Here is a 243,793-nt window from a genome sequence, read left to right on the forward strand (position 1 = left end):
CATCTTAAGTTGCCTATTTTCACAGAATATTTTGACCAAACATACCAAGACACATAACCTGTTCCATGATTAGCTGTTGAAGTTAGACTGCTTTTTCCTTGCAAATGTCTTTCAAATGATGCACAGACAAAAAAGGAAAGCAATGCTGGGGCAGGGGCTCCCTGTCTGGTGCACAGCCCTGTGGGCCCTCTTTCCATTTTTCTATGGATGCGTAATGTTCTGCTCAAATATCTCTTTATGTGACCAACTGATTTAACAATTTGGGATGCCTTTCTAAACCTTCAAAAGCACAACACAAAATGACTCCATTTGCCCTCCCAACAATGTCAGGGAAGAAACTAAAAAAAAAAAAAAAAAAGAAAGAAAAAACCAAAAACAACCAACCAAACAAAAAATAAATCAGCCTATGAGGGCTTTAGTTAGAGGCTCATTTGCAACGGAAAAGATGAGGCTCACCCAAACTTTGCACAAATAGGAACGTGCAAAATAGAAACTTCAGATAAGCTGTGGAAAGAGGGTGGGATTTCCAGAAAATAGGGAAGAACTTGTTACACCCTCCTTGTCTAACTTTGCAGGATCACCACAGCTTCTCTGGAGAAATAGTACATGTCGAGGAGGAAAGTGAAGAGCTTTCCTTTTGGTTCTGCTTCTCCTGTACAAACTGCTTGCCTAATTTCCTTTGCAATCAGGGAAATATTCAGCTCAAACCCCATCATTTCCACATCTGCTTTTGCTACAAAGTCTCCTGCTACTTCCATAATTTTATGCCATGAATATTGTGCCAGGACCATGGCTCTTTTCCAGGCCAGGACTGCATTAGTGCTGAGCAAGTTGAAGCCTTCAGGGCAGTGGGAAGAGGGAGAGGCTGGAGCCACTCAGCCCCACAGCACGCCCTGACAAGTCTGCTAGCGTGGGGTTAGAAAGGAAATGCCCAGGAGAAACAAATGCCAGGAGGTTTGGTGGCAGCACAGAGGTGAAAAGAAATTTACAAAAAAAAAAAAAAAAAAAAAAAGAAAATCGTGGTGGTTGTGGTAAGGGGTGTTAAAATACAAAATATAATTTCTTCAGGAAATTGCACTTCTTGCCTTCTTTAGCCTAAGCCTGTGTCAGCACCTGGAAAACACTGGGAGGAACGAAGGTGTTTGTAAGAAACCCTGGCTTCTGCAGTGAGCTTTAGAAAAAGTTTTGCAGCAGTGAGAAGGAAAAAAAAATAATATAAATAATAGTGCAATCGTCACATGCAGTCAGATGCAAAAAGTGGGCCCGGAAAGAGCTGCCCCAAAGATGGATATTACAGAGAGGGGATTTAGGTTTTTTTTATGGTAGTGTCATATCAGTTTTAATTTTACTTATGTATCAGGAGAATGAAAGTAAATAGGGATTTTGGACTGCTCTGTGAGCATCTCAGGAAACTACACAACAAATTTCTGGACCTCACGGAGTACCTTGGCCTGCTTTAGGCACAAAAATTAAGTGCAGGATCCCAGAGAGCTGCTCTTCACCTGTGTCACTCGCAGGACAGGGGTGCTACAGGGCCACCAGGAGATTCCTGCAGCCATCACCCTGGGCAGGACCTCAGCAGCAGCTCCTTCAGAGCCGGCACAGAGCGAGGCAGAGATGTTATCACCATTTACCATTTCCTTTCCCTTCCCTCAGGCGAGAGCTCTTTAAAGCAACACTCCCTTCGAAAAAGGGAATTGCAGCAGCGCTGGCTTTCCCCGGCCATCCATGCTGCCGCCCCGTGACGTTGCCTTTCCAAGGATTTGCCGAGCACTGCTGTGTGGAAAAGCAAACCCACAGTCCCGAAATCTGTTGGCTGAGCAAAAGGGATGGCTGGGACAAGCTGCCTGACAGAGAGCGTGCGCTTCCTGTTGTTGGCAGAAAGCGAGACTTCACGCTGTTCCCCCTTGCTTCCTTTAAAAACAGTGCCAGGAATTGATGTAAATTGGCTTCAGAGCATCTGACCCACAAAGCAGGGAAGTGAGAAACTGTAGGACTCAGGGAGACAGGGCAATATTAGCCACCTATATCTGAATATACTCGGGCTTTTAATATCCCTGAGCAGCGATCCTGGGTGGCATCAGCCATTTTCCCTTGAAGCACGCTCCAGGGGCTGAGGCCTTCAGTGGCTCTGGAGAATTACTTCTCCAGAGCAATCAGCCAAGGGGCTTCTCCAGCCACAAAAGCTCCTCTCCAGCGGGATGCTGGGCCCACACAGCTCAGGGGAACACGGGCAGAGGGATCACCCCAAAAGTTCACCCCTTGTCCAACACAAGGGGGATCCAGGCCGGGGCACCAGGAGCGGGCCCGGCCCTGCTGGGTATGGGTGGTGCTGCTGTGTGTGACCCTGGAGCAGCAGCACAGTGGCTTTCACTGCTGGGACACTTCTGAGAAAGCAGCAGGTGCCATTTACTATCCACCAAAACTCAAATAAATTGAGACAAAATTCTGAGTTAATCAGACTCAGTTCCTGTTACCTGTTGTGCATCTACGTGTCAATGCACTTTCAGGATCTTCAGCCTGGGAGACTCTTTGTATCTGCTCATTTATCCTGTTATTAAAATGTCAACATCAGCATCAGTTTAAATTCAAATGCACTGTACCAGGATTTTCATCTCTTTTCCCAGCCCCCGTTGACCTGAGACACGAAGTAAAATTAATCTTTTAGAATCCCAGTTTTGTTAAATAGGAAATTCTGTACGTGCCAGCCTGGTTTTTGCAGCTCCCTCAAAAAAAATCTCAAAAATCTAAGTCCACCCTACAAAAAGAAACAATAAATACAATAATTAATAAAGATCCAGTAACAAGCCATTGACACTGGATGATTTTAAGTGACAAAAAGGAAATAATATTGACTACCCTTGGGCTTTCCTTAAGAAATCAGATGGACTTCTTTAGGAAAAGAACTCCATCTGGTGGCAGGCTACAAAAAAAGAGCAACTCAAACACCACAGCTGCGTTCCTCCTCCTGGGAAAGACTGCTGTTACTGGAAATGGAGAGGAGTCCCGGGGATAACTATTTCTCCATAAACTTCTAAGATTTATATAGGATAGACTGAGCAAAGCATCTTTCAGACTTGTCCTAAATGCAGGCAGAGCTAATGTTTTTGAGCTCCCCTGGCTCCCATGCCCTGCTGCACAATTTCTGCTGCTGACTGCGCTGCGAGACATTCCCAGCCTGTGGAAGATGAGGAGCAGCAGTGCCATTGCCACCTGCAGGCATATGTCTCCAGGATACTGGGATTCACCCACAGGCAATAAATACATTCATTCCTCCCTAGTGATAAAAATAAGGCAGCATTGCTTTTCCACTGCTCTAGGGGCAATAAAGACTCTTAAAACATGGATATTTTTTTAAAGGGATTGTTCTGCAGACAAAAGGTAACATTCCCTGGCATGAATTCCCCCTGCTCTGGGGTGACTAGAGGCATAAGTTGTACTACCATGACTATCTGGGGAGTTGCAGTACCATAACTATTTTTAGCACATGAAAAATAGTTTTCATGAATGAAACCACAGTGGAGCAGTCCCCAGCGTGCTCAGCCTTGTCCCTTCTGAGACATTTGCAGACAGAGTGTGTGTATTTTCAGCAGATGACAGCAAAAGTTTCTGAAAATTTGATCTTCTGTTTCTTTGATGCAAAACTTCTGGTTTTGGAATGACTTCTGATATCACAATGTTTTAATTATCACATTTAATTTTTTTCAGTCAGCTCTCAGACTCACTGTCGTATGACAGTAAGGCACCGCATTAAGCAGGGTGGAACCTTTTAAATGTAGCATTAAAATCACTGAAAAAAATTAACAAAATACGTTCAGAAAATAATGAACTGGTCACAGAATTGTCACTACAAGATTCTTCTTTCACTCCAGTTGTAGCTATGCCAGCCCAGAGGTTCTGTGACCTTTCTGAAAACGGTCTTCTTTTTCTCCTTTGTCCCATCACCACTAGATGTATGTTTTGATATGACATTAAGCCATTGACAGGTATTGAAAAATACATCATCAATGACAAAACAGCCTGAAAGTACACATTAATTTGTGTCTTTACATGTAATCAATCTCCCCACCCACAGTACTTTTCCATTTTCTCTGTTGATTCTGTTTGAAGAGAAGCTGGCATCAGAATAGCTTGCAGACACCAGCTTCCAGAGTCCGTGCCTTCTCTGGAAAACAATTCTCCATCACTTAAGGAAAATCAGGAGTTTCTAAAATGCTATGTAAATGACTATAGCCTTCACTATACCAGATCTATATCCATTCTGTGGTGCAAATAATTGGTGTGCACAAAATACAATATATCAAGTGAATTCAAGCTCCTGTGTCAATATTTATTCCCTTTCTTTTTTCTTTCTATACTTGGTTAAAAAACAATCCAAAGGTCAAATAAATTTTCCTTCTTCGGAATATTGAACTAAGTATGTGAGCACAAGTCATTTCATAACAACTCGTGTAAGAAATCTCACCGGTTACATCAGACCAGCAGGGAGAATCAGTCACTAGTTGCAAGTGTCACAAAAGAAAATTACTCATTTGGGAAAGGAGAAAACTGACTTGTAGGTCTTCACTACCACTGAGGAATATTTGAGACTGGAGACATTTATTAATCAAAACGATCCTGCACAACAGGTTTAGGTGGAACTGCCCCAGCTGGCAGAGACACACTTGCCTCTGGCTGGAGGCAAAAGTTATACAGAGACAGTTTTACTAACACCAGTAATCGGAAATCATAAAAGCAGAAGCCTAGGCAATTTAATCTTATTACATTTTAACCCACAGGACAGAACTCAAAACCTGCAATAATTTGGTAGGAATTTTCACAAGCCACTTTCCAGAACTTTGTGATCTACTTCTGAAAAGAAAAAAGGCAGATTTTTTCCCCCCCTGTGGACACATAATCGTTCCAGACAATCTTCCAGAGCAATGCATTAGAGGCTGGCCATTATTTAATTGTTGTTGCTCAGGTGTTTTTCCATTTTCCAAAGCTCAGAGAGAATTTCAGATTGCAGCCTGACAGTTCCAAAACCAGGCAAACTAATCTGAAACTGGAATTTTCTCTCAGCACGGTGTAGGGAAAGCCTGAGCTCCTGGGAGCTTTTCTCCCGTGGTTTTGGTGGAAAGCCTGAAGCATCCTGGCTGTGTTTGATCGCGCTGCCGTGGCCAAAGGAGGATGGATAAGATCCCAGGCATGACAGCATGCAGGATTCCACCCTGCCCCTGACCAGTACAAACCAGCCCAGCTCAACCAGAGGGGCTCCCTTGGGCTCAGGGTGCTGTTTGGGAACCTGAGGGAGCACCTCAGCTGCCCCCATGAGCTCCTGGTTGTGATGCTTTGCCCGAGTCACACGCACAGCAGCCTTGTCCCTGCTTGAGCTCGGACAGCTGGAGGTTCCCCTGTTCTGTTCCCCCCTTCCCTGCCCAGCCAACAACTCCAGCCATGCCTGGGTGAAGAAAGGGCAGCTGTTCCCCTTTTCCCCAGTTACCTGCAGTGAGGAAGCACTGCATCATCTCTCACCAGCCAGAAAGCAGATCTTTTGCCTTTACAGCATGCTTGCAGCTTTCATTCATTCACTTTCCTTGACCCTCAGCTTCTGGAAAAGAACAATATTGCCTTTTGCTTACTGCTCCATCTTTGCCACCAGAAAACAACTTCATATTCCTTTAGAACAGGTTATGTGCCTTGGTAATATGGGAATATGGACACAGGACACACCTTCTCTGAGTCTTTCTTGTGATATTTTCTGAAGATGGAAATTATCAAATTTTTGTACCACCTCTGCCCAGTTAGCTGTAAAGTCATAATCAAAGTGCATTAAGAGCCAAACAACAAGGCATGCCAGAGATTCCACTTGGGTCTTTCCTGCAGCTGAGATGATGGATTCACTGGTGACTATTAGTGATGGAACAGGGAGGCTCCTCTGCATAACTTTGCTGTTGAAACCAACCTGGGCAAGAGGAGAAAACAACTTCAGAACAACTTTGTTGAAAATGAACAATACAGTGAAAAGTTCATCTATCACCCTGCACCCATGGTCAGTCCAACTCTGCTCCAGTTTCATCCTTTATCACTGACAAGCACTGGCATTTGGGATATCAGCCCTGAGGAGAGATGAGCACACAGCAGTGATCAGTTTAATCAACAGGAAATGATTAAAAGGAGTGGAAGAGTAACTTTTATTTAGTACAGGTGCTATTGTAGTGTCAAATGATGACATCCCAACTGTTTCAGGCACCTGCCACAAAGGGGATGATTAAACCTTTCCCTGTGTCTGTGATGTGAGAAATGCAGACAGGATAAGGCACAGAACTCTTGCATCACAGTAACAGAGATGAGACATTAGGGAAGAATTTTACTCACCTTCAGCCTTGCTGAAGAAGAATCCAGGCAAGAAAGACACTTTATTAATGGCTAACACTAAACATTTACCACTCTGTGTTCCCATCCCAGCACCTACTGAATGTGTGAAGTCCTGACTGTGATCATATCACTGGCATGGGAATGAAGTCCAAAAAGAGACCAAGGTTTTTATAAGTACTGAATGTTTTTAAAGAACAAACCAGGCAAAACATGCACCAGGAATCAAAAAAATTAATTCACCTTACACAAAGTGGGGAATTTGAAGTTTCCTCATAGTCCTTTCCAGACCCATAACTCTGTGATAATGCTATTTTAGCTTCACAGCTATGATCCAAGGTTATATGAAACTTCTCAACTAATGGGACAAAAAAAAAAGTACCAGAAACCTATTAGTACTACAGCTTCTTTTATCCACAGCATCTTACATGACTGATACAGAATGGTAACAAAACACTAAAAAGCAAGGCTAAGAAATGTGGACTTTGGGAATATTGTGTCTGTATCTTTGCTCTCCCTGCTTTTACAGGAACTGTTCTGTGCTGGGTGCAGGTGTGAAGGTGTCAGTAGGGGAGGGCTGAGGGGAGGCCTCCTTGGCTGGTTCCAGCAGACCCAAGGAGCAGGAGCCTGCACTGCAGCCCAGGGGACAGCCCATGCTGCTTTGTTGGGTGGGCTGTTTTCCAATGTCACGTTGGCTTGTCAGCAGTTCCATAATTTCTGTTAGAAGGAAATTGCCTTATTTCAAAAGGACAATCTTAGTGATGCCCTTAAGAGGCCAGTCTGGTTTCCATCCACTCGCCATTAGCAGGTGATGATCATTTCTGCCTCATCAGCTTTTTCCCCTACATGTGTTGGCACAGCTTTCTGCAAATGAAAATCCCCCAGGGGACTTCATGCAGCTCTGAGACAATTTAGCTAACTCAAATCCAAGATGCACTGAGAGTCTGAAATGCCTTGTTTATTCATAAGACCTGACTTTTCCAGGACTGCAATTATTTGCCTTAAAAAGAAACTGAGAGATTGTGCACCCAACGTTGCTGAACCACAAAACCAGAGTTTTGTGCATTTCTTCTTCCAAAGATCAGCCAGCCAAAAAGAATAAATAATGAAGTACATAGGTTTCTGCATACACTAAACAGATCCATTAAAGTGGATTTATCTGCACCATTTCCCTTAAATTACAATCATGCCCTATTTCTGTGCAATTTTCTGTATTTTGTGAAATTATGTTCCTGGCAGTCGAATTGCTATGTGGTGGCACTGTTACAGAGGGTTATGAAATTCACCTTGGGATGAAACTGCAAGTCCTGCTGGCTCTGAGCTCTGCAGCAAAGCCCAAAGAATGCTACATGGCTGAAGAGATGGTTGTGTCACCTGCATCATTGCTAAAACACAAAAAACTTTACCTAATATTCCCTTTCACTATTTCTATGTGTTTCAAAAAAAAAAAAAAAAAAACAACCAAAAAAAACCAATGGCATGTTCATGTAATTCTTGTAATGAGTAATCTGAAAAGTAGGAGAAAGAACAAAGCCTTGTCTGGTTCTACCTTTTATCTCGTTGACAATTTCCACAGGGGCATAGAACTTATGTCCAAGTCCCTGTCACCTCAGGAGGAGCTTTATTCTCTGTCACCATGTGGATTCTCACTGGTCCCTCCTTGTGGAGCACTTCCACAAAAATGTGAAAATTCAGATGTAGAGATGACCACAGAATGCACACCAGAATAATTCCCAGCATAAATAAGGCAATTATTTAATCATAAATAAGGCATTTATTAACCCTTGAGCAACCTTAATTTGACTAAACAATGAAAATTCTCTGGTGTTTCACTCACTTGCCTGAACAACGAATTTAGAGAAATGTTTGGAGAAAGCAAACATCTTACCTAGTATGTGTTTATAGCTCTCCAAAATGGAACTTGCAAAAACAGACTTAATCTCATAATCTTTACCCAAGTGGCACAAAAGTCGATTGGTTTGAACTACATCACACATTTATTCTTTCAGAATAATCTAATTATTCTATTTTCACTATCTCAAAAATGAAGATAAATTCCCATACCTGAATTTTTACAACTCTGCAAAACAATTTCTGATATATATTGGACTTTACTAAAAACATAAGCTATGAATAAAACTGACTCATTTGTTTAAATCAAGATGAGCTCTAAGAAATCCTAAGCCTTCCAAATTATTCTGAATTCAAGGCTCACTGTAATCTCCTGGGCCCTGTAGTTTCCAAATGTCTTTAAAAAATGCCAGTTAAACAGCATTCATCCAGTTTCAGAGAAATCTGAGGAAGAGCAGCTTTTAAGTTCTGCATTTTCCCTAATGGGAGGAAAAGTTCTTTAGAGAAACTGAAAACGAAGCACAGACAGCAGAGCTGGCAGCTCTGCCACACGGACAAAGGAATCCAAAGGAAAGATTTCCATTTATTTTCCTTTCAGGGGCAGCTGTGCTCAGTCAGTGGGCAAGGACAGGTTGTGTGAATAAAAGGCTGTGCATTCTTTCATGCCTTAGGTAAGAATGCCAAATGCAAGCTAGCCAAGAATTTTACCATTGATGCATGAGGACTTTTTAAGGAGCAGTGGAACCCAGGAGGTGCTGGACATGGGATTTCTCCTTGCTGACCACTAGAGCCCAGCACTCTTGGAGTAAGGCATCTTCCATCCGAATTTGATGGATCCAGCTGCTGCTGCTTCTGCCTGGGGGTGCAGCCAGGAGCGAGGTGAGCCCCCAGTCCAAACCAGTGGACACAAAACCACACACACACACAGAGCCAAGGACAGAGAGTGGGCATGTCCTTCCTAGCACACACACAGAGCCAAGGACAGAGAGTGGGCATGTCCTTCCCAGCACACACACACACACACACACACACACACACACACACACAGAGCCAAGGACAGAGAGTGGGCATGTCCTTCCCAGCACACACACACACAAATGCACTCCCACAAACACCCACAGCCCCACCCTGTCCCTCAGCTCCAGCCCCAAGCACCGAGGTCACCAGTGTGTGACACAAGCCCCACACTCTCCAGTTTCACCAGGACACCTCACTCGCAGAGCCTTCAGACACTGCCACAGGATTTAACTTGATCAAATACCCATGCCCAGACCCTGAGCCCCCTTGTCCTGCCTCTGGGGGCTCTTTCCACATCCCGCTCTCCCTCCTTGCCAGCTTGTCCAGCCCTTAGTTTGGCAGGGAGTTTTGGATGCCTACAGCACCTGGTTGCCCACACTGGCTACCCCACAGCTGGGCCAGATCCTAAAGCCCCTGTGACCCACGGCCTCTTCTCCACCTGCAGGTGTCCAGACCTGCCAATAAAACACACCCACACATGCTGATGCAGCACAGAAAGTAAGGTCAAGCAGAAAATCATCAAAAAAAGGTTTTTAATGAGAAGCTGGGATTGACTGCAGTAATGAGCCTTGGCTGTCAGACAACTCTCAAGAGACCTCCCTCTTTTGTCCTCCCTTCCATTTTTCCATGTAAGTCCACATCCATCTCCATCCTCTCCTCCCAAACAAAGCACCTCTAATTATTCTTCCCTATCCAGTTTTGCCATGCTCCTACCCAAAATCAGCATTTCTGCTATTACTTGAATTCCTTACTGACACAGCATGGTGGACCTTGCAAGATTTTCCCAAAATTCCTTTCAATTATTTTTGAGGTTTGATAACCTTCCCCTTAAACATCAGTGAAATTTATTTCCATCTCTCCCAGCAATCTGTAAATGCTGTCATGCCACTGCTGTTCAGCAATTTCTCGTATCATGAGCTGCAGTTCCTCGTGGACTTTTCACCTGGCAAAGCCTCAGCCAGAGCCTGGACACGTGCCTGCATAACATGAGGAGGTTTAATTCCAGGACAGAAGCAAACCAAAGTGCAGATGCACTGAATTGCCACAGGTTTGATACGTGGCAGTGCTGAAATCCTACCCTGCTCCAGTGGAACAGCTGTGGTGCAGCTCATCTGCCGCAGCCAAAGGTCTGGTTCCAGGTTTCATAGAGCTCCAGGTCCTTGGGGGACACGCTGGGCCGCACCGTCCTCAGGGCGCTCTCAAAGTCCAGGAAGGAGATGGGCCGCACCTGCTCCGGCGTGATGGTGGCAATGTCCATGGACTGCAGGCTGCGGATGGGGCCCAGGGAAGCCTCCCGACAGAGCTGGGTCATGTCTGCCCCAGAAAACCCATCAGTCTTCTGGACTATGAGCTTGATTTCTTCCTCATTCAGAGAGCAGTGCTCCTGTGCCATCAGCCGGGTGACAATCTGCTTCCTGGCGGAGCCTTCGGGCAGAGGGATGTACAGTCTCTTCACCAGTCGCCTCCGGGCCGCCTCATCGATTTCCTGGGGCCGATTTGTCGCTCCAACCACCAGGATCCGATCTTCAGAGGAGGTCGTTGCCCCATCCAACTGCACCAGAAATTCGGTTTTTATTCTCCTGGAGGACTCGTGCTCGCCCTCTCCACGCTGGGACAGCAGGGAGTCGATCTCGTCGATGAAGATCACGGCGGGCTGCTGGCAGCGCGCCACGGCGAACAGCGCGCGCACCATCTTCTCCCCCTCGCCCACCCACTTGGACGTCAGGGAGGAGGCGCTGATGCTGAAAAAAGTTGCTCCAGACTGGCATGCGATGCACTTGCCTATGAGGGTCTTGCCAGTGCCAGGGGGGCCAAAGAGCAGGATTCCTTTGGGAGGACCACGCAAGCCGGTGAAGATGTCTGGTCTCAGCATGGGCCACACCACAATTTCCTTGATGGTGGCTTTGGCAAACTCCACTCCAGCAATGTCATCCCAGCCGACCGGAGGCCCGTGGTCCATGATCTCGTGCATGATGAGTTCAACCATTTTTGGTTCTATGTTTTTCAGCCGTTCATCCACAGGCAGCAATGGGTCTGTTGATTCCCCTACATGAGGCTTACACTGTGCTACTCCATTCTCACTTCCATCTGGTTTCGGAACTGGAGGCACAAACTTGCCGAACGGACCCCGAGACCTGCCTGCACCCAGGGATTTTTTTACTCCTCCGTATGATGAGACTGGTGCACGCTGGTTTTGAGATTTCTTTTGCTGATCCATCCACAGCTGTTCCTTTGCAGTTTTAAACCCGGGAGCACTGCTCTCTTCATTTCTGTTTCTCTGCCCTGAAAAACCATTAGTTTCTGTAGAAATGGAGGCCTGACACGGAGCAAGGCTAGGAACAGCTGTGCTGCCTTCATCAGCCAGACCATAGAATGCTTTTCTTTTCCCAGAATTTGCAGACCAGGCAGGTACAGCTGACTGGTTGAAAAGAGACAAATTTTGTCCATCATAACAGTTACCTGGCATTATAAGAGAACTACTATTAGTGGCTTCTTTACTTCCAAAGAGCGGAGTTGCCTGGAAACCTGGAAGAACTTGTTTGCTTGAGGAGGCTGAAGCAGCAGGAAGTGTGTCTGAAGTTCTGGTCACAGGAGGCACACTGCTTTGAAGGGACTTGGAAGATGAGGGATGCCCAAGGAGATCTGGTCCCTGACTGGCACATTTTGCTGAGGCAGCAGTGAGCTCAGCCTCCCCGGCACTGCCGAAGCCATGGAGTTTGGGAAGAGCTGGAGCAGCGGGGGCGCTGACCCCTTTATCAGCTCGCACACGGGCATCTGTCGGTGCCATCTGAGAGCTCTGGAAAATTTTGCCAGCCCGCATCCTCTCTCGCACACACTTCAATTCAAACACGTTCTCTGTTGTCAAGGCAGATTGCCACTTGTCACTGTCACTTTGCTGACACTTTGCCAGAGTCAGGATGTTTTCCGCATAGTTGTTCAAGCCAGTCTCCGCGTTGCCAGAGTCGACAATGGCAGAGTATTTCTCTGCATAGCTCCTGAACAGGCTGGCAGCACAGGCCTGGGAGATCTCGGAGCTTGCCCATGCATACTGAATGCGCAGCACCTTGGCACGGTACCCATCTGCCTTCTGCCCCGGGGTGCAGGTGCCAGAGGTGACAGCAAAGGAACTTTCCTGCCACTCACTCAGGTGCACTGTGCTGGCCGTGGGGGCCTCCATGGCTGAACTGGAACAGACAGAAAATTCCTGCAGTCACAAAATGCCATTTCACACCAGCTGCTTCTCCCCTTGCCTAAACACTCACACAGGAAAACCTACATTATTTTAACTGTGAGAAACAGAGCAGGAGGTCTTGCAAGCTACTTAGCCAGTCTGGGCACTTTAATCTTTTCAAAAAGCAACCAGCTTTGTGGTGCAAAGGCATTTAGACTGGGGTTCTCTTTTCTTCCTTGTCCAAAGAAAAGAAAAAAGTGGGGGGAAAAGAAAAGAGAGAGAGTTTGCTTCTAACCAGAGGTCTCCTGGGGAGGTAAGTAGACTGCAAAGAATGGTAACAGATGGCCAAGCAAAAACTGGTCTTGTTAAATGAAATCACCAGTGCTTTCGTTCTTACTTGACAGAGTATGGCACAGTGCAGCAGAGGACAGAGGATACTCCACTGTCAGAATGATTTCATTTATTACAGTGATGGTAATAAAAATTAACCAATTAAGCTAGTAAGTAAAATTGTGTGCAGTGTCTCTGAGAGGAGATAAAAATGGAATGAATAATCCTGAATGGAGCAAAGACTTCATATTAAGAAAATATTAAGATTACTAGAAAATGTTCAAAACTATTTCTTATATTTAGAAGGCACTAAAATGTCCTCATTTTAAACTTTAGAGGAGAAAAGGTCTTGCATGTTTAAAGCAATCCTTGTTTCTCAGCTTCAGAAAGTGGAATTTACACTCCTTTAGTGTAGGGCTTTTTTTAAGAAATGGGGAAAATGACATTTGGCCCAGGAGGAGTATTTCATTAGACTTGAAATGATTTGCTCACGTTTATGATGTACTTTCTTTCCCTGCAAAGTATCGTGTCCATATATCCTGCACCCTTTCCAACAGAGGGTGAGTCAAGCTGCAGCCCTCTGGATCAGCTACAGACTGCATAGGAGTGCAGAGGAAGGTACAGGTGCCATGTTCGTGCAAGGCTGGGGACACAGAACTGAAGGGATCCAGGCTATGTGGGGGTGTCCTCCCTAATTATTTGCAAAACATCCCATTAGACAACAGAGAGCACATTATGTTTATTGCCCAAATGCTTATATGGTTACACACACGATATATAATGAGAATGTAGGTCATTTTGGTTTGAGTATTTTTTTTACTACAGCCCAAATTTGTAGAGCTGTTTAGAAAAGTCAAAATACATTTTACCTGCAAATCTGGCACCTCTACAAGCAAATCCAATTAAAACAAACAAAAACAAAACCACTTAAGTAAGACTTTCTCTCTGAAAAGTTACTGCCAACTTTTGCACCAGGAGAAGTGTAATGTGCACTTAGAAAATCTGATACTAACTCACATCATCATCATCCGTCCATAGCTGAGTGACAGATGAACAGGAGATGAAAGGCTGCAGCCTTTTACTTCTTTGCTCTAAAAGGCTTTCACTGTGCACATAATTTTTTTTGCAACTGTTGAATCAAAAATATTTTAAGTGATATAAAAGCATAAATTTGGGAAAAGTTTAATAGCAGTATTTGCCCCCATGAAATACTTCCATAATTCAGAGCACAAAATCTCAAGTTCACCACCACTTTCTTAAGGACTCAGTGGTCACCTTCATAGCACTGAGGGAAGGCCATAACAAGTGAACAGTGGTGACCAGGTTGAAATTGCAGTTTGATTATTCTCAGAATCACAGAATGGGGAAGGTTGGAAGAGATCACAGTGGTCAAATCTCCATGCTCAAGCAGGGTCATCCCAGCACACATGGCACAGCATTGTGTCCAGCCTGTTCCTGAATATCTCCAGTGAGAGAGACTCCACAGCCTCTCCGGGCAACCTGTTCCAGTGTGATCGCTCCCCACACCAAAGAAGTTATTCCCCATACCCAGGTGGAACTTCCTATGCCTCAGTTTCTGCCCATTGCCTCTTGTCCTATTGCTCGGCACCCCCAAGAAGAGCCTGTATGCGCCCTCTGGACACCCAGCCTTTAGTTATTCATATACATCGTACACACCGTCTGGCATCGTTCTCTCCCCCTGGTCTAACCCATATTAGTTGTCCTCACAGGCTCACAACTTCTCTCCAAGAGAGCCACACGCACACACGCTCAGCCAGGACGGGGATATCGTGCTCCGTGTGCCCGCCTGGAGCCGGGGGTGTATCCAAGCACGGCCACCCATGGATCTGGCACTCGGCTGCGCGCTCGCCTCAGCGCGGAGGGGCGGGAGCTGCTGCCGCCGCCGCCACAGGAGCACGCCCACACGGGGCCCGGGGAAACACGGCCAGGTACGCGAGCACATCCCCCGCCCTTCAGTGCCCTCAGGCCGGCAATCTCCAGCCGGGAAGCTGCCCGGCCATGGCTGAGCCCTCGCCGCCCTACCCAGCCGGCGGCCACGGCCCCTCAGCTCAGGAGCCCCGGCCGGCTCGGCAGCAGGGGTGCCCCCTCACGGCACGGGAAGCGGAGGCCACAGCCCCGAGAGGGTCCCGCCGCTCGCTCCTGTCCCCTCCCTGCTCCCTTCCCGTGTCCCCCTCAGTCCCGGCCCTGCCGCTCCCGCTCCCCGCTCCCCGCACCCACCGGCCACCGCCGCCGCCGCCAACCGCGCGCGCCCGCTCCGCGCCCGGCCCGCCCCGCCCAGCCCGCCCCGCCCAGCCCGCCAATCGGGTAACAGCGCGCCGGAAGATGCAACCAATCAGAGGCCGGGAGGCCGGGCCGAGTGGGAGAAGGGCGGGTTTTCCGCGCTGACGTCACCCACAGCACTGAGAGGGACGGCGCGCGGCAGGGCGAACGCTCCCTATTGGCTGCGCCTGAGGAGCGCGCCGGCCAATGGGCGCGGGGTCCGTGCCTTGGAAGGCGGGGCTGGACCCGCGCCAAGCGCAGCGCGTGAGGGACGCGCGCCTGCTCTGAGGGGACGGGCGGGACCCTTCGCGTGATCCCCTCCGGATCCCTCCTGTCGCATCCGCGTGTTCCCTCCTGGATCCCTCCCATCCCCTCCGCGCGTTCCTTCCCGAATCCCTCCTGTCGCATCCGCGTGTTTCCTCCCGGATCCCTCCCATCCCCTCCGCGCGTTCCTTCCCGGCTCCGTCCCGCGTCTCCCACCGAAGTCCCGCCGGCGGTCCCGGCCGCTCCCCCGGTGCCGTTGTCTCGGCTCCCGCGCCTTGCCAGCCCTGCTCACACCCTTCTGAAAATCCTTTCTGGTCAGGGCTTGGTTCCTCAGTGAAGGTTAGAGCGGCCGAGAAGTGAGAGGCTGGAGAATGTAACAGGTTCTGTCACGTTTATTGCCTCTCCAGGCCATTTTCAGTGGCAGTAGAAAATGGGAACGTGGAGATGTGCAATTTCTGTGGGTCAGACGAGGCCTTTCCCTTCAGTTCGGTGATTTAAGGAGCAGAATTGCTGTGGCTCTTCCTGTGTCAAACTCGACTTTGGCTGCCCAAAACAGCAGGGCACCCCATCAGCATTCCCCAGCTGCCCGCTGTTTGTTCCTCTCCTGGCAGTCGAAGACCCTCTGGATGCCCTTTGCAGGGCTCACAGGCGGCCGGGCCAGTGGCACCCCGGGCTGTGTCCCTGGCAGCAGCCCTCCCTGCAGGACGGGCTCCACAGGAGGTGGGTTCCATGAATGTGGCCCAGGCACAGAGCCCTAACCCTGGTGGCGACTTCGCAGCCAGTGATGGGTACGTGGCCCTTAGGCACACGAGCACTTGGCCTCCGGGGCCACCTATTTCATCTCCACCCCTGTGGCACCGCTGCAGGACCACCACAGCCACCACGGCAGTAACGCTTTCTAGCACTCCTGAAATTCACAACCAGTGCTGCACAGCCCTTTTTGGGAGAACAGCTCTGACAAGGACAAGATGAATGACACTGTTACACAGGGCAAAAGATGATGCTCCACGTGGAAGTATCCCATGAACTGAATGTGGTGGTGGAGTCCCCATGTGGCTCACACCAACCCACATTCAAATTAGCACACCAACCTACATGCAAATGAGCACTCTAAGCTGCAATACCTCTGGTATTAACAGGAACGATTCTGTGTGGGTGAACATTTTATTTCCCGTGAGAAACCTTTCCTGCAGTTACTGTCAGGTTTTTGTTACACATCAGGCTTGTTATGCCATCAGTGCAGACAGCACATTGAAGTGTCTGTGCTGGTGTGCAAGCTATCATCTCAGACCCAGCTGGGCTAACATTTAAATAGCATGTGATGCTGCTGCCATCAAATTTCTCCCAAGGCATGCCTGATATCCCTGGGATTGCACAGAGGCAGGGAGCACAGCAGCCTTGGGGACTGCAGCCAGGCAGGACTGATGTCATGGGCTCCTTCCCTGTCCTACTGGATGTCACTGGAACTACAAACCAAAGCTGAAGCTGGGCAGGTGGCTCCAGTGGCAGATCCAGCTGGAGCACTGTGCAGAACTTGGCAGAAGGGTCAGCACTGGCCCTTCTGGATATGGCCAAGTATTTTTCATACTCCTGTTGCTGAGGAGGAAACTTTCTGCAGGAAAATTTGCCAACTCCCATTTGCAAAGTAATTTGAAGGACACATTGAAAAAAGCCCTTGGTGGTGAAAATCAGGACACTGACTTCATTAGAGTGGCGAAGTTGGGCCTCTTACAGTGCATCTGGCATCAATGAGACGAGAAAAGCTTAGTTAAGTACAAAGAGACAATAGCTTTAGTTTTGTTTTGGTTTATTTATATTGCCAATTAAAACCTATATGTGTGTTCAGGAGGTTTTGGGTACAGATTGTAAAGGGAGTCAACAGCTCACAAATCATAATTAGAGCATTAGACTTCTGATTATTTTCCACTTAGAACATACAAACTCTACATATGCTCTACAGATATTATCCATTGATGGTTATTTAACCTGCCCTCACCAATCACCCTGGTCTTCAGGATCCTCAGTTTTATTTCTCATTTGCTTCTGTCTTTGAGCAATTCAAATTTTACATCTCAAGGTTAAGACTGCTGTTGTAAGGCAACTTCAATGTGATTACTACTCATCACATATGGTGATGAGTAGTACTTCAACAACAGAACAGCCATGAGCAGAATCTTGTATGTAAATGTAAGAAAAAATTAAAAATTTAATAATTATAATGCAGTTCAGAGTATAATATATTACCAATACTTTCATAAATACATACATTTTCATTATTTCACCATCAGTAATAAAATATAATCTGTCATTAAGAATGTAAGGACTGTACTCTGCTAGTTTAAAAAAAATAAATTGAGGTTCCTGAAAGTAAAAGTCAGGTTTTTCCCTCCTTCTCTAATGGCTGCAGTCTTCCTGGAGATGTGGATATTCTACCAAAGTACAGTTCTGGGATTTTCTAATTAACTTTTAATATCAAACATTATTCATCACAAGCACAGGATATATTAGCTTTTGCACACAAGGCACAATAAATCCGGGTGAACATTAACTATTCATAAATACAGTGTTTCTCACTTACAGACACGTTGCAAAGCTACAGCACAGAAACAGCAGTTATGATCTTCTTTAAAATGTTCCTTCTCGAGTTGATTACACAGGCCATATTTCCTTTTCAGATGACCTAATGTTAATAGTCTAAGAAGGAATTATCACATGGAGAGAAGAAGGTATGAGAGACTGAATACCATGAAGGCCTTCACTGGTTACATATTTGGATCATTCTAGAATTTCAGAAAAACCAGAACCTGAACTTCAGGTTTTGGTACTGGGCTAGAGAGGGGGAAATGTAATTCCAAGGGTCTCATCACTGCTGTTTATCAGACAGATTTACTAATGTCACTTCTTTAAAAAAAAACCCCAAAAATTAACTTTTACTCCATCTTTATTTTAAATTAGCCTTTATCTTTAATTTTCGCCAACAGGAGTTTCAGTGTCTGGAAAGCAGCCACTTCTAAAACTGATCTCTAGATACTGAAAAATTTAATTGAATGTCAGTTTTGGCAGTATTTTCCCACAAATGTCTAAAGGGATCTGTGCCTAATTCTGGGCTGTTGGGGACATTTCACCTCTCCTAGGTTTGGGTGTGCATCCTGCCTGCATATCAGTTTTACAGCAGTTTGAGGCTCACTCAGGCATCATTCATCTCTGCTCTGGTTTCCATGGAGCAGATTTCCAGCAGAATCTTCTTATGTTCAGTTTAGGGGTGCCTTACGTTAGGCCTTTCTTTTCTAACACTTATTAGTCAGATTTTTAATTTCAATTATAGTCACCTAAGCCCAGAGCAACTCCATTTCATTTCAGTGGAATTATCCTGGATTTACTCTGTGATCCAAATCTGATCTCTCTTTAATTTTTTTTTTTTCCTGGACAGTCCTGGTTATGTATTTCACATACAAAATCCTGGTCTGTCTCGCAGAGAACATGTAATTCTTTGGCTTCAAGATTCTAGAATTTTCATAATGTAAAAGTTGTAAAATTGTATCATTGTGGAAGATACATGTTAGGGATGAACATTGTTTTCCAGGTCATGAGATCTGATTAAGGTTGTTTAAAAAAAAATTTTATAGCAGTCTACCACTCCACTGCATTGTGCTACCACAGAAAAACTGAATTTCATGCTGGTTCTGCTGAAGAGAATGATGCTATCAAAATTTCTGACACTGTAGCTGACAGTAGTGTCTTGTGTCAGTCACCTGCTCAAGTGTTACTGGGTTTTATCAAATTCATTGGTTATCCCTTTCTCCATCTGTTACCTGGGAAATCAGTTCCTTATGGGAATAGTAATCCTTCCCAGTTTGCACCCCAGGAGTGAGAGATCAGGAAAGACAGAGGGAGAAGCAGACCATGTGCCAAATTAACTGTCTTGATCCATTTTCCCTGGTCCACTTGCAACTTCCCAACTACCACAACTGTAGCCAGTATGCGTGAAAGGGATGGAGCAGGAAAGCTGAAGAGTTGTGCACATTGCTCAAGAGGCTGTAGAAGTTAATATGAGCATTAAAAGGAAGATTGAAATGCAATTTCATATGTAGAAATGAATCCTACATATTATTTTTCTTTGAGCAGCTACTTATGTTGTTCTTATTTACACAGAAATAACTGTCTGGAATTTATGTTTTTAAAATGGCAAAAGTACTTTGTGACTTGATATTGTTCTGACTTTCACCTTTAACTTTCATTTTTGCTCTTCACTATGCCTGCATTTGACAGGATGATGTATCAATGGTTTGTGTCAAAGATATATGATTTGACTTTCTCAGAAAGAGATTTTCCAGTATTTTCATTTTCCATTCATCACTCTTAATCTAAGAAAACCACTGATGGGGGCACCAAAGCTGATTTGAGGGGTTTGTTCTCTTACTTCCTATTTTTATTGTCACTTGCTTTCTCGATTGCTAGCTAATTTGAGAAACTAAAAGTGATATTTTTGACATCACATTTCTTAGCACATTTTGTCAAAGATTTATTACACCATGAAGTAATCAAAATGGTAGCCATAAAAACAAATCACAGCTCAGTTTTGCAGAACATATCTTACAGACTATTTTCAAGTAATCACTGCTGATAATACCTTGATTAAAAATACAGAATACCAGGTAGCACATAGCTTTTGCCAAAACTCTTTAGGAGGAGCTTTTCAGGGACCTCATTATGAATGATCAGTCTGGAAACCAATAGCCAGCATAACCTATTTGCTGGAATTTGACAAAACTGCAGTTTGAAAAGCAAACCATTTAGGGGAAAATAGAGAACCTGCCAGAAGGATGATTAGTAATCAGTTAAAGCTCATTCTCCTAAGTGGCTATGCAGTGAAGGAAGTCTTGAAGGTTCTTTGTCCTTTGTTCATTTACAAAATTTCTGCAGCAAGTGTATCATGACACAATAGTGCCCCAAATCCTGGCAACATTTGTGCATGCCTATTCAGATACCAAGATATTTAGAACCTGAACTAAACTTCCCCAACTTGGGTTCTTCCTGCAGTTATAGTAATGTTAAATTAATTGGTTATAAGACCTCTCTGAAGAAAGGGGGGAGTGTGCTAGAGGTGAATGGGGACAGTGGAGGGAGCACCAACCCTTCCATTTCCATTACTTGTTAGAACAAATGCTCTTGGCTACAAACTGGTAGCAAATGACAGTTCAATTCTCCTTGGCTATGTGCATCCTGGAAACAGGCAAGATGAAACTACAGTACAGAGGAGGAATGGCTATGGTTACAACTCAACTTGCTGGCAAGGATTTTGCTACTGCAGCTGGGCTATATAACAACAGGTTTTGTACTTTCTTTCTTCATAGTTTGACTTTCCCACCTGCAACTAAAATAAAACTTGGCAACACAGAGAAAGCCAGTTAATTACCTCATCTCCACTTATACTTCACTGCTGTTACTGCTGGTGGTGGTTGTGTTCCCAAGTTTTCAGAAGATCAGTTGCCAGCTGTGAGATGTGCTGCCAGGCAAACTTGATGTGGGTGGATTCCACTGTGCGGGAACAAACAGCAAAACGTAGCACAAACTTCTCTCGCAGGTGGCACGGGACCAGATGGATCTTCTTGGCATCATTTATGCTTTTTAGAAGTGCCTCATTTAGTTCATTTGAGCCCTGAAATCATTGTAATTCAATGGATATGGCAATGAATTTCAGAAACAATTCTGGAAAATGTAAATCCCACCAAGCAGCCAAGCTCAAGTAGCACCAGTAACAGGCAGTCACCGTCTCATCTCTCAGTGCTTTGCCTTCAAGGATCACAAAATGATGATGATTTGAGAGAGAAGTTTTGGGCCACAAAGAGATTTAGGGATTACCTTCAGTTTAGAAACAGTGCTCACACTGGGGGATTTGTGATAGCTGACTGCCTTTTTGTGACCTAAGGTCGTGAGCTATGTTAAAAGCATTCATTATTGTATCTGTGTTATTACACTCTTCTTGGATCTAATCAAACAAACATGGGAGGAAGTTTTGCAGTGAGCTATGCTAACTTTCCTCACTTAAGCGTGGCTGCTGTGAGAGATTCTTTTGAATATGAAATCTTACCCTTAATTAAAAAACTTTTAAGGTAATATATCCCTGGCATAATTAGGTTTCATATGATCAGTGGAAACCCTAAAAAAGTATTTGCCTCAATTCTATAGGAGTTGTCCACCACAGAAGCCCTCAGAGGAAGTATCTTAGGTAGTGTGCAACCTTTACTCCATCTGTTACACTGGTGGCAACACACAATTGCAAGAGATTTTGGGAGCATCTGCATTTTTACTGCAGTGCCCCCTTACTGAGCACAGTCTGTGGAAAAAGAATTGCAAATGGACAAATCCCTCTGTTCGGCATCCTGACCAGAAAACACCTTCTCCAAAATCCAATTGTGACTTTCCTGCTTACATAAGGCAGACAGTTTCCTACTGGCAGCAAGGAAGAATGTATGATTCTCACATTTTTAGATCATATTAAGAATTAAGAGTTGAACCCATGTCAAAACTTTGTTCTGTCTTAGCACAAGTTATGATGAATTTGGTGTGTAGTCCTAAATTCATGGCTTAGCCTTACTCTTCTAGGAGATATTTATGTGACTGAAATGCTCCTAGCTAAGAAAATGGACCAACTTTGGTGTTTTGTAAGTCCCCAGCTATTACAGGTCAGTCACTGCTGACAATGATGTCCTGCTTTCTTATCAAAGGCAATGCATTATTAAAATGACAGTCCTTGCTTTTAACATCAAATGCACAGCGCTGACTTTCAGGCAATACAAGCAGTTACATGATGTTAAGTTGGCAGGAGGAGGGAGAAAGATTAATTTATCTTTCTTCTGTTCTGCTCTCACAGCTCCACCTTAGGGCTGCTGTGGCACTCAGGTGTCAAGTCAAATTGAAGTTGGTAGTGACTAATCCTCTCCCAGAGCTTTGAGAAGGCAGCTTTGATTGAGTCTGTGAGCTTCAAGAAGACAGCATTCTCACCCCCTTGGAGAAATTACTAGCTTGACTTGTATTCATCTGCAGTCATGACAAGGAGGCCTAAAACTAACCCTTTGGCATGACATATTTGATGAAATAATTATAATATGAAAGTCATAGGTAATTAGTCCATTTGCTCAACAGTGTGAAAGGCAAAAAATTAAAAGTTACAGCTAAGCAAAAAAAATTAAAAGGGCTTCTCAAGAACAAAGGAAGTAAGAAAAAAAAATCATACTTTTACAGCTGTGCAGTATTATGTAGTTCATGTCCCCTGACCCTGAATACTACTGCAACTACATAAAAGTTACAAATGCCCTGCTTCTAAGATGTATGAATTATATGATTTTATGAATTATAAAAATGATAGAATGATTTTTGAAGGAGTGATATAAACGGCAAATAAAGCTGTTAAAATAGCTATAAAACCCTCCTAATTTGAAAGCTTGCTAAGTTTTTTTTTTTTCATTTTTTTGGATCAACACTGCTCTTTTAACACTGGTTTTCAGTGGAATCAGGCCTTTATTCTACAACTTGTCCAAAGGTTTCTTTGCTAAAGGTCCAATATTTACCTCCTATTGTAAAATTGTCTTTCCCTTTAGATGCAATTTCTTCCTCTGAATCATGAGGGACAGGAGAACAGATGTAGATGAACTACTGGTCTGATCAAAAGTGACAATTCCTGTGTTGCTATGCTCTATTTCACCAGAACTGTTCCTTCAAAGTAAATGTAGAGCACTGACTAACAGCTGTGTCTGGATCTGCAAAACTAGTGTTTGCTTGTTCCATGTGAGAGAGCAGACTGCAACCAGCATTTTGTTATTGAGCAATAAAAGCCACAGAATCTATCCCTCAACATCTTTTAAATGTTATTGTTAGGAAAGAGACTATATTCATGTTTCCATTGACTGAAAAAACTACATTTGTAATATGTCTGATCCCTTAAAAACAGGGTCTTTTAAAATTTTGGTTTAAACATTATAAATTCAAACAAAACCATTTTCCTATTCCAGGTGAACTTGCCATTACTTTATTATTTACTTGTTAGCTTCTTCAGCCATTTGCATCAAACTCAGGTAACTGGAGCAACTGAATGACTGAGAAAAGAATTTGTTGAAAATAAACTACCCAGAAGGAGAAAAGATGTGCTTGGAAGCCTTCAGAAAAGCGAAAAGCTCATTTAGGTATCATGTTAACTAGAAAACACTAGTGCTGTTGTTGGTATTGTTGCTTGGTGGTCAGATCCAGGGTTACAATCCAGTCCTCTGCAGAGGCTTTAGCTGCAAGCTCTTCTAGAAAATGACTTCTTTACCTAAACTGAGACACTGATCCCCTTTTAATGGCTGATTGAAACAAATGAGCTCTCCCAACTACTGCAGCTTTTATTTTCTAAGTACAGAATGAATTTTCTAATTTCTGTTGGGCAAGGTCTCCACATCAATGAACTTGGCACTTTGAGAGATTTTGGGCAATAAAAGGCCAAACAAGGCAAAAGAATCATGTTCAGCAATAAAAAGCAGACCAGGAAAGCTGGCCTCCCATGTAACCTGTTCTTAAACACATCTTACTTCAATTTTCCCAGTTTTACCATCAAATTTTATAGGTGAAAAAACAGTCTTTAAAGAAAAGTGTTTCGTTCTCTGATTTTTATCTTATTATTTTTAAAATAAAACTGAATATGAAATATATACACATAAAAAATTAACTTGACAAGAAACAAGTAATACACACTCACCATATTCAGCAGTCTAGGGAAATATACTAAAACAGTCATCTTTATCAAAGCTCCTCACACATAGAATGTAAGTCATTTTATATGACTAGTTTAAACATTTGTTTGCCTTGACTGTATGTTTCCATACCTTATTATGCTTTAATTTCTCTTAAGCTTTTGATTCAATTTGAACAAAATTGTCTAAAGCTTTTTTTCTTTCATCTGCTTTGTTCTAAACAAGCTCACTTTCATTAAAAAGTAATCAACTACAAAGGCTGTATTCAGCTGCAGGTTCTGGAGTTGCTATAAACCATGAGAGAAGAAATAGGAGATTTCAGCTGCCTTACCTTCAGCCGGAAGCAGACCAGTCCCAAAACAACCTCGGCACAGATCTCAAACCTTTCATCCTGAAGGACTAAGTGTTCAAACTGATGCGACAGCCTAATGTGCTGAGAAGAGAAAGAGTATCTACATTGAATACATTTGATTCACCAAGAGAAAAGGTGTGCTGAAGTATTTTCCATTCCTTTGCTCTGTTCCTTCTGCTGCTCTGTGATAATATTCACATATTGCCATCTGTTTGTGTTAACTTCCATCCCGTTTATGACTCCCAGAGACCATATGGAGCCATTGCTGTATTAGGATCTCAGTCTGTCTTAGGCAGTGCTGGTCTACTTCTTGAGACACTTCAGCACAATTTGATATGATACCACATTAGCAGTAAATAATTTTAATAATTCTCCTTTACGTTTTATACCACTGTTAGTTTAGGCTGGGAATGGCAAAAGAATCCAGAAGTCATTAGAGGGAAAGGGGGAAGTGCACAGATATACAGGGGAAAAATTGTCACAATTTCAGTGAAAATTGAGCTGGAAATATACACTTTTTAGAATAGCCCACTTAATATGAGAAATCTGTGAAGAAAGGGAGAACTTGCTCACTATTCTGACCTGGGTGCTCAGGTTCAGTTGAAAAAAAGTTGATGGCAGTATAATCAAGAAAATGGACAGCAAATCTCAGCAAACCTGTTGAGAAGTTACTGAGGCAAAAAAAGGATGACACTGGGCACCAAGCTGGAGCAATTATTTTGAAGCAGATGAAACCAAAATTCAAATAAAAAGGGAAAAACCAACAGACATGCTAAAAACCAGCTGGGAAGTATTATCATTAGTCAGTGATACTGGCATGCTCATACCATGTTTTTCTTTGTTTTCTTTCAAAGAGAAAATTAATTTAAAAGCACTTTCAAAAAACCAGCACATATCCTTATCAGGTACCTGCAATACTCTATCCAGTCCCCCTCCTGCTAGCTATATCATTAGCTTAGTGTTCGCTATTCTAGAAAAAGCCAAAAAATACAACCAAACTACCAACTAAAAAAGGTAAGGCAACAACAGAAACCTGCCATTTTAATTATAGTTTGTCTTCATGCAATAGCCAGTCTATACCAAAAATTATCTGAAACACCTAAAAGTCATGTTTAAAGATTTTTTCATTTTTATATATTTAGGACTGCAAATAATTTTACAAAAATAAACAACTAAGCCCATGCTTTTGCACTTCGACTTTTTGTAAGTTCAAGGATGGCTATTAAACAAAAATGAAACATATTACTTTGGGTCAAGGTTAAATGTGGAATGTATCATCTCACAGTAACTTCTTCCAAAAGGACAAAACAGAAACTACAGAAAAGGAAAAAAGAAGAAGAAAAAAAGCCAACACATTTTGTAATCTTAATCATAGCTTTCTGGTGGTTTTTTATTTCTTGAAATAGAAAAACATAGTTTAAATTGAATCAAAATATTTCTTCAAAACCTTCATATTGGGCTTACTGGTACCCTATGTAACCAGCCAGTTGTTACCACTTCTGCTCTGCTGTTTGTTACACCCATTTATCAACTCCCTCTAAAATGAGCCTGAAAGCTCTTTGAGTCAGGAATGAGACCAATAAATTCCCAATCCCTTCCAAGGCATTTGAATGTTGTGCTAATACACAGAGCATGAATTTACTGCTGTGAAATCCAACCAGAACTATCTGCATACGTGCAGATACTTGTATGCATAATAACTGCATGAAAAACATATGTGGAATAGGCACAGGAGTTGTAATGGTCTTTTACTGTCTCCTCCTATCCTCATGTTCTGTAGCTTTAACCAAACATGTCTTTTACACAGCTCCACAAAATTCTGCGCTGCATGTAGCATGTCTTGGAAAACAAAGCCATAAAACAAATCATGCTCAATGAGATAAGAATTTTACAACTGTCCAGCTGAATGTAATCACCAGCTGAATTTCATCAAATTTTTTCTGGGTAACAATTGAATAAAGTAAACATTTAAGATCTGGCTTACTGTGAGGACTTTGTACTAGAAAACTCCAGACCCAAGCTGTGCATTTTATAGCAGGTACTTATGTCCACTTCTTGAATGAAATGATTTTTCAGGAATTTGAAAGAAATAAAAGCAAGGGTAAATAGAAAAATTTTAAGTAAGTCACAAACCAAAATTCTGGAGGTATTTTGCCTTCATGTCTGGATACAAATACCTACATTCACAGCAAGTCTTAACAAACAGCAATAATTGGTAAAGACACTGGGGGGCACCAAGCGTGTTAGGTTTTACTGAACTGGAATAAGAGAAAGAGGGGATTTAAGTGGAGTTTCACGTGCATAGCTTTGCCTAAATACAGTTAGCCAAGGCCCTGCACCTTTGAACTGTAAGCTGTTATCCTGAATTGCTCTTACATTGATTGCTGCAGCAGTAGAGTTAGATATTATTAAGCCTGGAAGTTCAAGTTCTGTGAAACTGCAGGGCATTCAGGTGTCACATGTGCCTCTCTAAGTCCAAAAGCTGTACCCACGCTCTGGATGTGAGCATGGCAATAATTGACAGGAGGACATGTGTGGCTTTAATGCTTCAGCTTTTCAAAACAGCCAGGTACACTGTGAAAATAAAACTGCTGGCACTGAAACTCAGAATAGGAAAGAAGGAGAAGTAAAAGACTGACAGGCTGTTCTCAGTTTTCTGCTGAATGTGTACATACCAAGGCTGACCTATGGATATCTTAATCCTCAAGTGCTTTTGATTTTGACATCTGTGTGTCAAGCTGTGTCCCTAGCATTAACTTGAAGTTGGCATTCAAACATTTAACTTTTCAAAATTATTTTATTAGAGCTGTTATTTGATTTAACAAAAGTGTGAACATAAGCAAACCAACTCACGTACTGTTTCTAAAACTACCATTTGAGCAATCCCTCCATCAGGTGCATTCTCAGAGTGGAATCACATGGACTGTGTTTGTGTCCTGAAGTATCTTGGTATATAGGAACAGAATAACAGCCCCAGTGTTTGCAGTGCAATTTAGCTTGAAATAAAGAGCCTTCTTATGTGTCACTATTATCTCAGGTACGTAACCTTTGCTCTTCTCCAGAAAAGTGAGAAAGGAAACTAGGGATCTAATTAATTTGGTTATTCTGGATTAAGGGAAATGTCTTACATAATCAGTAATGGGAGCAGTAAACTTGTGAGGCACTAAGATGTGGTCCCTATTTAAAAAAATCTGTATTTTCCTATGTATGTAAATAACTATAGCTATTTACTCACAGTTCCTGTGAGTAAATAGCTATAATTATGAATATAAATATAAATTTAAATTTAAATGCTTCTGCATTGAAGTGTTCAAGCTGAATTATAATTTTTGAGCAACGCCTTCAAGAGCTAAAATAGCTTTTGATTGCAGGGAGCTTCTCTGAAGCATCAGAGTACGCTACTGTGTATATGCAGATAAACATACTGCCCTAGTCTTGATCACTTCATACTTTTTCTCCTATAAATTTCACTTCTTTGCCTGCTTTAGCCTGCATCCCACTACACTGAAGGGAAATGCTGTCACAAGAGTCTTCTTAACAGCCACTTGGACTGTGCCACTCTCCAGTTCAATCTCTAGTATTGCTGTTCTTTACAGTTCCAGTTTCTTGGACTCTACTGTTAATTTTTAATGGCATTCATTATCCTCAGTACACTGATTACTTCTGCTCCTAAGGAGGATTCCCTTGAGAGGACTTAAACCAACAAAAGAATAATAAAGAGATGGTCAAGCAGTTTGCAAATGAGCCATTTGCAAATGGGCCGTTTGGATTTCACATTTATACAGACTCTGAGTGGTTGGCATCAGTCCAGAAGACTGTTGTTGTTGAGTTTGCCCTCTTTTTACATCTCCTCTGTGGCTTTAGGACTTAACTCCAAAATTTGTATTTGTCTTTCCCCACATCCTTCAAAGATGACAATCCTCCCCTTTACCACTGCTTTAAAACCTATACTTTGCAATAGATTAATATGACATGCTGTGTGTGAAAAGAGTGCATAACTGGAATGTTTGGAAAGCAAAAAAAGTTACTGAATCTAAATCCAAGTCACACATTCTCATCTCCTGGGAATATTTTACTTCCTAAATGCCCTCCTCAAGCAAGTGCCAAATTGCAGTGGTTATCCGGTTATTTTGATGTAGACCTTAAGGCTGCAAACACAACAAACATATATTTCTTAAAACATACTAACAAAAGGGAGGTAAAAATAATTTTTGTGACAGTTTACATCAAGAAAAAGAAGTTTTTGAAGAGATAGTTACAGACATCTTTGGTCTCCCACACAGAAACTTGCTACCACACAACAAATAGGGTGGGTTCTTAAGGATCTACAGTGTTTTTCCCCTCTATATCATGTCAGAGGCTCTTCACTCTTGAAAATCTCAAATCCCTTTGTAAGTAACACCAGGCTGCACAAAAGAAGCCTAACTAGAAACCTATAAACACTGCACAGATCTTCCTAGAGTTTTCCATGACTTAGGAGCAAACTTAGGCACCTCCTTTCCCAGATTCCAGCCCAAGGAGCAGCTTCAAACCTCCACTCTTCCGCCCGACTCTGTCACCCTTTCCTTGAGGCAGCTCCTCAGTAACACAAGAGACAGAGAGAGCAGTTCTTCCTGCTTCCCCAGCTCCAGCCCTCTGGAGTTCTCCACTGGAAGGTTGCAATACCTGCCTTTGTCACTGTCCCTAGGTCTCTTCTCGTTCCACCTATGTCCACTCTATCACTCACTCAAATGCATCTCCAGAAATAATTCTGGCATGTGCAGAGCTTCCCTTAAAACCCAGCTACAAGTCCCAAGTCCACAGGAGACAGTACCAGCCCCGGAGCAGGAACTGCCTGCGACTGCCTTGGCCAGCAGTGGGAATATAATTATTTGCAAGATGCTACAACATGTTTAAAAGAAAACAGCTTCTCAAGGCCAGGCATGGGGATGAGCAATGTTAAAATTCAGCTAACAAGCAAAGCTAAATTCCAAATTATTTTTTCATTTGGAAACTTGTCTATAGGCTTGAAAATTTAAACCAATGTCAGTCTGGTTTAGATACTTCATTACTACTCTACCAAAAGAAAAGTCATCACAATCTACCTGGAGCTCATGATAATTTCTGAGAAGATGGGAAAAAGTACAAGATAAGAAACACATTTTTAATTTTTATTTTCCAGCTAGTGATATAATTTTATCAAAATATCTGAAAACTCACAAGAGATACCTTAGATTCTGCTATGGAACAAATGAAATGCAATTATTTTTTGAAATTTAAGTTCAACAGAGGCTTGCTGGAGATATAAATTAGGTTTATTTTAAGATGCTTTGGAACCCACTGAACCAGCATTCATTAGGAGTGGGTAAGGAGGTAAGAGGAGAAATTAATTTAATGGTTCCAATTTCAAGATGTATACAGTGAGAAAAATTCTTCACCTAATTATACCTCTTGTCTTTTCATATGTTATTTTTATATCTGTACTGAAGAAAAATTTAGTCCTTAGAAATATAAACCAAACACACTCATTTCAACAAGCCCTTGGAAATCTTAGCTGTCTGAACCACCTTTACAAACGAGGAAACATACAAGGGTTTTACTTTGGAGTCATTATCTTTAAGAAAAGATTCATCTGCTTACCCTTCCTGAACTGAATTGTCACAGAAAATATCAGTGCTTGGTCCTCAGCTATGATTCTATGAAGACAAGCAGCTTTTGGCAGGACAAGCAGGAAGATATGTGGGAAACAGGGAAAGAGGGAATTTTTTGAATGTAAATACTGATCTGTGGAAAGCAGCTTGACAAAAGGCCGTGCAATTGATATGAGTCTTCCAAAGATTTTCTTAGGAATTCTTCTGTTTAGTACCAAAACTGAAAGGAATGTGTGTCTGCAAGGAATAAGGCTAGGCCCTTAGCTAATGGATATTTTTGTAAATATTTAGAGCCAAGTCATGGATCTCCCCTCACTAGAGGTTTCCCTGAACTCCATAAAGGTGGAAAGGTATGCTTGAATTTGACTTTACTGCTACAGAGGAAGTATATATATAATTTAGAGGGGTGCCACATGTGTTTTTAGTGATTAAAAACCCCTCCTTTCTTCATCAAGAATAAACTTAGTACTTATAACAGTATCAACAGACTGTAAATTGTGCGCATTCTTTCTTTAACAAAAATATATTTTAGACAGGAAAAAAAGCAACAGCAGAGGTAGACATGCCAAATAAGTCACTGTATTCCTTAATCATAATCTAAACATCCTATCAATGCATGCATATTAATAAAATAAAGAAGCAATGAACATCCATGTGTTTCCACAAAATAAAACCATCTATGTGTTTTGGCTTAATTTGAGAGGGAACTGTGGTTCCACACTGTAGAAGGTCCAAATTCTGAGATGTTTCTTTCCTAAAGATGAGCACAAAATGAATGGCACCTTTGCTCCGGCCATGATACGAAATGCTGACCTTACATGGGGCAAACGAGCAGCATCCTTGTCGAACTGAGCTGCCCCAAACTGCTTCCTGTGCCTTCTGATGTGTGCACAGAAGTCATGGGGAGCAGCCAGGCAGCTCACCTTCCCTTGCCATCCCACCAGAGGGTACCCAAGAAGGAGATTCCCGGTCACCTTGCGGATGTGCTCCTGCAGCCCCCTGACGCCGTACATCCTCAGCACGAACCAGAGCTTCAGGGAGCGGAACCTCCTGCCCAGGGGGATCTGCCAGTGCTGCAACCCAGAGAGAAAGGAGAGCCCGTGTCAGAGGCCACCACTGCAGTGACACAGCACAAAGTATGGTTTTGAAGTGACCCACATGGCCACATCCTATGGGCAGGTGCTGGAGGTGGAACAAATAATAGAAGAAATATCTATTCCTGGTTTATTAATCCCTGTTTATTAATGCCGTTTAATACTCAGAATTTTCAACTTAAAATTGGCAAAGGAGGTTGGAGTCAGAACGGAAGGGTCATGAGGCAAATCAAATTTTCTTTGTGCATCCTGAATTTTCCTCAAAGGCTTTAGAAAAACAAGTATCTGAGAAACTCATGTACATTGGCTCGTTTAAAGTTGTGGGGCTAGCATCTACAAAGACAGGCACATTTTCCATTTCAAAACAACAGTGTTTCTATGGTAAAAGATTGAAATAGAGATGCTTTTAATTTTTTTAAAATTGTGTTATTCACTATGTCAAAGAAATAAATCACCAAACCCACAACTTTAGAAAATTTCTTTGTACTGCCTAAATCTAAAGATATTGCACATGCAAGACAATTTCTGCCTTTAAACATTCTTTTTTCAAAAAACAGAAAAAAACCCAAATTTCAATTTGTTAAAAAATTTAGCAAGCTGCATCCTTCTTGTAAAGAAACATAAAGTTTGGAAGTTTATGGCAGTAATGGAAAATAAAGCCCTAAAAATATCAGTACAGACAAGTAATAGTGTTAATTATATTCATACTTACCCGATAATCTGTGACAAGACCTGGAAATTAAAGAAAAAACATTCACATTGCATCATCATCACAACAGCCAAAGACTTCAACCATTCTAATGTTATTGAAAAAGCTGTATCTTATCTATCCTTTACATCTGCTGCAAATTTCTGCATCATCAGTGTCAACAGGAGCACTAAATATCTAGCTGGGTACTTGGCTGCATGTGAAATGAAGGGGCTTGCAATAACCTTCGTTCCTTAGCTAGTCAAAATATGCTACTGACAAACAGTTTACAGAAGAAACATTATTTTCCTTTCTGTTATACTGCAGATACTATGGAGATGACAGATCAAATATTATGTTTATTTTCTTCCTGTAGAGAAAACAAGCAGCAGATAAAATACCTATTATTAATTTTGGTTTAAACAGTTTGCAGAATCCCCAGACTCACCTCATACTCATAACTCATTCTCTGCTGTGAAATGTCATTGCCTTTACCCTAGTGAACTGGTAAGACTCTTTGAAATAATCCACCTTTTATATTCATGCATATATTTGTTGCTAATTCTACAGAATATATAATAAGTGACTAGAAAATTGACTCAGAATTTGACCTGTCCCTGCTTGGAGAATAGTATTCTGCAATTTTTTATGGTTTTTCTTTTGATGGAGTGAAAGTCGCTTACACAGATGGACTAAGCAGTCCAGGAAGGCAAGCAGAGGGCATTATCAGCTGTCCTTTTATGTAAGCACACAGTGTCAGGATTCACCTGACTTTTCTTTGAATCAAGGAATTCAACTGATTTCACAGTAAACTTGAACTCAGTCAGTTACTTGCTGTAAGCCAGTAAGAGACATTAAACTGATGTAATATTTAAAGCACTTCTCTAGGAAGCATCTGCTTAGCTTATTTGTTTAATTTCTCTGCATTGGGGTATAAGCTTCATAGGAGAGTATGTACTTGGATTCCTTGGGAAAATGCTAAATGTTCCTGGAATTGTTAAAATGTTAACTGGAAGGTTGAACTGTAGCTTCTGAATTTGACCAGTATATGCCATTTACATAATTTTCAGCCTTTATATTTTCCAGGGGAAAAAACCAAACAACTTTTTTCTGTGTTACAAGCTCTCTTGCCAATGTTCTCTCATTTGCAGCCAAAACACAGGAAAAAACATGGTCCTTCTGTCCCTGTAATAGAAGGACATTAGGTTCTTTAACCTGTCACTATGTTGGTCTCCAGGTGGTAAAATACCCCAAATCCACAAAACAACCAACAATCATCAACTTGTTTCTGGTCTTCTGGAAATGAATGTGGTTGTCTCTGCTTGGTAACGAGGAAAATTGATAACATTCACATTCTTCTGCTTTGTAGCAGCCATTTCTGTTTGATAGCTGCAAGACTGGTAGCAAAGAGAGTAAAGCAACTGGTGACAGATAAATAATCCTACGCTCCTGTAAGGGGCTATGTCTAATGATCCACAACAACGCCTTTCACAAGCTGTGGAGCAGAATGTAATCAATGATTAGTGCTTGATTCCTTGATTACAAGCCTTAGTCTTACATCTGTATTTAACCAGGAGGAATTGCATTGTGGGAGACTATGTGGTGCTCACAATAGAGTATAAAGCTGCACTCTTCTAACACTGCCATGAGGATTTGACCTATATCCTGGGTTGCCAGGCAAGCTAGTATAATCTTTCTGGTGTGGTGATGCAAATCACATAAAAATTATAATTAATGACAAAATAAAGACTCTCCCCTTGGGGACACATATAATTGCCATATGGTTAATAAGAGTAATTGCTCACGGATAGATATATTTTTCCGCTCATTTAAATTCTTGAGTGAGAGATAAGTGAATTCAGAAATACTACTTTATTATTTAGTAAACCAGGATAGGAATTCTCAGACCTGAGAATACTGAGAATTCAAGACCCTCCATTTGGCAAGTCGTATTTTCAGGAGTGCTGACATCCCATAAATCACACAGGAGTCAATGGGGACTGCAGCACCTTCGTGTAGCAAATTTGACTGTGTTTATTGAAGGAGTAAGTGAGGGTTGGAAGTTTAACCAGAGGCTTTTGCATTTGGAAAGTGTTGTCCAACTTCTTAGAAAATTGATATCACATGGGAAAGGAGCATAGAAAAAAAAATGGCATCCCTAGACTGCTAGTAATCACTTTATCTCCTTTGAAATCAGTATGTTAGATCATCTAACATGCTATTCCACTTCTGAAGACAAGATGAAGGCTAAAAAACTCTTTCTCCGACTGGGTGACAAAGTTTTTAGGTCAACTAGGTGGCTTTACTGAAACTACCTGTTTTTAAGAAAGGTTTGGTTTTCTTCAGGTGTTATTTAACCCAGGTAAGACCAAAAGTTCTTGTATCAGCATTATCAGTTGTCCCAAGAACATATTTTCATTTTAGTTAAGGCTGGAATTTTTTCACCTGAAGATAAATATTTTTAATGTGTATGTTAATTAAAGGCTAGTGCCTTAAGTGTAACTTGTATATTCTATTAGAAAAGGCAAAAAAAAAAAAAAGGTATATCTTTTTTCTTAATAATTTGAGCCTTTAGAGGGTGAACATCAGGTCCAGAATTACTGCATGTTCCTGTTTATTGCACTGTTCTATGTTTGCATTCCTTGGAAATGGAGGAAAGGAATAAGATGCAAGGTTTATGCCAGTTCAGGATTAAGGTACATGAGTCCATTTTTCCTAGGGCTTTTTAGTGAATTGTGGAATTCTGGATGGTATTAATTTAAATGTCAATGAGTTCATAGCCATATCAGGATACACTTCTGAACACAGATCAGCACCAGAAATTCCAGGAAAACAATGAGGTTGAGTATATGGTAAGTCCATCTACAGATGATTCAGCAAGTTATGAGGGAACTTCCACCACATGTTGACTCTGCACTGCTGTGACCTTCTTCACAATTATTCAGTTAATACCCAGATGTGTAAAAATGGGCTTCAGGAGGGCAAATACCACTCTGCAGTTGCTAGGTATGTGCAAGGACCATCACTAATCCATTAAGGAGCTTTGTACAGAGTCTGAGATTTTTTAATTCTTTGTGTGCATTTTGCAAAGAGCTTTCATGAGCATTTTGTATGAAACAGATAGTCTGCTCTTTCTGCCTTTCCCTACAGCCAGTGTAAGAGCATGAGGGCCACAGCATAAGGTCCCAGAAAGCTATCACTCAAAAGCAGAGCACAGACAGCAAACACAGTTCACCCCTTCTTTGTAGTTTCTGAGAGTGTTTTTTTCCTCACATGTGTTTCTGAAAAATTTGAATCAGAGCTTGCATGAATAACTAAGAAAAAAAGTCACAGGCCTTAGAAACTCTGAAACCAAATCAGATCCTGAAATCATTCTGGAGAAAGATGTGCTGGGGAGACAGGTTAGGGGACTTGTTACACAACACCCAATAATACGATTATCTGACAGCCAAAAGATAATGAGAATTTTCTCAACACTCCTGCAATCAATCAGTGGTAAGTCTGCAACTGGGGAAATCCCAATACAAAAGTAGTAATGCATAATGCTTTATGAAATTACTTTCCTTGTACTGCTTTTAACTAACTAAAATCTCACTAGACATGTATTTGCACTTTAATGAGCTAAGCTCCCTAGAGTGCTCAGAAAATGGAAACGGCCTCCTAAACAACTTGGGTAGTTTAAGAATTGCTGTTTTCATCTTAAGTCCTTTTTTCTTTCCATTAAATATCAGAGTGCAAACAAAATAATAATAATCTCATTTAATGATAAAATTACCAGACTCCTGATGGTGATGCTGCAGGTAAAGAGGTTCTAATTTAAAGGCACCTATTAAATCTGATCTTTTTTTCACCCTGTATAAAAAAAGAAAGAAATCAAATTGAGAAATTTAAGAATAAAGACTTAAGGGATTAAATTTCCACAAGAAGTGAAGTCAAATTGAATGTGTTTAAACTGGCATATTTCCTGAGCACAGCCTGTGCCATTTTCAGTGCTTTTTCACAGCCATATCAGTACTGTACTTACAAGCAGTTAAGTGTAAGGCTCAGCAGGAACGGGCAGCATGACTGCACGACTGCATATTTAAAAACAGACAAGAAACAGACATAGAGGATCTTTTTATGGTGATAGACACTCACACCAGAATGTGAGACTAGCTGAAGCAATGTTAATGTTTGCAGTCAACAGAAGTTGTCTTGAAATTACTGCAGTACAAAGCTGCGTGGGAAGAGCTGTTGCTTCCTAAACATCACGCAGAGCCGCGCTGAGGCTTTGGGGGCGCTGGCCACTGTCTCCCCATGCTGCTGTGGAAGCAGCAAGAGCAGCCCCTGGAAGGGACAAGCCCCAGCTCTGACTCTGACTCCCCTCTTGTACCACCCTGCCACCAGCTGGATCCACGACACAATTCCTGACAGACATTCTACAGCACAATGTCACACTGAGAAGTGTAACTTACTATTGTCAGCTGAGGGGTGGTGTGACTGGACTGACGTTCAAAAGCCAGTGTGTCCCTATTAGAGAGAATAAACTTTGTTCTGCCAGCGATTAATAACGAGATTTTTCTGGTTCGTGGTGCATGCTCAGTAAGACTGACTCACCTCCACAAATGTTGGGGTTTATAGAGGCAGAAGAAGAAACCATAAATCAAAAAGGGAAAGACTGCTACATCATTATATTATGCCTATAAATATATTACAAATTAAGCAAAAATTATATCAAAACAGGGATACTCTAAAAGACTAAAGTCCGGAATTTTTTTCTATTTTTAATTGTTTATTGTAGAATTGTAAATTTCTAAGTAAAAATCTAATTTCCAATATTTTAGTGTGTATGTATAAATGCACAGGCCAGTACATACTCCCATTCTCATTCACATCTAGACTGTGGTCATAAAACTTCTTTTTCAAACAAATAAAAAGCCTTCATCTCTCTAATGGTCAGGGAAGTATCAAGGCCAACAGGTAAGTATTTGCCTTCAGGTAAGGGAAGTACATGGCTGAAAATAAGTAAACTTAGGCATATGAAAAATAGTGACAGATTTTCAGATAAAATAAAAACAGTGAATAACCTAATTATTGCTAAAAATGTCCTGTGGACAAAAGGAAGAAAACAATGATTTAAAAAAGGTTTAATTAGGATAAATATTTTTAACAGATTTTATGTTGTTCTACTGTAGTTTATTTGAAGTATTTGATTACTTTGGTATATTTGTGTTTCAGTAGTTCATTCTCAATGCAGCTAATCCAAGTTATAAGCAACATCTTAAGATGTTTTGTGAGCACTTTATTTCTTCTCCTGTAAGATGCTGTATTAAACAATGGGAAGGGCAACTATTTTGTAGCAACATCTAGCTTAGAACACACGAAAATGAAGTTTCTGTAGGCAGGGAATGCAGGAAGGGTGCTGCTCCATTCTGCAAGCAGGTCCACACCTCAGGCAAGTCCTAAAGAGATCCAGACCAGAGTGCTCAGTGCTCAAGGTCTCTGCCACAATGGGGGGCCCCCACCTTGAAGCCAGACCCAGGGTGAGTGAGGCAGCCCCTGAGAAGTCTGATGCTGCCACTCAGATGGAACTGGTAAGGAAGGAGGTGTCAGTGCTGCTGGTAGCTTGCAATGGATACCCAGACACTTCTGGAGAAAAGGCTGGTACCTGCACAAGGTGTGCACGGGTGGATGACCTGTTGTCAAATGGCTGCATTACAAGACACAGATAACAGGCTGTGTGGTAGTGGAGGGACTCAAACAGAAGTAGATATGTGGCTCCAGAACCATCCACCTCCAGGGGATAACACTGAGACACCTTGGACCCTGGTGATCAAAAAAAAGCAGGGCTCCAACCAACCTCCACCCTCCAACATTCAGAGCAAAATCAGGTATGATTTGCTAGAGATCTAAAGATGTTTGTGAGCAAGGCAAACAAGGTGAGCCTACATCAGGAGCCATGTGGTGGTTACTGTAAAAAGAAAAGTTGAGTGACTGTAGTGGGTGGCTCTCTGTTAAAGGGCTCTGAGGCAGAGCCTGAAAGATGTTCCTTTCTTCCACCAGCCTAAAAGATGTTCCTTGACCACCTCTCAAGACGAAAACCATAGGGCTAGATGATCTCCAGAAGTCCCTTCCAACCCTAATGAATCTGTGATCCTGTGAATATGTTTTTCACAAATTATGCTGGTAAACTACAAATTTTTTAAGGCTGGAGGTTATGCTAATAGACCAAGACCTAGCCTAAGTAGCACAGATTAAGTGTTCATAATACAAAATGCAAAACAAAACTCCTGGTGAAATAAGTAGTGAAAATCTGTGAGAAGTGACTTACTTGAATTGCACATCTGCAGCTTTTAACTGCCTTGCTCTGTTTTGTGCATTTTAAATGAAAGATAAAAAGGTGACCTCATATAATGAACCACCAGGAAAATTTCAGTTTGTGTTCAAGTAGATTGTTCAAGTTTGTTCAGCTGGAGCTGGGAAGTGAAATACAATTTCATTTCAAGCACTCTTCAAGACCAGGCTGGTTGGGGCTTTGAGCAAACTTGGGCTAATGGAAGGTGTCCCTGCCCATAACAGTGGGGTTGGAAGTAGATGACCTTTAAGTTCCCTTTCAACCCAAACTATTCTGTGTTCTATGATCTACAGATAAGTATTTCCTGTAGGCACCTTCTTCCAGTTACAGAAACACCCTTCCCAATCAAAAGTTAACACTTAAACCCCGAAAACAGTAATAAAAGTCAAAAATACCAAGACTTTGCAAGATTATTATTTTCACTCTCTCTGAATGAAGACACTTAGTCCTATTTTATAATATTCCACAGCATAATTTAAACAAGTCAGGCAAAACTGACTGTAGGTTCAAAAGAAAGTCTCTAAAGGACTCTGATATCTGAATACAGAAAATATATCCTTCTTGGACTGGCTTTATTAAATTCCTTTTTATAGGAAATTGACTGCTCTTTTCTGTACATCAGGAATTCTGAGAATATTTTACAAAAGGTTTATAATGAAATTGTCTCCAAATCTGAAACTACATCAGTGCCACATATTGCACTGAGTAGTTACATAATTACATTACAGATCTAATGGGTAGATTATTTTAATCAGCTTGCAGAGAAAAGAAATGCAAGTGTTTATTAGGGAAAATGCTGAGGAGTCTGAGTTATTTTGAAGTCTGGTCATCAATGGATGCACAGATTACTTTGGTTCTGAAATGGTGTTCGATGTTTACTGAACTCCTCTTTCCATACTACCACAGTATCTTACTTAATACTTTTCATGGATCCTAAGAGAATGTATTCTTCACAGTTACTTTTTCTTACCATCTTTCATCCTTTATTATTACTTTTCACCTCCTCAGGGATTATTACATTAGGTAAAACAGGTGGATTTTGGATGTGGGTCTTAAAATTAGCTTGCTGGACAATGGACTTGGCTTCAAGTCAAAGAGCTTAAGCGTATATTTATTGTGTGTTAAGTGAATAAGCCCTATACAGAAATGCCTAGCTGACCTGAAGCCTGAGTGGCTATAGTTGTGAAACTTTTACTTTGAGTAGGGAGATGTGGCAAGGTCTCTTCAGAGTCCTTTTACTGCAATCTTCCTACCTATGAAAATAAGCATGTTATGCAATGTCTTATCTAAAAATAAAAAATAAAAACCCAACAAGAAACAAAATGCAGAAAAAAGTATTTCCCTAAGTCTAAAGTCTAAGCTTTACTAGGAATAACGTAAAGTCACCTGAGATGGGAACTCACAGTGTGATTGTATATAACTTGTTTTATTGGAAAGCCAGATAAAATGCCTTTAACGTAGTTCCACAGGGTTTTCAGGGACAGCAGAATTAATGAGAAACTAAATTGTTAGGGACTGGACTGTGGTTCCTCATTGTTCTACAAACATTAAAGAAAATGATAGTGTATTGTCTAATTTGCAAGTGGCTATGTTTCTAACAATATCTTTGAGTGATGAAAAAAAGATGGGAGGAACTAGCAAAGGAGTTTGTTTCCTCCTCTCGCCACTTCCCAACATCCAGAGACACAGCATGTTATGGGGTGCTGCCACTACTGATAAATTAGGGTCTAAATGTAAGCCACCTACCCTAAGGAAAAGAAAAAAAAAAAACACTATGTGTGGGAAGATTCAAAATGCCTACATCAGCTGAAATATTAAAGTAAAAACCATAATATAATACCTGAAAAAATAATATATTACCTTTTCAGGTAATATATTTATTTACCAACTTTACCAACTTTGCCAGGGAAATTAAAAGAGATGAAGGTTAACCAAAAGCAACTGAGTGATCACTGTCTTACATTTATTCCTCTTTTAAATAGGTGACCTATTTCTGGATGATGTTTTGGAGTCTTCTTTTTTCTCTTTTGTAAATTTTGTTCTTTTACGACTGAAATTAATGTTTTCATTTTTGATAAATGGTCTGCATTTGTTGAATAGCTGTTTTGCTAACAAGTATCATTAATTGTGATGCTGGTAATCATTTTGTTTGGGACAAAATCGGATCACCCATGGAACGTTTTTAACAAACCCATGCTATTATTACTGCCATAATACTTTGTTTTGTTTGAAAGTATGTCTATGGGTTTCTATTTCAGCATCATTTAATATGAAAATATCTGGGCTGTCATCTGGGAAAATTGAAAGTCAGTACAAAATTGCATAAATAGGCCTTTTTGAAATCAGCTGCTTTTCATCAGCCAAATCTTCAACATTTTTAGAACGGCTTTTAAAAGAATCAAACCAAAAGAAATGTTATGGAAAAGAAAAGGAAGAAAGAAAGAAAGAAAGAAAAAAAAAACCTGTTTAGCATGCTGTTCATTGCACTGCTATGCTTAAAATAAGGTTTTTTATTTATGTTTTAAACAGTCCCAAAATGGAGCAAGTATAAATCTTCAGACTTTTGAGGACTTCTCTGTCTTTTTGGAACACAATACAGAGTTCAGGTCTCTTTCAGAACTTTGTGTTTGTGAAATTTGGATTAAATGAAAGTCTGAATTCTGTAAATAATTTATAATATTTAAAGCTATGCAGTTCTCCTCATTTCAGTTGAAAAATATAAAGAAATGTCTTCTCATAGAAAGGAAGACTAATAAAACCTCATTTTTGTTTCTTGTAATGTTTCCCTGTACTGAAATACTTACCACATTGCAGAGCAGTCAAAATTCACTAGGAGCCATTTGTGAGGATTAAAGTTAAATGAATCTGCAAACTGAGAATGGATAAATAAAAACAGAATTACAAAAGAGAAATCATGTGATAATGATAGGACTTTGTCAAATTGTCTAGAATTACAAAAGAAAAATCATGTGATAATGATATGACTTTGTCAAATTGTCTGTATAACTATAAATCAATTCGTGAATCAGGTCTTTATAATGTTCATATTGATGTCACCTTATTTAGTAACTGTTGGAGTTAAATCTTCATTTATTTTGGGAGTGGAATTCACGTTAGATATGGAGTAAGGCTAGTGGTATTATCAACATTTTGAACATTTGTTTACAATTATACTTTCTTGCTACATATGTTATGGAAAAGTGTATATATTATTGTGATCTTAAATAAATAAATAAATAAATACATAAATAAATAAATTTGCATACTCAGAAACATTCACTGGGGTTCATATCACATTTTCCAATAACAAATCCCTATGCTTTCTACTTCCAAGGATATGAAATTAATACACACAAAATTCATATATACCAATAAACTATACATGTAATTCAGAATCTGCACATCATATTCCTTCAAAAAATTACAACTGACTAGGAGGAAATATTTCTTCTTTTTTTCTTTTTTTTTTTTACGGGGTCTTTTCTTTCACTAGAATTATTGTTTCATCTAAATCAAAAGAAAAACCACCAAAAAGTAAGCACTTGCAATAAATACACATTTATACACCATATGCCATGCCTGGTTTACTTGACATGTTTAGGTGGGACATCACAAGAAACCCAGGTAGGTAAAGATTTTAGAAAGGTTTCATCCATGTTTTATGTTTTAAGAAAGGCAGAAGGCACTAGCCTTAAAAAGCTGGGGATGGGGACCCAGCAGCAACAAGGTCTGACTATTCCATATTGCACTTTTCTGTTCTCATTTGCTTCTCATAACCTTCCCTGTCACTTGTAAACAATTAACTAATGCTCTAATAAGAGAAGATGATCTGCCTGTCTCTCTACTCATCTATCTATCCATCTATCTTGCTATCACCCTGCACTATGTAAAGTAAGAAACCTATTCATGGTTGTCAAATATTTACTTTTATGACAAACGCTGGCCCAGACAAGGGATGCTGTTTCATTTCCTTTAGGAACCAATAACAATAATTTAAAAAATATTCCCCCACAGGAAATTACAACAAGCTTCATTTGCTGATAAAAAGGAGACAAAAAGAAATGCTTTATTTGTGAGGGGGTTTTCCTGCCTCTTCTTCATTACTCACTGCCTATCAGTGCTGTGTTTAAACTTCTGGCTTTACCAAACAGTAATATTTTCTGCACTGGCGTGGAAGACAAGGACTTATCTGAGTGAGGGGAGCAGCAGGAAATTGAAGTACTCTTATCTAAGCAACTGAATGCCAAGTAGCTCAGCAAGGCAGCGGAAAAGGAACAGCAGTGCTGTTAGGGGAATATTTCATTTATGCCTCTTGGTTATTAAACCCTGTCTGTTTGAGATACAGCTGCTGGCTCTATACTATATGAATTTATGGATGTAAGAAGAAAACCAGACATAATGAGCTCATTAATTTGTCAAAATTATTTTTTCCTCATTTTTGTGTAATGTAGGATGTTACAAATATGTCTTTAGCGATATTTGGGGAAAAGTTCCTCTTTTTTGTTTGTTGATTCAGTACTACTTGTTATTCTGAATGACAAACTTCTTATAGAGGGGTACTCATAGAGCCCCAGTATAAACCATTAAAAATTTACAAATTTAAGTAATGTAATCGAATGTACAGGGATTTGTAGTGCAAACCGAGGTGCAGCTTACTCAGAGATTCTGGAAGAGACATTAATCTTGGCTGCATAAAAAACACACAAATTCTATAAAAGAGCAAGGTTTCAGCAGGCTGCTAGAGAAAAAACACTCATTCACCTCCACTCCATTTAAAAGATGCCTGAATTCAGGGCAGATGAAAGCACTTCCCGCATAGGCTGCATCAATATGCATCCAGATATTTTCCTTATTACCTAAAAAAATAATTGAAGGAAATAAATTAAACAGCTAATTTAAAAGTCCAATTATTTTGCATGAAACCAAGTGCCTGAGAGGTTTCCCTTTGATGTTATTATTTTCCCAATTTCAAATTAAATTAAGAGATTAAATGTTTCCACCATCTGGGTTTTCATTAATACATAAATTGTATATATAATGTATTATTTTTCCTTCCCACTTCTACTGGAAAAAAGTTACAGAAGCATAGAATCACAGAATATCCCATATTGGAAAGGACCCATAAGGATCATCATCTCTAGGTTTATCTTACTAAAAGTAAGCAACCTAAATTATTTTGTGGTTTTAATTTAAGAACCATTATAAAATAAACTTTCAAAAAAATGTATATAGAGATTTAGCTATCATTTATATGCTAATAAAACTACTTTAGTAGGAGATAGAATATTACCTGTGCTCCCTACTTCTAACTCATAATTCACAAACACTTTTCTAAACAGAATTTTGTACATATTGATAAATGTGCATGCACATGCTTTGAACTATGTGCAGCAAACTACTCATTTTAAGGATGCAGACAATTAGGCAAAAGCAAGCACTGAAATGCTGAGAAAGTGTTACTTTGATTAGTCACTGAATGGTTTCTGCAGAAATATTTTGGAATATGAGCAGGTCAGGTATACTCTAAGTATTCCCACTCTCCTGGGAAACACTGTTTTAATGCACTCAGTAACAATTATGGTCTATTGGTTGATGGTTAAAGCTCGCATTACACTTGCCACCAAATAATTCTGATGGTTATTTCCACATACAGAGGTACATCCACTGAGATCTGCAGTCTGGCACCAAGTTCATGCTGAAATTTGCATTCTTGTGAACTAAAATTTCTTTTTGCATGAATGTCTGGGAAAGCTAATAAAATATTATTCACAACATCCACAACTTAGGTTTATTTTAAAGCATGTTGAATGTTTAAGTGATTATCTATTTTAAAATACACTTGATTTGAGACACTGCCTTCATATCACAGGACTGCTGCTCATGTGTGCGAAGGATAAGATTAAGCAGAAAAGCTAGCACGAGATTTCTGACTTCACTGGCATGCCATCCTTCTGCTGGGCTCTGCTACACAAGCAGGGAATCACTGAAGTGAAACACATGATTATTGCTACACCTAAAAATATTGGTGTCACTATTTTAGTAGGTCTTTAGGAATAGCACAATCAGCAAAATAATCTGTAGCTGCTAAGCAAACTACTAGGAACCTGTTCAAAAAGAAGGACTGGGAGAAATTGAGTCACTGGGGCTTGTGCTGAAAGGCAGCACACCTCACAGAGCAAATGACCCCTGAATAAATTAACAGGACATCAAATCAAGCTGGGTTTCAATGAAGTTGCTTCCAGTGGCTTACAGCTATGGATTTCCTGTTCTCATGTGGAGAGATATGGTGTGCTTTGGTAGCAATTTCATCAGCCAGCAAACATGGGATTTGACCAAGCCCTGCTGCAGATCAAAGCTTGACACAACAAACCATAACACAGAAAGTAATACTTATGAAGAGTCCATGACTCGATCACTGTATTAAACACACTGGCATTTTTCCTATTTTCTTGGAAGAGGAAGGAAATTGGGAAGGGGAGAGCAAGGATTAAGAATAGATGGGGATTTTTGGTGCATATTTCCCTACCTTTTATTGTTATTATAACCAGGCAGAAACAAAACACTTGGTGCAGAGCAGAATTAAGAGTTCAGCTTTTCCCTGATATTCAGCATCGTTCTAGATGCCCTTGCAGGGCAGAAGGGCTTGAAGAAATATCTTACAAACTGAGGCCCTTACAGTAATTCTTAAGTATTCCAAAATATGTCCCCCTCCCCAGAAAAGAAACCCTTAAGGCAATACCCTCTAACTCTTTTAACAGCTTGAGAATGCACATTTGCTGCTTGACCTAATATTAGAAATAAAACTGTAACTGAAGGTCTCATCTATAAGTAGCTTTATTGTATTTGGACACTGACACAGCATAATGTCCTGGAAATGACTCAGCATGGCTTAAACTGGTATCTGAAATTTTAGAAAGAAGCAGCAAAGACTTACAAATAGGACCCAGTTCCAACAGTTTGTCAAAGGAGCAGCAAGAGGTGGTTCCAAGTGTTGCACAGAACTGCAGAGCCAAAAAAAAAAAAAAAGTGTTACAGCATAGAAAATTACCAAAGGAGAAAAAGGAGAAAAACAGTCTGCAAAGGCAGCAATAAACAAAAATACAAGATATTACAGAACAAAAAAATCATGTTAGTCATTAGTGGCCCTTAAGTAGTCCCTTAGTGGAACTTTTAAGACTGTGGGTTGGTTTTTTCCAAGGCTCCCATAACAGTCCATTGAAGCAGATGCATAAAATAAAATGTTTATAAAAAATTGAATGATAAGTACTGTAATATAGGCACAGTGTTGTGCTAATGCTATATTTTATGTATTTTCTGTAAGTTCTACATGTTTATTGTGTGGCTCAGTACTATCTTACATATGCAAATCCCATCAAAATGATTTGTGGTTCATGGTACATAAGCAAGTTCTGAACTTGAGCAATTTAAAGGTGCTGGAATTATTATTGACAGAATAGATCGACAAATGTTGCTGTCTCAATCAGAGCCACAGCTCTGCAACAGAGATTTGTAACCAGTTTATGCTCAAGAGATCTGCAACCTGGAACCTGTTCACTAGCAGCATATGTTCCCTACTTGGCTTGCAAGACTTTTTCACAGAGAAACTTCTCCCAGATTCATCCAAAAACACTGGAACAGTGCTTCCTTCTTTCTGTTCATGTCTCATTTAATGTACCCTTCTGTGTGACCAGTGGGCCAAAGGCAGAGGCAACATAAATGCTGAAGTTTCACAGCAGAAAGAGAACATAACTAGGTGAAAATGAGCTATTGTAATTTATTGGAAATATGCAGGTAGAATTTTAATCAATAACCCCCAACTACCAAGGGTATATAAACTGACATTATTTTTCATTGCTACACTTATGTTTTAAACACCCTGTCTTATTTCTGAAAGCACTAAAAGGCTGAGTATGATTTTTGTGGTTTACTAGATTTTTTACATAATAAAAGACACTCTACAGTTTAAATATACAAATAAAGTATGCTGTGTTATAGTCAGAGTATTGAAATACAAAAGAGTTAGATAATTTATCCAAGATCACACATAAACAACAGTACAGCTAGGACATGACTATAAAATTTTGCTTTTTTTGTTTTAGTATTTCTGGTTACCTTTTCTGCCAAGTACATTGTCAAGCAACATATTTTGTTCCTACAGTTTTTCCCTATATATCTGGAACTAGACACATTTTTCTGTGTGTATGTGTCCCTCAGCAAATTCATTATGAGACCAATAAGAAAAGAAAGGAAACCCTAAATTATACTTGTCCATCCAGTGGACTTTTCAAGAAACAAACATTCTGTCCCAGAAAAACTTGAAAGAAGCAATAATTAAAATAAAAAAGGGACAATTCAGTATTTTTTCTATACTAAGCTACTAAGAACCGGAGTTTGGAACAAATACAGTTGAGAAATAATTGTATGTATATAGTTAGTAAAATCATAAGCTAATATATTTTTCCTTCAAGATAATCTCATCTTTATCTATACTGGCCTCTATTCCTGAGACACAGAAAAACAGAAAACTGAAGCGCTTTGAGGCACATCTAAGAGTTCTCTGGAACACTAATCACCCATTTAGAGAGGCTGCTTTGAAAAGATTGCAGGGTAATTTTTTAAATAGCAGGAAAAAATTTGGTCTCAATTTTTCCTAAGAAGGCACATATGTATGGAGTGAAAATATATTTACCACAATGGAGGATACCATGATGAAAATGCCAGTTTTTAAATATGCATAAGGAATATGCATATATTGGGAAATAAATAAAAATAGTGCACTATAGACTTAACTCAGCTTTTACACATATATTTTATGGAATATGGTATGAATTTTCTGACAAGATCAGAGTGAAATTGCCTTGGTTAGTCCAGCAATTAAAATAATGATGGAAATTTCATAACAAAAAGTTACACATTATTGTTTTTCATTCATTATTGTTATTCATTATTGTTATTAATTTTGTACTGCTATTAAGGTATTCTCCCCAATCAGGATAAGAAGTATGGTTTTTTCAGTGAGAGATTATATGAGTTCAAACATATGCTTAGTTGTTTAAATAATGGGTTATTCTGTAAAGTATACCTCAATTTCTAAAATAATTTTGTTTTCCTCTCTGCAGGTGTCTAAGCCTCAAAGCTACTTTCTTTAATTCTCAGAAACCACTTAGAGTGACAACATCTGCCCTTGTCAGGACTCTCATTACCCCGCCTCAGTACTAGAGAATGAATCTAACTCAATTTGTAGCCTGTGTAACACCAGAAAAATCACATTTGTGCAAAAGGTAGGGGACAGACTGCATCACAGAAATGGGACTGATGGCTCAGTATAGCCTGCAGGCCTTTTCCTTTTCAGGTCGTGCACTTCAAATTTGACTCAGCCCTTGGTTGTGAATACAAAGCAGCTAAAATGCTTAACTCAGTCATCTCATGTATTACTTTCCTGAAATGGAGAGCTATGTCAGGAAACATACATGCATCTTTATGATTCCTGAGAGCAATTCCTCTCAATCTTTTCAACTGGAAGACCTCCTACAGTTATTGAAAAGATGTGGGCACATTTTGCATGGTTCCACCACAAAGCTTTTCATTTGCAAATAACTAAAATGAGGCAGAACTTTCAATGTTCACATATTGTTTATATTTTCTCCTATTCAGTTCTTGCCAGCTTGCACTCATGAGAATATCTGTGGCCTGAGGAAAACTGCAACAGTTCTCTAAACCATCATTCAGTATTTTACAGAACAGCAATCATTCACAAACTGTGGGTTAAGAGACATCACCCTAGACATCTGTATGTGTCTGAAGAATGTTTCTTCCAAATGGAAATCTGTGGTCAGGATCTAAGTGTTCTAGTGAAAAGATGGCTCATCTGTCAGTCTGATACTGATTTATTGTTTCCTGAGTGAGTCTGGATAGAAAAAGCCTGCTTCTTAATATCCTGTGGATCACATTCAGAAGAGTCATTTCATCTAAAATCAGAGAGATTTCATGCTGGGCAGCAGACAATTGTGTTGTAGCAGCTCTATATTGGTTGAGGTCATTGAAGTATATTGTACCTTGTATATGCCAGCTGCAATCTGTCAGTGCTGACTTATGAAAGAGAGCACAAAGCTCACAGGCCACATACACACGTTTAGGTGAGCCAGGCTTGAATGCAGTGGGCACTCTATCTGAATTTAGGAGTGCTTAACTTAGTGGTCTTCACTTTTGAGCATCCCAGCCAGCATTCTGCCAACACAGGCCTGTGTCAAGCTGGGAGCACAGGGCCCAAGTGAGAGAGGCATTTACACACAGGTTTAACCACCAGTGTGTATTCACAGTAATAAAATGGACATGAATTCAGCATGTGTTTTAAAGCTCCACCTTAACTCGGGGCCACATGAAGGGCTGCACATCACCTGTGCTGGGAAATGGCTCCTCAGTAAATTGTGGCTATTTTAGTGCCTCAACACCTGACATGGTTAAGTGCTTTGTTTGCAGAGTCTCCTTGCTTTATTATATGAAAATATCTCTGTTTCAGTTTCTGCAAAAGTATTTTGAAAGAGATGAATTAACACAAGTCTGAACTCAGAAATGAAAGAAAGAAAACAAAAGTAGAGATCAGGGTACCCTAGTGGCAACAGCTTTTACTGAACAAAATTATATACACATTACTAGTGCTACAGGACATTGATGGTGGGTAGGAATGCAAAGATTCCTTTTAAAGACAATGCCTCTCCCCAAAAAAGGCTGACTGCCAAATCCTATGTAAGTGAAAAGCAAACCTTTTGTTAACAGATTGCTGTAATGACAGAACCTGTTTCACATCAAGCAAACCCGACCCTCATTCTCCACTCACCTTTACAGGGAAAGCACTGTTACCAAGTTCAGTATAATGATTCTTCATTTATTCATTAAGAATAAGAGGAGGAACATGCCTATAAGGCATTGCAATTTACTTGTGTTTTCTTTTTAATCCCTTACAAAACCTTTTGTTGCTTCTAAGGGAGACTGTAGCAGCTTGGATGCAAACAAGACATCTTCATTAGAAGTGATGTTGCTGCTGTCACAAGTCTCTTCAGGCAGAATTTCTTCCATCAAACTTGTTGCTTGTTGCTGAATCACTCCCCTTAGTGAAGGATCAGTGAATACAGGGAGACAAGGAATCAAGTGGCTAAGGTGTTTGCTTGGCAATGTGCATATCTTTGTCACCAGAACAAAATACAACAGCACCAAATTACTCAAGAACAAAAGAAATGGAAAGGCTTTTGAAATCTGCAAGCCAAAAAAGGGAGCTCTAATACAGTGCATGGACTGCTGCTCAGCATGACAGAGAATTAACACACCTTTTGAGTTATGAGGCCAGCCATACCAATAATGAGATCTAATCTAAGCTAAACCTGACATATTTTATGTATACAAATAAGTGGAGGACTCGATACAGGCTGTATAAACTCAGGCAGAGCCTCTGATGTCTTTGAAAGCTGCACAGCTAAACAAACAGAGAAAGAAAAACAGCAGTTAAATCACCCTTTGTAAATGTGTCACTGAATACATAAATTAGATTTTTTTTCCTCTTGTATGCATAGAAAAATTAATAAGGCCTGAATATTTATGAGGGGCAAGTTGCATTTTTTTTTTTGTAAATGGATGAAAGCTGAGGAAAAAAGACATTTATAGTTACAGCATGAAGATGTGATATCCTGCTGTACTTGTAATTATTTAAAATTAACAGTGAGATATAGAAACAGGATACTGTGTAAGGTATTATGAGCTGGGATCATAACACAGAGAAATAAAACATGCCGTGTGGCTTGTTCTTCACCTTAGTAGGTGCATCCCACAGAAAAAAAGTTCTTTTTGGAATCCCTAGAAATGCTTTTTTTTCTCAGTTATATTATAAAGCAATTGACAGGATGTGCTTGGTCATCCTAAGGACTCGCTAGTTCTAGGCACCCTGGAAATTAGCAGTGTTCTGCACATAGGAAAACCACTTCTCATTCTAGTCATCCTCATATTACATAAAAGCATTCTCTAAAGGTTAATAACAAGAAGAGTAAAAAGATTATATTTTCATAAGAGCCTGGTGAAATTTAAGCTTCTTTGTCCCATTTGGCACTAATCCATAAGTATAAGCAAGCTTAATCTTCTAATTCTTCTGAAAACAGTTCATAGAAATTTAAGTCACATTATCCCTTTTCAAAATGTTACAACATGAAAGAAAAGAAACAACCATTGTTGGACACGACTTTTTTGTGAAAAAAGTGATTTATTTTTGAATCTCTTAAAAAAATCCCATTTCTGAAGTTCTCAGTTTCTAAATTAGTTGTGTGAGGATTTTTTCTTCAGTGGAGGCCAGTAAAAACATATTCTCTGTAGCATGTTATACCCCTTAATAAATCTATATAGCCTGTGGTTCTTATCAAGTTTAGTTGAGCATAATGCTTGGAAATAAGCAAAGAATTTTTTTGGTGGTATACAAAACCACAACAGAAGTTACTTACATCATAGGAAAAAAAAACAAATGGCAAAATCTTGTTTTAACTTGAAGTAATAGCATAGTATTCTGAACTGGCAGGAGGAGCAGATCTGATGAATAGGCAATTTTTCTTTTTGATCAGGTTCTTATCATGGTAGAACCAAGATTTATAGTTTTAGCTAATCTAACAATGCTCTATGTCAAAACTTGGGGGATTATGAGCTTAAGATACTGATACATAACTATATTTGCCTTCGCTGTCCTGCTGTGAAAGCAGGAATTTCTGGAGAAAAAAAAAGTGGACAGATAACAAGAAATGGTGACATCTGAAGTTTCCACAGCTGCATTCTCTATAACTCACTTGCTAGAGATTAATTACTTACTCACAAGTGCCTGACTGCATCTGATCTTGATGATATTTGGGGTACATTATGGAGATTCATGTTTTTGCTAAAGTACTATCAAGAGGAAACTATTTTTCTTGAAGACACTTGGGCTTGAGATAACATAATTTAATTTACTGCCTTTAAACTTGTTTTATTTGTAAGTAAGTTGGAACCTGAAAAATAAAGGTAAGCAGTTCAGAATTCAGGAATCAGGACATTATAACACTGCAAGACTACATGCAACTATAAAATTAACCTCAAACATAATTTTGCTGAGAAGTGCAACCAGTTGCTCAAATTATTTTCTCCTCCTGCACAAAAAGGTATGTGAAGAACACTCATGGAACCTCTCCTAGTATTCTAGCCCAGCTGCCTACCAGTGCCTCTGTTAGGGATGAGGCCATCTATTAATGTCAAAAGCATCTTATGAGAACCATTAAATCCACTGATTTGTTAAAACCCAGTACTCACAAAGAAAGGTATAAGACCAGCAGCTTTGTCTTCATCCAGAACTTTCTTCAGGGCTGAACCACAAACACTAAATGTGTCATCTGAAGGAACACTTTTAATCTTCACAGCACCAATTAATGCAGCCCTTTCCACAGAGGAATGAGCCTACAGAGAAACGGGTAAGTTTTAGACTAATACTTTTTTTACTGGAATGTAAGAAGTTCATTTGAATTTACAAACTAAAGAAGTAAGTCCTTTCAAGTGAAGCCATACTTGAGATCCTAGAACAGTTGACCATATGTAATAGATATATACTTGTCCACCTTTCCTATAGGTAGATGGAGACACACACACACACACACACACACATATATATATATATATATACACATATACATAAATACACACATACACAAAATAAACTAATAGCAACCCTGCAATACCCTTGAGACCATTGCCAGGATCACAGTAGACAAGAGTTCCATTAACCTTAGCGAGAGCTTTAATTTACATGGTAGGATTGATGTAGAGCTTCAGGATTTGGCTCTAGATCAATCAAAAGATGTGCAGACAATCCTCTTGTCTGATAATGATTCAGGTGCTGGCTAGCATATTTTTATGGTGTATAGCTTTTCTGAACTCTAAAATTGTACATGTCACAATATGGTACATGTATTTTCTTACACAACCATTTTTTTCTGATTACATACTAACTACATGGTGGTTCAATCATTCAGTCACTTTTTTAGGCAAGGATCATTCCCAATATGTGCTTACAGCTCTTCATTATTTACAACATTTCCATTTAATTCCCCTGAAATAATATTGTTTTAGAAAATAAATCACATCTCTGTTAATAAAAATGAAGATATCACTAACAAATTCTCATAAATTTGTGAACTACAATAGAATAACAGGAATAAAAACTCCATTGACAATGAGAGGTACATTAGCCACAAAATAATCTCCTTTAAAGCATGATTAAAACAAACAAACAGAAAAGCTATTTTACCTTCTATAATTTCATTAATCATCATTAATTTGAAAGAGGAAAATGCCTCACCTTTTCATATCATGACTATTCTCATTCACAATGTCCTTGTTGATTCTTGCCAGTGCCTAAGACTGCTTATTAATTCTATTTCAATTTAGCATATAATCACAAAAATAGCAATCCAGAATTTTGTTGAACTAGCCTAGATGAAGTTTTTGCCTTTCAGCTAAACATATTTCTGGAATGACATGTTTTAAAGACAGATGTACCATCAATTTGTATCTCAGTAGTGCCCCCTTTTAATGTGCTTGGTAACTAATTAGGCACCAGCTTAGGAAAATTAGGAAGCCTAAATTTGAAATATAACTTTTTAAGGGGAAAACGAGGTGTGTGGCATAGCAATACCACACTTCAAGTGTACAATTAAAAATGTATTTTAGAACTTATTTATACTAGAATTGCAGATAAGCAAACTACAATAATACATTGAGGTTGTTAGCCAGTCAGAACCCCTAAATTGCTTCATCAAGACTCAAAAATTGTAGCAAGATTCTTTTCCAGATGCATTCTGGTATTGTTGGGCTCTATCAGCAAATGGTTTTCCCTTTTACAGAATGGATTGAACTTTCTTTTGTGGATTATTGCCTATGAGTCACACAGGTCTGTTCTTAACGCAGAAGGAACGGTGAGCTCGGCAACAATCTGCTAGGAAAGGTCAGCAGTATCTTAAGGCAAATCCTTCTGTAAACATAAGATCCTCTGACCTTCAGTGGGCAGGAAGGCCTGTCAGTCCTCATTTCAGGTCAGCCTCTTACACAGGACAAAGAAGTCAAAACAAGTAAAAGGTTTTGTGCATCACTGGGTCGGTTGGAGCTCTGGGACTGGTGGTCTGTGCAATACTGACCTTAGGGTCCCAAACAAACAAAAAGAAAGGAAAAATATCCTTTGTGCCTCTTGAAAGCAGTTATCTTTTCTCATATTTCCTTGTCTTGAATCTTCTCACCACACAAGTGTAATCCCTCTTCCCACCAGCAAAGAGCAAGTGTGGTGTTAACAACTTCTACAGTGCTCTCTACCATACACTTAGTAGTAAATCAAAGTAAGGCTGAAACCTGGCCATTTTACTCTGCACATCTGATATTACTTTAATATAAACAGTAAGTACTAAGAGAGGGATTTTTTTCTGTCTCATTGACATGTAGGTAAGAAAATATCACACATATTAAGAGAAACAACACTGCATGGCCGTTCGGTAGGATTACAGTGTCAGAAACATAGCAGCAGCAGAACTCACATGAGCAGAATTTGTTTTCATTAACATTAAAATCCTCTCATAGTCATGGCCTGCTGAGAATTTAGTGTAACTCAGTCTGCTAAATACCACTCACAGTCAGAAATCAAGGATTATGTTTTCTGTTTCCTTACAAGATTTCTTAGTTGGATTGGCAGATGGATATCTTAAAGGTTTTCTTTTTTAAAAGAAAAAAAATGTTTTCGTTTCTTTAAGTACTGTGACTGATTTGATTTTATTCATGCATTAGGTTTTTCTGCATACATACATCTGTACCCATGCATGCATATAGGGAGAGCATGGTTGCTTGCACATGTGCTCGTAGGATACACAGATAGACATAGAAGACTGGATGTAACAAAGGATACCCTATACTTACCAAACCTGACTGAAATTAATATCTTATTTAATTATCCTTATTTACTTCAAACAAGCTCTTTATAAAGATGTTTAACACTGACATCTGGATATTTATCCTTTATAATATGAAAGCACATATGACATTCCAGTTCACTTACCACAGAACCATAGAATGGCTTGGGTTGGAAGGAACCTTACAGATCAGCTGGTGCAAGTCCCACTGTCATGGGCAGGGACATTTTCTACTAGACCAGGTTGCACAGAAGCCCATACATCCTGGCCTTGAACACCTCCAGAGGTAGGACATCCACAACTTCTATGGACAACCTGTTCCAGTGCCTCACCACTCCCACAGTAAAGAATATCTTTAATATAATACCCTACTCACAGTTTAAAATCATTACCCCTTGTTCTTTACATGCTCTTGTAACAAGTCCCCCCATGTTTTTCATACAGGCTTTAAGTCTTAATTATGTCACCCCAAAGCCTTCCCTTCTCCAGGCTGAGCAATCCTAATTCTCTCAGCCTTTTCCCATAGAAGAGGTGCTTCATTCCTCTGATCATCTCCGTGTCCATCCTCTGTAATTGCTCCAACAGGTCCATGTCCCTCCCTATGCTGTGGTCCCAGAGCTGATGCAGCCCTGCAGGTGGGGTCTCACCAGAGCAGAGCAGAGCAGAGCAGAGGGGCAGAATCCCCTACCTCCCCTGCTGCCCACACTGCTTTGGATGCAGCCCAGGACACATTTTGTTTTCTGGGCTGCAAACACACTTTGCCAGCTCATGTCCAGCTCCTCACCCACCAGCACTCCCCAGTCCTTCTCACAGGGCTGCTCTCCATCTGTTCATCCCCCCCAGCCTGTGTTGGTACTGGGGGCTGCCCTGATCCAGGTGCTGCACCTTGAACTTGGTCTTGTTAAACCTTATGAGATTCCCATGGAGCAATTTTCAAGTTTGTCCAGGTCCATCTGGATGGCATCCCATCCTCAGCTGTGGCAGCTGCATCACTCAGCTTGGTGTCATCTCCAAATTTGCTGAGGGTGCACTCAATCCCTTTGTCTATGTAATTTATGAAGATGTTAAACAACACTGATCCCAATACAGACCCCCATGGAACACACATAGGATGTACAGTAAGATTTAAACAACCAAAATCAAATAGTCACCAATCCAAAGAGTTTATGCTAAATTCACCTGCCTATTCAGATGGCCAAAATTGTTAAGTACAGACACCGTGTTTCCAAGTTAATGAGAGGCACTCACCTGATCAGAAGCATAAGCCACCAGCGTGCCCATGATCTCTGCTTCTGTCAGCTCAGGCTTCTCTGACTGCACCTGTCTGATAATTTTTGTCCTTGCAGCAAGCAGTGCAATCAGGGTGGCCTCACTTGCACTTCCCTGGGGGATAAATTGAGGGAAGATTCAAAGTGAAAACATTGCAGAAGGAGAAAAGCGACATTCATTCTGTGTTAATCTTCAAAGTAGTTAACAGAAAATGCAGATGAGAAACTGTGCAATCTTATGTTTTTTAAAAATATGTCTGACAGCAAGGGAGGGATCTCTGTTTGATCTTGGTCTCCTCCTTCCCAATGCTTTTGCCTTTTCTCTTAAATCTCTATGCTTGGTCCGTTTAGGCAACAGCCTCGCAAGCAAGTGCTACAAATCTGGACTCACTAAGGCTTAAATGTGTGTGACAAGGCTCTCAAACCAGGCACCAGTCTGCTCTTAATTCATAACAATTCAGTCAGAGTAACTGCTGATTTCTGTTACTCTGGATTTCTGCACATCTCAGTTCCATCACAATCTGAATGCCAGCTCTCACTTCTATCAAGACACATGCCTAATTATGCACCTCCTTTCATATTAGAATTACCTTGGGCAAGTAAATTATTGTGACTAAAAGGGAAAAAAAACCACTGAAAAACCAAAACTGCTATGATTCAATTGCTAATTGCACTTCAAAGTATTAGTTTTGTATGTTGTCTTCAACACCAAGAAAGATGAAAGGAACAGTGACACGCTACTTATAAATTGCACTTTGACTCACAAAACATCAGTTTAAAATATGTCTTGGATACTCTGTGATAACAAAAATAAATTTTTGTATGAATTTATTAATTTATTTAGTAAATTTCACAGAATACAACTTCCCAGAAATTCTTTTTACAGTTTTCATCTAGAAAATGCACCTGAAACATGCCCTAAACTACTCTTTTAAACTATTTGTAGCAGTTTGTAAATACATACTCATAAATTTCAATGTATTGGGGAATCTCTAAGCAAGATGAAGTTTTTAGGTACTTTCAAAGTTGATTAAATATCATGTGAATCATAATAGTGCTCTGAATAGAGTCACTTATTTTAGTATCTTTGTCTCAGAAATAACCCCAGTTTCAACAAACTAATTTTGGAGTGATGTTTCTTCTCCTGTACCAAAATTCTCTCCTACTTCTATTGAAGACTTGAGTATACTTACTAATTACAACAAATGTTTAAATATTTGGAAGGCAATTTTATTTCCTTAAAGATGAGCCTGATTTGACAGATTTCATATATGAGAATGATCCCAGTGAGTTCAGACTTTCTCCTACACTGAAGTTGGCTGAGCTATTCATATGAGACCAAGCTCCCTTCTACTCATGTCAACATCTCAACAGTGCATGAATGCAATCCAGCTGAAATTCAGCTGAGTAATGTGGGAAAAGGACAGTCCCAGAGCATTCACTGAATGTATTTCCAATGATTAATACATTTTATCTGCCTTTTTGGTAGTGTGAGATTCAAAGAATGTAGACCCCAAGGCATAAACACAAGCTGAAGAGTTTTGTGCACTAGTTTGCATTTTTTGTGCATTTTTTAATACTTCCTGCTGCTGCTGCATACAGTATTATGGTAACTGAGGAAATTATTACAGATACAGTATGGAATTAGGATACAATTACTCCTTTTGGTCAAGTAAGGTTGCCTTCCATGTGGAGGCAAGGGGCAAAGGAAATTTGGTCTATTAATTACAGAAAACATAATTTGGCAATCTCCTTAAGCCATGTTATTCTGTGTATGGTCTGTAGCCAGACAGAGTTCTCATCACAATATCAGAACATGGAGAAATCTTCCTACTTTTTCTGCCCAAAAAGTCAAAATAGCTGAAATAAAATAACTATTTACACTGTTAGTGCGTTTCCAGGATATGAATGGAATACACATATTAATTACAAAAACGGGCATTAATACGTAAAAGAAAATGGCTGTAAGAAATTACAAAGGTTAAGGCATTTATTTGAGAGCTGGAAATTTAGGCCCCCACTATTCTGGTGATCACCTGGCTGGGTGGGCAAATGACTTAGGCTGAAGAATAGCCTCTGCTTCCTACAGAGTGCACCGAGATATCCTGGCTCTTCATCTATGCTGGTGAGTAGTCAATGTATACAACAGTTCTTGTATGAATTTCCTTTTACAGAAACAAGGATGAAAAGAAAAGGGCCTACTGCCCAGCTGAATTTTGCCTCCTGAATTTTGCTGGGACACAGCCTAAAGGTACCTGAATCCAGCAACGTGGAAATTCTTTTGGACGTCTTACAACAGACACAGGTTTTTCCCCTTTGCCTCAGTTTCCATACATCACTTTTTTTATATTGAGTCACCTTTTTTACACTGAACCTTTTTACACTGCTTACAGAGCTTGGTTTGCAATGCTCTTCTATACACTTGGCACCAAAGTCTTATGCTAAATATTTTTGAGGAAAAAAAAAAAAAACGCCTTGGTTCTTGAACTACTTGGCTAACTGACAAGTAAGATAAATCAGCAGTGTTCTTTGCCAGGCCAAAGATAATTTTGTCTCACCCCTAAAATACTTTTTCTTTGCAGAGCAAGAAAACTCTTTAAAATTCAAAGCAGGTACACTTTCCAGCAATTTATCTAGAATGAACAGCAGGTTACAAACTTCAGGAAGAAAGTTGCTTTCTCTCTTATTTTTGAAAGCTGTTTTTTCTCCTCTTCAATGCTGCATGCTGCATTAAGTGAAGGATGATGATACCTTTGCTTTTACCACAGGCAAACAAAGGTTGCCATGGCAAGCAGGCTCAAGAGGCGGAGGAAATATCAGCAAGAGCTGATGTTCATGTCCACCAGAGCTCTGAACTGAAATTTTCTTTCATCTTTTGCCATTTTGAAGTGTCATCTTGCACAGAACAACAAAGTGCTCCATATTGACATAGACTTTCAAATGTAATTAAGAGGCAATTTTCACAGGCTCGGTTTTGCCCAATAGCACAATAATTACTTGGCATTTAGGCACAGAATGACTGGCACTTTCACACACGTTGTCTTTGCCTCATGCTCTTTTGCTTGGATCGTTATTGTTTCAAGAGCAAGACAAGATCTGCAGCCCAAACGACTGCATCATAAGCTGGAACAGAGAGGCCACTTTCGATTCTGAAAATGACCAGTTTCTGATGAAAATTATGGGCAATCCAGCACTGTCAGCCTGGAGGGGCAATATTTCCTGCTGATAACAATCAGGCATAATTGCTTGCTTTAACTGGTACAAAATAGATGCTGCTACATGCATGAGGGAAGCTTGCTTTCTTGAAAATAAAGCCCTCCCTAGCAATCGTAATGATAAAGACACTAACAGAGCAAGCAGATGAGTAAAGAACTATACTGGAAATACACTGGTGTAGGTGCAAGTCCATCTAGGACCAAGATTGCCCATGATTATTGTTCAGGTTATCTGCTCAGACATTGTAAGTTTCATTCAACAGTCAATGTCAAAGTTTGGGGACTTTTTTCTAGTTTGGATATGCACTGTAGTCTCAAAATTGTATTATCTATTGATAGAACTGCTTAGGTACACATTTTAAACAGCTCTTCATTTTATTATAATTGTCTGCTTTTTCCTTTTGTTATATAAGAAAAACTTATATATATATAATTTTTATATAGAATAATTAAAATACAATATTAAAATATTTTTTCCTTTTGTTGTATAAGAAAAACATAAAGAAATTTGAACCTCTTTGGCAAAAACTGGTATACTTTTTACTACATTCTGCTATTTCTATTTATCAAAGTTTATCTCCAATGTTCTGTGGAAACTGACTGAAATAAACAATTGCACATAGAACAGGTAGACTTCTAACCTCAGCTATGAAACATTGCTGGATATTTTTGATAAATATGAGCTCAGTTCACTGAGTAACAAATTGAAGTCTCCATCCTACACAATTCTGATTTGAATTTTAAGCCTAAATTTTAAATTGAACTATTAACAATTCTTCACTGAGAAGTGTTTTAGAAATCATCTGCTCCAGAAACATCAGCATTACTTTCCTGAATGATCCTGCCCACCTATAGACATTCTCACAGACCATCAATCCTCCTGAAATTTGAAAGGAACCCATGTGGCAGCAAACAAAATTATATTTCCTTAATTAGTGTCCTAGTATAAAGATTTTACAAAATCATGATTTCAAGAACTCAATCTGTATTTGTCTCATTTCCCCTCTTACCTGAATGACTCCTCCACCTTGGCCATCCTTCTCAGCTAAAAACTCCTTAGGCAAATTAACCATCTTCCCTAGCCAATCCAGCATGACAGTCTCCAGCTCTGTGCAAGCTGGACTTGCAGCCTGTGTTGAAAAACAGAGCAGAGGGAATAATCTCACTAGACCATGAAGAGAAATCAGATCTACCTGAGCAAGAATAATTCTCTTTCTTTCTCTCTTTTTTTTTTTTGCTGTAGAGACGAGATGACTAATGTCACCAGCCAAGTTAGGGACCTGAAGACCATTTTGTGCATATAGTTTCTAACACTTACTAAAAAATGTCAAAATAGGCCTTACATAGAACTATGACTATCAAATGTCAAAGCTAGGATTGCATCTTGCATATTTTTTCCAACATCAAATATCAGCCTGTTTTGAGAAGAGTATATGTCATATGAATGTGGGGGTTTTAATGAAATTTTCCATCATCCAGATGAAAAGAGAAATAACAACAATGGCTGCTAAACTACAGTCATACTTATTACTGGATTACCAGTATGTTTGCATTGCTATCACTAATTCTAACTGTTGGTGATTTTTCAAGAGCAAAACTTGTATGAGGAAATAGCCTTTTATTCCTGGAATCATTCAGGCTGTCTAGGTGAAAACCCTTAATTAATCAAGGAAATTTATCTACAAAAATACTCCTGTGACTTCACTGCTAATAATAAATTATTTCATTGTAGAATGTTACTGAAACACTTAAAATTCTGGCAAGGTGAAGCACCAATACCACCCACCAGAGTAAACTCACCCAGGAGAAGCCCACGCATCCTATTCCACCACACAACATATCTGCAAGAAGAGCTGGGAAGGAAGAGGCTGAAGGGAAGTAGGCAAAAAAGTACGGACTGTGCCAGTGAGTCACCTGTATTAAGTGGAAAATAATTATTTTTAACTAATACAGGAAGCAGGAAAAAATTGTCACAAAATCAAAAAAGGCTAGAGGTTGTGACAAGCCAACAGTTCTTGACTAGCTGGCTGTAACAGAGGATCTCATTTTTTTAGAAAAACTTACCTTGTTTTTTTCATGATATTTTCTCCATCTTTTACTCAAAATAAAAATAAGTAAGTTCTCACCCCAACCCCCCAACAGCTCCAAAATGAGAGTTCTCCATTTTTCTTCCTAGAAGACAAGAATTGCGTGGGTCATGGCAGCCTGAGCTTCTGTGCAAGCTCAGGCTCACTGCTCTTGAGTCTCTACCATCAGGGACTCTGGTATTTTGGTTTTCCATCTCTGTCACACAACAGACAGAGGAAGAGTGTCTTCAGTGCAGCAGAAGTCCACAGAACTCTCTTGTCCACACTCTCATGTTGTTTGCTAATTCTCAGGCAGTGAATCTGACCAAACAGCTCCTCACCACAAAATGAAAAACCCATCCCAGTATACAGTAACTTCTGTAGAAAACGAAACTCTCATCTCCCTTTAACAAGTTGTGACTTACATACAACTCCACTCTCTATGAACTAATATGAGAGAAGAACATGGTAACTGCATAAATGGCAGTCAATTGTCCTGCCAAAGCAATGTTTAGAATTCTCTTATGTAACATCCAAGAAATTTTAAGGATCTGAGAGATACTTGATAGTGCTCCACAACTCTAATCTAAAAAAATTTGAAAGCAGGAAATGCACAGCCACACAGCAGTGTTCAGTGGAAATAATGTGATAAGTGATATGTTTGGCAAAACCAGCTTTTACATTCAAAAAGGCAAGTTTTTGAAAAAAGTCTTCCACAGCTGTAAGCAAGAATTCAGCAGATCTATGTAAGATTTTTTTCATGGGTGGAAGTCTAGCGGCTGCAGAGTTATTGAAGGCTAGCCTTTTCTTACATCATTTTGCTTCCTTTTTAATATTGGAATTCTTCTGTTATAGCTGGAGGATAGCACAACTATACATTCTCTCTTGCCCGAGTTCAGTGTTTCTCTGCTGTTTTGTTCCACATTCATTCTCTGATGAATTTTAGCTCTTACACTCCTCTCTCCTAGCCTGTGATAAGGTTTCTGGTTCTAGAGCTAACTCAGGGATTGCTGCACCACACAGTACTGCATGCTGCAAATAGTCTGTTTCTTTCATCTTCTAACCTTCCTCATGCCAACAACCAGCTCTTCTTTAAGGGCTGTGGTCCATGCCAAGGGGAAACTGCCTTAACTCTTGAACAGAATGAATCAGGTATCACTTTCCCCGCTGCAGTGTACCAATTTCAAATGTGCCTATCTCTTTCACATGAAAACATCTCCTACCCATTACAATTTTCCACCGTCTAAACTAGCCCTGTACCTGCTCCGTTCAAGATTTCATTATTAATGGTCACTAGGTTGAAACCTGTCAAATCAGTTATCCAGAGACAAGCCACTGCGAACCTCTTCAGCTGTATCCCACATTTGCTCGGGAAATCCTTCTTTGCTGTAACAAAGTTTTAGAGATCTTGTGGCAAATGTCTTCCTTCACAAATCAGAAAAACACCCCAGATGGGATGTGGCTCTCCACAGGAAAACAATAAAATATTCAAGAAGCAGTGGTCTCTGATAGGGTCCACATGCACAGACTTTCACTGATATCTGTAACAAGCCAGGGCTGCCACTGTTCATCTCCCCAGCTCTAATCCTCTGTGATCTGTAAGACTTGTGACATTCATCTTAGGTTAATCAAGTTAAACTGACTGTTTGCTGGGAGCCATTTGCTTGATGAAACACAGCAGATTCCAGTTGCACCACTCACACAAAGCAAAAAAGCTAAAAGCCCTGAGGCAAGTGCAGCTGCGCTTCTTCCTCCTGCCTCCCCTTCCCCCCGTCCCTTGAAGCAGCTGTAAAATTCTTTTTTTCACAATGTTGGAACAGATACACTTAGTCAGATATTGCAAAGAGCCTGACATAATTGATGCCTGGGTTTTTTGCCCTCTGCTGATAAATAATGATATACAAATGTCTTGGGTTCACTCTAATTACCACTCTAGTGCTTCTCAGAGACATTCTAATTCCAAGATTTCTTCTAAGGATGTCTTTCTCTGGCTTGCTTGGTCTAAGCAAGAGTCTTCCTTTACCACATTCTGAGGATAGGTACTTCTGAGGATAGGTACTAATCTATGAACTTCAAAGTTCATAGATTATGGATCCAATGTGAGGAAAATTAGCATCTTGAGTACCACTATTTGCAGTTACAACTACACTTGATCATTTTTAGCTCTAAAAGAGAAAGACAGCAAAGCAAATCTGAGAGGGAAAGGTGACTGATATTTTGACATGCAGATCCTTTCTTACTGTCTGCCTGCTGTGGAGATCAGAGTTCTGCAGTTATTCCCTCTGTCTCTGTGTTAGAATCAGGAACCTAGTGCCATTACTGTCATTATCATTGGGTGGGCTGCCCTTTGAAGGTCTACCTTACATTTCACAGTAAGTCTCCATAAAGAAATTTCACTACTCACAAATTCTTTTCTCCTACAGGGTGAAGACAGCAATAGATACTGCATCATTATCACTTCACACAGTTAATTGATCCCTGCCCTTCTGAAGGAACACTATTTTCATATTTTTAGTCCTACAATAAGTAGCAAATATCTGAACACAACTAACACAGTAAAGATGTCAACATGAACGAAACAAGAATCACTTATGGGCCACCAACAGCTTACAGACAAAACAAGGGTTTATGATATGTCATATTACTTATTCTTTCTGAAAAAGCCCTTTCTGAAGTTCTTCATTTATAAAACGGATATAAGACATTCCCTGGTCAAACAGTAGGTAAATGCTATAGATGAAAAACTCTAGATGTACTTTTAAATGTTATTCTTGTCAGGAAAAACATGGGAAGAAGATTAAGGGAAAAGGGAAAATATAACCTGAACAATTAGAGAAAAAATACCTTTGCAGACTGGCTGGATAACCTGGGAAGGAGAGCTGTAAACTAGGAATGATGAGGGAAGGAGAGGAAACCACAGCCAAGGGAGGAAGATGGACCAAGCTGGCAAGCAAAGGGACATGAGAGAACTCAGAAAGAAGCTAAGGCTAAAGCAGACTGATCCCCAGTGTATCTACATAAATTAGGAAGTGCTGAGAGGGCAGCATTAGGGCAGGGGCAAGACAGAGGAGCCCTCACATCTTTTCTGGGGAATCAAGACAAATGGGTGCCTCGCTGAAGCACCTATAAGCTGTGCACAACACATGGGGAACAAACAGAAGGAAAGAGAAGGCTGAGTGCAAGTACAGGTCTGTGATTTCACTGGGATCACAGAGATGCTGTGGGATTGCTTGCATGACTGAAGTGCTGCAGCAGATGAGGACAGGAAGGTCAGACCAGGAAGGCGAGGCAGAGGATGGTCCTTTATGGAAGAGAATAGCAGGAATGCACTGATCTCTGCCTAAGAATGGACAATGAGCCAGTCAAGAACTTGTGAGTCAGGACTGGTGAAGATATTAAAATGGGCAATATTTGGGGGTGTGCATCTGCTACAGACCACCTGGTCAGAAGAAGCACATGAGTGCAGCATTCAGACAGCTGGAAGAAACTTCATGTTCACAGGTCATAGTTCTCACATCTGCTGGACAGACAACACAGCAGGACACAGTCAGGAGGGTTCTGGAGTGCATTGATAATTACCTAACACAGGAAACTGTGGAGGAACTGACAAAAATGTGGGACAGGGTGTGGGACTGCACATTTACCAACAGGAAAGAAGTGGTGAAGGCAGTGCCCTGGGCTTCACTGAAAGCAATGTGGGCAGCAGGGGAAAGGAGGGGATTCTGACCCTCTCCTCCATTCTGGTGAGACCTTACCTGGACTGCTGTGTCCCGCTCTAGGATCCCCAGAATAAGGGAGGACATTGACCTATTGGAATGAGTCCAGAGGAGGGATATCAAGATGATCAGAGGAATGGAGCACCTCTCCTGTGAGAACAGCCAAGAGAATTGGGATTGCTCAGCCTTGAAAAGAGAAGGCTTTGGGGTGATATAACTGCGGCCTTCCAGTACCTAAAGGGAGCCTACAAGAAAGATGGAGAGAGACGTTTTGCAAGGGCATGTAGTGATAGGACATGAGGGAATTACTTTAAATTGAGAATAGGTTTAGATTACACATTTGAAAAAAAAGTTCTTTCCTGTGAGGGTGGTAAGGCACTGAAACACCTGCCCAGGCAGGTTGTGAGTGCTCCATCCCTGAAGTATTCAAGGATAGGTCACATGAAGAATGAAAGGCAAAGGCTAGTACTTCATTAAATACCTTGATATGGGATAGAGTGCACCCTCAGCAAGGTTGCAGACGACATAAAACTGGGAGGAGTGTTTGATACACTGTGTGGTCATGCTGCAATTCAAAGGGACCTTAACTGCCTGCAGAATAGGCCATCAGGAATCCCATGAAGTTGACTAAAGAAATGAAAAAGCCTGTACCTGGTGAGAAATAACCCCCTGCCCCATATAGAGCAAGGATCAATTGGCTGGCAAGCAGCTCGGAATAAATTGGGGAAGGAATCCCCCAGGAGGACCTGGGGATCCTGGTGGCCAAGCTGAATATGAGCCAGCAATGCATCCTGGCAGCAAGCACTGTGACCCAAGAGTATTCTGTGGGCCAGGGTATCAAAACTGCTGCCAGAAGGTGAAAAGAGTTGATCTTTCCCTTCTGTGCAGCACTGGAAAGGCCACACCTGGAATGCTGCATCCAGTTCTGGGTTTTCCAGTACAAGGAACAAAGACCTGCTGGAGTGATTCCAGGGAAAGACCATGGAGATGATTAATTGCTGTGTCTGTGATGTGACAAGTGTCTCAAAGAGCTGGGGTTGTTCAGCCTGCAGGAAGTTCAGGGGGTACCTTGTTCATGTGTATAAACACCTCACAGGAAGGTGTAAAAAAGATGAAGCCTGATTCTTCTCAGAAGTACCCAGTGACAAGACAATAAGAAATATGCATGAAGTGAAATAGAGAAAATTCCATTTAAACATAAGAAAAAGCTTTTTTACTGTGAGGGTGATCCAACTTTGGAACAGGACAGCAGAGTTCATCCTTGGAGATATTCAGTGACCAGCAGGATATAGTCCTGAACAACCTGCTCTGACTCAGCTTTGAGCAGAGGGGATGGACTAAATTATCCTGAGATACCATCCATTCTTTACTATACAGGACCTCATGGTTCTGTGCCCATGTGAGTCTTTGGAATTAAGTAAAAGCAACATGGGTAGAATCAGAATTACTATAAGAACTGGGATTTATATTGTGCTCTTTGTGTCACTAACATTTCACACCAGTAGAAAAATTTAGGATAGAACAATTTTTCTTCAGAATGTATCAGTGTGTAAAAGTACATTTGTTTGCAGGGCACGTAAATATTAAGAGAAGTCAATTTAGTTAAGAGAGAACATGACATGCTGATGACATAATTGGAATTCAATGTCTCACTTTCTACTCTCGAGTTATTCATCTCTTATTTTTTAATGCATTATTATTTTATTGAAAGTTTTCAGGTGTTCAAAGTATTTTCTCTTCTACTTCACAGACATTACTATTTTGCTCCAATGAAAAAGAAAAGCCAATTATATCTATGAGCAGCAATTAAAATATTTGCACGTGTTGGACATAATTCTTTTATCTAATCTGCATTGATTTAATCCCCTTGGATTTAAGACTTCATCCTCAAATCTTTGAAAAGAGTGCAAAGGTTTCAATTTACTTCAGCTGAGCTTTTGCCTGTTAAAGTACAGATGGCTGTCTCCAAGGAAAACAAGATAAAATCATACTGAATATCAAATATTTACATTGGTCAATGGAAAGGAATTGGCATCATAGTACACTGACTAAAGTAATTTTGATTGTGGTGTCCAGTCCCAACACAATCATATCACCTAGCTGCATCTAGAGAAGAAACCCAAAGTGCTTATTGAGGAGATCCAAAGGAGAGATTCCTCATTAACTTTTACTAATAATTCAGTTCTCTTCAAGCTACTTAGAGGCCTAAGGAGACAAGTACATATTTAAAATAAAAAAGGTGCACCATGAGTGGAAAAACGAGAAAATTTCAGGGCTGAACAAATGCCAGATGCTTTGCCAACAGTTCTGCATTGTCTGTCCAATACTGATCTATTCAAGGCCTAATATTTAGGCAGGGTGGTCTGCCTTAGAAGTTACGAGAAGTAGTTGACATTTAGGAGAGTAAGTCAACAGAACAAGTATGGGGAAGAATCCTTTCTAGTCAACTCTAATAAAAGAAGTCTCCTAAGAGAATTTTAACATTTAAAGATCAGCTTGAAGAAACACTTCAGGCACAGCAGACTAATAAAAATACTATTTTGTAAAATATTTACTGTGCTATGAAAGTAGTGAAAATATCACATGAAACTGAAAGTTATGAAGTTTTGCTTTAACCAGTTCAAGGGAGGAAAAGGAATTATTTTCAAAAGTAAACCATGCATGAAGCAAAAGAATGATTTGATTATTTCTAGGAAAAATGGAAAACATTAGTTAGATCATATTCAACATGTAAAGCTGGCTCCTGCCTTGTAAAAGTTAATCAGTGTGGGTATTTATGTTGGTAAACCCCCACTTTCTTTAAGGTGTTTGAAAACCTAAACGCAGTATTGAACATTGCACTACAGTTCAATTTCTCTTACCCCTGGCATAATGATCTTCTCAATGTCCTTAAAGACATCCTCAAAGCTCTCAGGATCTTGGGGTGCAGAGTCTGCAACGAGGGGCCGTAGGTATCCTGGTTCCACATCTGGGAACACCTGACGTTTCTCTATCTTCTCCAGGTAATCCGCCACATAGTCCACCATCTCCTTCCCTCTCTTGCGGAATTCTGCAGCATCCATGGGTAACGGAGTTTAGGGCTTATTCTCGGAAAAACACCTGAAAAGAAAGAGAAAAAAGAACCATTTTTGAAAGAGAATTTTACTAGTTTTAAACCTGTTATTCATATGATTTATAGGAAGACTCAGATGGTCATGATATGAGTAGATTAGATTATTACACACAGACAATATGTTTAGCACAGAAGAACAGTAGAAGCACATGGATAAAGATTCAAAAATTACAGATATATTTCCTACAGCTGCTGCTTGACACAAGGATGTCCAATGTTAAGTAGCACATAATCAACTCCTTCCTGCCTTATGGAGAATAAGTATAAGAAAATACCTGTCTGTGTGTCTCTGTTATAATTTGTAATAACAAACTATAATAATCACAGTTATCACAGTGATCCACGGTGCTGCCCTGTCATTTTATCTGCTTCTCAACTCCTGTCTTGTCTCAAGATCTAGCTTCTTTACTCTTTCACTGTAAATGCACATGCTTTGTCATCTACAAAACTTTGTTTCTTAGTGAGGTTTCAAAAAGAATTCACTTCAAGTTGGTCTGTACTGTGTTTTGCAGGAGAATGTGAGGAAGCTCTGTCTGGGGCTGTCCATATTTCTAAGATGTTGGGCTGCAGCTCCAGGGGTTATTTGAGATAGGCAGGTTGTGCGAGCACACCCAAGGTGATACACGGCTCAGCTGAGAGGAGCTGGAGTTCGCCTGCAAAGTGCTCTGCAAACATAAATTCATGATATAACATTAATATAGTGCCTGCTCCTGCCACCCTGGACCACTCAATTTTATTACTCTGTCTAGCTGTGCATTTTGAGTACTCAGTGAATATATGGCTGAAACTTTTTATCCACTGAGTACCAAAAAAGTGTCCACGAGTCCTGATATGCTCACATTGAGGGATGCTGTTCCTTGGAATCCGGTCAGAAGATTGATAAGAGAGAAAAGAATTTTCACTGCTGGTCTCAAGAACTATTGTGCTTAGCTCACACACCTGTAGATCTTCACTTTGTAAGGAAATAATTATATTAAGCACAATGTGAATATTAGATAAGTAGGAGACAATTTTTCAGATATCAAGTATTTGTGATAATGATTTCTAACTGAGGACGTAATTTTGAGAAAAGAGAACCTCCTGGGCTTTATTACATTTGAATTAGTACTGTAACATCACAAGAGAAAGACATTACCAAGCACTGTCTTAGACACATCTCTGCTGCTACAAACAGGGGATCTGGAATTTGTGTGGAGCAGCTGCTGCTCTTATTTAAGAAGGCAGGGTGGTGCTGCAGGTCATGAAACACTTGGGAGAGCAAGGATCTGCACAGTAGGGACTTTTAAATGCCCAGAGATGGTTGCTCCTGTTGCAATTTCACTAGAGTTTTATAGAGTATTCTCTATAATCATAATGAAATTGTTTATTTGGCTCTGTCTCTACCTTTCATAAAGGGGTATTAGGACCTCATATCTTGCCACTAAGTTGCTGGAAATACATTACCAGTGGTCATTACAGTCCTAGAATGTGCAGTGGGCAGCTTTGTGTGTCAACTGCCTTTTGAAAACCTGTGTTTAAGCAGGCAGTTTTGTTTCTGCTCCTTTAAAATCAGGATGATTCAATTTCTCCCATACACCCTAAATCTTACCTGCATTTTCATTCAACACCTCTTTGTTCATCGTTCAAAATTTTAACAAATTCTCTAAAGAAATCAGCATGAACTGCAGCAAACAATATGCATTTCTGTGGTAGCAATCTAATTACACACCAAGGCTCTCTTCTTTGGTTTAGATATTTTTTTGCCAGAAGAAATCTAAATACTGTACTGTTGAACTTCTTTTTCAACGCATTCTAATTTAACTCTTAAGTCATGCTATTATTATTTATTTTATGCTACTTCATTCATGGGTTCCTTGCTATAGCATGCCCTAAAGAACTTGAATCAGGTGATCTGTTATTTTTTCCACTGGTTTCGGAGAAGAAAGCTATGAAAAAAAGAATTTAACAAACAACTGACAAATTAGTGGGAGATGCCTGAGACTGAACTGACTCAGAGCATGAGGACTGGTGTTCCCAGCACTGTGCTGTTGCTCACCAGTGTGCTGCAGCTATTCCTACAGACCTTTACACACGGATCATATCACCTATCTCATTCCACATCTGTGGCTCCAGTGAGCCCCAAGCACAGCAGGTAAGAGCATCACTGCGTAAGAGCATCACTACACTACTCCCTAGCTTTACTTGGTAGTAATCAAATAAAAGGGACCACTTAACATAAAAACTTCTGTGGATCACATGGTATTTTCCTAAAATACAAATCAAATGGCATAAATTAAATCATATTGTGTGTAAGCTCAGCACAGCTCACAAACACACAGAAAAAAAGAATTTACTTTATCATATTACCAGAACATACATGGTATGTTTTATAGGTTGTGATATTTACATCAACTTGTTGCTACACAGTATGCTGATATTGTTATTTTTATTATTAGAAATTAGGACAAAGTTCTTTTTGGATATCAGGATAAGCAAATAAAATATTATATCTAAATATCAGATACACATTCTGTGTGTGTAGTCTATTGCTATGGAACTCAATTTGACAAACTACACATTTTGTCTAATCACGAAGACCTTGCTTGTAATTGTGTAACTTCTTCCCAAGAATGGGAGGTTCATTGGCTCATCCTAGCATTGTTTTGGCTGCACTGCTTCTGTCATTAATCACTGTTGCAATAGCAAAATTCAGGTAGAGAATTAAATTACAGGGGAAACCCACTGTTTTGCATGGAAGTAACTGAACCTGGAAGCTTAAATGTTCAGATTTGAAGGTTGAATCTTTCATCTCAAATGTGCTATAGTGGTTACACTGTTATAAATTTATATGAACTAATATTTACTTAATCTCTAATACTCTTACAGTGCAGTGAAGTACGTCAAACTGCTTCAATCTGAAGCAAAGTATTTAACCCTTCTTTCTCCCAAAGGCAACACAAAGAAATTAAAAATCTGATTTTTTCTATTCATGCATTTCCTTCCTAAAATCCCCTACCTACAGTAATATATGCTTCTCATGGGGGAACTGTGAAGGCATACTCCTTGCAGGAACACCGTGGTCATCCTGTTCACTTCCTATGTTATATTTGTTCCTCTGTGAGTGACAAGACCCACTTGTGGGATCTCAGCACCTCAGGACTGAGGTGCAGAGGGACCGAGAACACCCTTGGGGGGCTCGGGAGTCCTGGAATGTTGCCAGAAGTGTCTGGTGGCTGGACTTTGATCCTACACGGGAGACGACAGCTGTATGAGGATGGGAGGATTTCACTGGGGTAAATGGTGAAGGGATAAGTTAATTAGAGTGTAAAACACAGGGTTTAGGATTTCTGTACAGGGGGGTCTAAAGAAGTAAGATGGAGGAATTGGGGTGTGTCCTGTTCTTCTTCTTCTTCTTCTTCTTCTCGGCCTCCATCTTCTGTGGTGATGTTGGCACTTTGGGATTGGTTATTACTAAAAGTGCACCGGTTAATAAGGGTAGAAGGTATTGGGGAAAATTGATAAATATTGTATACGTAACTTTGAGTATAAAGATAGGTGACCGCCCCGGGGGCTCGCAGTGTGCTCATGGCTGGCTGCTGTGCAGACCTCTGTCAGGCCAAGAGAAAATCTTTTAGATAAACAATTAATAAACACCAAGACTGAGAAAAGATCTGGAGCCTCTTCTCGTCCTTTGAAGCGCGGGTTGTCCAAGGCCACCCCGGGCCTTTCCAGGCCACCTAAACAGCCGAGAAACCGACACCCACTTACCCTTTCATGCCTATTTTTATTCTCTTCCTGAACTGTTTGCTATAGATTTCACTTCACTGCTTCAAAGTACTACTTGCTGTGGAAGCCATCTCCAGCAGGCAACTGTAATGCTCACTAGTGAGTACTATCAAAATGCAAATTACTGAATTAAATAATTTGCAATTTCTCTACCAGTACAGAATATCTCTACTTGCACGCACATCAAGCTCATGTACAATGCAACAACATAATGAATAGGGAGAGACCTTCCCTCTATGCCAGTGTATTTTTAAAATATAGAGATTTTATAAGAAGCAAAATACTTCAGAGAACTCAGGCCTTATGGTTTGAAATGAAAATGCTGTTTGAGAGAATCTGTACTTCCTGAAGGGATGAGTGTTACAGTCTGCATGCAGTCAAAATATCCACTTAACTTGAAGAAACTTCAACTGCAAAATAATGCAAGCCAAGTTTCCAAAACTAAATGGAAATTTCAGATAAACTAAGCCTCTTTCTATAAGTATTTAATAGTGGTATATCTTCTTGAGAAAGTCTCCACACTTTCAGAGATCCCACAGCTCCCAGGATGAGTTTCAGCATATTCACTATCTGTGAGCTAAACCCCAAGTGAGGACAGCCCAGCTTTTCAGGAGGTGCCCTGCCTAATTGCAACCTCTGCCACACTGTGAGCAGCCTGTGTGCAAACTCATTGACAGCCTCACTCTGATTGATAAAATACAATTTTACCAAGCACATATTCTGCCTGAGCACTTTTGTTCCCAGCAAGAATCAATGGCTACTGTCACCACTGCATACTTCTGATCAAATCCTACTTTACTGGAGAAGATTATGTTCTGCTCTAAAATGCAGGTAAAACCAAGAAAAAAAACACGTTAAACCTTAAATTATATCAGTGTATCTTTTTTTACTTGTTCATATATAAACTCCTTGGTCTTTGATTTTGCTGTAATTTGTCAGAGGACAAGTACACTACACAGTCTAAAGTTGACATATCCTTTGTTGCTTTTTTAAAAACTACTCCTACTTCACAGCACTGAAATAGAGACACATTTTATTTTACTGAAGTTACTGAAAATTATTGTTAGTCTTTAGATTGCATATGTTCATTTGCCAGCAATTTTCTACTTTATCTGAAACTGAACCATACAAATGAGTAGCTTATACACAAGTAATTACTAAAGATATTTATAGGTATAGTATTTTCTTGGTAACATTCATTATTTCTGTTAAAAGGCATTGTCTATGATTTCAGAACCTGGGTGAGTTTTTTCATATTTACTAAATATGAATGTAAAATATATCTAAATGCTACCAGGAAATTCATTATGAGAAGGAAAAAGAGAAAAAAGATGAAAAAGCAGAAAAAAAGAGGGAAAAGGCAAAAGAAGAGCAAATGAGGAGAGACGTATATTTGATACATTAAAATTTTATGTCTCCCTCTTCTCCAGTTGATCAAATTAAAATAAACAACAGCTAACAAAATAAAATCTTTTAGCAGCTCCTGTTTATGAATGCAGACAGGAAGAATGCATAGACACATTAATAGCACCTAAAACTTTACTTTTTTTGAGCAAATACAGCTATAACTGGGTCTCTTTCCAATATATGAGTCAAGTGCACTTTCTATTCTGATTATTGCAGACCAAAATGTAATTTAAGGGCTGATGGTGTTTCAGTGACACCACCAAAGCCACGAGAACTTCCTGCTGCTGAACCCAGCTGAAGGTTTTTGCAGCTGTTGCCACTGTTAAGCTGAACTTCCCCTGCTGGCAATAGGATATTGCCAGAAAAAGAGCCAAAGGATGAATTTTACTTCAGCACAGGTAAAAAGGAACTGGATCTACACTGTACTTCTATCTTTGCACAAGTCAAGAATTAAGAGTATATTATAACCTCTATATTTTATTTAAATAATTACATTTTCCAGAAGTTGCTGGCTGTATTCATTTACTGTCACTGGCACAGTGTCTGCAACCTCATAATGTTCCCTGCTGAGGTCTTAGTACTGTGATGGGAAAGGGTTATTTCTGAGGAAAACATTACCCTAAAAAAGGCATGCATTTAATTTATCTTGAAATTTTATTATTCAGAATATTAGGCAGAGAATTTCTCAAGTTCTGCTTGGTTATTGCAAGCACTGCTGTACTTGGAAAGACAAGGTACAAACTTTTGTATACATGGGACTCTACATAAATGCATATAAACAGTTACAGCTGACACACATCAGATGTAAAAAAGAGCAAACACAACACAATAGGTGTACACTAGACTGTGCAAACTTAGAATAAAAAGAAATGTTATTATTGTTATCATCATCCCTAAAATAACACAAGCTGTCTGTTTATTAACTTAGATCCCACTCTCCATAACCAATTGTTGCATTAATCCAAATGTACCTACTTCAATTTAATAACCATAAAGACTTGAGGACAAAGAATGCTACTTACAGCAAGTTGGTAAGGTTTTTGCTTCTCCCCTGCCCTTCTCACTGCCCTCCTTTGCTCCTCAGTGGCAGCTACAAAGCGGAGAGGACGCAGTTGCCAGCATATATAGGCAGAGTATCCATGTCCCTTCAGCCTATCACAGCCACGGGCTTTGCGCTGAACGTGCAGCAGCAGCAGCAGCAGCAGCAGCATCTCCCCCTCCCACAGCTCCTCCAAACACAGCTCGCAAAGGAGGCTCCCTGAAAGGCAGCGGGATCCCACCCAGAAACGGCCCTTGCCAGGTTAACTCTGCAGCGCCCTGTGTGTTCTTCCAGGGGCTCCATGCACAAGTTCATGAGCAGAGAGTGTCAAATCACACGCTCCCCGTCTGTGCTGCACACTCCGGGACATTTCTGCTGAGGCTGCTGCAGTAGCAGCAAATGCTTTGATTTGCTTCTGTGAAATATTATTGCCACGAAAGAAACACAAATATGGTCAAAGTACCACTCAAGTGACTGCAAGCTCAGGTATATAGCTGTGGAATAAACATCCCCAGATAAGCTTTACCCAACTTTTCCCAGTTTCTCTCTTTGATCATATGTACACTTAAAAGCAATTCTAAAAGTGTGTAAGATTTGTTTTCCTATTCTAAAACTTTATATGGAGCTCTCCTTCCTAGATGAATCCAGGGGGTGTCCTGTCATTTTTATTTCAGTAAAGTTTATCTAAAAAAAATACTATCAGCATTTCATAGTCCTAAAGAGCTCACAGCCAGATAGTGTAGCAGATTTGGGATGGTCGTTCCTCTTGTACTCTCCAGTCCATTGCAGTATTATCACAGCCAACCTTTTTGTGAAGGAGGAAAAAGTCACAGTTTTTAAAACTGTTATGGCTCTTCTAATGTTACAAGAACAATGACAACTCTGCTACAATACTGGAAGAGCCTTTTCAAAATGAAACCAGTACCTAAACGTCCCAGGTGAGCTTTCTGGTGTCATTGCAGTTGTTGTGCCAGATGTTATTCTGTGATCTGACTTACATTTCCAATGCCTGGGTTGGCTGCTGTAATCATTAGTTCTTCAGTTTTGAAAAGCATCAAGAAATCCCAGAGCCAGCTGCCACAGCGTCCGAGGTGTCTTCCACCTCAAAGAAACTCCTGAGTTCACAGAGCCACAAACTCAATACACTGGTACCCCACAGGAAAACAGGTGTTTTGGAGACTTTTCTTATATATTTCTTTCTTCCCGAATTTGACTGAAAAGGCTGAAAATTCAAAATTTGTTGTGAGGGCATAAAGAGATGCAAAAATTGAAGTTGTCCTTAGTAAACTTAAAGAGAACTGAAATTTTACTTCAATGTTTGATCCAAATGGCTTGCAAAAGATAAATAACTTTCAAAGGAAATTAAAAATGGAAATTAAAATTAAGATTGGAGTATTAAAATGCTGTTTTCATCAGTGTTGAAATACAGCCTCAAAGTCACCTGATGTGTTTTTATTTCTCTGCTGTACCTGTAAAGCTTGCTGTGAAGAGGCCATGGTTGCATTTTCCATTAAAATATTTCTTTTTGTTATTTCTCAGGAAGAAAAAGGAAATGAAGTGTGGAGGTACAACAGGCAAGTTGGAAAAGGGGAATTAAATGCCCTTCTAAAAATCATGTTCCATGTCTCTTCTATAATTTAGAAATTCTTCTGGCTCGTACTAATTTTATAATTCTCACCATCAACTGCTGGCAATAAACAAATCTTTGTTTAACAGAATCTTTCTGTGGTGGACAAAAGGAAGATCACTAAGCTGTCTATCACAAGTTCTGGCTAAGTCAGACCCAATGATTTTGTTCCAGACCCTTCAGACTGCTCCTTCTTTCACAGAGAACAACTTCGTTTACTACTGAAACACAACAAATAGAGATCCGCTCTTTAGTGCCAAACTGTTCCAAAATTCAGGATACCAGTGTGTGAGAAATAACAGATGATCTTAAAAGGTTTAAAGGCTGGGGCTTATTGGTAAGCACCCAACAGACCTATTATTCACAGCTAATATGAGACAAGCTTCAATATGTTTTTGCACATGGAAGTCAACTGTGATGATGATACCTAAATGATGCTGTGTCCATGCAGTAATAGCATCAATTCATTACCACTACTGAAGCCTTTGGTTTGCAAACGAGGTGGGGGAGAGGCTGTGTTTGAACAGGCAGCACAGCACCAGAAATGAAGCAGACAACGTGATATCAGTCACTGCAGTCCCACTGTCAGTCCTTATGCAAAGACATAGATCAAAGCAGAGGGATTAAACAGTTTGTACCCACTTTCTAACAGCTTTCACCTCTTCCATGACTGTACAGTGCAGGTTAGAAATGAAAAGGCAGTTTCCTCTGGCTTTTAGTCCAGTTATGATTAGATGGCTCTACTCCCAACTTTGCTTTTCCCTCACCTAAACAGCCTGACACTCTTCTCATGCCAGCCTCATGGTGTGGGTCTAGGTACTAAATTTTATGATGTGTTTGGGTTGTAGTTCACTGAGCCTAACATTATTTGAAAAAACCTGTTCTGTGCTATAACATGAAGGGCTTTAAATTGACTCAGATATGCTCAATATCTTAGACACTGAGAAAATAATTTGAAGCAATTAATTAGGGATCTAGCACAATGTTCGTGCCTGTTTTCCACATTTGATGTCAAAGGAACAGACACTGTTGCCTATGTGTAAAAAACCCCACTGGTTTGTTGTATTTGGTTTACTCTATGTCTGTAGTTTAAGGATGATATTTGGAGACTGCAGGCCTTTTTTCCAGTTTTCCTTGCAGCTGCTCCCTCAAAAAGAGAACAGTAGTAGAACCCCATCTTTGTCTTTCTTTTTTCCCCCCAGCACATTCTTCCATTCATGTAAAAATACTAGTTACAGGAAATTATCTATGAGAAGGTAAAAGAAATACGAACAAGTTAGAATGGAATGAAAAATCCTTTTATGTTCCATAAACAACGTCCAAATCTGCATAAGCACGAAGATGAGACAAGAAAGAAGAGAGTATTTTGGATAAAATGTGCAACTAACAATTTTCTAATTAAAACAAAAGGGTGTATTTCCTTTGGAAGAAAGTAAGAATTAAATGAAGCATTCCAACACAAATACATGGATTACTCTCAGCGTATGAGGATAAACCCTAAGTCTCCTGCAGAACATAAGTAGACTTTGCAAGAGATTAGCCAGGAGATGAATCTGAGACAGAGCTGACAAACTGGGAAAGTAACTATCCTCTTTTTTCATAAATATTTTATGTGTGACTTGTTTTCCCTGTTCAGTATCTATTGCTGGTTGTGTGAACATGTGAAGGTAAACCAAAGAAGGAAAAAAGGAACTGCTAACGAAGTGAACATGGACACAGACTCACACACACAGTTTCAGAGGAGTTAATGTACCATTTGCTGGTTCAAAGCAGCCTGAGCATATTACTCTTATGGAAGCAAGCCTACAGAAAAGAGAGGTTGTGATGAACTGAAAAAGTGTCAACAGAAAAACTGACAGGCTGTGAAGAGTCACAGAGACAGTGAGAGCAGGCTGCAATCACAGTAGGCAGACTCTTCCAATACCAAGATATGAATAGCTTCTGCTGTGAGCTGAGATGCGCTTACCTAGGGGTGTAGGCACTGCCAGGGCACTCGTCCAGCCATGTATTGCTCACAGAAAGAATGTTCTCAAGCATTGACTATTGTCAGCTTCACAGAAGCTGTGGCTGACAGATGAACTGCTATGAGGCCTTAAATGTGCTGTGAAGCCCTCTTGTTAGAAAAGCAAGTTAACAGTTAGTTTATGAATGGAATAACCCCTGTGTGGATGAAAAGACAGACCCAGATGAGGCATGAGGAACAAAGATGGCTTGAGGGAACACAATGCAGCGCTTGTTTTTGAGCAAGTGATTTGTTCGGATCACTGTTTACAAAAATATCGAAGAACACACAGTGCTTGGTCGAGAAGGTATTTTTATTTATTTATTTATTATTTATTATAATCACTGACTGTGATTAACCCTTTGTCACAAGGGCCATGCACTCGAGATAAGCTTGGAAGAGCATTTGCTACCACTGTAAGACATGAGTCATTCTTGAAAGGATGAGAACATCACTAGTCTCTTCATCAAGAGCGTGTTGGTGCCCAGTTGTCTGAGATTACGGTAAGTGCTATGGCAAGGGATCAGACCAGTGTTTCTTGCTGTACATCCCTGTCAGCTTTTCTACAAAGGTGTCTTTGGCTCCTCTTCAGTCTGTGCAAACACAGGCATCTTTTCAGAAATAACCAATGCAAAGCTTCAGGAAACTTTATGTTTAGTAGAGCACATTGGAGAAGTTCATGGAGGACTGTCTCCTGTGGGAGGGACCCCATGCTGGAGCAGGGGAGGACTCCTCTACCTGAGCAGCGGGAGAAACAGCCTGTGATGAACTGACCATACACCCCCATTCTTTGTCTCCCATCGCTGCTGGGGAAGGAGGAGGTAGAGTTTGGGAAGGGCTGGCAAAGGTTTTTTAAAGACTTATTTTACTTCTCATTATCCTGCTTTGATTTTGTTAGTAATAAAATCAATTAATATCCCAAATTCGAGCCTATTTTGCTCATCATGACATTCGATGAATGCCCTCCCCCAGTCCTTATCTCAACCCAGGAACCCTTGGTTACATTTTCCTTCCTCTGTCCAGCTGTGGAGAGGAGAGACAGAAAGGCTTTTGTGGGTGCTGGCATCCAGCCAGGGTCAACCCACTACACACATATCCCAAAATGAGAGCACTGGAAAAACTGAATGGTAACCAGATCTCCCACATGCACAGGGTCTCCCTGGTCATGGACACACATTCACAGCTGAAGCAATGAGTAAGGTAATATTTGCTCCCTTCTGCTCTGGGTTGTTCTCTTCACCTCAGGGCTGGGAGTGATATATGTACAAAGCCCAACTGCCTGATTGCAGGAAGATGCACTTGCACTAAGATGAGTCTTTCCATTGAGCCATGTGCCCCTGCTCCTGACTCCTGCTAACATGGTTGGTATAACCAACACCATTTCCTTAGACAAACAGTCATAACATGTAAGCATGCTGGTCACATATCACCTCCTCTTTTCCCCTTTGCAACACTGTAGTTGCCACCAAGATGTGATGACCCCCATCACAGAACAGCCAGATCCCCCTGTCAGCATTATGAAAAAACTATTTGCCCCACAAGATTGCTACCAGGATGTGGTGACACCAGATCTGGAATATAGAAATGCAACACTACATGAGATACTGCCTATAAAATCAAAAAGCAAAACCTGGGATCCCCCACTGGTCTAGGACACAGCCACTGCTGTCTTCTTCCTCTGAAGATGGAGTGAATCATGTTCTCCTGGGTAAAGTCTGAGTCCACATAATGATTATTGTATCATGCACCAATTACCAAGAATTTGAAATAATCTGCAGAGGGTCCAAGTGACTAAAAGTGTAGCTATTAAAGACTCTAGATAGTAAGAAAGCTACAATCATTACTAGAAAGTTTGCTTAGCTGAAAGCATAAGTCATAAGAACTGTGCAATAAACTACACTAAATCCTAAGAATTGTAGGTAACAATAAACTATCCTGAAAATTAAGTATTTAATTGTAGTAATAAAGGTCTAATTTACCTAAAATCCTGTGGCAAATTATCATTCTGCCAAGGATCCCTAAAAGAATCTGCCTGTCCCTGTGACATTAGGTGACAGAGCCACCAAGTGTTCACATGCTCCATCCTGCCAACTCCACAAGAACTGCAATCATCTCCAGCTAGGAGGGAAAACAGTGAGCCAGGAGGATAACAGCTTAAGCTGCTGCAGGTAGCTTCACCACAGTGCAGCCAGCCATCTCCCCACTCAGAACTGCTTGCCATCTGTTCTCCTTATGATCTTGTTCACTTCCACACCTCAGATAATCACAGCTTCCACATTATCATTAGGAGAGATAGGCTCTCATTTAGCCAGGATTTACTGGCAGAGACAGGCAGTTAAATAAGGACAGTCAATGTATTCATTACATTTGTATGCAGAGGCCTTAGTTCAAGCTCCTGCTTTCAAGTACAGATGCAAGCCTTTGCCATATGCTGTGAAATGCTGGGTAAGTTCTGAGAGGAATTTTCCATAAAATATTTTGCTAGAAAGGGTTGTTCTCTTCCAGCTTATTTTTCTGTGCTACCACGTTTGGCTCCAGCTGGATTTGGAATCCAAACAGCCTAAATCTAGGCCAGGTTTAAAGTGGCAGCACCCTCTGTCAAAACTCTGGCAGTGTTTGTCTCTGGTCAGAGGCACAAAGTTTGAACCTCTGTGTGCTGAGGTCAGATGGAGCCAGTCTAGAGGCAGACAGTTTTCATACCAGTCTGATATTCTGCAGAATTCTCTGAAAGACAGTGTAGAAAAGTTTTGGAAATTTTGAGATTTCTGTTTTCTTCCTTCCTGGTAACTCTTAACAAAGCACTCTCTTATTAAGTGATCTTGTTCTTTGTAGTCTTAGGAGACATCTCTTCCACTCTAACACCAGGCTAACTTTTGTCAGTAGGAAATGGTTAAGAAATATAATTTTTCACTGTTTTTCAGTGCTCAGAGAACACAGAATGGTGTGAAATTATGCTTAGGGAAGGAGAATCACTGCCACATTTTATGTTACATACATTGCAAAATATAATGAAGCAAGACAACTTACCTGCCCATAGCATCTGCTGAATTCTAGGGGATATTTTCAATTTCTCTCTTTCAACAACACACCAGTCTCAACTTATTGCTGTTGCCCATTTAAGCAAAAAGTAAGAAAACAGCTATGTATCTACATTCTCTGACTTGAGAATGATTTAAAAGCAGTTAAAATTTTACATTAGTTGCTAATTTTCTTTCTTAATATGTATGTTCAACATGTAAAATCACACTAATCTTTCATCAAAATTATAATTTATTTACTTTATCTTACACAATAACAAACTCATACAACCCAGGTCTACATTTTATGTGACTGTAGTCTTCAAGAAGAATAATTGTGGAAATTAATTTACTATATACATATATATATAAAAAGCCTAACTCAAGATTCTTCAGCTGTGAGTACAACACATATCAACCACATTCCAATCATACAACACTGCTAAAAGAAATAACAAAGCTGTGTTAAACAAAGGATTAATTACATGATCTCCTTACTTCCCTTTCGCTGAAAAATAAAATCCAATGAGAGACAGTGTTACACTATACTCAATGGATACTTACAAAGAAGAGCTGGTTTCTACCAATGCTAGAATAGTAAGCTGTCACAAAAAGCCTGGCAGTATTTCTGGATGCCCAAGACAATACAGTTCTCTTCAGCTCTGCAGCTTTCAGCTCTGCTGGCTGCCACTACTGCTATCCAGGAAGACAAGCTGTAAAACTGTGATGACCAGGTGACCAGAAGCATCCTCAACTAGCATGTGGAAGAAGATTGGGAAATAAGGGATCCAGAACCTGTGCTAAGACTCAGAACATTTGCTATTCTGCCTGTTGAATTTGAAATAGAGATAGGTGGAGCTGTGGGTTTTCTTATAGTGAAGCTCTTCACATCCTCACCAAGCATCAAAAATCAATTTTTTTGTAGTGAAAAATGGGCTGAATATTGTGCCTTGGATCAAATGGGAGTGTAGAGGCACAGTGCAGTGAACAAGGGAATGATGTCCAGATTACAGCAGAGGACACAACTTCCTGTACTCACAGCTCAGTTACACTCCATCATCTATTTCATATTTCTCTTGATGTTTGTCCAGTTAAACATCTATTGAATAAGCCATTCATGTTCATAACATTTCCTGTTTGGTTGAAAAGATAACCTTCCCTCTCTTTTTCAAATAAATGAATGGTGCTCCTATGTCTATGTTTGCACTGTTTTCCTTCAAGTTTCCTTTAACAGGTACTTTTCTTCAGCAAAATAATGTTTTAGCCTGCTTTGGATACAATAAATTTTGATTCATCATCTTAGCAATTTCAAAACATTTCCACTACTTATCAGAGGCTTCTGTTGCTAAAGTAACTATGAGTTGTCTGTAGGAACTGCATTTTTTTTAAAAAACCCTAATTCTCTCCTGAAAACAAGTACTGGATTCACTTCTAACATAGAATTGTGCTGAGCAGTAGAAACCACAAAAAGATGACAAATCAAAACCTGGCAGCAAGGTCAGCTGTACTAGATGTGATAATCTTTGTACTGTAATTATGTTGTAACAACATGATGTAATAACATTCAAAACTTCAGAATAGCAAGCACCTTTCCTTGCACAACTTTTTTTTGTAATTTGTGTACCAAACATGCATACACTAAAAATAAATACTTGAATGTAATTTCCAGCAAATAGCCTCCATAGCCTTGTTCTTGTGATGGAACTTGGCCCTTAAAACAAGCAAGATAAATTTAAAATGTGTCAATATGCTCTTCCCAGTAAAACAGTATAAACAAGTCTATAGGTTCACCAAAGAACCTGCATAATATCAAGATTATTTTAAGTTTCAAAATCAATGAAATATTCAAATTAGGGATGATTTTCTAAATAAAATGGTAACAAAAAGGTGCTTTTTTAACAGCCACTATCAAGAGCAGGAGAAATAAGAACAGGTAAGAAAGAAGGTACTAACATACAGTACTCATTGATCTGTAATAACATTTTTTATTTTGTAATATTAGTAACATTGGCTTCCCTATACCACCTTTAATATTTCATTCCTTCTGCCAGCTATGAAATTTTGACCAAATTTATGTGCTTTTAAAATGACTATTCAAAAGAGGTATTACATAAAAAATCTTTGCTCCAAAAGTGTGCAATGTATTTTTAAGAAATATATATTCAAAATATAAGAAATCTGCTCTTGAAAAATTAGAAAAACACTGTCCAAAGGAATCTTCAAAATAAAGCAAAAACTGTAGCAAAGAAGACTGACATTTTCTGTCTTATTTTCTTTTTAACCTTGAAAGGAAACGTGAGAAAGCCACAGCAGTAGCAAATGAGTAGTTCACCACTCAATCTTAAAGTCATTTAAGGACTAGTATGCAATTAAGTAATTACTGGGCTGAACAGAACAGCAGTCAACATGGTAACAAATTACTGCAATGGTAAAAAAAAAAAGAAAATTTTTTTTAGAGAAAGGAAAATTAGACAAAAAATATGTTTGCATCTTAGATTTTTGGCTCTAGCAAGAATGGAAATCACCCAAAGGCAGGAACAGACTCATTAGGATGTACAATAGAAATGTGTATCAATAACCTTGAAAAGGAGGAGGCAGAGGTAGGCGTAAGAACAACCCAGGGCATGAATTCACACAACAGTTGTGTGCCGTGGGCAGATATTCTTGAGATCGGCCTTCTAACTAGCTGAGCTGCTGATGCAGCTACAGAGAATCCTCACACTTACATACAATCCTAATAATGCATTCTATTTTTTGTGCCTTATCTTTCATTAGCACAAAACACATTTACAAGGCTCTGGGTTTTACCTTTTGAATATAAAATTTTCATTATAAGAAATGCCATTTTCAGCAGCCTAGCACAATAACAGGTCCCTATCCTGGCAGGCCTCAGGATGTGGTCCTGCAATACTTGCTCAGGAATCAACACCTTTGTGCCTGGTCCCCAGGCACCCAAGGAGAATGGCACAATAAGGGCCCATTTAAGAGCTGGCAGGGCAGGCAAACCAGGAGACAAGTCTTTGCCTCCGTGAGCAGTGCCAAGGAAAAAATCCTGCCATGTGCAAGGCAACAGAAAACAGGAGAGAGAGCGTGTGAGGCACCTGTCATGTTAGCAATCAGCAAATGAAGGACTTCTGAGGGTCTGAAAAGAACTTGTAAGAGAAGCTTATATATTTTAAGCATGTACCTCTACAGCCACCTGAGTAAAGGCTGCTGTAATTAGCCTCAACAAACAAGGAACCTATGGTTAAATCATTAAATAAATTATAGCTGATGATAAAAAGGAGTATTCTCGGGAAAGATGCCAACATTAAATATAAATTTCCTTGGAAAGAAAAGAAGAGTGAAGAAACAGAAAAATATGCCATAAGAAAGAAGATTAAAATGCTAAAAAAGCATTAAAAAAAGGAAATCACAGCCGTAAGGTGTAAGGTGTGCATCCAGTCAGAGGCTGCTGGTTTTTCCTGCTGGCTCAGGCCAGGGCCCTGCTGCAGGCTGGTGGCTGCCTGGGGATGCCTGTAGTGGTGCTTTAGCTGGGGTGCAAAATGCTTTTTGTTTGAGTGTGGGCATTCCTCGAAGCTTATGCTGTTATTGTTTCCAAAGCTTCACAAATGCTTTCTATTGCTTAATAGGTTAGTTTGAATGAATCAGCTGAATTGGTTAACTAAGGTGAATGAATACCAAAAAATGTATTTGGTCTCAGGACTTCTATTTCTGAAAAATTATAGTTCTGTATCTACACTTCTTACAAAGTTTGACTTTGTATGCCAGTTTATCATTGGTCCTTAATAATAATAGTGCTAAGTAGTCATGTAGAGGTTTTCATGTTCTCACAATCAAGTATTTCCTCTGATTCTACATTGTGATATTAAATTTTATTTACACATTATTTTGGAAACTTATCGATACGAAGGAATTTTCCTCATAGATTAAGATCATCACTAAGCTGCTTTTAATTATTAAACTTTTACTGTTTAATATGAAGATTAACACCTTCCTAGTTTCTACTTTTCATTAGAAATGTTTCAAAAATATACTCTCTAGCCATCATTTCTTTCTTTTCAAAAATCAATTCTTTTGTTCCCTGGATGTTTCCACTTGCAAAGCAAAATCCATAAAATTAGCTGGTCTTTTATACTTGGGCAGAAAATATGATCATCTTATGGAACATCTTCAGTATGTGTCAAAAATCCTGGGCAACAGACCACAGCATCACAGAATGGGTCAGGCTGAAGGGACCATAGTGGTCATCTGGTCCAACCTCCCTGCTCAAGCAGGGTCACAGCAGAACAAATGGCACAGCATTGTGTCCAGGTGGTTTGTGAATATCTCCAGTGAGGGAGACTGCACAACTCTGGGCACTCTGTCCCAGTGCTCAGTCCCCTGCACAAGAAAGTGCTTTTTCATATTCAGGTGGAACTGCCTGTGCATCAGTTTCTGCTTGTTACCTCTTGTCTTATTGCTGGGTGCCATTGAGAAGGACCTGGATCCATCCTCTTGACACCCTCCTTTCAGATATTTTTAGACATTAATGAGGTGCCCTCTCACTTGTCTCCTCTGAAGACTGAACAGGCCCAGCTCCCTCAGCCTGTCTTCACAAGAGAGATATACGCAATATTGCTCTTTCTCTTCCACAAATTCTCTTAGATATTTGTCTTTTATTAGAATACAGGCTTACCCATCATCTCCCATCTCAGACCTCTCACTACCCACCACTACAGCAAGTATTCTTTCTGGTCCATTCCTTGTGTATCCCAGCTTAACTACAGCTGGAGGTCACAGAGTCCCCTACTTCAGCTGCCTAAAGTGTATGAAAGTCACAATACCTGGGGGCCTTTACATTGGTGAGATACAAAAACTTGCAGTGAAAGGGTATCATTCCACCATCCCATTATCCCCCTGCCCCCTCTCCTTTTTTCCTATTAAAGATGCAGCCATAGGAACTGGGGAGAGGAGCTAGGAATGTCACATCTTGAATAGTCAGTACAGAGTTGCAGGAAGTTCAGTACAAATAATCTGAAGCAATGCAGAATACAGAGAGGGTTAAGAAGTCTTAAGGGTCAAGCTTAGTCTAACCAATGTTGGTGGCACTGTTGGATGAAAACCTCTGTTTAATAAGTAGCATGATCAAGAACAGCAAGAAGTTTGGATCCACTAAGAACAAGTTGGAGAATTAGAGGAAAAATATTCTAATGACTTTTGATCAATTGTTGGAACATTTCTCAAACATTCAATATTCTCTCAGATTTTCACTTTCAAAAAGATTTCAGTGCCCTCCTGGAGCATAAGAGAAGATTTCTCTTCAAAGACACTTATGCTGTCCTCTGGGGAAGATTCAAATGAGTGGGCCTGGTTAGCTTTGAAAAACAGAACAACATGAAAGAAACCAAGGAAAGGATAAGAGAACAAAAGAGTACAGGGAGAAGACAAAGAACTTCTTTCTGATTTTCAAATTCTAAAAGCCCAAGAGGGACAATTCTGGGAAATTAAAGACAGCATATTAAAAATAGACAGAAGGAAACACTTTTTCACATCATGTGTGGTTAAAACTGTTGAAAATATAATTACCACAGGAAGAATTACAGTCAAGAACTCAGCAAGATTCTGATGGGTCTGCAGATGTATAAGGATATCAAACATATCAAGAGCAATTTAAAACTGCTGGAAGGCACATGTATTTCTTAAGGGAAAACTGTCCAAGCATTTTAAAACAGCACAAAGACATGTGCTAATCAGACCAAGAGACAAAGAAAAAGTCCTCTGCAAGATAATGCACCCACAGGATGCCGTTAATGAAATGACACCTCCTCTGAAATCCTTTGCATTCATTCTCTCTCTCTCCCTTTAAAGAAGCAGCACAGAAAGGGACAATATCTGCCACATTGAAAGGCCATTTCCTTTACGGTATTGTCCAAGATGAAAAGGTGCCTGCCAGCCATTCTCCCAGATACTTTGGCAGTCTTCAGCTTGTCCCATGTGTCTGGAAATGTATATTTGCCTTGAAATTCATAGAGCTGGTTCTACGATTAGCTGGATCCTTTCTACTTCTCAGAGCTCAGATTGTTTTTAAAAGCAGAAGGCACCATATGTAGCATATCTGTAATTTCCCACCTCGCTTTTTTGCATGACTAGTCACAGTAACGATGCTTCCCTCTTGTTATGTCACATTAACTGTACCTGTGCTGTCATATGTCAGAAAAAAGAAAATCTAAAAACTGTGAGGTTTATTCATTTAAATGGAACAGTTTGTCAATATCATAACTGAGTGCAAGTGAGGCCAAAACACAGGGAGGCATTATAAGCGACTTAGCAGCAGCATTACTCTGATGCTGAATTTATAGCCTTCTTAAACAATACACGCCAGTGCATTTTTTTCTTAAATCATCTTTTTGCACCAATTTTAGTCTGCTACTTATATCCTGTCTACTGAGCAGGAAGCAATTATTCCCTTCCTTTTTGTAAGTGAACTCCAAATTATATGCCAGTATTGCTGACACCAGTGCTTGACGTTGCCCTAGCAATCAGACAGTAGATGGTACTTGGTATATATAAAAAAAAAAAAATTAAAAATCTGAAGCATAAGGAATGTCACAAACCCGAGTTTGGCACGACTGGCTTGAAACTCTGAAATGCTAATAATAACCCTGACTTAGGGTTATACATATTCCAGCTTCTACTGGAATGCACAGTTGCTGTTACTATGGCTTCGATTGCCTCCAGTGCTAAGATCAGATGAGTCCCATGTCCTCCCTCCCTACGCTTCTTTCAGTGACTGAAACCTTTCCACTTTATCTTTGTCCAAAACACAACCTTCCTAACCTCTCTGCCTTATATTCAGCCTTGCAAAGATAGGCTGTACCTAACAGATGGGGAGATATATCCTCTACAGAGGCTGTTTTGATGGATGACACAGTACTGGAGTCACATCTTTGCCTTCAAGTCATCCCATGTTCCTACACTGAGACTCACAGCACAGCACTTCACTGAGGGAGAAAAAATGAAAAAAAAAAAGTGCTTCCATTAATCCTTGCATCACTCATCACCTTTTAAGAGACAGACCCTCTCTGTCTGCCTCTGAAGCTGTAAAAAACAGCTTCAGGAATACAGTAATATGTCTAATGTAATATAAGAATAATAACACTAAACTACATTTGACTCCATGTTAACCACCCAATCCCTCTGAAAACATACAACCAGGAAAGATAAAACTAATTTCTATTTACACCTTCACAAAGCTTAGCAAATTTGCCCTGAATTTTAAAACCAAATGTTCCTTGCAAACAAGAGGAGAGTGGGGGGAAAAGGGGGGAATGATACAGTATTATTTAATAATAAACTGCAAGAGCAACATTTTAAGCACACAATGCTCTTGCCAGCTCTCTGACAAAGAGCCTAAAACTAAAATCCCAATGTATTTTCCAAGAACTGATTGTTTGCCATAGCATTTCTTCTCCTGTTTATTCATTTGGTTTTGGATAGCCATACAATCCACATAGACTCAAGAGAGGTGAAAAATGTACAACAAAACAGCTGTTTCATTCCACAATTTTTTACAGGGAAAATATCACTGATAGGAGAAAAAAATATAATCAGCATGAGTTGGCTTAATGGGGAGACACTCATTAGAGAGGAACACTGGAGGATTGTGGACATGCAGAGGCAACAGAGAGTTGAGGTGAGCAACAGGATTTGGATTAGGATATGCTGAAAGTAAATTGTGTTTGTTGTATAGGTTGAACTTGTTTTTTTCACAAAGAAATAATAAAATACTCTTGGCCATGTATTTTTCTGATTATACAATATATTATCTGTGATTGAAAAAATATACCTTTTTTGTGATTCAGAAGAATGAGGTGAACAGTTCTTCACAGAATCACAGAGTGAACTAGGTTGGAAAAGACCTTTGAGATCATCAAGTCCAACCTATGATCTAACACCTCCTCATCAACTAAACCATGGCACTAAGTGCCACATCCAGTCTTTTTTTTTAACACATCAAGGGATGGTGACCTCACTGGGCAGATGATTCCAGTGCCCAGTCACTCTTTCACTGAAGAATTTTTTCCTGATGTCGAACCTAAACTTCCCCAAGCACAGCTTAAGACTGTGGCCTCTTGTTCTGTCAGCTGCTGCTTGTGAGAAGAGACCAAACCCCACCTGGTTCCAAACTCCTTTCAGGAAGTTGTAGGGAGTGATAAGGTCTCCCTTGAGGCTCCTTTCTTCCAGGCTAAACAACCTCAGCTCCTTCAGCCATTCTTCAAAGGGCTTGTATTCCAGGCCCTTCACCAGCCTTGTTGCCCTCCTCTGGACACATTCAAGCACCTCAACATCATTCCTAAACTGAGGGGCCCAGAACTGGACACAGCATAATGGAAAGAACAGAGTAAGAAACATACACAGAAATTTCCCACTGATGTGTATCAATTGGCCAAAGAAACTCTCTTCCGACTTTAAACAACCTTTAGCAATTTCAGCAAGAAATTCCAGTTTCCTCACTTTGTGTGGCTGGTAGGGGATGCACATTTTGAACATCAAAATTCCAGGATGCTCTTCCTTGAGGCATCACTCACCCAAGAAAACCTTTCAGCATGTATCACAGGTACACTGCAAATCTGGTTTTCACTGACTTTCCATTATAGTATCTTTTTCCCCCCTTTTCTTTACCATTGGCATAAGCAGTAAATTTCTGTAATGTAAACAGTGATTATCACTTCATTTCACCTTTCCTTTCCCAATTTCAGCATCTTCTTACTCTTCGAATCCCAGCAATGCTATAATAATTTTTGCTGTTTCACATTTAGCCCCAGATACAATTGGAATGTCAACATACGAAGATCACTGCAGTCCCTGAGCAATAAACAGGATCTCTACAGGACAATACACCTCATGTGACAGGTTTATAAACAAAACCAAGCTGGAGGACTAGGAGCACAAAATTTTCAAACAAGCAAGAAATTTTTTGGACAAAATTTGAAAAGATTAATAAAATTTCCTTGTCAGCTGGGACCCAGCTCCAAGACTGACCAGTACACCACCATCTAGTACTGCCATCCCTCCAGTCTGCTTCCCCTAAGCAGCAGTGCTGTCAATTCAACTTTCAGCAGCAATTAAGAAGAGGTTCTCTTAAACATGTTGTGAATTGCAAAGCTTTGATTTCAAAATACTTAATGAACTCCTGACTCTTTCACCAAAACTGGCTTAAGGCCATGTCAATTAAAATATTTACATTTAGCACACTATGCTGCGCTTCTAAACACTAACTAATTTAATACTTTACAAATTACGTGGGTTTGTTGGATCAGATTATTTGGTGAAAGTGCAAAGGTAGCTTCACTTTCAGAAATTACTGAATTTATCCTTTCCTTACCTTTTTAGAGATTTCACTCCTTTTTCCAGGTATCTTGGAAACAGGTATTGTTTTTAGTTCCCTACAGCTAGCTCCCTGTAGTTCAAAGTCGCCCTGTGAAGAAGAGGTCACCAGAAGTGGCTAAGGAATTTTAATCTCAATATATTTCTACGGCTTTTCCAGCAACTATCGTGGCTTCACCCTGCACTCCTGTGTTAACCATTAACTAGGCGTGCCCCTGTGTCAGCTTTATCAGCACGGGGAAACCAGAAAACCTTTGGGCTCATCCAGCTGCAATTCGCAGCCATTGCGATAGGAGGGACGTGGGATTTCTCACCTATTCACAGAGCCTTGGGTAAAAAATCCAAGGAGACGTGGGATGCAGCAAGCAGCAGCTCCAGCACATCCTGCCTCTGCCGGGGTTCTGCCGACGAGGATGTGTCCATGCCATGGAGATGTCTGGGGAGTCACACGAGCAAGGCAGTGGGACAATTCGGGAAACCCAAAGCCAGAGCTCCTGGGGCAGCAGCTGCCGGTGCCTCAGGGGCCCTGCCGGGAGGGTCAAAATATCATGTCCCTGTGAAAAATGTGTATTTTATGATTGGCTTTTTGCAAATATTAAAATTAGTATTATATGTGTTGTGTTAGAAAGTAATGATGTATTGATTCACTTAAGTAGTGTGTTAAATATAGTTTTAGGTTATGAAAAATGTTACAATAGAAACTATGCTATGTAGGATACTTTTTTTAAAGAAAGGACTTGCAGCGAGATAGCAGCCACAGGACACCTAAATCTTTCAGAGAAAAAGAATTTATTGCTTTCTTATCAGAAGAAACAAACTTCTTCCCGCCTCGAAGGCGCTGTCAGGATTCAGAGGAAGAAGTTGACGATGACCAGACAGAATCCTGTGTTTGAATGGAATTTATGCACCATGTATGAAGTGTATGAATATGCAACAGGTTGTTGTTTTTAAGGATTAATCCTTTGTTAACGGGTGTCCTTTTTCGGGCTCATGCTGCCCAGAAAAACATACCCAGATGTCTGTAACTCTTTGTTTCTATTGCCTTATATTGTCCTAATTCAAACTGTCCAAATGATTATTACTCCAATTGTATTACTATTTTTATAACCATTTTATTACTAGTAAACTTTCAAATTTTTAAAAACAAGTGACTGGCGTTTTTCACATCCCCAAAGCGGGACACGATGCTCTTGGCGGGGACGAGGCGGGCGCCGGTGCCAGCCGTGCGCCAGCGCTGCCATTTGCAGCAGCGGCCCCGCCGGAGGCACCCTGGGCGGGCTTGGAGCTGTTTTAGAGCGGTTTCACAGGAGACGACGCCAAGGCTGCCGCCACAAAACAAAGGAGCTCCAACCAAGGGAGAACCCCGCTCCATCGTGTGGGGCAGGCCCGGGCTGCGCGCCCTCTGCCGGCCCGGGGCAGGCACGGGAGGCCGCCGTGCCCGCGGGCCTGCGGCCTCGCCAGCGCGGCCTGCTCCAGCTCCGGGCCCGCACAGGCCGGGCTCTGTGTCAGCTGCCGGCCCTGATGGGACTTTCTCCAGGATTTAGACTTGTCAGAATCGAAGAGTAGAAATCAGCAAAATGAGGCTCCATTGTGCCCAGCTCCTGTTTGTCAGAGGCGGCCCGCAGCCCCTCAGGGCCCCTCGCAGGGCTGCAGCTGCCCGGGGCCAGCAGGGTGAGCCCCTCACTGGGGCAGGACAGAGCCCAGCCACCTCTGACACCTGCTGCTGGGAGACAGCAGGATCCTCCAGGGCGGGATGGAACCCGGCTGGCACCAGCATTTGATCTCATCGATGCACAGAAATGCTTCAAAGGCAGGTATCAAGGCGATGGTGCCAGACTTTCCAGTGGTGCTCAGAGTCAGGATGAACATATGCAATGGCCATAAACTAAAACCCAAGTTTCACCTCAACATAAAGAAGAACTTTTTTACGTTGAGGGTGGAAATGGCCGCCCAGAGAGGTCGTGGAGTCTCTGTGTCAAGACAATCAAAACCCAGCTGGACATGTTCATGTGTAACCTGATCTAGGTGACTGTGCCACAGCCATGGGTGTTGGACTGGATGATCCCCAGAGATCTCTTCCAACCCTAAAAATTCTGTGATTTACTCTTTCCATTCTCTCTCTGCCTGAACAGCAGTGGGTGGCTTGGGAGAGCCTCAGCAGCTCCCAATGTGCCTCCCACTCCTGGCCTGCCTACCCCAGCACAGCACTCTCCCTCCAGCTCCACCATAGCTTTCAGTAAGAAAAATCACCTCGCTTGAGCAGGTGCGTGCCCCTTTCTGTTCCCCAAATGTCAATGGTGTAGGAAAGCCTGTGTTTTACCCCAGGAGAACCCTTTATGACACGTCCTTGTGCACTGCTGAACAAAAATGCCCAAAGATACCCATTTATATGCAACTTTTAGTATAGTAATTTCTGACTTGAAAGGGAGTAGCACCTATTCTCTGTTTAATGCTCAGTCACCTCGAAAGCTCAGTCCCTGTCAATTACGACCCAGTTTTGAGGCTGAATGAAGCCAGACACTACTCTTGAACAACTTCAGAGCCCTGATGGACTCAGCTCTGCTGTGGCAGCCCCCACACCTGCAGCAAACCCTGCCAGTGGCAGGCTGGAGCAGGGGGTACACGAGGACAGGAAAGCTGTTGCAGGCATCCCTTCCTAGGGTAGGGCGGTAGGAGGCAAATTCAATACTTACAGGGCTGTTTCCCTAAAGGCAGCCTCCAGTTGACTGTAGAGCAGGTTTTCTTGGTTGCTCCTCAGGTCTTATGTGCTAGCTTGAGTTGCTACCTTCTGTATGAGTCAGCCCTCATGTGGGCACATAACTGGATCAGATAAAAAGTATCTCTACCTACCTCTCTATCTCTATCTAGGCAGTGGACATGCAGGGAAGATGTACTTATATATATGCTGTCAAGTAATGATTCTTCCCCTGAAGATTGCTCCTGGCACTTGGTGACATATGACCAATGGACTTGCAGAGAAAAAGATTTTTGTAGTTATTATCCATCAGCTGAGTTTTCTCTATCACGATGTGATAGAAGCCCTTTGTGAAGCCATGAGAACTTTTGCCCCGTGCTACATTTTGTGGTGGAAAATACAAGAGATTACATGAGCAGTTTATGAAGAAATATTTTTGGTTTTCCTGAACTGGTCCTCTGCATACTTCAGGTGACTTGTGTATCAAAAAATACCATAATTCTTTTGTTTCTGCTCAGCTGCCTATGTTTATCTATAAATCTATTATACTTGCTCATTGAACTGTTTTATTATATATTTGATTGTTCTTCTGACCTTCTTGTTAGGTCTTCCATTTGTACTGCATCCTAAGTCTCCTTCTCTGCTGTCATTGAGTTCCTGCTCTCCTACACTTTTAGGGGGAGAGGATGCAATCCCTTCCCATGTACATGCACTTCTCTGAAGCACTCTGTTTTCTAGAGCAGGTCAAATGCTTGTTCCAGCAATTGATTTTAAGTATTTTGAGGCAAACTTTGTGAGCCTTCAATGACTTTCACCCTTGTTCAGCTAGCTGTTTTCCCAAACCTTACTATCTAGTGAAAAAATGCCAAATAAGTGTTCTCTACACCAATTCTAGAATTACCAATTTACATTCTTTAATAACTAGATGTGTTGTGGAGTTACTTTTCAGGAAGCTCTAATCCTCACAGCTGGGCTTGTTTCTGTATTTGTTTTTGATTCTGAGAGTGCTACAGCAACCTTTTGAAAACTAGGAGTTGGTAAGAGTGACACAGAGTACATTTTTATCATGCACAAATTCAACAGCAAAGTATCATGAAAGAAATCGAATAAGGAAAAGGTATAAATAATTAAATTATTTAAAGATAGGCTGTGCCTAAGGTATTTTTTTGTGGAGCAGTGATATTGTACACTTTCAGGACTGTGCTTAGCCATTTGCTTTAATCATCATCATTTTTAGCAGTACCATAGTACCAAACTCTCACCTTCCTTTCTTCTGATGGCAGTTGGACAGGCTGTTTTGGAGAACGGGCAGGTTGTAGAGAACACCAATTCCACTGCTGTTTCTCTCCTTGGCAATGCAAGATGCCAGTCCTAATGCCTCTGGAGAATGTGTTTCAAAGGGCAGGTACGATAGGAGTCCATATGTAGAAGTGTCTTCACAAGTTTGGGGAAGAAGAGGGGAAACTGACTCTTAGGGAGTGGTGTGCAGCACTCAGGGCATCACAACACTGTCTTCTTCCTAGTCACACCAAAACCAGCCCTTGGACAATACTGCCCAAGAGTAATTCTTTTCTCCCTTCCACTTCCTTCCCTGTCTCTCTTCTGAGCTCTGAGGAATTGTACCTCTGAGCACAGCCAAGCTGAGATTCAGGGCCCATAAAGCCAGGCTGTATTTTTGCTCAGAGCCAGCAGCTGTTTGTAATTGCATGTTCCTATTCCCAAGTTGTGGCACCAGGATCTTGCAGGCAAGGGATGAAAAACACCTGATTATAGGAAAGCATAACAAACCTGGGCAACTAACAAGTGTTGTAGGACCCTGTTAATCACAGCTTAGTGTCCTGTGTGAACCTGTGTTTCTTGCTAAAACATCTGCTGGTATCTGTGCAAAATGATGAGCAATTAGAGCAGAATTGTCTTTGGGCTAAGGGTTTGCAATGTGTGTTACACAAACAAATTAATTTTCAAGTCTCAGATGTGCCTAATCACAATATCTAATGAACATCATATAGGCCTTGGACATAGTTGTGGTTATGTTGGATTTTCAAATACTAATTAAATTGTGCTTCAAGTTAAGGAGGGAAGACTTAAGATTTAGGATGCAGAAGCAACCCAAATGAAGGCAGCATGGATATTACAGAGGAAGGTATCTTTTCTTTCCATCTGCTGACATTGTCACTGAAGTTTCCAAGATGTCAGAAAAACAATGTCTGAGACACAAAGCAGTCTACAGACTGGACACTGACAAACCAGATTAAAGCATTATTAATTAGCAATAACAAAGACCAAAAGTTCAACTTGAAGGGAAGTGGCTCATCTGGTGATGTTTTTCTCATCTGGTTTTGCAGGTACAGACTGAAGCAACAATTTAGTGTTAAAGGAATCCTAATTTAAGGGTTCTTTGTATCAGGATGAAAGTCCTGCATGCTGTAAAACATGAGTCTGATAGGAATTTATTTACAGGCCCAAATGCATTTAAGCTGTTTTGCCTGGTGAACTTCATGCTAGAATGCTTAATGTGGGATCAGATGTCCGATCATGTCTGTTGTTCTGCAGCTAATGAAAAGAAGTACAAACCTATCAGGCAAGTAATTAAAATCTGTACCACAGACCCACTTCTGGCCCAGACTAATTTTGTACTGGTGATGTTCTGATAGCCCAAGTACCCACTGCTAATGCCAAGGGCCAGATTTCACAGGCATCATTTTGTATCTGCCACAGAGGTGGGCAGTTTGGACAAACATGCCGGCAGCACTACCTTGCAATGGGGCAGGCTGAAATCTTTTTACCATGTTGCTTTTTTTAATGCCATCTTCTTGTCTGTTCCAAATGCAATATGTACAAGAAAGCAGGGTGGGGTTTTGATTTTTATTGTTTGTTTGTTTGGGTTTTTTTTTAAACAGGTTTGTGTAAAATTATTGTCTGTGACTTTTAATGAACATAGTGAGAGTCAGTTTCAATGATAGTATGGCCTCCTCTAGCCAAGCAGGAGATAGGCATCTGCAGTTCCCTTAAGCTTAGCGAAAAAAGTAAGGTACTGCATGCAGGATAGAGAATTCTAAGCACTGTAACATGCATGTCCAGATAGAAAAAAACTTGAGGAATATCAAAATCAACAGGAAGTACTCTGCCTCTATGTGCTGATGAATGAATTTCATCATGCTAACATATGAATTAACTCATGCTGTAGTGCAATATGGAGACATCACATGGAGACACAGCATGCAGAAGCCAGAGTAAAATGCATTAACAAGGAGGAGACAGGAAAGGATTGTGTAAAAAAAAAAAAAAAAGTGAAATATTCCCAACCTTCTGTTTTTCTACCTGCCAGAAGAACCACCAAACCTTCCACCCCACTCCTCCACCACCCTGGAATTTTTAAGTAAAGATGTGTTTTGTGCAGATGGTGCTTTTCCACCCAAATTCTGATAGACCACTCAAATACAAGGACTACAGGGGTAAATAATTGCTTTCTGGAAGTACTATTGAAAAGTTTTCTGATCCAACAGCTATCAGGCCAATGAAGTGTTTTATGCAGAGTGTGCATGTTCAATGAATTATAACTTTATGACCTGAAAGTTGGTCATAGTATGTTCTTCTGACATGATTCTAGCGGCCTTCCCAAATGAATACTATAAATATCATAGCAGAATATCCCCAGTATTTTTTCTCAAACAAAATGAGTGAATAAGTTGTTTGCTAAATAAAATGCAGTCTATCCTAATAGGAATCTTAAAGACAACAGCCAGAATAAAGGTATCTTGGGGATTGTGTTTTCCTCTTCACACTTCTTAAAAGCTGCTTAACATGACCTACTCAGTTAAGCTGCAATAAGGCAAGAGATACACAGTGTACTGATATATCCAAAGGACGACATTCATTCCAATATAAAATGAATAGCATTGTATTAACGTTTATTTCTAATTACAAGAAACAGAATATCAGTCCCTTATTTGTACAAAAATACCTGAAAGATTACAATTAGGTTCACAAGCCAAAAAGCTATTTACAGTATGAAGCAAAGCATATTGAATAAAGGTTTTGTCTCTTAAGTTAATACCTTTTGCATTCCCTGAAACTTTAAACTTTATTCCATTTTACAGTCACTAAATCTTGCATTGTGACAATATAATTTACGATAAGCAAGTCTTGCCACTGGAAAGGTGCATTGATTGGTCAAACTGTCAGGTATTTAGTGCAGAAAAGATAAGACAAAACATCTAAACTGAGGCACGTGTTTCTTCAAGATTAATTAACAAATAAAAAGTTTTTTGTACTTTAACACCTATCGTAACATAACTTAACTAGTAACCTCATTACCAAAATGGTTTGGCATTTTCCTTCTCAACATATTCAAGATTGCTACATGAAGTATTTATTTAGAAAATAAAATCACAGGCAAAAAGATAAAAATTCAACAGGCTCCAAAACAACCCTGAGCATCCCCTTTACATTCATGTCATTTAAATACAAAAATAAGAGTCAAATGTCCTTCAGTCCTTGGTATTCTGAGCTGGCAGCCAGCTGAATCTGTTGGAAAACTAAGGTGGCATTGACTGTTTTCCAGCAGAAAGAAGACAAAGCAGTGATCTGCTTAAGTAAGATTGTTGCCACTTTGAAGGTGGTCACTTTCTCAAAACAGCTCACTTTAGCTGGGAAGAGTACAAAATACTAAGTCAACCATCTACATACAAAAATCATGGTTCATAGTCAAACTTTTATTCTCAATTTAAATAAGATGCAAAGTTTTTTTTTATAAATATGAAACACTGCAAATACTATCTGCCTACTGGGAAAAATGCATGGTTGTCACTAAGCTATGTAAACAGAAAAACTTAAAACTACAGCATAAATGGTCTTATTAAACTGGTAATGTAGTCAATACAAGTATCTTTTTTCTCCTAATAGGGGCCAAATAGAAGCATGCAAAGTGAAGTCAGACTTAAGTTAGCTTAATTTCAAGGTTTTAAAATACATTGTCTAGAAAGCAGGAACACTCATTTCACTATGTACAATTAAAAAAAGCAAAAACAAAACAAAACAAAAACGGCTTCTACTAAAAACAAAATCAAGTTTCTTCATTTTTAGTATCTAGACATTAAATGGAAAAAAATACTAAATGTGTTCTGTAAACTAAAATACAGTGTTTCTATACCATTGACATAGTTTAAGCTGATATGGACGACTCAGGCAGGTTATGGTTTGTCTTAAGCTATTCTTAACACTACATGAAGACCTAAAAGTGTAGGATTGGTTTTCCTTCTTTACCTTTCAGATGGCTAGGATTTCAAACCCAGTGGCAAATATTAAGGATTAACTAGCCTGTGTAGATAATTTACCATTTTACAAATGCTCCGTTCTGCACTACACTCTGCAAGTTCCCAGGGTGGAATACTTCTCACTGTGGCTAATGGCACCAAGCACTGGGAAGTTATTTCAGTTCAGACAGCTGCTGAAGGAATGGTTGGCTGCAACTGCAGGGTCAAGGTGGGACTTGTCTGACTTTAATACTCATTTATCATCAGAATGAGTTATTGAGTAAACATTAAAGAATTCATTTAAACATTAACAATAAAGTAGTTCTGATGACAAACCAGCACCAGAGCAAGATACATGCTTGTCTGCCACAGGTACTGGTGTGCAGTAGCACACATGACACAGGGATCACCAGTTACCTCAATGGATGATATTGCCAGCAGTTACTTCACAATCAAATCTGTTTCTATTCCCAGCATGTTCCTTCTCACCATGTAAACTTTCATGACCCTACAAGAAGCAGAAGGGTTCAGTTCTTCTTATGCCCTATCCCCAGGAGAGCATTGTCACTGTAGCTTTACTCTATTGAAAGAGCTCTTTGAAACAGTCTGAAAATTCAAGGAGCTATAAAGCTAAAAACACTGGTTTTAATTTTTTTTTATTTTGTCATACTAAGACTACCTGCAGAAGAATCTTCTCACAAAAAATGGTGGTTCAAATACAAGTGTAGTCATTCAGTCCTACTCTATTTAGTAACAGTAAGGTTTCTCAGGAAAACAGTCAAAAGGCTGTAAAAAACAAACCACCACTCCAATAATAAAAATTTGTGCATAGAATCTAATACAGTCTCTGCATGACTGGATGCCACTAATATACCATCAACATACTACAGCCATAATGCTACAAGTCAACAGTTTTAAGAGTACATATATTGGTGGTATGTTCTTTTAGAATTGTATCCTCATTGCTTCTTCAAAGACACCGGCAGATCATTGAACCTCAGGTCTCCAGAGAAGTACTGAGACATACGCGCGCGCACACACACACTTCTTGATTTTCTTCTAGATCCTTTTAGGCTGAAGCATTCCATACATTTTAGGGTGCAGATTAATACCCAACTCCTGCATGAATTTTAAAAGCCACATCAGCTCCTAATATAGGCTGCATACAATATCCGAAACAAAGTAGGAGTGCAAAAAAAGTGATCAATACAAAAAGTAAACACACTAGTCTTAATTGTCAAGATTATTCCAGGGCAAGAGTTCTTTTCAAAGATTTCTCTTCACACTTGTTCCTGTTAAGTGGCCCAGCCAAGATAGTTTCCAGTTTTGTTTCAAATTTACTCATTGTTTTACAGACCCTCCCCCCATTTTTGGGATGCTGGGACACTCAGCAGCAATCACTCTTAGGTGTTAGACAAACCAGCAATCTTGGTCTGTTGGCACCTGTCGAATCCATCCCTTTCAGAGTCCCAAGGTGCATAATATTTATTTTTTTAACCAACTTACAAATCTGCCAATTCCCCAGTGTCAACCTTCTCTTACAATTACTCTTCTATCAAATCCAGTCTTCAGCAAGAGTCAGATTTGAGGTCATAAGGCCACTCGGATGCAGTGGTGTTTGAGTTTGCAGGGCAAGACTCCTTTGTTTAGTTGATAGAATTCAACAAGCTGGATTAGATCACTGAATTTGGTGTTCCCATCATCCAGACTGAAAAATATCTGTCCATCATCTTCACACTAGGAAAAAAAAAAATCCTTTTCAAGTTAGGCTGCACATGAAGAGATACACAAGTGGAAAAACTCAGAGAGTACCACCAGTGTGTGACATAAATAAATGATGGGCACTCAGCTGGCACTCGGTTGCATAAACCACCCAGTGCCTGCAGTTCTTTATGAAACTATGCACAGGGCTAGAAGAAACATACCTTAACCCAACTTGTAACATTTTGCTTATGAAAGTGAAAATTTGTGGGCACAGTAATTGAAAGTTCTACAGATGTCACTGGCATTCATTAGATAAAACAAAAATACCGCAAAAGGATTTGTTAGCTTTTTGTAAAATTGGCCAGCTAAACAACACAAGAGGGTTTGGAACAATAAAAAGGTCTACATAATCCTAAATTTTTCATGCTTTTTTGGATCAAGATAAAAATCAAATTGCTTTCCAACATCTCTGTGTAATGTTATTTGAAGCTCAACATTATTGGATAACCTCCAGAATAAAACTTTTTAAAGTTTCCTGAAGTTATTCTATGTTTGCTTAAGTGAGAAGGGAGACAACAACTGCTGTTGTCTCTGACAGTCACAGAGAACAAGTTCTGTGCATTACACAGACTTGTGTAATGCAGTGACTTACAACAGTTTTCCAGCAATGCTAACCATTTGACTGATTAAAGAATATTCTAAAGAATATCTGTTTATAAATTTGCTAATGGAAACATCCTTGTTAATTACAACAGTAATTAATAAGAGATCTCCTGAGATGTTGGCAAAAGCTTAATGGTTTAAAATTTTGGGTTTTTTTTATCAGTATCAAAAATAATCTACTTACCGGCAAGATTTGAAAATGCTTTATTTTTTGATGATGGCATAACGTAAGTACAAATGCCTTTGGATTGCTTTGGCTGTCCCGGAGAAGAAATAATCTAGGAGAGAACATTTTAAAGAACAAATTGAATATCCCCATCTGTTTGTTCTTAAATAATCAGAACCACTAAGTAATATTGTGCCACTGCCGAATTCTTCTTTAGTTGCATTAAGAGGTGATTTTGTAACTGGCAATTTACTTTCTACCATGGCTAAGCAACATTAACAGATGAAGAAACAAGAAGTGCAAGATACATGATGGTACTTCTTCCCCTAAGAATGTATCTATGAGGCTTTTTTTAAGGTTCCCTCTAACTCAGCTTTCTACTAATGATTTGTACTCTTATGAAGAAAATGTTATCATTTAATTCTAGAGAAAATCTGCATTTCTGTAGATGAGAAAGTAATATATGGGAATCTGTTCCCACTACAATATCTTGCATCAGTTTGCAGAAATCCAGTGTCAACAAAATTATGTGTTGGTTAAATGGCTGCAATTACACAGAAACAGCTCAATACTTTCTTAAAATTATTTACCAGTTAAGTAGCTTCCAAATTATCAAGATGGGGAAAACACACACTGATTTTTCCTCTAGAACAGTCACAGTATTTTCCCCTCAGCATGTGGAAAAAAATGTACATTAGGTATACAGCTACCAACATCATACACCATGTAGCTGTCACTTTTAAGTTAACCCACAAAACTGAAGTCCTACCCCAAATGGACTTTATTTAACATCCATAATGAGAAGAGGAGAAAAAAAGCTAGATAAAAACCCCTGTGTTTCCTCCCTCTGATATTTTTGAACTAAGGAAGCAGATCCTCTCCATGCCACAGGAAAAAAGAATATACCTTTGCAGAAGGCTTATAGCACAAAGCACAAGTGGATTTTAGAGATGGCTGAGCACAGGACTGGAACAGGCCTCTTAATTGCTGACCACTAGGCAAGGAACACACTTTTCCAAAGTGCAGTTGAAAGAACTGCTTGTAGTCTTAAGAACCCAAAAGATTTTACTCCAGCTCCTCAGAACTGATTGAGAAATGTCAGTACCAGAAAAATGCACCATCATAACCAGAGTGACTTCAGTAGTCAGGGACAGGCATGTCTTGCCACTCTCAGAAACCATGCATGGTATTTGAACGTTCCATTGTAATCCTAGGAAGACCAAATGTGTGGAAAAGGGACAAAAGCCTTTATAAATTAGCATCCCTGTGAGGGAGAAAGAGCCTGCCCTGTGGTTGCTGCAGTTCATGCAGGTGCCTCTCAATTATATTTCATCTAGTTGTTTCATATCATGCATGGTAAGCTGGTGGCACAAAGCAAAGGTCTGCACAAATGATGCTGCAGCTGTTTACTCAACCTCTGGCAAGCAACCAGCTTCCACACAAACAGTGGCTACCAAGAGAGATGCACCCTCAGCAAGAACTTCCAGAGATATCCAAGATAGCAGCATCAGTTGCTTGTATACAGTGTTGAGCCTCTTCCATGAACCATCAGGACACTGTTAACTTTCTACCTTCTTTTGTTCAAGAACGCACAGAGCAGGAAAACATAGGCCAGAATTTTCCCCCCTGAAAATCATGATCCTTAGATCTCAGAGCACTTAGGTAACCTGGTTGTTTTGTCACTGCTAGTGGACCTTACTATGGCTAAACTAACCAATTTTTACATTCCACAGTAAGTAAGCTGATTAGGCACAAATTTAACACAGCATCAAACACATGAACACATTTATGAATTCCTCAAGAAGGATGGGCCATCAGATTCCTAAGGCAACAAGACAAAATGAGCCCAAGATTGTACTGTGAGAAAACCAGAAACACAAAAAGTCAGCAGTGCTCCTTTGCTTTCTCAGCTTCTCTTTTCTGTTGAACCTGCTTAGCTAAAAGCCCCTATCTAGCCTTAGACTGGAAAAAACTCCCCAAAAATAAGCAAACACTGCTTGATGAATATATATATATATAAATATATGCACTACCAATTTCTAGAAATGTATTTTAGTCTTCAGAAAGATTAGTGTTGCTTCTGAATAAGAAAATGCTGAAGAAAAGTTTGAACTTCACTGTCTCCTGTGAAGCCAACATGGATAATTCTGAGGGCAATGAAGACAGTGAACCAAGGGCAACCATGCCTTTCCCATCCTACAAATCAACAATGCTGAATGCAGTTCAAGCAACTTCCCTTTGATAACCATAACTCCATATAAATAAGGAAAACAGATGCTCAGAAGATATTTAAATAATGACCACAGACATTTAAGAGAGTGCTGGAACAGGTACTTTCATTTCTTTGCTCTAGAACAGAAATAGTGAGCAAGCACTATTAGCTCCTCTGATTCATGCAGAAGAGCACGGATGGCTGATTATAAATTTGTTGGCAAATGCTTAGGTACAGCTTTGCCTGAAAAATATATCCTCAGTGCATATTACAATAATTAACTAAATTCAAATTCTAACATCATCTAAAACTTGACTATCTCTGTTGGAAAAAAAGAAAGACAATTAAGTGTATTTTAAGATTTTACTTTTCAAATTAAAAGTTAGGATCCACTCCTACAAGCACACACTCTGACTTTTTGGAATCCAGGCAGGTTATAACGGGACTGCTCAAGAATCAGGTTACTAAGAAATGCTCATAAACCTGTAGATTATTACAGCATAAGGTGTGCTCTCGTCTATAAAGCTTACTGTCAGATCATAAATGCTGAGCAACAAGAATACCTACCCATCTACAAGCCCTTGTTGCTTAATAATCCTGTGAGATTCTTCTCTGGAGATTCTGCCGTGAAACCAGTGCTGTGTCCTATGAATAACTGGAGGTGAGAGGAAAAAGAAGGAGAGGATGGTTAAAAACAATTACACATGCAACCATTTTTTCCACATACTAATTATTTAAACATTTTAAAAGTGGGTATAGATCTCTTACAGAATATAAGGTATCTTCCATCAACCTATATAAAAGAGAATCAATATAAAAAATGCATCTACTTAATATACCAAGTAGAGAGGCATCATATCTCCATGTATTTTCCAATTTTTAGATATACAATTAGGTAAAAAAGAGAAGTCTCTTATAATACTGCCTCTCATAGCTTCTTGAATATACTGGGACTAACATTCCTTAGAACTCAATGTATAAGCTAATGAGTTAGAAACAAGTCCCTCTAAATATCAGATAAAGAAATGCACTTTAGATGGTGCTTTTAGGAGTCAAGTTAGCCCCCAATATTTTTATCTTTATTGTTTTGTTCTTCAAATGGTATTTTAAAATTCTGTTAACAGAATAGCAATAGAAAATAGCTGTGTTTCCTCCAAGAAGGCTAGGATATTAATATGAAATTCCCTGTTGTTTTAATAAATTTACAGTCTCAAAGAAATGTTGAGGACTTGCATATTTTACATTTTTCAATTATTATGGAACAAATTCTGTTTTGAAAACTCTCATTTCTACTCTTTAAAGATTAAAAGGTCACTCACTGACTTTCCTTGTCCCAAACGGCAAATTAACTGCTGGATTCTTTTAAATGGAAATACTTATGGAGTGTCTATTTTTACAAAATAAGAGTTTAAAAAGACAAGTCCTAAAGAAAAGCTTGAGTGGGCCATCAAGGGAAACAAGTTCCTTCCATGGTGTCTGTATGGGTAGGCATGTTAATGACACAAGAGCTACCGATAAGGATTGTATTTGACATCAAGGCATTTGTACTACATGGCTGCGTGTCTATATGAAATGTACCTTTTCTTTACCCACAGAGACCTCTGATACTATGGTTACAAACCATCAGAATTTACCTGTACTCAGTGTGGAAGGATGGAGTGGACTTTGGCTACCCAAGATGTTCATTCTTGTGCTACGTTTCTATAGAGAAAATGAATTACCGTTAAATCCACACTAACGTCTCGGGAGAAGAGAATTAGTGCACATGCAATATAGATTAAATTTACAGGAAACTGGGGGCTGGGCAGATTTAATGCAAGGATGAGAAAAAGAAATGCAACTTTGAAGGGGGCTAATCTACAAGCAGCAGCTCATTTCAGTTGGCTTAAAACACAAGCCAGATGTTAATGATGAAAGCTCAGTATCTTAAAAAAAAAAAAAAAAGGAAAAAAAGACAGAAAAAAAGAAAAGACTGATATGTTTCTGCTCAGGCAAAACACCAGGCACTCAGTAAATCAAGCAGTATTTCCCTCCCGTACATAAAGCACCAGCTAATGCTTCAGTAATGACTCCTTTTCCCTAAAAGACGAGCATGTGGGAAAACTTGTACTGCAGCTGTCTGTCCACAAGACACTATAAACAAGTTACATCAGTTTTCATTGCAAGAGGTCCTGCCTCTTGTATATTCTGCAATTAAACTTACTGGGAGCAAGCCATTAGTCAGAGCCCCAGCCTCTTCCATGTGGGGAAGCATTTAATTTGACATATTCCTCCTCAGAGACTGGTTTTGCAAACTGGCAGTAAAGTTCTGGTGGGTCTGCTTTCCCCCTCAACTTTCCTCTGGACACTAGGGGGACAGAGAAGCAGTGGTAGAAGGTTGTTGTGAATGTGACAGTTTTGCTAAAGATGGATATTGACTTTCAGATCTGCATGCTTGCAGTGTGATTGCTGCAGGTCGGAGCTAAGCTATACTGTGACCAGCACTGCACTAACATCATAGCACACTCTGTGTTTTGGCTCTCAACAGACACTTACTGATTGCAAAAATAGAAAAGAAGAGAAGATAGCTACCCTCCAAGCATGTCCTTCTTCCAAGGCAGCACTCTGTGCTTCAGCAGGATTTTCAATAACTCTTCCTATTTGCCCCGAAAAATCCATTGCTACTAGTGAGTTTTCAGATACACTTCTCTGAAAAGGAATTTTCACTTATTTCAAAAAACAGGGAAAAGAAAAACCAGCTTGAGAGTTTCACTTCAAACTGTTCTGGTTTCAGAAGACTGTCCAAAGTCCTCCTTCAATAGCACAGAAAATACATCTTATTTTTTTCTCCTTTCAAAAGATTCACAGACACAAAAATAGATGTTTTTTCGACTGTATGGGAGTGAGACGATTCAAAGGCTCAGAATAAAATCTGTTTGCTCAAGTTGCCCGCTTGCTCTATTACTATATTCCAGTCATTTTCAGGGCCAGTTGGGATCCAAATATAGGCTCTTCCCTTTTAGGTAGTTAACAGTCAGCTCTTGGCCCAACATATTTTAGGAAATCTACGTGTTAGTTTTGCCAGACCTAAGCTGGCTTCTGCAGAGACAGCCAGATGTCTCTCTGTGCCGTACATCTCAAAGAGCGTGACGTAGCCAAGATTTTTCAATCATGTGGATCATGTAAGCCTAAGATAATGGAGAGCCAACCACAAAAACTGTACTCATGCAAAACATGAACTTTACATTGATTTGCTACACAATGCTCAATTTACATTTCTTAGTGTAAAATTTTCCACTTTTAAAATGCAAAAGCAAATGTATCTTTTCCATCATCATACATCAGTGAGGTAAAGTTCATCACTTACTACTGGAGTGGAAAAGTGTGGAAGCATGGCTTTTCGCTGCTGGGGAATTCTGTAATTCTGATACAGTAGCATTCCATACTGCCAACAGAAACACAAGGACAGTATTATTCAAATATATGCCCTAGGAAAAAAACTGTAGTGATTTCTTAATACTACTTTTACACTGGACCAAGGTCCCAAAGACATTTGTATTGAGTAATAGTGATTGGCAGGTGGCAAAGACTAAATATGCACAAAATGTTTTATTTTAAAAAATACAAGCTTGAGTGATATACACAAGTTATTTTTGCTACTTTCAGCTATGATCATGTTTTCTTTGTAGAACACAAGCTTTCAGCTGAGATCAGAACACACATATTAATCCCCTTCTTTTTACCCTCTAGAACTTAAAGAAATTCTGCACAAGACATTCAAACTCAGTTTTCATAATGATAAAAAATAAGAACCTTTCTAATTCACTAGCTCTTTCAATAAATTTCACTATCACTTTGTACTTTTCCCATCTTAAAAAAAAATAAGGTGATTGAATTCCAGTCATGCCCTTGGTTGAACATGATGAATTTTAGGAACACTTGTAGCTAGGATAGGTAAACAGCTACTCAGTGCCTTCCCTAGAGGCACAGTGCTGAAGGAGAGCAACATTGCTTACTGAATGTTCTAATTGAAACAGTTTATACAATTTCCTAACAGGGTAATAGAGGACTATGGAAAGCTAAATGAGTTGGTGAATAAAAACAAGCGTTATGGACACAGCCTTGGGGCAGAGCCCTAATTTCACTGACTGCAGACCTTTAATAATTTTTTGTGTGTCTTAAAAACAAAGTCATTTCTTTTCAGTACACAGGACATAGTAAGGTAGAGAGAAAAACACAGCAGTTTTCAAAACAGCATATTCAGAAAAAGACTTAGAACCAAACCAGAATTTATGCACATTTTCCTATGAAAATCAGGGAGTTCTCTCCTTCAAAGGACACCAAATAGTCAGCTTTCTCCTCAGTTCCCTCCATCTTGATTTTGTTTCAAAAAGCAGTGAAGCTTCCTATCATATTACCAAGAAGTTACATTGTGTGCTCTCAGATATGAATAACTTTCACCCAGATATAGGGTTACTTATTTTTGTTACTTCTTCTAATAGAAAAATGGAAAAAATGGAAAAAAATTGCTAAAGAAATGCTGTTCTGGTAAAGAGAACCACTTACCATTATGAAAACAGTTTCTTTAGCTTTATGATAACTTGAAAATATCTTGTAAGCAGTTTTTTTAATTCATTCTCATATCTCAAATTTGGATCCCAAACTAAAACTATACTTGATTCATATGAGAAGGAATAGATCTTAGTCCCACGCTTAAATTCTTAAGTGGGACAGGTCTGCTTGGCATTTTGCTCTTATCCATATTGTTTTGGATCAGATGACATTTAAGAACATATAGATAACTTCTCATTAACAAAATAATAAGTGCCACTTTAGGTGTAGCTTTGTAAAAGTAGGAGAGATTAGGTACCTTGAGGAGTCGAAAGGCAGTCATCCAGCACGTCCTGCTTTGCTCGTCTTCAGCACACAACAACCGCAGTTCCTTAGTTTCGTTTCTCACTCTGTTTGGCTTTAAAGCATTAGAGGGAAGTCAGATAAATTCATGAGAAAACCAACAATTAGAATCACTGTAAACAGGGTAGAGGCAGGTACAGTACTAATCCAAAGAACTAGCCAGAAAAAGCTCCCATCACACTGAATTTAAAGCTCAGGAGAGGCTGAGCATGCTCTGAAGGAAATCACTTTTTCAGCTGGATCCAACAAGATCAAATGTTGGTGCCTCCTGACTTTCAGAAGCTGGGGTCATTGATCCTTGTAGGTCCCCTCCAACTCAGGGTTTTCAATGATTCTATGGTTTGAAATAACCTGCAGTCCTAGCAGTTTATAGGAACAAGGTACTCAGGCCATGCTAGAATCAAACCCAGGCACTTAGTTTTATTGAGTTTGGTAGTTGGAGGGTTTTTTCCTGTTTTTTGGGGGGATTTTTTGTTGTTGTTATTGTTTTGTTTTGCCTTTTTTTTTTTTGGTTTTGTTTTCAAATCTGTGAGAAGTTTTATACGCCTCCATTTTGAAATGAAGAATGAAAGTTTCCACAACTGAGGGTAATTGAAAGTTTGCTTCCACTAGTTCAGGATGTGTCCTGCATCCAGTCTCTTTGATACAAACTCTTGCTGTCTGGCTCTGGAACGGCTGCTAGGAAGGAGACTACTTCACTACTGTCACAAAACCAGCTCCCAGCCTTATTTTCTTCTCAGAAAATTACACTTTTCAAACCTTTGAAATACCTTCCAAATAAATCTTTCAGCACAACAGTTTTAAAAATCTTCAAAGGCAAATGGTTATTCTTACATTCATGTTTCCAAGACACTGTTCCTCTTTAAATAAAGGCAAACTTCTGGTCCACAATAATGATAAAATTGCACTCTATCAGAGCTTGATCCTTTGCTGCTATTTGGTTTTGGTGCTTACTGTCCATAGAAACTTTTCTGTTTGATTAGTGAACTTGGAAAAAGCTTTCCTCTGTGAGGTGAACCAAGGCCATCTCACAAGCACACCATGCTTCAGCTCTGAGCTGCTCTTGCACAAAAATTTCCCAAACCAAAGGAGCACCAGATAAAGTGTTAAAAGTGTCACAAAAAATGATGACAAGATTCACAGGACATGCCTGCCAAACGAAAGATGTTAAAGATCAAGTCCTTGTGACAGAAAAGGCTTGCAGAGTTTTACACACAAATCCCGTTTAGCTGGGGGTTGGGGTGACTCTGAGCTACCAACACCGTCTGGAACTTCGGAAGAACTCAGTGAGAAAATTTACCTTTATACAAAATCCATACTCTGCAGGGGCATTGTACAACTTCTTGCCTGCTATCAACGAGAAGATATTGCTGTCTTCTAGGTCAGCCAACAATTGCAAATGTCTTGGTTCCTGGGGAAGTAACATGATTTAGCAGAGGTAAGTGGAAGGTTTTGGAAGATGTGCAAGCTCTGAAGTCTCTCCAGCCCAGCCTCCAACAGAGGGCGGTGCATGAACACTGCTCCTCTCCCAGGCGGCCTCCAGTGGCCACGGCACACAACCCTTAAACATCAGCCTACCAGCAGAAAGTGCTTGGTACAGGAAGCTCACAAAATGCTTATGCAAACCCCCCACATTAAAAATGGCCTGGCCTATTACATTGGTCCAGAGAAATCTGAAGGTTAGCACAACTTTAGTGGCCACAATGATGTTGCCTGGCTGGTTTGGTTTTATTTTATAATGAAACTCTGTGGCTGTGTTTATGCATTGAGAGCCCAGGGCTCAACTGTCATTTGATCATGCCTTACTCATCTTTTTCTGTGGAACAAAAAATGGAAACACTGTGTGGAGATTTTTAAAAAACAGCAAAAAATACCCACTGTAAAAGCTGAAAATGTTTTCACATGCTAGAACTGTGCAACTTCTTTTTTAATCTTACCTTTGAAGTTCCTTTTGTAGAACAATAAAGTCCTGATCTCCTCAAACACATAAACAGTTTCTTCCATGATTTCCTACCCAGTTCTTTCACATGCAAGAAACCTTGAATTTCAGGGCAGCTACTGGAGTTTAAAAAGTTCTGTTGGAGAGGAAAATGTAGATGAACATTGTATCCTATGGATGAATTGTAAAATTGTCACTGTATTTGCAGAATAGAGAATGAAATGGCAAATCACTTTGCTGACTTGAGGTGCAGTTTCACACTAGGCTTAAACTGACCTAGATGTTTAATCTGATTTACAATCAAAATGTATATTCCTGCTCTTCCATTGCATCTAGCTGGCCATCTCCTCCTGCAATTGACACCTTCCTATTCTCTGCACCAAGACTTAAATCTCAAAAAACATAGTGCTTCTCTGTATTGCCCTTCATCTTGCACCTGGCCTGAAGGGAGAGAAACTAAGCTTATTAATTCTTAAAATAATACCTTGTCACAGCAATTTTGGCAAATTGACTAGCTTGGAAACATTGGCCAAAATCTCCATCTTTATCCTCAACTTTTTGAAAGGAAGAGCCTATTTAGGGATTTCAAGCTGTCTCAAGACAAGAGGCATAACAGACAACAGGGTATTTAACTGAAAATGAAATGTAGAGCAGTCAAGTAAGTGCCAGCAATTATACCAGACCTCAGGATTGAAAAGCATTAAACTTCTTGACATAAGTAGAGGAACCATATACAAAATAATTCGATTTGTGATATATCACAGGAAGGAAGAATTAATTATGGTAGGAGAACTGACGGATTGCTCCCTTATTACAACAGGCCAGGTTTTTAAATGACAGAGGGCTCAATCATTAGGTTAAATACCAAATTAATAAATTCAATAAGTATGAAGAAAAATGCATCAACCTGGTTAGCCTAGATGTCTCAGCAATTCTTCAAAGTTGTGTTTTGGTATGGACATTGCCCTTAGGAAACAAAACCAAAACCAGCGTCCTGTGTCAGAATTCTTACTTCCATTAAACCCTATTTTTTTTTCCAGTGTTCCTCCTCATCTCATCTAACAGAATGGGAAAGAACAATCAATTTTCTTGCTGTTTGTACTATGAATACACTGGTCAGCTGTGAAAGGGAAAGACCAAAAGAAGAACAGATTCTTTTTGTCCAGTCAGTTAAAACAAAAGTAAACTAAGATGGCAAGGTTTTTTGCATGTTATAGCCAGGTCAAGACTAAGGAAAACAGATCCCACTGATTTTAGTGCTATTGTCATGACTAAAAATATTAGCTCTTAATGAAGTATATGATATAATAAGATGATATTTAATATTCTTCCCTGTCATGTGTATAATTAAAACCAGCAAAATGGGTCAGTGTCTAAGGTGGCCTCAGATGCAACGTGCTTAATGACTACTAGGCTGCAGGAGGTTTACTGTGAATAAATTACAACTGCCATTGAAATTCTGAAAAATGGTTGTGTGTTTCTCAAAAGAAGTACTTAATATAAAAATTTTAACAAAAGGAATTTTTTATGGGTAAACAACGAACTAGAGGGATTATGATCACCCTCTTTCCCCCACCCTCTTGTGTTGTTAACCTCCAAGACTTTTGCTTCTTCAGGACTGTACCTTCCTGAGCCTTCCCAGAAGCAAACTCATACCTCATGGGGCTGTAAGGTTTCCTTTTGCTACCACTTGAGTTACCCTCAAAACTTTTCCATCTTCAAGGACATCTTGCTCTTTTTGGGAGTCCTGCTGCTTGTATTGATTACTAAATTAAATTCTCCATTCTAATTACAGGAAGAGGGTCCAAGGTGTGAAAACCTCTCTTCCTACCAGTCTATGGCAATGCCAGTCCATGCCAGTTTTGGTTCCTGATTACAACCTCACTGCACTTTTATAACTTTCATTTATAATTCCAGAAATTGGCTTGATTTTTTTTTGTTTGAATGTTTCCCAGATGTAAGTGGATGCTAATATTTTAAATTCTCCTCAGTGAATGTGGAACCAGATTTTAATGGACTTTGGCATGTTATGGGACAGAATGAATGCACTGGATCAAAAGTGAGTGGAAACTTGTCTTAACACAGAGTCAGTGTATATTTGCAAAATGACAGAAATCAAGCTAAAATCAGTTACTCGTATGCTTATATTCTTCATATATTTGTGCTTCTGCTTTATAATTTGTTATTCATGATACTGTCCTCCAGGCATCATGGTCATATGTTCTTAGTACAGTACTTCTTTAATAAATTGTGTTTTAATTTTGCTCTGGAGTTGAATGTCTAGAGGTTGAGAAAACAAGTGAAGTGAAAAGGATTTATAGACTATGGGGCTTAGATTGGAGTGCTAAAAATTGAGAGATTTAAGTGAATCAGTTACTGGTCAGAGGGGTAGCCCACTCTCTAGCACTATCCTTGAAGGCAAACCAACTATGCACCACTCCCATTCCTTTATGAGCAAACAAGAAACTGTAGAGTGACACCAGAACTTCAGCACAAGTGCAGCACACATGCCACCACCACCACACAGATTGCACAACTCTACCAACACATATGCATAAGGAACACACCCCTGCAATTTAACCTGGGGAGCTTTAAATGGGATTACTTTGCAAATACTGTGTACAAATTCCTACTTGCACTTACTTCTTAGGGCATTATTTTTCTACACAAAAGAGCAGCTGGTTGGCTGAACCATGGGGAAGTTGGTCCTTATTGTTAATTCTTGCCAGGCACAAACATGGGACACAAAAAGCAAAAGCAAAAGCTCTCATCATCTCAAACTCATCTTCTAATATCCACCTGCATTTTTACACTTTCTCCTGTGCTATGATGTGGAGTACAGAAGAGTACTTCTGTTCTGCCTTTTATAAAAGGTATATTTGTTTTTCTAGAAGTATTCTTGCCAAGGCTGTTTGCGAGTAACAACAGGTGGCTAAACCAGATACCCACAGAGTAAGTTGAGTATTAATGGAACAAATATGTATGACCACAGTTATGAATACTTTGTGTTTACAATTTGCACCTCAATGCCACTGGTCAAGATCTTTGTCAGGTATTTGACATTAGCCCCAGATGCTATTTCACTATACTGGTCTTTCTCTGACTATTTTCCACACCTTTGAATTCTCTTCCTTCCTGACTGCCTCTCAACCCCTTCCCCTCCATCTTCTTTGTCCATACAGATAATTTACAGTACCTGCAAAAGTTGTGACTGTGGGATACTGCCATTTGTTTGCTGGCACCAGGCAACCATTTGTTCGGGAAAGAAATTCTAGACACAAAAAGAAGATAATTGCAAATCACATTATATTTAAACACTTACAGAGAACTAGTCACATTTTCTTACAGTCATTAATTTTTTGGAACTATCACTATTAAATCAATTTGGAGATCCCCTGACACAGAAGGTAATACTAGGGCTTTTCAAGTGCAGTTCTTCCCCTCCTTCTGCTCACCAGATGCCCATGCAGACAGATTGTGAGTTTTTAAAATATCTGATATGTAGCATTTCCTAAGTGCATTTTCCTCTCACTTCCTCTTCTACCAAGAACTTTTGGGGATCTCTAACAGCCTCTACTTTCTTGGGAAGATAAGGATGAATTGTCCTGCAAGTTGAGTATGCAGTGACTCCTTGCTTATTGGACCAATGACTTGATTTCAGATTTATTCCTCCAGTTCCCCTTTAATCTGCTATGTTTTAAAATTCCTGTATAATTTGGTACACTGAATTTACTATACACAGCAATGACAGGAAATCATTCTTGAAGTTTTTAAACATTATTTGAAGCATGAAGACATCCAGAAATGCCTGAAATAAAACAATGACTGATTATAACAAGATGAATCACAACAAAAACATTTCCAGTTTAGAACATTTGTCACTCTTCCGGCAATATAAATTTTAGTCTTTAGGGCATAAAGAGAAGGGCTGAGGAGGGATCACCCTTCTGCCAGGTAAGTTGCACAATGAGTTATGAAAGCTAACATTTACCAGCCTCTCTTGAGTAGAAACAGTGCCATATGGCAACAGCTAATGCAACGGATAGGGAGCCTTCGCATTCTTACACCACAAGAATGATTTATTCTGTGATTGCAGGAGCCTGGGACTGAATGCCAAGCATTCTGGGTTTTACTCCCATGCTCTGTTATTAATTAAAATATACCACATGAAACTAATGCTCTAGCTCCTATGATACCAAAACTTCTGTACAACGCTCAGATGTTCATGGGTTATCAGATGGTGAGATCAACAGAAATTAAAAACTAGGAACACTCCATGTACAGAAACGTTTCACAGAGTAAGTCAAGGCACAGACTCTGAAACAAGCACCAGCAGATGACAAATGTACATGCAAGCACAGGTGTGAAGATGCAGCAACTGTGCACTGGCATCTAGGAGCAAAGGCATGAATTTATCACCTGCAGTTACTTCAGCAATGTGTTTAAACATGACCTTGTGTATCTTTTTTCCTTCTCACACCCCAGATGCCTGACTGGCCCAAAATCTGTTCTTACCTAACCACCTCTGGATCACCCTTCCTCAGCTATCTCAATAGGTTGCACCAGCTGAGGGTGGTTCATGACAACAGTCTGTTCCAACATAATTGTTTGGATAAAATGTGAAAAAGTCTTCCTCAGATGAGCAGTTACACAGTAACCAGCTCAAAATGACAACATTCAAAGGATCCTAGAAATCCAGGAATAGGTATGGCATGCAGTAGTTTTCAAGCATGGGTATACCAGGGATATAGAGAGGACAAGCTATGGTGATCAGTAAATGTGGCAGAGCACACCAGTAAAGCACAGCCATAGGTGAAACAGTGAAATTCCTTGTATGGAGTAAGTGCTTTAGGGGTCATCCAGATGGGTTTGTTGTTTTATTAACTATTACAGGCAGAAATGAAAAGGTTTGGATACTGCTTGTTACGTGATGAATTTTCTTCGAATCAAGGAACTTTGACGATAATGAGTAAATTGCGCTTCTGATTGTTTTTCTTGAACTAATGAAAATTTCCCTGTCTTGGTCACTCTCCAATGTAACTACAGACATTTTGAAACAACACTTTGAAAACACTTGAGGTTTTTAGGCTAGGAGGAAAGTATAAGGAATTTAAACATTGGTTAAAATTTCTTTGGAAAGAATTCTGTTAGTTGGTTGCCTGTTCTTTTTATAAAAAATGTTTAAGACAGAAGAGTGGCCAGCAATGTTATTGCAATCCACCCCTCTGTGGTGTAAACAACTAAGTAATGAGACTCACCATGGGATTTTTGAAAAATTCGTATTTTGCGTAATTCTTCCTGAACAAAAATTTACTTTCGCTTCCCATGGTGGATTCAACTTGAACTATGAGCTCATGATCTTCCAGGCACCTCTCTGTGGAAAAAGAACACCATGTTAACACACAGCCAACCAGCAGGAGTGAGACCAACTAAGAACAGAAGTTAAAACAACCCAGTGTAATTCCATTACCTTTTAAGAAATTACCAAAACACATTCTAACTTTCAAACCATACTGCCATGAGGCAATACTTTACTTTGCAATGTATTATAAAGTTTAACATTATATGACAGTGTTCTTCAAGGAATTCCTATATCAGGGCTTCATAAGCACAGACTTTTGAGAAAGGAATAGATTTTTTGTGTGTGCAGTAGCTACAATAATACAGACAAACCTCTTCTTTTGCCACTGGTTGTGTGCTGTGGAACTGGCAAGGTGGACAGGTTTAAGGGGGAAAAAAGTTACAGAAAGGCCACTGTTAGGTCTTGAACTATCACAGAAATACAGCGTTGTATTTGATCACACTCTATAAAACCAGTCCATTTCAAGGTGAACTTCAGGCCTTTATTGTAGATGCTAGACAATGGGGTTTATTATGAAAGAGGTCACAGGATCTACTTTACAGGAATACTGACAGAGACAAATGTTTTGTACACATGACAGGGCAATTTTCTGCTCTAGATTTGGTTACAAGGTAACTGCCCATAACCACCACTTCTCTGGTCAAAAGAATGGCACATCAAAGCATGAACAGATAGCTTAACAAACCCAATTCACTGAAAGCGGTAACTCGAAAGAAGGCAACTGGCTAAGTGTGCACTACTTAATGAACTCATTATCTTGACAAGTCTTCAGAACTTTCTCAGAAAATATTTAGGTATTTTTCAAAAGTTTTACTAGTCAGTGCTTTCATGCCTTATGTAATACAAAATTTTAAAATTAGGTCAAACAAAACATAACTTTTGCAAAACTTTAAACAAAATTCCTGTGACTTGCTGACCAAAGAAATTTGGAGAGTCCCTTACCCACTTTGTGTTCCTGCAATGCTTGTATTCCTACAGTAAGAAATGCCAGAGTGCCATCCAATTTCTCTTGGGGTGATTTCAGGATAAAAAGCAAGCAGCCATTGGCATCCCAAAAAGAGCAAGCTCTGGAATACTACTTGAATTGCTGAACTCAGCAGATTATGTGGTGTTCTTTGATTGAAAATTTAACCTATGACTGAATGATCCCATGGTCTTTTTCTCTTTCACTCAGTCTGTCAGTCATCACCAGCTCATTGACGACTTCAGCATTTACTGTGCATTTGTGATGTCCAGCCTTGCTCTAAATTGTGTTTTCAAAGGGGTTAACATTGACAAACCTCCATAGTGGGCTGCCCTCAAACAAAGAGCTGTGTCTTAGTGCATCAGGTGTAACAGCACTTTGAAGGGATAGCTCTTTGACTAATGTGCACAACAGTACTGCTACAGGGAGGCTGTTAGTAAAAGACATTTGGCACTGCCTCAGCAGTCATCACCTAAACCTACACATTTCTAGGGGCTCTGGAGGTAAAGTTTCAGGTATTGCTAATCTGGTGCTACTACCATGGTTTTTAAGCAACTGGTGAAGTCAAATCTCCTCCACATTGTGATGAAGACTGTGGGCCTATGAGGGTGAAGGGCCTATTTTTTAAATTATGCTTCCTCCAAAAAAACATTTAATTACATTGGTACGAAGCTTTATCACAGCATGAACCCCGAAAGATCACGTCCTGTTACAGTCTAGTTCTGCCACCACCCAAAGTTGTGGTCTTTGCTTTCCTAACACATTAAAAATTGCTTGCCAGGGACAAACTCTTTATTTTGTTCTGAGGAAATGAAGTACAGATGAACATTTGTCAATTGGTTTTATATTTCAATGTTTAGTTTGTGTAAATATACTTAGTGCCTGTTTCTTGGATGCTTTAGACAACTGACCTAGATGTATTCTGTTACTACACCAAAACCCTTCTGAGATTCTGTGGTGATACTCCCACTGATTTAATGTTTATATTTTCATTTTGATGGTCAAAGCCATCTTGGAGAAAAGGTGCAGCATTTCATAACACGCGCATGTAAAAAAAAGAAACTAGTCCTGGTCAGTTTGCTATTACTTCATAGTAATACATACACTTGGGAAGTGCTTGGTAATTTGCACTTGGTTGGTACAAATGGGATGAACTTGACACTGAGCAACTCAGCCTCAGCCCTTCTTTGAGCTTTCTGCTACAAAACTAGAAGCACAGATGTCAGCCTGTTAAGTTCAGCTCAATAGGTCAGTCTGTCTTCAAGTGGCATTGCTGTTGAAGTGACCAGAAATGTGTGCTTCCAGTTTATCTGATAGGCTCCACTCAGTCTCCTCTGCATGCTTCCTGGAACAGACTTTTCCCCTACCCCACCCAAGTTAATCTGCATTATTATCAGAACTTCTACTGAACTGCAGCAGTGATACAAGGTGGGAAAAGGAGCTGGATTCCATCATGAACAACTCACAGGCATATCCCAAAATTCCCAATCAGAGAATCACTACAAATGACAGGTGGACCCCTGTATCAAAGAGCCTGCCCTGATATTGCATTTAAGCAAGCGCTGTGCTTAACTGTTCCACTTTTAATTTACTCATATTAAAAGAAATCAATGCACATTAACAAAATATCTAAGTACAAAACTGCAGCAATGCTTTCTTCTAACCCTCACATATTTCAGTCCTCTACATTCTCTCCTGCTTGAATTGTATTTAGTATGGTGTACAGTCAATTCTGGAACTCAAAAAATGAAGTGTGTAGGTAGGGAAGGATTCTTTCAGCGTCCAGGCAAATACAATAACATGAATGTTTTCATCATTATTATTTTTGTTAATGTCCAATACATAGCTCTCTGTTCTTGTCCTAAACTGATGATAGTTAAGTATGGAATAGAACATAGGGAGAATACCACATTTTATAAATGTGGTATTTATAAATATAGTTAGGTATACTTACAGTAGCAAATTAAATAATGGGACCAATTCAAATTTCATAGACTGCTTAAACATTGACTACAATGTGCTTTAGATATTAGTGGTACGGTGCAGCAGGAACCACTTTCAAATGTCAAATCAAGAAAGTCTGCTGGCAAATTGTCACACCACTGCTTCCAGTGAGAACACAAATATTTTGTGCAGTCAAATAGCTGTTTAAAGTCATGTGTAAGCACACATTTTATTTGGAATGTACTTGGCTATGTGTGTGAAGTGAACAGTGAGGTGGAGGCTCCTTACAAAGTGGGACCTCAAAGACCAAAGCAATGATAAATATGCAGCTAGCATCAAAAATTTCATCTTGTCCTCAGTCTGTCCAATAGTAAAACAATGAATTGGTTCTGCAAACCAAGCTCTTTTGGAGAGTACTATTAGGCAAAATACAGGGAGGAAAAAAACATAGTGAACTAAATGAAGGAACTCCTCTCTTTTTGTGGGCTTCAAGACTACCACCCAGAGCATTAAGTCAGCAAGGATGTATTATATAAGAAATAATGTCTTCTAGAAACACACAATTCTGACTGCTCTTTAACCATATTTCTCTTGACACTATGTATTTATTCACCATTGTTTCATACTTATACTAGCAATCTTTTATCTAGAGGAACAAATATGGACCATCAGATGCCTGATAACTTCATCCAGGTTGCAGTCGCATTACTACCTTGATCTGACAGTCTCCAAAATACAGGAAAGCATGTAAGCTACAGAAGAGCTAGGAAGAAGCAGCCAAATAATAAAAAAATTCAAACTGCAACCAAAACTGGTGGAAGCATGAAAGTTGGTATTTAGAGTTTATTGAGTATGTATACTTAAGACCCCAAATTCAATAAACTGGATAATGTTGTCTCCTGTTAAATGAACTAATTTATTCCCTTTTCTGTCCTCATCCTTTCAAATACGTGAAATCTGTATAATTACATTTTTTAAAATTCTTTAAATATTTTTTGTCTTTTGGCTTTACACCCCCAAAGGCTGCATTACTTCTCACACAGATCCACTTTGTGGCCTACAGGGGAGAGCCCTGGGGCCGTCCCTGTGGAACCAAGTTTGGTGGCTGCTGAAGCCCCAACCTGCACACCCCACATCTCTGGGGGCCCGCTTTGTGCTTCAGTGTGAGACAGAGGTCCAAGGCAGGCAGGTCCCCATGTATATAAATGCAGCCCGATAAGTATCTTGCTCTTTTCCCATCATTGTTAATTACCAAGTTATTTGTGTGTAAACAGAAGCTTTTGATTTCCTAATCAGCCTCCTGCCCGATTCATTCAGAGATGTCACACACCAGAGTTTGACAGCACAATTAGTCACCATGGAAGCTATTGTGATGTCACAAACACTGAATTGTGGCATCATTGAATGAATCTGGCAGGAGAAGGATGTTGGTTACAAAGGAGAAGGCTTCTGTTTACACAATACCTTGGTAATCAGCAATGATGGGAAAGAGAATATAGAAAAAGAGAGCCTGGTAGTTTAATGAGCATTGATAAAACTGAATATTTGTAAAGGTTTTTGGAAGCGCACGTGGTGTATTAAGCTACAGAGATCAAGATTCTGTAATTTATACCTTAATTCTTCACCTCATCCTATGTCCTCAGAACTGAAAGTATATCACAGACACAGACCAGAGAGTGTTTCATGTTAATTTTTTCATATATTTCTACATTAGGAGAGATAATAAAACCATAAGCTAATCAGGATATCTTACATGTTTGGGATTTTTTTAAACTGTTAGTCCTCAGAGCAGTAAATTTATTAGTGTTTAACAGTACTGGTTTAGGGCATCACATTTCCAGCAAATAATTTCCTTTTTTTATTCGTAAGGGTTCTGAATTACATTTTTAGACATAAAACCCCCTCTGTTAGCTACAGATAGCATTCACAATTCCAATGCTGGCGATTGCAGCTTATGATTTGCCTTCCTCTGTTTTCTAGAAAAAACATTCCCCATGAAGTATATCGACTAATACTCCAAATGATACACTTTTTAAAGCGTTATTGTATGCCATGGAGAATTACAGATAGCGTTATCTGGGCGATACGCTGTTGCGAGCTGCACAGCAGAACCCTGTAACTAATCAGTGCCACAAAATAACAGGAAAAGCAAGACTGAATAACATGAGATCCTTTCAGGTACTGTAATTAAACCAATTCACGGCGTTATTTAATTCCCCACGGTTCTTCCTCTAGCTGCCTTCTTGAAACTGTAACCATGACACCTTAATTTCAATCAGGTGGAGGAGCTGCTGCCTGGAGAGCAGATACCACCGCTGGTCCAGAAATTGCCCATGGATTTGCGGGTGGTGCCACCATTTTTTCCCTGCCTGGAGTCAAGTTTAGCCAACCCCCTCCCCCACCTCAGCATGTCTAGCTTTCATGAGCATTACTGTAGGTATGTAAGGCTGAGTCTGTTCACCCAGGTCTCCCAGCTGGTGATGAGCTGAGCTGTTTCATAGGAGCGTACTCCAAGGATCAAGCTTAATTTGCCTAAGCTGTTTATTTGCAATAGCTTCAGACACAGCAATGTAGCAACAGAGCGCTAGAGTGAAGATTAGACAATTCTTCCTTTTTTTTTTTAATAATAAAAATACCAGAAGATGGGAAATAAGGGAAGGACTTTAAATGGTTTAAACGCTTAACACATCAAATTGTAATACACAGAAAGCATGTATGTGATTTCAGCTAATTGTACAAATACAAGCAGTGGAAAAGAAAACGTTCCGTCTGGAAGCACATTTATATGAATTACACATGTTTTATGTTCCCAGGTAACCATGCCACCCCTTTGACCATTCCCTACCTAATCCTAGGTGAGGGTGATGCTCCACTAGAGTCCAGCTGTTATCATCCACACAATGACTTTTGTAAACGAGCAGCTGACAGAGGTCCCTGGCTGTCATGTCTGCTAGAATCTCGACCACTTTGCTTGTTCCATCTTCACTAAAGACTTTTACATCCTGCAACATAAAGGGTACACTTACAGATCAACAGCTCTGAACATAGGCAAACCACACAGCTACTGTAGAAAAGCATCATCCTCTCGGTGTGAGGGTTCCAAGCACCTTGGTAGCCAGGACAAATGAAATGGATGATTCACTTTATAACACTTTCTCTCGATGCCCCTAGACCTATTTCCCCTCCCCCTCCCCAACACCTCCCTGCACTAAACAAAGATTCAGCAGGGTTAATATGACCACATACACAGGAAAAGTGAGAGAGCAGGTTCTGTATAGAGCTGTGTAAGGTAAGCAAACGTGAAACAATGTCGAGAGAGTACTTTGGCAACAGTGGGCGAGAGAAATCACATCCAGTCAAACACACACAGTTTTCATTGCGATCCCATCGGAGGCCTCTGAACATTCACAGAGGAGCAGGCCAAGACCCCAAAGATTAAAAATGGCTCTCTTGTTCCCCACTAACTTTTGATTGTTTCGTGTGGGGAAGTCCCATTCGCAGTCTCTGCCGGCAAATCAATTACCCAGCACAGTCCACACATTTCTCTCTCTGCCCTGACTTCTCTTTTGATCCTAGCCTGAAAGTAGTTTGAAACCAAACGTGCATACGCTGCGCATCCTAAATATCAACGGGGATGAGAGAACAAGTCAAGAGCCTTCTCCCCCACCTCCTGAATTATACAGATGCTTTCCTCTTTGCATTGTTCTGCTCAAGCGAGAGACACTTCCCGCAAAATTATTTCTCCGGGCAAATGTGCAGGTCCCAAATTTAAATCAACTCCCGTGTTTAAAATGCTCCGCATCCTAGCGAGAGAAGGAGAGTCTAACAAAAACCTGGAGGGTAATTCGATATGGAAAATCTTACCTCAACGGCACGTAAAAGGCAGCAGTCGGAAGAACAAGATGGCATTTTAAATGGGGATTGCCTCTTGAGAGTTAGTTCTCTGCCTCCGCCGACCCTCTGCAGCCTGCGGCTGGGCGCCCGGGGTGCCGGCGGCGTCAGGGGCGGCCGTACCCTACCTGTCACGTAGCCCCTGCTATGGGGACTGTTTCTGGGGAGGGAAACAACTCTGCCAGAGCTCCACTCAAAGGGTTACACGCAATCTTTGCGGTAGTGAATCAAACCACACTGTGCAGACCAATCCTAGCCCTCCCTCCGACTGATGTAATCATTTCCCACACACTATCAGACTTCCAAATTATTCCCGCCTCCCCCACCTCCCCCCCCCCCAAAAAAGAAAAAAAAAAAGGAATTACAAAGGAAATGTGGGGGTTTTTTTATGACGACCTCGGGGCGCTGGAGACCCCAGGGGCGGCGGCGGGGCGGGGCGTGGGGAGCCCGGCACGCGTGTGCCGCTGCTGCCCGGCGCCGGTGCCGGTCCCGCCCGCAGCCCGGCCTGCCCGCGCTGATGTCATCGATGCCTGCAACTTGGGCATTGAACTTCTTTCCCCGCCGCCGCTCCCCGCTCCCCGCTCCGGCTCCGCTCCGGGCCCCGGCGGTGCCACCGCGCCGCGGCCGGCGCCGCCCCCACCCCCCGCTGCCCCGGCTACGCACAAACTGGAGCCCGGCGAGGGAGGAGTTAAAGCCTCATCCAGCCCAAGTGACTCAAACCCGCGCGTTCAGGAAACGGCTTCATCTGACAGCAGGGATGAGCCAGCTCTTTCAGAAGTGGGCTCTGGAAAGGAGAGGAGGGGGAATCCCGGTTGCTCTGGGGAAGGCATGCGTGCTGTGCAATGTGTCGGCTGCACTCCTGCCAACGCTTCGCCAAGCCAGAGGCATCCTCATACACGCAGGAATTTGTTGGGCGTGGGGGTGCCCCCGTTTTCTGTCCTGCGGGCCAGTCTCTGCTGTGTGGCTGGCGCCGTGTCGCAGCAGAGCCCCGCATCGCACCGCAGCGGGACGGCCCGCTCCGGCACTCCCGGACGGGGGGACACGAGTGGATCGATGCCCGAGACAGCCGCGGGCATCGCACCGCAGTGTGCGGTGGGGAGCGCAGCTCTCGTCTTCCTCCCAGGATGGACAGGCACACCGAAAAGTCAGTACGCAACAAGACAGAAAGTAGCTATTCTGATTGTTTTAGTGGGGAATGGCAGGGACTAACACCCGCCTGATATTTTTTTTTTCTTCTACTTTTATAGTATAGCCATCGGACCGAAAAGTTGGTGGTGAAAGAATTCCGTTCTACCTTCAGCTTACTCTGCACGTAAGTGCACTTTCTGTATTGAAACTAAACTATTTTGGATGGATTTCCTGCCTCGGGAACCAACCTGGTGACATCATTCATTCATTCATTAGTCACGAGAAGCGCAGCCCTCTGCTCTCTGCCTCAGCTTTCACTGGGGTGCCCGAACCAGGAATACGCCACAGCAATCGCCACTTTGGCAACACCTGGAGGGCAAACCCCGCCTCTTCTCCTTTCGTGCAGGGAACAAGGCAGTGATACAGACAGCACCTGATCACTGTCAGTGCCAAGGCCCAGAAAAGGCAAAGCTGTTTTGCTGAGGGTGCCTCTCCAGCCCGTGCAGGTGGAAAAGACAGAGCTGTAAGACAACCACCACACTCTTCTCTGCTCCCAAGCATGGAAAGCCTTAATGCCGTGTGGCCACTGGAAGAAAGCTGCAGCTGTCTTTTATGCTCATTCATGCTGTGCTCTCTCAGTATGAAGTAAAGGAGTCAGGGGTACGTGTCCCACCCTCCCCCTCCCTGCCCAGAGTCTTAGCTCATGCTGATGCCAATGCCAGCCCCCCAGCATTTCAAACTACTGGATACCCAACACTGCAGTGTGGTGTACTCCTACTGTAATGCCATGTTCCCTCCTCCGGAGAGCCAGGCCCTGGAGGCAGCACCCACTATCCCCACACCACAGCCACTATGGAATTGGGTTACAAACATGGATATGTTCATTCATGGGACCAGACAGCCCTTGGGGTGTTAACAGGGCCCTTAAGGCACTCCAGGGAGTGGAGTGCAATGGGTGGGCAGCGTGAAGGCAGCAATGAGCAAGTAAACCTCACTGACTATTTATTAATAGTGCTGTGTTTGCCATCAAGGACAGTACAAGGCCATGTATCGCCACTGACATCACAGATATAAAACACTGCATCAGGAGGGGATGTAATGGCCTGGGCTGAACCCTGCCCCAGGGAACAGGAGAGAGGCAGAAGTGAGATGAAACCCTGTGCCTCTGCAGAGGCAGGAGTGCAGCAGCCCCTAAGAGGCTTGCATGGAAGGTAAGGGGATTTTATGCCCCCACACAACGCTGCACAGTTATGAAGTATAACCACAAATACGAAACCAGCTTGACGACAAAGCTTCACCTCCAACTTTCTGACAGTTTCTGTGACAAAAGACGCAGATAACAGCATTTCTGTATCATAGAGGGAACTGAATTTGAAGTCAATTGGTCAAATCCAATTTTCTCACTTTTCCTTTTTCTCTCTTTCTTTTTTCCTAAGGAAGCACCTCCCACTTTAAGGGCTCCCTATTCAAACTTCATCCAGCAGAAACACTGTTTCATTTCCAAAACTGATTTAGGGCTTATTATCTACAAAGGAAAACTAAGCAAGATTCACTCGAATAAAATACTCCAATAATGAAAACACTTAGCCTGATGAGAGGTTCAAAAAGTTAGTCTGACACTTTTGCACTGCATCCCTCTGAGAAATGCAGTGAAATGCAACAGCAGACTGCCTGCAACAGTGATTTACAAAAGGCCCTAATTACGTCAGCAGCACAAGGCACCTTCTATTCAAAATTAAGGTTAAGAATGCTAAGCCAACCAGAGCGCTATATTGGCTGAACATTCAGTGCTTTACAGCGCAAAGGAGCAGATAACAGACTGCACCATTGTTCTGGGAAGAAGTCTTCCCCCAAGCTTTTCTTTTCTTTCTTCTAAAGACAAAAAAGACTTTAAAAATTAAAAATTTAAAAGAACATTAATATTCATCACTTCAGAGGTTTCATATAATGGGTCGCATATCTTGAGTATCTTCATGGCTGCTTCATCTTCCAGCCTCAGTTCCTCAACCTCACTCAGTATTTTGTGTCTATCAAGTAATGCAAATACTTTAGGAATGTGAAGGGAAAAAAAAATACAACAAAAACAAGAAAACCCAGTCATGTGATGGTCACATCATTTTTTCTCCATTTCTTAAGCTATTTCTTTCCTTTTTCTTCAAAACAAAACCTATAACTATACACAATGATCACAGAAATTCACTCTTTTACATAATGTTATGCTAAAAATCTTCAGTGGCAAACAGATTTACATTCGCATTCTATAATCTGAAATTAAACAGCGTAATTTATATCAAGGTAGACCAACCCATGTTATCCTGGGCTATGACTCCAAACATCAGAAGGAAGCACCAGTCATCAGAAGGCCCTGTGACTGAAATCTAATAGATCAAAGGTTTCAGTACACTAGTTCTTTTAGAGTTTCTCTTTATAAGAGAAGTAGATCAGAGACTTCACAGAAAGCTATTAAAGTACACTGAAAAGTCATTACTGAGAACTGCACAAACAGAAAATCAGTCCAGCAAGTTTTGACTTCCATCCCCCAATTTCACTCATCAAGACTGTTCAGACAATCAGTGAGGTACATAGAAGGAAAATGGAACTGAAATCTTTGCACGTACCTTGTACAACTAGAAGCGCTATTTACTGCAGAAGGCACCCATGTACCAGGCAGGTACTTGCTATTTTCACTGGAACCCTGTTTTGATGAGATCTTTTTTCTAAAAGCTTTTTATAATCAAAGCTTATCAGCTCACAAGAGCAGAGTCAGAGTCACTGGAGGAATGAGGAAGCTTTCAATTAGGATCGGTCAACACAAAGCTACTGAAGACTCAAGCTCAGCCTGCAGGCTACCCTTGAACTGCTATTTTTCTGGTTGAAAAAGCAACAAATAAAGGAAGGTTTTGCTTCCTAAAGTTACAAACCTTTGAAAAAGAAAGGCCTCTAAGCATGCTCTGTGCACACCTGACAAGGTAAGCAACTCAGTCAACCACATCTACATGCTGGAGCACCAGCCAGTCCCCCTTTACTTGCCCAGCAGCATTAAGGCAGCTTTATAAGACATGGAAAATTCAGCTGCTGCAATGAAATAAATATATAGGTCAACCCTATGGCTCTTTTTGCCTTCTCTGTTGCTTCCTGCTTATGCAGGAAAATAGCCCTTCAGACAAACAGCAGTGGCAACAGCAATACAACGTGGATAAGATCACTTAGACACAAGGCATCAGATAGTACTTCCTTATAAAAGAAAAAATCCTGTGAGGTATTTGATCATTGTTTTTTTCCTCCATACACATACACATAAAACCCTTGGAAATGCTGAGGTTAAGGTTCTCATAGCAACATTAACTCTCTCCTCTGGCATACACTATATTTAGGTACACATTTAAAAGCCTATGAACAACAAATGAGAACAACTGCTGTACGATCAAGATCTTAGTCTATGACTTTCATATTCAGAACAGTAACCTCAAAACAAAATCCCACAAAGCCCTGCTTTAGTTGGCTGTGTTTCAAAATGCTCATTCTGTCCCCCTTCACTGGGCTACTGAATTTTAAACCCATTTCCAAGAGTCAGAGAAATAACCTGACCGGGGAATCATATAATCCTTATGTTCAGTGCTCATCAAAACCAATACTGATGTCATAAACTCCATGAGGGTTGTACCAGCAAGAGAGGTTTTGGGAATCATAGAGATGGGCAGGGCAGGATTAGTGCTGGGTGCCAGTCAGCATTGGCATTGGGAAGGTTAGCTCGTCTGAAGCCATCATGTATGGACACCCAGTCACCAGTGCACCCAGTAATTTTGGGGTTACATTCTTTGTGAAAGTAAGGGAGAGAGATGGAGCAGGTTACTATCTAAAGCACATGACAAAGGCTCCTGATTCTGGACGAAAGATGGATGCTGTAAGCCATGTTGGCTGAATTCAGGCCACTGTATCAAGCAAACATTTCTCTGCACTATTTACATCACAGTTTAACCCCAGCCAGCAGCTCAGCCCCACACAGCTGCTCACTTACTGCCCCCAGTGGGGTGGGGGAGAGAATTGGAGGGAATAAAATTAGAAAACTGATGGGCTGAGACAAAGACAGTTTAATCAGGAAAGCAAAAGCCATGCACATGAGCAAAGCGAAACATGAAATTCATTCCCCACTTTCCATGGGCAGGCAGGTGTTGAGCCATCACCAGGAAAGCCAATCATGAGTAATGGTGATTTGGGAAGATTAAAAATCATCACTTCCAACGTCCCCTGCCTTGTCCCATCCTTCTTCTCTCCCCAGCTTCATAGGTCAAACATGATTCCAATGATTCCAAATGGTGCAGGATTTCCCCTGGGTTAGTTGGGGTCAGCTGTCCTGACTTTGCCCCCTTGAGCTTCTTGTGTTCCACTCCCTTCCTTGCTGGAGGGACGGGGTGAGGACCAGAAACGACCTTGGCTCTGTAAGCACTGCTGAGCAGTGACTAAAACATCTCTGGAATTATCAACACAGCTTGCATCATAAATCCAAAACATGGCCCCATACCAGCTACTATGAAGAAAATTGACTCTACCCCAGTCAAAACTAGCACAATTACACACTGCAATTATTGACATTTGAGCTTTAAGAAATAAACAAAGTGTGTTATGTTGCATGTATACAAAGCACGTTTAGAGGAACATACAATGAGCACATGTGGGGAATATACAATGAGCACATGTGGGGTACTACTGAAGTTTAAAATAGAAATATTGTAATAGCAAGCCAAAGCTTTTCCTCCTCTAATTCAAAACTGCATGCGAAAATGATTATTTTTTCTGTAGGCATTGAATTATCTGGTTCTATCTTCTCAAAACTTAAAATATTTCTTAAATCTAAAAGTATTGCTCTCTGTATAGGTTTAGCATTGTATAGCAACTGCACTGAAGTATCTTCAAAAATCTCAGCTATTTATATACAACTGTGCAGAGCACATTTTCAAGACATAACCACTGCCTGCATGAACAAAAGATTTATTTCAACGTGTATGCACATACTTAGAGGCTGAAGGTTTGGAAACTGTAAGCTGCTACCCTGTAATTTCCATATTTTAAAAATAAATAGCGAAATGCAGTTTTAAGTGATACATACCTACATACAGACAACACATCAATTTTGTGACAGCATTCCCAAAAGCTGTTTCAACTCTTTCCCACTTCGGTTTAATGTTCAGATGTTCAGATAGATCATTTGACCTGTTTGACATTTTCACATCTTCCCACTCAATTCCTCATTTGCCTCTCATTTTTAGGTAAAAGAAAGAAGAAAGACTTTTTCTATCCTTCTAAGAGTAACAATAGGCCTTTTATGAATTTTGCTGAAGCTTCAGGGTACTTGCAGAATGCTAGAAGAGAGAAGGCTTGGGAAGCAGTTTGTATAGGCTTTGACAGTCCACACCAGCAGGAAGGGAGTGCAGCGACAGCCAGCTCACTCAGTCCTGGATCTGGGGGTCCAGACTGTTCCAGCATTTTCTGTTAGTTTTGACTCTAAGTCTGTAAATGTGCTCCCTTCTCTCTCCACACAGCTCCTCCTAACAGCAATTGCTTTTTATGCAAAAATCCTTTCTGGTTTCAAGATCCTTTACATACATTAAAAAAGACAGTTACAGACACTGTTACATTCTTTTGATTATGTAATGAAAGGCATTAAATTATTTTGCTGGCACTAACCTTTATCTTTCATATATTTTATTGTGCAATTTATCCCTAGATAGCTTGCAATTCTCCTCAGCTGTGCTTACAGAATGCATTATTTATTGTCTGAATTTGCTCCAAGAGCAAGGTTTAGTACAAAACTTCTTGCAAACACAATTTAAATCACTAACAACACTAGAAAGGGCAATATAAAGAAAAACCATAATAATTTCTTGATTAAATCCTTAAGTAACCAAGCTAGTTACTGAGTATTTTAAATTGCTTTGCCATTATAAATTACTCTGTAGAAAAGGAATTATTACCACATCTTCCTTGCTGCACAGGCTTCCAACCACAAGAACCACATTAATTTGGAGCTTGGCAAAGGGCGCAACAAGGCTCCAGGAAGCAGCTTCCCATTGGATTTAGGAAAGTGATACAGATCCCCAAGATTTGGATGGCTCTTTCTTTCCCAGTAGGACACTGTGACAACAGCAGCTGAGGTCCTTGTCATCTAGGGCCCAGGCCACCCTATGAGCCAAAAACCCCTTCTAGCACAGGGCTCAGCAACGTGCACTTGGCTTCTCACTTGGATTTACGATTATCCAAGCAGAACTTCTGTGTGGGTAGGCCACAAACCCTCCTTCCCTTCCATGTTTTTCTCGGGAGAGAGGAGCAGAGAGGCTGCAGAGCAGACAACGGAACACCTTTAAGGGCTGCACACACACCTAGGCCTGGCTCCAGCACTCTATTTGCATTTACAGGTCCAGCCACATATTACTGGGAAAGGGACCAGAGATTGCTTTCAAAGATGTCTTTGGAGGCTGAGGACTGGCATTTGAAAATGTATGCATTTTTAATGCATGGGAAAACCTTTGGGGTGCTGACTGTCTCTTATGTGATAAAATGGGATCTTGGGTTTAGATTGTGGTTGATGTAGTAACAGAAATAGAACAAAACCAGCAGCCCAACAATAGGGGAACAATTTGCCAAATAAACTGTATTTGGAATGGCCAGACACAACAAAACAAACACGTTATTTTAGGAATGAATAGTTATGAAATTTGTCTTGCACAAATGCAATTCAATTTACCTAGTCTGGTAGCAGAGGAATCTAAGCTAGCATTAAGATGTAGGGTTGAACAGAAATTAAACTTAGAATGCAATACAGGGTAAGACAAAGATAGACCCTCTTCCCACTCCTGTGTCTTCCTCCATCCTCCCAAAAAAGTAATCACAAGGAGTGAAAAAGCCAAGGATTTAAGGACTTGTGAATCTGTTCCCCAGTGCTTGCAAGAGCACAGCTCCTAAGGTTTCCTCTGCAACCCTGAGGGCTAAATGAATTTTTAAAATTAATGAAAACAAGTTCTTAGCTGAAGCCCCAACTCCTAGACGCGCTAGCATTGACTTCAGCAGCATGAAAAGAGTTTTCAGAAACAGCTACAGTGGCACAGTAGATTAAAAAAAAAAAAAAGGAAAAAAAATCAATTATCCATCTTTACAAGAGTTCCTTTATTCCTCACACACACACAGGGACACACACATCCTGATGAAGCAATGACATCCTAGAACAGGAAGTTACACCAAAGATGCCAGGAGAAAGGGAGAGAAAGCAAAACAAAAGAAACTTTTAAAGAAAAACCTCTATGAATTCAACATGCAAAGCCTCATATGAGAAGAATCAAGGATGATATGTCACATGGAGACAAAATACAAGGACTACAACCAAAGCGTGAAACTATGAAGATGAGAATAACTTAGGACAGTGAAAAAAATAATGGAAGCGACTGGGGAAAAAAAAAAAAGGCAAAACATGAAGAAAGGCTCCTCATGAAAACTGACCATAACCTACAGGCACTCAAGGAAATGATGGCCATTTAAAGAATAAACACTCTACAAAATTTACAGCACAATGGCTTCCATGCACCGAAAATCCCAAAAGCTCAAGCGCTATTGGAAATACAAATTTCCCGCACTCCGACAGCATCGGGCACAACGCGCCATCGGTTTTTGCGAGCGGGCTGAGCTCACTCTGCTCTGGCAGCAGCAGCAGGGTTCTTTGTAAGGAGAGGGTGACAGGCTGAGCTCCAGCAGCATGGCAGAGCATCCCTAATGCCATCAGCTGCCTCTGTTCCCTACAGTACTCAGCAATATTGCCTCACTTCCCGTCTCCCAAGGCACCGGCTCGGGAAGCCGGCGATTCCAAGCAGCGAGTATCAACTAATTGTTGCTGCCTGCAACGTTCAGGATGTTTTATGGGTCAGTTTGTCACATGCACATAATAAATGCTTTTAACAGAGCTGCTCTCATTGGGTGGGGAGGGGATTTCTGTGCAACTGTGTAAGCATCGATTGTGTGGCCAGAATTAACCCCCTGCAGATCTTTACCCAGGAAAAGGTATGTCAATGGAAGAAGAGAGCTTATGTTATCCTCTCCCCAGCTCTCATTTTCAGTGATTTCTTTAATAGGGAGAAAACTGTTCCATGAAACTGCTCTGCTGTTTAACTTCTGGTAAATTTAAGTATCAGAGGAAAATAATGGTGTGATATAGCAAAAGTTTCCAGGGCTGATGTAAGATCTAGGGTTATGGCACCACAATTAAGCTGGATATTCTCTCTTGAATGCAGCTAGCCCCATGCAAATCTCACTCTCATCCAACCTGCAAAGAATTATTTATTTTCAGAGGAAATAAAGAGAGAAAAATATTGGCATAAATCAAAAAACAATAATACAAGAGATTTATTAGCATGCAGTAATTTTGGGGTGGGGTAATTAGCATTACCCCACCCCAAAATACTTCATGTAGAGATCCAAGGTACCAAGAAATTTTTCATCTTTCTCACTGCTCTGTTTCACTGCTGCACCCATCCACCCGTGCACACTACAGGAAGATCAACTCTCAAGTTTAAGTCCACAGCAAGCATCTCTAACTTATCTATTTCCAAGTTCCCTCTCCAGGGCTTGCTTGAGACCACTTTGCACACCCCTTCCTATGAGTAGGGGCACCACAAACAAAAAAACAAACACAAAAAAGCCCCACACAACCCAACCCTTTGCTTAGCTTACAGGGACAAATTCCCTGCTGCCATGGTTACCACTCCAACTTCTCCTGTGGAACTAGAAATAAAAAAAAAAAAAAAAAAATTAAAAGAAAAAAAAAAAACTTCCCTGAGAACAGACGGCTATATGTTAGCTCTCCCTCCCCTCACTCATCATTGTTAGCCACTAAATCAGCTACATCTGGCATATTTAATTTGGACTAAATAAAATGTCACTAATTAAAAAGATGCCGAACAAGCAATCCATGACATTATAGAAACAGCTTGGTATTCAGCCTATTATGAACTGAAAGGAATCAACCAGTTTTTACCAAAAGCTGAGAAACAAAGGCAACTAAATGGTCCTCTATACAATCCCACTCACAACAATGTCCTCCAGCTCTCCCCTATCATCTACATGTACTGGGGTTTCCAGGCATTAATTCCTGGAGCAGCAGTGGCTCAAAAGTGAAGTAGTTAGCTCATTATAGACTGTATAATATGGATTGAAGTCTGCAGCATTTATGCCAACTTTTAAAAAGAAGGTTACTTTGCTAAAGCGACAATAAGTAAGACATTCAGCAGGCACACACACAAGCTGCTTTAAAGGACCTGTGGCCACAGAGTGGATGAACAGTAATAGCCTCTCCCCTCTTATGTTCTCCCCAGTTACCAGCAGCCTGATTTGAAGTATCACAGACTGCTCCATCCTTCCTCTCTGGCAGCTCCTCTCTTCAGCCTGTTCCTGAGGATTAACACGTCAGCTCTGCATCTCCTGCTGCAGGTCACAGTGCAGAGATGTGAGTGCTGCTTTGTACCAACACCTACTCCAGAGCAGCTCCTCTCACCCTGACATCAACACACCCTCCCCACCCTGTCCTTCCCATCATACTACACGCATCTTTCTCCTTTGCTGCTACATCATTATCAGTATTCCACTGCTGCTTATCAAACAGATTTCAGTGCAAAGCTGCACTGAATCATATAAACCTCTTTTCACAGCCCTTAAATGTTTTCCATCATCTTTTTTGCCAACTGGTAATCTTTCATTCTATCCCTTGTGACTAGTTGAATAAGCATTTGAGTGACGTTAGTTTTTCGTGCCTCTGAGGCTGAGGATTTCCCAAGAGAACAGATTATCTTCTAAGTGCTCTGGTCCAGGTTCTCATAATTTATAAATCAGATGACTGGCTCCTCTATTTTTACTGATATATGACATAGAACACATATTTAGATGTACTTTGATTGCCATTGTTCAATTTCAGTACTATTCATAATAAAATAAAATCCAAACATTTAACACAGAAATCCCTCCACTAAAGTAAATTTTAATAGAATTCTTACAAGATATTCAAGCGTATTATGTTGGTAATGCTAGCACATGCCAGGCAAGCAAAAATATTGCTCTTAGAAACTCAGTAGTTATAAATTAATTAACAGAGAGCTTTACCCTCGTAACTCCAAACTTTATTATTAAGGACATGAGACAGAGATGATATGTTTCAAGATTGACACACCTTTAACTGCTTTTTGGGCTGAAGGTTTTTTTTTTTTCATTATTAAAGTTTAGGAACAATTACAGGCTCACATAGGGTTGAGCGATGGAAGGGATCTCTGGAGGTTATCTGATCCTCCCTGTAACCCAAGCAGGGTCACCTAGAGCCTTTTCTTGGGACAGTGTCCAGGTGCCTTGGAGTATTTCCAAGGACAGAGATTCACAACCTCTCTGGCTGTGGCTGAGAGCACTCAGTCACCCTCACAAGTCAAAAGCGTTGCCTCACATTCAGAGGGAACATCCTGTGTTTCCACTTGTGCCCGTACCTGGGGACCACTGGAAAGAGCCTGGTCTGTCCTCTTTGCACCCTCCTTCAAGGTAATTATGCACATTCATAAGATGCTCCTGAGCTTTCTCTTTTCACGCTGAGCAGTCCCAGCTCTCTCTGCCTTTCCTCAGAGCACAGATTCTCCGGTGCCCCTATCATCTCTCCAGGCCTTTGTTGGATGTTCTCCAGTATGCCCATGTCTCTCTTGCGCTGGGGAGCCCAGAGCTGGACTCAGCACTCCACATGTGGCCTCATTAGTGCCGAATAAACCTCCCTTAACCCGCTGGCGATGCTTTGCCTACGGCAGCCCAGGATATCATCAGCCTTCTTGGCAGCAAGGGCACGTTGTTGGTTCACATTCAACCTGGAATCCATCAGGACCCCCAGGTCCTTTTCTGCCAAGCTGTTTTCCAGCTGGGTGACTCCCAGCATGGCCCCTGGGGTTGCTCCTCCAAAGGTGCAGGACTTTACACTTGCCCTTGTTAAACTTCATGAGCTTTCCTACAGCCCATTTCTCTAGCCTCCAAGCTCTTATGCAGATGAGAAAAGTTATATAACCATGACATTAACTAAAAGCATAAAGAAGATCTAGTTTGATCACAGATCAGGAGCCCTAGATGGGTCTTTTTGTAGGATTCTTCATCACTATTTTCCCGAGCCAAGCCAAAGTGGTTGAAGCTCCCTTTAAGTTGGTGTTATGGTCTGTTTGTCAAAGGCTGATGAACTTCACAGTGTAGGTATAAATATGAAGTTCTGTGCTGAAATCAATGTCATGATAAAAAAATGCTTCCTCATATAGAACTAGATAACATAATGCCAGAGATCCGATGCCAAAGGCTGCATGAAAGAAAATGCTACTTCTTCATTCAGCATCTGCTTCAGATTATTTTACATGGAAGTCACTGCTGCTCTGAAGCTGTCAAGGCACAGTCAGCTTCCAATTAAGCTATCTTATCTTTGAAGTTAATTGGAAGCAAAGCTTTCTCTTCCCTATAGGCATCCCCCTACAAGCAGGTAATCTGAGATAATTTCCAAACATATTCATTCTGTGCTGTCCACCCAATTAAATATCTTACACAAATGCAATCGAAGAGCCTTCTCTCTAATTGAAAAGTTTATGCAACAATTTTCATGAGGATCCCATTAAACATTTAAAATGATTACTTGTATTAAAAAGACAATTATATTCAAATAGCTCACATGCCTAGTTTCTTTGTTTAGTGCAAGCAAAAGGATATGAAAAAAATCACAAGAGGAAAAGAGCAAACATTGGGTGAATCTTTTAAGAGAACAGACACCCTCTAGAAACCAATTCTGCATGATATTAAGTGGGAAATCTTTTAACAGTGGCCTTTCTACTGTAGCTGATCATAGAGAAACCAACCATTTCCAAGACTCCAAAAGGCAATGACAAGGGAGCTGACTCTGTATTTTTACGTGCTATAGATAACACATAAATACCATTACCTACAAGCACGCTTCCTTCTGCCCCTTTCTCCCCTCCCTAAATTATTGTCAAGGGGTTAAAGAAATCCACCATGCAGAGATACCAGTAACTTTATCTCTGTCCTGGCACAAATGATAATTTTTTTTTCTCCAAGGATTTTGATGGCTCTGTATTTATATCATGGATCTTCTTTAGGATTATGCTAGAAAAAAATCTGGGTCATTGAAACTTTCTTGAACTGAACCACTGAGAAAATGAAAGAGAATATAAAAGCACTGGTGTCAGGTTTATTAAAGGAAAATGCCTTTTCCCAAGCTCATTTTTTCCCCCCAGATTGACTGGAAGAAGGTAGATAACCCTTTGGACATCTTTCTTATTCTGAAGTTTCTATTTCCATGAGTGCATAATTCCATTCCCTGTCAAAATAAAACATTTTTTAAAATACTGTGCACTTGGCTCACAGACCCAGTGACATAAGTTTAAGAAAGCTAGCCTCAAAAGGGAAAAGTACAATTTAGATCAATATATAAGGGAAGATATGTGAACATCTCAGGATCTTATGGTCCTGGGCAAGATAAAAATTTAATAGTCTCTTCTAGACAAAACTTGAATCAAATATATTTCAACATAAACAGTGTTTTCCTTTTCCCTTCTTTCCCCAAACAGCAGCTTGGGTTTGATACAAATCGAATACTAAGATCTGCTTCCCTTATCTCTATGCTTATTGCAGTCTTGTATTTATGCAAATGAATAACATACACTTAAATATCATTCTGTACACTTCAAATTTCAACATCTAATTCTTCCATTCAATTGCCATGTAGAATTTCATAGGTTAAATACATAGTTGTACATAAGAAAACTAATTTATTTTGAAGTGTCCTTTAAAAACATATTGTATTAATAAATGGCAATAATAGTATTAACTATTAATTAATAATTCATTTCTAACTGTGTCAAACCAAATCTGCTGACTTCAGCAAATCTCACTACTTACCACTTTCAATTCATTCATGGAGAGACAATTCTACACATAAGAAAAACTTTACTGCCTTTTCAAGCTTCAGAAGGTTGGTGGCTTTGGGTGGTGGCAGAGCTTAAGGCTTCTTACTGTAGGAACATCTATCTTGCCTTTTGTACAGCATAGAAATGTGTCACAACACTTGCTTCTTCCACAACTCCCCCATCTTCCTGCACAAGATTATACATGGCAAAAGCAGAAATTTTTTGCTCCCTGCAGAGTAATAACAAAAAATACTCTGTACTGAAACTATTTTTGGTTCAACTGTTGCTTATACACTCTTCAACATAACTGACACTGATCAGACCTAAAGTGTAACTCATAATAAGTAAGTGGGTTTGTGAATTTGTTCCCAGAGTTCTGTAGATTCTTCTTTCAGTGAACCCAAGGTTGCTTGGCTCACATCAACCAAGGCTTTGCCAACCCGTGCACCGTAGGAATTGTACTTTTTAAAGCATAAAAAAATAGCTAGTGCATTAATTTCCTTCAGCTACACCATGAAAACCCTGTTTAAAGAAGAAGTGAAAAGGTTCATTCTCTTCAAGTGTGATGTAACACACTTCCCTTCCACGGACAGTGCCTCGTTAAGCCAAACGCCTTAATCTTCTCTGCAGACACCATTATTTTCCACATGTACAGAGTGGGTTAGATAAATTACCAGGTAGCCTCATTCAACATGGAAAGTACCTTGAGATGACAAATTCAGCATGTTTAGTTAGCTAAATCATCCAAAAGAGATCTTAATGACTTTGATTGTCCATAAAGAGGTTAATCAGTTAACTGGGGAAATTAAACCTCCATCCTTTTCACAAACCAACTTGAGTTTCTTGCATTTGTTCTTCTACACAAAACAAGAGCTAAGGGTAGCTTTCCCTAGTACAAAATCAGAAAGCAAATCAAAGGTAAATTACTTTCTGAAATGGCAGTCCAGTTCCTCAACCCTCTCCCTTAGAAACTCCTGCTATTGCTCCCCTCTCCCCTCAGGGCTTACTGGCTCTTGAAGAAGAAATACTTCCCCAGCCCAGATTCCAATTTGTTACTAAATTTTCTTTTTTTTCAAAAATTGGCATTGCTGTTGTGTATCAAGTACCAATGACCAAAATTATCTGTCCATGAAAGTCTGTATTCCATCCCTAAATCTTATCCATACTCCTCTATTGGAAAGGGTACCTCAAATGTCTGAACTCAGCGCATGAAGTGAAACTGCAGAACAGATGTGGAAGAGTACTGACTTGAATTTGCACAACAAGACTGTGATATGAAACTCATCATTTGTCACAGGCCCTTAACAAATTATAAAAAAAAAAAACAACAGTCCTGAAGCTGCCTGCATCTCTCCAGATAAACAAATTCTGCTGTTTCTTCCAGGAATAAGTGAGGACATTGGCCATTCAGGCACATGGTCAACAAAAATTTCCCACTTAGAAACAAGGCCCAATTCAGTCCTAATAAAACAGCTCAGTAACTTAGGGTAAGGAAAGGATCCTCATGATCACAGATCACTGCCTGGTTTACAATCCTCCTGAACTACACAGAGGTGGTGGCAGGCATTTCAGCTGTCACTAGCCACCTCAGTCAAAGCACATCCTGTCTTCACTAGGCATTCAGGTTCCCACTGTGGTCAACAGAAAGAGGAAGAGACACTTGTGCAACCCATCATCTTTTGTAGCTTTGCTACCCTAAGACACGCATGAAAGCACTTGAAAGATACTTCCCTGTGTCACCATTAACTGGAGACAAGCAACCCAAATAAGAGGTGAGGAGGAACAGAGCACACACCAAGGTCCCTTGGTCAGACCATAAGCTCATCAAGCAAAATATGGAATGCAACACCTTCCCAAAACAGCCCTTGCTGTTGTTTCTGACAAGAAGCGAGCATCTACCTGAAGAGATCTGTGAACAGACTGTAAGAACAGTAAAAGGCTGGGACTCCCATGACTGCATCTGACAGCAGGGAGCTGACAACCTAAGGGTGATTAAACCCAAATCTCTAACAGAGCTTTTATGAGACTTATGCGCTGAGTTTGATCCAACTGCTGATTTGAGCACTCATGATATGAAGTTGGACACAAAAACATGAGGATTTTCTTCACCAAGAAATCACAATACTACCCTTTGAAGTTAAAGTTTTTTCTCTCCACTTCTTCCAAGCTGAGATTCAAAAAAGGGCTCTCTGTAGGTGGGCAAAACAGCTATGCTGGATATGTTCATTAGTCTACATGCTACTTTCTAGCAGCAAAAAAAATGCCACTGTAAGCAAATAATATGAGAACCATGGCCATTCCTACTGCTTGTCTGTTGTAGGTAAAGGCCTCCAAATTTGTCTTACATTAACGCACATTTTATAATTCAATATGCAATCAATACTCAAAATAGCATTTATTTCCAGATACTGCTAATTCAGCTACAGCATATGAACCTCATTTGAAATCATGTTATGCAAAGTCAAATATCTCTTTCAAAAACACTTCATTACGGTTGTAGTGCAAAAGCAGAATTGCCCAGCATAATGAAATGCTCTTCCACAACCATTCAAAGGATCTGTTAAGTCAGTGTAGAAAAATTTGCCTTGCAAAAGTTTTGCACCAACACAAAAAATCATGGAAGAAGTCTTTACATATCAGGGTCGGAGTTCTGCACTGACTGCAAGTCTAAGCCAAGCAATCTGAGCAACTATCCAGTCAGACTTTAAACACCTTCTCTTCAATTATTTCCAATGTATTTCTTGAACTCAGTGAAATCTTACTGGTTTGAAATTTTATATAAACATTGTGACATAATTTAAGAGCAAAAATAATTACTTTCTCCTTCCCTACATTAATGCGTTTTAAAATAAAGAAATTAAGATAATCAACTAATTTTGCCACAATTAATCAGTCCCCATACTTAGGTATTGCCACTAAGTTGCAACTAATATATTCAGAAAAGACATAGCTGTAGTAGAGATTAACTCAATTATGCAGAAAGCAGAGACTGCTGCAAACTCAAAGAATGCAGTCATTATGAATCATTTATGACACTGTACACATTTTTTCGTATTATTTTTGCTGGAATTTTACTAGCCCTTTCTTAATGGCTAGTATTTGAATGCAGGGCTATTAGCACTTCCAGGCCTCTGGCATAGGGATAAAACAAGCCCTTTGCAAGCACATCATCCTTGAGCATTTTGATAGACAAGTTAAACATCACAGCTTTTACAGCTGCACATTGGAGAAAGCTTGGGAAAGAGGCAAAGCAGAGAAACTGATGTGAGCATGTTTACAGTGTTGTAAAATTTATTTTACCATCTTCAGAGCTACTAGGCTATTTATTTATTTAGGGGATAAAAGTAACATATAAAAAGCTTCCTATGAAGTTCATTCATCTCTTTCATTTTAATGATTATACACCATCATAGCAGTCTTTCACCTCAGTGCCATTCAGACATCAATAGATGAATGCTGGAGCCAGCATCTGCTGCACAGGCAATTTCTCTACTCACTGAAAGACTCCATCATGCCCTGCCTCACTTCTTGCAGGATTTCTTGCTTTAACTGAAATCCTAAAAGGTTTCTCTGTGACCTCTGAAGATTGCCCAAGTGCTATTCCATGGACACAGAGGGCAAGACACAATGAAACCTTACAGACACAGCACCTATAGCAACCTGGGCAGAGCACAAAGTTAATTTCTTGTTAGCCAGATTGGCTTGAAGTTCCTCTGTATTACTTGAAGTGTTGCAATTAAGTACTGCTCTAAGCTATGCTTAATTAGGCTGTAAGCAAATGCTCATTTGTAACTTGCATGCAGTGTAATGCAGAACTGAATGTTCACTGGAAGCAAAGGGAAATAACACTGAAGGTACATTTGCACAAATATAGCTGGCAGCCTCCTGATTTTCCACTTCTTATTAATATCCTAGAAAATACTAAAAAATGTGTTACATTGTACAAATGGTTAGAAATTGATAACCTTTATCCCTGGGACTGAATGTGGTGCTCTCACGACCCCCCCCCCAGCTGACAAGCACTTCACTTCCCTTGAACTGACAGCCTCTCTCTGCAGAAGATGAAAGACTCAGGATTTAGATTACCTTTCCCACCTGTGCAGGCAAAAAAAGAAAACCAACAACAACCCAATGCCAAAAAACAACCAAAACCCCCAACAGACTAGGATGCAAATCAGGGTGGGTAAGTATGCTCAAAGAAAATCAAAAAGCATAAACCAAAACTTTCATCAAAAACATTGACTGGATCCACATTCAGGAGTAAAGCTCAGTCTCACCACTGCTCATAAAAAAACCAAAAGAGGTTTACAAATATATTTAGGACCTTTTAAATACTAGAAATGGAATGACATTAGCTTCAAGTGCAGCGACAGCATTTTTCAGCAAAACATTATTTGAGTCTGCCTTTGAGAGCATGCTCATTTGACAAGGCTGTAACAAGAAGCAAGGCTCAGCCTCACTTGGATGAGCTTTACAAAGCTTTAACAAGCTAGTTTGTTAAAGAAAAAGGTTCAAAGGTCAGCCAAGAAAAAAAATACATAGAACAAACCAGCATATAACACAGAAAACCACACAGAGAATATAAAATAAAAGGTTTTACCTGCATGACTAGATGTTGCTATTCCTGCAACATCAGCTTTCTTTTCTTTGCCTTATGAAGTGGAGGGTGATCTTTATATATATATTTAATGCCTATTTCTTTTCAAGCTGTCCCATAAACCCATTATAAGGTGACAGTACTGCAAGCAATCTTTTCATTTTCTCCTATACACAATGATAGAGATGTGTGTGTGTATACATACTTCAAACATTTAAACATAACACTGCTCAAGAGTTTGTGACAACTCAGTAAAAAGCATTCATAAACTGAAGCACAACAGGTATTGTTCAATGCTAAAACTCTGTACCTGATACCTGATGCTTATCAAAGATCTCATCTATAGCTTGCTCAGCAGAACTGAGAACTTGGTGAACGAAAATTGCTGAAAACATTTGTAAAGCTATTTATAAACTCCAGAAACACTGCAGTCATCTTGCTTTTGGGTAGATTTTAGTAAGCAATAGGGAAAATAAGTGTAACCAGCACCAATGTGACAAGCAAGTTATTTCAAAGTAATTATCTACTCTTAAAGTTTGCAGGCAGGGACATGTTCACAAATGACTCACAAAAGCCTGAGGGTGACTTGTCTGTAAAATTAAATCCAGGTGTTTTACTACACAGACACTGTTATTTAGCTCAGAATGCTCTCATTAATGTTTTGTACCTCCTTTTTTTTCCAACAGTTTTTTTTTAAGCAGTGTTTGTTCCTTGTGAACAGCTTTTTCCTATTCTCATTACCTATTCTGGCAAGGATGGTGAGGAAAGAAAATTTTTAAAGGTGAACATAGAAAAGGAGAGGAGGAACACGAACAAGGTCAGCTCATGGGGAGGCAGCCAACCTTCCCTGGTGACTGCTGGGCACAGGCACCAGTCCCAGCACTCAGGAGCTGCTTCCTCTGCAGCACACACAGAGATAACATTCCTATGAAATGTCTGGGTGGACAATGCACACTGTAAACTTTGTGTGTGTGCAGGGTGAAGCAGTATCCTCATAGCCCATCTCTAAATAAACCCAAAAAACAGAGCAGTTCCTCACTCTGGCCAGATAAGAGATGTAGGCAGATGAAAGGGGCAGCTGAAAAGACCTGGGTGCTATTAAGTGGCACCTGTTTGGTAAAACACAGAAGCAGCTTTTAAAGGTCTCTCCCACTTTCATCCCCTTTTTCAATAAAAACTTAAGAGAACCATGTTTTCTTTGCTGTTAATGAAACCTCACTGGAAGTGAGTCTGCTGTGACAAAGCTACTTTATTCACATTCCCCAGAAACATCCCATGCTCTTGGGATGGGATCTTGGATCCAAACTTCCAGCTGACTGTCAATCCATTTTGTTTCAGAGTGCTATTCATTTCTCCCTCAGCCACACCAGAAAAACCCAAATAGTGCAGGCATGAAGCACAACAGTGGTATTTCCAATACTGTTGCTTCCCGAAATGTAGCAGGAGAAACCAGCTCCAGTAATCCCAGCAGCAGCAGTGTTTACCACTGGAGAGAACAAGCAATCCTAATGCCAGTGGAGAAGCATGAGATGCAGCTTCTATGGACAAATGATGGCTTGTCCTTTAGCAAGTCCAGATTAAACTCACTTTTATGTAAATTTAGTAAATGATGCTCAGATTACAGCCAGGCTGAAGCAAAGATTGAAGGTACTTACATTAATTCAACAAAATAATTTTTAGTACAGTAATTCTGCACTCCTATTAGGAGGAAGAATAATATAATAAGAATTTGATAGCAATAGGAGGCTATAAATCAAAAGCACAGAGAATTGAAACTCATCCAACAATGATTTAATTAACTTGCTATTAAATTCCAACTGATATTTCCCCCTGTTTAGGAAATGGAACAAAACTATATCTGCAAGCTCTGGCACAATGCAAGAACATCCTATTACCAAAACAATGAACTAACTCCAAGTTCCTTCTTCCCCACGCATCCACACACAAACACCACCTAAGAGAAGATGGACATTTTAAACAGATTTCCACTTTAATCAGGGGCACAGGTCACTGTCCAAGAAATTAAAAGAAGTCCAAAGAAGCCTTTTACCTGCTCTGAATGAACAGCATCCCTCCTCACACTTAAGCAACAACTGTGCTGATGGGTTGGAAAGGAACAAACTAAACACTGGCTTTGCCTGCCATCCCTAGAAGTAGATGCCAGCAAGCAAGCAAAAACTTGGGTGTTTTCCCAGTCCTGCTCTCCATACATCCCCAGCGTCCACCAGGGATCACCAGCAGCTCAGCTGCAGGTGCCAGCACAGCTCTGCAAGAGCTGCCACAGCTCACCTGGGGAAGGAGCTCGTGGTCAGATCACCTACCAGCTGCTGGCAACAAACTGGTGCCACGAGGTCACAGAGGATACACATTGACAGCAGAGGCTCTCAATTATGAGCTGGTGCTTTCTTTCACCTGCCCTCTAGCAGAGGTCCAAAAAGGCTTCTATCCAAAATGTCTAAAGTTGACCTGAACTCACAGCTCAAGTCCAGACAGCACAGATGTCACACAGACTCAGTGTGGCTGTTCCTGCCTTGCTGAATGACTCCTTAAAGGCTATCAGCACAAAGTTACCACATCTCTGATTTGTCTCAACCATTCATTTATGGTATAATTACGGTCACTCAATCTAGTTCTGGGTTTTTTTAATTCTCTACTTCACTTATGTTTACACCAAAACCCATTCCTTCCTGCCTCATTAGGCACAGAGAAAGTTAGAACTCCTCTCATGTTGTGCTTTCCCATTTTTCACTGCCTTCTCAGCCTGATAGCTCCTCAGTTCTGTCAATTCCTGATCAAAACATAGAACAGCAAAGTTATACTCTTACTGTACTGTTAATAAAATACAGCAAGAGGAATGTGCAACAAAATGTGCAAGTGCACACATAACTAAGATGCCCACAGAAAAATGTAGTATGGACACACTAATGCAGTCACTGGTGCAAATACCACAGACTGCTCAGTTTATTGCTGTGCAACAGCTTTTTAAAACAACTGCAAGTATTACTGAGTGGCTGGAGACCCACTGGGGTACCAGGACACGTGGAGCAAGGCAGGCTTGGGCCAGGTTGGTTCCATGCATTGGATGGACAGTGCATTCCCCACGGGTCCTGAGCACACAGCCCTCCTCCCAGCACACCCCCATGGCCAGAGCATCACTTCCAGGTAGGGAGCCAAAACGATCCTGGGAGCTGGGCCAGGTTTGTGTCACTGGAAACAAAAAAATTCCCAACAAATAACATAGTCTTGGGTTTGAGCACGAGATGCCCTTAATATTTCCAGTAATTCATGCTGGGACTGTAACTACTGTCCTGGCACTTTCCAAAAAGCAAGAACAAAGAGACTAATTTCTTTCTAACAGAAAGCTTCTTGCTGTAAGAGGCATGAGGAAGCAGAAACAGCAGCTTTGCCTCTGTGCTGATCCCAGTGCTCAGCAGCCCACGTGCAGGGCTCCAGCTGGAGAGCCTGCAGACCCGCCTGGAGACCAGCACCAACAGCACCAAGGGCTGCTGGCCTTTAGCTTAGCCCAGAAAGCTTCTTAGACCTCAGATATTCATCATTCCCTTCCTCAGAATGAGTAAATGCGACTTTCAGCATGATGAAACTGATCATGCTGTGAACTCATCTCCATCCTGATTTCAGGACAACATGTTTCCATGAGGGAGGAGATAAGATGACAAGTAATGCAACATCTTTGCTTCCCTGCCAATCAAATTTAACTCTGTTAAAACTTTGGGAATGTGTTATTTCTCCAAACCAGAGAAGGGCACCCAAAGGCTGCATGTTTCATGCAGTTAGATCACAGCCCTGCAGCAGAGGCCTTCTCTTTCCCTACTTTATTCCCAAATACAATTGCAACTACCTTTAAAAAAAGCATCTGAGTTAAACATGCTGTAGAGCAATTTATGTATGATTTATTTACTTAGTGTAAGAGACTTGTTTCAAAGAAAGATTTGAGAGAAACAACTTGATGTGTCATGGCAGATACTCCTGAAAACCCATGTTTTAAAGCAGGGCCAAAGGGAATGCCCAGACTTAGACCTAAGGAAATGACCAGATTATATCCAGCTATAGATTTGGCCTGTTTAGAGAAAGTAATGCCCTGCTGACACACTTAGATGTCAGTATTTATTTTCAGAATGTCTTGTTGCAAAAGATTGTTCCACTGAAGGATCAAGTACAAAATTTGCTGTGATATACACAAAATCCAACTTAGTACATAATGCCTGCATTATACACAAGTTCATATTTTTATACAGCTTCTCTTTAGAAAATCAACATCCACATCTTCAAAAGAGCCAATATAAAAGTTTTATGGGAAGAAAAATGAAAAAATGTGCATCATAACATGTAATTAGAACAATAAAAACTAAGACGTCTGTTTACACAAGCTCCCTTGAAGAGTAACTAAATCTGGAAAAAAGAATGACATTAATTCATACCCATTTGTGAATTTAATTTGCTAGAAAAGAGTAAATAATTTGGGTACATCAAACTGCTTTTTGGAAGTTTGCCTGGGCTGTATAGAGGGGGGATGTGAGAAATTTGCCCTATTTTTACAGTTGAAAGCTTCATTGACTCACACAAGATACTTAAGCCTAATATCCTGTGGCATTGCAGTGACCTACATGTAATTATTGCATGCTTTTTCCAAAATATTTGTACACAACCAGAAATTATAACCTAAGTTACCAACTAGCTCTTCATTTATCCAGCAACACAAAGATGGACTTCAATTGGCAGTAAGGTAGCTGTCTAATGTTTTTAGCAATCTTTTGGACAAATGTTTGGTCTTGGTTTGGTGCAATTTTCTGGTTTCCATTTTTCTTAGACAAACTTATTTACCCTGTTAAGCAAACAATGGTTTAAAAATTTTCAGCTGTCCCTTCTCCTGGCATGCAACCACTTCCCCCACTTCAGACATGGGGTGATCTTGTGTTTGTGGGTGTGCATGAGCCTTACATACAAAGATGTGGGGAAAAGGGAGAGAAAAATTATCAAGTGGTCTTGCAATGCCCCTGGTGTCACCCAGAGCATGTCCTTCCTGCTCCTGCCTTTTCTTGCCCTTCCCATGCATGGCAAGTGGGAGTGCTCTCAGAGGTCTGCTGGAATTTTGGGCTCTGTGGTGATGGGCAGATGGGTGATACTTAGAGGACAAAATCAGGCACAGATGAAGAGGGGAATGCTTGGGCATGCACTGATCAGGGAGCTCCTCTCCTGCCAGCCTCCTGTCCAAGCTCACAGACAATGCTGCTCTCAACTCAGGGACTTAGCAGCTCTTTATCAGCTACCACTTGAAGGATCAGGCTTTCTCCAAGCACATGACACCTGCACTGTCTCACTCACCACACCAGAAACTGAAGTAGCTACTGACTCAGCAGCACAACAGGTTGGTACTTCCCATCCAGGTGCTCACCAGCTGGTTGGCTACGTCACTAAAACTTCAGCTGTGCCATTTTTTATAGACCCATGTGCTGTTCACTATCAACAACCCAACTTTTAACGTTTTTCACTGTAAAACTAAGCTCAAAGTGGGCTTTTTCCACCTGCAGACCTGAAATAAAGGATCATACTGCTGAACTCCAAAGAGGCATGTATCTCTTTAATGGAAATAATTTCTGAATGTCTATCACCAGGTTTTTTAGGTCACACAACCCTATTAGCACACGTTGCCATTGTGGATGTTGTTCAGTGCAGGACAGCCTTTGAAATGTAACCTGAAAGTTCACTGCTATTTCTCTTCTAAGTCTTTTACTTCTAAATTATGTGCCAGTTTTTCAACCTTTGTGTGCTCAGAAAAAAATTATCCACAAGATTAAGTTCTTTTTCTAAAGCAAAGAAGATTATCTAGAATTAAAAAAAGCACCCTCTAAAAACCAAATCTGAAATGATTTCAATAAGCCCAACACGCCAGTTTTACCTCCCAGATTGCTTCTCCCATTAAATGACCATTCCATTTGCCTACAGGTGTGGTTAGTTTTGTGCTGCTACTGAAGACTTGTTATTTCCCACTGTTGTCTGTCTTCTGGGGGCAGCTGCAGTACACTGCTGCAGCCATCAGCTTTAAAAGCAGTATTCAGTGCCTGACTGGCAGCAGAGTGAGAGGTGGCATACTGCTTCCTGCTGTGGTGAAATCAGTACCATTACCCAACAGATCTTGTAAAAATATTCTCAAAAAAACGAAATTATTGCACTTTTTTGAGCACCATAAAGAAAATGCTTTGTCACCATGAGAAGACAGAAAAAAGAACCTAGCACAAAAAAGTAAGAAAGGCTTATTACAGCTATTTTTGACTGCTCTACTGTTTTTATCTTTCTTTGCTGAGCCAAGAGTAGGAAACAAATGCAGAGCAGTGCATAAAGCAATGCTGTGAACTGCTTGTTAAAAAAAGCAGTGGCAACTACATGAAAAAAATAAGGAAGAGACTCAGAATCAGTAAGAAACTTGTATGTCAGGCTCCAGCTACAGAATAAAATTGACAGAATAAAATATGAGAAGACACAATATCAATTTTTTCAGCCAAAAATGTAATTCAAGCTTTATGACCTGAAAGCTTCTTTACTCACTCTTTCATTCACACATGCATCCTTTTCCTATAGGGAACAATATACTGTGAAAAAGTATAACTTTTAGTAAAACTTGAATAGAGCTGGCATTTCTTTATGCCTAAGGCTTGGTAATATGACATGAGACTCTTCTATGTTTAACAAGACTGGATCTTTAAATTCCTCTTGCATAACCCCTACTAGATTTTATCATTGCAGAGTTGTATTTTACAATTATTAAATAACAGTGAGCTGTTCCAGGAGGAACAATACTAACATTTCCTTTGTGAGGAAGTCCTCAGACCCTCCAGCTTCCCACTGCTGTGTGTGCCACGTGTGATGCCCTGTGTGATCAGAGCTGCAGCACTGCTGGCTGGAACTGCTATTGGCTTATTTACCTGCAAATGCTCAAGAAGCATCAAAGGAATCCACTAGCACCTCACGCATCCCATGTAAACAGAATGGCTCATTCTCATCTCCAATTTTAATCTGTGTTCATAATTTGTAAGCAGAGAACCTGAATTAAGCATCTTGATGTTTTACCTTGGTTAGCATTTAACATTATATTTATATTTTTCTTAAAGCACAACTTATTTTCCCTAACTGCCATGTACTAAAACTTGCTATTGCATTCCTTTAACTAAGCTCATCACTTGTTTTATTAATCAGTAGTTTGTATTGTATTGATGGACATCTATCTCAGCCAAAGCCTGTCCTAAAATAATTTACTCAAATTCCCAAAGTACACATTTTTTTAAGGTGTTGAAGTTGGAAAGATGTATAACATTTCTTAAGTTACTAATTTCTTTTTACTCATGATGTTTAGCAGACTCCCGTGAAGGGAACTAAAAATTATGAGGAGGCTGAACAGAGAGATTATTTTGTTATCCAATGATATTTCCATGTTTAAAATTGAGGTAGTTTTCTTCCTTCATGAAGAAACTAAACCTACTGTCTTTTACCATTCATACTTTAAAAATAGAAGGGTTTTTTCCAGTTTTGTTTCTCTGACTCTTCATTAAAGAGAGCAAAATACTTTGATAGAGAGAAAAAGAACACTTTGCTATTCTTCCCTCATCCAGAGCCAGTGTTTCTCAACTGCTTCCAATGAGTTGAAAGGCTGAAATGATGTATTTACATCTACAAAAGAAACCATTATTGCGCAACAAGCTTTACCTCCTCAGCTTGTACCTTAAAAGGTTTTACCACTATAATGGATTGTCTTTGATTAAAAAATTCAGAAGAAAGCCTATCTATACAATATAAATTATTTCATTTTAGGCTTTCAAAACATTTGTCAAAAATTTTGATTTTAAAGTAAGGTAGAATAATCTTTAAAAAAATTTAAGGTAAAACTTGTGAAAAGAAAAGATCTTCTATTCTGCCTTTATAGCCATCTTCTCACATACATTAAAAGACTGGTTATTTTTATATTTATCTGCTGTTAAACCACTAGTTTCTAAATTTGATCAAAAACTGACTCACAGATCATTTAGGGTTCCTTAAGGTTTTACAGAGCCAAGTTTAGGGTGGCTTGGATAATTTTAGTAAAACATAGAGCTAAAAGGCAAAGAAACCCTGAACCAGGAGGATATTTGGAGAGGTAAACACAGGTTCATCAGAAACTAAAGTTTATTTCAGAAAAACAGCTCTGCTGCTGTCCTGCTGGCAAGTGCCAGGAGGCAGAATTGCCGCTGGTTTTATCTCCCCAGAGTCACATCAACTCTGCCTTGGCACAACAGCTTAGCCAGTACCTGGGTCTCTGACAGGGCCTTGTGTTAAATTCCCAATGGGATGGCTCAATTTCTTCCCAGGGCATGATTTGGTTACCTGTCTGTCTTGTATGGGTAAGAAATACAGTAAAACCAGTGGAGGTGCACTCAGGTGTCTCTCAGGAAAGGAGGCAGCTGTTAATGGCACTGTAACACAACACAGAACACACAAGGGCACACATCTGGGTCCTCTGCTTGTAGCTGTACCCAAGCCCTTTATCCCTCAGAAAGCATGTAGGAGCTAATTACAAACTAATTGAGCAGTGGCACAGAATTTCTCCATGTTTTTGGGTACTCAAGAACAGAATTGTTGTAAGCCAGTAGTCAGAGTAGCCCATTTTTTAATTCCCATGCAGGTCTGCACAGTTTACAAAATAAAGGTTTAGTCTTCAAGTGTGTTTGAGGAATGATACAAAACAAGTTAATTTTTTCTTATAGAGTGGAGTAGGACGGAGAAGAAAAACTTCTGTGTCACTGAGGTTACTGCTCTGGACCACACGAGAACTCAGTCTGGGTTGTCTTAACTGCCAAGAACCCAGAAAGTTACTCCACCAGCTTTCCACAGGACAACCTTCCCCTTAAATCCCATTACAATGAGCTCTGCCTAGTTCACAAGCTCTAAGAACATCTTTGCTTTTTGAGCAGCTTCATGAAAAACAAATAAAACTCCATCATGTCTTTAAAGAATTCAGCTTTTCAGTGTTTTTGTGACACCTAGAATATGCAGTATAAAAGGCACAGATCCTCATCCAACTCTAAGATAATTCACTTGACTTCAGAATTAGTAAATCTTTAGGCTGAATAACAGAATCTGAAGGATATTAAGCATTACTGCTCCATTCACAACATGCATTTATCTGAAAGAGGCTTACTTAATTTTTACACATCTTTCTTACAAACCTTCTAAAAAATGTCTGAAGCCCTTTTTGAAGATACTCTCTCGGCCAGTGCTGCCCTACTCACAGACAAAGTGCACAAGAGTTTTTACTTATCTGGAAGCTTTCTTTCTGCCTTCAAAATGAAGTAGTCCACTGCTGGTTTGCACACGAGTGGATGACCCAAGGTTTCATCCCATACTCACATGCTTACTAGCAGGTTGACTCTGAGGTAAAGATCCAGGGGCCAGCACTGGAGAGCTTGCAGGGCTACAAAGTTCTGGGAAGGGGTTTGGGATGGCCGGCAAAGATGATGTTCGGAATTGCTGTTCCTCTTCTTGAAGACGCCTGTAAACACAGAAGCACTACACATTAAAAGGAGCAAAATGGCACCACTAGACCTGGCTCTCCTGCCCCAGGGTTTGTGATAATGACCCTAAAAACAAGGAATCAAACCCATTCTTTTTCTAGGTAACTACTATACAGTTACAGCAACTCCTAGTGCAAAGTAGGTAATTGCATGTAAAAAATGACCAGTCAGGCATCCATGCTTGCTTTGTTGCTCATAATTTGATTACTTGGGTGAGTAACTGAGGTAACTGTGCAAATAAAATAAACAAAAATATCTATCTGTATTCACTGTTGTAAGCAGTAGATTACAAGCTTAAGCTGTGTGTGTCAGAAAGTCAGTAAAGCTCTTCCAAAGCAATGTGAAAGAGGAGAAAACAATGGCAGTCAGTCAGAGCCAAATTCCAAGTGGATTTGAAAACAAACTACCCTACTGTAGAGTTCTCTAAGCTGCGACTTAAACCAATATTGTCATCTCATTATAATACCAGATTCTATCTCCAAGCAACTTGGCATTTCCTGAGAAATGAAAAGGCAAAGACATGGCTTTAGCAATAAGCAATTAGCTGGAATTGTATCCTCCCTCCCAGACAAGTTTGCATCCCCCAAAGTACGCCTCATGAGTCTGCATGTAACAGAGTTTCAGGTTCCAGTTTATTGTAGAGCTGCAGTGCCCACACCAACAAAAGAAAAACTAAAACCTAAAAGGAAAAACTAAAAAGCCTAAAAACGAAAAGAAAAACTAAACCAGAAAAGCTGTAAGACGTATTCGTGACTACACAAATGGCTTTTGGTTTCCCTGCTGCCAGGGTATCACCACTGAAGATGCATTAGCTGACTGCAGCACGCTGCCCTTCAATGCCTAAGCAGAAGGCACCATCTAGTGGCAATCATGAAAGTTTCCAAATCAACTAACTACTGGATTTGAAAGGCAAATCATTAAAAACTCAGTTTGCTCTCATTTTTCTGCATGCCTTCAGCAAGCAAAGCCTTCTCAACAGAGCTGCCTGGGAGACAACTGCTGAGTTTGCCCACGGCAGCATGTCCCACTCTGGGTACTCTCATTTGTATTTGCCTATACCTGGGGGATGGCAAAATATAACTGCTGCGAAACCTGCTCCACAGGTAACTTTGTCCTGCAATTTAGTTGCCTTGGTATTCCATGAATGAGTATTACAGATCTGGGGGGTTGCAATTAACAGCAGTTCTAACCATAACTATGAACTATGCCAACAACTACTTGACCTGCTTCATGTATTTAATTTTTTTTGAGCTCCCCATGTGTGCAGTCCTCTACAGCACAGGGTGAAAGGACAGGGTAAGATTTCTTCAGACCAGTTCACATGTCATATCTGTGCAACAGGGCGCTGTACTGCAAGTTTTTGACTGACCTCCACTGTAAGAAGTGGAACCAATACAATTAGAAAGGTGTGGTTTCCTGAAGCTGGGAGTTCTCTGGGCTGTGCTGTGGCTCTACCGCTGCCAGTGGAGCATTTACTTCATAACTGATACACACATAAACCTGTGCTCCTAGGACACCACAGTCAAATCACTCTGTTCTGGTGGCAAACAAGATGGATCCAGATAACCCTGAATAGAAGCTGCACCATCACCTTCTTTGATGATGATAAACACAGGATGTTCTAGTGTGCATAGATTTCAAAAAGGCAGAGTGTTCTATAAAAAGAGTTGCTAAGTTTTTAAACACCAAAAATAATTTAAGTGATTTGACTGAGATATTTACAAATTATCAACAGCTATAGGACTCCAGAGAGTACATTTTCCAGTACAGCCCCATTCAAGGTTAACTGTGAAAATACCTGTAGAACTGATGGCATCATTAGCTGACCTAGCTGCACTGCATATCCATTCAAATAGAAAAGTTGCCTGTCTTACATATACCATTCCCATAAGCAATAGATCACTGTTAAGGGTTAGAAGCCACCCCTTCTACACATGGTATTTTTCTTTTATTATACTATTACTTTTCACTTCTTTCAAAGAACAAACTGCTAACTAGCAGGAAAGAAATTAGTTTACCTACTCATGCTGACAGAAGTTCCCTTCCTCCTGCTGCCTAAAAAGATTTTAAGAACCTGTACATCACCTATATACTCTCTCCCATCACCATCAAGAGTTTTCCTCTTGAAGCCTGAATTCCAGTCCTCAACTTTACAACAGGGGGACACAACTTTAATACTTTTTTTTGGTAATGACTTACACAGTGCACTGAAGTGAGTGAGCTGAAAGTGCTCTGGGAAGAACAGATACCTAACTAAGAAATTCTTTTTTTTTTTTTTTGTTTGTTGGTCTTAAACCACTGGGGAAACCTCCACAAAGAGAGAGGAACTTGCTGTGTATCAAAAGTAGTTAAGCATACCTTCATCTGTCTACATGATCTCTTATGTTTAATAAAACCTATAGGCTGTCAGTGGACACCAGACTTGAGAGCACTGGCTTTAACAGTTTGGAAAAAAATCCAAATATGGATATAGCTTCTGCCAACTGGTACCAATGACATACTTCTACAAATCAGCTGCGGAAACATCAAACCTTGACTAAAAGAAGGGTGATAATATGTGGAAACATTATGTCCTACACTTTTCTATGCAGAAGTCCAGTCTAATGCCAAATTCCTTACCAAAGTGGATCTCCTCTTTTAAAATACAGCTCTTTTGAAGCCGGTTCACGGCCCCTTAGGGAACAGGAGGCGAGCGCCTTGTCCCTACCTGACGGCCATGATGCGCACGGGCTGGGAGCGCTGCACCCGCTGCCGCGGGGACGTGGGCTGCAGGGCGCCGGGCGCCGGGGACGGCAGCTGGCTGCGGCTCAGCTGCCCGTTCTGCAGCAGCGGAGCCGTCTCCGACTGCATGCTGCACGTGGAGTATAAGCTTTCAAACGAGGAGTTCATGTCGTTCACCAAAGCTTCCAGGTCCACATCATCATCTGAAAGACAAAACGCAGTGTAACACATCTGGAAGTCCCAGGCAAAGAAAATGTGGCAAGAGCAAAGACTAAGTTTCAGTAAAATTGTAACATAATTTTTTAACTACATTTTCACAGCGCAAATTATTATTGCAGATATAATGTATTTCTCTTAGAGTATAAAACCACAAGAAGTAAGAGCCAGCAATGGAGATTTGTTTTGTCTTCCATGGAGAAAAGCTATGGACACAGAATAAATATTACAGTATTTACTCTCTCTCTCTCTCTCTCTATATGTATGTGTGTGTGTGTATCACACAAGAATTTAGTGGGATTTTTAATAACGACAATGCTAATGTGAAGCACCACTTCACTTACTGATAAACTGCCATATATTTCCAAAGCAGATCACTTACAAATACCTCAGTTTGGCTTGGCAAAGTATCAAGTTTAGATTGTCCAACACTTGTCCAAATACTTTGAAAGACTGAATAATTTAGAAGGAAAAAAAATTAAGACAGTGCTGCAGGACATCACTATACAAGTGATTATTACATCTCGTTAAAAATCCTACTGTATTTTTTTGACATGGTATTTTGAAGGGCAGTCCAGCAACTTTCATATAGAAAGATCTATCTGTATCCCTGCTCTTGCAGTGTGATAGATAGACTTCTACCTTAAAGAGTACAAAGTAAATCAACCAAGGATGTGGTGTGGCTGGCTGGAGGAACATCAGTCCCTAAAAAGGGCACCAACCTTTCCATATTCACCACCTTACCTCACTGTAAATAAGTAACTTGTGCTGAATCATTCCTCCTTAACGATCATAATTACTCTGCAAGACAAGAGAACTCTGCAAGCCCTTTGCACTAACCACTCTCTGAACTCCTCTTGCAGAGCGCTGTAATTACTCCCTAGCCACAAGTTACATCACTCCCTATCAGGAGTTCAGCAGGCTGACGAACACACACATCGATATCTGCTTCTGGTTACAGCACAGCCACTGCCTGAACAGCTACTCCTGACCCAACAGAGCTCTGTGCAGCCAAAAATGTGCCCTTATTTTCCAGCTGTATCAACTGGCCTGGCAAAACATACCATTGCTGCCAGCAAACTTTCTGTCTCACAAAACTCTTCCTGACAGGGATGGAAAGTAGAGACAAGCGATGGAGCGGGCAAACACACACTGCTTTGCCCCTTAAACACAAATATCCATTCTTTTGCCATGTTTTATAGGTAAATGAACCATCAGAAGCAACTTGCAACCAGCTGCACTATTTTCTTTTAGGTACCATAAATGATTTTGTACAAATATCACATTTCTTGAGGATATAATGTAAAACAGGCATCACTCAATTTCTGTCCACCAACAACATGCCCTGATAACCATAATGAGATCTGAACATGGCATTTACATGGCAATTGTATTGGGATGCTGATGACCTCCATTCTCAGTGTTGGGTGAACAAAAGACCTGCTCAGAATTAAACAGGTTTCTGGTCATGCCCCAGCACCTGAGCTCTATTTAGTGACCTGAAACACCAAGTTTCTCACTGCAAGTCAATAGGCTCTTTACTATAAAGTAACAGACTTAGAATGTACTGAAGAGGATTTCAAGGTTTACACATGTCAAAAAGAAAACCAAACCACTGAAAGGGAAAAAACCACCACACCACCCCACAAACAGATTTCTTCCTTTTAATTCTTTATGGTAATTTCCCTCAATTTTTGTATTTAACAGCCACTACACTACTACTAAGACTCACCTTCACTAGGTTACACCATCTTCTCTGTATGTCAGCTAGCCGATGCATTTTCAACAACCTAAGCTTTGCTTTTCTTGGACAAAGTCTACAATAATTTTCCTGCTATTTTTAGTGATCTTGAGACAGAGCTGCAACTTAAATTTCATTCCATCCTCCAGATTCTTATTCTATTTGGAGAGGACATATCAAAAACACTTCTTGAGCAATCACAAGGGAACCACAGAAGTAGGAGTATAAAGAGGGAGAGGCCGAATTACAAGGCTTTTAAATTTTATCATTCATCTAAAGTACCGAGCTGCAGGGTGTCAGATGGCTGTCAAGTAAAAGCTTAGGGCTTGGATGCAGGAGATATAAAAGACAGACCCTGACCACAGAGTCAGGGAGTAAATGACAGCAACTAACAGCAATTGTTTAGCATGGTGAAAAGCAGAAAGGGAAGAAAGTCGAGGCATACATTCATTCAGTGGAAGTCCATATGGCGTGGTCCCTGAGGGTGCTAATTTATTAACAATTTAGACAAAGCTATTAGCGTGCAAGATCATTAAGTTTTCAGGTGGGAGGAATGATTAAGAGTCATCTCAAGCTATCCCTGAATAAGAAAACAGTTGCAAAGGTGTCCTATGTAGCCTAATATGCATAAAATGAGGTACTTCATGCAAAACACTAAGCAAAGCAAGTATACATAGTTTAAAGCATTGAATTACCATTAGCAGGCATTTAAGAATATCAATTACACACCTAAATTCAATTTCTAACAGGACAGACACTGACAAGGCGCATATAGAGTTCTCCTAATAAAATGCTGCACTGAATTCCAGAATCTGGTTTCACTTCTCTGTCAGCTCCTTTTCTCTGTGGGTGCAGCACTGTTCATAATAGCCCTCAGTCTTGCTATAAAACTTTTGCGGGAGCAAAAGATCCTTAAGATCCTTAAGCTTGTTGAAGACAAAGCCTGCAATCTTGAATATCATACAGTTTCATCTCTATACAACGGCATTTACTACTAAATACCATTATGTTTTGGAGATTTCAGCATGATGCAATAGGAAACCTCACTGCTGCAGCCTACACCTCAGAAGTGCCAGCAGATGTCTCAGCCTGCCAAGTAATCCAGGATGTTACTGTGATGGCTCTCCACAGAGTTTAACTTAACAAAAATCAAATAAGCCCTCCACAGGATTTCTAACTGTTTCAACCATATGCAGGCATACAGTTCAGAAGGGTATTTCATATACAGCACAATCCTTCAAAGTATCTCTCTACCAACCAGTGAGATCCCGCCTCCATCAAGACAACCCTATGCAGAAAAAAAATTGACAAAACTGACTTTGAGAAGGCTTGCTAGTTAACAGCAAAATTTGCAAATTATTGGACTTTGATCTAGCACAGCACCATGCTGGTCCTCCAAGCATGCACATACAGATTTTGTGACTGACCTGGAAAAATCCAGCAGGCAGAGTTACAGGTTGCTGAGGAGCTTCCAGCTCCCCAAATATCTTGCATATATGCACTTCCAGGGATACAAAAATGATATTTCCCCTAATCTGTATTGAACTCTGACATAAAATCAAGGAGTAGGAAAGTGGATATTCAAAGTCTATTCTTCCATTTCAGGTGAGAAGCACAGAAGCACTTACCACCTCCTTGCACAAACATACAAACAGCCCTTTGCTTTTGACTGTCATTTTTAAATGAGGACACTTGCAAAACCTAGGTCTGACACACTTCTGGTGGTGGACAGGGTACTGGCAGCTTTGTAGACTCTTCTGTGAACAATGTTCTTTCCCAAACTAGAACCAAAGTGCACACACTGGCAGCAGCTGTCTGAACTTCCTTTTGTTTCTTTGCCCAAAATTTGTTAAACTTTGACTTTGTTCAGAAACCAGCTCCACTGGATGTTGCAAGTAATATTTTTGGTAAAGTAAATCATTATTTCAATTACAAGAAAAGATTTAAAAGTTCCATTCAAGGAAAGAGGAAAACTTTGTTACAAAAGCTCTACTAAGCTAGTTAAGCTAGCTAGGTAGGTAAGCTGTCGTGCTCCATTTAAAAAAAAAAGCACCTTGAATACATTTTTAATGTTTTCAAGCATAATACAGGAGGGATGATAACCCCTAAATTAAGCCTGAACAAACTTTAATCTGTACTTAACCATGTCCCACTTGCCTTTCTGCTTCTAGCCCTTCTCTATCCCCTAGATTCTCATTTATTTACTTATTTTGGTAGTTGTTGGCCTTGACATGTTAAGCTCAGCTAACAAGACTAAGCAGGATCCCACTTATTCTGAAGCGACACAAAGCTGAAATGATCCTGCTCATCTTCAGCTGTGCCAGCTTCCTGAAGAAAGCAGGTATTTTCACGGCTGTCAGGGGGCTCACTGCATCACAGAAATTCTATTTACCGAAAAAGAGATAAAAATGTTGGACTACAGACCAGGATGCATTTAATGTCTCTAAATGAACGTACAGCAAACATCCTTCCCTTTCACATATGGTCCACAATTCATAGGGAACACTTTGAAAAACATCACAGGACCTAAATTAATTGTGATTTAAGAGGTTTGTAAAAACATTTTATCTAAAAAAATAAATAATTTCCTTCTTGTTTGCTCATTTTTAAAATTTAATCATCCAGCATTATCTCTTGTATCAGTTCCCAGAGATAAATGATGCAAGAGCTACTAGGAATTCAGGAGAAGATTTATAAAAATACTATAGCACTTTCTGTCGCCATGGAATTAAGTCTGACACTACAGGAAACCTAACAGTACATCTATAAACAAGTGTTTGATACACATAGGCAGCTGTTGATTGATCACCTATTCCTATCTGATAACCTAGCATCAGCAAAATGAGTTTCAGAGCAGCACATTCAGGAGCCATCTTGACAAAACAAAAAAAGCTATGATATACCTAATGTAGGATTTCACTGAAGTTAGCTGAGTAGAGCATGGCATCCAAGTTGTGAGCAGCCCCTCCAGCACATATGAATTAATCCTCAAGGAGACAGATGGAAACAGTGAAAGAAAAGGAACACACAGTTGCCTACAGCCTACCATCCTGCATTGATGATGCAGTGACACACTATGTAAATCACAGGTGATACAGGGAAAATACATTTATAGTAAAATGAACAGAAGAATTGTATCAGAGCTTGAAAAGGGAAAAAAAAGGAGACATAAAAAGTACTTGTGGTATCTATCTCAAGATCCTGTTTCAAATCCTCTGAAACCACATGTAAGTTCTTCTGATTTATACTGGTGATGCAATTAAGTTTTGCAAGGGTTTTGGCACTGTGTAAATCTCATGTTTTAGGATCAAAAATGCAGGTAAGGATTACCACAGTGAGATGTGTATACAAACTCTTTTCTCAGACTGCCCTTCATATTAAGGGCACCCCTTGCACAAGAGCACTGCAGCATGCCCCTCCAGCACTGTGTCCAAATGCCATTTTAGAAAGACTTTTCAGAAATCTCCATCACTACAATTTTTTGAAAGTGTACTATTACTGACAACACACAGTTGTTATGATGCAAAGAGAAGTCCATTCTAGGTAACACTCCTACTCCTCTATTACTTTCTCCCTCTGACCATGTTACTACACTCACTATGTTTACACAGATGTCTCATATCCCTCCATACTCTGGTTTCAGGTTCCACTAATGCCACAGGCACCAGTTGATCTGTAATTTTCAAACAATTGGTATCCACAGCCCCCTATGGATGCATGTATTTAGTACTTGGCAGCTTCTACACCTCTGAGAGATGCGTGCAACAGAAGGTGGATGATAATAAGCAGATCTCTTACAAATTTTTAAAAATCCCACAGTGCCCTCTACAGTGATGCTACAGCTGAATGACACCCTCTGTTCCCAGTATCAGGCTCCAATTCTATGCAATCTCTCCCCTCCTGATTTCTTGAAAGCTCCATATGGATGGGAAGTTTAGCACAAGAAACAAAAAGACAATATAAAAAAACATTTGCAAACCCTATGCTTTCACAGTGTTCTCCAGATCAGAGAACGCTGTCAGACAGAATTACAAAAATATCAAGACTGCCTCAATTGAACATTAGAAGCTCACAGGGTTTTTTTGTTCATTTAAAGTGAAAGAAGACACAATTTTTTGTCCTAGAGGCATCACTCACCTCAGAGTAGCCACAGCCTGAATTAAAAATTACAAGCCTGAACCCCAAACCTTTATATGCCTTGTAAGTCTCCTTATGAGCCTCTGCACTCCTTTCCTTTATTGCATTTTAACATTCTTCAACTTAAGTGAAATCCTTTATTTTGTACTGTAACTACGGTTGCTGGCCTACAAAATCTCAAATCTGTGCATGTGCAGCTTGCAAAATGCTAAATGGACCATGCTGTGGAGAGAAGGGCAAGAAATAGAGATGCTGGTTGGTAAAAGAGCATGAAATTGAGATAGGCATCTGTGCTCTTTGAGCACACTGAAACCAGAGAGCCACACAGAGAAATCAACAGTGAACTTGAAACTGCTCCAGTATTCTGCAGGTGAATTTTAAACACCACACACATCTATTCCCATTTCTGCCAGTATGGCTGTGATGGCTAACACCAAGTATACACACTTTAATTACAGGTGCTGGAGAGATCTCTCTTTATTATTTCACACCTCTTTTCTAAAGGTTCATGGTTGGACTCCAGATATGTTCTCAAAACACACCTGATAGATTTCTTGAAATAGAAGACAAATTAAATTGAACAAAATTAATGTTGCTAGGTAACAACTATAGGAATAAGCTACATATGAAAGATGCTCATAAAAAACTGAAGCTTCAATGAGTAGCAGGAACAACTGGCTATAGGTGCCCTGCAGCAGGAAGGAATGAAGTTAGGCACTTCATTAAGTGAAGTTACCCACTTGGATTAGTGGGTAAAATGAGTTTTAGGAATTCTGACAGAAGATGGAAAGCTAAAAAATGAAAAATTCAGTTTTTGTCCAGTTCACACCTCAAGCTTGGCATCCCAAAAAATGAAGATGATGAAAGCTAGGTATTTTGGGGAAGGGAGGATGGACAAGGAGGTTTTATTTGCTAATTACGGGGATAAACTACAGCAAATCATGTCTCTGATGGAGATTTTGCTGGTTTTGCCCTTGGATGGTGCTGCAATTATTCACAGATAGCATTCAGAAGCACTTCCCACTGTACATGGTCTCGTTTCTAACCCAAGGACTGCAGAGTCAGGTTGGTCCTTTTGCAGAGTGGATGGATGGATGTTGGATATTGCTTCCCTTGACAGACAATTGCTGTGGGTGGGTATCACCACACCACTGCTGAACTCTTGCTGGACTCTACTGCACACACAAGTGTTGAAGCACTAATGGCATCAGCAGGAGAGAGGGGCTTGAAATCCAAGGAGATCATCTAAACCATCTAGAATTCTGATTGCACATGTTCTAACTATAAGAGATAAGATTAAAATATGTAAGTCATGGCCAGTCCCTTTTCCAGATTGACGCAGACCATTTAGAAAACAGAATTACTGACACCCATTTTCTCAAAGGAAATTTGCAGCCTTGGGGGAAAAAAAACCCCAAAAAAACACACCAGAAGAAAGCATACCTTCCTTGCTAAAAAAGCATCAGGTCAAAGTTTGAACCCAAAGCCTAACAGGACACCAGCTGATCCTGTGTCACTGCACACTGGGACTGCCCACCTCCTCCTGGGGGAGCACACCCTGGTCCAGCTATCGCTGATAACAGCAATCAGCCCTTCCAAACCCTCTTTGCAGGCCAGGGCCTGCACAACCACTGCTGCATAGTAACTATTGAGTAAGCACATCACTTAAGCAGAACACCAGATTAAGCAGACCTCTGGGAAACGATAATTCTTGAGCAGATTACAAAATCCAGCGAAAAGAGTGATTTTCAAGTAACTGGTAACATCTGCGGGTTTTTTCCATGAACATGAGGCTCAGTGGTTTTCCTGTACCTTTTTCTCGTGTCACCTGCTGTTTGATTTAAGAAAAAGACTGATAAAGACCTTTGAAAATACAGCATTTTTTTGTTTGGGTTTATCAAGACAATGAAAATCCAAACCAGCCTCAGTTACCCAGCTAGAAGGAGCACCACAGAAGGCAGAATGGGATATTCTTTCAATTGCCAAACCTGAGGTCAGAGTAGACTAATCCTCAAAAAAACACTCAAGGACAGAGTGGTTACATTGGTGAAGGATGCAATACATGACAGAGTGCACAGATGGATTTTCCTGGCCCAAAAGGAGACAGGAACAGAAGCTTAAGTCACAGCTTTGTGAGAGGCAGTCATGAACCTACAGCCTTGTTGTGGCCCACCCTTAACTCAGGACAAAAAAGAAAATAAAGAGTGAACATGAGACACAGACAGATCAAGTGACCCCAGGGATTCTCCATTCAAGTCTTACCTTCCTGGTGAGGTTAACTGGATGCCACACTCCTGATGCATTACCTCAACAGCAAAACTGAGAAAGCAAGCCCTGCCAATATATCCCAAAATGATGATCACACAAAGACTGCCACTTACCCTTCAAAAGAAAGTATGTGTGGAACACCTGAGCAGCAGAAGGGCTCCTGGCCTGTGCAGCCCATACAAAACAAACAGAAAATCCACTGGAACTTTCCAGACAATGGGCAAACCCATGTTAACCTACTGAGCCATTAAGGAACTCACAAGAGCTGAAGAAGCACAACACTGGGTGGCAATGAAGAAGGGAATTGAAATACTGTCAGATGACCACAGGGTAAATGCTTGACTGCATATTATATCAGACAGTCACATTTATGAGAGAATGGCTTTAAAAAGATATCTTGTATCAGTGAGAGCTGCAATTTGACACAAAAAAGGTCAGGTTTAGTTGCATCTTTATTGAGATTACCCAGTCCTACATCAGAAACAGAATAAAAAGCTTTAAAATACCTAATAATTAAATATTTTTCTTACATTTACGTGAAAAAAATTATGTTCCCAATTTATTCTACCATTTTCCATATACAGATTTCTACTCATAGTGCTTCTCTAAAGTTTTACTTGGATATTTTATTCTTATTGTTCGTGTCCAAGAAAAAGAAGAAAAAAGTGAGAATGCTAATCAAATATAGACAAGTAACACTACTACACAAGTGACAGTTCAAGAGGAAGTTTAAAATTCACACAGATGAGAAGAGCTACACGTGTCTTGCAAATCAAAAGCTATTAAAGGCAAAGTTAAAGACAGTCAAAGCATCTATTGCTTTCCTTTCGGGAACCTGCGCTCTCCCTCCCTGATTAAACACCATAATACCCAGCTGAGTAATCCCAGCTGAACAATCCTTACAAATCAATATAAATACCACTGCACGGATTAGTCCCCTCCCATCCTGCCAAGACAGCCCAGGCTTTATCCCTGCTCCGGGAAACATCGCGCACAACCTCCTAACGTGCTGCCTGCCGGAGCTGCAGCCACAGCCCGCAACGCCCTGCCCGCTCCGAGAGAGCATCGCCTGACCGCTTGGGGAGGCCCCTGCCTGGCAGCCAGCAAACTCCAGCCTTCTTGCACAGTGGGTTTCATCTCAAACCCCCTCCACAACAACTTCAACAAAGCTTTCAAGTCAAAAGTGGTTGGATTAGCCCAGAAAGTCCATTAGCATTTCTCTTCAGGAAGTGATGGGTCTGCAGAGCTAGTGCTGAAGCATTATTATTATTATTATTATTATTATTATTATTATTATTATTATTATTATTATTATTATTATTATTATTATGTCCCAGAGCACCTGATACCTGAGCTAACCTTTACTCCCAAGGTTAAACCGTGAGTTTTGAATTTTGCCCCAAACAGGTTTGTTGCTGGCTTACAAAGCATGTTTGAGGATGTAATAGAAGCTCCTAAAGTTGCACACAGCAATTAATGAATCAGCTATTCTTTCAAGTTAATTAAATATTGCGTTTTCAGCATATAACAGTTACTTAGCTATAACTGATGGACATACAAAGCAGGCAACTTGGAATATTTCATATTTAAGGCACCTCTTGTCAAACTTAACAGAACCAAAGTCATGTGAAAAAGTAAAATGCTTAAACGTCAGGGTAATTTTGGTTTCTTTTTATCAGTTGCTTTAATAGTTCAGTATTAACTGCAATTGTTATTTTGATATAATATCTACAAGAGACTAAACTAGGGGAGAGTTGTTTGGAATTGCAACACTAAAAGACATCAAAAAAGCCTCCTTGAAGAGGCTGTTGTGGACTTGTAGAAACTTAATTGTTTCTACAAGAACATTAGAAATTGCCTCTGACTTGACTTTTAAACCCAGTACCCAACAAATAATGATGAGCAAGCCTAGCTACCTTAACTTCACTTCAGAGACAAAGGCAGCTGCCATCCAGATGTCCTCTTATTGCATAGGCAGCACCTTGATATAAGCTTTTCCTTCATTTTTTTGCCCTACTAAAGCAGCAGAGTTTTGGGGCACGCATTTAATTTCATCTGTGCACAGATATGCTGTCCCCAAAACAGCTGTCTATTTTAGGCTCTTCTTTCAGGCAAGCCCAGGAGCTGCTTCTGTAAAATCACATAGTCCTTTGGGGTGCAGAATAAGGAGATCTCCTCCCTTGGCCTTGCCAGCAAAGGGTGGATGATTTGAGAGGAATTACTGCTGTAAGGAAGCGTGAACCTCCAGTGCATGAGAAGGGAACGCTCCAGTCCTACCGCACGCATGGATCCCCAGATGGCAAAGCATATTGCTGCAGTCTCATCCCAAATGGCGGTGTGGAGCCACCGCTGAAGGTGTCTGCGCCCCACTCCGCTCAGCAGGAAAACAGGCATTTATAAAAGCTAAAAGCTCTGTGATGCCTCTCTCTGCTGTGACTACACTGGTTCCACGAACTCCCATTAGTCAACCTGTTTTGGTTTTTTTAACATAAGATAGCAACCAAAAACACCCCCAACCCCAATCAAGGATTATGTCACCAACAACTAACCTGAGACCAGCAACAATACAAAAGAACAAGTAATCTACATTTACCATTCAAAACTTCATTGAAAATCAGTAACATCAGCCTGACTTTAGGCCTAAGAAAACCATGTGCTAATGTTTCTTCTGAACTCACCAAATCGAGTTTCTTTTCAGCTAGACAAAGCTGAAAAGAAACTGGTTGTTCGTGATTTATATCCCACAGTAAGCTGCACTGGTGAAAAATCAGTCAAGATCAGGCTCACCCAGATGGGAAATCTGCAGGTGTGCTATGCAGAAGACTCATCACAGCTCTGCATGAGTCAAAACAAACTTTTCCATTATGCCCGTTTTCCTTCTGAGATCCTCGTGCCTGATTTCACAAGCTGTGCGCATTCCCAGGTCAGGTACGCAGGGCATACCCTGTGATTTTGGGAAATCAGCCTGCTGCTCTTCTCCATCTAGTCAGCGTTCATGGAGGCCAATCCCCTGCCTAGACTCACTTCCTCGCACGTCCACAGAACAAGGCTGGAAACAGAACACAAGATATTTTCCCTGAAGGGTACTCTGTTAACAGACCATCACTTCTTATGAGGTTGTCTCCACTTCTCTTACCCCACGTGACAAGGATGTCACTCACTGGCATGCTCAAACGAGCTCTCAGGGAGCCAATGTCCTGCACTGCACAGCTTTAATTCACCCCACCACCCCTCTTAGGAGAGACGCCCCAAAAACCTGTGGACACAGGGTCAGTGTTCTCAAGAGGTGAGACAACCTGCTCACCTCGCTCTGTTTCGCATCTGAAATACAGCACAGAAAAGCAGAGAAGACTGGTTTGCTCCGCCAAAAGCACGCCCACGTATTTACAGACCTAGAAAGGCTCAGACCTAGAAAGAGGCAATGCGTCAACAGGACAGAGCTCAAGGTAGGCCAGAAGTGCTGCTGTAAAGCCTGAAGGCTCTGAAGGCCTTCTCTCAGTGGCTTTTTAACAAAGTCAGCACCTCCAGGTTAGCCACAATAGGAATAATACCCAGGGGTGTCCCAGCAGCAAGCCTTCCCAGCCTCAGTTCTCCAATCGAGTGACTCATCAGTGATGCCACCCTAGCCTTAGAGGTGACCTGTATTTCGACTTCAGTGTATTCCATATTCTCCCCTTGATGTGCATTTTTTCTGCTTAGGCTCTAAAACTCATTGTCATCTTTCTGAAGAATATTCATGGTTATTCTGGAGCCTAGAAGCTGTAGTGACTGGGCTCATCACCCAACTGTCTTTGAGTTGTCGACCTTGCAACTTAAAAACCTGTCATCTGCAGTACTTCAGATTTCAGAGGGACTTGGAACACTCTACTATGTCTGAGCTCTCCAAGATTTTTCAACCACTTAAGGACAAACCACAAAAACATACACAAAAACAGTAACTCCCTTTTGCCCTTGAACACCAGCAAGCTCACAAATTAATTGCAAAGATAAACAAAAAAATTAGCAGCCCCCACGAAGCCTTGTTTGAAAGATAAACTTATTGCCATCCTAGCTTATAAAAATGTAGAAGTGCATGCACATGCAAATTCTCGAGCAAGGTATGTTAATCAGAAGGGTTACCAAGGCACAGCCACTCCTGCGCAGTTACAGATCCGCTCAGACAGTGGTGCTGTAGCACACCCTAACATCACACTGCTCCCAGCCTCCTTTTGGACATGTCACAAATTGCCTGCAATCTTGATTTGGACAGAAAGACTTAAATATTGTTACTGCAATCCTAACGCCATTAATGAAATTACATACTAATTGCTTTGGTCAGTAGCACCTTATATACTTTAATTACTTAAGCAGCTGCTTGCTGTTAAGAACTCCAGATTTAGCTACATTTCATGCTATAGTTTGAAAGGGTTTTTTTTTTTTTTTTGTTTAGCTGGTTTGCCCCATTTAACTCTGGCTTCTTTTAGCTGAAAATGCAACTAGCTTGACAGAATCTTGTCCTTTTTAATAGGAACAAAGAGACTTAAAAAACGTAACAAATTCAGATTGATCTTCCCCTTGAAGCTTCTTGGCTTTAAGAGAAATGCTGCAACCTTCTTCAACCTCAATGCAAGAATGTCAGCTCCTTTGATGCATTTCTCAAGTATCCTCACATGACACAGCTTGCTGAAGTGCTGTCATGAACCACTTGCAGCATAATGTTTACATCAAGACAGAAATAAATACTGTGCTGCTTATCACAGTCAGGTAAACTGAAAGACAGTGATGACTGAAGCTTATTGTTACAATGGTGCACTGTGTTAAAAGATTTTAGTGCAGAACTGACATCAAATTACAACAGAGTTGGTTTTTTTCTACAGGATTTGCTTATTTGATTAAGCTATGAAATTTGAGGGGTTTTATCCCCCCCTCTTATTACGTGAGCTTAAAACAAGTCTCAAGCTTGCTATATCTGCTTTATAGACAACGTAAGAAATCAGAGTTACAGAAATGAGAGGATTCTAGTTCATTTTGGGACAGCCTTAACATCACAAGATTTTTTTCAAAGCTACAGGCACAATAAATAATGCAAGACTACAATATTATCTTTTGCTATTTTACGCCCCTTTAAAAAATTCAAAAGCATTTTCAAATTCAAAAACATATTTTCACTGATGTTCTTCAATCTTTTCTTAGATGGACTTGAAGACCATCTGACTACAAAAGCAAACCAACAAACAAGCACAGACTTTGCTTCCTTATTTGACAAATTTACAACCTAAACCACAAGCCAAGGCAGCTGCAGCATCAGAATGTATAGTTACCTAAAAGTATTTTTAATCTTGAGTAGTGAAAAATAAATGAAGGTTATTTCTCTTTTCTGATGTGTTTAAGCACCTAAACACACTTTAACTCTAACCATAAAATGAATAAAACACCAAGATATGGTCTCAGAACAGCAAAGACCTGCACCAAGAGCTTCTGCACCATGTAAAGCACTAGAAACCACTTCAAAGTTTCCTCCATCTCCAACAGTTCTCCAAAGGAGACACTCCATATGGGCTTCCTTTCAAAATGCAATGAACTGATGTTGAGAGTTATCTTGCTGAAGAGCAACACCTACTTTTATACTTGACTCAAATGGATTTTAGATTCTTTCTGTCTTCCTCTTTCACCACAGTAGGGTACCATTTCATTGAGAGCTACTTATGTTCTTTTCTACTGTATTAACCTCTCTAGTGTCCACTCTGTCAACAACATCTCCCAATTCTGCCCTCATTAGTGAGTCTGTCTGTTGGCCCCTTGAATCTGAGGATGCACTTGAAGACTGTCTTCCACATGCTTCCAATGAAATACATTTGTATAGGTCTGCACATTTGCCTCAAATACAAGGAAAGGTTGTGAACAACCAGTTCAATAGAAATGACTCCACATTTCTACTATTTTCCTGTTAAAATATCTGAATTTCTAGCCCAGTATAAGTGTCTAAGAATGCTTTTATTGCTGCATTTCATTTCACTTGTCAAACCAGAATAAACTTCCTTCAGAGAAAGTGGTTTTTTGCTATTACAAGTACATTAGGAAGAGTGCCAGCGCAGCTGTACCACCAAACCCCTGGGAGACACCAGACCCTGGGGAATGCAAATGGTATGAGAACATCTCTTTTCAGGGCAAAGTCATCAGCACGGAGATCACCAAGCCTTCTTGCTCAAACACCCTTGCTGTAAGAAAGGAGGTATTCACCCCAGCTATGCCTTCAGCAAATTTCTCTGATCGTCTCAGTTTGCCTTGGAGCCAACAGTCTGACAGATTCATCTCTAAACTTGCTCTTCAGAAAGGGATCTCTCTGTTTTGTATTTCACCAGCATAACACAGCAGGAGACATGTATCCTGGCCCAAAAATCTCTGCACTATTGCCATAGGGAGGAAAGGTTGAGAGGATTTTTTGTTTTGCTTTGTTTAGTCATTTTCTTAAACAGAAATTTTATAGAGATACACAATGATAGAAAGATATTACCACAAACATAAATACTGTATTAGTAGACATCTTGGCTCCTAGAATAATGAAAACAAATTAGATCTCTTTCAATACTTTCATTTCAGCTACATACTAAAACCATCTTAAAGAAACTCCATGGCTTTTCACTTATGTCTCAAGTGTTTTTAACTTATCTCTTTATCCCACATTTAATGCCTTTTTTCTTTTTTTTTCTTTTTTTTTTTAAGTCATCTGGCAAGTCTAGTCACTGCTCCCAACTTTAATTTCAATCCCCACATGCACAAAGCTTCAAGTACCCTTCAGCTTAATTCACTGACCTCCTCCCTCCTGTGAGTCAAGAATTATGCACCATCAATCGAAGCACATTTATGGTACTTAGAAGCTGCATCATCTCTCATCACTTCCATGTCACAGGCTGCACACAAATAAGTCAATTTACAGAAAGGCTACCCATCATATCAAAGTAATACCCTATGGTTTACCCAACACATTAGGACACAATCTCAGATATGTTCTCATTTCAGTCTTGACTTCATCTCTGCAGAACTGGCTCTCAACACCATGAACAACGCTGAAGTGAGACTTCATCTTCAAAAAGACCATGCACACTACTAAGCAAATCTCAACCACTACTAAGCAGGTCTCATTATTTGACAGAAGTTCTGCAATAGCAATATCCTCATTTGACTGATGGGGAAAATGTAGGCAGACATCTACAGTTATTTTTTCAATTCCATGCAGAAGCTGATTCACTGAACGAGTGCTTCTGACTCTTTGTCCCGCTTCACACAGGCACAGTGGCCAACCCCAATGAGTATTTCCCAACTTCTACACAGAAGGGGTTGTGGGCTGTGGGGTGGAGAGCCCATGGCTGCTTCTGCATGCTCATGTAAAGAAGCACACACTTGTCATCATCCTGCCATGATTTCTGCAGTCCAGTTATTCTGAGCAGCTTATGGATGCCTGAGTCTCTGATGGTTAGCTACCACCACACAGGAGCCAGGTCTGCTGCTGCCATCATCACCTGCTACAGTTTGCAACCCCTCGTTCCCACCTGTGCCTAAGAGTCCAGGCAACCCCACAGCACAGGCTGTGGACATCTCTTACTCCATGTAACTTCCAAAAGCAGTGAGAAATAACCATGCCCCCAACAAGGACCCTGCTACCTATAAAGCTGCCAGCCAGCCCACGGTCAATCACATTCTTTCAGCAAGGACTGGCTTTACACACAGGCAGAACACTGCAGAGATGCAGAAAGAACCAGGAAGTTCCTGTAATCAAAGCCTGTACCATTTTACAGTCTTCTTGGTATCTGAAGTCTGACTTCATTCATGAATCTTAAGTAATTTTTTAAACACAGAAAATCATGTTGATACTTAAATAAACATAACTCTGCCTACTTTTCACATTCACCCAAAACCACAGAAATTTATTAGCCAAGTATTTTTAGTTACTTTTTTTTTTTTTATGCACCACAGTATATGTTCTTTTTGACATAACTGAGTTAAGGTATACTTGCTGATATAGACCATGAGTGCATTCCAGTGTCATTAGTTTGTCTCAACTAGAAGAGATATGTTCCTATGCTAGAAAAACCTTAAAATCTGAAGTCCTCGACTTCCCAGTCATCTGGCAGAACCAACCTTTATTTTATATACAGATTACAAAAGACATTTCTAAGGAAGATCATGTTTAAGCGATAACTTGAAAGAGCATTTTCCTCTCAGCTGTACAATGTGTTATGTCTTTATGTGACAATCCCATTTTTTTATTACTTAAGATCCAGAAAATTGTTTTAATGTGCAGAACAGGATACTAAAAACGCAAATTCTATACTTGTTCAGACTGCTTAAACTAAATTTGCTATAATACTGTCAGCCAACTTTTAAATCCATTTAATCTTTAAGCACAAGGACAACTTTTGTTTAGCATTTGTAATTCTTCCTCTAATTAAGACCAACTAACAAGTGAAAAGGAGGAGCACAAAGTAGTTGACTGAAGGAATCCTAAAGCACCAGAAGCCTTTAGGAGCACAAGAAGCTTGCAGCAGAACTGCAATATCAGAAATACGCCCCATTCCGCTATTGCAAACAAGTCTTACCTCACCCTCGCTCTATTTCTCACCCCTAGAAATGTTACAGAGATAGACATTGCTTGGTTGTTTTTTTATCTAATTTTTTTAAATTTTTTTTAAAGAGAAGCAAAGTGAATTTCTGTATTAATTTCTAAGATGATAAAAGCTCTGCTTTAAAGATGAAGCTCATAAAAAACTAAATTAACTTATACTTTTCTTCACCTGAGGCACAGGAAAGAAGAGACAGAAACCAAAGGTTAGGACACTTATTAGGACAAACAATGGAAGGAAACTAAGAGCTGTACTGCCTGTTCTCCACCCTCTCACTACTTTGACAGAGACTGAAAAAATAACTTTGAAGGTCAGGGGAAATCAAAAATCCAAAACTCAGATATACATCTCAGAATTGTTTGCAGACAAAAGGGCTGCACTGTGTCAGCTATTAAAAATCACCTGCATCACAAGGAAAATCAAAGGTGCATGGGTGGTCAGAGACACAACAAAAATCAGTTCAGTGTTTTTAACAGGGATAGGGGCAAATCAGAACTTTATCTGGTTAAACGGATTTCCTTTTGAAAAAAAAGAAAAAATATCTGATTCCAAAATTGTTACGTGTTCATGTGAAGTAAGGCTGTTAAAAAGTATCTTGCAAAGATGAAGTCTAACCAATACCAATTCAGCGAGTAGTTTCTGACACTGTCTGCTCCTACTTCACCACACCACTGCTACCACACTCTTAGAAATCAGTTTCATAGAAAATGGGGCCCATTCTCCCCCATCATCTTCAGAAAGCACAGAGGCACAGTTAACACTGTTCTCTCAAGAAATCTGTCTGCTTTTACCAAAGCAGAGGGATTCATAAAATAAAATAGCCTCCCTTCAAGAGTCACAGTGATTTCAAAAATTCCATGTGCTGCAGATAAATGGCAATTGTTTCCTGACAGATGATACTCTTAAAAGTCTGAATAAGCAGAATAGATTTATTTCAGATTTGAACACAGAGTCATGAAACCAGATTAAAGCCCTAGAGCTTTCCATGTAATCAGATACTGAAAGTCAGTTCTCTTTCCATTAAAGCTGACCTTGCATACTGACATTGTACTTTTATCTCAAAAATTAGAGATACTTCTAAAAAGATTATTTTAAAAATATATAACAGTATAGCTGCAGTGAATATGGACTGTTTCCATCTCTAAATATATTCTTCCCCTTCCATATATCAAACTACCTTTTGAACTTAGAATTTGATTTTGGATAAGGTGTCAGAATTCAAAGTTAATATTCTGATGTTGCTGAGACACTGTTTTTTCTGAACAATTGTCATTGTTATAGCATGATAAAAAGCCAGGCTACATAATAAATCAACTTTCTTAGCTCATTAGTACTGGACTATTTTAAGTGCCCACAGCCATGTTTTGACATTTGGCTATAACACCTTCACTAAAAGGTTCAAAAGCTTCTTACATCAAGCTAAATACACTTAAAACATTCTCCCTAACGGGGAATATGCAAAATCCAAGAATGTGAAGGAAGAGGGTGTAGTAACACAGGCAAGAATTCAACTCAGCCATGTTAAAAATGTCATCCAGAAACTATCAAAAGAGTCTGTGTTTATACTACTAATTTCCATCCTTTTGCTCTAACATGTTGACAGTAGAATTTTAGTCAGATTACAAAAGAAAACATAAAGGCAATACAGTTATGCCAGAGAACATAAGAGCTCATCCTATGATTTTACAGTTACCTTTCATTGATTAAATTAGAAGAGGATATTTCAGATCACTAAGCTCAATTTTGGACCATTAACTCAAATGGAAGAAAAATGCTGCCCAGTAGGCAGAGGAAGATCAGAGACCAGAAGTGCCCAATGGCTGTTGGACAGTATAAATTACTATTTTAAATTATTTTTAAAATAGTGAAATCTATCACGTTTAACTGCTTTAGCAATAGAATGGTGCCATTTACAAAGCAAATACACTTACAGAGGAGGAGTGCACCACCCATAGGATAACAGACTTTAACTCCCTCATGGAAGACGTGAGATAAACACAAGAAATGAGCTCAGCTCTGATACCTGGGAGAAACACCTCATCACGAGGTTGATACTGAGCCACGGGTTTCCCTCGGATATCTGAATTTCCCCAGGCACACCATTTCAAACAGATGTGTCAGAGCCATAAGCTCAAGCCCGAGAAAGGGAATGCCTGGAACAACATCACCCCATGAAGGGCTTGCAGCTGCTCCCCTCCAGGAGCCCTCTCTCAGCCCGTTCAAGGAGCCCTCCCTCCCAAGGAGCCACCAGCCAGGCTATGGCCGTGGCAGCCCGCTGCCCGCACACAGGCGCCTGCCCACTGAGGGGCTGGGTGACCCAACACTCTGCAGTGGTGGCAGTGGCACAGAAAGTGTCTGTGTTGCTGGTGGCATCACCTCAGAGCGCTGGCACACAGCTGGGGGAGCTGCCAAACATCAGCAAATCCATGATGTGAACATTGGCCTCCTGCAGACACTCCCAGCAGACCAGCGGGTTTAAGTACCCACCCCGGGCACCCCAGCCCCTCACTGAGAGCCCCCTCTCCTGGGCTGGCCATATGATCCTTGTGTCCCCTGTCGTTTGTTCTGGTTATGCTGGATAAAAGTTTTGCGCTTTCAGACTGGTTCTGAGAGCGAAGGGGGGAGAGAAAAAGCATGCAGTTTGTTTTCAGACACTGCTCTCACTCCTCCACATTCCTGCTCTTGGACTGTGCTGTCTATGGATGGACAGACAGAGGAACAGAGCTCTCCTTTGCTTTTTTTTTTTTTTTTTAGTTAGTTTTAGCTAGCTGAGGCAAAGAAGTTCCCTGGACTGTGGTTTCTTTCTTTTCTTTGGACCTGTTTAAACCTGCTCTGGATTGAACACCCAGCAGAACACCTGGAACTCATATCTGTGGCCCACCAGGCCAGGCCTGGGCCATGGCATTTCCAGTGCCAGAGGGACTGACAAGAGACTGAGTGAGCTGAGCTGCAGCCCGCCAAGGGGGCTTTCAGAGTTTGTCATCTCTTTTGGAGCAGCAAGGAGTTTTGTTGTCCAGTATTGTTAATTTTTTTTTTTTTGTTGTTGTTTTGTTTTTGTGCTGGTGAATGCTTTGCCTGTGAAATAAACAGCTTTTTTCCACATTTTCCCTAAGGATTTTTCCCCAAAACAGTTGGGGTAGGGGCCGATTGAATCTGCTTTTTAGAGGAACCCCTTTGGAGGTTCTCTCCCAAATTTGCCCTGAACCAGAACACCCCCAAATCGTGCTGCTCCCCTGAGCTGTGTTTTCACAATAGCTGCAGCACAGGGAGGGAGTTTCCACCAGATGCCCCCAAGTGCACACCCACCAACAGAGAGAGAGATCATCCCATGCTGCCTCTTGCATTACCCAGCCAAAGGATGCAAAAAGAACAGTTGATTTGCTCTTCTTCCGTGGAAGCAGGAAATGCATATATTTTAATATTAAAGACAAAAGCAAATTAAAAAGGATATTTGATTTTACAATTGATTTTGCAATTACTCTCTCTATTTGATTTGTGGCGAATTTTTTAAAGAGTCACTGCTGTACACCTGTGCTAGTACTAAGCTAACCTGTTTTCAATGAGGTAACACATAAGGGGTGAGGGAAGTAAATGCCCTCTTTCTGAGACAGATCTGCAAAGAAGCAAGAGAAGTTCATCACCCAGAAGCCCAATTTACAACTCCCCTCCCAAAGTCTTAGACAAGAATTTAACAATAACAAGAGAGGAGCCTCTAATTACCCTGAATTAACGCTTGGTGAATTTACTCCCTTCTGTGCCATGGTAACAGCAGATACAGATCTTGAAAGAGAAGCTGGAGGAACACCTATCTGCAGTATAAAAAAAAAATAAATCCCAAAGCACTATCTCAGATGTCATACACCCATACAGCTTCAGTCCCTGAGGGATGAGTATGGTGCATCTAATGGTCTATCTCGAGCAAGGAACTTAGCTTCCCAGTCCAACTCCACTAGCCCTTCCAATGCCACTGCTCTGCCCCAGCAACCATCTTCCTCCAGCACAGCAAGAAGGTCACTGCAAACCTGGCAATAACTTTACCATTCTTCCATAGGCCACAGAAAAAAAAAAAAAAAAAAAAAGGCTTAAATTAATTATTAACATTGTAGTACTTCTTGGTTTAGGCTTACTTAAAATTCCTAAGTTTTTCTACATTTCACCTTGTAAAACTTCCAATGAACAAAGGCCCCAAGGCAAACCCAATACAAACAAGACAGTGGGCTCCTTCCCTGCATTGAATTAGCTGAATCCTGTCTTGTCAGAGAAATTCAACAGATTGACACACTGAATACTGAGATTATAAACAGGCTTAAAATACCATGCTTGTTAACTATGAGATATTACAATGTTTTTTATTCATATCATGTGGCTTTAGAGGAACACAATTTTAAATATGTCAAAAACTGATGATTTGCAAGCTGATACTAAAAAGTTGATACATAAAAAATAAAATAAAAAATAAAATAAAAAATTACAATAAAAATGAAACAAAATCTATCAGTTACCTATGATTTATTTTCTTTGAATATGCTACAGTTTAAATATCTTTTGGTCTGTTTCATTTCACTGTTTTCACTCAATCTTTATTACATTATGCACAGAGTCTTCCAGCTAAACTCAATCAGTTCAGTTCATGTGTCTCCTGCAGCTCGCTGCAGATCTCTGAAACAATCTGTACTGAACACCAATCTACTGTCTTCTCTTTTCATAATTTTTTTTTCCAGAGTTCTGTCAGCCCAAGGGTTTGGAAACTAATCTAATGAGGGAAGTTAAACTTCTACACAACTATTATGGGTGCCCTCCTAGTAGCCATGCTAACAAGATTCATCACCAAATATAAATGGAAGCATTCTCCAAGAGAAGACAAAGGTACTGTAATGAGCTAGGCAGGAAGCAGGGCCTCTGCTCTCCCCGTAAGATTAGTCAGTGTAAATCATTTTGGCACTAATGGTGGTTTTTTTCTAAGGCTGGACAATGACAACAACATTTATACAAAGCATCAGAATTCATGAATGTCTGGCAGCATTGTCTCTGAAATACAAACAATGTTTGTTTTTCATTCTACACTTTCAATTCAGTACCAGCTGGATTCTGCAAAAACATGGGTTAGCTCTGACACACTAGATAACCAACTCATCCCAGTCAGATCCCACAACTGAAGCATTTCAGAAGCAGCACCGACTGTTACTAAACACACTCCTCCTTAGCTACAGAATGAATAACAACATCGCCTCAACCTCCCATGTCTATCCCGAGGCAAATACAAAAGAAAATATATTAAAAGCAAGTAATAACAACAGTGGTGGAGAAAAAATGTGCTACACAGTATTATTTCTCTGGGCTGAATCTCAGGCATTGTAATACTTCACCTACACCCATGCTCATTCGAACGTCTGCCTGTATTTACACGGGTTTATAGCGATTTGGGCACAGGACTGTTCCAGTGTGCTTGAAGGGATGTTTCCACCATGCTGACATTTACTGTCACTCTAAAAATAATGTATCAATGACTAGCCAGCAAGGTACAGGACAGCATCCACCGCAAGAGTCGACTGCAGTATTATGCAAATTTTGGCAGATGCCCTGGATCCCTCCAGTTTCACTGGGAGCCACTGGTCTTTACATACAGGCAGGAAATCTAGTGCTCATCCAATCCATTAAGCAAAGCATATTCATTATCTCACTATTGGCAAGACTTCCTACCATCACCAACCAAGAGAGACCAAAGGCTTTTAAGAAAGGACAGCTATTGGCTAAAACAACCTTGTCACCATTTCCCTTCTGCTGCTGGAGCCACCTGGCTGGGGAGCCACAGGTACCACAAGGTTCAGCTCAGCTCTGTCTGCAAACTGCAGTGATAAAAAGCACCAAGTCCAGCAAGAGCTGAGACCGCCTTGGGAAAGGAAGACTTTGTGTGAATGCACTAATAAAAGGAAGATAAATCTTTCATCACAGACCCATGGCAAAACACATTTATATGGAAACTGACAATCATCCCATGAGTACATACACACAGAAAGTGCCAGCACTGCATGTCTAATACTTCTACTAAAAGACAAGGTGACAGAATGTACCTAATTTATGCCTGGCTTTAAAATTCTGAATAAGAAGTGGCTAGGCAATCTCAAAAGATACATGTCAAGTACCAATAAAAAGCATTGCCCATAAACTTCACATCTGGGACTGAAGTTGGCGGTATTTGCTGCCTGCTAGAAAAACAAACAGAAAAAATGAGCTCCATCAACAAAGAAAACACCAGAAGTATGGAGCAAGAAGAGAAACAGCAGCGGCATGGTGGGCAGGTTAAAACCCCTGAAGTCCAAGAGTCAACAAATTCTGCTGGGCTTAGAGTTTTCTGTAGCATAGGGCATTCTGCCATCACAATTCATATAGCAAAGCTCTTCCACAGTAGCACAGGGAAATTTACATGATAGCTTTGCCCTGCTACTGAGACACATTCAAGGTTAAATTTGGTGACATCATACAGCAGCAGCACAGAGCAGCCAAGGGGAACAGGGGCTGCACTGCCAGGGTCCTTGAGGGAGACAGGAGAACCAGAAGCACCATTTGGGAAGGGACAAAGGAGAACGAATGCAGGAGCCTATCACCTCTATGGAAGGCCTGCAAATGGCATCCCTGTGTGAATGGAAGGACTGGAAGTAAAATCATTACTGTGGGGCCCCAGCTCTGCCTCTCACTACTGGACAGAGTACCAGTACTGTAGGCTACACACTGCAGAAAACTTGTCATTGTAAAATTTTAAACATTTGTGACTGCTGAATCTTTTGCAAAGTGAGAAGGAAAAAGTTTTGAAAATAACAATATCTGACGTTACCTCTCACTTCCTCTTGGTGTTTTTGAAGATGGTAAATAATTGTTTTGCTTTTATCTTCACCTCCTACCTTTTCCTCTTCAAAAAAGCCACATAGTTTAGACACATTTTTCTTCTTCAAGCCTAGAGGCTTTACTACAGCTTCTGGAAGGACTGTTCCAGAAATACTTAGACTTGCTGGTTATTAAATGCCAAATCCTGGCTGGCTGTAGCTTTTCAAAGGTTTATGAAGCATATCTGTTCCTTTACATTAGTGGATACTACTATTTTTCAGCAAGACAGCTTGTTCTTTTCTATTACAATTGATTTATGAAGTATCCTATGGGGAATATAGGAAAGACATCATAGCTCACACTCTTCGTATTTAATACCTTAACAAAACTTGCCCAATTAGCAGAATCATTGAAAAGTGATAAACTAAATAATGGCTTAGATATAAAATACCTATTTGTTAAAGCAAGCAAGTTTACTAGCATGCCTACACAAAAACTATTTACAGGAAAAAATACTATTCCATCTGCACTCAATTTTGCACATTAGTTTCACATTAAATCCTCCTATTCTAAAGACTCCTCACTTTACAGAACTATCTTCTGCTCCCCAATCTTTACAAGACATTCTTTTGAAAGAAGAAGCTGAAGAGTTATAAAGCATCTGCTTGTGTAAAAACAGTGATTCAGCAGGAAACACGTACTTGAAATACCCTTCACAAGAAAGGGCTTATTCACATGGGGACAGTTGGCAGGGCTATCTCAGTCTCCACTTGAATGCTCTTTTTCCAGTTAGTGTTAAAGGGATTCAGATGCCTGGGAAGAAGCTAATCACCATTTTTATAGGCTCTGGAAAGCAGTATTGGTTCAGAACTGCAGGTGCTTGTACCGAAAGCTCTCCCAGCAAAAAGCAAAGGACCACAAGTTAATGTTCAACAGAAACTGGCAAATCTGCTGCGCTCACTGAGCAACGTGGTCAGGTGTGAACTGCAAGTGCACACATAAAACAACGTAACAACTACAGCTGCTCAAAGTTCAGCTGCAGTGTTTAACACAATACACTAAAGAAAAAAAGGCAAAGAAAACCTAAACAGGAATTATTTTAGCCAATTCTAATCCTTTCCCAATTTCTACTCATGCCAATCACAGAGAGCTTCAGGTCTCCTAATAAGCATGTGCTTAAGTCAGCAAGTAATGTTGCCTGTAACTGGAAGCAAAAAATTGCCATAGTCTGTTCCAAACATCTTTATCATCAACATAATCAAGCCATACCACCAAACATTAATTTGCAGTGGTTCAGCAAGTTGCTTCTGGATACGAGTTTACTCTTTTAAGCTTTAAACCAGTGTCAGTGCCAGCCAGACTTTAATAGAAAGTAATGGATAACAAAGTTTAGTTTAAGAATAACAAAAACCAAAGCAAATAGTGGTCACAGAACGTAAAAATTCATTTCATGTTAATAATCTAATATTCCTACTTACTGTGTGACTAACATGACTGTATTGGGAGCTAGCTCAGACCATGTCACAACTCCCTGAGCTGAAACTCTTCATGTTGTATTTTTCTATGTTCTATTTAATTATCCGGAATTCTAGAATATATGCCAGCTCTAAAAATACTTGTACATTCAAGTTCTTGGACAAGAATATTTATTTCATATGCTATGAAAAGAGCATAGATGCTCCTACTTGGGCAAAGCAAACACTCAAGACATGACACAACATCACACTTAGGGCCACTTCCATTTCCAAGAGGGTACCAAAGCAGCAGGGACCTTGCTTCCCCCTCCAACACTGCAAAAAGGCAGAGCTCCTACAGCCCAGCTCAGCATTAAAGGCCACCATTGAGCATTTAGGTTCCAGTTCTTAATCCAGACCACTGACATAATAGCATCAAGATTGATACTGTATCATGTACTTACTGCAGCAAAATAAGTAGAAATATATTAGAAACAGTGGATTTGACTGCTGTCAGTCAGCTGATAAAAAAGAAAAATACCAAACAAATTGTGGATGCATAAGAAATCTTTACTTCAAAAAGTACCAGGGAAAAACATTAAATGGATCTTGCTTGACTGACAAGCATTGAACTGCCAGTACCCCTTATGCAAATCAATTTTTTTAAAGACAGCTGTTTCCTAAATTATTTTGAACATTTGTCTCAAAGTGGCTGAGCCACATGTCAGGTGACACTGTCAGGATCCTTTTTCAGTACAACAATACTGAGAGAGGAAAAGAAGGATCTGAAAAGGAAGTGGGGAAATGTCAGGCTGCAAAGCTGGCGTTCTGCCATCCAAACAGAGTATTACCTATTTCTTCTATAAATGTTCAGACTTCAAAAGCAGACCTGCAGACACATGCACTGTAACACATGAACTCAGACCACACAGGATGTGCTCCCCCCAACACAGAAATCCCTTAATTAAAGGGAGGTATTTACAAATAGCTTCAGAGGTCACATGTATAGATCTGTTCCACAATTTGGACATCTTGACATAGGTGGAAATAATATAACAAACATTATTAATTCTAAAACACATGAAAAATTGAACTTCTAAAATGTGTTCTGTGCAAGTAAACATGCCACTATACACTGCCTCTGCCACTGTAAGTTTTAGACTGGATTGCATTGCAACCTGTTGCCTTCTCTTTTCAACTGCAAACCAAGTTTTAGAAAACACAGAACACCTGGAGCATGGAAAGGGGAACAAGTTAAAATACAATCCTCATTACACTCTGGGACTTGTTTGTGCAACTTTAATTGTCTTGATAATCTACAAGTCATGAAATTTGAGTCTTGATGCCCTTGACAAATTAAAAAAAGCTGAATTTGAAAAGGAAAATTTAAGCATGTCATGTTTGGCAAATATTTTAAGTAATATGCTTATAATCCTTTTTTGTTTCAATAGTCTTCTGTCTGCATTACTATTATTTGTTGCTCTGATGAAACAACATTTGAAGATGACCTTCAAGGGCTTGGTTTCAAATTAAACCATCAGGAAGCCTGAGGGTAAGAGGGTTCACTGCTTAAAAGAATACTATTATCAATTATTTCAAACCTAAAACAATAAAGCTGAGCTGAACAGTCTCTGTAATAATAGTAACTGTTGTCCTTTAGGTCTCTGAACAGACAGAAATCAGTGAAGACAGAGTTTTAAGATTTGTTTTAGCTTTTTATGAATGGTCCTGTTGAATTACAGAAGCTTAAAATATTACACCTGCATTACAACATCTAGTTCAGGGCTATCTTTTCACAAATGAGCTGATTTCTGCCATGGAAAGCAAATAAACGTGTTGGGTTTTTTTCCTTCTCCTACTGCAAACATTGAGCCAGAGCCTGTCTTATGGCAAAGATTTTTTTAAATGCAACCTTAACATTAAAAATGTTGAATTTAATGTCACTATGTTCCTCCTCCCCGCTCAAAAAATGTGAGAATGGAGAATATCCCTATCCCCCAGGATAGTAATCTATCTTGGGCTACAAGGTCTTAGATGCAAGTCCTTCGTCACTTTCACTCATAGCTCAAAGGACAGTTGTGACAAAAACCGATTTCTTCAGCTCTCCTTCTCCAACCATCCAGAACATTTTCTTTTCCACCCAGTGAGGAGAAACAGCCATGGAGGCAAAACAATGCCTGCACTTGCCTGAAAAGCCTGGATTTCCAGGCACTGTTCCTTACCTTGGTGGTTCAGGGAGATGCGGTTAGATGGTTCTTGGAAACCCGGTTCCACCAGATCCCGCCGACCATGAGCTGAAGTCTGATCTACATTGTCCTAAAAACAGAAGAGCACAATATCTCATCAAAAACAGGCATTCTGTACTCCCTGCAAGCTACATCACATGGAGTCAAACCACCAATACAATACAAAAAACCCTGCCATGCCTCTGAAAGGAGAAACCAAATGTCAGAGAAGGTGGGGGAACAGATCACAGGGGGACACTAGGCTGTCACATTGATACGTGTGGCATGGATCCAGAATCAATGACTGTGCTCATCTGTACACCAGTTTGCGTTTCAAATGGAGAAATAGTGATGTAAATGCACTTTCTAGTTTAACAAAAGTTTCTTCTTGCACCAAATTATGCAAAGGCTTGGGGCTTTGTTTTCTTTAATTCCAAGTCTGTGGCTTAGGGCTTTGTAACTAATTAACTGGTCTGAAACAGATTCAGTAGTGAACTACTAAACCTCAAGAGAAATCAGAAGTTCAGTTTAGATAAACATCCATGGCTCTGGATGCCAACCTGTTGTTTTTTCATACTGGAATTCTCACAAGATCAAATTTCATGAAGTTTTAACACAAACTGAATTTGGCTAAGTCTAAAATACCACAGTTTCTCACAGATCTTGCCAAAGAAGACAACTAGGAAAAATCAGGAAAATTTAAATATGAACAAGAAAATAGGAAAAGCAAGGTAAGTCACATTTTAGAAGAATGAGATTTAAAGCAGGTGCGTGGTTTTACAAAACTGGCATACCTTTGCATACACCATTTAAGGGTGGGTATGGAAAAGTGAGCAAAGTTGTCTGCACTGATGTATCACCAAGCATAAGCTGCTGCTGTGATATACGTGACTACACACATGATCCCACTGTGCCCCAAGTGTGGGCTAAATACACAATGGCATGACCTGCTTTTATGTCAAAACAGAGGAACCACCTTCATGGCAAATGACGTTGTAATTAAGGCAAAGCAGAAACAAGCACACAGTGAGCAGCGATTCAACTACGCACAACCATGAGCCCTCAGTCCAGCACTGACAAAGTACCAGCTAATGCTCAAAATCATAATGGACGTAGTGTTTGGGGACCAGAACTCTATATAGTTACACAGTATATGAAATAAATTATCTCTTCATCAGAGGGACTGTCTCAGCAAATGCTTGAACTTTGATTCAAGTATTCAAGCACTCCTCTCAAGTGTCATCACCATCAGGGATCAGTTCAGGGGCCCACAGGCATTTATAAGACAGAAACTGACAACAGTGGTATGATTAAGGAAGGTTTTTATGAGTAAACACTGTATGATAAGATACACATGGCATCCATCTATCTATGCCAGATACAACTGGGACCACTTAAACGTCTGCCTCCATACTGGCTATCTCCCCTTATAGCTCTTTACATTCTTCGCACTGATTTTCACAACACTGGCTGCTGTTTCATGCAGCACATCTCATTAATCTCGTGAGTTTTTGTTATTGCTTCTCAGGAATCAAAAAAAACCCAAACCACATCAGACCTTCTATCAGCACAACTGTCTTTGTTCTTACTTCCTTGAAACACAGTGGTATTTGTTAGCTCTTCCACTGGAGCTAACAGAACACTTACTGGGAACAAGCAACTCACAAGCTCCTGTTTTCATCAAATCCCTTGCAACCACAGGGTATCACATTGTAACATTAAAAGTACTTTTGGAGCACTAGTCATTCTCACTGGATTTATCTCATTTTCTTTGGAATGCCACACAGCCATTACTGACTTGACCCACATCATGTCTATTTTAAATCTGAGGCAGGAAATTTGGGGACTTGCAGCATAAGAAGGCAACTGCAGAAATTATGTACAAAATTATGAATCTGTTCCTCAGAAAGTTCAGTTGTAATTTTTCCAAGGTGCCAAGGGCAACAGTGGGGAGGAGATGCTTATCTAGAAAAGTTTCAGTCAAAACTTAATGTTGAAGCTGACTGCTTTCAGTACAAAGGCTAAGAGGTAAGCATCACAGGCATGGATAACTCAGCAAAACATCCCTCCCCAGCCCAGAGCTTTTTTCTGTGCAATTCCCTCCATGAAATACAACATGACCAATTTTTAGGGTAGCTAAAACCTCACAGATGCAGTTTAGCAGCATTAGTTACACTTCCCAGGAAGAAGTCACAATGTCAGATGCAGTGACAGATTGCCTCTTGGCTTGGAAGAGCAACAGGGCACCCCAAAAGAAATAAAAGTTGGAACAAGAAAACCAGCTATAAGCTATTTGTCACATACCCAAATGTGTTTTCAGTTGCCCCAACATATAAAAGTCCCTTCTGGAAGGCAAGATTCATGAAATACTAGGTAGTAATAAAGGTGAAATGGGGCCGAGATACATGATTTTACATTTGGGTTTCCCACAGCAGTAACACACTAACACTTAACTGAGACCTTATTTCAAGGTCTCATCTGGCTCCAGGGCCATAACTCTTCAATTAAACCATTCTTTTCTTTTTTTTTTTTTTAATTAGCAATTGCCCAAAATTTATAGGAAGAGGATACACCCTCTCTGGAATCACCTTACATCTTGTACCAGAAGATGCTGAGAACCACAGGCCTTACTCACAAAGTTAAGCCAAAGCCATGGAAAGGTAGATCAAAGTTTTCAGAGGCAGAGGTTGCAGTGACTAATGACTGCTGCTGCTGCCCTTGTAAAGCTGATGCCCCTGCCTGTTTCGCCCGGTGCAAATGCCTGCCCACAAGATCCAGAGAGTTCTCTGGCAGCCTGAGCAAAACAGGGAGGCGAAGGTTTCCTCCGGACACTGCGGGCCAGCAGAGCCCAGGTGCTGAGGCAGAGCGACAGGCCGTGCATAAACAAAGCCACACCTGGCAGAGCAATGCGGGCAGCGGGGGGGAAGGTAAGGGCGGTGAGGTTTAAAGAGCCAGGGGGAGTTTCACATGACCCTCGGGAATCTGTTTGTGTCCGTTGTGCGCAGACAAACACCGGCACCCGGCCAGCTGCAGCGGAGAGCACATGCTGGAACAAGGGTAAAAGAAGAAAGGGGAGGGGGGCAGGAAATAAAGTTATATAATTACTGTGTGCCAGCAGCCTTGTTGTCGGGGTCCAGCTCAGGGCTGAGGCCATGGCCCCGAGCAAGGTGGGCACCTGCTTTGGTCCATCACCATCCTCTGCTGCAGCTGAAAGCGGCCTCCAAGCAAGTCATTTGTCCGCTTCATGGTTTAATCCCCAGCTCTCCCTCCTCTTCCAATAAATGCTCTCAATATGAAATTAAAGCATGTTACTTAACTTACTGTACCATCCAGCTATTGTAGTATTTTTAGAAGCTAGCTGAGCATTAGCCCTCGCTGACTTTTTGCATGTGCTGTTTTCTCTGTCAGTCGGCCTCTGCAACCAAGGATGATTTAATCTAGTCACAAGCAAGAGTGCTGGAAGGACCTGAAGCAGGGTCCTTTAAAGCATTAGCATTTCATAAAGCCAAACACACCATCATTACAGGTCAGATTACAGTGTCCTTTTGCAAATCTATGTTGCATGACACAAAATGTGACGTGCCTGCATCGCCTTAAGAGCCAAAGTCCACTCATAGACAGTGTTATCTCTACGTATCAGTAACCAGGACAATCTAGATTTATTTTTCAATCTATAACCAAGCCTTTCAAGTTGCACTCCTTAACTATGACATACAGTGTTTGCTGCTGTTTGTGCTAGCACGATAAGCATTTCAGTTGTCTAAGAAAACATTAAATCTCATCTTTTAATCAGAGAATCAGCCAGACATATACTACAGCAGCTCTGCTGTCTGCACACATGCTCTTTAATCACCTCTTTGGTTCCAAGTGCCACTATTCCCACCTGCAGTTTAGCTCAGGAGAGTATTTATCAGTTTGAGACAGCATTATTAGACAGACCAGTGTGCTGCTACCACTCTACTGCTGCTTCTCTCATCCTAGTTTTTTCAGCAAAAGTTATCCAGTCAGTCATTTAAGGTAATCTTACAGGTAAATAGTGCTTAGAGAAGGGAGGAGGCAGATTTGAATGTACAAATAATGAAGTATCATTTATACTTCCCTTCTCCCTCATCCTTCATGAAGAAAGGGGTCTAGCATAAGAAGAGACAGGGCAGCTTTCTGGAGAAGTCTGGAAATCCCCTGAAGGGTTCAGCTTCTTCTAACTTCAGCAGTCTCTGCAAGTTTACAAGATGAAGAAAGGCTACAAGTGGCAGCACAGCTTCTCGGAAGCTCCTGGGAGCATGGCCAGACTGAGGATGTCCAGACCACCAAGACGACAGTCCCTGGTTTTGGATTTATTGTAGCTGCCTGCAAACCCACAGTGCCATGCCCCTGAACAAAAGGTTCAATTGAGCAAGAGTCACGCGTACTCATGCCAGCAGTCCCACAGCAACAGATCAAGATCATGACATACTTCTGATGTTTGTACACCGTCCAGCACAACAAAAAGTAAAGTCAGACATGCTGACGGGTCTCACTGCAATTCAGGAGACTATCAAGGCAGATATGCCTCAGTTTGCAGAGAGGGCACTCCTGCCAAACAGGAGCTCCCTGCCAACCTGGCGGTGCTCCTTCATCACACCAAGGTACGGGTCTTAAAATTAGCTGAGCGTAAAAAGAAAATTAGCAAAGTCATTATTTGAACCACCAAGCTTTACTCTGTTCAGGGAACTTGTGTAAAGCAAAATTAAAAAAGCACCTTATGTTAGCATGGACCGAGGAAGCTATTGCAGAGTGCTCAAGTGTAAGTGGTTCCCAGACAAAAAAGTAACTACAAAAATTTACTGAAGCGGTGAACACCAAGGGCTGTAATAAAGTGGACACAGCTCCAGGCTTCAGGAGCAGAAAGGGGATACTTTGAGAAATTACACTCTCTCTTTGTATCTACAACTTGTTGCTCTTAGAAGAAAGACACAGATAGACAAACATTTCTTTATCTGACTCAGTACTGTCATTCTTAACATGCCCCTGGAGTTTCCTTAGGCAATGAACAGATTAGACAGCACTTTTTCCAAGGATGCTTCATAAGAGTCTTGCTTTCCAAACAAAAGACTGTTTGCATTTATGTAAAGTAACTTCCTGTACTGCTTTTTAAGCTATGCTGATTCTTTATACCATGAATTTGCAGCTTTGGTTTACTTCAAGCATCGAATGTACAAAGAGGATAATAGACTCAATTATGCTAAGTGCCGAGTAGCCAGCTATTCATCTAGCAAACTCTCCTATAGCTTACTGGTATCCACAGCCTTCCAGAGTTCCTGCACACTCAATTTGACTCTTAGCCCTGTGAAGGCAAACACACAGGCTATTACAAGAATAAATCCAACTGACATATCCAGACCAATATTCAAATTCTAATCCAAATTCCAAAGTTGATTAGTAATTCATATGACGTTCCTTTCTTAAAAACACAGTAGCACAGTCCCCTACCAGCCAGCTGTTTGGTACAATGTGTTTTCAGCAAGCTGACACCCCAGAGTTTGAGGAAATGTACTCCAATTAAGATCCTGAGGGAAGTGAAAGGTTCTTGGGTTTGTCCAAAGTCACTGCTTTGCAAACAATTTCAAGTTTACTCAAACAGCATGTGTATGTTTTACTGTTTTCTGCCAGTGTGTTTAACATGTCATACAAATAAAGAAAACACAGGCTTTGCACACTAGGCAAAAAACTTTAAAGTGCATTCTCAGACAACCCACATATTACATAATTAAAGACCTGTAACCTGGTTTCCTGCCTCTTAACTATAGTCATTTGACTAGGTAAGAGCCAAGTGAAAGGCTCAGTAAGTCAACAGAGTAACTGTGAACCTAGAATTTTAGCATTCCCATTGCTAAGAGAGCTTGTACAAACAAGGGCTTAAAATAAAGCCACTTAGCTTTGTCAAAAGTTGGGCTTTCTCTCCTGAAGTAGCAAAGCCGCTAACTGCAGGAATCCTTCTGATTTTACAGTACTGGCTGTCAAGACTGGGAGCAATAACCCTGGAGACCAAGAACAAACAAGCCAGTTCGGGATTAAAGGAGCAGCAAAGGCAGCAGCACATTCCTCCCAACACACCACAGCACCTCCAATCCTCTGTGCCACAAATCACTAACAACACACGATAACCTGGCAGGGTACACAGACCTGTTGTGATCCACACATTCCTACAACCCTCAGCAGAATTACCAGCCCACCACACAACAAATAAGACAGCTACAACAGAGCAGGAATTAGCAAAGGGAGAAGGAAAATGAGGCCGACAGAAAAGACAGACCTGCGTCCGTGGTCCATGTCTCTGCAGCGGCAGAGAATTTGTTAAATGAATCACAGGAATTATATTACATCCCATGATACAGGGGAAGGCAGAAAGGCTTGTCAGTCTGACCTTGGAGGAACTTATCTCCTGACCCCCCCCGGGCTTTAGCAGCTCACTGATCAGAAAACCTTCAAGTCTAAAAAAACCTGGGGGTTTGGACCCTGTTGTCAACACTGAAACCCCATAGTGTGCATGCCCTGAGCCACTGAAGTGCTTCTTCCTAAAAGCTATAGCCCAACACAGTTATAAAAAGCACTGCTATAGCTGAGCCAAAAACTTATTTTTCTGAAGGTGCTTCAGATTTATTTTTAGGAGTCTAGTTTGTGACTTATCACTACCTGCACTGCAATTGCTATCAGGGCAAGCCAAAAAGCAACACCACCCAGCTTCTTTCTGTCAGCCCCTGCCCCAACTCCCAGTGTCTCTTTGGCATCCAGGAAATTAATTAAATAATTAATTCATTAATGTAGTCTACCAAGAGCTGGACCACAGCTAGCAATCTCCAACAGTATCTGGTAGCAGCTGTTTACTCCTAAAAGGCTTTTCTCCAGTAAGGCAGGGGTGAGTGAGCATAGTGAGTATTAGCTGACAGCTCCAGCAATGCACTTTCACAGCATGCATACAGGCTAACACTAGAGATTCAGCTTCTCTAGCCTGATCTTTGCAAAATTGGCATTAACAGAGCTTTCAGAACCCCTGAACCCAACATTTGGCAAGAACTCTCTCACTAGATACAGTCCTCTCTTAGTAGGAACCAACCACTTCTGCAAAAATGGAGCTGTCTCCCCATATTCTGCACAGAGAAAATGGATAGTATACTCCATAGTGCACTTCTTGGACCAGAATGACATTTATTATGGTAGAAGAAAATTCAGTGCATCATGGTTGCTGTCTTTTAATCAGCTAGCAATGAGGGAATCCAACTGACAGGCTTAGAAATGCTAAAAGCTTTGTTCTATTTTTAATGACACTAAAACCACTGTGGCTGTTAGAGACAGTTTACATAGTTTACAGCTAAAATAAAGTACTGGAATACAGAAAAGAAACAATTGCACAAAATTGTCAGTGAAGGCAATAATTCCTTAAAGGTGTCATCACCTATGAAGTACTTAGAAAAACGAAGTATTAACTTACCAACAAAATTTCCTTTAACTTCTTTTTTTTCTAAAACAAACTAGACCTCTTTTCATTTCTAACAAAACACCACTGAATAAATGAAGTTTGTATTAGGAAATTCTTCACAGTAGGAAAGACGCATACTTGCATGGAAATTTTGTTTCTTCTGCTGACGCCCACAGAACCTGATAATGTATCTCTAGTTTGTACTTAATTGTAAATTAGCCTTACCTCCAAAGCAAGTCACTCCCACCGGCAAGGGACTGCCACTGACAAAGATACATGTTCAAAGCTACATCCTTTGCTGCATGTTCTAAGCTCTTTGGGGGTTTGGTCAATACTGACTCAAAACTGAAGTCCCTGAAAAATCTGGTATTTGTGAGAGTGAACTGTACTTATCAATAGGAATTAAATTTAAAAATTGAGTTTTCTTACCATGAGAAAGTATAGCCTAAAGCAGTATGTAATATTCCTCTTTTTTTTAAAGAGGCTTTTCAGTTAGATCTTGTATCAAAGAACTGACACATAACAGACTACAGTACTTAAACTGAGCCAAAAGCACAAGTTCATACGTGTTAACTGCTATATTGGATGGTGCTCATGCAATCTAAGGAGTAATGCAACCCACAACAATGTGTTGTTACTCATAAAACCTTTAGCCTATTCAAGAATCCTTACAGGGTCACTCTCCATATTTTGTCCAAGTTTCTTAAGTGCACTGTCAGACTATATTCCTTCTTCATCAGAAGGACAAAAAAAATATAATGGGAATGAGTAGTTGTACTCTGGTGCAATGGAAAATTTCAGCATCACACACTTGCTAACACACCTGTCCAATCTGAGAAAACATCTTCAAAATTATTTCCTTTAAGTCCTTTAAGCTTGTATTAAAAAAAAAAAAAAAAAAAAAAAAAAAAAAAAAAAAAAAAAAAAAAGGAAGGAAGAAAAATCTCATCTATTATTTTGGGGGAAGCTGTAACACAGAAAGAAAGTACAGGATATTTGATCCTTTCCAACACACTGGCCTCCCCATGCTCAGACCTGTGAAATACAAGGTAGCTCATTTGTTCCACTTGGCATCAAATCTACTACAGCTTTGGTTATAGCAGCACTGCTGGCCAGCTGCTTCCAAGAACACTGGCTTTGGGAGTCAGGTTTTGACAGCTTCCTTCTACCACATGGACAGGAGACATTCCACAAAATGCCTTGGACAGTCTGTCCTAGCACAGGCTAATGATGCCCTGAATTAACCTTGGAAAGCTCAGTGCTTGAAAGGATGAGCTGGTGGACTCTGGATCTTGCACTGCAGCAACACTTTTCTCTGTCTCAGACCAGGGGAGGGAGCAGAGAAGGCAAGACGCCACCTGGGTTGAAGGAACCACTGTTTCCATACAAGTGCATTCTCTTCAGGAATTTATATTCAAATCTCTATGCTTTGGGAAGTGGCAACCACAGCAAGACAACCTAAATTACATTTAAGAGCATTACATTTAAGAGCATGCAAGGTTATAGCTAGGAAGCCCTAGACATCAAGACAGATGAAACTCAACAAAGGAATGCAAGTAGCATGAAACACAAAGGCATTTATACCATCTGAACATGGGTCTGCTCTCTTACTTAGCAACAGTGCTATCCCCCTTTTGTCTTTATGATGGTTCAGGTTCAAACTGAGAATCTGAATGGGCCAACAAGGAAACATGGTTCTCCACAACCCTCAACAGAAGTGATAAAATGATAAACCTCCTGTGGGGAAAAAGCCACTGTGTCCACATGTACATTAAAATTTACTGGATGTCAGTGAACAAACTCTCACCTTCTAATGAAATTGCTCTTCAGGTCTTCAAACCGATAACCTGATCAATTTCAAGTGCCACGTTGAACAAATTCATACAAGACTACTTTGCCATCCTTCCTTGCTTCAGCTATTAGCAACATGGACCTCGTCACTCTACTTTCTAGGCAATTTGTTCAATTGCTGAAATTTACAGTGTGCTTGGTACCCCTCCCCTCCTTCCCAACAGTGATCCTTGGTGCTAGATACATAATTAACAGGTCTAGAAGTGCCTGTCCCATCTGATCAAACCTATGATCCTAATTACCTGGACTACACACCTTTCTGCTCAGATAAAGATCCATTCTCCTGTTACATGGAGCCATCTGCCCCAGAACTCACTGCTCACTTCAGACAGGGGCATTTGCAGTTCCGGTGACTTGCTCTCAATTCAATACAGAATTAACTTTTTACACATCTCTAAAACAGCAAGGCTTACCAAAAACAAACAAAAGACATTTCAGAATCTCAGATATGGGGCAACTATTTATACACTTCAGTTGACTCCTCTATACCCTACTTAAACCCCACATAAATCACAGTCTACCAGCCTAAGGCACAGTAATTATTCATGATTAATAACCTAGCATCAGATCTTGTATTGGAACAGCCTGCTGTGTTCTCCGCATGCCAAATATCAGGGTTACAGTCAGAGCAAATCAGTAATGTAGTTTATGCAAAAAAATACTGGAGTCTAAGAAGCAGTCTGCAAGATATGGGTACTTAAAATAGTTGTTTTGTACTGCATATTTAGCAGTAATGGGTTACTTTGCAAGCCTTCAGAATAGGGAAAAAAACAAACCAAAAAACCCTCATCATTACCAACAGAACAACATGCCTGAATGTCTGAATTTCTTTCCTTAATCATGTATGAATCTCATTTAACCTGTGCAGCTCTCAGAAAGTCACACACATAACTGCATCTTTTACTGTGATGTTCAAAACAGTATTCCTGAAAAAAAAACATCCTCACAGTGATGCTGTATCAGACTTCATTAAGTTGCCATCCTCAAATGTTAGCACACAATGGCAGACGAAATTTCTAATACAAATGATGCTGCAGCCTGCATTACAGAAATACCAACATATAAATTGTCAATTCATAACAGCTGGAAAGAAAACAAAAATTAAGATAAGACTAACAACAGGAGCCATCCTGACTACTCCAGTGCATCACTGTCTTACTCCAGTTTCTCAAAATGAAAGAAACTCACAGGGCTCAATATAGGGCCCAGTTCTCTTCAGAGTCTTTACTGATGATGTGGATGAGGGTATCAAGTGTACCCTCAGTAAGTTCATGGGCAACATTAAGCTGGGTGGGAGAACTGATCTGCTGCAGGGCAGGAAGGCTCTGCAGAGCGATCTGGATCAAAGGGACAATTATATGAGGTTCAACAAGTCCAAGTGCCAGCTCCTGGACTTGGGTCACAGCAACCCCACACAATACTCCAGGCTGGGGAAGAGTGGCTGGAAAGCTGCCCAGCAGAAAAGAACCTGGGGGCGCTGGTCAACAGCAGCTGAACACGAGCCAGCACGTGCCCAGGTGGCCAAGAAGGCTGATGACATCCTGGCTTGTATCAAAAATAGGCCAGCAGTGCCAGGGCAGTGATCATCACTCTGCACTCAGCCACACTTTGAGTGTCTGAGTCCAGTTCTGGGCTCCTCACTACAAGGAGGACAGAGAGGTGCTGGAGCAAGTCCAGAGAAGGGCAACGGCACCGGTGAAGGGTCTGGAGAATGAGTCCTACAACAAGTGGCTGAGGGAGCTGGGGGTGTTCAGCCTGTAGAAAAGGAGGTCCGGGGGGACCTTGTTGCTCTCTACAGCTGCCTGAGAGGTGGCTGTAGCCAGGTGGGGGTCAGCATCTTCTCCCAGGCAACCAGCGACGGGATGGGAGGACACAACCTCAAGCTGCACCAGAGAAGGTTGAGGCTGGACATTGAGAGGAATTCTTCATGAAAAGGGCTTTTAAACACTGGGACAAACTGCCCAAGAAGGTGATAGAGTCACCATCCCTGGAGGTGTTCATGACTGCACATGGAGCCTAATACCATAGTCTAGTTTACAGGGTGGTTATCTGTCAAAGGTTGGACTCTATGATCTTAGAAGTCTTTTCCAACCTAAATGATTCTGATTTTCCTCATCTTCATTGTCCTTAGAAAAACAAATATTTAGGTTTGACTGTGGTAAAATCCAAGCACCTCAAAGGTACTTTTTAGCCTGAGAACTTCTCTCAAAGCTCTGCCTAGTTTAACTATCTCTGTCTAACTTTCAAAAATCTAGGTACTATATGAAATATGTATCATTGTTACACTTGTTCCCGTATCAATAAAAATATATACTTGCATCTATCCATCTCAAGGTAGTGGCTGCCATGTTTTCCTTTCCTTGAGGAAAGGGAGTTAATTGCAAGTAGCTCTACCAGTTATCCTGCATTAAGAAGATGGCTTTATCAGAAAATCTTTATTGACTTAACATTCTCTGAAGGAAGAAAATTTACAAAAGATCAGCAATTTGCATTTAAATAGTAACAAATTACATGTAAAATTGCACGCTGTCCCAGAAAACACAATACAAAGTATAAATCTTCAGTTTTTGCAGAAGCTGGCACACTAAAAGCAAGCACGTCAATCATCTCTTCATACTTGGAAGGCTTTCTTTTTGTTTTGTTCTGTTTTAAAGTTGTTCACAGTGTGCGTGTCAAGTGACCACTTATTTTTTATACAGCTCCTCGCCACTTCTTTTAACACCTACTGGACACATCCAAGGAAGTTATCCACAGCACATCAGAACATACACTGAGGCACTCCTACATGGTTAGCAGCAGCTGCTTTAATTCTACACAAAGTCTCTGAGGCTACATTAAAGCCTCAACAGATCAAAAGGGTCTCATAACTACCAGTATGCTACTGGAGGAAGGTCTGCTGTGCCAAACTTTGCCAAGGCAGCACATGAAACAGAACAAGCAAACCACCTCAAAACAAGACCTGCCCAGGTAAAGGGTCTCCAGACAAGGAGATCTGAACAGAGATTGCAAACCTGGTCAGCCAGAAGAAAAGTTCAAGAAATCCCACAGTTGTAATAAATCCACATATGCAATGTTTGATCATGCTGGCTTCAGCAACACCCAAACACTACTCCTACCAACCGCAAGAACATCTCTGCAAATGGATTTCTACTGTTTGCTCCAAGAAAAGATGGGATGCAATCGGATGAGCTGCTGTTCAATTGGAATTGAAGGGGCTTTTCTTTCTCTTCTGTGAAAGCACTGCTGAAGAAAGACTAGGGAGGGGAAGTAACTTGTTTACCTCGCAGCTCAAGGGGCTGGCTGCTTGCACATGAGCAGCCACCACACTTCAGCTGAATGGTGATTAATTCAGGGTGGTACCTTTTACAGTACAACCAGTATTTATTGTACTGCTTCCTCTAGATTTGAGCTATTCTTTCTAACCCAAAAATGCAGGTCTGTGACATAAAAGGTAGTGGAAAACATTCCTGCTGAGATTAAAGTCAAATCAGAGATTTAAAAAAAAAGAAAAAAAGAATCACAGGATAAGGAAGAGATGAGGAAAAACATTGAACTAGGCTTCAGAATCAAACTGTGGGTGAGAGGAATGGGTCACCTTCTGGATACAGATAAACAGAAGACTACTTATTTAGCTAAACCAGGAAAATTAACTGTGACAAGTTACCTAGAAGCTCATTATCACACCACAATACTGACAGCATGTGTGTAATCGTACATCATAATAATACATATTATTGTGTCAATATCCCTGTTTCAGAAGATGCTACGGATGAGAAGTTTCTGGTCTTGTGGGTTTGGGTTTATTTTAATCTTCAGGGCAAGTCATACTCAAAAGATACACTGTCAAAAAACTATTTTTCCAATTCTCATCCAGCATAGCAGTTATGGTTTGTGACTTAACCATACAGACAGTTCATGTTCAACAGCCAGCAGCTTGTCATAATTCCAAGGACATAAAGGACTCCAGAAAAAACAAGATTGCAAGAGATGCCTTTTTCAGAATATCTTCAGCAAACTTCAGTTAACCCTTCTGCTCACATCATGGCAAAAAATAATGTATGCCATGCAGAAATCTCCCCAGCAAATACACAGGAAGGAATCAAATTTGCAACCCGCTGCCTTACATACTTCTATGTAGTTAGAAGTAGAGAAACAAGCCCTGTGAAGTCTTTTTACCTTAGGAAACAGGTTCTACAAATACTTCCAGCTACAAAACACTTAAGGTGACTTCCTCAAATATTGGCATTTATATTCCGGTTGACAAACTCTTAGTTCTGTCCTGAATTCAAAAAGGAAAAAAAATTTAACTTGAGAGGGCATGTGTGGGTGAGTAAACAAGTTGCTTTCATAAATTGATTATTTATGGATGTATGTAACATGTATGCTACATATGGCCCTGGAGTCACCTTCTGCAGAAATCTTTCCAAGAGGTCATGGTGGTGTGGCCACAGATAATGAGCCCAAGAAAGAGCTCTGGAAGAAGCAGGATATGCAGAGGGGGAACAGGGTACCAGCACACAGAAAGACTGTGCAAGATAAAAGGGCTTCACCCAACCAGGTGGCAGGAGACCCAGAGCCACACAGAGGGTGATGAGAAAAGATGCCCCATGGAAGTGGATTACCATAAATAGTTAACTGTCTCCTGACCTCATCACTGCCAAGATGTCTTCCTGAAAGAGCCCATGATCTCCCTCCAGGAGAGCTAGAACATCTTCTCCCAAGCTCCCCCACCCACTACTCTCCATCAGCCTGAACATAACCACGCAAGGCAGACCTGGGAGGTCAGGTCTTTGCTAGAGATAGAAAAGGCAGAAAACCCAGAGGCAGGAAAGGGAGATGTTAGCCTTGCCAGGCTAGGCACAAACCCTTTACAATCAATAAAACACCTCATGCATTGGAAGGCTTTTGTCAGCCCTCGCTCCCTGACCTGCACTGCCTCCATGCCCTCCAGGCATGCAGATGGCATCTCTTCTGCAAGGGGCCCACAGTGGAGAGGGAAGGGGAACATCTGGCCAGGACTCCCCTAGTGCCTCCCCACCAAATAGCTCGGAGCCAGAGGCAGTCATGACCAAAGGACAGCAGCATCAGTCACATCTGAGGGTGGACCTGATAAGCCACTCAGCAAGGGGGAGCTTCCCTACACCACCACAAGGACAGTCCTGCAGAGATATGGCTGGCAGTGGGTCCTTGGAGAAGGCAGCATGGCAGACAGTCCACTTGGATGTAAGCCCCTTGTGAGAGAGAGTAAACATCAGGGAAGGCAGGAGAACACCATGACAGGAGACTGAGTACAAACAGCCTGGCTGGGAAGCCACAAGGGACAGTGCTGGACAGGACACACCTGGACAATTGGCCAGCACCTCTAGGTTCTCCTTTGCTTCTGTCACACTGCCAAGTCCCTCATTTTCCACTTCAATACTTCCCAAAAGAAGCACTCACCATCTTTAAGAAGATTAATGCTCAGAATACCTGTCTTGCTCAAAGCAATGAAGCCCCTTCTTTGCAGCCAGGTGCATGGGATGGGGAGAAACTTGACACAAATTGGCTAAATCACATTTCTGACCCACTCACAAGCAAACAGTGCCATTCCAGCTGCAGCCAGCACTGGACTCTACAAAAATTTCTGGAGTGAGTTGAAGACAACTTCACAAGTGATCAGTGAGCCAACTGGGGAAGCTGGCTCAACCAGCTTTGACCAACAAGCTGGCAATGCCAACTGATAGACAAAGAAGAGCCATTTGGGGAGGAAGAGGCTGATGGCAGTGGAGATGATGCAGAGATTACAGTAATGAGTAAACAAAGAGAGCAAGACTACCAGCAGAATCACAGTCTTGGACTATGAGAAAACAGATTTTTTGGCCTGTTCAAGGATCTGCATGCAAGGTTCCCATGGCAGACTTCTCTGAAGAACGAAGGCACCCAGGGCAACAATCTGATCTTGCAGGACAGCCCACTCAAACCCCAAGAAAGGTGTATTGTGGCATGCAGAAAGTCACAGAGGAATGGCAGAAAGCCAGCTGAATGGACAGGCATCTCCTGCCTCAGCTAAAATGCTGAAACACAAAGAGTGTTAAAGAGGAAGAGGTTACACAGAAAGAACATGGAGATTGTGCACATGCAGAAAAGCTGGAGCAAGCAAAGGATGCCAAGAAAAAACAAGGAATTCTTATATAGGCAAGTAACAACAAAAGGATGGCTACTACTGGTTTAGTTAGCTCTCAGTTGTGCACAGGATCCAGCAGCTAAGGACACAAAAGAGCAATGATTTTTCTCCCTCAGTTTTTCCTAGCTCCTCCTCGTGTCTCCCAGTTCTTTGAGCACAGTGCCAGCATCTGGAGGATTGAACCATTACTGAGAGCAAAGGGAAGTTAAGGATCAGACAAGCTAACTAGGAGCAGATAGGATTGATTAGAAGATGCAAAGGATGCTAACCAACACTACACTAGCAAGGCTACTCTCCATTATCTTCAAAAGAGTAAGTAACTAATCAGAGGATGATCCTGGTGAGTGCAGAGGCAGAGAACACACTCCTCTTCAAAACAGGTGAGGATGACAATATGAAGCACCAGAAGCTGGTCAGCCTTAACAAGCTGGCAAGAGTATGGAGCAAGTCCTTCCAGAAGTCACTGCCAAGAACCCAAAGGATCTACACTGGCTGTTCCAAAGAACAAGTCATGTTCATTTGCAATTTTATACCATTTGTACTAAGGGTCTTATCTCTCAAGAAACCAGAACACTTACACAGATCATGGGTCATTGTGCTGCCTTCTGATTTCATCTAGCTGCACATACTAGGTTTCTTCAAATATGTAGTTAAAATTTTACAATACTGGACAATCATATGGGATTTCTGGAACATCTATTTTCATTAGAAGAGGAGGCACTTCATCTGTACCCCCCACAGCCCAAAGCAACCTGCCTCAATACAGCTGAAGGCTATAGAAAAGTCATCTGAATACCTGAGAAGAACCTACTGCAACAGCATAAAATTGATCAAAAATACCTCTTTGCCTTCACTGAAGTATCAATCCTACAAATCTCATGTGAGCTGAAATAATGGCCTGCCACTCTCCTACACTACTAGCTTCAAGAACTTCTTCAAGAAAGGTGCCAACACCACTTTGTCAGAAACCCCCTCCTGAACTGCACAGAAGTATTCACTCTTCTGGGGAACTTGCCAGCATGACAGTATTTACTGTATGACTAATATGCATTAATGAAGCACAAATGGACAACTATTTACTTGTGCTAATAACTAAAGCGCCTTATTAGAGCTAGGGCCTCTAGCATGAAGGATTGCCAGGCTCCCCCACTTGCCAAAATTATGTCAAAAAATGGAGCCAATGTGTAAGACACCAAGAGCTACAGCCAGTGTATAGTAGAGTCTTAAGTCATTGTTTAACATTCAGCTTGCAAAGGACTAGCATGCTCCAAAACCACTGGCTGTTTCTGAGGGCTTGTCTTTTCATTGTAGAGGCTAGAATTTCAAATATGCACACTGGCCGTACCAGCACACAGGCCAAAACTATCTTAAAATAGCAGTAAAGCCTGAGAGCTTTGCTGGGCATTTGTGTTCTACCTTTGATTGCTCACTGTTCTTTCAAAACCAGAAATAAAAACTCTGTATCTTAATGCCTTGGATTAAAATATCAATACTATCTAGCATAAAAGGCCATTAATACCAATAATCTAGCCCCTTGTTCATGAAGGATTCCTGAAAGCTGATCAATTTGGTAAAATTCCATCCTGAAAAAGCAAAGTCAGCTGTACAAGTCCTTGCTCTGTGCAGCACTTTCCATCCCACCTCTCCACAAAGGGAACATACCTACAACACTAGAAATTAAAGACCTCAAAAAGTGGCAGGGTTTTGTGGGAACCCATGAATAACTTTTTAAAAAGACCACTCCAGATTACGTTATATTAGGAATGGAAAAGAAAGTTCTTAGGGGTTGCAAAAAGAGCAGGCAAAGACTGTTTTCAGTCATAGCTAGTACTAGCTTGACCTGATATGTTTATTCCTAGCTTTACAGAGTAAATGGCACCTTCACCACACCAAGGCTACAGTGAGTTCAGGCTTTCCATTCTTCCTTGAATCAGCAGCTTCAGTTTGGAGTAGAAAGTCTGCAAGTGTAGAAACAAGGAGGTCTCTGCCACGAGGCATCACACGAACAAAAAAGTCTGGAAACTGTACCCACAGTTTCTCTCTAGAAACAGGAAAATTCTCTTAGATTTGTTCACAGAAACAGCTTCATTCAGAATCACAGGATCTGGGCTGGTAGTTTGGAGGAGTTTTTTCCTCCCTTCTTTTTTAACTTAAAAAATTATATAACTAAGTGCTAATGAAATATTGTCCTTCCTTCGATCAAACAGATTCTCCTTAGACTATGTAACACAAGAAAATGTCCTGGGCACAACTTTATGCAAGTTCTGTATCTAGATATATTTCCTGGAAATACTTAAATATAAGGCAACATTGTATCACTGGTCTTTTCCAAGGATAGAGGAGATCTCTCTGAGCCAACTGGCAAGGACAACAACACTAAGAACTATCCGAGCCACAGTGCTTTCTTGAAAAGTGACAGCTCCAAGTACACAGCAATATTATCTTCCGCTTAAAAAACAAAATAACCTTCTCCATTGGTTACTGTTTACTCATATTTAGAACACAGAACATCTGTGTGAGGAAGGTTCATTAAAAGCAGATGCCCTCAACTATCAGTAATGTAATTCCAGTTGGTTATATTCAATGCACTTAAAAAAAAAAAAAGCTTCCATTCCTTTGTATTTCAGGTTTCTATCTTTTTATATTTATGCAGGCATTTGAAGTGTGAAGCTGTCTTAGGACTGGTACATCAACTCTCTTCTGTTAAATCACAGCTGTTATTAATATGAAAAAACTCATACTGGTACTTCTCCAAAATAACCAGTTGGTAAACAGCTTGTTAAATATTTACTCATTTGGAAAAGATCCAACTCATGAAAAAATATGCAGGATTTTATTTGGTGTTATAGTCTGCTAAACTGATTGTTACCATTCCTTCAGAATGTTCTCGTGAAGTTTTGTGAGAGAACAGCAGAAAATACTCTGTTCTTATCAATGTGGGTATGTTTCCAGTCTTGAAGTACCATCTTAAAGGCCGCATAGAAGTCAGAACCTAAAGAGACCCACTGCTTTTGATTTCCATGCTATCATCGATTGACTGGGGTTGGAAGAGACCTCTGGGTGTCACCTGGTCCAATCCCCTGCTCAGGCAGGGCCACCTACAGCCAGTGCCTGAGATCATGTCTGGGTGGCTTTGGACAATGTCCAAGAATGGAGATTTCACCACCTCTGCCAGTGCTCAGTCACTCTCACAGTGAAAGAGCATTGTCCAATATCAAGGGAGAACCTCCTGTGTTTCAGATCATGTCCACTGGCTCTGGTCAGGGAAAGAAGCCTGGCTCCATTCTCTTTACAACATTTCAGGTATTTATATACATTCCTAAGATCCACCCTCAACTTTCTCCCAAGTATAAAAGTAACAAATCATAGGTTTAAACATGAATGAAAACCAGAGCTGAATCAAGAGACTGCTTGAATTTAACGACAGGGTCAAGCTAGTGTTTAAGCATGAAATCATTAACAGGAAGATGCAAAATTAAACTTCTTTACTTTATTTCCTCACTTGATTTGCAACATCTGTGTTGCAATTTGGTCTATCCTGACCAATGTTAGTAGTCATGCAAGCAGCAAATGTATGATTGACCACTGGAGTGTTTTGAGTCTTTTCTCTTGATGGGTTGAAAAAATTCATGTAATTGGAAAATGTGGACTGAGCAACTTGAAATTTCTTGCTTGCATTCACCTTCAAAAAAAGACTTCATGTTTTGCCAACCAACTTCTGTAAATCAGAATACAAAAGCAGAAGTGCAAACAGTAAGGTACATACTTGTGACTGGAAATGTAGAAAGGTGAACTAGTACATCAAAAAAACAAAAAAAAAAGATTGATTACTATTTCTTGTCAGAAGGGAAACTGTAATCAATTGTATAGAAGCTTAGTGCAAGATACAAACTTCTTTGATGCTATTTTGTTTCATATAAAGTATTCTGATGATACACCATAATGGTGGCAAGTACACTTCCACTCCTCTTCAAGTGGAGTGTGGTAAGCACCACACTCCTATTTCGATGTAAATGAAAACAACTGGTTTCAGGGCAATTTTTTAAATAGACTTCTTTCCAAGAAAAATAAAAGCTAGAAATCTAGCTTCAGTTGGTCTTCAATGAAAACCAACAAGCAGCATCAACTCTATCTGTAAAAAACATTTGCAGTCTGCACTCAGGGAGACAGATTTCATAACTTCATATTGGAGGCAACAACATGTCTTGTAAAAACATTCACTAATGTTCGCGCTGCTTTGTACTTTGTCTGCTCCAGTCCGTCAACCCTCTACACCACATCCATGTAAACTGTTAAAACAAGAGTATCGTCAATAAAAGATCTGTTGACTGACACCATATTTCACAAATCTGATGACTTTCTGCATTGGCAGTAGCAACATTTCAGCTTTTCTTTAGGCAATATGTAGAAGAATGATGCAATGCAATAATGCATCTGGTGTTTTTTCACTCAGCTATGCCCAAGGACTTTGAAAGCCTGCTTGTGCACTCTGGTCCTTCCATATTGCCCTCTTAGGGTGAAAAAACCAAACTCCAGGATTAATTTTAAATTTTATGGAAGCAGAATCCTTGTACATTTAAGCCTAATAAGAGTAAATTAAGCCACCATTTGTTTTGAATCTTGAAAATCATGTATTGGGTTTGCAAGAGAAGGCTTTGGGAGTGGGGAGAGGGACCAGGTTGGCTTCTGTGAAGAAAAAAACAAAACAAAAAAAAATCTGCTCAATTGTGTCCTGGTTCTGACCAAGACAGGGTTAATGTCTGGAGTAGCTGGGAGGTGGCATTGCTAATACAGGGAGGTTATTCTACACCACCTCACCTCATTGCCCGGGGTCAGAGAAGGGGCATTCTGAGAAGGGGTTCCTTCCTGATGAGCAAGCCTGGCACTGGTCAGGTTCCCAGAGCGTCCTGCATGTGAAATCACTCTCTAATAAACACTTTTGTTGCCAATATTGTTGCTGTTACTGTTCCTTTTCTTATCTCATGGCTGTTCCCAGTAAACTGTTCTCATCTTAACCTGTTATCTTTGCCTTCTGTGCCTCCAATTCTCCTCTCTGGCCACCCTCGGTGGTACGGCTGGGGAAGCAACCCAGTAACAGTGTGATTAGGAGAGCCTCAGTGGGAGAACTAAATCAAGGAGTACCATTCCTAAACCATGACAAGCTGCAGATGAAGAGAAGAGCGCGAATATGGAGAGAAGCAGCTCTGCAGAAACCAGGGTCAGTGGAAAGGAGGGGGAGGAGGTGCTCCAGGCACTGGAGCTGAGGTTCCCCTGCAGCCCGTGGTGCAGACCATGGTGAAGCAGCAGTGTCCCTGCAGCCCGTGGAGTCCCACAGGGGAGCCAGAGATGCACCTACAGCCCATCCAGGGCTCTGTGCTGGAGCATGCAGATGCACAAGTGAGGCTGTGACACTGTGGGAAGCCCACACTGGAGCAGGCTGCTGGACCTGCTCACCTGGGCACCCACAGAGAGAGAGAAGAGCTCACACTAGAGCAGGTTATGCCCTGTCACCCCACAAGGCACAGCAGCCTGTTATGGAAGGACTGCATCCCTTGGAAGGAATTTATGCTCATGTGGGAAGGAACCACACTGGAGAAGCTCATGGAAATCTCTCTCCCTGGGAAGGGCCCCACACTGAAGCAAGGGAAGAGTATGAGTAGTCCTCCCCCTGAGGAGGAAAGACTGTCAGAGACAATGACAATGAACTGACTGCAAACCCCATTCCCCATCCCACTGCATCACTGGAAGGGAGGAGAGAGAGCAAACTGGGAGTGAAGTAGAACATGGGAAGAAGGACAGGATGGGGGGAATGTGTTTTTAAAATTTATCTCTATTTCTCATTACTTTACTCTGATGTGATTGGTAATATATTAAACTAATTTCCCCCAGACAATCTGTTTTGCCTGTGATGGTACCCAGTGAGTGATTTCTCCCTGCCCTTACCCCATCCCATAAGCCTTTTATTATGTTTTCTTCTCCCTGCCCAGCTGAGGAGAGGAATGACCAGAATCATTTTGGCCTGGTGCCTTTCTTACCACAAATGGCAAGTGACATCTCCAAAGAATCGATCAACAATTGTCAAGATATTCAAACAGTGTCAGGCAGACAATAAGGACCAAAACTCAGAACTTCAGCAGCTCTCTCCAAGCCCACTTGGAGACAAATTCTGCAAACAAATGTTTTTCATGCAAGTTTTTTAACAATATAAAAGATTTTATGCACACAAACATGGACTGCAGCATGTATACCTAAATTAACACCAAATAACAGACTGTTCAATACCAAAGAGGCAGAGATGACTGAGTCATATAGAAGGCATCTGGATGTCAAAAGGGTGAGGATTATTGCATCCATCAAGGTAATTCTCTAATTAAATTAGAGATTTATTCAAATCAACAGGGTTTTTTTCTTCCCCTTTCACTAAGAGACAAACCCTCTCTTTTCTAACTGCACAATCTAAGCAAGCCATCTCTGAAAATAAAAAAAGCAAGTTACCCAAAAAACCACACTCACTAAGATGAAGCACTCCAGGAAAACAATATGCCATGGACTTTGATCAGATGACCTCCAAAGGTGTCTTCTAACTTACTGTATCATTTTATTAAAAATAAGGATCAAAGCTGCCATACTAAAACCTGGAGGACCTCTGCCTAACTGCTCCTCCAGACAAAGGCAGAGCAATGTTGCTATTGTAGTTCTAGTATTGGCAGCAAATCATCTCCCCATCCACAAATCTGAATTCACTGAAAGAGGCTTTCATTACAGTAGCTAGTCTCTGATTAATTCTCTTATGTATTTATTTCCTACTCTTGAAGTGCACAAAGCTTTTCAAGTATGATGTGCACTATTTTGCACTCTTATCTGATCAAGAGGATTATTAGCAATCCTGAAATCCACAGCTCTGTACACGTAAGAGAAAGCAATTCCCATTTTCTCCCTACTTTATGGCGAAGTGCTTGTAGTCCATTTTGTACCAAGTTACAAGTTCTTTCTCAAATAAGAATTCAGCTCAGTAAAACCAAACTACATTAATTATTACTGAAGTCATACCTGCATCTTGGTCATGAGAAAACAAACAGAAGGCAGAAGGTGGAAGACAAACAGAGCATTCCTGTATGCCCAAAATTATATCTTCATAAACTGAGAAAAAAAACTGGGGGTTTTTTGTTATTTATGTCACTGAGACTTGTACAATCAAAGCAAAGGGTTAAAGAACTAAATATTCCCCAAGAGTTCAAGTCACCGCACATAAATACTGTTGTGACTACAGATTGCAAAAGAACGGAAACACAGTAAATCATCCCATTTTTTCTGAGAAATTCTGGGACTGTGTTCTGAATTTCCAGGAATAGAAGACAAATACTGCCAATTCTCACTGCTGGATTTTTATTGAAGAGTTCAAGAATCTGGAAAGGACTCCTGAAAGCCACTGAAAGATAGTATGGATTTTTTTAGTTTTTTTTTTAAACTGAGCCAGAGATTGTTTCTAGGAGAACGCACTCAGTGTGACTGGTTTATGTGCAAACCCCTGAGAAAGTTAAAAGAAGGAAAAAAAAAAGCTCTTAAACAAGACCTGGGAGGTTCTGAAAGCAGCAAGCCTTGCAAGCAAAGACCCCAGTACAAAAGCCAGAGATCCATACTTTGCCATCTCTCTAAAAATATTTTAAAAAATAAGAAAAGGTGGATTGGCAGCAAGACATTCTAAAGGATATTCTGTAGGGCATACTTACTTACCCAGGTTCTCATTTTTCTTGCCTTGAATATAATCCCAACCTCCAATGTGTCAATTTATTCTAATACTGAATTTACAGCATTAAGGTCCCAACCTTGGGATCTCTGGAGCTGTCCTTCATAGCTTCTCATTCACATTAAGTAAGAAAATGTGCTGAAAAAATAGAATACTTCTTTACACTCTAATCTAGAGCATATTTAGTTTAACCTTCTTTCAGCCCTTTACCAACAAAATGCTTTCACTGCAGCCAAATTTGAAAGACAAGTTGATGAAAGCTCCTAAGTCAGATTTAGTAGGGGTGGAAAAACAGATGTTCAGGATTTTTTTAATGCAAACTTCAGTTCTGACAGAAGGCACAGTAGTTGTGAATGGGCTTCCAGAGCTAGTCTTCAAACTGGTTATAAGCACTCAGGGTAGTTAATACACAGTAAGCTTTGACCAAAAATAACTGAGTCACTTTCCCACCATCTTAAGTCACCCCATGTTGCTCTGAATTTCCAGTCTGCTGACTGCCCCAGACTAAAGCAGATTATCTACAGGGCTTGTCAGAGAAAAGGGAGTACCAACGAAAATTCACATTTTTGCTTCCTATGAACCACTAAAGACACTGTTTTCACAAGAGAGATTGACACTCAGTTAAAGAATTTGCAGCTCAAAAATGACTGCCTAGAATGTCAAGTTTCTCTTACATAGCTCTCCTTTCCCTCAGCTTCACATCATGACTCAGATGATGCTTTAAATGAATTGGAAGCATAATTTCACAGTGCATCAAAATTATGAAGTCCAGGCACATCTATTCACATATTCTTTTAAACTCATAGATCCCAGTAACAGATTTTCAGGACATCCAATTTCTCAAAGTCCAGTCTATTTTTATAGCTGCAAAAGAAGCTATAAAAGAACTGTTATGCTTTTCCTGCTATTGGGAAAAGCATTCAGGTACATTCAGCTGACAACTCAGCATATACTAACATTAGACTTTTAACTAATTAGAGGTTTCCTGTTGGGGGAAAAAAAATTGTAAATTGACATATTACACAACATGCATGAATACTAATCTTAAAGAGATTTTTTGGAAATGTTGTTGTTTTTGTCTGTTTTTTTTGCTTTTCTTCCAAATGAGTAGCATGACTGTAGTAATCACTACTAGCAATGTTTCTCTTGGGACAAAAGGAAAAGGTTTTAATGTCACATGACACTGTTTAATTATTTGTGTATCTGCAGGGTCCAAAATCATAACTGAATCCTCAGGGCAGTAATCATATTATGAAAACAGAAGATAAAAAGTGCAAAGAAAAGATCACATCCAAACTAGCAATTTGCAGTTTCATAAAAAATACAAAGCAAGCATTAAGACAACTAAAACTGCCCAGGAGAAAAAAGAGAACTTTTACATGCATTTTTGTCAAGCACCTTTGAATTTAGCGGAGGGTTTTTAAAATATACTCTTTGTAATATGCCATATTGGCTGCTTAGATACAGCACAATGACTCAAAAACATAGGATCTAACCAAGTGTAAAAATCTCTGCCTTTGTTCCTACAGATACAGCATTCTGCAAACTGATACATTTTGATGCAAGACATTTCACTGGGGTTGTAGCTTGCCACCTTTTCTTTGGAAACAAGTGCCTTCTCCCAGTTAGGAAATGGATATTTTAAAGACAAATATCAAATCTGTATATATTAATGACACAGTCTTTTCAGCAGCAGAACTTGAATACAGGATGGTAACAGAGGCTCTGTTTCCAAAATGTTAGCAAAACCCAGAGAATTGCCAGACAGCTATTAGCAGTTTGATGAAAAGTTTGAATGCACAATCAATCACCGGCACGCAGCAATATGATGCTACAAGCTGACACGAACATGCAATTTCACAACTTACTATCCGATAAGGAAGATGTAAAAAGGAGTCTGGGCAGCCAGCTAAAGCCATTTGTTCCTTCAAATTTTCTTCAAATTACATCTACTGCTTCCCAGGACCTGCAGAGTACAAACAAATTGTCAGAAACCATACTGAAGACATTTCATCAACTTATTATTGAAAACAGTTGGAGCAGAGAGACCGAGAAGATCAAGATGAGGTGATGAGGATTTGCATCAACTTGAAGCAGAAAATGTGCACATTTGCTGCCTGTAGCCTAGCAAACACATTCAATTTGATATTTCATTTAAAAACCCAACATAACTTCTCAGGTTGTGTGGCTCCTGCTTCATTTCCACTGTTTAGGCAAAAATGAAGGCCTCCCTTCACAGCAAAACCCCAGCCATTTAAAAACTGGCTCTCACCACCTGAGGCTATGTTTTCAATTGAGGAAAGAAAACTGAAATCTCTGAGTTAATTAAGATGACAGTCACTTATCACAGAATCATTTAAGTTGAAAAAACCCCATAAGATCACCGAGATCATTATGCAGCATCAGCCTTCAAAGCCTGGCTACACAGCTCCTAACCTTTACCCTTTCCTGCCTGCTTTTCCCCCCGTGGTTTTATTCTCACACAATATATCAAACAGACTGTCACACACAAATTCATTCAGGTCTTGCACTTGTTCTTCTGAGTCATTATTAGCAGCAGCTTTGCAAGGTGAGTTGTGTATCCTTTAAAGCACCACTTTGTGATCAAATAGAGCTTGAAAAGAAATCTGCAAACATTTAGAGGTACATATGGCTAAAGAACTAAAAATAAGAGGGTAAGACAATGTCAAGACAGTTATTATAACTGCCTCACAAAAAGGAAACAAAAAATAAATCTAAATAAATAAGCAAATAAATAAAGCACTATTTCCCACTCCAGCATTTCCTCCTACCTGCAGGGGTGGACACACCCCTGCAGTGTAAGACAAGTGATGCCACCTCCAAGTAGATGAAAAAGGTATGACTGGGGAAGAGAACACAGGCTGCAAAGCACAGACACAACTTTTACTTCTACCATGAAAGCAAGCTCCTGTCTGGCTTGCTGTTAATTATCAAGTATGTGTTCAAAACAAAAGCCCAAGTTTTAAACAGTCTACCCACTGCTCTCTGCTAAGCACGACCTGTCACCAAACCAAAGCTGTCAGCAAAATTTATGGGACAGTTAAGTGAGGGACAAGGGTAAAAAAACATCTTGGACAAACTGTTCCTGGATGACTTCCCGCCTAAGGCCCACAAACCATGCACTCATCAAGGAAGCTTTATTTTGCTCAGGTCCAGGATGAGTTTGGCTGAGGTATGGCAGCCTCCTCCTCTATCAGTAAGGCAGGCAAACTCCTGGGAATTTCTTTCCAGGAAGTAGTTACTGGGTTTCTGCAGTGATCAATTCATACAGCCAAGTACCCCAGGAGGAAACTGGTTTTGGCAATAGCAAGTCTGAAAATTCATTTAACCAAATATGCACATATGCACAAATCCGGTTATTTATTCTAGGTAACCAAACACTATGGAAAAAAATAATTAACCCCAAAATCTTACAGGATTCAAAGTGTGTGGGGGGGGGGGGGGGGGAAGCCACATCAAGCATCAAACTCTGTAGACATGTTACTCAACTTGCACCATTGCTAGTCTTTAAACATATAAAGAGCAGGCAACAGCCTTCTAACTACTTCTCAACACCTAAAAGTTTGTAGTCAGTTTTAAAGATTGATCTGAAGATTTCAATTTAATCATCCAGTTTGTTCAGGGAGAATTAAGCACAGATTTAACAATAGCTCTTAAAAGTCTTTTCACTTGGGGGAGTACTATTTTTTTTTTCTTTCTCATAAGCACATCTACAGAGAAATTAAGCAAGGCACTGAAATAGCTGTTATGAAGTTGGTAAAATGCATCAATAAAGAGATCTGTATTATTAGCCTCTAAACCCACCAAGACTAAAGAAAGTTAACATAAAGGGGTAAGGGAAAAGAATTGAGCTATATACCCTGCAACAGTTTTATGCTTATTATCACTTCAGGATTTAGACATCACAAAAAGGCACAACTGCTGTAAATTTAATGGTAGGTTATTTAGGACTGAATATCAAAATACTGGTCCTTTGACATTTCAGCAAAAGGCTCCAACCCACTTACAGCAAGATAGATGAAATATGTTCCGAAACAATACCAGACCAATTTGTCTACTCTAGGGCGTGCTGCAGTTTATGCCACAGCCCCATTACACCAGTGGAAGATCATAAATTACCTCAAACAATAGTTGGAGTCAAGACTGCATAATTTATCAAGAACCATTTGCTTTGCTGATACATTCTTGAGTATTCATTTGTTAATGCTGCAGAAACAGAGGAAAGCAATAATCTCTAGATGGTATCATTCCTGGCCAGTCACACATTAACACTGACTTAAGATCTCATCTCTTTTGATCTGTCTAAAAACAGTTTATCAACCTAGTCCTACCCCAGGAATACAAAAACCCTTTGCTCACCTTTAAGACCTAAGGTCCTTTGTACCACATCAACAAGTAATAAATTTCATAGGGACAGAACTCTACACCAATTCATGTGTTCATTAGTTTAAAAAGAAAAATAAATTTTTCCTGTGCTTTTGTCTTTATAGATGGTATTTAGCATGTCACTTCTTGTCAGAGACTATAGTTGCACACAGACATACATGTTCTTTGCACACAATTTACACAGCACAAATCACAAAGAGGTATTTAAGTGCCACGTTACTGCCCTTTTCCTAAAATGCCTTAGATGAGGGAGGGAAATTCCAAAGGACTGTAAATAGGAAACAAGCAATGTTGTCAATCCCCGTTACAAAACTCAGGACATTCATTGGTGAGAACAACTGTCATGCAGCATTGAGCGATGCAGCCTGTGCACAATCAGAACCAGGAGATTTCATGTGCTTTTATTGGCTTCAGAGCTCTGCCTTGGACAGAGGCCCTGAAAGAAGGACAATCAAGATAAACCACATTTCAAAGGTCACGAGACTAATTTTTGGTATAACATTCGCCAGAATAAAGAATGGACTATTGTGAGGCACAGCTTTGATATTTCAGCCTCTCAAAAGTGTTAAACAAACTCACACGATCTAAAAGATTGATATTAATCCTGCATGGAAAACACTGCAGGTATGCACCCTGGAGATTGTCACTGCTCTGAATGGGTTGTTTAAGTCACAATCAAATTACTCTGGTAACCAGCAGACTAAGTTGTCTATTAACTGCAAATTAAGCCCATCACCAGATATGTTTTTCTGATTTATCACTTGTTATCTGCACATTCCCAGCACTGGAAACTGTATCTTGCCCAGCACTCTGGAAGCAGACACAGCCTACGCACCTACGGATACTGTGGTAGGAAAATGGCAGGGGTATGGTCACTCTGCCAATTCAGGAAGTTTTCCAGGTTCTACATGTGCCATCTGTCAAAGTCTTTAAATTCAAGAGAAAAATAATTTTTAAAACGCAATTGCTTGCAGATTAGTTAGGAACAGGAGGAGGAGGAGGAGGAAAAAAAAAAAAAGAAAAGGATTTTAACCTGGCAGAGTTGCAAGACAAGCTCCAGAGCTCTTGAAAACTGGATTTATGCTCTTTTATAAAAGGTAATTCAACAAATTTGTTGAATGTTATACCCTTTTAAGTATTTCATAATTTTTCTTCTATAATGTTCTGCTTTCTATAGCTGAACTATTGTGAAAGAGGGAAGGGGAAAAAGCTTCAGCACAGCCTTAATTTTGACCTGAAGTCCTTTATCTAAGATCTCAGGTTTTACATACAAGTTAAAAATCTTTCCCTCTGTTTAATGTATATCTTTCATTCTCTCAGCCATTAAGTATCACTATGCATTACTCCCCACAATACCGAATGAAGTTCTGCAGACCAAACCTGGATTTTCCTAAGAAACCAGAAAAAGGTCTTAAAAATATTCTTCTTTAACTTACCTTCAGAACTGTCTGAATTAAGATTGCTGGACTGCACTTAACATCTTAAAGCCCCAGGGAGAAAAAGATCCTCTCTTCTTGGTCTACACAAACAGCAATCTCAAAGACTTTATCTGGCTGTTCTCCTGGCTGTAGGCTGCCCACTACTTCATACCATCTAGGAAAGCATTCTGTTTTTTATTTCAGACATGTGTGTACATATATACATACTATATATATATATATATATACACACACACACGGGTGTTGATCTGCATCACCCAAACAGGTTTACAAGATGAGGTGAGGCAGTTCTATGGATACACCGAGCAACGCTCTGCAACACAGGCATGAGAACCCATACTCTGACACTTTCTTACCAGTCTACTCCTATTGCCATAGTTACAATGGAAATAAAGTTGGATACAAGCAGCATGAGGCACGCCAGTGAATTTTCCCTAGTTGAAAGACCTGACAGCTAGCAATGTCCCCAGCTGCACTGATACTGCAAGACCCAGATGTGTTTTTGCATGCAAGATCCAGACAATTTCTCACAAAAATGAAGCCTGAATGACTATGTGGGCTGAAAAGAAAGTGCCATCAGATTCCTAAGCTGGCTGGACCAAGGAGACTAAAGCACCCTTGGCAGCACACAAGTCTGCCATCAGATTTCATCGTGGCTTCAGCAATCAGAACACATAAGGATTTCTACATCATCTTCCCTCTTTTAGTGATAGCTTCAAGTGGAGACTGTCAATTTACAACACTGAGACTACTCCTCACCCTCCCTAAGGGATTACTTGGTCAGCAGGACTGAATTCATCCCCTCAAACATTTTACTGACCACTTTCTCAAGTGGTCAAGTTTCTCACTCACTCAGTCCAAACACACACTTGCTTCTCTCCCCAACTCTGCATGTTCCTCCTCACACTCAAATTCTCCAGTCTGCCCATGCTGAAAAACAATACCTGGCAAGTTTCCCTTCAAACAAGTTTTTTTTTCCTCCAATACACGTCCCCAAACACTCCAGAATGGAATCACTCTCCAACCACAAGACATAATGACATGATCGTCAACATCCTGATGGCCTACTGAGATTAGCAGCAGGTAAAATTTAAGAATACCCACAGCTTTCCCAATTTCTCCCCATTTTCCTTGCAGGAATTGGTATCTTCACACCCATTTTGTTACACATATATACCCAAAAGTCATTTGCAAGTCTATGATATGGAGCAACTGCCTAACTAGAGCAATACTTTGAACATCTTTGAAAACAAAGCATTGTTCTAGCTGAAATTTCAGGCGAGTGTTGCTCACTAAAATGAAAAGCACTGTTCAAAATATAAATCATCAATCAAAAGCACTTCAGTTACGTCCAAACACTCCCACGAAACCATACTAAAAAATCTGGTCTTATAAAAAAAGGGAATATAATTCTCTTTTGCCATTCTTAATTGCAAAGCTGTTAGTCTAAATATTACACCTTGTAAAGGAAGCCATTTGCCATTGTACTTTTGCCAGAAAGTGAAGAATCTTGGCAACGGCAATTCAGGCTTTTGAAAGCCAAAACAGATACATACTTCAGAAGAAGCACAGAAGAGCTGATGCCATCCCACTTCGAGCCTTGCCAAATAAAATTAAATAACATATATGCAGTTCAGCATTTTTTGGTTTCCTGAATCTGCCTAAAATTTTGAAAGGGCTCAAGAGTCATAGCCTGTGAATTCATGTTCACCTCCTGAGAGAACACCTTCACTGACAGCAAAGATAAGGTCCTGAGGAAAAAAAAAACCAGTGTTTAGCCCAACAACACTGGACAACACCACCAAAAATAAACAACCAAGGAAAAAAAAAAAAACTATGAAGAAAAATTAAAAAAAAAAAAACCAAACCAAAACAACACCAAAAATCAAAAAACTAAACAACAAATCCCAAACCTATAATGAACTTTGGAAATATTGACAAAACTCTGCAGTTTCACTGTCTTTCTTGATCACTCAAAATCCTCTTCAGTCTCCTAATAGCTTCAAACCCATAGCTTTGAAGCAGGAACTTTGGCAACTAAACAGAGACTCGTACCAAAGTCTAAATGAAATGCTAATTAGACAGAAACTGAAATAAAAACCCATGTAGTATTCAGTAGACAACGCCACCAGCAAGCCATATGCAGAGGTAGGGAAGGTGCAAGGATGCATGATTGGGACATGAGAGGTACACGAGTGAGGCAGCCCAAGGTGAACTCTATCTGACAATGCCATGACTAGTGGTCTCCAATTCTGCACACATGGTTTCTCACTACATCCTTTGCCTCCAGAGAATAAAAAAAATGCTGCCTCCATTCTCTCTGTGTTGTCACTGTCTTGCCTTCCCTGCCCACCCCAATCTAGTCACATTTCTTGTAAAACAGAATCCAAAATTTTATAATTTTGGGAAAGCAGTCTAAATAATTGTTTCCTTATGTTATTTTAAGCTTTTATTATCCAACCTGAAGACTTAGAGTGAAGTTATACAACAGTCAAGATGATTTAAGAGCTTGTTACTGCCAAAAACAGGACAGACATCCCACTCTCTTCATCAGCCCCTGCTCTGCTTTCTTCCTCCACTTCCTCCCAGCAGCTTCATGGCACTCCCTCCTTCTCCCCCTTTTGTGTCATGTATGGTCCTTAATGAGTTCAGCTTGTGTTAATTAACGCATTTGTTTTGCTGGGTTATTGCTCTGTGAAGGAAGCAAATGCAATAAACTTAGATCTGACAGGCAGTTCAGTTGGCACAATGTGAACGCGGGAGACCATGAGCAAGAGGGGAAGGGAACAGCATCACCCCCTGTCCAGTGGCAGCCAATTATTACATTGGCTAAGGCAACCTGTGAACTTTCATTTTCTTTGTTTACTGCTGTTAGGAGCTGGCAAACCTCTCCTACTGCACATCCGTGAGAATTAATGCTTTCCAGGCATCTCACAGAAGTTAAACATTCGGACAGATCTCCAAATAAAATACAAAGTTTTTCTCAAAGCAGCTCAACTAAAGTCTGCCTTTGTTGCATACTTACCAAAACATTGCTTTTTGCATTTAGCACACTGCTGAGCCTTTATGCTTCTAACATGCAACCGGTGTGAATGGTCCTTCCCTCTGCTCTGTGGTGGGATTTGAAAGCCAAGGGCTCTAGACCTCCCAGCCCAGAGACTAAACTACACACAAGACATTTTTCTAAGCCATTAAAGTTCATCAGCCTCTGCACAGTGTTGCTTTTTGTTTGTTTTTTTTTAAAGAAAGTCAGATCATTACAGATTCTGTTTGAAACCATATCTTAATCTACAGGCCTGTCCATAAACATCCATTGGACAGATCTACCAGACTCAACTTGCCTTTACTAAGGTGACAAGGCAGTAGCATGCACTCCTCAGCTGTTACTTTTACAGCCTCCAGACAGAAGCTGGGAGGCTGTAAAACTAGCAGGTGAGGAGTGCATAATAATAGTTGAAATATATATGCAAAGGTTTGATAGAGAGACTTTTCAATTCATAGAGTAGCCATCTGCAGCAAGGATGCCCTGCTCCCAGCTTCTGCTCCCTTATTTCTCTACAACATTCCTTCACTTTGGAGGACAATCTTCCAAAGCATGCAGAAACCTTTTTTCCCCTCCTGGCTGATGCAAAGGACAAAGATATAAAAAAAAAAAAAAGAGAAACAACAAAAGACAATCTCCTATCACATGATCTACTGATCAGTTTTTCAAGTATTTTAAGCCTGTTTCATCCAAATTATGAATTCATCAATCACCATAATTATCCACAGCCTATTTTTCTTTCCTTGGATCTTTATGCAGGGGGCACAGTAGCTTCTCAAAGAACTTTCTAGGTTTTTGTTAGACCATGCCAGCTACAGTGGGCTGGCCATCAGGCTGACTTCAAAACCAATACGCACACTAGTGCACAGAAAGCAACAGGCAGATATCTATCAATACCATTCACATCCCTCCTTAGGGTCTCTCCTGCTCCCCAGCATTTTCAGGTAGGTTAAAATACTTTTCCTGGATTTAAAACTTCATTATTGTGGACCAATGACATCAGACATTAGGGTTTTTATATTGACAATTTACAGGTTTTAATGTTGATAGTTAACACAGTAATTTTACACGTATCACTTGCTGCTCTCTTGGTTCAAGATTTTTTTGGGAAGAGTTATTAACTAGGATTATCAGAAGCCTTTCTATAGACATCAAGCTTTGGGGTTTTTAAGAAAACCAGAAAGAGGCTTTTACAGTTATCTGTGATTTATGTTCATGAATAAGCACTGGTTTATTTACATAGTCCCATCACATACAAATGGTTGAGGCTAGAAGGCAAGTTTAGACATTTCAATTCAAACTGCCAGCTACTCACTAAGACGGTATCTTTTTGAGATACCATAAAAGGTACACTTAAGTGAGAAGGTTACTCTCAGTATACCTCATTTATACAGTCAGAGCACTCAAAAGAAAGACTTTCTGCTTAGCCTCTGAAAAAAAACACCACATTCTGTGAGCAGAGATGCATTCCCCAGCATCAGCTGCACGCTAAGTCATCCTCCAAGTAGTTTTGTGGTAACTACTCCCAAACATTATTTATTCCAAAGAATTCAACTATTGAAACAATTCTTATGAGGACACCATAGTAAGTAACAGCAGCAAGTAGCAAAAATAAACAAGGAAACCCCTTTTATCTCTCATGTACAGCAGGGTAAGGGTTACCACAGAAGGGCTTGTAAGTGATAATGCAACAGAGCCAGGAGAGCTCTGGACTACATCAACCCCAAGCAACAACCAACTCTGCTTCTAGTTGCAAACAGTGCAAGGAGGCAGCTCCAACAAACACTGTGCTGCTCTTGAGATGAACAGAAAATCCTGTCTATTCAAGAGGGCTATAATAAAGAAGTGCAAGAAGTGCAGGAGATAATATGCAAAAATTAAAGGAGTACGTACACCCTTGACTGACCGGAACATAAAAAAGGGTACCCAGTTTGGAGACTGCACTCATTCACTCCTATGCAATGAAGCACCAGCAGTGCCAGAGCTCGCTCAACTGCAAAAAAACTGCTTGTAGTTTTAAGACACTGATGTCACAGATACCCCATGTGTACTTTAACGCTGCCTCACTAACAAATCACAGCAATCTCTTCTTAGAGCAAAGAGACCATTTTGTAATCTCAAATGCATTTGCTGGCATTATGCAACACACAAGCTTCAAATCCATGGGTGGCTTACGGGTAGCAGCAGGCAATCAGTGCCGACTTTGAGAACACAACTAAGATGTTACTGGTGCTCTATTCTTGAATACAGGCTAAGAATTTCTATAAATACATAAATAAAGGATATCAGCAATGCAAAAGTCTTTCTTACCCTCTTACGTTTTTTAGCCCTTGAAAAACAATTTCAAGCTGACATCTCAAAAGCGAGTATGCTGACCTACTTGCAAATATAATACTACCCTGGGACAAACAGGGCATAGCTTTTTCAAGTAAGTGTAAACAAAACAGAAAATAAACCTACAGAATAGGGTAATATTTTGTACAGGAGCTAATGTTCAACAAAAAGCTGAAATCTGGCCAGCTGATCACATGTTTCATGTGCATTAGTGAACATTTATTTACTGCTATTAACTTGTACCTGCAGAGAGGAAGAAATAAGATATTCTTCCTTTGATTCTGAAGGTCATAAGGTGACCAAAATCCCAGCTTAATGAAGACTGTGGTGAGGTTGCAAATGTCACAGCTTCCACCAACCCTTTCAAAATGCAGTGTTGGAAAGACAGGGAAGAAAACTGAAGTAATACCACCCAGGCTTCACAGACTATGTCAGCTTAATTAGAATGGCATTTTGGCAGTACTGAGAGATTACATATCGAAGGCTGAGTATCAGGCCAAATAACTTGACTAGAATATTTCACCAAGCCACCTACATTAACAGCTTTTTCCCTACTGTACTTTCAGGGTGCCATAAAGGAAATCAGGCCTTGTTTCAGGCCTTATGAGGCTGTTTAACAGAGGCATGAAATGTTGAATATCCCCAGCACTAAAGGTTTACTAGATATGCATTAAACAAGGAACATCCCTAGATAGTCTTCAGACTCCAGAGCTGCCAGAGAGGAACATTTGCTCTCCAAAGGTGTAGGATCCAGATGCAGTCAAAGTGCCTTCCCTGTATACCAATGTACTTCAACCCACAAAACACCTGTACTCCAAGCCTGGAACCCACATATGGGTCCCAACTGCATTCTCCCACCTCCAAGATTATCCAAATGGTACTGGCAGCAGTTTTGGAAAGGAGGGAGAAGACAGCAAGTAAGTGCCCCCACACACAACATTGTTTCATAGGCCCGTAGTACTTTGCCCACAGAAGCAAATTGACATCCAGGTTGCGCGTGGAGCTGACCACAACACTATCACAGGATACGACGGCAGTCACATACCCGAGGTGGTGGTGGTGGTATGCATACAGGAGAAATGCACACGCCTGCACTGCCACATCAGTCAGGGAGGAGAAACAGGCTCTCCCTATGTGCAGGCCATCTCATTCCACAGCAGCTGTCAAGATGTCAGAGAAAAAGCTGGGGCTTGCATGAGATGAGCTCAAGAAGCCACTTACAACCCCCGCAATTCAATGAAGCACACCACTGAAGCACCTCACCTCGTTCCTTCCAGTGACAACAACATGAAGTTAAAAAACTGGTCCAGACATAGCCATCCATGATCTGGAGAAAAAAAACAGCCAAAGGAATCCCTCCCCAGTGTACAGCCCTGAAATTTCACATTCTCAGCACCTCTGGACAAGACTGACAATTATGCCAGACCAGCCATTCACTACCCCCCGATTTTTGGTCTCTGTACTGCAGAAGTAAATCCTGACAAAGCTCCAGTTTCTCCCATCACCGTTTAGGGTTTAATTTCAGTCAGTGTGCCTGTGTGTAGAATGCATGTATTATACACACATATTACACACATGCACTTACATGTGCCTGTGAACTCAATGAACTCTAGATGAGAGATCCTTCAGCAGCTGCACAGAATGCAATATGGCATGGCAGAACTCAGTCAACCTCATGAAAAATAAAAAAATCTCAGTTCCCTTCCCTGAGTTTCTTTCACTGTTTGGTGCAGAGATTTTGTTCACACTTCGCTCTTCCAAAAAGTTCTCCCTCTCCCAAAATACACTGCAGTATAATAAAACAAAATGTTTATCAAAGGAGCAGATGAACTCTCTTGCAAAAGCTTCTGTGAATATCACAAATTTGAATTTCTAATTGCTGCTCTTAATTGATAAAATAACAATTCCAAATTTTTTTGCTACTTTGTATTTTGATCTATAAAAGCATTCACTCATCATTAATGCAATCAATTTGACAGATTCATCAGAAAAGTCTCGATTTTCATTTCAGCCTTGCTAATTAGCAACTATTTTATTAAAAACCAGCTCTGCACGAAGAGATGGCTTCACACAACTGCCTGTTTTACACAAATACCTCCCACAGGCTTTCATGCTACTTTCTGTCACTGGAAGAGGGAGAATATGCCCTTTACCTAATGCTCTGATGCATACAGATCTCAGCAATCACTAGCTTGTAATACTCCCCATCTCCTTCAAACTGACAGCAGTACCACAGAATTTGCTACCAATGCTCGATATCCTCTCCTCTTTATTGCATCACTGGTCTTAGATAAATTGCACTATGTCTTGGAAATTAGCACATTTGTTTCCTGCAACATCTTTGCCTATGCATCTTTCCTAGTCCAGGAACTTGTATAAGTCAACATCCTAAAATGAGCAGCACAGTTTTCATGAGGATGCTCCCATTAAACTAAGTGACAACCTCCTCATTATACAAACCCAAAATGTTTCTCTCCAGAAAACAGGACAGAAGAAGTTCATTGAAGCTGGATGCCTCTCAGGTGTCAGGTTTGAGAAGGCTGCTCCATACAGAAGTGCTCTTCTCTCTGTGGCAGGTGATGATAGCCACTGCTCCCAGAGAAGTTCCCAGTTGCAGAACTTCCTAGTCTTGTCTCTTAAGCTGCAGGCATACCCTCATACTCTGCTCCTGCAGAAATGCAACAACACATTGCCTAATGCAGCACTCCAGTTAGTCTCAGTGGGACAAGCAAGAAGCAGGAATTACAGAAATATAATTTTTCCCATGACAGCAAGTACCAGCACTTGATTAGAAAACACTTTGCAGCTCAAGTTAAGAAATGCAGGATTATAGAAAATCACTACCAATGCACGGGGAGGGACAAATATTGAACACACAAAAATTGAGGAAACAAGCACCTGAGTTGCTCCCATGGCCTATGGGACAGAAAGACGTGGCCGATTTTCTACCAGACTTTGATGACGGATCCCTAAGTTTTAACACAGATCTGTCTCAGGCAGGTTAAACCTTTTAAGGTTTAAATGCCTAACGAGATCCACTTTAAAACTCACCAAAAAGCACAACTGGAAAGCGCAGAATGACTCTGCTTTTGCGCCAAGTCAGAACACAAACAACTCCTTCTGTGGAGGCCACATGTGCCAAGAAGGACTAGGCTCCAGCTCCTGGCACTTGAGCAGCACTGAAGTTTTCATTCTCTGGATGGAAAGCACAACACTGCTGACCATTTGCACTGCAGACAAGTTAAGAAATCACCCCGTATAGTCAGACAAAATTAAGCAAGTGTGTCATTCATTACCGGAAAGCTTCTCCCTGATATCCAGCGACAGGATGTGTGGGAATGGCTCACAGCTGAGTCAGGGGAGGTTCAGACTAGATACACACAAACACTTTCTTCACCAAAAGGGTAGTCAAACACTGGAACTGGCTTCCTAGAGGAATGGTCAATGTCCCAAGCCTGGCAGTATTTAAGAGGAGCTTGGACAATGCCCTTAACAACATGCTTTGGCCTTTGGTCAGTCCTGAAGTGGTCAGACAGTTGGACTGAATGATCAGTACAGGTACCTTCTAATTGGAATGTTCTGCTCCATCCATTGATCAGACATTCAATGTTCCATTCAAGGAATGTTCTTTTATACCAAAATTGCCTTATGTGGGCGAATGGTCTTAATTGAAGTTCAGGACATTCTCTTTAATTTGCAATTTTTTTTCTGATGCAAGTCAGGCACTGAGGCTACTTCTACTAACTACTTCTAAAAATGTCCATCTCAGACCACTCAGGTGCCCTCTTGCCATCATATTTGAGCTTATGGAAAAAACAACAGTCAAATGAGAAAAAGTAACCTTCCCATCAACAACCCTGTTCTATCTCAAAGTAAGAGTAAAAACAGTCAGAGTCAAGAGCAGGAAAAACAGCTTTATTTGACATTGAAATGGACTGGACAGTTCAGAGGATGAACTGCTATGTCCATGGTAAGGGGCTGACAACATCCCACAGCCATCTCAGGAACCACCTGACCCCGCTGCCACAGTCCCCCACTTTACACACAATTCCCACTTCTCATCCAACACCCTCACTTCCTCTGGGGAAAAGCATGGAAGCTTGCGCTGACTGCTGAGCTGGCCAGCAAGGGACCAGTTAACAATACAAATTTCACAAGCCCACAATTACAAAACAGATATGAGCAAGTACTCTGTTGGCAATTAGAGCTTCAGTTTTATTTTATTTATTCTAGTATAAGAACAGATGTTGCAGTTATTCAAAGGTTTTCACAACCTTAATTGCTGACCTTAATTGTTGTTAATCTTTCCCATGAAGTGGAGACAGACAGACGCCACCCGTACTTTGTGAAGAAGATAGTGAGCTGCAGGGTATGAATAATAAAAGACAGTATTGTCTGCCTTCTCCCTCCTGCGTGAAATACGAGGGTATTGGGATTGGCCAGCAGCATGGAAGAAAAAGAATGAACAAGTGACTCAGCTGTTTTATTTGGTTTTTTTTTAAGGATGCATCTGCTACAGGGCTGACCCTTGAGATGGACATTTCTTGCCCCTCCCCAGGACTGGTGAAGCCTCCAAGTGCCAGCGAAGGAAGTGCTGGATTCAGCCTCCACGACGCCTCAAACAGCCGATACACAAAGCACCCTGTCCACCTCACTGAGTACCACTAAAGCTGTAGTATTAAGCAGCAAAGTGTTGAGTTTCACAGGGCAATATTAGGTTTCATAAACAAGTTCTCAGACTGGACAAGAAAGTAGCATTTAATTATGTGCTAGAAACATTGCAAATGATACCTGAGAGCTTCCCAAGTCTTTTCCTTTGCTAGTGGGAAGCCTGCCTGACTTCTTACTCAGGTATGGAAATTTTATATCCATCTTTTTGCTGCAGAACTTGACAATTTAGGTTTTCTAACCAAGAAGGACATTCCTCTGACTTTGTTCTGCTAAGTGTACTCAAAGATGTTAACTTGGTGTCCCAGTAATTTGAGACCAGGCAACGCAGAGGAGGGACACAAGTTCAGAAATTAAACCCTGGATGTACTGATGCAGGCATGCCCTATAATCTAAGGCAGGAGCCCCAGAAGTCAGGATAGTGAAGATCAATTTCCTGTTTATGGTGCCTTCAAGCAAATGCCCAGAGTGAACTTGGGGCACAAGACTTAAACCAAAGACCAGATCAGAATGGCATCAGCTACCAGCTCTGCTGCAAAATACAGGAAATCAAGTCTTTCCCCCGCCTCTCACATCAAAACTCAACTGCAAGGATTCAAGGATTGCAAACCTTCAAGGATTCTTGACAGAAAGAAAAGATAAGGACTGCTTTGGTTTTAGTTCCTTAAGAGATTTTACGTTTCCTCATTTAAAAAAGTCAAAATAGATAAGCCAACCAGGCACCATGTATACTAAATAACTGCTCACACATTACATCTTAAGAGCAGCATTAAAAGATGGTTATAAATTGCACAATGGAAATAATTCAGTCAAGATTTCTAAAAGGAAAACATCAAACTACCAAGCTGTTAATTGCTGTATATACCCTGTCACACTTAAAGGATCTGGACATAGCTCAAAAGATGTTAAGTTATGTGCTTTTAGAAATGAGTTCAAGGTAAATCCAGGGAACTTAAAAATCAGGAAGAAACTTCTTTGCCGAAAGAACTAGCTAGAACTAGATAACACAGACATGAATAATCAATCAGATGGCATGAGCAAATGTCACTACAGTTTCTGCAGAAGTTATGACACAAATGCACCCAAAGTTTATGGCACTGCATGAACAAGACACAAGTGGGCATTATCCCCAGGACTCTTAGAAGGACCTGAGCTGCTCTGGTTTGCAGGAGTGGTTTCCCCCTTAACACCCAGCCAAAGGATAACAGTTAAAGGTAGGAAAACAGAGAAACTTTTTTCCATACAAGAAGTCTTCAGAATTACCATAGCAGCCATTCTTTTCAAGATACCCTTAAGCTCTCTGAAATGTGACAACCAGGGAGGTGACTCAAGTTTTGCCAGCAGTATAATGTGCTCGATCAGAGCTGGAGCTTCATGCAAAGCACAAGAATCTCATGATCACAGGCAAATGGGTAGCCAAAAAGGGCAACTGATTTAATTTCCACAAACTCAAGCCAATGTGCTAGAAGAACAGCCCTGCCTGTGTGTACCACTGAAGTGTCAGAAGTCTGAAGTCTTGTTTGAAGTATCATCCTAGAGGAAAGAGGGGGGGGAGGAAAAAAAAGCAGAAAATATCTCACAAGGAAATACAGTATTAAGAATCAACGAACTGCCACAAGCAAAGCAGAATCATGACAAGTCATTAAACCCAGGGCACACCCACTCCTTGAAAACTGTGGGCTGTTATGACATTGAAAGGGTAAAACAGAATTAGAAAGAGTACAGAGAAGAGGAATTCCTAAAGCAGAAACGAACAGTCCTGGATCATTTGGCACAGAAAAGAGACAGCTGAAGGAAAAGAAGGCAGACATCAAGTCAGTTATAGAGGACATGGAAAAAGCGCCCAGAGAATAAGCATTCCCTCTCAAAAGAAAAATTCAGACAATCTGAAATTGATTGGAAACCTGCAAATCTTTCCTATGGGGTAACTGGATTTATGAATGTGTTAAAATAATAATAATCATTTAGGCAAGCACTGGGGAAAGCTCATAAGGGATGGCAATGATAGTAATAGATGTGCACACTCCAGATAACTGCAGCACCGCTCTCCAGGAAGCAGAAGGGTCTAAAAGCAGAGCAAAACTCCTTGCAGGCTTTCTGTCTAAGCAACTGCAATTCAAATCAACATTTTTCTTTTTTAATTAATATTCCTGGCTGAGAATTGTGGGTGCTAGACATTAACTTAATGGGGACAGTGATGAAGAAGAGCTGGAGGCACAGCCACATCACCGTGGTGCCAAAGCATCACCTCAGCACTACCACGCTGCATCCTCCAGAAAACACTGCATCAATCTCACAGATTTGCACCTTTAACAATTAGGCACAGACTTAAAAACTACAGTTGCTAGGCATCCTCCATGTAACATTTACTTTTAACAGCAAGTCCTGCAGGCTGCTGCAGCATGCAGAAGGAAGAATATATGTGGCCCACAAGCTGACAAGCACACACTGAAATCCTGGCTCCCCACAACACACAACGTGACCTACTCAGCCAAAGTGCCCGTCCCACTGCTTCCCTGGGAGTTTACCATGTCCATGATGCAATACATCTCACCAGTGAATACAAAAGCTGCAGTTTTCATAATTGGCATCTAGGAAGATCCTTCCTTTGCATTTCAGGCCAGACAAGAGCAAATTGAAATCTAAGGTTTTAAAGAACATGATTCCTACATGATTAAGTCCTCCCAAAATCACAACTGAAGGCTAACACCATACTGAAAGCTGCTAAGAGACCACAGCAGAACAAGGCCTTGAACACCTCTTATCAGCTTTTTATTTTGAAAAAAAAATTAGAGCTACTTTCAAAACAGCATGAGAGTCACAACACCACAAAGATTCTGGCTTTTTCATGTTCTCAAAATAGCATGCTAGAAAGATGTCTACAAAAATAGAAAATTTAGGTGCATTTTGTTTTCATCTTTTGAGCATCAGCTCAAGTTTATCCAACGCAGCATCTGCATTAGGCTCCATAAAGCATTCCCTTATACACAACCCCACTCTGATCTGCAGCAAAAAGTTGTGATCAGGTGCAGCCAATCACTTGAAAACACTCCAGGACCAGAGGATTTGGATGCTGGAGCATGTTTGTTCCTTCCCCATCACCCCACACACACTGTGCACTGCGAAATGCAGATTCCTCTAACTCGCTTCACTGAAATCCAAGCAACCTAATAGAAGGTGGCAGCCAGCAGCATCACCAAAAATAAAACCATCAGAGAGAAACCAGTGAAGTGTAAACTAATGCATTGTTTCAGGAGGTTAAATGTGCAAGTTATTTTCACTGTACTTCTCGGCACAGAAAAGCACAACAGCAGCAGCAACAAGTTTCAGGAACCATAGTCCCCTTCTCCTCCATGCCCAGGAGGCAAAGCGAGGGAAAAGCAATTGTTTCCAAACAGCCCCTCTGCTCCTTGACTGCCCAAATTCACCCTTGCTGCCCTTCTGTGTGGCAGAGTGAAGCTCACTCAGTGTGTCAGGGAGAGCATCGCTCCTCACCTCCTGCTCCCTGCCTTCTAGGAATTTCCCAATCCAGCACTGGAGGATTAGGAGCTGTAATGCTATTAAACACTGCAATATCAAAATGTGAACTAAAGCACATAAAGCCTGCCTTCAGAAGAGGAGCATTTTGGGGTGGTTTTTTTTTATTTGTTTTTTTTTTTATTTAACCTCTGGAAAAGCATCTAACAAAAACAGAGCGGAAGCAGTGTCAAAACTGGCAGCTCTGCAAGCAAAACAGCCGAGTTTACGTGCTCATTGCAGCCTGCCTGCTACTTCAGATTACTTATTGCAGAGCAACAAGTCATTCTCTCCCTAATTGGGTCCCAGTCTAAAATAGTCCTGTTATTTTTAGTACAGTACTTAAGTATCTGAACTGTGCCCTGTGCTGCCAAAGCTGGCATGCATCCCTGGCCATACCAGAAATTCCGATGTTAAACAAGAACACACATGCCACATACCCAGGCCAACGTTTGTTCTTCTGCCTTGTCTTTGGTGGGCGACTTTAAAGACTTTAAACATTAACAGCCAGCCAAAAATGGCACAGGCTTATATGCTAATTCTGCATTTAAAGCCTCCCTCCCAGCTACTGTGCAACAAGAGAACCAACCCAGCAAGGAAAGACTGAGGGTTGCAATACCAGTGATTAGTTAGAGACAGTCACTTTGTCTTTAGGGCACAGATAGAAGATAAGAATGGGATTATTTTATCTCCATTTTGCTTGGTTTACATCCACACAAGTTCTGGGGCACTGAAGGAGAGGATAAATCTAAAATGCGCTCTAACTCACCCCTCTTCTGTCCCCTTCCACACTGCACATAAACTATGGATTAAATTTAAACTAGTCAAGAAACAAAAGGCCTGTGTTAAATATGTTTACACACACCACAGAAGGAGGATTATGTAAGCTCTGTCTCACAAACAATATGCTTCTTCTGCAGAAGAAATGAGATGATCAAAGCAAGACTTGTGCATATTTCCAAGTCAGTCTTCCCACCTTCCATCACAGGGGTGACAACCGTCCTGCAGTATGCTAATTCTGGAGTGCAGGGAGCAGAATAAAATCCAATACATCCATAGGCTGCTCCAACAAAGCCTTACCTGTCACTGTGAGCTGACTGTCCCTCACCTTGTGCTTCCACTGTAATCTCGTTTTTGTTAAATCAGGAAGAACAAGGTCCCGGGAGGAATTTACTCTGTCCTTTTACCAAGTACTTTGCAGCAAGGAAGTCAACTCTATGAAAGAGCTTTAAAGACAAAATCCTAACCTGAAAGACGGCTGCCAGCCAACAAAAATTTGTTAGTCTCTATTACCACTAGACCATCTGTTCTTGAAACTGTACGTTCCTTTTCAGAAGGGTTTTATTTTGTGAACAGCATCAGCATTGTTCACTCTCTCCACTCTGTCAACATCTCCTTATCCAACACACTTCTAGATCTGGTGGTGACACAAGACTAAGCCTTTAGTTTATCATATCATTATCTAGGCATTCTGGGTTCATCAGTATATATTAGTACTTCCCATTTTCAATTATTCTAACCTCAGACAGTAGCAGAAGCAATATATGTAAAACCTTTCATGGTTTCTGAGTTACAGCTGAGCTGATCAGGGGCATCAACTAAATGTTCTCAAACTCAAGACTGACAAAGGAGATGAGGCAAAAATTCAGCCTTTTGGCATTTGCCCTTTAACCATTTCAGTATATTGATTCTGGATGAAAGAACTTGCTCTGTGTCTGAAGAGAGCGTTCTGCCACTGAGTGTTCATTCTCTCTCATCTTCAGTTTTTAGTTAATCCTCAGACCCAAGATATTTAAGCGTTGCTGTTGCCCATACATGACAAAAAGCAAGCAACAGTTTGTCTGTCTGTCTTGCTAGGTAAAGAGGTCAAGCAAAGGCTGCACTCCTCTAAAAGTGCAATAGCCTGCAGACAATTATTGCAATAGCAAAGTAAGTGAAAGTGAAACAAGACACCTAAAAAACTGATTCTGTAATTCCACAGCAATAAAAATGATTAAAGGAAAGGTCAGTCAACTCACCACTTTCTCAAAAAAGCTACAAGGTAACAAAACCAAACTAAAACCAAAAAAAAAAAAAAAAAAAAAAAAAAAAAAAAAAACCACAAAAAAAAAAACAACAAAAACCCACCCAAAAACACACACACAAAAAAACCCCCCACAAACAAACAAACCAACCAACCAAAAAAACCCAAATAAGTAAACCCAAACTACTGCTAGTGATGATAGGGGAAAGGAGATTAAAAAAAAATTACCAACTTTTTTTTTTTAAAATCATTCAAATCATTAGCAGTTATTCTTGAATGTCCATAGCAGATTGACAAGGTAGCAAAGGCTGGAGAATGGCAAACTGATTTCCTACAGAACTGGGAGGGAGAAAGAGTGGAAAGAAAAACATTAAGAATGATACTTGTTGATTAATTTGCATATTTGCCATTAAACCCATCTACTAGCACCAAGAAGAAAATAAAAAACTGAACTCAACAAAAACTGGTTGTTCATGTATAAGCTAAGTCAAACCAACTCAACATCCTACTATGTCAGAATAATGTATTTTAGGAACACAGAAGCAATAGACACTGAATCCTGACGTTAGCAAAACCACATCAAAAGATTCAAATTGCATTCTCACAAAAAGATAAGAAAGCTTTGTCTCACTGTTATCAATGCAAACAGTCATCTTACGGCAGATTTAAAAGTGACTGAGCAACTGCACTGACTTATATTTGCTTGGAACGTCAAAAAAAATTGAAATACTCGCATAATAGCCTGACATACTGAGTAACTTCTGCAGAGATCTGCCCTGGTCCCACACTATTCTAACACTAATGATCAAGATAATGAAGGAAAAAAATGATACTTATTAAACTTGGGGAAGCTGCTAACTTAAAGCTGTCAGCTTGCTGGAAGACTTAATTCAAAGCAAGTTTTAGAAACTGGAAAATTCTTTGTTGAGAAAGAGGCAAATGCCATAGAGGAATGTATAGAGGAACATATGTGAGAATCATGAAGCAACGGTTCTGCTCTACTTGTGGCTGATAAAGCTTCCAGCATGAAGCTGTACCCAATCTTCAGCAAATTTCAGAAAAGATCAACTGGAAAGAATCCAAGCAAAAGCAATAGGAACATCACAGAATTAGAAAAACATGACATCTGGGAGGAAAAAAGAAAAAACAGAATTAACTGGAGCTCAGCCAAAAGAAGCAAAAGTAAGGGTCATGATGAAATCTTTCAAATCTATGAAAGCCTGCTGCAAAGAAAGAGGGAATAATATCTTCTCCATGCCCACAACTTTCAGAAGAAACAGAACGGCTTAAAAAGCAAAGATTTAGGAAAACATTACTGTACTGGGTGGAGTGAGGGCATAGGGAAAAGATAAAAGAGAAGCACCAAGTTAAAATTGCTCAAGGGGAAAAAAACCAGTGAGTCAACACCCAAGACTGTGAGGAATAAGCAGTTTCCCCCAACCACTGCCACCAAGCTGCCATCAGAAACACAGCTACACTCCAGCTTTTCATCGACTTGTTTACCTGCATCAAGTCTCCTCTCCAGATCTAGCACTGTGCTAGAAGAAAAATAAGCCTAACAGATGCACTGTCAACTCTCTTTTCTCAAAGCAAAATGAGAATACCAACAAGCTGCACATCTATTCTAACATTCAGGGCTGAAAGGACTCAGTCCTAAAAAAAACAAGAAAACCCCCAACCAACTAAAAATCTCAGGTGTCAAAATACCTTTTCAAGAAGCTTAACACTGACACTTGGCTCTCTTGATACACGGATCCAGCTACATCCTAACACCACAAACAAACCAGAACCTGACAACAGAGAGACACATGGGCCATACCCTCAGCCCTATGAATTTTGCTCTTCAGTCTCATTCTGGAGGACAAATAGCAGAAACTATCACTTTGACTGTAATGTCACGTGCATTTTTTTAATGCTCAGCCTCAATCTACAAGCTGTAGATGAAAATTTCATGGTTCCACTGCCCGTCAGGTGTTGAAAGGACACAAGGAATAGAGAAATTTCTTCTTGCAGAAGAGGGTGGAAGACACCAGCACAACAAACTGATGCAATCCTATCATTCTGAAGGTACTGCAAGGTGCAATCCTATCATTCTGAAGCTTGGCATTGCACTTATTCAGTAGCAAGCATCTCTGGAAGCTGGGCAGGGGGAGGTGGGGCAGGGGTAACCAATAAAACCTCAATCTCTTCAATTTTTTTTAGCTCATGGACTGTGAGCACCAGTGTATTTCAAACTGCATTTGCATTTGTTCTCACTATGCAAAACCTCTGGGAATATCTACAGGAAACGAACTCTGATTAGACATAACTGCAATCGCTATCATATTCAGACAATTTTCTCTCTTCAGCCCCTCTCCCCACACACCAGTTTGACCTCCACCATTTGCATCAATGGAAGTAGCTGGGGGTAGGCATTTCACAAATCTCACAAATCCAGGGTACAAGAATTATTTCAGCCTTTAACTGTGCAACTGGAAGATATTTAAGCATGCCACAGAGGCTTAAGGGAAGCTTTGAAATTGCATTTGCTTTATATTGTGCATGTCAAAAAGACAGTCATTTGTCATCTTTTCTTGAGTATCCCTGAGTAAGATGCTGATGCAAAGATAAATATTCATAAGGCTAGCTCATGCAGCTTTCCTCAAATCTGACTAGATCCAACTCCCTCTTGTTTAAAGAACTAGGAATTATATGCAAATATCACAGCAAAGGAAGGAGATGTAGATGTTAAGATGCAGGAGTTAAGATCAGGTTTCTGTGCATGGGAGGGACCCACAGTGGATTTACAGGATTAGTGGCAGTGCCCATCCCTCTCTATCAGGAATGACTCTCTGCTCTCCACTTTGCAGATTTACAGCTGCAGATACTGGGATCTTGGACAATGAGGCTGACAATCCCCAAAGGCAAAGCACTCATCATTCCTAAATACTAACAGGGCTGGAAAATAGAAGAAGGAAAACTAAAATGGATTTTAAAAATAAAATCCATAGGTGTAGACACTTGAAGTTAAGAAAGGTAAGCACACATTGCCATTTCATGGAGTTCAACTGTGCCACTGCTTGCATTCAGCAGACACATTTTTGCTCAGTGCCTCACCATGTGGTTATCCCTGGAATCCCTGACTGTCCAAATGGCACAGGACATGGCACATAAACATCCACTCCAAAGTAACACCTGGGGTTTAGATCAGGGCCAAAGCCAGGCCAAGTTTCAGACACAGCTCAGCCACCTGTATCACAAGCGGGATGTTTACTATGCACTGTGGTATAAATACTCCTCCTCTCCCCATTTTTTCATAACACTTCCTCCACCTTTGGAGAAACCATCATCTCTGAGAGAATTTAACTGCCATGAGCTGGGACGTGGGAGCAAACACAGAGTGATAAAACCATCACACAGGCAAAACATCCACCAAAAACTGCAGGCTCTTCTCATACAGATGCCTCACAGCAGCTCCAAGAAAAGTGTTAGCATTACTCCAATGAGATAATCGTATCATTAATGATTTTCAGAGCCATGATTTAGCCATGCTGTGAGTTAGGACATTCCCCCACCCATCACATCATCTTCACCAAAGAAGGGTGGGGGCGCAGCCTACTTTGCCTTTTCTCTCCATCACACTAGAAAGCCACACGTGGCAATGGAAGTCAATTTGCTTCCTTCTCATCTCACACTGCTGAGAAATGGGTGCACTACGAGGGGGGAAAAGAACTCCAAAAGATCAAGGGGATGAAAAAGTTGAGCTGTATCAATATTGCCCTTCTTTGTGTTTTCTCTTCTAGGTTCTCAGCATGGCCCCTTTAAAGCAGCTTCCCCTCTCCCTCCCCAATGCTACAAAACGCACATGTGAGCAGAGAGGTCACTTAGAAACTGCTAATCAAATGCTCAAAAGCAGACTGAAATAGCTTCTGATATTTCTTTTTCAGTATGTATCACAATTAACAAACATTCAACCATTTTTAGTTGGCCTTCATTTATATTCTTAAATAAATTTTAGATCTTTTGTCTGTATTCAGTTTTTGCTCCCTAATAATGGGATGGCTCAATTCTTTCTTACAGGATGCAAAAGAACAGGACACTCTGTGGTGTATCCCAGTGGAAGAGGATATGAAAATTCAAAGCTTTATAGGTTAGGTCAGTTTTAGGATACAACTACTTTAGATTGCTCTGCTTTGCTTTATACAAATCCTGTTAGTTCTTCATTGACCAGGCAAACCTTTAGGAAGATTACTGACATGCTACAAAATCATCTCCATTGATAAAATAAAACACTTGTAATCCAGGCTGCACTTAAAGCCACAAGGTTGTAAATAGAGTCTTCTTATAAAAGTGGCAGAAATTCATTAAAATTCATTTAAGCTACCTAGAATAATTGGTTAATTTTAAACTGCTAATGGATTTCAGAGACAGCATCTCAGGTGAAAATCACTTTTAATAAATCCTTTCAGTCCCTTGATTTTCTAGGGACCTCATTTGACATGGCTAAGGTGTCAGGTATCCTGAGTCACCCCATTACAGCACCACTTTTAAAAGGATCCCAGAAGACTCCAGGAAGACTTAACCTGAAGCTCCCTCCTCCAAGCCTCTCAGCTCCACACACAGCCACAGCCCTAAAAACCTCCCACACTACCCAAGCCCCATTCAGAACCTCAACACAAATCAGCCCTGCACACACCCCATTGCTGAAAGGCTTCATCCTAGGGTCCCAGGGATTCCAAAGAAGTGCTGGAAGCAGCATGCACTGAACTGCAGAGGAGATACACCTCCCTCAGACACCATAAAAGGGCTACATAATATAGTAATAGATCCAGGGTACATGTATATTCCACTTTGCAAACCTCCAGGTTTTCAAGACACTAAGTCAGGATTTAAAGAGTTCTTGAGCTCCTCACACACTTCCTTGCTTGGTTTTACAGAGTCACAACTGCAGAATTAGAGGATATTGGCAACAAGAGGTGACTAAGACCAAGTACTGCATGAAAGCATCATTACCCACACAAGGCAACAATTTATGGCTCCAACACAGGCTCAGGCAAAAATTCACTCTGACCACACCACTTGGTCTGTAGTCAAACATTGACTTTAGACAAGCCACAGTTGCACACAGGAAGAAAGTTTCAGTCCCCACACACTTTAGAAAAATAAATAAAACAATTAATTTTTAAAAGTACTTGTCCCATGAATGCTTCTCTGGCTGGATGAATCTTCTCTGAACCACTGCCAAGGTCAGTACAGATATGACATGGCTGAAGGCAAGCATACAAGTTGGCCAGATATCCCAAAAAGAGGAAGAAACTTGCTATTTGTACACAACCACACTAGTGTGCCCATGAAATTACTGCTCATTCATTACTTCCCTCACCTCAAGAGCCCCAAAACCTGACACAGCTATGCCAAGCAACTGAAGCATCATAAGGAGCATCTGCTATAAAACCTGAACTTCAGTCAGCAGCTGAAGAGTGCTCAAAGTAAAACACAGGGTACGAGGAGAACATTTAATACACATGTTGTCACTGTCAAAGGACCCTGCAAAAGACAAAAACTGTTTCTAGATGGAGGCAAGTCCCTGCAACAAAGGCTGAGAAAAGATCTCTTCTTCCATCCATCCAAGAGTCCACACACAATGGAACTGGTATCCAGCCAGGACTGAGCTAAAACTCAACCATTTTTGTGCTAAAATTATGGAAAAAACTATTCAGAAATGTTTCTGAAGAGAAACCCCAATCACTGCTGCGCAATCCTGAACCCAAGAACCTGAACTCCAAGTCTTCCCAAACTCTGTTTGGTAAAATGAAGAAAATCCATGACATGTCACCTTGCTCCAAAAATCATTCCACATTTACCACAGCCAAGAATAATAACTGAAATTACAGAAGAACTCATTCTGGTTTTCAGTCTGCAGAGTTGTTGTTTGGTTGGGATTTTCCCAGGCTAAAGCAGACTAGCTTTAGCATGGCTGAGAAACTGCAGCTCTAAGCAGCTCCTCAAGAATCCCAGGTGTTCAAGGGCAGGGTCTGCCCCACAGCCACCAAGGCCATTCCCCAGCAGATACCAGAGCAGGCACCTCAAATGCCTTTATTTGACTTTGGCTACAGAAACCCTTCCTGATCAGAGCAGAACGGCTGAACCAGCTCACAGGCAGTTCTGGGATTCTGAGACTGGGAACAGATGAGACATTCCAGGAAAAAAAAACATTTCAGCTGGTAACTGGTCTGAAACAAATATGTTTTACCACTACATTTCAGAGCAAGTCAACCAAATCTCTGGTGTTTGAACAGCTATCATGCTTACTATTTTTCATAATATGAAGAATGACTGATTTATTACCAGTTACTTCCTCAGTTGCTCTGTTTCACAATGATCATATAATAAGATACAGCTACACATACCTTACATAATCTCCTGAAACTGTGAAAGTGCTATTTTTATCTTCTTTAAATGTACAAGAGCAAGAGTAACATTTTTGTTATGGCTGAGTTGCTCAATAAAAACCCCACCTAGCCCTGACACATTTCATATTCATTTTAAGAAAACAACCCAGCACCACAGGTCCATTTTATTAGAAAAAGAAGTAAAATTAAAAAGACATGAATAAACACAACATCTATTTGATCCACATTCCAGGGCAGCAAAGACATCAAACACAAGGTTAACCCTCACATATTGCAGAAAACTCCCTTCAACAGGTAAACCTTGCAAATACTGACAGCCTCAGGAGACCCTCTACAAAGCCAGGTTTAGTCTTTAGCTTGGTTGTTTGTGTAGGTCTGTAAGATTTGTTGAAATTCACAAAGAAAAAATTCAGTTGACGGGTTGCCAAGCTGGCCCAGCAGTTTGCTGCCACTGAAAAGATCTATTGGGATAGATGGGATCTATTCTTCTCTTTCTCATTTCTCTTCCTTTCCCTGGAAGAGCACCTCACCTCAGCTGCCCCACCACATGCTTCCAAGAACTGATCCCATCCTTTAACCCAGAAGAAAACCAATCCCAGAAAAAACAAGTACACAGGATAGCTTTCCTACCCAGTTAGAGAGTCAGCCTTGCACACACGCAGTGAGCCACCAAGCTGGCCCATGGGAAGACACCCAAACACTCCAACAAAACATTGTCAGCTTTTGGTAGCAGTCAACTCTTAGCATAGCCCACGTCCTTTGAGAAATGAAAATGGGCCTCTCTTCCCAGGGAAAGGTTTTTTCACCTCTTCAAATTGTAGAGCTTTCACACACACACAAAAAATTAGTATTTAAATACTCAAAGAGATAAGAGTGACCTGCCTCTCTGACAGCTTCACATGTGCTATCTTCCTGAAACTCTACCAAGCACTGTGAAATTTACCTGAAAGGCAACTTCACATCACCTACAGATATGTCACCTTAGCTCATGTGAACTTTAAATGAGACCCCTGAGGAATAAATCTTGCTAAAGAAGAGCTGGACTGTTGGACACGAAGGACCCAAGAAGTTCTCAGAGATGAATACAAGCAAAACAAAGTCAGGCTGTTACAGCACAAGAATCTTTCACTCAATTTTTCAAAATCATCCATTTTCCAAACACCTGTGAGAACTTCTGCTCCTGGGAAGAGAAGTGGAATTATTTCCAAGTAAATGAAGATCAATTACATATTTACCAAAATTACCTAAGGCTGAGACTAGCAAGATATATTGCAATGCCATTCTCCTACTGAAGGCTGTATCAATACTGTTTTTCAAAGCACACTGGGGAAGAAAATTATCCAACAATTCAACCAGGCATTAAAAGTGTTACCACACACCTAAACTGCATCAGCTGCTACAGCCTTTGGAATGCTCCTCTGACTTCCTATGTGTTAAGAGTGTAATCCACCTTTGCTAGCAAGGAACTCCACAGAGATTTTTCCTGACCTTTATTAGCATCGGCTCTAGAACAAAAAAATGCATGCCAAATGTGAAATGACTCTGAGTACACACGAGAGATGTCAGCAACTTGAACAGCATTTGCTCTCCACTCCTACAGCTCATCTCATACTCTTGCTGCTCGAGTCTCTTGAAGCCTTTTGGAAAATAAACACAATGCCTCTTCAAAAACTTTTGAACTGCTAAATGTGATGACTACCTGTGATGTTATAATACCCTACCAGCAAAGTATATCAAAATAATCAGTTCATGAAAATCACACATGAACTGTGACATTCCAGTCTACTCATTTCTAGAGCATCATAAAGGGCTATTTCAATTTCTTTCCCCTCCACAGGGCTGTCCTGGTTTCAGCTGGGGTAGAACTATTTTCTTTCTAGAAGCTGGTACAGAGCTGTGTTTCAAATTTAGGATGACAATAATACTGATAACACACCAGTGTTGTAGTTATTGCTGAGTAGTGCTCACACCAAGTCAACAGCTCTTCAGTTTCTCACCCCACCAGTGAGAAGACCTGGGGTGAACAACAGGCTGGGAAGGGATACAGCCAGGACAGCTGACCCCAACTGGCCAAAGGAATATTCCATCCTTCATGGCATCATGCTGAACAAAAAATCTGGGGAGAGGCAGTGGCCTGCTGCTGGGAGACTGGGTGGGCATCAACCAGCAGGTGGTGAGCAACTACACAAATCATCCATCACTTGTTTGTATACACTTCTTTAGTTGTTACTATTTTACCTTCTTTTCAGTTCTCCTACACTGTCTTTATTTCAGCCCAGGAGTTTTGCCTTCTTTCCAATTCTCTTCTTCATCCCACTGATGTGGGGGTAAAATGAGTGAACAACTGTGTGGTGCTTAGCTGCCTGACAGGTTAAACCACAAGGACCTTCATTGTATTAATTTAAAAACTAAAGCTAGGTGCCCAACAGCCAGAGAGGGGGGAAAAAGCAAAAGAAAAAACAAACCAACCAATCAACAGAACAGGGGGAAAAAACCTCCACCACCAAACCCACCCGCTTTTGGATTGAACTTTTTGACTTCAGTTCAGAATTCCTGGAATGACAAACATAATACAACAAACGACAGAACAAAACAAAAGAAAACAATGTTACAGCTGGTGAGCTTTTTCATAAACCATTAAAAATGCATGTATTGTGCATCTAGATGATGGCAAATCTACCTCTAGCATAAGATGCAGAGGCAAGAAGTACTTTGTCCTCACCATCACACTGCACAGATAAGCTTCTCTTGGAAATTGTTTACTACATCTCTTGCTGTGACCATGTACAGTAACTGGAACATCACAGTTAGAGATGGACAGGATAAACAAAAGCAACCTGACCCACCAAGAAAGCATCTGCCAGCACTTAAGCCATTGTTCTGCACAACATCAAGGCCTGAGTTCTGACATAATCCCCTGACATCTCGGGTGATGTCAGCACGAGCAGCTATTAGAATGAAGAATGATCCCCCACAAGACATTAATTCAGAAATAATCGATGGTCTCACAATACATATTTCTCCCTTAACATTCTTCTAAATGGACTTTAATACATTTGAGCCAGAAGGGAAAGCAGGCCTTTTAAGAAAGCTTGTGATATTTTTGTCTTGTGCCAAAGCCTTCTGAATTTTTAGCTTTTCCAACTCCCTGAAGTTTAATTCCACACTTGTGCTTTGATATAATAAAAGCTCCTCGTTCCTTTCCAAGGATGCTCAGAGCTTTAACAGTACACTAAGCAAGACCAACCTACAGATTTTACCTTCCCCCAGTCCTTCTCACCCCCTCTCTCAATTCCCATTTAAGGAGAGAGAACGTTCTCCTATCTGAATCCGTACCTAGTAGTTTGGCAGACATGAACATCACGGAAAAGAAGGAAAGAAGAAAGCAGGGAGGAAAAAAAAAATCACCTCCCCATTTTTATTTCAGCCTTGAAAACTTCTGCTGCAATCCTTCCTAATATACAACTACCTTGTCCTACCATCCTCCAATAAAGTCAGTATCTGGGAAAATTTTTCTAGTAGTTTTTTCTCTAGTAAAGGATTCAAATCCTTGCTGCCAGTTAGTTTTGACATCTACAAATATATGAAGCATGCACAGATACAAAGCCCATTTGCAACTCCCTCACCAAAAATATGCTTAAGTGTTAAATCAGAATCACAGAACCACATATAGGTTCACTAACAGCAACATCAGTAGTGAAAGAGATACGGATGACATTTAATGGATTCCCTTCCTCACAGTTTCAAAGTTTAAATTAATACCTGAGGAAGAGCTAGAAATAAAGTTAAGCAAAGTATAAAAGTAACTTCTAAAAGCTTAGTCTATACTTCAAACCAACAACATGAGTTTGGACAGAGCTGCAGCCATAGATCAAGTCATCAAAAGGGAGAATTTAGATGCTGGGCACTGAAAGAAGTCTCTATCAAGTGCTAATCTCCACCATGAAAAGACTCTAGAGACTGACAGATTCTCCCTGCTTATTGATTTTCTCACCAGGGATGCATAATGGAAGAATGATGCTGGTCTCGTGGAGTATTATCCACCCTTACTTAGCTGCCTTCAGCAACCACAGACTCAGCTTGGATGCAGACACTCAGTTTCTCAGATTTCTCTGCTGACACAAATTCTGCAGCAAGAGCGTGAAGGGAGTGGATGGACCACGTTCTGATGTTTACTGTGTGAACAAATGCAGAAATCCCCACTGCTACTCAGCAGGAGAGCTCCTTCCCACTGGGCTATAGGTTTATTCCAACAGGATGGTATGGTATTTCCTCTATGGTTTGTCTGCCAGGAAAGTAATTTCCTATTTTTGTCCTGGTATGAGCTAGTAGAAGCTGGCATTGATGGAGGCTGGGAAGAATGAGAGGTTGGTTTGCTAGTGGTTTAACCAAACATGTGTTTATAATTACCCCATTCATCCCTGTCTGTGCAAAACAGTCTTTTTTGGAATGTCCCCATGGCCCTTGGATTTGGCCTCCAAAAACGTTGAAACAGACTTGCTGAGAAATACATTGAATATTACAGCTAGAGCAACAAAACTGTCCAATGGTTAATATTGCAACCATTAACACAATTGTTGGGCATTAAGACCACGTAGCTGCTCAACTTGCTGCTGTTGGCCTAAGGATGACAGCTCAACAGCAGGAGGGTAAGATAATGGGAAAAGCTCCTGCAGTCTTCCCCTGGAGTCCAACAAAAGGATACAACAGAAACAGGGCACTGTGTTTCTTTCTCAGATATTCTACAGCATCTGCCCACAAGAAGAGAATGCAGAGATGGCCATGGTGTTCCCAGGAAACTTGGCTAGGGCACTCATCACCTCTGCATCCAAGGACCATGACTATCAACCATTGTCCCAAAGCTATTTTCAGAAATACACAGCATAATATAACCAAGACTTTCAACTCCCTTCACCCTCCCCCCCAGTTCTCACTTTAGGAAAGAATAAACAGACTCTGTTCCATCATCATGTGGTAAAGGGGGAATTGATCACTGCTGATCCTTTCTCCAAGAAGAGTTCAAACCATTCTAGCAAATATGTCTTATCCCATTGCACCTGAAACAGCAAAACCTCAGACAGCAGTCTTGAAAGCCGCAGAATTCCAAGAGACATTTCACCTCTCTCAGTATCAACAAGGCAGACTTTCATGCCATGTGCCTAGATTATTCCAGATTTAGTTTGGCAATCTACAAGCTTGATATAACCTGTAATTTCAGTTCATATCATATGTCAGAGAACTACTCATTTTCCTCTAACATTTTACTCACTCCAAAGTTATCATTTGAGACCCAGGGATGTAATGACTTACCAAAGGTTTCTGAAAGGATTCAGGAAGAAGGTCCCTCCCACTAATTTACAGGAGCAGTTACATGTTGTATTATCCATGATATGGGAGAAGGTGCCCTACTCTGCTAAAAAATCATCCACTTTAAAACAACTGATCTTCATGACAGCTTTTACTGTAACCATTCAGGAGGGGTAATCTGCATTTCCCATGGGTTAACTAATTGGGATGCAATTAGCAGGTTTCATTAAAAGCTCACTTGACTTGTAAATGAGCATTAGTGCTGGGCTTTGAAGAACCCATCCTTATTCATCCTGAGTATATTTCTGTTCAATCCACACCTGAGTCTCTGGTCAGTGCCACTACAGGTTGTTTGCCTGTAAAAACCCAAGCAGCATCCATAAAGCTGCTGCCACCTTCTAAGGGAAAGTGACTCACCCAGTGCTCATAATCTCCTATTTTTGTCAGTGACTCCTCACCACTAACAGAATTCCCTGGTCTTTCCTCTACAGAGACCAGGAAAGACAGAACTGTCACAAGGGCACTATTCTAAAGCAGAGGATGAACTTGCAATGCCCTCAGTCCTAAAAGCCATGTCCATACGCTCTGTACGAGCTGATCCATCTGTGACTTATGGAAGACCCTAGGAAGGCAAAGAGGGAAGGAAATTTTCAGTCAATGGATGCACATTACTGTGAATGTGAAGATCTCTTTATTAAAAAGTTTTAGGATACCTTGGCACCGATATTCAGTGCTCCTATGGACATTTGAAGTCCAAAAGCTGCTAGAAACCATGACCCCCATTTTCAGATGAATGGATCTGTATGAAAACATAGTGTCTGTCTCTCTACACACATACCTGCTGACAAGATGGTATCCAGGGAAATAAAGCATATAAGAGAAGGAAATGTCAAATATATCCAACCAAATCATCTAAAGTCAGGGTATTCTAGTTGTTTCATCACTGAAGATGTTAAGAGACTGTCTGCAGACAGGATGCCTCACCCTGATGATCAGTTTTCTTTAATGATGCTCTCATAGTGGAATCTGGCTCTCTAGGATAGTGCCCTCCACATTCCCAATGTGACAGAGGAGCCCTACTGAGCTAAAGGGAGAACTGCTATCCAGTTCAACAGATGGCATGAGAATGGGAAAGACCTGGCACAGGACTAGCTCAGAAGTGCACAGTTCAACATCTATAAAGAAAGAGAAGTCAGTGAGGTAGCATCTGTTTACTTCATAATATTACGTTTCAAAACGGCCACTGGTCTGGGAGGAAAAGTAATGGGAATCAAGACTATTTTGCCACATCCAAGTTTAGATTGCAACATGCTCTCCTGACCAGCAGGCAGTGTAAAGATAGCAAACCTGTAAATAAAGCTCAATGCTAATAAAGGGATTCCTTGGCAACCTCTTTCCTTTTAATTCCTATAAAGGATTGTGGGGTTTCAACTTTTTTGGTAAAGGATCTCCATTCCTAGATTTCCCTGGGTGAAGAGTTGCAACTGGTATATTTTGGACATCGCCAGGAGCAGGTCCAGTTTCCAAGAAAAACAATCCTAACTTCTTAGCCTGCTTTCCTACAGAAGGAGGCTTATGCAACCACACTGTAGCCAAGCCAGTTGGCAAGCTGCATGCAAGCCTGATAGAGGCAGAGGTCTCAGGAGTTATCTTCCTTGTTTATGAAAACACTGGGCCAGGTGGGCACACTTAAGAAACACTGCACTGTGAACTGGCAACAATACTCTCATAGCTGAGATAAATCCAAAGAAAAGCAGGCTTCCATAGTCTTAGCTTGGATAGAAATGTTAGCACAAAGTGAAGAGAAGCCTTTTCCCTGACCCCATTAATAAAGTCCACTCTGAGATTTAGAATAAAAAGGCCAGCAGAAAATAGTAAGGGGCTTCACCACAATGTTTGCTGCAACCAGTGAAATTTTTAATTGAGCAAATACTTAAATGCATCCTAAAAATGCTTACCATTGGACATCAAAAGGCACCCCTCCACCTATTCCCCACCCCACATTTCAGTGGTCTGAAGAAGCACCTGAGTGCATTTCACACACAAACATATAGACACACTTCCTAAGAAAGAGCTGAGCTGCTCTAGGCAGAAGTTACACCTGGAAATCTGGCCTCATTTAGCACCATCACCTCCACAACCACGTGCAGAGCAGCACAGCAAAAGGGAGCAACAGTAGGGTCCCACCCAGAGTGACACCAGCCCAGAGCCCCTCAGTTTGCCTGCTGCCACTGCTACCTGTGCCCAGGGAAGATGATGGTGCCTCGAACTCCAGGGGGACATCTGCTCATTTGGGGCTGTCAGAAAACAAATTCCCAGCACAACACTCTGGTGCTGCTGGCAGAAGCAGTGCATGACCCAGCTATGCCTCTCCTCTGCCAGCTGGGAACTCCCTGCCTTGGAAGGATACCTTTGCCAGAAAGATCCAGACGCTTTTCACCCATTTACATCCCAAGCACAGATGAGAACATGACCAAAGGTTTCTAAAAAGCCTTCGCAAAGATTCTTGCTAGAGTCATTTAAGCACTCGCAAGACAGAGGGCTGCAAACACTTGTTTTATTCACAGAGTGCACACCATACTCTTCAGCAGAACTGAGATGCAGAAATCCATCTTGCATTTAGGCAGAGCTTTTGGACTACACATTAAAAAACACAGGAACACACTTCTGAAATCCAGGTGGGGCTGTATGCGAGGATAAAAGCCAACTCACACAGTGCTAAGAGAAGGGATAGTTTGATTAACAAAACCAAGGAAAACCATGCAAGTACCACAAGATCTTTAATATGCAGCCAGGGCAAACAAGACCTACTTTAAGAACAAATAATGTCCAAGTGAAGAAAATAAATCAGACCAGAACATGGTATAACGAGCACCAGAGGCAAGCATCAGGATCAGCTGCTCTGCTGGTTTACTGTTTGCAGGAAAGCTACCAAACAGTGCTCTTCAGGCTCTGCTGTTTGCTCTACACTGCGCTGAATTTTAAAGAGTCCGGTGTTAGAGAAAGAAAACCCAAGCAGTTCTGATATTAACATATACCTGTACAAAGGTAGCCAGAGGAATACAGCTCTGGAACAGCTCTCCTCCTTATGCTTCTCTGAGAGGTTAAGCCCTGGAAGAAGACTAACAGCATGGGAAGAGCATCCTGCTTAGCTCCTGCACCCTGCCTCAGCCCCAAAAGCATCATGAAACACAACCAGAGCTCTCATCTAAAGTTTCACGCATATTTCCCCTTTTCCAAGCACGTTTTCTAGTCTCCATGTGTTTGTGGTGGTTTTTTTTTAACCTGTCCTCATAACTCACTCCTTTTAATCCTAGGATTAGCCTTGTTGCCCTTCTCTGTACCCTTTCTAGAGCTGTAAGTACAACTACTAGCCTCAGAACTCAGGAATAGATGGAGCTGGAGTGTTAATGCATCCTTGCTACACATCCCACACATCTCCATTAAAACATGTAAGCAGCTTTAAGAGGCAAAACAATTTCAGCTGTCCCTTCGAAGCCTAACTGAAGGTGGCAGATGCCCACATCCCTAGCATCCTGCCCCTTCCTGCTCTGCCCCAACCCTAAAGTCATTCTGCCTTGGTGAAGAGAAAAGCAAAGCACATTCTTTGGGTCTGTTTTAGAAAACCTGATCAATGCTGCTTTGACATACCAGCAACACATGTTCCCATTTCAACAAATGGGAGTATTTCAGGCAGACCACCACTTCAGATGGAGTGGGGCTCCTGGCTGCTGAATCAGCACTTTCCATCCTGCTGGCAATACAGTTATGCGACGCTTCAAAGGAAAGCGGGGAAAAGGGGGAAAGGGATGGGAGGGGGCGCTGGCACTCGAGCAACAGAAGCGGGCAAGAGGATTGTGCAGGAGTTCATCTGCCAAACCAATTCACTGCAAACTGTTCTTATAAAGATGCCACAGTTTCAGCCCGGCTTGCAGCACCAGGGTTATACAATGAGAGCCATGCGTGCCCGCCTCTCCCCGGCGGGGAGCTGGGCCCGGGGAAGCTCCGCACCGCCCCCCGGGAAGGGTCTCCGTGGCCAGCGAGGGGCTGCGGGCACAGCCGGGGCTCGGCAGGGCCGCTCTCCGGCGGGCACACGGCCGCACACCGGCAGGAAGGTGGCAGCACCCCGGGGTGGCATTTCTGCCAAGTGCCCATCCGCCAAGCCCTCCCGCAAAGCCCGAAGGCAGCGGGGGGAATACCGGGCAGTTTGGCGGCAGCAGCACCGCCAGCAGTTGGCGGGGCAGGTCTGCGCTCTCCTCCAGTGCGGGGCGACGGGAAGCCCGGCTCCCGGCACCGCCGGGGCGAGGCGAGCAAACAAAACGCGGCAAGGAAGCCCCGAGTCGGGAAAAGGGCCGACCCCCCGAGCCCCGCGGCCGCCGGCCGAACCCCGTCCGACCCCGGGGGCTCCGCGCCGGCCGGGGGGCGCTCTGGGCAGGGGGGTGGGGGCTCGCCGGCGGCCCCAGGAAAAGGAAGTTTGCTCTCCTCCTCCTCCTCCCACCGGCCTCCGCTACCGAGAAGCCGGCGAGCCCTCACCCACCCCGGCCCGGCCTCACCCCGCTGCGGCTCCCCGGGGGCAGCAGCCGCCGCCCCCCTGCGCGCCCCGCGCCGCGCCCCGGCCCCTTACCTGCAGGGCGGGCAGGCGGCCGGCACCGTCCCCGCCGGGCGCCGCGCACCCGCCAAGTTTGGGGCGGGCGCGGGGGGTCGGGGAAGGAAGGGTCGTGGGCGGCGGCGGCGGGGACGGGAGCGCGGGCGGGGAGGGGGATCCTCCGGGCGGCGCGGTGCAGTGGGGCGCGGGCGGGGGAGAGCGAGCTCTCGGAGCCACGCGCCTCAAAACCAACAGTAACAAAAGAAAAAATTAAAACTGAAAAAAAAAATTAAAAACACACAATTAAAAAAAAAAAAAAGCGATGAAGGAAAAAAAAAAAAAAAGCAAAACACACCCAACGCGAATAGGGACGTTCGCGCCACCGCAAAGGCGTCCCCGGGCTGCGGGAGGAGTCTGCGGAGAAAACTTCTGCCTGCCTGTCCGCGCTGCTGCCGGCTCCGGTGCTAACGGCGCCCGCCGCCGCCGCCTTCTCCCCTCGCGCCCAGCTGACTCCCGGCGGGCCCCGCCCCGCTCCCGCCCCCGCCGCACGCAGCCGCAGCCCCGGCCCGCCGAGGGCAGGGGGCGGCCGGGAGCCCCGGCGGCCGCGGGCCGTGTGGCGGCGGCTGTGGTGGCGCCCCTGTCCGCCCTCCCCCGTCCCGGGGCCGGCACTCGTGGGGCTGCGGCGGGTCTCCTGCCCTCTAACAAAAGCTCTCCCGCAGGTAGCACCGGCGCGTGCTTTCCTTGGGAAGGGCTGGTTTGTCTTGAAAACCAGCAGAGCATCTGCACACGCGAGGCATTTGTGTTCGGACTTTTTCTTTAACCTCATCGGTCCTGTCCTGTTCTCACATTTTTCCCCGCAAAACTGCGCAGGGCAAGTACTCCAGCTCTCCTTCCTGCGCTCCGGACAGCACGGAGCGGGCTCCCGCCGTGTGCCGCTGGCACGGTGGGCTGTTTAGAGCTCCTCCGTACTGCGAAGCGCCCTGCTCTCCCGGCATCCTCAGGCTGCCACTAGCGCTACTGGAGACTGCTGCTGCGAACTTCTGTGCGCTGGGACCTTCGCTGTTTCACCACGGTAGCTCCCAGCCATCCGATTTGCAAGTAGTTTGCAAACAACTCGGACTGTGGAAAAGTTATTTTAAGGGAAGTAAATCTGCACGCTTCCCTAAGAGCTACTGGTTTAAAACGTATTGACTTCCAACAAGAGCCGTCACACTCTGTGAGGAGAGGAATATTTACTTCACTAGACGCAAAAACACCTCTCATAAGAAAGTGGTCAGCCCTATAAAAGGCAATTGAGCCCCAGGAGAAGTGGGAGAAATCTCTGGGCTTTTCTTCCTAGACGGATGCATGTACACTAATGGGAGTACTGTGGCTGAGCGCCCGAGCTGAATATATTTTGAAATGTAACATGATATCTTCTTTGCTCTTGCTCTTTCTTCCTCCGTGGCTCTTCTTTACCGTATTTAAAGGAATGCTTTTCTTATCAGCCCGCCCTCCGGTCCCCGTGTTTCCAGCCATGCTCTGGTCTCGCTCTGTTCTCACCACTCACTCTCCCTGTTCAAGTCCTCAAATAATCGCTCCAGTTTCCTTTAGCGTGTCACCTCAGCCTCTTGGACACACGTGCCACTCTGCTGCCTGCTCGCTGCTCACCCTGCTCATGCCGCCAGCATGAGCCGGCCTCTCTCGGCACCGCGCTCCCCTCGGCCATCTCCGCTTGATGCAGGGCTGAGCGCTGCTCTTCAGTCTGTCAGCACCACTGCTGCCTGTCCTGTGCTGTCCTGTGCTGACCTGTCCTGTGCTGTGCTGTCCTGTCCTGTGCTGTCCTGTGCTGACCCAGTCCATCGGGACCTTGTTCTGTGCGCTGTCACTTCCCAGCCCCGTTCAGCCCTGTCTTCCCACCACCAGGCTGGTTTGTCCTGCCTTCGTGTGAACCAGTATTCACCTTGATCTTGCGTTTTGTGGGTCCAGCCTCAGAGTGCTGGTGCCTCACCAAAGGAGAAGCAGTTTCCTGTCCAGGCTTTCACTATTTAGTGAAAAGGTGAATGTGGTATCACATTCTGCCTGAGATTACTCAGCGGCAAGAAGGCACCTACTCACGGTAGGCTGGCATCACAGTCCCACATGCTTACATAACAAACTTTATGCACACGTAGATCCAGCCCAGATTGGAAGGGAACTCCAAAGATCACCTGGTGCAACTTTTTATGGGAAAGGGATGAGATTGTCACCCTGTCCAATTGCATCTTGAAAGCCTCCAGTTGTGGAGACTCCACCCCACCCCTGGGGATGATTTTCCTGTGGGTGATTGTTCTAGCTGTAAAAATTTTATTTTTTTTTCCAGTGAATCAAAATCAAGGTGAAACCTCTCCTCATGCAACTTGTACCTGCTGCCATTTGTCTGCTCCCTGTGCCTCCCAGTGAAGAGAAAATCTCCATGTTTTTTGCAGCCGTGCATGTACCTGTATGATTTGAGCAGGGTTTGTGCAATAGGTGTCCAGTTGTTGCTGCTTTCGCAGAACCCGCTGCTGTGGGCATGGCCAAGGACTTCAGCACATGCCTCTTCCACACGCTGTTTAGTGCTATTTGCCCCTGGCACATTCCCTAGCTGCACAGTGCAATGGTTATACTTTGTCATCTGTAGTATTTCCACCCTGCAATATCAATTTACAGCTCTGCGTTACAGCGTGTCCTCAAAAAGCGAGAAGTGAAAGGAGAGAAGTTATATAACTGGTCTGGTGCTGCAGAGCCAGCCAACCACCAGCAGGATTGCATTGCAGGGATTCCCACCTTCTAAAACATACCCTTCTTCCCCAAAAGTCCTGCTATCTCAGCCTCTGAGGCAATTTGCACGCTCCATCTTGAAACCAGACTGCCTTAATGACCGTGATGCTCTGCATCTGACACTGAGGGAAGCTGGAGGGATAAAACTCAGGTATTTTTGAAGCATCATGCAGGCAGCCACCTGGCTGCCTTCCAGTGTGCTCTTCCTTTCAGTGTGCTCACTGTTCCTCATACATAAGACTGCTGATCCATCAGTTAATCATATTAAGTACCTAAAATTAACTTTTAAATTATTAATGCATGAGAACATATCC

General features: G+C 40.8%; 3 protein-coding genes across 8 annotated transcripts; all 3 read right to left on the reverse strand.

Annotated features, from left to right (window-relative positions):
* Positions 1-9,795: 9,795 nt before the first annotated feature.
* On the reverse strand, positions 9,796-12,400 carry FIGNL1 (fidgetin like 1). The gene has a single exon (XM_059479700.1). The coding sequence runs from the start codon at positions 12,398-12,400 to the stop codon at positions 10,331-10,333; it is 2,070 nt and encodes a 689-aa protein (XP_059335683.1). The 3' UTR covers positions 9,796-10,330.
* Positions 12,401-17,058: 4,658 nt separating this feature from the next.
* Positions 17,059-67,405, reverse strand: DDC (dopa decarboxylase). 5 transcript variants are annotated; one of them, XM_059472200.1, is made up of 13 exons: positions 67,172-67,405; positions 60,329-60,442; positions 59,539-59,658; positions 55,294-55,428; positions 51,410-51,553; positions 45,030-45,096; positions 42,857-42,951; positions 40,900-40,967; positions 35,537-35,613; positions 31,786-31,805; positions 30,954-31,052; positions 24,329-24,430; positions 17,059-20,927 (listed from the first exon to the last, which is right to left on the reverse strand). In XM_059472200.1, exons 1-13 carry the CDS (start codon positions 67,370-67,372, stop codon positions 20,712-20,714), a joined length of 1,458 nt encoding a protein of 485 aa, XP_059328183.1. In that variant the 5' UTR covers positions 67,373-67,405; the 3' UTR covers positions 17,059-20,711. The 5 variants fall into 5 exon arrangements, with proteins under 5 accessions (XP_059328183.1, XP_059328193.1, XP_059328202.1 ...); XM_059472210.1 differs by lacking the exon at positions 51,410-51,553; XM_059472219.1 differs by lacking the exon at positions 60,329-60,442 and having other exon boundaries at positions 67,172-67,372.
* A 28,823-nt stretch (positions 67,406-96,228) lies between these two features.
* Positions 96,229-241,168, reverse strand: GRB10 (growth factor receptor bound protein 10). 2 transcript variants are annotated; one of them, XM_059468427.1, is made up of 18 exons: positions 241,054-241,128; positions 240,738-240,974; positions 204,853-204,950; positions 179,765-179,858; positions 152,291-152,507; positions 149,420-149,561; positions 120,291-120,447; positions 114,434-114,549; positions 112,372-112,446; positions 109,174-109,311; positions 108,537-108,647; positions 107,193-107,291; positions 105,690-105,767; positions 104,915-105,031; positions 103,978-104,044; positions 102,911-102,998; positions 100,150-100,243; positions 96,229-99,335 (listed from the first exon to the last, which is right to left on the reverse strand). In XM_059468427.1, exons 3-18 carry the CDS (start codon positions 204,901-204,903, stop codon positions 99,189-99,191), a joined length of 1,791 nt encoding a protein of 596 aa, XP_059324410.1. In that variant the 5' UTR covers positions 204,904-204,950; positions 240,738-240,974; positions 241,054-241,128; the 3' UTR covers positions 96,229-99,188. The 2 variants fall into 2 exon arrangements, with proteins under 2 accessions (XP_059324410.1, XP_059324401.1); XM_059468418.1 differs by lacking the exon at positions 240,738-240,974 and having other exon boundaries at positions 104,879-105,031; positions 241,054-241,168.
* Positions 241,169-243,793: the final 2,625 nt, after the last annotated feature.

The sequence above is a fragment of the Ammospiza nelsoni genome, chromosome 1 (genome assembly GCF_027579445.1).
Source record: "Ammospiza nelsoni isolate bAmmNel1 chromosome 1, bAmmNel1.pri, whole genome shotgun sequence".
Taxonomy (NCBI): domain Eukaryota; kingdom Metazoa; phylum Chordata; class Aves; order Passeriformes; family Passerellidae; genus Ammospiza; species Ammospiza nelsoni.

Bases quoted from the DNA above. Each gene is read 5' to 3' on its own strand.
- GRB10 (XM_059468418.1), bottom strand. From the start codon at position 204,903: ATGGCTTTAGCTGGCTGCCCAGACTCCTTTTTACATCTTCCTTATCGG. The intron at 105,768-107,192 runs GTACCTAATCTC...TTCTGTTGGCAG, and splicing joins CTGCCTTTCGACTCCTCAAG to TATGGAATGCTACTGTATCA. The intron at 99,336-100,149 runs GTAAGTAGATTA...TTTTTTTCCTAG, and splicing joins AGCATTTTCAAATCTTGCCG to TGTGAAGATGATGGACAGAT.
- DDC (XM_059472200.1), bottom strand. From the start codon at position 67,372: ATGGATGCTGCAGAATTCCGCAAGAGAGGGAAGGAGATGGTGGACTAT. The intron at 40,968-42,856 runs GTGAATGAGTGT...ATCCATTCTCAG, and splicing joins ATCTTTTAAATGGAGTGGAG to TTTGCAGATTCATTTAACTT. The intron at 20,928-24,328 runs GTAAGGCAGCTG...CAATGATTTCAG, and splicing joins TGGTCTGCTTCCGGCTGAAG to GGCTCAAATGAACTAAATGA.
- FIGNL1 (XM_059479700.1), bottom strand. From the start codon at position 12,400: ATGGAGGCCCCCACGGCCAGCACAGTGCACCTGAGTGAGTGGCAGGAA.